The sequence below is a fragment of the Rhipicephalus microplus genome, chromosome 8 (assembly GCF_043290135.1).
Source record: "Rhipicephalus microplus isolate Deutch F79 chromosome 8, USDA_Rmic, whole genome shotgun sequence".
NCBI classification, from domain to species: Eukaryota; Metazoa; Arthropoda; class Arachnida; order Ixodida; family Ixodidae; genus Rhipicephalus; species Rhipicephalus microplus.
In genome coordinates this window covers 80104710-80339956 of record NC_134707.1, presented here as the reverse complement: position 1 = coordinate 80339956, position 235247 = coordinate 80104710, and the positions used below count along the sequence as shown (strand labels likewise).

The following is a 235247-nucleotide window of genomic DNA, read 5'->3' as shown; positions in this document are numbered from 1 at the left end:
AAGTTCATGCAACAGTGCACGTAATATTGCTGCAAGATTTAAACACGCACAAAAGGAAAACAAAATGCATTGGATTTTGTTGCATTCCCTCCAACTGCTACCACGTGGATTGCATGCAAATATGCGTACACGTGTTTTATATGTGCACCAAAATGCATTTCTAACTTGGTGAAATGAAGCGCTATAAACGGACCAACAAAAAGAGAGACACAGAGGAGAAATGACTGCATTTTCAACTGTTTGCAGTAGCAAGGAGCGCACAACCCTTAAATGCTGTTTGCTGCCAAGCGGCTGTCATTTCGAAACTCCGAATCCGTAATGCGTCATTTCAGCAATGGTGGCTTCAGCTTATGACAATCAGTTTTCGATTAGGGGATGTCCGAAGCACTCGATGGCCCCAACGGGCAATGCACAAACAACCAACACGGAGGGCCAGGTGCCCCAAGCACCGGTCTCAGCGGCTCACAAAGCTTCGATGCGGTCGCTAACCCCTGTCGTCACTTACACATGACAACATTAACGCAACTGATCATGCGGCGTGCTTCATACATGCGTAAATCTTTAATGAGTCCCTTTGCTGCAGCCCCAGAAAGTTATATTGTAAAATTATGCGTAACGCACAAAGCATGCGACTTTTCCCGCATTAGTGCATGCGAGTCCGTAAGAAATACACCGTGTTATTCGAACAAAGTGATTAGCTCTTGCAAGTGATTCCTTGTAACGTATTGATGACATAAATAACGTTAAAACTGAATTTTCTCTCTCTCCGTACATGTTGATTTTTTTCACAGTCTATCGATTTCTTGCGAATGCACAATGTTCTTTAATTCAAACGTGAAGACAAAACATTCCTGTGCCGGCGCTACCACTCACAAATAAAGTGGGGGTAGGGGGGGAGGGGTTTGGGATGGTATGCTGGCAATGCAAACTAGCAATCTTGCAGCATCGCGTGAAAGCGAGATCAGCTGTGATGCATTTTTACTCCACTGCGCCTTTCAGTGTAGTCATCCCGTGCTCACCGCAGGAACCAAATATCGGTCGCGCACAGCCCGACAATCTCTTTCAGTAGCTATGTTCAAGTTGCTATGTTTGTTTGTCTACCTAAAAACTAAACGTGTAATGCTCCTACAAGATATCGAGCAGTGCGATTATTTAGATAATGCAGCACGAGTAATACAAACAGCGCAATGACATACCTGAAAGCAGAGGTCTTTTCGTGCGCCTTCGCTGCCGGGAAGGCTTAAAAAGCGTTGGCACAGCGTCGCGTCTGAGCTTCTTTACGCCGCGTTCAAGAGCAAGTGGCTCAAACTGGTCTGGCGTGAAGTGCTCCTGAAAGTGCAGTCATTTCAGCTGTATTAAACCGTACATGCATACGCACAAATATTTGTAACGAAGGTCACGTACTAGACGCGCGTTGGGTAGCGTTTCAACAAAAGCCGATAAATCAACTCACCTCGCAAAGCCGCGTCGACGGCGTTGCACGGAAGTCCTCACGTGAAATGTTTTGTAGCCACACTTCACGGCGTGCACTATTCCGGATGCCACGAGGTATGTTGAAGAGCGAGAAACCATCTTCTGTTTTGTTGCTGCAGCCTACAGCACAACAACCCGGCATTGTTGAAAAATTGGCAAGTACCTAACGTATTCAAGATCCACTGCGAAGCATGCTTGGCCGAGCGACTTCGCGCCAATTGTAACGCTCCTCATAGAGAAAAGAAAAGACAAGAGAGGACACTCAGCGAAACCTGGCCTTGGGGAGTGCGTCACGAATACGTAACGAACTAGTGCTCTCACCACACGACAGAGGACGCAAGCGCAAAAAAAAAAAAACTGTTAAAATCAATGCAACAGAATTGTTTTCGCAAAATAATAATTATACGCCCAAATTTGGTATGTTCTTTATACATAAAAACAATTTATTCAATACACCTTACGCGATTATTTTTTTTCAGCCGTACTGTCATAAACACCATCCACCCATGGCGACAAGCCCATGCATGACTGACAGCGAGAAGCTTTCGTCGCTTTCGTCAACGTCGGCTGCGTCGGTGTTTTTGTGCGTGAGATATCAGGTGAGGCACGTTTTCAAGCGAAGCTTGTTGAATGACATGTTGTTGGGCTTGTTGGGTCATTTTTTCAGAAAACGGTTACACCTGCGCGAATAAGACACCATGCAACAAACATAGAAAGATGCACACACACGTTGCGCTTCGTGTGTGCGAGTTTGTTTCTTACGTGGCGTCTCATTCACGCAGTTGTAACCTTTTTCTGAAGCTTGTAAGAACGGGGAGGTTCGCTAAAAAGAAAGTTTGTGGCTCTATGCGGTGGCTAGACGGGAACATTGTGCAACGTATGCAGTATAGCAAAGGCGGCACGGCGTCAAGCCGAGGCGACGCGTGCCGCGTCTGCCACGGACGCGAGCGTCTGTGCGCTGAGCATAGCTGGGCAGCTAGGTCATAGGCTCTGTGGTTGGTTGCGAAACTTTATTGAGGTCCTGCAAGGCGCGCGTCAGCGTGCAGCGGGCGTCTCCCACGTCGGGACCGTTAGGCCAAGCCTATCGGCCGCTCCGCGGGCCTGCTGGACGGCCCAAAGTTGGTCGGCCAGGAGGGAGCTGCGAAGGGCCGCCTCCCACCTGACCGATGTAGTGTTGGGGTTAGTGTACATTGCCTTGCACTCCCAGAGCATGTGCGCCAGCGTGGATACATCCCCACATTCGGGGCAAGCGTCATTGGGGAACACGTCAGGATAAATAGCGTGAAGGGATCTCAGGTTAGGGTACGTGTCGGTCTGCAATAGTCTGAGCGTAAGGGCTTGTGGCCTATTAAGATTTGGATGAGGGAGTGGATATAGTCTCCGCGCGAGGTAAAAATATTTTGTTATTTCGTTGTACGTGGCAGGCGCGTCCCTGTTTTCCGCAACCCCGTTGGCCCCGAATCGTTGCCCGGAACCCGCGCGGTCGGTAAGTGCGCGCGCGGCCTCGTGGGCAGACTCGTTGAGGTTGGGGGGAGCGCCTTGGACCTGTCCAACATGTGCAGGAAACCAAATCAGTACGTGGTGCTTGATGCCGTCGCGGCCACCACTTTGGAGCACGCGCAGGGCTTTCTTGGAGATTACACCGCGCTCGAAAGCGCGAATAGCTGACCTAGAGTCACTATAGATGACCTCCCTCTCACCTTCCAGGATGGCCAGGGCGATGGCCACTTGCTCGGCAACCGCCGGATCGTCAGTGTGAACCGATGCGCAGTTGGTGATTTGTTGTTTGGAGTCGACGACGACTGCGGAGAAGGCGCGGCTCCCACGGTACGCGGCCGCATCGACAAAGCTGACGCCGTGCTCCTCACTGTGAATCTGCTTGAGAAGAGTGGCAGCTCTAGCCCGTCGCCTACCACGATTGTGTTCGGGATGGACATTCCTCGGTATCGGTGCCACGGTGATGAGGTCACGAATCTCACGGGGTACCTGTCTCATCTTCTCGTCCACTTCAGCCGGAGAGTGACCGAGCTCTCGGAGTATATGTCTGCCGGTCTGGGAGCTCGAAAGGCGCGCGAGCTGGGCCCGCTCCTGCGCTTCGGCAATCTCCTCCAACGTATTGTGTACTCCGAGCTGGAGCAGGCGCTCGGTGCGCGTCCTGATCGGGATACCGAGGGCCCGCTTGGTAATCTTTCTGAGCAAGACGTTGATCTTGTCACGCTCGGCACGCTGCCAATTGTGCATGGCCGCGACATATGAAAAGTGGCAGAGCACAAAGGCATTGACCAGGTGGATTAGGTTGTCTTCCTTGAGGCCTTGGTAGCGGTTGGCCACCCGCCGAACCAGCCGAACCGCGTTATCCGTCTTGGCGGCGAGCTTGAGTATAGTCTTGCCGTTGGAACCATTGGACTCGATGGTCATGCCGAGGACCCGAATGGAGTCAACTCTGGGTATCGCACTGCCATCTCCGGTGTAGAGCTTGATATCACTCTTCGAGATCGGCTGCCAGTTTTTGGGCTTGGGCCCTCGCCTAGTGTGTTGGTAAAGGAGAAGCTCGGACTTGCTTGGGGAACACCTCAGGCCTGTGGGACGGAGGTAATCTTCCGTGGTGTCTATGGCCTCCTGCAGGGAGCGCTCGACTTGCCCGTCGCTGCCACCTGTGCACCAAATGGTAATATCGTCCGCGTAAATTGTGTGGTTAATGCCTTCGATACATGAGAGCCTCTTGGACAACCCGACCATGACAAGATTGAACAGGGTGGGCGATAGCACTGACCCTTGTGGCGTGCCGCGCGATCCCAGCTCGATCTCCTCGGAGACAAGGTCTCCCACACTGAGGGTGGCTCTCCTACGGGTCAAGAACGAGTTGACATATTTGTAGAATCTGACTCCAAGGCCGAGCTCAGCAATCGACCGCAACACGAAAGAGTGAGCAACATTGTCGAAGGCTTTCTCTAAATCGAGGCCGAGAATGGCCCGCATGTCTCGAGTGTTGCAGTCAATGACTTGGTGCTTGAGCAGCTTCATAGCGTCTTGCGTCGAAAGCTTGGCCCGAAAGCCAATCATGGTGTACGGGTAGAGCCCATTGTCTTCCAGGTACCGAGTCAACCTATTGAGGAACACATGCTCGGCTACCTTTCCCACGCAGGATGTGAGCGAAATGGGGCGCATGTTGTCCAAGTTGGGTGACCTCCCCGACTTAGGAATGAGCACGGTGCGCGCGACCTTCCACGGGTCGGGGACCTCGCCGCTCTTCCATGCCTCGTTGATTATCTCGGTGAGGTAGTCGATTGATCGGTCATCCAGGTTGCGCAGGGTCTTATTAGTTATGCCATCGGGGCCCGCGGCAGACCTCCCATTGAGCGCGTAAAGCGCCTGCCGAACCTCTTCGTGGCATATCTCGGCGTCCAGTTCAGTGTTGGCCGGTCCTGAGTACTCGGGGTACGTTGTTGCGGGGTTCGAGTCGACAGGGAGGTACTTTTGCACCAGCTGCTTCAAAACCTCCTCTTCTGAAGAGGACTGCTTGGCTTCGTGCATGGCTCGCGCTAGTACGTTCCGCTGGTTAGTTTTGGTATTAGTCTCGCTGAGCAGGTGCTTGAGCAGGTTCCATGTCTTGCCATTACGCATCTGGCCATCTACCGAGTTGCACACCTCGTCCCACTGCTGCTTGGAGAGCACGCGACAGTGCTCCTCGATGGTCTTGTTTAGGTCGGAGATTTTCTTGCGCAACCTGCGATTGAGGCGCTGGCCTTTCCAGCGGGCGAGAAGTGACTGCTTGGCCTCTAGCAGGTGGGCAAGGCGGCTATCCATTTTTTCAACCGGAAGGTCAGTACTAATAATCTTGGTGGTACTTATGACGTCCTCTCTGAGCTGGCTAATCCACTCCTGTAGGCTTGGCCTGGTTGCAGGTAGGGGTCGGTCGTTGCGGACTTTGCGAAACTGGTCCCAGTTTGTCCAAGAAAACTCACGTGCCCTCTTTCGGACCATTAAAAACTGCGTCACCAGGACGTAATGGTCGCTACCTAAGTCAATGTTTGAGTTGGCCCACTGTACATCGGGGAGATTCTTGACGAAGGTCAGGTCGGGAGTGGAGTCTCTGCAGGATGAGGTACCCAACCGAGTTGGAAAGGCCTTGTCGGTGATTAGAGTCAGGTCCATGTCCGTCGCTATCTGCCACAGTTCCGCGCCCTTGCTGGTATTGTACGGGTAGCCCCAAGTGTGGTGCGGAGCATTAAAATCGCCCGCCACAACCAGGGGGTTGGGACCTGCCAAGTTGACGGCCTTCTTTATGAGGACCCTGAAGCGCTGCCGTCGGTCCTTAGGACTACTGTACACGTTGAGAAAAAAGATGCTGCTTCGGTCCGAGCTGCGCGGCAGAATCTCGGTCATGACATATTCGGCGCTTCTGGTGGCCATTTTGAGGTCGTGAGAGATGTGTGTGAGCTTGTTACTGACCAAGGTGCAGACGCCCCGGCCATTGGAATAACGCGAGGCGGGCTTGTAACCAGTCAGTGTGACGTTTGGAGTTAATGTTTCCTGAAGCAGAATGACGAGGGGTTTTTCGCTAGAGCATCGAATGTACTGCTGCAAGGACGCCTTTTTACTAGGGAAGCCCCTGCAGTTCCATTGCCAAATAAGAAACGTCTCACTTGGCTTGGCCATCTTGGTGCTTTTGTGGGCTGGTGCTGCCCTCAGATTGGCTAAGAATAGCGTGGACGATGGGGCCCGTAGCGCCGGGCTGGGGTTGTACGACGGCGGTTGAGGTCAGAGCTGGTTTCACTACGCTTTCGAGAAACAACTCTACTTTGGATACTCGGTCGTTTTGCGCGGCCAGGGTGATCTGCAGTTGGGCGAAATTCTCCCCGAGCTTATTGATGCTTTCACTGAGCGCGGATAGCGTGTCTCGAAGCTCAGACCTGACTCGAATCGCTACACCTTCCTGTTCGTGGGCGACGGCCCTCTTCTTGGGAGCACTTTGACCCTCACTGCTGCTGTCGCCGGCTTTAGTGCTGTGCACCTCCATGGGTAAGGGCATTGTATTGGCGACGCATGCGACGGCGGGTTGCGGTGGTGGGTTTCTCGCGTTCTTAATCTCAGCAATTTCGGACAAAAGCCTGTTTATGGTTTCCTTCATCTCTGCGTTCTCGCGTTTCAGCTGGGAAATCTCGCGCGCGCTCTCCGCATGCACTGGGAGTGACCCCGACAGTACCTCAGCTGGCCCTCCTCGGACCGTGTCGGCCCAGGTTACAGAGCCCGACTTCTTGCTTCTCGCTGACACCCCGCTAGGCTGCTGTTGACGCCCGGTAGACCTGGATCGAGACCTGGAGCGGCTCCCAGACTTGTAGCGCCGGGCTCTTCCTCGGGACCGGGAGCGGCTCCTGGACCGGGAACGGCCCCTGGAATGGGACCGAGAACGTCGCCTGGAACGGCCCCCGGAACCACGTGACTGCTGGAAGTCCTGCCCATTCGTGGGGGGTGATGGTGGTGCCGTGGCTTGGTCTTGATCGGTGGCGTGAGACTTTTCCCAGCGCCTTCGTCGCACGACATACGGGATCTGGAATCTTTGCCTACAGTCCTTGTCAGCCGTGAGGTGTTGCCCACCACACAGTCTGCACTTGGGGGTACACTTGTGTTGTGCGTCAGGATTTGAAGCCCCACAGCCCCGACATACGACGTCGCCTGGGCTGGGACACACATCAGCACGGTGACCGAGCCGACCACAAGCGTAGCAAATGTCTATTTTCTTGCGATAAAGCGAACATTGCACAAGGGTGGGGCCGTAGCGTACAAAGTTTGGGACTCTATGACCGTCGAAGGCGACGATTACCGTACCGGTGCTGCCTATGCGCTTGGCTGCCAGGGCGAGCGGATTTCTTTCATTTACGATCTTGTTGTCAATATCATTCGGGCCGTCTACGAGTGGAATACCTCGGATCACGCCCTTGCACGTGGAATGAGGGGCGGCCTCGTAGGCACTGACCTCGTATGTTCGGCCCATGACGACGATCTGCCGAACTTTGACGTAGTGGTTGGCATTTTCCCTTCTAGGTGTGCTGACAACCATAATATTCTGCTGCACGTTGGGGCATAACGTGTCGCCCCGCAAATCTTCGGCGCAGAGGCTTGTGGCTGCCAGGATTGCATCAGCCACCACGGTGCAGCCGGTCTTGACAATATTGAGGCCTCCGCGGGGCCGAATCACGATCTTCGTATCCTCCTTGGGGAGGTGGGGCATCCGGCCAGCGCGGATGATTCTAGCCTTGATGTTATTGCCACTGTTGCGGCCTCGCGGGGCCTCGGCCGTTGTCGACTTCGTCTCGTTGAGAGTAGCACCATTAGGATTAGCGCCTGCCGAGCGCGCGCCAGCTCTTCTGGCGCCTGCAGACTGCCAACCTCGGTCTTCTGTCACCTCTTCGGGGGTTATGTCCTCCCCCACCACCTGATATTCCATTATTTTCTGAAAATAAGCCCTGAGAAGAGCGAAAACGGCACCCGGGAACGGCGACGCGGCTGGCGTCGTGCCGGCGTGGGCTTACCTCGCTAGGCTTAGCCCAGGCGGTGGCCGGCTCCGGAGAAAAAACGTTCCAAAACGTGAAAATAGTCCACTCACGCAGCAGGTTTTGGCATCAAAATAGTCCTGGCACTTTCACTGATGCGACACAAACAAAGCTGAACGCGCACTCGAAAAATTAATTCACTTGAATATCATTGTAGGAAGCAGGAGCCACTCGAAGGTCGTATGAACAACACAGACGCCGCGCCGCGTCCATAGGCTCTGTGGCTCGGTGCAAAATATTGAGAAGCGTTCGCTGGGCCTCGCATGCTTCACGACGCGTTTACCGAAGGCTCGGAACACGAATAATTCCTGGTGTGCCGGAGGCAAATCTGGAATAGCCAAGTGGCCATCATCTTCGTTTCTTCGCTAGCCTTGTGCCACTAGTGCAAGCTGCTCACAAATTTTTTTGACGTTTCCAATATAATTTTACCGCACAAATTTCAACTACGATTTTTCTTTCCAATGTACTGCTGATACTGCGTACGTACGAAGGTGTTCTAAAGTTCCCAGGCCGCGATACTATTGCATTACAAGGAATAGCGGCCTGGAAACTTCTGAAGATCTTTGTATGTGGTCTTGACGTATATCTTTGCAAGTCAGAGTTTTATGGGTCAGAGATGTATCACTGGTTTTGTATTGTGCATCGATTAGCTAATCATTCAAAGGGGTTTGTTGGTACACTTATGACGTGCACATATCTTTTTCGTAATTTGACAGCGAAGCATCAACTTACTTACATTTTCAGACCGCGCTGACACCATGCCGTCCGGCGGTCTAAGCTACGACAGCTACTGCTGTGTATCGTGGTGCTTCAACAACGGCAGAACTCACAAGAAGCCTGGGACCAGTTTTTTCCGCATACCACGGGACGGCAGGCGTGTTAAAGATTTTGTATGATTTGCATGTCTTTAGGCTTACTGTTCGTACTTGCTCAGTGAGGGTAACAATAAAAAATCACTATTCAAGCACTTCCCCTTTCAGCTGATAGTTCATTGCCAATGCAGGTGAAAGCATGGATGCAGTATGCTGGACGCGATGATCTCCTAAGTAAGCCGGCCAGCCTATTGTACGCAACCTACAGGGTTTGTAGCGACCATTTTACTGCTCAAAGATTCATGGACCCTGGGCACACAAGGCTTACAAGAATGGCTGTTCCCAGTGTGCAACCAGCTGCACCGTGTAAGTGATTGACTGAAACTCAAATATGTGCAATAGCAGCCACTTGTATTGAATCAGTGGCGACAGTTAACCGCGAAGATCTTAGTAGGCGATGGAGAAACCTCACTATAGAAGTAACACTTGGAAAGTCTTAAATTTTGTGAATTGTGGGCTATTACCTTCCTAACAGCAGCTTTACATTTCTGTCGTTTTTTGATGCTCTTGACCTGCGCAACTTGTTTTGAAAGACTTTAAAGGGCTATTTCACGTTATCTTCAAGCATGAATGCACATTGTTGAGAAACGGCGGACCGATCCCGCCGAAGCCACCACTGTTGCGAAAGACGGCGACGCCAACACGGCCCCGGAGGCGCCACTGCTTTCAACTCCGCCGGGAAGGTCACCAGCCGTTTGGTAGCGTATGTTTATCCGCTCGCGACTGCTTCTGCGCAGAGCTGATAAGACGAGCGGACGAGACGACGGTGAGTTAAACAAGGTTTATGTACAGCATATATACAGAGGCGTTACAATTTCGGCACTGGGGCCGACAGAGACTCGAAGAGCCGAGCTCTTCTCTCTAACACATAGTTCAGCCTTTCGCCTAAGACCGCTGACTCGCATACATGTCGGCCCTCCGACATGGGGTCTCCTCGCTCATAGGAACGCCGATCACGACGCGCCGCAGGGCTTCTTTTATTTACACCGGGTCCAACCAAAATGTCCAATCAGAAGCGCCGCTGGTCGTCCGGGCAGATTCCGCCAATGGGGGTCGCCGCGCCATGCGTCAGACCACCCGACACGCGGCCGCCGGCTCGCTGTCACGTGCGCCGCTGACTCACTGCACCTGGGCCAGAGGGGCGCCGCGCGTGTTCACGCCGTCGAGGTGATCGCGCCAGGCAGACTGCGGGCTGGCCTTGACCCAGATTGCCTTTTTCCGAGGCACGGACGTTTGACGAGGACTCGCTGGCATAACAGCACCCCCGCCGCCAGACAATGCACCGGAAAGACGAGCTGCTTCCACGGGGCTCGGATGTCAGGTGCGCTCGTTCGCCAGGTCCCTCCAGGTTCGCCTCCAGGGCCATGGGGAGAATACAGCTCCAGACTGTTTCGGGAACACATCCCAATTTTGACGACGGATCCCAGCTCCACTGGCTTGTCGCCACAACTTGTCGACCAGCTTCACTCGTCTCTTCTGACCATCTTCGGTTTCAGCACTTGTCGATGGTTCTGCAACTTGCTAAGAACGGTTCGACAACAGACAACACACGACACACGCAAGTGCCTTCGGTCACCCGACAGAACACCAGACAAAGTATAATACAACATATACCTATCTACGTGTTTATCGGAATTTTGTTCCCTCTACATCAAGAGGCACATGTGGGACAAAAGACTCTTAAAATGACAACTCAATTTTTTTTCCCACGTACAACAACGTAACGAATTAGAATACCACATAAAGTTGGCCCCTTTAGATCACTCTGAACGAGAGCGCTCAGCCCAGGTCGTGATGAGGTCAAAATTTTGCCCCGAATCGCCAGCGAGAAACCGAAAGGTTGAGAAGTTACTAGCTGGAACGCACTGCTCAATGCACCTGCATTAGCGTTTACCTTTCCCTTTTTTTTTTCTTTAGCGAACGTCAAAGTTGCGCTGTGGAGCAACATGCTCCACCTCAGTAACCGGCCACTTTTAGGCGACGATACCTATGCGGCACCAAGAGCGGCTCACACTTTCGACGTTGCACAGGGGAACAACGATACGGCTTGCTACTGATTGACTCCTCACCGCTTAGCTCGATATCGTGTTCGATCACCGTCGTGTCTCCGGGACGGTCCGACAACACATACCCAAACTCGGAAACAATCTTTCTCAGGTCCTCTTTCTCAGGTCCTTCTTCACTTAAGCTAGGCTCTAGGTTTATCTGCTCCCGGATTACTTTCGATCCCCCTTCGAGTACCTCACTAGAACTCAAAATTTCTGCTTCCTCTTCCTCTGAAGCATTCAACAACAGATTTACGACCGCTTGATGTTGAACGCATGGTTTCATCAAGTTGTAAATTTTGTCCGGCCGCCTTCCTAATTTCACTTCATAATTTGTATCGCAAGGCTTCGATAATACTTTGGTGGGCCCTTCCCAATCAACCTCAAGCTTGTTCCTTTTGAACGGCTGCAGCAGCATTACCTGACTCCCTACTTCAAAAGCACGCTTCTTCACCGATTCCTCGTAGTGCTCCTTCGACAGCACTTTTGCCGCGTTTTTCTGGCTTTCCACTCGCGCTTCAATTTGGCTTTCCACTAGCGCTTCAATCGAGAGATCCTCACTCTGCCCTCGAATGAGCGTTTCTCGATCAACTCTCGGCAGCTCGCTCCAACTTTCCGCTACAGGCGAGAGCATTGCAGCCCTCTCTCTCTGATCCAATGGCGCCATGTCGTCTCCCCTTTCTCCGGAAACCGCGCCGGTCGTGTCGGCGACGGGCCGCTCGCGTGACTGCTCACATGACTCATGCGGAAACTTTCCTTTCTGGGGTTCCGTCGACCCGCCGACAAGGTCACTTGAGAGTTCACCGCATGGAACCAGGTCCAGCTTCCGCGAAAGCTTTCGCGCTTGCGATCGCGTGAGGGCCATGCACGCTAAGTTGGGGAAGAACGATTTGCCCTGCTCTTTGAGGAGCTGCTCCGAGTTGTTGGAGAAAAGATAAGGAAAACGATCGTTCAGCGCGGCAGACACAGCTGCTTCGGTGCGAAGCTTACCGAACGGGCCTTCAATGACAACCGTGGCGATTGGTAAGCGAACACTCTGCACCTCGGTGACTTGCCTAATCCACGCGCATTCTCCTGTGAAGTCATCCGGAGACACCAATGAAGGATGGACAACGTCCATGGTTGCCGCTGAGTCTCTAAGTGCTCGGCACGTTTTCTCATTGACCCTAATTTCTTGGAGATACGGCTCCAACAACCGAATGTTTTTTTCTGATTCTCGGATCGTTGCGAAGGCAAATTTTTCCTGACAGTTTCTCGCGATGTGCCCTTCCTTTTTACAGTTGTAGCAGATTAGCGGCTTCCGTTTGTTTTCCGATTCAAATGCCTGTGTGGTAGAAACCTCACTCGATCTCTCCGCTTCTGTTTGCCCTTCCCCTACACTGTCCTTCGTAAGAGACGGGTCCTTTTTGAAATTACGGTGCGGAACGGGTTTCCGTTGATCAGGTTTCCTTGAAAAGCCCTTTTTCTTTTCCTCCTTTTCAACGCGCGCTGCCCTGCTATGCAACTTTCGGCGAGTATAATACTCCTCAGCTAACTCAGCTGCCTTGTTTAACTGTACGTCTCCAAGTCTGTCCTGCAGCCAAAGTTTGACATCCTCCTCGATGCAGCGGTAGAATTGCTCCAATGCAACGCATTCCACCACTTTATCGCGGTCGTCATAAACACCTTCGCCCTTGAGCCATTCAATCAAATCGGCTTTAAGACGAAACGCGAAGTCAACGTGTGACTCATTCCCCTTTTCAGCATACCGGAACCTTTGCCTGAAAGCCTCGGGTGACAACTTATAACGTCTCAAGAGCACTTCCTTAACCTCGTCATAGCTCTCAAACGCTTCCCTAGACAAGCAAGTTAATGCGTCGGACACTTCGCCGGGAAGAAGAGCTAGCAGGTTCCGCGCCCAAAGAGACCGCTCCAAAGCGTTTCGCTCACAGACGTGTTCGAACTTGACGAGATACTTCGCCATGTCCTCGCCTACTACGAACGGTGGCAGTTGGTCCCGAATTCTAAAACCGTTGACCTGAATCGTCGGAGAAGCTACGCTAGGCGCCTGCGAACACTGTAGGATTGCCAATTCTAGTCGTTTCAACTCTAGGCGCTCTTGTCTCTCGGCCTCCTCGCGCTCGCGACGTTCGCGCCTTTCAGCTTCTTCACGTTCGCGAGCTTCTCGCCTTTCAGCCTCTTCACGTTCGCGAGCTTCTCGCCTTTCTTCACGTTCGCGAGCTTCGCGCCTTTCAGCCTCCTCACGTTCGCGAGCTTCTACTTCTCGCCTTTCAGCCTCCTCACGGCGTGCTTTGATATCCACCCAGGCCTCATCGACTTCCTCAGCCGACACTCCCTCATCCTTCATGATCTCAAGGATCGCTTGCTTTCGTTTCGCACGGCCCAAAGTAATGCCGAGTTCCTCACAAATTTCGATGAGTTCCTTCACTTTAAGGTTCTCCATCGTTCACACTAGCCTCTTGCTGTTTGCACCTGTTAAGAATCTACTTGCCGTACCCACTATAAGCCTACTAGCAAGACGCGCAAGCAATTTTTCACACTCCCGTGTTTACCCCCTCCGCATTAACTTTGGTTTCAAAGCGCTTCGACTTGGCTTGAAACTATCAAAGCTCACTTCAAAGCTTCACACAGCCCTTCTCTAAACTACTACAACCTGAGCTAGAGTAGTCTGGTGAACTGAGGGGAAAACATCAGGCACTCACCGCATCGATGTCGCTGACGCCGGCCGATCCCGCAGCTGCCAACCACTGTTGAGAAACGACGGACCGATCCCACCGCTGCCACCACTGTTGAGAAACGGCGGACCGATCCCGCCGAAGCCACCACTGTTGCGAAAGACGGCGACGCCAACACGGCCCCGGAGGCGCCACTGCTTTCAACTCCGCCGGGAAGGTCACCAGCCGTTTGGTAGCGTATGTTTATCCGCTCGCGACTGCTTCTGCGCAGAGCTGATAAGACGAGCGGACGAGACGACGGTGAGTTAAACAAGGTTTATGTACAGCATATATACAGAGGCGTTACAATTTCGGCACTGGGGCCGACAGAGACTCGAAGAGCCGAGCTCTTCTCTCTAACACATAGTTCAGCCTTTCGCCTAAGACCGCTGACTCGCATACATGTCGGCCCTCCGACATGGGGTCTCCTCGCTCATAGGAACGCCGATCGCGACGCGCCGCAGGGCTTCTTTTATTTACACCGGGTCCAACCAAAATGTCCAATCAGAAGCGCCGCTGGTCGTCCGGGCAGATTCCGCCAATGGGGGTCGCCGCGCCATGCGTCAGACCACCCGACACGCGGCCGCCGGCTCGCTGTCACGTGCGCCGCTGACTCACTGCACCTGGGCCAGAGGGGCGCCGCGCGTGTTCACGCCGTCGAGGTGATCGCGCCAGGCAGACTGCGGGCTGGCCTTGACCCAGATTGCCTTTTTCCGAGGCACGGACGTTTGACGAGGACTCGCTGGCATAACAACATGTACATATACCTTTCATCGGTGAAAGCTGGCACTGTTGATAATTCCAAAGATCACAAATTACTTGTTTTCTAGTTGGTGCCTTCTCTTTCCTTCCACCTTCGACCAATTTATGCGTTTGAAAGAGCTGTTTAAGTTTCCCCATGCTACAAGCTTTTTAACTTGTACCAACTGCACATAAATGCACGTTCTCTGAGCGTCGCTTCAAATAGTGACTGTGACATGACTGCAGAAGCTGCACTGCAAGGTGCGGATGAGCTTCAGTTTGTGTTATTTTAAGTCTCTTACTGACACATTGTCGTAATTTCATTTCTTCAGGACCTGCGGTAGAGGCTTCAAAAAGCGGCTCCCACACATTGAGGTGCCCCGATGAGCAGGGTGCGTTCAGTGTCGCGATTTCTTTTTTTTTTTACCGAAATTGACTGTTGACCAAACCTCTGCAGGTGGCAGCTTCCTTGTAGCTGGTGAAAGAATTTTTGCTGACTTCGTCTTGCCGGAGAAAACCTTAACCAGTCATTCAGCTGTCACAAAAGGAACTTGTGTGACCGGTAAGTTGTATGTTCACTTCACCACCAGAGTGGATTGATATAGAGACTTCCGCAGGCCGCTCGCAAGATTGTTCCGACAGCACTGTCCGAGGCACTGAACAAGCTTCACAAGACCCTCCAGAAGATGTCTCTGCCAACAGCTCCACGCATGAGTGCCCTAGAGAAAATGGTGACTATGCTTTTATTGCAGCTGTTTTTAATGTGCTATTTTATGTTTAGGACATTCTGAGGAAACTATCCTCAAAAGGACACTACGTGTGCACTTACAAAATGTAAGGGTGGGCTCTCAGTGATTTTCATTTTTTTGTGCATTGTCAACATTGTGAATGGTTTGTTTTTAGGTAGTGGAATCGAAAACTTTGCACCACAGAAAGTTGTGCACCTTGGGTCTGAAAGAGCGAGGAAAGTCCTCGTATGGGATTAGTTGTTCTTCGCTTTTACATCCATTTTTTGTTTATTGCAGTGCGTTGTTGTGTGCCAGCGACAATGTCTCCATCAATGAAGTACAAGCAAGCCATTAAACATCTGCAAGCCAAAGTAGCAGCACAGTGGACCCACCAGTATTTCACAATGCTCAAAGCATACCACGTCCCCAGCAAATTTTTTGGGAATCTCACTGTGCCATCAGAAGCAGCTTTCGCATACGTACAACAACTTGAATCTCACTTTCTTACCATGATTGAGGCCACTGCACATCACCTGAAAGTGTGCGATGTTTTGTGTCACCATCTGTCAAGTGTTGGCGATTTTCATTTCTGCTCTGCTGGGTGTCGCGCGAAGTTTCTGAAAATGTTTTGCCGGGTTCGTTTATGTTGGCATGTGCCTTTTGTGAACCGCAACTTAGATAGGGTTAGGTTCCAGTCTTCAATCTCAGGCATACAGCTTGACAAGTTCAAAGGTTAGCAATTAGCGGCGGGTTTACACTAAAGTATTCGAGTTGAGCCGAATCCTGCAATAGCTTTGTTATGTTATTACTTCGTTACAACAGACTTCATTATGGTCTTATATGCTTAGATTCAGTTCAACTGGACTAACCACTCCCTCGTTGCATACATTGTTTTGGTTACCCGCTATGAGGAGTAGGGACACTGTGTATTCGCTCGAAGTGATTTGCATAACCTTAAAAAGAATGTTGGGTATCCTGTCTGTATTTTTGTAGCAAATGCGGGTGAACTGTACACTTCACTGTGGGTTGCTTGGTCACTGTGTATGCTTTATCTCTCCAGCTCAAGTAATATATCGATAACAAAACCGCTTGTTGAAATGTCTTCGAGCGGGTAAGGAACACAGTATGAAGTGGGCACGGTTCACGTTATCACGCTTTTCGTATTTTAGCTTCTCATCAATCTTTTCATCTCGCCCATCAAAATTTTCAAAAGAATACCCAAACTTGTAGCGTTTGATGGGGCTGCGGACGCTGCCATTTTATCTTTATATAGCTTGTGAGTGATAACGTACGATGTAGAGCCTTTGTGAAAAATAATGAGCCAAAGTGGTTTCCTTCTGCTATTTATTAGCCCTGTAATACCGCTCTCGTAGCACCAATTAAGGTCCACAATTCTGGATAAGTCATGACTACAATCTATTTTAGCTCGCAAGCGTCACAGCAACACCCAGACGCAAATCACTTGGGATCATAAGTTTTTGATGAAGGCGATGCATAAGAGCCACAAGACCTGCCAGTGTTGTAGCATAAAGTTTGTCTTTCACGTAGTGAGCAAGCTGCAAAGCCCTACCTTTCTGAGGACAAGCAGGCATCAAGTCTGCTTTTTTTAATTTTGGGCTAGCTGTTCTTAAGCACAGCCAGCACACTGCGCCTTTGCCTTTCTGCTATATTGTGTCGTGTGGTTTCTGTGCGCTCTTTTTTTCTATGCATTATTTCGGTTAGCCCCAGGCGTGATTCGCGACTTCATTGCTGTGTATATGTCACTTATTCCTTCTTCATCAGCATTGTGCGCTGTGTTTTTGCCATAGATCCTTACTTACCCACTGGCCCGGTGTGTCATACTTCACCAGCTTCTCGGCTTCTGCCAACTCTAGCGATGTGTGCGTTGCCTGTGTTCTCTCTGTATTTGTCACAATATTTGTTACAATTTATTTGTAAGGCGAGATGCATTTGTTGTCTACCTCGGTCATATTGTGCTTTTTATATTCTCAGACTCTACCTTGACTTTGAATAAAACATTGCGGATACTCTGTCTCTTTGACTGATATATACATTGATCACTTGTTAAAAAAACACAAGCGCGATGAATAAAACCGTAGTTAATTATCATTACCTGCATCTCTTTTTAATATAACTTAATCGAAATAAAAATTACGTCACGACCGATTCGCACGAACCACTGAACAAAAGAAAACAGGGAATCGCTAAATCAAAACGACCTACAAAAACTATCCATTTGGGCGATGAAAAGTGGTCTAAAATCGTGAACTTTCGTCATAGCCAAACGTTGGTTACGCAAAGTAATTCAAAATTTGCGCCAGTGAAACCGAAACAGGAAGCGCACGCCACTTGCTCTCACCAACCACCAGGTGTGCTAGGGTCGATTGAGCCGCTGGGGTCTACGGGAGTGTCCACTCTTAACCTTTTTTTTATTTCTCTCTCTTAACCTTTTTTTATTTCTCTATGCGCTCCTCTTCTACAGCTTATGTCTTGGATACGATTTCGTCTTTCGTCGCGGCAAGAATCCAACTGGAACCATATGCACACGCGCACTCGTTTTGAACCTTTTGCTTTATAATAAATATCACCACCATCCACTAATGCCGTCACGTGCAACGAATTCACCTATCGCAGACGCAGATGATGGAGAAAAAGAGGAGTAGGCACGAGAGTGAGGAGAATGGCGCAAAGAACAATGAGTGTCGCTACCTTGAAAAATTTTTTTGTCTAGGGACCTTAGTAAAGCCTAGAGTCACTGGCTTTAGTAAAGCATAGAGTCACTGACTCTAGTAAAGCTCCTTGATCTTGAGAAAGTAGCGCCATCCACTGTACTCGCCGCCACGCGTTAGACCTCTCCCTCCTTGCCCCCCTTCGCATCCTCCCGGTCTCCTACACTTTTTCTGCACGATGATCGGTCTCCTTCGCGGTTGCCCTTAGAGACGCGTGGATCTTGTGCTTTGCTTGTTTTTTCTTTTTCGCTTGCGCCATTTTTCGCCGGCGCTCCACGTAACAACCGTAGCACGCTTTGCTATCTGTGCTTCGTGCGGGCGCTATGCCGTGCTGTTGCGCCTATGAATGCAACAACCCCAGCGGAAAAGGTTACGCACTTTTTATGATACACCAATGTAAACGCGATGACTTGCGCAAGCAGCAGTGGCTCCGCACCATCGCCCGAAAAAATTTCATTCAAACAAAGAACAGCTTTTTGCTATTTTCTGTGCAACCTTGCCTGGACACTGCTCGCGTTTAGTGACCTGGGATTCCTCACGTTGCAAGGCATCGTTTGACACCAGACTCATCGCAGTGAGTGTACTTTTTTACTAGATATTGAACTCTAAACATATTGTGCCTGATCGCAGGGACGCGCCAAGGAATTCAGAGGACGCGCTGCACGCAAACGCCGCTGTGGCGACGGGCCAGCGAAACGAGCTGGACGCCAGCGTTTCGTAGGTGCACGAGCACGCTGCTCGCGCAACACAGAGACGCAGCACCTGAGGTAAAGAGTTCTCATGGAAACGCTGACGTCTAACCCACGTCAAGAAAACCCGAGTACGGTGCAAGTGGACAACACGGAAGGTAACTCAAGAACGGCATCACAATGGACGTTTGATGAAAATAGTGGCAAAACGACAGGCAAAGCCCACATTGAGTGGCTTCAAGCTGGTCGTAAAGGCAGGTCAGCCAAAGAAGAAAAGTCAGCCGAAGAACGAGCTTTGCAACCTGTGAAGCCAGACGCCGAATCTCAACCGCAACGTCAACGCAGCACTAGGATGCGGCCATTCCCTACTGATGACTTCAAAATTGTATTCCGCCCGCAACCAGGACTAGATCTTTCAAAACGAACACTCATCGAGGTTACACATGCCATCGGAAGATCCAGTGGCTTGGCCCAGCAGGTCTTCTATAACCATGTGCGAGTTGCAGGTGCAAAAAGTAGAGAATGTGATCATCGCAAGCACAGCAAGTACTGAACGAGCTTCCAAACAGCAAAGTATAAATGCTATACAGCTCGGTGGAGTAATATATCAAGTGAATCCGCACATTCGACACCCCGATGATGTGTGCCGCGGAGTGATCTACGGCCTCGAACCAGGAACAAGCCCCACAGAGATTGTTGCAGGACTTCGCGTAGACCCAAGATACCACGTCCTCGGCGCGCGCATGCTGGGATCTTCCACAGCTGCAGTTATCACTTTCGACGGGCAGCACGTTCCTTTTTACGTGACGTACCTCAGTGGAGACTACCGATGCAAGCCATACCGGAAGTCCATCCAATATTGCCGAACCTGTGGCGCCCTAGGTCACCGACAAGACATCTGCCCTCAGCCGAAAGCGAACTTCTGCTACAAACGCGGCCACGACAAAAACACAGAACCACATGACTGCCAACCGATGTGCAAGATCTGCGGAGAAGACCATGAGACTGCTGGAAGGGAATGCAAGAAGAAACTTCGCAGCAACCCCCCTCCTTATCAAGTAAGACGCCACCAGCTCGATAACGCCCGCGCCCGTGAGAATCACTGGAGTGCTTGCACCAATGATTTACCCAGGTCAGTTATCACACCAGAAATTTCACGGGCCCCCTCTTTTCCCCAAAAATTTGACCGAAGTCGCTCTCGCTCTAAGAAAAAAGGTCGCTCTGGATCCCACACGCCATCACGGTCTCGCTTCGTTAGGGGAATCAATTACGCCGCCGCGGTAACCGGTAGTGACGGGCCCACTTCTCTAAATACTACAAGTGCCTCGACCATCTCGCCTGCTCAGACAGCGACCATCCGGGCTCTAGAAAATAAAGTCCAAGATCTACAACGGAGGATACAACAACGCCCACCAGCCGAGTGTAGCACACTAGAACTTGACGACAGCATACTAAAACAGACGGAAGCCAGAATAATGAAGCGGGTAGAAGAAAGGCTGCAAGCACATGAAGCGAAGATGCTCGACCTCGTCGAACGACGCCTTGAAGCTTTCGAGAAAGCCCTCACTGCGAAACTCCTCGCATCCATAGACACAACCATAGAGAAAGTGGTTACTAAAATTATGGAAAACGGAGACCCACTGACCCGTACTGTAAGCACGCTCGACGCCAAGCTTGATGGCTTCATGGCACAACAGCATAACTTCATAACATATGCATACAAAAATTTCGTTACCCATGAGCAGCTGGTAGAGCAATCAGGGACCAAGCGGAAAGAGCGAAAAACTTCAGGGGATGAAACTGCAGCGGAAATTCGATCTACAGCACCAAACGACCGGCACCAGGCGGGAATCAACTGCCAGAATGGCAGCTCCCACACATAGACAGTCTGAGCCACTCCCCACTCTTCGAATTTGGCACTGGAATTGCAGATCCTACAGACCTCGTTCTGCAAACTTGCAAGAATATGTTAAAACAAATAATCCAGATATGATCGCGTTGCAGGAAACCCACACAGAAAAAATCAAGCTCCCTGGCTACAGCACTCTCACATGCACACCCCGCACCGCAATTCTAGTCAAGAAGACTCTAACCGCACAGGCTCATGAAATTGAAGACATTGGCATCGAACACACCATCGGGGAGATAATCCCCACTCGGAAGACTCAACAAAGCTTATACCTGGCCAACATTTACAGTCCTCCGCGGGAGCAGTTACACCAATACGACCACTTCGTCCACGAGCTCCATCAAATGGTTAACGGCAACCAACTCGTCATGGTTGGGGACTTCAATGCTCCACACGCGGCCTGGGGCTATCACAGCACCACCAAGAAGGGGGCGCGTGTTCACGACGCTGCGCAGCAACACGGTCTGACGCCGTGGAATGACTTGCCCCATCCAACCCGAGTTGGCAACAGCGTCTCGAGGGATACTAATCTTGATCTCACGTTCACTAGAGACGTGCACAACGCAACATGGACAAGGCTACCAGACACTCTAGGGAGTGACCATCACATAATTCAAATAGAGGTCGAACAGGCTCACCGCTCGCTCAAGACAGGAAAAGCTCGGCTCACGGACTGGACCGCCTACAGGAATGAGCTTGATGATGATTCGACTATCGAGGACATTGAAGCCTGGTTAAACAGTATTGTAAGTGTGGCTGACGGACATACCAAAACGATACACTTGAACGAGGACAATCCGGCAGTCGATAATCATCTACTTCACCTATGGGAAGCTCGAAGATCGCTTATTAAACGATGGCAACGGCAAAAGCTCAACCGCAAGCTGAAGCGCCGCATCGCCGTACTCACTAGACAGGCACAGGAGTACGCCGAAAACCTTGCGAGCCAGAACTGGCGGTCCTTCTGCGACAAACTTCAAGGGACATTGAGCACAAAGAAGACTTGGCGCATTCTTCGAGCCCTGATTGACGACACTTACACCAAAACTAACCAAAGAAATACAATTAAGCGGCTCATACGCTACTATGAGGGCACAGAGCACCAGTTACTCCAAGAACTTCAAGCAAAACTTTGTGGCTCGGTTAACCAGCAAGCTATCTCCATCAACAATTCGACGCCCAGGGAGTACCGAGGAGCACCGAACGAAGCACTAGACCAGCCTTTCACGCTGGCAGAGCTAAACGCGGCCCTTGCTAAGCTTACGCGCAACACAAGCCCGGGAAAAGACGGAGTGACCAATAAGCACCTACGACAGCTACCGCCCCGGGCGTTGACGGCGCTCCTTCGGCACTATAACGACTGCTGGAGGAAGGACGAGCTACCGCAAGCCTGGAAGCACTCAGAGGTGACCATGGTACCCAAGCCAAACAAGCCAATCTCGATTGCGAATCTTCGTCCCATTTCCCTTACATCTTGCGCTGGGAAACTCTTTGAGCACATGGTAAACGAGCGGCTCACCACACATCTCGAAGACAATGGTCACTATCCGAACACCATGTTCGGCTTTCGCCAAATGCTCAGCACACAAGACGTCCTCTTGCAGATAAAGGAAGATATTCTTCTCTGCTTGAGCAAGCACAGTAAGTCATCTGTTCTAGCTTTGGACATAAAGGGCGCATTTGACAATGTGAGCCACGAAGCCATTCTGCGTAGCCTGGAAGATGTCGGCTGCGGTGCCAAGACATACGCCTATATGCTGGCTTTCCTCACCAACCGCACTGCCACTGTAGGGATTGCCAATATCAGGAGCGAGCTTTTTCAACTCCCTAACAAAGGCACGCCGCAGGGCTCAGTGATATCACCAGTGCTTTTCAACTTGGCCCTCCTTAAGCTCCCTCGTCTCTTGGACGCTGTCCCTGGGATACATCACACATTATACGCCGATGATATCACTATGTGGACAAGAGGTTCAAGCACGGGTGAACAGGAGGACCGACTTCAAGAGGCGATTAACATCACTGAAGGATATCTCAAGACCTGCGGCCTCCAATGTGCTCCGGAAAAGTCGGAACTGTTAGTACTTGCGGCACGCACCCGGGGTAGACCACCAAGCTACGACACTCCTGACCCACAAGTCTTTCTACAGGGAGTCCAAATACCACAAGTTGACACGCTTCGAGTCCTTGGACTACACATACATAAAGATGGGTCTGGCTCTGCTGCCCTACCCCGGCTGCAGAACACTGTGACACAGCTCACCCACCTAATCCGAAGGGTGGCTAATCGCCGCAGTGGCTTCAAAGAGCACGACACCCTAAAAATGGTACAAGCTCTCCTTTACAGCCGCATAACGTACGGAATTTCCTACCTCAACCTGAAGACAGCGGAGAAACAAAAACTTAATCTGCTGATACGAAAGGCTACAAAGCTTGCCCTAGGACTGCCGCCAGCCGCCTCAACTGACCGACTGCTTCGCATGGGAGTTCATAATACGTGGGAAGAACTCACCGAAGCACACCTCATCAACCAGGTCGAGAGACTCAAGCTGTCACTCACAGGGCAAGCCGTGCTTCGACGCACAGGATACCAGACCACTCTAGAACCCAACGAAGAACGCAAAGGCAAAATACCGTCACAGCTGCGAGAAAGCCTTGAAATTCAGCAGATCCCTCGGAACATGCATCCTCAACATCACTGAGAAAGGCGCCTCGCCAGGGTTAACATGATCCGGAAAAAACATGGCAATGACCCGCAGGTGCGATACGTGTACGCAGCCAAATATCCGAGACGTAATGCCTTCGCGATTACCGTCGCAGATTACAAGGGCGCGGTACTGGCATCGGCGACTATCCTCGCCAAACGTTCGGAAACAGCTGAAGAGGCTGCTATAGCACTCGCCACCCAGACGAGTGAGGATCCCATCGTGGTCTTTACCGACTCACAAACAGCGGCACGGAACTACCTGAAAGGCAGGGTCTCCACGGTGGCGATTAGGCTACTAAAGCGCATGGACAATCCTCCCCCCTACACATGCATCGTGTGGATTCCGGGTCATGAAGGTCTCGAGGGAAATGAAGCGGCACACACCGCAGCCCACGAATGCGTCAACCGAGCATTCCCATACAAGATCCGAGGCACCTCCCACTCAACAACAGAATCAGAGACAAGAGAAGCCATACCACTAACGTACCATGCATTACTGCAACATTATCGGCTCCAACGCAGGTTATACCCCCCGCCACATCCAAAACTCACAAGAGACGAAGGGACTGACTATAGGCGTCTTCAAAGCAACACGTTCACACACGGCGTACTATTGCACCATATGAGGCCAACGTTGCACAGCTACATCTGCCCTCACTGCAATGTGGCAGACACCCTGGCGCACCTCCTACTGCAGTGCAAAGTAAGCGTCCCAAGACTACGAGCAGCAGCACCAGATGTGGACCAAGACCTCCTCAGTGAAGCGTGGGAGGCTGCGATCTCCCAGCCGGACCTGGTCGAGCAGCGTCAACTCGTCGCTCGAGCTCGGCGGGCTGTCCAAGCCAGAGGGTTCCTGGAATAAGGGACCCTCCCACCTTCACTCACAAGCTTCTTTCAATAAATGTTTTCTCTCTCTCTCAAACAAAGAACAGCGTTCTTTGCGATGTAAGGCACCTTTCTTATTCCTCGTAATTAAAGCATCACCGAATGTTGCATTTGAAATATTGTTTAGGCCTGCTCATCAACATAAGTGTTGTTTAGGAGCGAACCTCCTTACGCTTTGGGTCGTATGTACCGTGTCGTAGTAGTTGTCGTAGTAGCCAGTTGTATTGCCTTGGATGTTACAAAAAAAAACGGTGTCACAGCATACCTACGAAGTGAATGATGGGCGGACGAAGCGTCCGTCAGGCTGTCCGTGCGTCCATCCATTCATTTGTGTGTGCATCCATCCGTCCGTCCACGCGTCCCTTCGTCCGCACGCTTTGCCCCACTCAACATCACTCACCTCGGGGATATGCTGTGATTTTTTTATTGGCTATTTGTGCGATGCTTCAAACAGAAGTTGTCACCAATATGCTGAATTATTTTGTTAGAAACAAGAAGAAAGTTTATTCGTTTAACATTTTTGTACAGAATTACTGCAGGGAAAGTTGGCTTAAATTTACCTTGTTGCGTTCAGCCTGCCACTATTAGAAATACCCGCCGAAAACATGATAAACCCTGTGCACCCATATTTACACGAAATAATGCTTACAAATACAGTTATTTTTTAGAAGAGTTGATGACTGCAATTCACTGCCTGGTGAGATTTTTTTCTGCTGACAATTTTGCTATATAGCTGGAACCTTAAGTTTGGTGATTGGAGTGTTCAAATGTTTTGTAAATTTTGTTCTTGTTTCCCAGACATGTGACCTCTGTTAGCGTATATATATATATATATATATATATATATATATATATATATATATATATATATATATATATATATATATATATATATATATATATTATTGAGATCTAACAGACAGTAATGCCAAGGAATGTACAGGGGAAGTTATTAGAACCAATGGAATGTAAATAAGAAGAAAGAAAAGTGGATGAAAAGATAACCAGCCATCACTTCATGTTCCTTATGTCCCTCCTGCCTGGACCAAAATGCTGATCAGCTGTATGTTTGAATAAATTATTGATGGCTATGGGGGTGGACTAAATAAATAAATAAATATATATAAAAAATTCTGCTCATACTTTATCACCTTGCTCGCACCTCAGCAATCGTCAAAAATACACAACTGTTGTCTGCTTTCAGCAGAGTGACTTGTTGGGCGAGTTGATTCATTCTTAACGGGCTGTTCCTTCTCTCGTGTTTTTTCGCGCGACAAGCTCGTTCAGTCTGCTTTCGCTGCAAACAATTACTTTGAATGAGACAGCTTCTTAATCACGCTTTGTGTGACTGTTGGGATTTGTTTACGAGAACGTTTGTGGGAGAAAACAAATGAATGTGTCAATAGAGATGACACTAATTCGCGCTCGTTTCCATAAAGGCAATTATTTTGTTGTTGTTTTTTGGTGGGGGGGGGAGGGGAGATTAACACACAAAAATTATGAAATAGATGCGGTCCATCAAAAAAAGAAAAAATACAGAGGAACAACGCAAAAAAAAAAGCTATAGCACAGTAATATCGAAAATGAGCCATTTTCTAGGAGACCGTGGCCGCAATCGCTTTGGTCACGCCTACATTAGCATGGCTTCCGTTCACCAAAAAGAAACTATTATTTTTCATACCAGTGTAGCATGGGTATACTTTTCACCGGGATCAGTCAGCCCGGATAGGATTGTTTGGTTGTTATCGACGCGCAGATTATGGTGACATTGATCCCAATCGGGCTTGATCGCAATTATAAGCGACCGCGTAGCAGCACCTCATCCAAATCGAGTCTGAACCGGAACGGGTCTTATCGCGATAATAATTGTGATGCCGATATTAATTATAGCCTTGTCTGCCACATGACGACTTACCTTAGTGATCACTTCTTTCCGCGAAGTGCTTGTGTTTTCCTATTTGGCTTTCACAGATTCACGTTTGGGTATGCGTGGTTTTGCGAATAAACTTAATTAGAATTTCAGCGTTAAATGACGTGTCGTACACGCCACAAGCAGACATGCCACAAGGGGAACTACATCATGTGCAAACGTACAGCATGTTTTCATGAGGCAGAAAAAACATCCGCGTCGTAGAACTCCCCATAAAAGCTTTTATTTAATTAGCATGGTTCACTTATACGACCTTTGGAAGAAGCTAATTCTTCAATAAACTGTTGCTTCCGTGTTCCTAATTTTATTATCACAATTAAAAAAATTCAGCACTGCTGTGGCACGGAAGCTGCCGGAAATAACCCTCTTCCATTGAATTCTGCAGTGTGCCCGCGGGAGCGTCGGCGAAAAATGGCGCCGCGCCTATGGCAAGCGGGCGAGGACAATCGAGGAGGAAACGCACGCGGGGAGGAGAGTGTCGTTACTTTCCCAGGATCAAGGGGTTCTAGGAGGAAGGAAAATACTTTCCTTCTCCATGATGCCATGATGTCTTTTCCTTCCTTCATAATGCCAAGTGACCTAGCGGCAGCCGGCCAAAGTTCCCATGTTGCGAAGCCACTCTAGGCGCTGATATGTTGAATGGTGCTTTGGCACGCATTCTTGAAGCACCGAAACTTCATGTGCTCGACTTGTCCCCACAAGAAAAACAGCGAAAACTTCTATTCACTTGTAATTGTCGTTATGTAGGCTAAAATAAACTGCAATATAAATTCAGTGTAGTCGTATCTGTTGAAGGTTATAGATAGGAAACTGAAATGTTGATACTTCGTGGGGTGACTTTGTGGCACGCGAACTGCTGCAAAGTTACCCCATGAAGGGCAGTTCTTCTAATGGTATCAGAGCTAGGCGGCCTTGGAAGAGGTCTCCTCTTGAGGACAACAGCGCAGAAGAATACTGTGACAATGAATTGTTTTAGATGGTCAGCACGGCGACAACAAAAAGTGGCCGGAACAGGTAGGAAGGGTGTTTCCTTCCTCCGTGGGTCGGAAGGGGTATGATTCCGAGGTATACTCTCTGGAAGTCTTGACAACCTATTTAATACAGCCACTACCACTTTTGTGATACCAACTACTAGCAACGTCTCGAGGGTAAATGATGTGGGTCCCGGAGAAAGAACCTTCAAGAAGGATCACATCGTCGTAGTAAACTTCGAACGACCACTTTACCAGGGAAGCACAGAACACCTATACGGGAAGTGTGACGGCAGTTAGAACTGACGGGCACATCGTCAGTACTATAGAGAGCATAGAGTTCATATACTGACTCTAGAGGAGAAGCTGCGCCGGGCAAGCTTTAACTATAGTGGCTAGAAAGGTTTTCCTAGTGTCGTGAACAAGGCGGAAAAGCTGAAAGGTTTCACAATACAGCCGCCAGAAAGCGCACCCGCTCGCTGGCGCACGGCATTTACGTCTCCGTGTCCGCGCTCTCAGGTGTTTCTCGTTGAAACCAAACTTTGTGGTAACGGTACAAACTCACTGGGCTCGTCACACAGGGTGCCTGTCGGTGAATTGTAAACGAAGAAAAAAAAAACAGATTTTCGGCATATGCTGCCAGGTTATCTGCTTCTGAACAGCACATACAAGCACGACATATAGCGCGCAAGTAACGAAGATGTAGGAGATTCAGGGCTTCAGTCACAGTTTGTTATCACTCTTTTCCACAAAGTTGCGTTTGAGTATAAAGACATCAATATCCGTATATATTTACAGCTCTTACATCAAAAATAAAATATAACAACCAGATAAAAAGACGCAAAGAGTTTTAATTCAGAAACTTATGCAAAGTGTTCTAATGCAAATGGCTGAACAGTGAAAAGAAAATAGACAGGTATAGCTCAATGAAATAAACACTAAATCAATAATAATTAATTCGAAATGAGCATCATCCTACAATAAATTGAAATTCATGCACACACGAGCAATAAATATTAAACATGTTAGGAAGCTGCGACAAAACAAGTGTACATTCATTAACATGAAAAGAGGAAAACAATCATTAAAAGTCAAGGAAAAGCTGGATGCAAACTTTGATTGCTTAGTGCCCCTGTTTTCAATGACACTTAGCAAAAAAAAAATCGAACTTCTTGAGTGAGGTTTAAACCGTGGTTACTGGTTACATCGCATTTTCAGGTGTTTTGTTTGTCCAATTTTGAGGCCACGTTCTTATTCAGTGATTTTGTGAAAAAATGCGGCCTAGTGAGTGAGTGAACAAACTTTATTTAACCAGCGGAATGAGGCGTGGGCCCAAGCCGCGCCAGGGGTGGTGGAGAAACCCTGCCTCTCAGCCGCATCCTGTGCTTGCTGGATGGCCCATATTGATCTGAGCTGATCAGCGCGGCTCTCCACCACGCCCCAAGCTGTTCTGGGGAAACTGCATTGACGTCCTGTATCTGTGTGCATTCCCATAAAATATGTTATAGGGTGGTGTGTCTCGCGCTTACATAGCTTACACGAGTCATCAGGGTATAGTTCGGGGAAGATGCAATTTAGGTGCTTCGGGTTGAGAAATATTCTAGTTTGAAGTCGCCTCCAGTCAAGCTCCTGAGATCTGTCCAACGTGGAGCTGGGCCAGTCAGTGCATAAAACTTTATCACGTCCCCAGGGAGCCGCCACTTATGTACTGCGCAACGGACTAGTTCGAGTTCACAGTTAACCTAGAAGAAAAATCAAAATGCTGGTCGTTCGCGATCAATTTCTACAGCCTCGTCGTTGATCACGTGCTTGAAAGTTGACATAGCAGTCATCAAAATGTTGCGAACGCACCACATACGTACAATCAAGCTCCTTGTTTCTTTTCTTGATGTTTGCCCACCCTTGCAGGCGTACTGGGTCCGTGGGAGCTCTGAATAAGGATACCTTTTCTTCGCAGGACTTGTATCCGCCTTTGCGCAATGGCCACGAAACAAGTTATTTTTTTTCTTTTTAGCCATATGATACGTTGTAGCGGCTAGACAGATACGCAGTTGCAAGCGGGCACGACATGAACCTCTCAAGACGCAGCTCATAATGAAATTGCAGCAACCACCGAAGTTCCAGTGCCGAATTCTAACACCGCCCCCCCCTCCAACTAGTGACGGCGGCTTTCCCACTCCCCTTCGACGTACCAGTGGCGTACCAACTCTTTCGCGAATGGGTGGCATACCTTACCTCACTCGTCAGCTATAATATATATATATATATATATATATATATATATATATATATATATATATATATATATATATATATATATATATATATATATATATATATATATATATATATATATATATATATATATATATATATATATAACATGGCCATAAGAGTGTTTTCACACTCGTTGTTTGGCTTATAGATGGCGCTGACTGTCGCTCCTACTTCTAAATTCACAGATAAACCAAAAAAAAAGTGAATGGAGGGAGGGCCGCTGTGATAGCTCAGTGGTTAGAGCATCGAACGCGTAATTCGAAGGTCGTAGGTTCGATTCCTGCTCACAGTTGGTAATTTTTTCATCCACTTTTCTTTCTTCTTTCTTCTTATTTACATTCCATTGGTTCTAATAACTTCCCCTGTACATTCCTTGGCATTACTGTCTGTTATATCTCATTAATATTGTGTTAAAAACACGGAAAAACGAGCCCTTAGGTGTATACACTTCTTTCCCTTATTTCATTGAACGAGGGTCTCGTACTGGCAGACTTGGTGTGTTTAGGTTGTATAAGAGGGACAATTAATCAGCTGCCCGCTCATAATAAGTTCACGTGCTACGTGACGCCAAACATGCGCATAAGAGTGTTTTCACACTCGTTGTTTGGCTTATAGATGGCGCTGACTGTCGCTCCTACTTCTAAATTCACAGATAAACCCCCCCAAAAAAAGTGGATGGAGGGAGGGCCGCTGTGATAGCTCAGTGGTTAGAGCATCGAACGCGTAATTCGAAGGTCGTAGGTTCGATTCCTGCTCACAGTTGGTAATTTTTTCATCCACTTTTCTTTCTTCTTTCTTCTTATTTACATTCCGTTGGTTCTAATAACTTCCCCTGTACATTCCTTGGCATTACTGTCTGTTATATCTCATTAATATTGTGTTAAAAACACGGAAAAACGAGCCTAGGTGTATACACTTCTTTCCCTTATTTCATTGAACGAGGGTCTCGTACTGGCAGACTTGGTGTGTTTAGGTTGTATAAGAGGGACAATTAATCAGCTGCCCGCTCATAATAAGTTCACGTGCTACGTGACGCCAAACATGCGCATAAGAGTGTTTTCACACTCGTTGTTTGGCTTATAGATGGCGCTGACTGTCGCTCCTACTTCTAAATTCACAGATAAACCCCAAAAAAACTGGATGGAGGGAGGGCCGCTGTGATAGCTCAGTGGTTAGAGCATCGAACGCGTAATTCGAAGGTCGTAGGTTCGATTCCTGCTCACAGTTGGTAATTTTTTCATCCACTTTTCTTTCTTCTTTCTTCTTATTTACATTCCATTGGTTCTAATAACTTCCCCTGTACATTCCTTGGCATTACTGTCTGTTATATCTCATTAATATTGTGTTAAAAACACGGAAAAACGAGCCCTTAGGTGTATACACTTCTTTCCCTTATATATATATATATATATATATATATATATATATATATATATATATATATATATATATATATAAACTTTGAGAATAGTGCAGTATAGGAAACAAAACAATAAAATATTTATTTAATCCTAACAGTTTTGGCTGGTAGACCAGCCTTCTTCGGAGGATGTAAGTGAAATGGTACAAATTCCTGTAGCAGAGGGTCACCCTCACAGTTTGAAGACCCTCCAAAAAAAAAGAGACAAACGGGCGAACGAGATAGCAACAGACAACAAGAAGCAGAAGAAGGAGAGGAACTAGAAAGAAGCGACGGAGAGCCGCCGGAAATGAGCGGGTAATTCTGGCATTGTTGCTGGGTATAGGTAAGACGCGCCGCCAGCGGAGGCGACCAAGAAAAACGGAAAAATGTGGAACATGTTGCCGCTTACTCGCATACCACACATGGATCGAGTTTAAGTTCACGTGGTTCGGCGGCTGGCCCGCGGCATCGGGCCACACACACACACACACACACACACACACACACACACACACACACACACACACACACACACACACACACACACACAAGAAGCGTACGACCCGCTCCAGCTTTCGGAAAGTAATGGCCACGTTGGAAAGCTAATGTGCCCTCTCCCCCTCCCTCCACCTGCCCTCTCTTGCAGAAAACTGTACAACCAGTCATACTGAAAATAAATGAATGGTATTCTTGTAAAGGATGAACAAACAAAAACGTAAACAAAAAATATAAAAATTAAATAATACTAAAAAGTACTCAGAAATGAAAATAAGGTCTAATAATACTAACACACGCCGTTTGGTTCACGTAGCATCGAATTCGTTTAGTTTCACGCGCTATATTGACCAAATTACGTGTGCGACTTCACGTATGTATAAATAAATTAATTGAGTAATTCAATTTCTGTGTTTCACGAAACGTCGCGGAGGCACGTCAGTCGTCCAGGGCTCTCGTTGATTCCGTGGGTAAGTGATCTGAATTTCTTTATGAAGTATGACTCCCGCTGTTCGCGCTCCCGTGTGTTCTGGAAGCCGGATTGTAGGAGTATGACACTTACGCGTTCGAAAGAGTGACCAGGAAGATTGATATGTTTGGAGAACGGCAAATTGGGGAGGCCCTTTACGTGTGCCCTGTGGTTGTTGAAACGCAAACGGAACGCGGTTTCCGTGTGTCCAATATATTCCTCTTTGCACACCTCACAGCGAATTTTGTATACCACATTGGCTGAGTTACAGTTAAGGTCGTCTTTAATTTTGTACACATAGTCTGAAGAGGAGGCTTCGGCCGTATCTGTGGTCACCATGTTTGTGCACACCCTGCAGCGAGGTTTCCCGCACGGTATACAGCCCTGATGGTGGTCGGATTTGTGTGTTTTCGCCCTGACCAGTAAGTCTCTCAGGTTTTTATTTCTTCGGTAAACAACCTTGGGCGGAGTCTGAAAAACGGCAGAGAGGTGACTACTCTGTTTAGGTATGTTGAAGTGGCGGTTTAGTATAGAATTCACCCGAGGGGCGGCGGCGCAGTATGTGAGGATTAAATTTGCCCCTGAAGTTATACCATTATTCCCGCCTTTTTCTCCCATTGTTGATTCTCGGTCCAAAGAGCGAGCGCGCTCAATTGCATTGTCAATTATTTTTTCGGGGTACTTTTGACGCAAGAAAGCTGCTCTCAATTCCTGTGCGTGGGTGTCAAATTGCGTGATTTCAGAGCAAATTCTTCTGTATTTGTGGGCTTGAGAGTAAGGAACACCTGTTTTGCAGTGATGGGGGTGACTGCTATGGAAATGCAGATACTTTGGGGGGTCAATTGGTTTTTTATACAGGGAAATAGATATGGTGGTGCCACTGAGTGATACAGTGACATCCAGAAAGTGATCACTCTTCTGCGAATACGTGTGCGTGAATGTTATCGAAGGATGCAGGGAGTTGAAACCGGAAATGAATTTGGAAAGATTATGTTCACTATCGGCCCACACGAAGAATATATCATTGAGGAAGCGTCGGTAAAATATAGGTTTGAATGGAGAATTTTCGAGGAAAGGAATCTCCAAAGAGGCCATGAAAATATTTGCGTAATTTGGGGCCATTTTGGTTCCCATGGTAGTTCCGTTTACTTGCAGATAATTTTTTTGGTCGAATTCAAAGTTATTATGTTTAAGTACAAGATTTAGGAGCACCTCTAAAGCGCTTTCGTCGAATTCACTCGTCGATTTACTTTTTCCTAGGCGGCGACTGTGGCGGCGATTCCTTCAGTGTGGGGAATGTTTGTGTACAGTGATGAGACATCCATGGTGACCAAATAGCACTGTGATGTGTGGTGCGCGTTCAAAGTGCGCGCCTTCGAAAAGTGCGCGTCACGGAAAAAAAAAAACAAAAGGAGAAATACCAGAGTGCACGTGCGGTGCTGCTTAAACAAGAATGACGACGTTAAAGAGCGTCAAGCACGAGGATGCGTGGCAGGACGTGAAGTAAACAAAAGGTAAAACATCCAATGGGCAGCGAACACGGAGATTTCAAGGCCCAATGGCTTGACACCACGAAACAGTAGTATCTCCAATGAGAACGAGACAAGTGGGCCAGAGCTGAAGCAGGAGCCTGGGGAGACCAGAGCAAGGGGAATTCGAGGCAGGCAGTGCAAGCGGAAGGTCGTCACCGGACCGGGCGCTGAAGATGGGCCGTTGGGTTCCGGACCCGAGCCTACAGGACTTCCACCGGCCGGGGCCTCCTGCTGTCGGGTTCCCGCTCCAAAGGACCGTGGCCATCCGGTCCTGAACTCCTTTCCAGGGCCTGCGGACTTTGGTTCCGGCAGGCAGGCTACAGCCGTCGGGCTCCGGGCCCGAGCTGTGCGCCCAGCTGCTTGACTAGGTCGACCCTAGTTCCCGGACGCGTCGCCACCAGCCTGCGTTCTCCCGTCTCCGACGTGTCCACGCTCCTCAAGCCGAAACCATCACGATTTGGTAGGGCTTTTCGACGTGTCGCCAGCAGCCAGCGTTCCCTCGTCCTCGTCCAGCCCACGCACTGACGCAGGAGTCACGGCGTTCCGGTTTCTCATCACCGCCGAAAACCAACTTGTGGGTGAGACTGCACCGTTACTCTTGCGCTACTCCCATCACTCAGCCTCTTTCGAACGTTAGGTTTAGTTACTGACTTTGAACGTTCTTGTTGGGTGTTTACAGATGTGTTTCGTCATGTCCAGTCAACTGTTTATTAAGTGTTTTGTTTTTGTGAGGAATCTTTGCCTTTTTACTTTTCAATTAAACTTTTTGTGTGTTTCTTGGAAACCGAACGGCTTTGTCCTTATTAACAAAACTCTCTGAGGCTCAGCCCGGGAGAAAAACAAATCAGCACCAAAGAACCATGCATCACAAATTGGCGTCCGCGACAGGACAAAGTCGTTTGTTTTTCCAGTAGATTTTTTGACGCGGTTAACACGATGACGAACACGTGGGAGTTAATTGAGTTGGCGGATAAATTGGGACTGACGGGAGTGGAGTTTAGAGTATGGTACGAGGAGCGGATGGAGAGGGAGCGTGAGCAACGGGCTGCAGAACGAAAGGCGGCGAAGGAAAAGCTTGAATTGGTGCTTAGAGCTAAGAAGGAGGAGCTAGAGCGCGTAACGCGTGAAAATAAAGTGTTGCTAGAGCGTCAGACACGCATACTGAAGCAGCAGCTCCAATTAGAGAGGGTGGACTTCGAGCGGCGACTCGAGCTTGCGATGGCGAAAAGGGGGCAGCTGGCGATGCAGAAGGTCGAGCAAGCGGTGAATGTTTGCTCCGATAGCAGCGTTTGCTGGAGGGAAGTCGATTCCTGCAAGGTTGGCCTCGAACCTCGCGACAGCCTTACTTCGGAGCGAGAAGCTCAGATAGAGGAAGGCAGAGAGGTGGACAGCCAAGAAGGCAGGAGTCATGAGGAGTTTGTTGAAGCGACGGAAAGCTTCTCTGGCTGGGAACATATTACTTCCGTTAGCTGCTTGGGGACCTCTGAGAGGCCAAGCACCTATGAAGAAGAGCGCCTGGATATGGGCGACCTAGAAGCTGTGGAAAATGTTGTGGAGCAAAGCTTCGATAGCAGGGAACGAAGAAGCTCCATTCAGAATGAGGTGTGTATCAGAACGTCTCAAAGGCCGAGCACATTTCGGGAAGGGGTAGGGCTACCTCTCAATAGCTCCATGGAAGGAGCGCTAGAACGTCATTGGGAAGATGGCAGCGAATGCCATGAAGGCTCTGATATAGTGGCCACTGATTGTTTTGTACCGACAGAGGTAGCAGCAGGCACCACGTCAATGGTCCTAGACCATACGTATATCTCACTCAGAGAGAGAGGGGATTCTAGTTCACAGGATAGCGTAACTGCTATTTGTCCGAGAAAACACGATGGGAGTGCTGAAGCACTCTTCAAAATAAACAGTATCGAATCGGAGGTGGGCTCGATAGTAGGTATGGAGAATGCCAGACAGGGTCTTGAACCTGAGAACGTGATTGGTTTTGAACCTATAATTAAGTCCACTCAAGATGAGCTGTATAATGACCGAGCACAACGGCATCCCTTCTCAAGAATCCAGGAACCTCACACGCTTGTCGGAGCGTTTGGGCTTGCTGAGGGCACCCCGAGCTTGTGTTCATTAGATGGTGAACTAAAAGAAAGCATTTGTGTGAGAGATTGTGGCATTTGGACATTCGTGTCTCAGTGCGTTTCGTGTCGACGCCGACGGCTCGAGACCGCGCCCGGTTCCTCTGTGACCGGTAAGCGTTCATGTGGCCGGCGGGGGCGCAGACACGCGTTTCAGCGAAAGTGCATAAAAGCATGTTTGCCACAGTTACTTTCGAAACGTGCGAGAAGGGCAGTGCGTCTGGTTTGGGACGCGATAACCTGAGTGTAGGGTTAGAAAACCGGTAGCTCTTTCTGGACTTCGACTTTTAGATGCGGACACAAGTAGCTTTGTCCATAGTCGATTTTGTAGTAAAAAGGTTTATTCCGGGTTTCAGAACTTTTAAATGCAATTGGGTGAATCTAAAGTTTAAGTGTGGACATTTGGACGATGTAGCGAACTGTAGCCCGGTGATGTGTTGAACTGCGTGGTGCAAATATGTGGTTTAATTGTGACGTAGTGCAGAACGCGCACTCATCGGCAGTTTTTTTTTTTCTAAAAAAAAAAAAACTTGAATAAAAGGGGGGCGTATGTGATGTGTGGTGCGCGTTCAAAGTGCGCGCCTTCGAAAAGTGCGCGTCACGGAAAAAAAAAAAACAAAAGGAGAAATACCAGAGTGCACGTGCGGTGCTGCTTAAACAAGAATGACGACGTTAAAGAGCGTCAAGCACGAGGATGCGTGGCAGGACGTGAAGTAAACAAAAGGTAAAACATCCAATGGGCAGCGAACACGGAGATTTCAAGGCCCAATGGCTTGACACCACGAAACAGTAGTATCTCCAATGAGAACGAGACAAGTGGGCCAGAGCTGAAGCAGGAGCCTGGGGAGACCAGAGCAAGGGGAATTCGAGGCAGGCAGTGCAAGCGGAAGGTCGTCACCGGACCGGGCGCTGAAGATGGGCCGTTGGGTTCCGGACCCGAGCCTACAGGACTTCCACCGGCCGGGGCCTCCTGCTGTCGGGTTCCCGCTCCAAAGGACCGTGGCCATCCGGTCCTGAACTCCTTTCCAGGGCCTGCGGACTTTGGTTCCGGCAGGCAAGCTACAGCCGTCGGGCTCCGGGCCCGAGCTGTGCGCCCAGCTGCTTGACTAGGTCGACCCTAGTTCCCGGACGCGTCGCCACCAGCCTGCGTTCTCCCGTCTCCGACGTGTCCACGCTCCTCAAGCCGAAACCATCACGATTTGGTAGGGCTTTTCGACGTGTCGCCAGCAGCCAGCGTTCCCTCGTCCTCGTCCAGCCCACGCACTGACGCAGGAGTCACGGCGTTCCGGTTTCTCATCACCGCCGAAAACCAACTTGTGGGTGAGACTGCACCGTTACTCTTGCGCTACTCCCATCACTCAGCCTCTTTCGAACGTTAGGTTTAGTTACTGACTTTGAACGTTCTTGTTGGGTGTTTACAGATGTGTTTCGTCATGTCCAGTCAACTGTTTATTAAGTGTTTTGTTTTTGTGAGGAATCTTTGCCTTTTTACTTTTCAATTAAACTTTTTGTGTGTTTCTTGGAAACCGAACGGCTTTGTCCTTATTAACAAAACTCTCTGAGGCTCAGCCCGGGAGAAAAACAAATCAGAAACAAGAACCCTGCATCACAAGCACTCTAGAGGTAGCACAAGTTTTGAGACTTCTCGAAGGAAGTGGCTGGTATCTTTGATGTATGATGGGAATCAATGTGGGATGTGCCTAATCAGAGAGTCAATGAAACTAGAGATGTTTTCAGTAGCAGTACCGTTGCTGGAAACTATGGGTCGGCCGGGATTGTTGATCTTGTAAATTTTGGGTAGTAAATAGAAACGCCTGGGAGACGATTTGCCAGGTGACATCATTTTAAGCATAGGGTAGGTTATCTTACCAATTTTACGTAATGATATTAGTGAGGCCTTAATAGTGCTTTCATACTCCTCTGTCGGATCACAAGGGAGTTGTTTATAGAAATTTTCATCTGCCAGTTGGCGAAGCCCTTCTTTGATGTAGTCAGTCCTGTCGAGTACAACCACAGCACCACCCTTATCAGCTGGCTTAATAACGATGCTCTGGCTGTCACTTAAACTGCGCAAAGCCTCCCGCTTCTCTTTGGACAGATTGTTGCGAATGGGTCGGTGCTTTTCATATTCCCTGATTATATCACCTTGGACGGCTGAAATGTACATGTCTAGATATTTGTCTCGTTGTTCACCTGGAGTCCAAGATTTATCTGAAAATTGATTTTGTTGCATGCTGCTTCGATCATGAAAATATTCTTTTAGACGCATGGTTCTGGCAAAGTTGTCCAAATCTTGGTAAAGTTTAAACTCATCAATTTTGCCAGAGGCGGGGCAGAAGGTTACACCTTTTGATAGCAGCTTTGTTTGCGCAGGTGTCAAAGATTTGCTGGAAAGGTCAACCACATTGGTGATATCGGTGCTCTTTTGTGGAGATTGACGAGAGGTAACAGGTTTATCTGTATACGTTGTGGGAGGATTGCTGGCGGAGTATTTTAAAGTCGGCCACGCACCGTCTCGCCTCAATTTCTTGTTCTTCTTGCCCTGAATTGTCAATCTCTTTTTTCCTTCGTATTTGGCCAGCTCTTCTGTTTCTGACTGCGTCAAACTTGACTGTTTTAGTCGCGCTTTTTCTTCCTCTTTAAGTTCCGCGGCCTTACGTGTACTGTGTTGTATTACGACCTGTGTAAGCCTAATAGATGCATCTTTTAAGATATTGCTCCACTGCCGCTGCTCATTTTTGTTGAAGTTATTCATTGCGGGTTGCAGTTGAACAGTCAGACCCTTTAGTGCGAATCCCGATGAAATATATGTTTTAAGGTTTGAAGCATGCATTTCAAACCTCACGCGCTTATCAACATTCTTTCTTAAGGCCATAAAATCACAATCATCTATTTCATCATATATATATATATATATATATATATATATATATATATATATATATATATATATATATATATATATATATATATATATATATATATATATATATATATATATATATGTGTGTGTGTGTGTGTGTGTGTGTGTGTGTGTACGTATATATATATATATATATATATATATATATATATATATATATATATATATATCGCTCATAATTAGGCCTTCATAGTGCAAACCACCTTCTTTTAGCCTCTCTCTGGTCCGGTGGTGTCAAGCTGAGAGGTAAGCTTGAAAGTTTAGCTTCCCACTGTGCTCAAGTCCACAGCTTTATTCGTCACCACTTTACAAACTGCTGCCATCACTCCTAGTTACCATAAGCAAGGCTGATCAGATTCGTCAGAGACTAAAGCGGAAACTTCTTTTTGTGCTTCCAGTACGGCAAAACTAAAGCATTTAAAAAGATCGTCACACTCATCTCACAGCAGCTTCGACAGAGCAGCGACGATGCTATTCATTTTCGATGAAAGAAAATGATTTCACTGAAGCAGAAAATGCCCTGACTGGTCCATAAAACGATTGCTCGTTCCCATCCACAACAAAACGACGTTTTCGCGCCTTCTACTGTAGCCTGCTTTGCAATGCTGCAGTGCAAAGCGCGAGAGGCCCGCACCGCAAAGAGCCTTCAAGGAAAAACGTGGCAGCAGAAATGCTGCAAATTTTTTTACTATATTAACATTCCCTCGTAACATTTTCATTTCCTCGTAACAATATAATTGATGATTACGGTGATTACGGTGGTGAAGGTATACTTTTCTTTAGTTGTTGGTTACCCCGTCGTGCAGCCGACAGTAACCACTGTCTAAAGTGGCGGGGGGGGGGGGCTTAGCCGCCTCCCAGCTTTTTTCGGTGGGAGGGGGGTGAGGGTTTGCGTTCCCCTTTCCCCCTCCCCCTGTTGATACGCCTATGCCACGTACGATCAAAACAATACATACTGGTCTTCAAAGCAATTGACACGCTGATTTTCAAGGAACTTTTTCGCAGCTGCTTTCGGCGTGCGTAAAAAAGCACAATAAAGCGAGTGCATTTCCCAAATTAACAATTGGTACAGACAGCTCTAAGTAGCGAAAAATTCGGTAGATCCCACGTACCTGGGAATATATGTTATGCGAAGCATGCAGAGGGTAGGTAACCATGTTGCAATTTTTTTATTGAGGGACACGTCATGAAATGACTCTAAATATATGTACAGATGTTGCACGCACAGACATATGTTCAAGAGTTGCAGATGTTTATATAACCAGTTTTTTGCACTTGCACAATGATGTCAACTGGACCATATGTATCAGCAACACCAGAAGCTGATATGAAGCGTTGATGCTCGCGAAGATGCTGGGCCTGGACACTGTTTCATAAATCAACTTCAGTGCATGACACCTAACCACAATTGACGTTAACCCGACGGGATGGCTGTAGCAAAAGAGTACATATGTAATGTTTATAAAATTGGATAGGTAGCAAGAATTATTGACGTTTCACGAAGATTAGCCTCTATTTCATAAGTAGTTCCGAGACCTGGCGCAGCTCGGTGGTAGAATGCTTAATTGCCACGCACAACGCTTGGGTTCAATTCCAGCTGGAACCGTTATATTTATTATCTGCATTCGTCAGGGGGTCAACGCTGCTTATGCCAGGCGTTTCTCAACACTGACATTTAAGTCGGGTATTGCTTGACGCTCACGTGTTAAAATTGCCCATGTGTGTTCTCCTCGTTCCGGGATAGATACCAAGTGTCAATCACCTGTGGCACATACCCATATATCAGCGACACATACCCGCCCGTGGGAATGTGCCACTGTCTGGCGGGAAGTGTTTGACGACGTACGCGACGGGATTGTGACATTATCCATGTCTTGACCAGCGCGTCATATCCGTCAAACCATATGTTACCCTCCTATGCTAATTTTGGTTCACGCCAAGTTAAGGGGGTGACCACAAGAGCACCCAAACGTAAGTAGACAGATAGATAGATAGATAGATAGATAGATAGATAGATAGATAGATAGATAGATAGATAGATAGATAGATAGATAGATAGATAGATAGATAGATAGATAGATAGATAGATAGATAGATAGATAGATAGATAGATAGATAGATAGATAGATAGATAGATAGATAGATAGATAGATACGCTCGAAGTCGCCGAAGTTCGCTAAGAAATGCTTCGCATTAAAAAAATCTTAAATAAATTATCACTAATGCAGCCGCCCAGCTAAGCATCCTTGCCCTCCCATGATTCACGCGAAGCGGGTGACCACAAGAGCACCCAAACGTAAGCGGTTAGATAGATAGATAGATAGATAGATAGATAGATAGATAGATAGATAGATAGATAGATAGATAGATAGATAGATAGATAGATAGATAGATAGATAGATCGATAGATAGATAGATAGATAGATAGATAGATAGATAGATAGATAGATAGATAGATAGATAGATAGATAGATAGATAGATAGATAGATAGATAGATAGATAGATAGATGCGCTCAAAGTCGCCGAAGTTCGCTAAGAAATGCTTCGCATTAAAAAAAACAAAAAAACAGGGGCGTCCCCTGTTGCACACTTTTTTTTTTTCATTGCATTGGTACTTCATCAGTCTGGCAGTTGCTTGTTGACCATTGCAGCCTTTGTCATCTAAAACGCCACCTTGATTGGGGGGGGGGGGGGAATACAGGTAAAATTGCATTTTGAGATTTTGAGGAAGATGTATTTCTAAGACAGTTAAATTGTGTGCGCGGGACAACAGTACGTCGAACTCCTAGTTTGTGCATCTGTGGAAGGCTATATGGTTAGTAAAAATGTATTTATTTCTTTCTATCCCTGCCGCGAATATATTAAGCGATAATATCTGCGGTTGCAATCAATGTTTCGAGAAGCAGTTTTGCGACAGGGACGCAGTTTCAATGCCTTGTCCACCACCGCCTGAAACCACAGTATCGTACGAAAAAAACACGCTAAATAAAAAAAAACATTAATGACACAATAGAATTCGAACCCAGGTCTGCTGCGTGCCAGCTCCGTATTCTACCACTCAGCCACGCCAGTGCTTTGAACTTGTTTCTGAACTGGCCTTAGGCAGGTTTAATTTCGTGGGAATCGCGTTAATATGAGCAATAACGCGTTTTAGACCATCAAAGGAACAGCCAGGAGCCACACAATGTGAATTCCGTAACGACTGTGTCGTCTAATCATTGTTGAAATCAAGAAGAAGAAATGGGCAGGGCATGTAGCACGTAGGCAGGATAACCGCTGGTCATTAAGGGTAACTGACTGGATTCTCAGAGAAGGCAATTGGATTAGGGGGAGACAGAAAGTTGGGGGGAAGATGAGATTAAGAAGATTGCGGGTAAAGTGGCAGCAGCAAGCACAGGACCGAGTTGATGGGCGGAACATGGGAGAGGCGTTTGTCCTGCAGTGGACGAGTCACGCTGATGATGATGATGATGATGATGAGTCCTATGCTCCAACCCATAAGAAAACTTGCAAGACCAACCTTGAAACTTGTTCTTGATCACCTTATAACTGTGGCGCATACCGACTTCACGCTTAGTTTTTCATCGTCGTCAGCCACTGCATAAATGAATTGCACAAAATTTTCACAAGTGTGTAGCGGCGGATAGCACGCTTTTTCAAAGAATGACCAAGAATAGCGTAGTGAAGGCTGACCTACCACACAAAATTTATGATTATTTATGACGTTGTTGGTACCCAGCAGTGTGCTTGTAGCATCCCAAAGAGTGTTTAGAAAAGGCTCTGGAAGGCCGCTCTTCTAGCTTTCGGTATGACTGTGGTGCCCGTTCCACGCAGGCCTGGCGTTTTTTTTTTTTAGCACGCTTTAAACGCGTGCTAAAACCATTGTCGTTATCGAGGGTCCCGTTACAGTTTTTAACTTTGGGACCCTCGTCTGTATATTAATATTACTGTACTACTTTTTTGAAATGAATAGTAATAAACTGAAACTGAAACGCGAAAAAAAAATTAAAGCAGATGTGCATTAAAGTCCCTCCCACGTTCCCTCGCCTCCTAAGAATGATAAGCACGTGCTTTAGTAGCTATAACGAAACGCATGGCAACAAGCGCCCAGAGCATTACGGCACTACAAGGCAGTCACCACCTCCTTCTGCTCTGACAAATATGGCCACCGTGGCTTCACTTCGATATGTGCGGGTATGCGGGACCACCACTCCAGAAGTTTTAGTATAACCTCGTTGGGCATTTATGTGAAGTGTACCAGTAAGCTGCATCTGTGAGTCCCCGGCATTCCCATATGCGTCCAATGCGCGGTGCGTTCTACAGCTCGCAGTGCCAGTTTTCTTTGTGTAGGAAAACTTAATGATCTAATTGGGGCACGTGCCTTTATGCCCGTGCGCTTCGGGGAAGTCTCGAGGACATGGCAAACAGACGCGAGAACTGTGAGGAATGACGAACTCTGCAGTAATTGCTGTCATTTCGCGAGTTTCCCCGGAGCGAATCAGGAGTGGTAGGCATCAGAGTTCATGAATCGTGCAATATGTGATTGAATAGCTATGGTTGGCAATGGTGTAGGGACGCGTATTTACGTACAGACCTTATCCTCATGTTGTTCATAAGTTTCGGCACGCGTTTTAAGGGCACAAAATGGGTATAACAAATTGATTATCAGACGCACAAAGGCCTATATAGAAACGCGAGACAAGGATAAGATTGATTCGTAAATACGAGCCTCTATGGCCGCAGAACCATCTGCGAAATGTAAGCCACAAGCACAAACATATACACTGCTCGCTTCATCAATGAGGCGTCATTTGCCAACTTGTGTAATGTGACGCACAAAATTACTTTTTACTCGGTTGTTTTTCTGCGTACAGATGACGCAACAGTTTTATTCCACTATTTTGACGTTTGCAGTATCCATTGGTCTACAGCTTGGCTTGGCGTAGATGTCCTCTGGACAACTGTATTCTTAGCATTTTTTTTCACGTCAATAAATTTCTAGTTCTACTCACATTCATGGTAGGGCGTGCGAGAAGTGCAAGAGCGTGCGAATTGAGCGGGATGTTTTTTTTTTTTCGTTTTCCTGCCGAAAGTGCGATTTTCACGCGGCACGCAGGATCTAGGTAGGCAACGCTGGTGCTACACACAAGCCAATAGGTGGATGGTACAGTGTACTAGAATTTCTAGTACACTGTAGTGGATAGCAAAACGGCACGTCGCCTGCTACGGTACTTCCGGTTTGAGGCCTATCCCTTCGCTGCTTCAGGGTACCTGCTGCGCAATGTAATAAGGGTGGAAACACGTGTAATTCTGCGACGCTTCTGCTGCCGCTTGTTCAATGATTGTGTTTTTTTTGTGAATGAATAGATGATATTTCGCGCATTTCAGAGAACGAAGCGATCGAGACGAGGACATGGGCAGAAACGAGGAACGCTGAGAGATGGGGATCAAGCACAGCTTGTGGTTATTCTTTGAAACACGCTGTTATATTTAGCAGGATCACCTCGATTTAGTATTTTCGAGCGCATACACTTACCGAGACCACTTTAAGATCACTCATACATATGTTCACATGCTGTCATATATCAATACACGTACGATGTCTACATATGTACCAGTACTTTGCGCGACCAAGTATGCCGATATAGCATATTTCTATTGTATAATCTGCATCGCTAACTGTCTGTTAAATTGATTGAAACAGGTGAGCGCGTAAAAAGCCTACAGAACAACACGGCCACTCAATAATGTCGTGCGACGTAAAGCGATCGAAGTCGCTTTTGAAACAATGAGTAGCATGGATGGCATCTTTGCTATGTCACACTTGCAAGGCGTGTAGTGGCGATAGGTCGTGTTATACTCCGACTCATAACCTTAACGACTATCTTGCACAGCTGTAGGTTGAGTGCGGATAATTTCACATGCATTGAAAAACATTGTTCTAGCGTGTGAGAAACGACACTTCATTCAAAGAGATATTTAGAGAAGTAAGAAAAAAAAAACCAGAAAACTACGAGAACGTTTCGTTTATAGCGTTCGAAATACATTACTACGGCCACTTGCTATATCGAGCCCGGAATAGCATCTTTGCAACCAAAAAGTAAATAAATAATTTTATAGGTACGTAAGCCACATGAAAACAAGTGAGTGGATATTTCATGATTCCATGATGTGCAGGAAATCCTTGTATGTGACAAAACATGCGCGATATAACCTTTTTCGCTCCAAAACAAGCATGTGTCCACAGGTGCGAGTCACTTCAATGAGAAAATAACCGCTCGCACAATATCTCGTAGTGATTGGATCCATTTGTTGTGCAATCATGCTGCATAGCACTCGAAAGTATTACGCAGCAGGTTGTAAGAAAATGGCACCACGAGTGCAAGGTGAAACACGCAAAAAACGCCGGCACTTGCAAGAATGCCCGCAAGGCATTACGGTGCCTTGAACCGGAAGTCGGTGCAAATGGCTGCCGTAGGCTAACATAGAGTTTCCCAAATTAACTAGAGGGCACTCTGGCGCTGTGGTCGTTCAGCGACCATGGGAATCACGGAGGAAGATGGGAATGATAGGTAGTACGCACATTTGCCTAGTCTTCGTACTTGTGGGCGGCGAATCATACTTGCGGCTTTGTTTATTGCTGGTTACGGTTTTGTTTTGAAAGAAAGAACAAACTCTTTTGAACTTAGTGACTTGATTCATAATGGTAAGCCTAAAAAAATAAGGTTGCGAAGCGCAAACGGTGAACATTTGCTAATTTATGTTTTCGTGAAAAAACAGCTCCAAGCCACACGAACACACACGGAGCCGGAAGCAGGCCATAAGCACGAAAATTAGACAAATGCACGGAGGAAGGAAAGGTGGACAAATGTGTGTACTTCCCATCGTTCCCATGCTCGCTGAAGCGCCGTGTGTTGCAACTTGCAACTTGCAGCTCCCATAGACACTAGCGACAGAGTTTCCTCTAGTGTATATTGAGAAACTCTATGGCCGTAGCCCACAATTCACTGCGTGAGCCACGATTTTCATATCCACCTATTCGCATCTCTGCCGACACGTCGTGAGGACGTCTTTCGTGAGACTACTCCGGTGCTCTAGCTTCGTCACTGCGACAGCGATCAGTCTGCGGAGTGAGATAATCTCTTTTGCACGCGGTGTTCTGCTGAGTGAACGCGCTGGTCGTTCAAAGTGTGCTTTTTGAGCGCGCGACGCTGTAACTAGCACAGAGACGCCGACACGCTGGTTTCGCTTTGGCGCTCGCTAGTGTATCGTGAAATGTTCACAAACATCGACTTCCGTGGCGTTGCGCGGGGGCCGTGCACCTACAGTAATTGCGAGTGCGACAGCTACGAGCGCTCGGATTCCTGTGACGCGAACACTTCGCAAAATGCGACGCTGCAGTGCGGATGGTGTTGCTATTGCGGACATCCGCCTGTCTCTCACAGACGTATTGGTGAGTATAATCTGTTAATTCTGAGAGATTACCGAGCCGCAGTTCAACATTCACCGAAATCGCCGCTGCGTACGCCAATGTCGACTACGGCTATCTCATGTCAATCTGTTTAAACGGTTGTACTTGCTGTAATCGTTCAGACATCTTACGCTGCTTCTGCATGCAAACGGTTGATTTTGCACACAGAGATGTATGTAAGTACAACGGCTAGAAATGGTATGCACCTAGAATGATTTATTGTTTCATAATTTGCAGGTGTGGGTTTTGCTTGTGCATTTTTGTGCAGTGTTTTGCATTTTGTGTTTGCAAGCTACGACATTCTTTCATACCTTGGGTTAATGCATGCCCCTAGCAACATGACTTGCAGTACAAATTTCTTCATGTATGCTGACCTTACACAGACCTTAGATGTGCACTATTTTAACGACTTGATTAGACAGCTGTGTATTTAAAATGTTGTTGAAGTGTCAGCAGTTCAACAGTGTTCAGTTTTAGACATTTTTTTGTATATCTTTTGTCACATTCCTGCTAATATTGCTATTATTAAAGCTCAAAATGATACAGCCTTCAGGACGTCAATGCAAGATGTTACAAGTTCTCTAAATAGGGCTTGTATAAGTATAAATAAGTGTCACAGAGTCTCATTTCCATGACTTTTCAATTTGTGGCTGAGGAGGGACCATAAAATGAATGTTATGTATTCTTTACGATGTCTTACCAAATTTTGGAAGCATATGCAGTGCTTTGTAAACTGTTCTGCTGTACAATGGCCTAACTCATTTTACACGAACCTTGTAGATGCCAGCTTCAAGAATGTATTGTTGCAGCCGTTCTTTCCTAGCCTATGGGCTTAATTCACTTGAGTCGTTCCTTGAGTGTAAGTTCGCTTTGAGGCACCATTAAAGATAAGACAAGGGAAAGTGTTTTTAATCCGGAAATATAGACCCCAGAAATCTTTGGTGGGATTCTTCTGGAAAGTGTAACAAATTGTTTTACAGCCTATAAGCAAGCTAACATGAGCGGTGACAGTAGAGTAACCAAAAATGTTTCTTCAGGAAGGCATGCCCTTGATCCTGAAGCAGGGGCTGGAAAGTATTTGTTTATTATTTTCAAAAGTTTGCCTTTAAGCACAGAGAAATCAGGGGTCAGAGATAGCTCAAACAGATCCGATTCATGCAGGAAATCTAGCTTATCAAGTGGGTTGTCGACCCTGATGACATGTGGCACGGAGGTGGTGAAGCCATCTTAAATGCAAGCTTGTACAATTCCACAAAAAGCTTGTCACTTTCACATTGTGTATTATGGTTTCACACAATGACCATGATTCACCAGTGGGGTCACAATACTCTTACTGCCAGGTAGTGGTCATACATGGAGGGAGCATAACTCCGACACTCCGTAACGCAACTCCCTCTCGGCTGTTTACACCACCATAAATTTATTTACACGGAGGTATAAAAGTGCAAGTAGTATTGCGTTTCTTTTTCACGTGGCAAAGGTTGTCGGCATCTTAAAAAAAGATGCAGAAGGGGGGTGGAGTATAATTTGTGGGTGGGTTGCTAAATCACTTATTTGCACAAGACGCCCATTGAACACGATTGTATAACATCGTTTTATGCCAGGCACTCTATCATAGGCGAAACTTGTTGCATTCAGACCAAGAAAGAAGAAAGCGGTCAGGTCTGCGTGGCGAGAAAATGCTTAGCTTGGAACTGCTGCAACTAAGCCCAGCTCAAGAACAAGATCGTGAAACTGTCTTGATGTAATTCAGGCACTACAACACGTCATTACTCTTTGTAATGTCCTGTTGTATTTTTTTCATGCAAACTTAATTGACCAAGACAATAGACTCAGAGTAGTCACCTCCAGGCTCGTGTCAGCAAGTGTCCTCGTCATGCTGCAGCGCCCACATATTCCTCATTGTGTTAGCATATTTCGCCATTTGAACCATGTAGAGATCCACTCCACACATATCGCATCACTTTCATGATTATATTAGTCATATTGTGAGCGCAGTCACCGACTCTTCTTTATCAATTGGACGTGTCATCATCATTTGTATAATTTCCTCATCTGTAGAGATTATCATCAGTGTGTGCCAGCTCGAGCTCATCTCAAATAAAGCTCTTCCTCATAAGTGGTGGACGCTGCTTCTCGATCTCCAAGTCCTCTCGCACATTACCACTGGAGCTCCGCTCGGGTCGTCGTCTACTACCACCTGCCATGGCAGTGCGAGACAATCCTGGTCCATCCAACACCACCAGCCCAGTGCAGCCTCCGCTGTCAACCCTGGCCATCCACAGCCACCAGTGTGATCTGCCAGTATTCTCGGGTCTAAAAAGGGGATGACATTGAAGATTGGCACACACTGATGATGATATCTACAGATGAGGAAATTATACAAATGATGACATGTCCAATTGATAAAGAAGAGTCTGTGAGCGCTGTCACCGACTCTTCTTTATCAATTGAACGTGTAATCATCATTTGTATAATTTCCTGATGATGATCTCTACAGATGAGTAAATTATACAAATGATGATAACACGTCCAATTCAATAAGAAGAGTCGGTGACTGCACCCACAATATATATTTTGCACACATTCAGTGCCAAGGATATCTTAGGCCTTTTTAGAGCCATTTTACATTTACCCTTTGCCACTGACCATAACATTTGTAACGCTTTTATAGTCTTGGCACTCATTGGCCATAACTGCTTCACATGCCAGTAAGCAAAATGTACCATGATCGTCATCAAAATTATGTGCTACTTTCTTTTTTGCATGTTCAGGGAAATAGAGGCAGTTTACTTTGTTAACTAGTTGATTCTCTGTCACTCAGAACTGTACATTTCCTGTTCTTGAAGCTGTGTCAAAACTTGTGCACTGTTTTGTATTTCAAACCTGGCAAGCTTTATTCTTGTTCTGTTTGACCCAGACAACGTGGACCACAGTCACTTCCAGCCTGCTTGCTTGGCTTTGGAAGCTGCTCCGTCACCGCCGCCTCTGCCCTTATTGATGGATGGTAAGCACTTTCAAATTAGCCATGCAGCAGTCCCCTTCTAACGGCATCCTCACAACGCTGTTTGAAAATTTTCAGGGACAGAGATTTCCGTGGAACCGCCGCTGCTGGAAGAAGACATGCAAGTCGTGGAAAATGTTAACATAAAAACAGAGCCGGAACCAGCATCCGAGGAGGGCCTGCAAGTGGGCCAAGCCTTCAGCTGGCATAGACAGCCCGTAAGCCTGCTCGTAGATGCTGCATCGAAGAAGCTGCAATTGATAGATCTTTACAGATGCTGTGCACAAGGCTATTATTAGTATTTGTACATTACGATCTGTAAAACTTGGGTACAGTCTCATTATTTTTTATGCCCGTGTTGGAATGTAGCATTGAATGAAAGCATGTTGGACACTCACCGACAATATCAAATGTGATTGGAATCTCGAAGAATGTACAATGATGAGCGGTCGTTTACTGGGAAGTGTCAGTGGAGACGGCCTTTTGAGAAGCGGGCATAATATTTGACGTGTAGCATACATATCATATGCATGATGAACGGTGACAAGTGAGCATACGCACAGGTCGATGAAAAATTGTAGCACTCACTCGGACTCTCATTGTAAATACATTTCGTGCTTAAAGCTCACTTCGACCAAGACTCGCCAAAATTTTCCGCAACCAGACTTGTGTGGACTCTGACACAAAAAAATTTTTGACAGGCAATCCCACTCGGACTCAAGCTCACCAAAATACTAATTACCTGGACTATCTGGACTCGGTCTCGTGGCTTGATTTGAGTCTGAGTGAATACGCCGACATATGGGCATATGTATAGTTTGCGCAAATGGGGATGTATACTGTTAGCAGCCTAGTAGTGTTACCTAGTCAGCTGAATAGTCGGCTGAAGCCCTCGGAAAGTACACAGAGGCAGAGCAAGAAAGTGCACATTTACTACGCGTAGTTGCAGGCTCGATAGCCAGCTGCCATGAGCGTGTGCCCCCGAGCTACGTATTGTCTTCGCTGAAGCCAGAGCGATTCCGACAAGGTTTTAATAGAAAAGTACGCCGACTGCTTGGCTAGTTACTTGTATTGAAGGGACACTGAAGTCAAATAACAATTCATGTCAGAGTGAAAGCTCAATGTATGACAACATCTAAAACGACTATATTATCAACAGTGGTGCCTTACTTACCGAGAAATTAGGGTAAATGCCCAAGAATACATGCGCTAAAGTAAGATATTCTCAAAATGATACCAATCACATCAGACAAACCGCCTACAATTAATCACTAGTAATTGATCTAGCTGCACTAATTGAAGAATATTCCGTGCATCATGAGATGCAATAAAATGCTGCTTGTTCGTTTTTATTTGATTCATGGAATAAACAACCGCCGAACGTTATTAAGGGAAATGGCATAAGTGGTTCGAAAATTGAATTTTCACGTGGTTATACGGGCAGGTCGATCACGCCATCTCGGAGCCAATGTACTCATTGTTGAAGGCAATGCCTTTTTTTTTGGCTATGAAGCATAGAGCAAACTTAGTCATTGAATATGCAGTGGAGTCCCTTTAAAAGTCTGTGAAAACTTATGAACTAGTTTCAAGAGCCTTGTTCGTACAGTCATGACAAATATGAGTGGAAACACTGAAGTCTTAATGTGGAAATATATGAGTGCACAAGGTAAAATAAAATGCACTTGAAGGAAAGACGCTCACTTACAACTGAACTTTTATGAGAAAACACTCATTGCACGAGAACACAAACGTGCAGGCGCAACCAACTATCGCTTCAAAGCTCCACCCTCTCCCCTCTTCCCCCCCAAAAAAAGAAGGTATACGTTAATCTACTTCAATACCTCAAAAAAAGACACCTCTTTTTCACTTATTGCTACCGAAGGAGCACTGATACACGTGCTCGCATTTGCCCTAATCTGTTCTGCTTCCATGATTTCTCTGGTCAGTTTATGTTTTGATTTGCCCAGAATTCTCGTGCTGCCAAACTGCGGATTGCACCCACAATCCCTGCAGTGCATTGACAAGTGCGCGCCACCTGCGAGAACCTTTAAGGGCGTCGCATGTTCTCGGAGTCGATCATTTAAACAACGACCCGTCTGGCTGATGTACACTTTTCCGCTGCTCAAGGGGATTATGTACACAACCCCTGAATTACACAGTACAAACAGTGTGGAATGTTTTTTAGTGCAACTGCTCTTGTTCATTCTTCCACGATTTCCTATTATGGGGCACAGTTTTGCCAGTTTGCAGGGAGCCGTGAGAACAACGCGTACTCCGTGCTTGCGCCCAATCTTCATCAAGGAGTGCGAAATCTTGTGCACATAGGGCATAGCTGCAACCGTTTTTGTTGGCCTCGTTCCCACCTTGTTGGTGGTACTTAACCTCTTTAACTTTTAACATGGGACTGCCTACAGCCACAAGCAAGCTATCCGGGTAACCCGAACTGAGTAGGCGTCTTACTTAATTCCGGAAACTGCAGTCCATTTTGTGTGGACATGATTTGCTGAGTGAACTAAGGCAGGAATTAGCTATCTCCCTTTTCACTAGCTTGCTGTGAGAAGAGGAGAGTCAAAGGTTAACAGGCCCTTCTTTGACCGCGGGGAAAACTCTCAGCAAACGTGACCAACTGCACTAAAATCAATGTTAAGGTCTAAAAAACTGCAAAGCATCTTTGTTCATGTGCGAATGACAATGAACTTGTGCATTGTTTGAAACAATCCAAAATGTTGGTTACTATTGAAGTAGGTGAACAGTTATCCTCTATCTTTAACATCACTAGGAAGTCGTCAACATATCTGTAGACATTAACTACAGATTGTCCCACTAGCTCATGTTGTAGCTTCCGGTCAAACTTTGCTAAGAATATTTCACAAAGCACAGGGGCCACACAGGACCCAATGCATATGCCCCTCCTTTGGACAACTGTCAAATCATCAAACTTCACAACAGTTGCACACAGGTAGCACTGAAGTAGCTCCATGAAAGAAAACTTTAAACCATTCAGTGGGACACCTTCCAAGGTCAAATCAAGAGCGGTTATTCTCCTATCAGAGATGGGACTGGGAAGTCTTTCAAAAACCGTGAAGTCTTGCAAAGGTGACGTTCTAGAAGTATTCTTTTTAGCCAAAACACATAGTCATGTGTCCCCTACGAGCCATTGTCACTGAAAAAGGATGTTGACAGCATCTCGTGAGCTCCTACCTGCAACGACACCTGAACCTATTGGCTCCTGATGACCCCTTTAAACTGAAGTGTTCGGACGTACTAGTGAAAGACCTGTTGTCAGACGTGTGGTGCTAGTTATGGCTTTTCGGTTGATGCCGAAGAATTGTTTCACTCTGTCCCGCACAATGAACTGTTTATTGCTACATGGGAGGCCATTGACTTTTTCGGGGTAGTAAACTTTCAAAACAACGCACTATTGAATGTAAATAACTTCATGGAGCTACTTCAGTGCTACCTAGGTGCAACCGTTGTGAAGTTTGATGATTTGACAGTTGTCTAAAGGAAGAGCATATGCATTGGGTTCTGTGTGGCCCCTGTGCTTCGTGATATATTCTTAGCAGAGTTTAACCGGAAGCTACAACATGAGCTCATGGGACAACCTGTAGTTAATGTCTGCAGATATGTTGACTACTTCCTAGTGATGTTAAACATTGAGGATAACTGTTCACCCACATCAGTAGTAAACAACATTTTGGATTGTTTTAAACAATGCACCAGTTCATTATCATTCACACATGAACAACCAGACAGAGAGACTTCGCAGTTTTATATCTTAATATTGATTTTAGTCAGTTGGTCATGTTTGCTGGGAGTTTTCCTCGCGGTCAAAGAAGGGCCTGTTATCCTTTGACTCTTCTCTTCTCACAGCAAGCTAGTGAAAAGGGAGATAGCTAATTCCTGCCTTAGTTCACTCAGCAAATCATGTCCACACAAAATGGAATGCAGTTTCCGGAATTAAGTAAGGCGCCTACTCAGTTCGGGTTACCCGGATAGCTTGCTTGTGGCTGTAGGCAGTACCATGTTAAAAGTGAAAGAGGTTAAGTACAACCAACACGGTGGAAACGAGGCCTACAAAAACGGTTGTAGCTATGCCCTATGTGCACAAGATTTCGCACTCCTTGATGAAGATTGGGCGCAAGCACGGAGTACGCGTTGTTCTCACGGCTCCCTGCAAACTGGCAAAACTGTGCGCCATAATAGGAAATCGTGGAAGAGTGAACAAGAGCAGTTGCACTAAAAACATGCCACGCTGTTTGTACTGTGTATTTCAGGGGTTGTGTACATAATCCCTTTGAGCAGCGGAAAAGTGTACATCGGCCAGACGGGTTGTTGTTTAAATGATCGACTCCGAGAACATGCGACGCCCTTAAAGGTTCTCGCAGGGGGCGCGCACTTGTCAATGCACTGCAGGGATTGTGGGTGCAATCCGCAGTTTGGCAGCACGAGAATTCTGGGCAAATCAAAACATAAACTGACCAGAGAAATCATGGAAGCAGAACAGATTAGGGCAAATGCAAGCATGCGTATCAGTGCTCTTTCGGTAGCAATAAGTGAAAAAGAGGTGTCTTTTTTTGAGCTGTTGAAGTCGATTAACGTATATATTCTTTTTTTGGGGGGGTGGGGAGAGAAAGATGGGAGGGGGAACCTTGAAGTGATAGTTGGTTGCACGTTTGTGTTTTCGTGCAATGAATATTTTCTAATGAAAGTTCAGTTGTAAGTGAGCGTCTTTCCTGTCAAGTGCATTCATTTCCTTGTACCTCGTGCGCTCATATATTTCCACATTATGTTTTACCAACTGGCTCAGCATTCCACTTCATTAAACACTGAAGTCGCCTCTGAAAAGCCATAGTGGCTGAGCGCAGTAGCTGCCAAATCGTTTTTAATAGAAATTTTTAAGGGGAACGGTGCCTCTTGCAATCACTATTTCACATGCTTGTCAGTCCACCTTGAGTGATCACAATGTAAATACGAGCTTGGTGTTCTCTTTCATGTTGCTCATGACTGCACTGTCTTTGTGCCTGCCACAACTCCTAGATATTTGCAGCAGTGCGCTTCTTGAACGACAAGTCGGTTGCGGTGGTGCCACTGGAATGGATTAAGGGTAGCCAGTGCATGTGGCCACACTTTCTGTCATCTTCAGACATCGCCGAGGCTGCCCAGCGTGCCGACAGTCCTGACTCATCTTTTATTCGCCGCAACGTCCAGGTCCTCAAACTTACATGTATGTACAGGCAAGCGTATGTACTATAATGAATATGGGCATAACAACGTAAATTAAGAATAGTGTAATGAACATTAGTACAGTTAGTGAATGTCTGCTTATAGTGAAACACTAGATGTGATGAAGTTATTTTTAAGAGGCCCTACAATCTTCTCTTTTCTACCTTCTGTAGCACTGAAGCGAAGAAGTGAAGGAAACGCCATGCTTAATTTTCATTGCTGGAGCCCTGAAATGTAATTATGCGAGTATAAACACAATTTAAAATGCTAGTAAAAGAGTTCATATTTCCCGAGTTCTAGGAATTTATGTACTGTATTTAATGTGGGCATAACATCGTAAATTAGCAATAGTGCAATGAACATTGATACAGCTTAGGAAAGTCCACTTATAGTGAACCACTAGGTATGATGAAGTTATTTTCAAGAGGCCTTTCCAATGTTCTCTCTTCTACCTTCTGTAGCACTGAAGCGAAGAAGCGAAGGAAACGCCTTGCTTAATTTTCATTTCAGAAGTCCTGAAATGTAATTATGCGAGTATAAACACAATTTAAAATGCTAGTAAAAGAGTTTATATTTCTTGAGTTCTAGGAATTTATGTACTGTAATTAATGTGGGCATAACGTCGTAAATTAGGAATAGTGCAATGAACATTGATACAGCTTAGCAAATGTCCGCTTATAGTGAAACACTAGATATGATGAAGCTATTTTCAAGAGGCCCTGCTATGTTCTCTTTTCTACCTTCTGTAGCACTGAAGCGAAGAAGCAAAGGAAATGCCATGCTTAATTTTCATCACATAAGCCCTTATTTGTCATATGCAAATTAAACACAATTTAATATGCAAGTAGAAGAGTTAATATTCCCCGAGTTTTAGGGATTTATGCTAAGTTGTGTATTGTTGTGTTGTTAAATGCTGTGTAATAAATGTCGTACGATCTCTTTCAAACAGACACTGCCGCATGTTTACATCTGTGTTGTTGCTTTTCCTTTTCCTGTTTTTTTCTCTTGAAGCCATAGTTTTCTTTGTTTTGTATTGTATCATACATGTTATTTGCAATTATGTAAATTGCGAATGACATATCGCACTGCTTCAGCTTTTACCCGGGTGATGTCTAGTCATGCACCTTTCGGGCCTTTCGATGAATCTCGTAAGACAGTTGTATGTTGCCTTGAATAAAGTCTGAATGAATAAATTTATTATGATGAGGTTTGGCTGGAGCCGTGTTTTCTTAATCTGTTCATTGTTTTGGTGCTAAAAGGCGCAGGTAACTTGAAATTGTTTAACACTACCTTGCAAGTGTCAAATTCACGAGGGTGTTTTCACCCTGTCAGTGCTCATGAACAGTACTTACAATGCTGTTTCTCCTGTGGGTTACATTCACTGTGCTTGCCTTTACACTCAAACCTCATTACAACAGTCACATCTGCCATGAAAGTACTTTACTATATACGAAAATTAGTTTTTAAAAAATTAGTTTTTAAACATATATTTTTAACTCTGCATCTAAGACAAAGCCATTCTTCACTTATGTACATCGCTATGACCGATGATTCGTTGTAGCTGGTTTATTATATTGAGGTTTGAACACATTTTGTAAATGTATTATTGGGCTACTGCTTCTGCCATTTATGTTGATTTGCTATGCATCCTGTAAGTTGTCAATACATGAAAGCAAATAAATTACCATGAGAGAGAGGCAAGTAAATATATTGATGAGATATTGTTTACAGTATTCTACCAGACCCGAGTTTTCATGTTCAAGTACTCTGAATACTTTTTTTGATGTTAGTTTTTCAGATTTGAGAGTTTATTTGAAATTTTTATTTGCGAAATTTATGTTCATTAAGCCTTTCGTGTTTTACATCAGTGGGCCCTGCTACCACAGAAAGACAACTGGTACTGCTTTTTCCAGTCCTTTCTCCAATTTATAATGGTGTTGATATCGTACTGCATTAGAAGAGTCAGACAAGTTGTATAATATGTAGATTTGACATAGTGAGTAGTTCCTTAAAAGAACCATTGTTGAGGCATGCTGGTACAGCTGAAACTGGTAGACGATTAGGTAGAGGCATTAGGTTAAAAATTTGTAGCAAATCACTTCATGTCATGCAGGAAAAGGGTGATCAAATTTCACCAATAGGGGGCGTAAAAGCACACACAACGTTGCAGGTCAGTGAGGGTAAAATGTCAAAGTTGTCACCCTAGTGTATACAAGAAAGATTAATAATGCGGGAAAATACATAGTAGGTTGTGTGCACCTGAAACCGTCTTCTTTAAGTGTCAGAGTTACTGTTGTGTGGGGCATCCGCGTACTGCTAGACCCTCACAGTGTTCTTGAATCAATGGTGCAGATTCATACGACAGGGCACATACCTGGTTGCAAAGGGAAACAGAAGGCAGCCTTGAGGCATTGACTGACGAAGGTGAGTGCGCATGCCTTTTGCACGCTTATGTTAGAGTTCGGAAATGAAAGGCAAAGTGCCCTTTATGATAGTTATAGCGCGAGAACAGAGTGACAACAAAGCGACAAGAACCTAGCCCAAACCTTTACACTTCTAAAGTGCCCTCCTTGCACAACACAAATACGATTATTTATGTTGTAGAGCTTTACGATCTGAGAATTTCCTAATTCAAATGTGGAAGCTGAAGAGAAAAACTAGAAACTTTTAATTTTGACTATGCAGGGGTAGAACAGCTGTCCTAATGGAGCCGATTTGATGCAATTCCCCATTTTTGTGCCGAGCTGAGCCAAAATGTCCAATCAACGTCAAAGTTTTCTCAATTTCACTTATTCTAGCGAGAAGGGATGCTGCGTTGGCCACCTGTAGTTTGCGTTATCAGTCAATTCAGGTGTGTACAATTTAACCCTAAACCACTGTGTAACATACATACTCATTAGGCCAGGACACTCGCAAAATGCGATTGACCAGATAAAATAACAATGCCGCGCACCCATCGGTCCGCTGCCCGCAGCTTATATCTATCGGTGGGACGACGCAACTTAGTTCGCAACACGTTGTGGGAAATATCAGTTTCATAATCGGCAAACGCGGCTATGGCATGTTTGGAATTAAATCTGGAAGCGTATACTGCTATGATTACGTTGCGGCAAACGAACTCGTCGTGTGGTGAATGCCCGCGTTGCCGACGGCCATGTGTATGGTTACCATAGCAACAACACATACGATTGGCCGTGAGATCGAGCAGAGTCGCCGCCTGGTGGCAACTGGCCGAAATGGTGAAGTGTGGATTGCTCCTTGCGTCGTCTGCTAGCCAGGTCGTGCACGTACGTCATGTTTATATGTGCACGTACGTCATGCACGTTCTCAAAGTGTGGCTTGTCCGGTCATGTCAGCACGAGTGTAACTGTTTTTATGCATGCCTGAAACAACATACGAAAGCATTTGGTCTTGCTCGGCTGCTAATTGATCGTAACAATTTCGGCGAGTTCAACTTTCCAGAATGCTGTTTATTGTCGTCGTACCCTCCATTCACCGGAACAATTTCAGAGTGGGTGCCGCTTTCTGTTTCAAGCACATCGCAAATGCTCCTGGCATCCTCCCAAACATGAGTACTACTATTAAATGCTGCGTGAATGTAGCATTATATATAGACTCGATTGTAAAAAAGAAAAAGAAAAAAAAACAGGCTGGAGGCAATGCACTTGCGCGCTGTTGGTAGGTCTACACCTACGACACTGTAGTTTATCAACCACGCGAGGGGTCTTAGTTGTGCTTATCTGGCCGTGGTACCACTATATAGAAATATTACTATCTCATAAACTGTGAGACTTTGGTACTTATACTGTACTTAAAACAGAGTTACTATGCGCAACCATTTGCTTATATTTAAGAACGCTCTAAAGAGCCCAGACTTTGAAACTTTGAAAATTAATTCAGAAGGCATGCCTTATATATAATATCGTACAATTTCACTGAAAATTTCACCTTTTTATGTTGTCTTCAGCGTTTGTGTGGCATTGTTAGTGGCTGACGAAAGGAAGTAGTAATTTCTTGTCTGGAAAAAAAAAAAACATGCTTGTCCCATTAATCAGGGCTTTGTTGTAGCATTGTCATGCACGTAATTTGTCGATAAAAGCTTTCTGCTGAACTCTTATATAATAATTCACTGCTGCAAGAATATGTGCAAATGGTAAACGCAATGTAGCACAAAGTGCCATCAGCCAGAGCTTTTGCCATTTTTAAAAGTCACACCTGACAATGACAATCCAAAATGTTGGTTACTATTGAAGTAGGTGAACAGTTATCCTCTATCTTTAACATCACTAGGAAGTCGTCAACATATCTGTAGACATTAACTACAGATTGTCCCACTAGCTCATGTTGTAGCTTCCGGTCAAACTTTGCTAAGAATATTTCACTAAGCACAGGGGCCACACAGGACCCAATGCATATGCCCCTCCTTTGCACAACTGTCAAATCATCAAACTTCCTAGTGATGTTAAACATTGAGGATAACTGTTCACCCACTTTAGTAGTAAACAACATTTTGGATTGTTTTAAACAATGCACCAGTTCATTATCATTCTTTAATCATATGGTGTAGTAGCGCAAATTCACGGGGACGAAGAGGACAAGAAAACACGACACTCGCTACGAGAAAAAGAAAAGAAGGATGCATTAGTCAGTCATCGGTTTCGTTAAGTAACCGAGAAGCCAGCTACCTCGAAGGATTTAATTGAGATCAGTGTTTGCATGTGTCATACTCTCCTTTTTGTCGTTTCAAAATTTTGTTTCAAACACGTGTGAATTGCCGCAAAATTTTTTGGTTTTTTTTTATTTGATGTTACCCAGGGCTGTTTTAGTTATGTCATCTAAAAGTGTCTAAGCTTAACTGCCGTGCACTATCACTTGAGTCTGCGCAAAAGCTTCTGTTGGCAATGATTCAGTGTTCGTAGTTCTTTTCTGTGTCGCTAGGGTTGTGGGTTATATATGAAGTGCTGCTTCTGCAAACCATATGGTTAAATGATGTCTCACCAACTAGCCCAGCTCTCAACCCTACTGAACTTCATTATCATTCACACATGAACAACCAGCCAGAGAGGCTTTGCAGTTTTATATCTTAATATTGATTTTAGTGCAGTTGGTCACGTTTGCTGGGAGTTTTCCCCGCTGTCAAAGAAGGGCCTGTTACCCTTTGACTCTTCTCTTCTCACAGCAAGCTAGTGAAAAGGGAGATAGCTAATTCCTGCCTTAGTTCACTCAGCAAATCATGTCCACACAAAATGGAATGCAGTTTCCAGAATTAAGTAAGGCGCTTACTCAGTTCGGGTTACCCGGATAGCTTGCTTGTGGCTGTAGGCAGTACCATGTTAGCCTACAGCCAGAGCTTTCCTGACTAGACTTATCGACTGTCCCACATTTCATAGTGAACAGAATAAGAGAAAAAAAATCATATACATATGAGGTGCGAATAGTGCTACTGAACGAATCACACAGATATGTGGGCATTTTACAATCTTTTCTTTCTCTCTTTTTGTGGTATGCACTATAGAATAAAGGAAGCCTCCTCGTTGGAAGAATGGAAAACAGGGCGACATTATTGCCCAGAGCACCTTTGCATGAACGCTTCTCTTCTCGGCCGATCCAGTTCAGTCCAGTCTCGCGCCGCGCACTCCATGCACTGCTCCTATCATCGTCCCTCTCTTCTTCCAATATTCAACACACTCCGGGGCCCGAGGTGGCTATAGTTAAAGTGTGCGGTTTTTGTGCAGGCCACAACCGTCGAGAGTCATTCGGTATTCTTAGTTTGCATGGTCGAACTATGCCATTTTTAAAAGTCACACCTAACAATGAAGAACTCTAATGCACCCATGTTCTAAGCACATGTTGGTCGTTCACGACTACTTATACCAGTTCTAGGTCAATCAGTCTGTGATAATTTAGGTTTTCTTCTGTGCCTGCTCCTCCATCCGTGCTTCTGACACTTGTGCCAAGCTCGTGTTTCTGAATGCGTCGCCTTCTCGATAAGCTTGTGAGAAGCATCGCAGCGTCTGAAAGCTCCGATCGTCCAAAAGCCTTGAGACCTGTCACGTTTATAGTCACAGTATCTAGGAGAATTCTCACAGCAGTGACGTCAGTGGAACATCGTACGAGGTTGAGTGTTCTCAGGTTCTCCAAGTACTTATGCTCGATGATTCTCGTGTTGCCAAAGCGGTTGGCCAGGATTTCGATGGCATCTTCTGCACATGAAGAGTCTGTCACTTGAATTCCCTCGATCGTTTTGGCTGCTGGTCCAACCAAAAGAAATTGCAGGTAGTGAAATCTTTCGACGTTCGTCAGGCCGGTTATTGTATAAACGGCATATTTGAGCACGTCCCAGAATGGCTGTCACTGTACACTGCTCTGTTCAAGTGAACCAAGTCAAGCTTTGCTAGCTTTGAAACATCACCAATGAAACGATTTCCCGAAGCCGCACCTGGAGTCGCATCATCGTTGGGTATCAGTAGGCTCCGATTCACCGCTGTTTCAGGCTGAGGCTGCTCGATGTGATACGAAAGAAGGGACAGCATTGCTGCTGCATTGTCTTCATACTTCAAGACTGATATGTAGTCCTCAGAGTGGGTGCCGCTTTCTGTTTCAAGTACATCGCAAATGCTCTTGGCTGCCTCTCAAACATGAGGACTATTAAATGCTGCTTGCTCAACCGAGAGTCCCTCCAGTTGTTCAATGAGCACGCACGCGTAGTTCATCGTTGCAGTTCTTCAGTCGGTCGCGCTGAACTCAAAGGGCCGGGGCACTAAACTAACTCGATTCAATGAGTCGGCTTGCCTTGTTACGTAGACGAGTATGCGAAGCTCGTTGGGTCGCTCGTTTACCCTTGATTTGATACATCTTCATTGGTGTGGAAGTCCTTTCGTTGTCGGGTCGCTCGCGTCACAAATCCCGGGTTTCTCGGCACCATAAAATGTAGAAAGAAGAAAACCTCCTCGTTAAAAAAATGGAAATCAGGGTGACTTTATTGCCCAGAGCACCTTTGCATAAACGCGTCTTTTCTCGGCCGATTCAGTTCAATCCAGTCTCACACCGCACGCTGCACGCGCTGGTCCCATCATCGTCCCTCTCTTTTTCCAATAATCAACATGCAGACGACAAAGATGTAAATAAGTAGTTCAGTCACGCTACAGCATTGCGTAGCAGGCAGAACACAAGCTAACCACGTACAAACACAGCAAAAGCGTGATTTAGTGCAAAAGTGTGAGGAGAGTCACCTAGGGCGAGCATCCCTACGAAAGGCAGAATGCGCTTTACTCCCTGGTAGTGTTACCGTGGCATAGGTGTCGTGCGCCGATTTAGCAGAGAAGAGTGTAGATATCAACAATAAACTGTAGTCAATGCATTGTATCCGCCGACAATTGGCTCAGACCGCATTCAATGAAGCGCCGCTGTGTGTATTTGTATATGCACCGCTGACCGCCTATCCACACTTGCGTGGGGGCGGTGCTGCCACCTATAGCCCGATCTCACTGCGAATAAATATTCGGTGCCATCAACAGGCTAACAGGCACGTGCCGCCATTACTTTATTTAAACGCGCCTTGCTTACAAGCTTAGCAGTTCTGCTCTAAACCTTACTTCATTGCGGAAAAAAAAAGCGGGGGAGGGGGGAGTGTAGAAATTTGAAAATTTCTTGGCCTTGTTCTTACTTGTACAGAACGCCGTTTAAGCCACCCTCACCGCATTACACTATTAACTTGCGAAAAAGCGTTTTAAGGTTTGGAAGGGGCTGTTAGGGCAGCACAGTTTGTACAATTACTCATGCATTTATACACTACATAATTGTGAGTACTAAAATGATTGCTTACATCTTTAAAAGTTACTGGCCATAATTTGGAGCATTGTTTGATATTTCTGTAGCCCTTTAATGTGAAATAAAACTGTGTGCCAGTTTTTCTCTGTTTTTCTTCACCTCTACTTGTCACTTCTATAAGGGAAAGTGAGGAGTACTCAAGAGCGAGGTATATAACAGCTGCATCCTGCCACTACTTACCGACAGAGCAGAAACCTGGAGGCTTACAAAGGGGGTTCAGCCTAAATCGAAGATGACACCGCAAGCAATGGAACAGAAAATGGTAGTTGTAACCTTAAGAGACAACAAGAGAGCACAGTGAGTCAGGGAACCAACCGGGGTTAAGGATATCATATATAGTTGAAATCAGGAAGATGAAATGGACATGAGCCAAGCACATAGCGTATAGGCAGTATAACCGTTAACGTTAATCATTAAGGGTAACTGACCGTATTTCCAGAGAAGGCAAACACACGAAGGGGAGACAGAAAGTTAGGTGGGCCAATGAGATTAAAAAACGCCAGGCCTGTGCGGAAGGCACAGCACAGTCACAGCGAAAGGTAGAAGAGCGGCCTTTCAGAGCCTTTTCTAAACACTCATTGGGTAACTACTGCAAGTACACTTGCTTGATACCAACTACAGAATTATTAACCAAACTTTTTGGGTAGTAGGCCAGCATTCGCTTTGCTATTTTTTGTCATTCTTCTGAGAAGCATGGTATCCTCTAAATACTTGCAAGGAATTTTGTGCCAATTATTCATGCATTGGCGATGAGGTGAGGAATTATGCCAAGATGGATATGCGCCACAGTTAATACCTGAACAAAAATAGGCTTTTGTAATGGTTTGGAGCATTGGACGTCCCACTCGTTACGCTATTCATATTGTGCGATGACTGGTTGTTCTTTCGTTGTTTTAAAATGCTTTATAAGTCATAATAACGCGGTCGCTTTCCCGACATCAAGCCTACCTAAGGCAAGTTTGCCAGCAAGTCCCAAACACCGGCGTGGCTCAGTGATAGAATACTGGGCTGGCCCCCAGCGGACCTCAGTTCGACGGACACTGGCGGCGGCGACTGACAACTACGACGCAGCGCGTGATCCTAGTTGTGATTTCATAACAGCTTTTGCTGTAAAAGTTTGCAGGCAAGTGTAATGTGGTTGCAGAAAGCACACGACTGGGTTGACTGGTGAATCATGGAAGATGCCTTTGCCCTGCAGTAAGCGTAGTCAGGCTGATGAAGATGATGACTCTTCACTTTTACGAATCTCCGATATCCCAAGGCGGCCAGCTTGGCAGGCCCACATTTCGATCCTCAGAGTTCGTCAAAAGATTCGACAGGCATGGCGATTGAATGCCGATGTGGACTTTATAATTGTTTGCCGAGGGGGGGTGGTTCAAAATATTGTTTTTATTCAAATAGCAGGGAATTTTCACTCTGCATGATTCACGGGATGCTTAACGGTTGCACATAATTTTTTATACATACGTCTTTTTCATACTGCTCCATATTTGGTTTCTTGTGATAAAAAGTGAATGCGTTTTTTTCCGTAACCTGCTCCACACTTGGATATCAGTGCTCCAAAAGTAGCATTCGCTCCTCCGAAAATTTCTCTAAATTCTATTTCGGCTGTCGCACACCTGGTCTTCACATTAGTCCTAGAAAATGACAGGTTTAACGATCGTCGCACATGGTAGGGACTCCAGAAAAGTAATCATTGGCAGCAATAAGGAGCACAATGAAGTTATGCTTGTTGTCCACTCGGGAGTCCTCTACGAGTGTGCACACTGCGTTTCAAGCCATTTAAAAAAATGCATGGTGCATGTTGTGCCTTCGTAGTTGGCGTGTACAATGGTACACACTGCTGCTGAAGGGGTTAAATTAAAAAAATCACAGTGTATCCACGAAGAAAATGATGAGGGGGCCAAGTAGTGGGACCATTTCGTGTTATTGTGAATCACCCATGACATTAACCACTTACGCGTGTGAATGAGTGACAATACATTCAATTTTTATTGGTCATAATTGATATGTTGTGTCGAGTGTTAAATTTCATTTTTCCTTCATTATTACTACTTTGTGGTTTATGATCTAGCCTGAATTTGGCAGAAATGAGGTCTAGGCACATATTCTGCTGGTTGTTTCCAGTCATACGAAATGCAATGTAGAGCATATCGAGATGTCATATATTGCACGAGTCAGTCATTGTCCGTTATCATCGTCGTCATAATTTTCATCAGCGTCATCGTCATGGCGTATAGTGGGTATCTTGCATGGGCTGTGTCATGACGGCTGTGTCATGATGCTTACCGAGGACAGCTTCCGAACCAAATAGAATTACGAACTGTGTGTTAAAATGTTTACTCCTAATCCTGTTTACTCCTACCTAATGTTTTGCTAAAACAAGTGAATTATTCGTTAGGGAACACATGGATAACTTCAGAATGGAAACTTGCCAAAATTATATTGTTCCTCAAATATGAAAATGAAGCATACATGTTGGATTACATAAGGCCAATCACACTGACATCAAACTTAGTGAAATTGGTAGAGAGAATCATCAGTATACGAATTAATGAACTTATTACCATGAGGTCAATTCTAAGCCCCTGTTAAATTGGGTTGAGGGCTGGTTGTTCAATTTGGCATGCCCACGTTTATTTAAAAAGTCTGCTTCAATTAGCTCAGCCACATAAAAAATATGCAGCTTTAGTTGCCTTAGACATCGCTAAAGCATACGATACCGTGGAGCACTGTATTTTTATAGATCGATTAGAATATCTTGATTTTCCATCATACATAGTAGCGTGATTCACAATTTTTTTGCAGACAGGAAATTTTATTGTCTTAAAGATGGGTTTTCATCATCTACTCATACCCAAACGAGGGGAGTACCGCAAGGCTCAGTGCTTTCCCCAGTGCTATTTAATTTACTAAGAAGCACCATTCCACGTAAACAAGATATAACAACTTATGCTTATGCAGATGATATCGCATTTTTTGCAATGGCAGATAACATTCAGACCTTATATGAATGGCTGCAGACTTACCTTAATATATTGGAGAGCTGGCTCGATGGCAACTGCTTTCTACTTAGTCCGAGTAAATGTGCCCTCCTTGTTTTCCCGCTGCAATACCCTGTGCACATCTCTCTGTCTTACCATCATGAGGATATACCACAGGTGGAATCTGTTGAATACCTTGGAGTAATTTATCACACATGGCTTAACTGGCGACCTCATATCGAACATGTCGCTGGAAAAGGTGTGCGGGCCATTGGCATATTACGTAGGCTAAGCAACTACCACATAGGTATGAGAAAAAACACATTGGTAATGATATATCGCATGTACGTTTGTCCCATTTTAGAATTTGGTTGTGTACTTTTCTCCGGAGTTCCAGCTTACAAGTTGCGGCCTCTAATTCTTCTGGAAAGAGAAGCTTTGTGCTTATGCCTTGGCCTGCCCAAAACAGTTGCTAACAATCTGTTGTATTTCGAATCGAGGGTCCCTCTGCTTTCTTGTAGAATTCGCCTTCTGACTGTTCAGACATTCTTAAGGATTTATGAATCACCATTTGGACATTCAGAAACAGCTTTTATTTCCACCCCGAAATCATTTTTTGGTGCTAGATGGCCGCGATTTTACACCCCACAAATCATATTTGTGCAAAATTTACTGGAGCCTCTAAATGTACGTACATGTGATATCATGCCGAGTTGGAATAATTCATACCCTGTTGAAATTCAATTCGACGAATTTTTTCCTAATAATGCCAAATTACTTCCCCATAATATTTTGGATGGTTTACCACAAGATCATCGGCATAGTATTACAACGAACATTATTACTGCTACAGACGCATCGCAATATGATGAAAAGTCAGGGGTTGGTATTTTCAGCCCGATTTCAGACTGGATTTATTCCCTTCAACTACCCGATTTCATACCTGTTTTTGTGGTTGAATTTCCGGCAGTAGTGCTTGCCTTACGCAAGTTAGATACAACAATTACATCAGCTGTCATAATAACAGATTCCCTATCTCTCAGTGCGGCACTTTCTGTTGGTGCTGATAATGAAGCAACAGAGGCATTATGTGCACTAGTGCCTGCACATTTGAGAAAAGTACGATTAGTTTGGGTGCCTGGACATAAAGGTTTATTTTTAAATGAAATAGCCGATTTCTTAGCTAAGTCGTGAATTAGCAAACCGATTCTATCGCACTGTCCATCATCCGCTTATGTGACTGCTTCTCGATTCCACAGATGTCCCCTTATGGAAGTCTTTAGAGGTACCGCACTAACAAACTCTACAGAATATCGCCATTTATTATATCCCTGGCGGAGAGACTTTTGCCGCACTCATAAACCAGAAGTAGCTATCACAAGGCTGTGTTGCTGAGTACCAAGTCTAAATTTCTATAAACACAGGTCTGCTCAGGCACCTACCTTCGCCACTGTGTGCATTCTGTGATGAACTGGAAACAATAGATCATTTCTTTTTGACCTGCAGGCAGTTTAACACATTACGAAAAACCCTTTTAGAAACACCTTTACGTGCTATTGGTATAGACTTATCTGTGCCTGTCATTTTGTTTTTTTGGAGCTTCCATTTCTGTGTTCTCCAGTGCGACAGTATGTGCGGCTGTCCGGGACTATATTGATGAAACTAATAGGCTGACTAATTAACCTGTTTCATTATCCTAACATGTCCACAAAGTTATATATGTATAAAAATCAGATTATTGCTCTATTCTAAGAATAAATTTGTTTATGTAAATAGCTGTATGCATTACATTAAGCCCCACACTTTCCTAGGCTATCGGTAATCTTTCTATTATACCACCATTATTCCAAATCTGAACAGTAATTTTCAAAACCACTCTATTCTTGGCCAATCACCCATAGTGGGTATGCGCCATGATCAATAGGTGAACAACAACAATCTGCTTGTTCATCATCGTCATCGGCAGCCATGGTGCGACAGAAAACAAGCCTTGTTCGTAAGCTGCTTTACTAAATGTTTATGATTCTTGCTAGTACTAACATTGCGTGCTGCAATAACTTCTCGTCCGAGGGCTTTAAAGAGGTTTTGAGTAATCATGGAATTAATTCCATGATTACGGGGCACAACACCGCATGCCACCTGATGCTCAACGCTCTGTTAACCTTTCAGGCGATGGTGTCCTGGCTCTCTGCCAACGCCCCAGTGTTTCCCAACCCACCACGGGTACCTGGACCGGTCCGTGAGCTTCAATCCTGGAGCTTCGAACTTCCCTGGAACACACCAAACCCGCCCGGAAATCCAGTTTTGGCTGCATCACGCTTAGCATGGCAACAACCACCGGCTTCAACGTCATTGGTCACATGGCCCGAAAGAACGCAATATATTCCTGCAAGTGACGCCGTCTGCTCGGGGCACAACACCGCATGCCACACGATGCTCAACGCTCTGTTAACCTTTCAGGCGATGGTGTCCTGGCTCTCTGCCAACGCCTCAGTGTTTCCCAACCCACCACGGGTACCTAGACCGGTCCGTGAGCTTCAATCCTGGAGCTTCGAACTTCCCTGGAACCCACCGAACCCGCCCGGAAATCCAGTTTTGGCTGCATCCCGCTTTGCATGGCAACAACCACCGGCTTCAACGTCATCGGTCACATGGCCCGAAGGAACGCAATATATTCCTGCAAGTGACGCCGTCTGCTCGGGGAACAACAACAGATACATGTAATGACCTACCATTACATGTATCTTCTAACATACGCATGTTTGCAGACGACTGCGTTATTTATCGTAAAATAAAGAACGTTTCGGATAACACAACTCTTCAAACTGACTTACTAAGCTTACAGGAATGGTGTAACCTTTGGCTAATAAAACTCAACCCTAACAAATCTAAAACTGTTTCCTTTCACCGCCGTCGAAATCCGATAGTATTCCCGTACCAAATTGCTGACACAAACCTCGAATTAGTTCCTTCCTATAAATATCTCGGAGTAACCCTTTGTAGCGATTTAACTTGGGCAACGCACATTACGAACATCATTGCATCTGCTAACAAAACACTCTGGTTCTTAAAACGCCATTTGCGTCACGCTCCTAATAATGTCAAATTACTAGCTTATCAATCTCTCGTAAGGATGAAGATAGAATACGCATCAGTCATTTGGAGCCCAAATTAAGCATATCTCATCAATCAACTCGAGTCACTTCAAAATTGAGCCACATGATTTATTCATTCTACGTACTCTTACGACGTCAGCATATCAGCACTGAAAACAGAATCTGGCCTATCATTGCTTGCATCTCGTCGCCGCATTTCTAGTCTTTCCCTTTTTTACAAGTTTTTTTACAGCTCGCTCGGCAGGCCACCATACATTCTTCCTCCGGCACGCATCTCCCATCGCACTGGTCACCCGCAACAAGTTGCGCGACCGCGTACGCGCACCGTCACTTTTTCGTCCGCATTCTTTTTTCATGCAGCTACGGACTGAAACGGCCTTTCTAACGAAATCACCGCCATAACCTGTCCTACCACCTTTTTGAACACCGTAACAAATTACCTTGCATTGTAAAAAAAAAAAAATATATGGCTTTCACGTTTTCATATATGTACCCACCCCTTATGTAATACCCCTTCAATGGGGTCTTTAAGGTAATAAAATGAAACGAAATGAAATGAAACACCGCATGCCACACGATGCCCAACGCTCTGTTAACCTTTCAGGTTAGTTACCTCGACTGTTCGAAACAGTATCGTTCTAGCGATCGTTTTCTCGTGTTGGTGTTGTGCCCCGGCAACACTCAACACGTTGTCGACTTTCATTTGTGCTGCGACATGCTCACCTGTCCTTTGCTTTCCGATTTGATATTACTGCTTTCCGGCGACATAGAACTTAACCCCGGACCCCCAAACGCTGTTGACCTCCCATATGTCTTGAGCACTTTTAGGCAACTAGAGAACGAACAGGCAGCATTGCGCACTGAACTAAACCAGCTTAAAGAAGCATGCAATCAACAATCCATTCTTCTGACATCTTTTGACCAACGCATTACAGCACTAGAAACAAAACAACCCTTTTCACCCACGCCTTTAATTAATGCTGAAACAGGCCAGCTAAAGCAAGAAATTGCCACGCTTAGAGCTGCTAACATCGACGTAAGCAATCGCATGCGTCGGAATAATCTTTTTTTTTTTGGTCTTGATGACGACCCCAGGGAAACATGGTGGCAATCGAAGATAAAGTTAAAGCGTTTTGTTCGACGCAGCTCTCCTTGCCGCTGCTTTCGAGCAACATCGAGAGAGCCCACCGTATCGGCGCCTTTACGGCCAGCAAAAAACGTCCTGTTATTGTTAAATTTTCTAGCTTCAAGGCTAAAGACGGGATTCTATCTTGTGGACCCAAGCTGAAAAACACAAATTATGCGATTAGAGAAGATTTCGCTGCCGCCACTCGCTTGGCCCGCTCCAAGCTTCTTAAGTACATACTGTTGTGTTTTGGGTTTTCAGTTTCGCTTTCGGATTGACATGTGAGGATGCCAGGGGGCGCCGCTCTGGCATCATTCCAAGGCGACTGTAAAATAAAGGCAGTGTGTGTTAGGTAACCGGAGAGTGCGGTTGTGCTTTCTTTCGGCGCTGTGCGCCAACCTGCGTGTTCGGGCTGGTGGGTGTCCCCGCCGGCCGCGTACGTCTCCGTCGGCCGTCTTCTTCTTCTTCTGCTTCGTCGGGACCAGCCAGCCCCCCATACAGCAATGGCGACAAGGGTGGGATAGGAGACGCCATTTCAAGCAAGAAGAATGGAGAGGTGCTGACGAGAAGAAAATGACGCCAGTACACTGTTTGAAGACGAAGGCAGAGGCGGCGTAGCTGAATGAAGAAATTAAGCAACGCAGCACGCAGTAGCCACCTTGCTGAGAACAAAGAGCGTCTAGGGTTAGCACGAACACGGAGAACGAAATGGGTTCTTACAAGTCCTCGTAGATCTATCAGATTATTACATGTGGCCTCCATGTACAGGCATTTATTCTTCAAGGGGGGAGGAGTTACCAGTCGGTGTCGCTGGTTCAAGTACACCAAGTCATACGGTTCACTTCGAACCTTCAAATACGGCTGATACCGTTGAACCGGACTCCGGTCCGCAAAATTCTTCCGAAGCTCATGCTGCGAGCTCCGATGAGACCGCAAATTTTAACGCTCATTCAGAGTCTTCACAATCTTCCACTGCTCTTGATGTGTCACATCAGAGCAGAAGTGACCAAGATGCAGAGACACCCGATTCTGCAACCAAAAGGGCCCGCCCTAAGCGGAAGCGGCAGAAGCCGCGTCGGTTCGAAGACTACGTGACGTAGAACTCTTGTTCCGAACAGTTGTGTACATTTTTTTTGTTTGTCAGTGCATTTTCAGGACTTGTAGTGTGTGAGTTCGGTGTGCCGTGTTCTGAATTTTCATGTTCTAATGTACATACCTTGTAAAATATGTTGGTATCGAGCATGTATAAATGTAAACAGTGTATAGGTGTGCTTTTTTTCGAGGAGAGGATGATTGTTGTGTTTTGGGTTTTCAGTTTCGGTTTCGGATTGACATGTGAGAATCCCAGGGGGCGCCGCTCTGGCACCATTCCAAGGCGACTATACAATAAAGGCAGTGTGTGTTGGGTAACCGGAGAGTGCGGTTGTGCTTTCTTTCGGCGCTGCGCGCTAACCTGCGTGTTCGGGCTGGTCGGTGACCCCGCTGACCGCGTACGTCTCCTTCGGCCGTCTTCTTCTTCTTCTGCTTCGTCGGGACCAGCCAGCCCCCAATACAGCACATACGTTCCGCCAAATGCGCTTTTAAACTGAAACTTGATAAACTTCTTGTAGGTAAACGTGTTTACTATTACGATTTTGTCAGTGATACCGTTGTGGAATGCACCCAAAATGGCCCTGCTGAGCCTTCACGTACTGAATCATCTACAAATGCAAGAATTATCACTGATTGACATCATGTGAAGGCGTCCACGACCTTGCCACGCTATCGGCCCTTAACATACCATCTTTTTAACATCGCTTTCACGAATTGTCGCAGCGTAATCCCCGAATGTGACCACCTCCATAGCCTAATCGAAGACGTTGATGCACACATCGTACTCTTAACAGAAACGTGACTACATCCTGACATTAGTGATAACGAAATACTCCGATCTAATCTGAACTTCAGCATATATCGTCGTGACCGGCTGGACCGGAGAGGGGGTGGTGTTCTCATTGCGGTCCGCAATACCTTGTGTTCCACTTTTTTATTCCACGACGACACCCTTGAACTAACATGGGTCTGTGTGCGAAATCGCACAGTTACGGCTGTATTTGGTATCTGCTACAGGCCTCCCGACAGTCCGAATTCTTTCTGTTCATTACTCGAGCGCGCCTTAACTAAAGTCAAAGAAAAACTTCCCGATGCCTCTATCTTTTTGTTCGGTGACTTTAACTACCCTTCAATCAGCTGGCCCCTCCTCTCCACTCCAAGCGCCTCCCCAACAAACGAAGCTAATCAGTTCATCCACCTTACTCTAGACTAACTTGCACGAAGTCATATCATGCCCCACTACAGGGAACAGCACACTAGATCTTTTACTAACCACGAACCCTGATGATGTAAATAGTGTAACGGTGTTACCTGGTATCAGTGATCATAGCGTTTTGCACATTCGCTTATCCTTGCCTCTCATAAAGAAGTCACCCGTAACTAAAACGATCACAGATTACAAAAGAGGAAACTACGACGCCATAAATATGGGACTAGCACAATTCCACGAAAACTTCCGGCATTCCTACAAAATCGTACCGTGAATGCTAACTGGGAACTGTTCAAAAACAAGCTCATAAGTCTCAAAAATAAATTTATCCCTACTATTATTATCAAAACCGACTCACTCAATCAGTGGTTCACTGAATGCCTAAAATCCTTACTCAACAGAAAAAAACGCCTATACCGATCAGCGAAACTACGCAACAATACCGACGCCTAGGAAAAATATCGCCTGTGCGCCGATCAGTACATGAAAGAGGTAGTTGAAGCAAAAGCTAAATACTTCTCAGTGGATCTGCTATCTATCCTACAATCGAATTCTAATAAGTTTTGGCGTTTGCTTTCACCAAAGTCAAGTAGCTACCAAATCGAACTTGTTGATTCAGGAGGTCAGCCGATAAACAGTGAGGATTGCGCATCCGTCCTTAATGACTAATTTGCATCAACATTTAACCCCGCCAATAGCACTGCCGTCTCACCCTCTCCCTTCAGTTCCCCTCGAGAACTCTCCCCATTCGACATAAATCCTGATGGAATTTCTAATTTACTTCGTAATCTTAAATCTTCTTCATCGGCTGGCTGTGATTGTATCACCACCAAGCTTTTGAAAAACACTGTCCAATATTCTAGCCTATTACTTTCTCTAATATTTTTGCAATCCTTAGAGCTGGGCACCGTTCCAGACGAGTGGAAAAAAGCCCAGATTATACTGATCTTTAAGTCAGGCAACCGTTCAATCCCAGCTAATTACCGTCCAATTTCTTTAACGTGCATTTGTTCTAAACTATTTGAGCACATTATAACATCTAGTCTGAGGAGCCACCTTGAATCAATTAATTTCTTCCATCCACTTCAACACGGCTTTCGCAAACATTTTTTCTGTGATACCCAGCTCGCCGAATTTACGCACGACTTACTTAATTCCATGGATAATAACCTTCAGACAGACGCCATTTTTCTGGATTTTGCAAAAGCCTTTGACCGCGTACCTCACAATCACCTGATTCGCAAGCTAACTTCTCTTGGTATTCCTCCGAATTTATTAAGCTGGATTAAACACTTTTTGACGGGACGCATACAGTTCACGTCAGCTAATAACTGTCAATCAGCATTTGCTAAGGTAACATCCGGCGTGCCGCAAGGTGCCGGTTTATCACCCTTCTGTTCCTCATCTACATTAATGACTTGCCGGCTAACATTAAACCTAATATCCGACTTTTCGCTGACGATTGCATCATCTACACTGTCATCAATAGCCCTACCGATGCTAATAAGCTACAACGCGACCTCGACTCAATTGCTTCATGGTGTAATAAATGGCTCATGTCCCTAAACATAGATAAGTGCAAATCATTATCATTTACCCGTAAGCGTGCCGTACTTGCCAACATATATTCTATTAACGCTGTGCCCATAGCTTCCATATCATGCTACAAATATCTTGGCGTCCACTTGACTTCATCGCTATCCTGGATAACCCACATCGATTCCATCTGCTCTACAGCATCCCGTACACTCGGCTACCTTCGACGCAACCTGAAGTGCGCATTCTCCGACGTAAAAAAACTAGCTTTCATCACCTTCGTACGACCTAAACTTGAATATGCTTCAGCAATCTGGCATCCTTCACAAGCCTACCTAACAACTAAATTAGAGTCCATCCAAAATCGCGCAGCTCGCTTCATATCTTCGCAATACTCGCACAAAACCAGCGTTACCGAGCTAAAACACTCTCTTTCCCTTCCAACTCTTGAATCCCGCCGCTTGATCACCCGTCTATGCCTTCTGCCCCGCTTCTACTATCATCCACGCTCAAGACATCAGTTGCTCCAATCTGCTCACAGAACTTCATCGCGCATAAATCACTGCAGGCTCATTGCACGCATAAATGGCCGGACGACAGCATTTATCACCTCATTTTTTCCTAATGCAATAGCCCTCTGGAATGCCTTACCGGATGACTCCGCCTCATGCGCCGACAGAGAAACTTTCCGCGCAAAACTGAACGAACAGTTTTGCTCTGCAATTGCTTAACATATGTAAAGCAGTGTGTATTCTTTTTTATCTTGTTCTAGTTCGTTCATGTGATTTCTGATTCCTGTCTCCTGCGTAAACTTATTTGCTTTTATTCATTTATTTATTTATTTGCTTATCCTGTTGAACATTGTACCCTATCTTGTTACTTGTCCCCCTTTATGTAATGTCTTCGGGCCTTTAAGGGCAAAATAAATGAAAAAAAAATTCACTTGAAAAGCGTATTGTCACGGGGTCGTGACGCGGCCGAAGACAGGAAATTTCGTGTTGGGATTTAACTGTTTATTTGGGCGAACCTGTGCCCGGTAAAGGGAAAGTCTAATTACAGCAGCAGTCTTGCGCAGATAGCAGTCTCGGACTGATAGCGGCGAGCGCAGCGTCGGCCTTCGATCAACAACTGACAAGCGGTGAAGCGCGTTGGCATTTATACCCTTGCCGTCGAATGTTCTAGCGTTATCGCTGGCGGTGGCGTAGGTTCCAGAACAATCTGTACCATTCGCACAGTGGGCGTGATCTTATCGAAATGATCTACTACAGTCCGGAACCTTCTCGAAACCTGCAGGCGCGGTTTGCGCCGAGAATCGTGTGGTGTTTCGGAACGATAACAAAAACTTCGGAAATGGAACATGGCATTGCCCCCCTCTGAAAAAAAGGCATCGTCCCGATGCTTTAACTAAAGATGAAGGTACAATAATAATGCAAGAAAGTACAATGAATGAATTACAATACAACAATAATACAAAAAACACTGTTTCAGTTTGTTAACGTGCATGAAACGGCTTGAAGCGCGCGACATGGACGACTTCAGGTCGCAATCGGCGTCGTTGAGAGTTCGTGATGCCGTCGGGGACAACCTCGTAATCAAGTGGGCCGAGACGTCGAACCACCTTGTACGGTCCGAAGTACCGTCGCAGAAGCTTTTCACTTAGTCCACGTCGGCGTATCGGCGTCCACACCCAAACACGTTCACCGGGCTGGTATTCCACGAAGTGTCGTCGAAGGTTGTAACGGTGGCTGTCGGTCGTCTGTTGATTCTTGATACGGAGACGCGCAAGTTGTCGGGCTTCTTCGGCGCGTTGAAGGTACTCGCTCACATCGAGGTTTTCTTCGTCGGTAACGTTGGGTAACATGGCATCCAGCGTCGTTGCGGGGCTCCTTCCGTAGACCAATTTGTATGGAGATATCTGCGTCGTCTCCTGCACCGCCGTGTTGTATGCGAAGGTCACATACGGAAGAATGGCGTCCCAGGTCTTGCGTTCAACATCGACGTACATTGACAGCATGTCGGCGATCGTCTTGTTAAGCCGCTCGGTGAGGCCGTTGGTCTGTGGGTGGTACGCTGTCGTCCGGCGGTGGTTTGTTTGGCTGTATGCCAAGATCGCTTGAGTTAAGTCGGCAGTGAATGCCGTTCCTCTGTCGGTGATAAGGACCTCCGGGGCGCCGTGACGTAGGACGATATTTTCGACGAAGAACTTAGCTACCTCGGATGCACTGCCTTTTGGCAGGGCTTTTGTCTCGGCGTAGCGGGTGAGGTAGTCGGTAGCTACCACGATCCACTTGTTTCCGAAAGCCGACGTCGGGAACGGCCCCAGTAGGTCCATACTAATCTGCTGGAAAGGTCGGCAAGGTGGATCAATTGGCTGCAGAAGTCCCGCTGGCCTTGTCGGCGGTGTCTTGCGTCGCTGACAGTCTCGGCATGTCCTCACATAACGAGTGACGTCGGTGGTAAGACGTGGCCAGTAGTACCTTTCTTGTATCCTCGCGAGCGTGCGGGAAACACCGAGGTGCCCTGCCGTCGGATCGTCGTGCAGGGCCTGAAGGAGTTCTGGTCGCTCAGCTGAAGGCACCACAAGGAGGTACTTAGCTCGAAGCGGTGAAAAGTTTTTCTTTTGTAGAAGACCGTTTCGTAGAAAGAACGACGTAAGTGCGCGCTTGAATACCTTCGGGACTTCGGCGGTCCTGCCTTCGAGGTATTCTATTAGGGCCTTAAGTTCCGGGTCGGCCCGCTGTCGTTCAGCGAAGTCGTCGGTAGTTATCGTTCCCAAGAAGTAGTCGTCATCCGGGTCGTCGGGTAGCGGTTGGTCGACAGGCGCACGAGAGAGACAGTCAGCGTCGGAGTGTTTTTTGCCGGACTTGTAAATGACAGTAATGTCATATTCTTGGAGTCTCAGGCTCCATCGTGCGAGGCGACCTGAAGGGTCCTTCAAGGTGGCTAGCCAACACAAGGCGTGGTGGTCGCTCACAACTTTGAAGGCCCTGCCGTAGAGGTAGGGACGAAATTTCGACGTAGCCCAGATGATGGCGAGGCACTCCTTTTCTGTTGTGGAATAATTTGCTTCTGCTTTGGATAGCGATCGGCTGGCATAACTAATAACCCTTTCAAGTCTGTCAGCCCTCTGCACAAGAACGGCGCCAAGACCTACGCTGCTTGCGTCAGTATGTATTTCTGTCTCGGCGAATTCGTCAAAATGGGCAAGTAACGGAGGCGTCTGGAGGCGATGTTTAAGCTCCTGGAAAGCGTGTTCCTGTGGCGTTTCCCACTTGAACTCCGCGTCGGCCTTGGTAAGGTTAGTGAGAGGATCGGCGATGCGGGCGAAGTTTTTCACGAACCGCCTATAATAGGTGCATAGGCCCAGAAATCGGCGCACGGCCTTCTTGTCAGTGGGCGGCGGGAAGTCGGCGATGGCGGCTGTTTTCCGTGGATCAGGACGAACTCCAGACTTGCTGATAACGTGCCCCAGAAACAAGAGCTCCTCATACGCAAATCTGCACTTTTCTGGCTTCAGTGTGAGTCCGGACGTCTTGATGGCTTGAAGTACAGCTTCAAGGCGCCGAAGATGCTCGTCGAAACTCGAGGAAAACACGACGACGTCGTCCAAGTACACAAGGCAAGTCGGCCACTTCAATCCTGCCAGTACTGTATCCATAACGCGTTGAAAAGTTGCAGGCGCTGAGCAAAGGCCGAAGGGCATCACCTTAAACTCGAAGAGGCCGTCCGGTGTTATAAACGCCGTCTTCTCTCGGTCTCTTTCGTCGACTTCGATTTGCCAATAGCCAGTCTTGAGGTCCATTGACGAGAAGTACTTGGCGTTATGGAGCCGATCAAGTGCGTCGTCTATTCGTGGGAGAAGATACACATTCTTTCGTGTGATTTTGTTCAGGCGGCGATAATCGACGCAGAAACGTAGGGTCCCATCCTTTTTCTTCACTAACACCACGGGGGATGCCCACGGACTCTTGGACGGCTGGATAATGTCATCTCGCAGCATTTAATCAACTTGTCTCTTCATGGCCTCACGATCTCGCGTTGAAACCCTGTACGGACTCTGACGGGGTGGTCTGGCATTTTCTTCGGTTATGATACGATGTTTCGTGATTGGGGTCTGCCGAATTTTCGATGACGACGAAAAGCAATCTTCGTATTGCAGGAGCAGGGCCTTGAGCTGTTCTTGCTTATCGTTCGGAAGTCTGGGAGTGACGTCGAAAGCTATGGGAGGGGCTTGGTTCCTCTGAGCAGGTTCCGCAGAATCGGCGAGGGCGAAAGCACTGGTGGCTTCGACAATTTCTTCGATGTATGCGACCGTTGTTCCTTTGTTCACATGTTTGTACTCATTGCTGAAATTCGTGAGGATAACCGTTGCTTTGCCTCCCCGCAGCTCTGCAATTCCTTTTGCGACGCAAATATTTCGGGTGACCAACAGATGCTGACTGCCTTCAACGACGCCTTCCAAGTCAGGTGATTTAGGAGCGGCGACTGAAATAATGACGCTTGAGCGAGGCGGAATGGTGACTTGTTCTTCCAGCACATTCAAGGCATGGTGTCCTGACGGCGTGCGCGGCGGTAGTGCTTCTTCTGTGGATAAAGTTATCGACTTTGTTTTTAGGTTGATGACAGCACCATGGAGGCATAAGAAGTCCATGCCAAGGATGACATCTCTCGAGCAACGCTGTAGGACTACGAAGTCTGTAGGATAAATACGGCCGTTAATGGTGACTCTCGTTGTGCAGATTCCTGCAGGCGTTACGAGATGACCTCCGGCTGTGCGGATTTCAGGGCCTTTCCAAGCTGTCCTAACTTTCTTTAACTTCGCGGCGAACGACCCACTGATGACAGAATAGTCGGCTCCAGTATCGACGAGAGCGGTCACACTGTGGCCGTCGATAAGAACGTCGAGGTCGCTAGTTCGCCGTCTCGCATTACAGTTAGGGCGTGGCGTCGGGTCACGGCTGCGTCGGCTTGTTCCGCTGCTTCCCTGTTGCGTCGTCAGGCCACCTTCGGTAAGTGAGCTTTCGCCGTCAGGGGTTTGCCTGTTTGGCGTTGTGTTCCGGAAGCTCCGTCGCGGCGGCGTCGTCGGAGGAGGATCTTCGGTAGTTCGTCGCACAGCAACCGCACCTCCATCGGTTGCTGCCCTTAGTTTCCCGGATACGGGCTAGGAGACCGGCCCCGCGTTGGGCCAGAGTACTGCCGGAGGTGTGGTGACATGCGGCGGCTGGGCGACGGCGAACGGGAAGGACTTCGTGGTGTCCATTTAGTTCCTGCCAGGTAGTCGGCAATGTCACGTGGCCGATCTCCTGGCTGCGGACGCGGTGCATTGACGGCGAAGCCACGCAGTCCCATCTGTCGGTACTGGCAACGGCGGTATGTGTGCCCGGCCTCGCCGCAGTGGTAGCAGAGCGGGCGGTTGTCAGGTGCACGCCAAATGTCCGTTTTCCTCGGTGCACTGCGCTGGCCCGCTGGGGAACGGTAGGACGTCGGTGGTGGTGGTGGCGGCGGTGGCGTCTGGCGACGAAAGTGCGACGGGGCGGCGTTTTGGTGTGGACGGGGAGGAGCGTTGTGGCGCACTGCAGCGGCGTAGCTCATAGTTGCTGGCTCGGGCGGCGGTGTTTCGGGAATTCGAAGCGATTGCCGGACTTCTTCTCGCACAATGTCGGCGATCGAATCCACTTGAGGCTGCGCCGAAGGCAACAGTTTGCGCAGCTCTTCCCGCACGATCGCTCGGATCGTTTCACGCAGGTCGTTAGAGTCACTGGCTTGAGCAGCAGCGCATTCTGGAGTCAGGCGACGATTATACTGTCTGGTGCACATGTCCAGTGATTTTTCGATGGTGGTCGCCTCGGATACAAATTCTTGGACGGTGTTCGGTGGATTTCTCATTAGTCCCGCGAAGAGCTCCTGTTTGACCCCTCGCATGAGGAAACCAACTTTCTTTTCCTCTGGCATGTCTGGGTCAGCGTGACGGAATAGGCGGGTCATCTCCTCTGTGAAAATTCCAACCTTTTCATTTGGTAGCTGAACCCAGGTCTCGAGTAGAGCAGCGGCCCTCTCTTTGCGAGCGACGCTCGCGAACGTTTGCAGAAATGCGCCGCAGAAGACATCCCACGTTCGGAGCGTGGACTCCCGATTCTCTAGCCAGGTCCTTGCGGTGTCTTCCAGGTAGAAGTACACACGACGGAGCTTTTCTTCGTTCTCCCAGTGGTTGAGGGCGGCCACACGGTCGTATGTTTCTAGCCAGGTTTCCGGGTCTTCAAACGGTGAGCCATGGAACGTTGGCGGTTCCCTGGGTTGATGAATGACGATCGCGGGCTGGGACGCTCCGGTTGTCATTGTCGCTGCCGTCGAGGTCATGGTCTTGGTCTTCCGCACCTTGTCTGGTAGAAGGCCGTACTCCGGTGGGAGACCTTGCTGTCGGCGGCTCGTTCGCTGCTCTTGGTTGGCGTCGGTATCCTCTTCCCGACGGGGGCTGGGTTCACGGCTTGACGGGGGCGTCCGGTACATGAACGAAGCAGCACCTCCACCAGATTTCACGGGGTCGTGACGCGGCCGAAGACAGGAAACTTCGTGTTGGGATTTAACTGTTTATTTGGGCGAACCTGTGCCCGGTAAAGGGAAAGTCTAATTACAGCAGCAGTCTTGCGCAGATAGCAGTCTCGGACTGATAGCGGCGAGCGCAGCGTCGGCCTTCGATCAACAACTGACAAGCGGCGAAGCGCGTCGGCATTTATACCCTTGCCGTCGAATGTTCTAGCGTTATCGCTGGCGGTGGCGTAGGTTCCAGGACAATCTGTACCGTTCGCACAGTGGGCGTGATCTTATCGAAATGATCTACTACAGTCCGGAACCTTCTCGAAACCTGCAGGCGCGGATTGCGCCGAGAATCGTGTGGTGTTTCGGAACGATAACAAAAACTTGGGAAATGGAACGTGGAAGTATTATCTCACAAATTCAACGCCGCAAAAATGTTAAGAATCCGTCCAGTACGAGCGGAGTTACAAACATTTGTCACACCCTGCAATCCGATTCTCTCTTCTCTCGTCCAGACGAAAGCATTGGAAGCTAAGCAGGAAGGGATGGGAAGGGCAAACAAAAAATGTCACTTGACCTTGAGCACTTTTTTTTTTCTTCGAGTACGTGGCTTTTCCCGTGTCAAGCGCAAGCATGGACAAGGGACGGCCTCTTTCCGCGACTTCTGTAACAACTGAGCGCGCCATGTTCAAATAAGCCAATGGCTTTTACATGGGCTTACTACGAGCGATTTTTGGGCTTATTCTGTGATTTGTTGAGAGAAGAGAAAGCTATTTTTAGCTGACTTTGAGAATTTATTGTGAATTCCAGGTCGCGTGCTACGCTATAATATTTGACTCTCATGCTTTCGGGATCCTCTAATACCGATCGGCAGCGTTTTCTGACTATGCTCAAAAAGTGTTGCAGGGCCCCTTTAAGTGTTTGTGCCATGACAAAAGTTTTATTAAAGCGATTCTCTGTATAACTATTTTGTGAGGGTATTATGCAAAGTATTGCTTTTTTGTGCCATCTAGTGCCAGGTATTACTCAGGGTTCGTAGTGGTCCTTGAAACTCTTGAAAATGCTTGAGTTTTAAAATGGCATTTTTAAGGCCCTGAAAACCCTAAATATATTTGAAGTCCTTCAAAAGTCCTTGAGTTTCATAAATCAAAGTTCTTTCAGCCATAATTTAGTGTATATTTTGTGAACCTGGCAATTATGTGCTCTCAAGCCAATAAACCATTCATTCCAATTCACTTCTCTAGCCATATTGCAGTGTTGTGATACAGTGTACTCTTCCAGTACACTGTGATTGTGGTAGCCCTTGCGTGGTTACAGCAGCAACGACTGAGCTAAGCCGGACTTTTTGTGCAGGCTGTGCAAGTGTGAACAGACATTTACAGTCGCGTCGCTTATGGTGGAACTATGTTGGACAAGTGCAAATTACAGCCGTCGTGGTTATGCTTTGTTGCTTATAGGGAGTGGATGGCACCAGATATGTCAAACCCGCACTATTCAAAGTCTTCCCATGTGGGAAGAGCTTGGACGTGTCATCAATAGAGGCGTCTGCCCTTAAAAGTCACATGGAAGAGTACGAAATGCATTGAGAACACAAAAGCGACTACAATCCATGGTAACTTGAGTGCATTCATGGTGCCAATCATACAAAAGAAAGTACAAATCTTTATGCTGTAAGAAGTGGCGTTGTCAATTCCTGTGGTTTCGAGTGTTATTTTAGGTCCTTGAAAAGTGCTTGTGAGGTCCTTGAAAGTCCTTGAATTTTGTTTCACTTAGGTGCTACGAACCCTGTTACTGATAACATAAACTCACTGGTGACTTTCAAAGCTTGCTTTTCTTGCAGTTGTTTGTCATATCAAGTTCCCGAGGGTGTCTTCTCCAGCTGCCAGGGACGACGAAAGCAGGTTTAAAGACTGGCCACATGAACAGTCAAGGTAATCATTTACAGTCGACTCTCATCAATTCGAACTCGAAGGGACCTCTAAAGTTTGTTTGAATTATCAGAAGTTCTTAGATATACGACTCTGGGCAAGGTGACACATTGATTTTGTCACATTTATATTTTTTAGGTGTTTTAAGCCCTAACAGCACCCAATTAACAAAAGCAAAGGTTTAAGGTCTACAAGTTTATTGGCCATTTATTACTGATCAGACCTTTTAAAGAAATTCTGAATTGCCTACTGCTTCTTTGCTATATGTGCCTTCAGCACAAAGCTCTCTATACCAGTTGAAAAGCACCATGGTTTACCATGTGTGTGCTTCATTTGTAACATTTGTTTACTAGCAAAGCCTTTTTCCTTGAAAGCCTGAGGCATTTATTTTTCATTTTTAGACTGTTAGGATTATGTGGGGACCCAAATATTTAAATACTAGTAGTAGGAAAGCCACAAATATTTTCTGGTATAGAACCCTTAAAACTATGAATTAACCAATTGACAGAGTTTGATTTTTACAGCTTATAAATACATTGAAAGAATAGAGGGCTTACCAAAAATTTAATTTTGTTTGAATTAACCAAAAGTATGAATTATCAGAGATGGAATTATTGAGAGGCTACTGTAATTAATTACGATAGTGAGGGCACCATACAAAAATTCAAAAAACTGTTTGACCACCACCATTGCAAGTTAAAGATAGCACAATCAGACTAACAGGACGAACGCGAACTGCGGTGCGTCATGCGTCGACTACAAAGTGACTAAAGCAAGCATATTTAGCATTTCACAGGCACAATAACTTGTATGCATGTACAGAGTTCGGTATCTCAGCGTGCACTAGCGTTTCTACTAACGTCTTTTCTATTGAGGCACCTATCCAAGCTTGTAGCACTTGGCGTTATTAACAATGGTCAGAACTAGCCCACTGATCAGTGTACAAGTTAACATTTTGGCTTGGCAAGATACTCTGAGAAACTGCAGATGTGTGGAATGCTGTTCTTTATTTGGAATTGTAAATATAATATAGCTTGTAGTTTGTTTACTTTAAATCGTTGTGACTTAGGTCATTATCATTACAGAAGAGTTAAAAGCAACAAATAATGTTCGCTGTGCTTTCTTCGACTTATTTAATTGTCTGGTGGATTTATAGGTTGCGTCTAAAGCAGAAACGAGTGGTTTCGAACAATACCTCTACTTTTGTTTATTAGATTATCTGTGTGTTATTGAATCTTCAAGCCCAGGGAATGGTGTTGGCAGTGCCTCGTTGTTAGAAGCAAAAAAGAATGCCTGCAGCCCGGAACACAGGGTTTGGATTCACCGCCTGAGTAGCAGCGACGAATGCACCCAACTGACGAGCTTCGTGGTTGACGGAAACGACACCACTGACGGTCCTTGCGCACTGGATCTTCACAACCGTCGCAATCTTTTGCCGGTGTGCTCGTCGAGGATTGCTGTGTGCAGTGAGGGCAAGAGTCACGCAACGCCGAAAGATGACGTCACCGACACCAGCGCCACTTTGAGCGACAACGCGAGTCCAATGTCAGTAGAGAACGGCTACCAGTGTTCTCAGAAGTCAGCGAGGCACTTCAGCGCCACAACACTGGCAGAGCTTGAGGAAGGGGGCGAAATGGTGAACGGTTCCAGTATTGAAGGAAAAGGTTTGCATTTGTTAATGCTTTTGTTATTTGGTGGGTATTCTGTGGGCTGTAATTACAATTTATGCTCTCATGAAAAAAATAAGAGCTGTGTCACATAGTGGAAGGGTGGAAGCGGTGGGGTGCAATCGCATTTTCCTGCTGATGCCCATGAAATGAACTAAGGTCACCGTTTTTGTCTGACACAACAATATAAAGCCAGCATATAATGAAATTAGGGAGAGGGCAAGGAGACTTACATGTGGTATCTACTATTAACGAAATAGCACTAAAAAGCTCATTTTGCAGAAATTGTGATGTCAGCGTTGCAGCCATTGGTGACAAGCAAAACATCTCCGCTGTTTGGGATAAAAAAATTGACATAGATGCAAACAGACAAATATATAATTTAAAAATCTATAGTTTAGGCGCGTTCTACCATGGAGCCACTCCCGTGCGTCGAATTATTTCAGGAAGGAACAATGTATGCGTGTTAAGTAGTGTGAGGAGGAGTGCCATTAACACATGTAATGTTGCGTAACAGAAACGGGGAATTTCACCAAGCATCAAAACATACGAGTTGCACAACAAGTAGGTGGTTTAAATGCCAACCAGTGACAAAGCGATCGGGTTTAATCATCATCGGCAACCACATCAACAAAGTGGGCAGATGCAAAGGTGTGCACGTCGCCTTGCAAGCTTGTAGTGGGTACTTCAAATCGTTAAGAAATAGAACCGTGGCGTAGTGGGAAGTTCGCAGCTGTACTCGCTATATGCATTCCTGGATAGATTGAAAAGGCCAATGTTTCGTGCAGACATTCTTTTCCATGCGGCAAAGCTGAGGTGTAAACTGGAAGTGAAGCCAGGTTAGCGATTTAGAAGGCGATGTCAACGGCGCGCAATTGTGCTATGGAGCCTTGTTTTTAAAGGTAAAGCCTACAAGTTCTTGATATTTTTATTGGTTAATTGCACAAGCAGCTCAAGACGTCCACATATCTGCCAAGTCTCCCTATTTGCTCGAGAGACTCCAGGCTTCCGACCTGTCTTCTTGATTTAATTGTCTTGGTCATAAATCTCCTAAAAAACTCACTCAGTGCAATTAAAACAAAAAGTGCAATACTCTAATGATCACGAGTATTAGTTACGAGACCACCACCTCAGCAACCTGTCACGCATGCAGCAACTACGCAGCACGCAAGCACTTTTGGCGCTCCTACACTACAGTTTTTCTCAACTTGGCCAAGCTCTGCTAGTGCCTGGATCTCACCAATGTTTTGCGGCGTCAGGTTGACCGACAGATTGTAGCAAAACCCAAACAGTAGTGCATCTTGAATAAGCTTCACTTAGCAAAGCATTAAGCAATATCTGCCAAGGCATTTGCTTGTGAGGCACGTAAAAGAGAAAGTGCATTTTGGGCAGCGTGCCAGTGGACTCTGAACTGACAATATAAATCAGTAGGCACTGTGGAAGTGTGTTAAATGCGAAGCGAGTGACCTCCTCAGGTCTGTTGAGTTCAAAATGGCATGGGCTTCACAAAGCAGCATGCCACCTTGCACGAACATGGGAAGAACCAAAATAACTCTTCTGCCTAACCGGTTTCTCTCTTGCCATGTCATTCTTTTTTCAGTCTCTTTTTTATTTTCATGTCCTGCTATTATATAAATATATATACATATATATTTTATAGTTTATATTTCCGGTTGCATATAGTTAATGAGAGCATCATCATTTAATTGTATCTATATTTTATTTTTTTAACCTTGATTCTCTTATTTTTGCACTGTTGTTGCCAGTCAAATACTTATGATTACATTTCATAGCAGGTCCCATTTCAGTGTATACTACGGGACCTTCTTCTGTATATTCTTTTTTTGTACATCTTATTATGAAATAATAAAGCTTGATCTAATTTGAATAGATTTAAAGCAGACGACAATTGAGACATGAACTACTGGGACGGTTTCCTTCAGTATTTTCAAAGTGAGGCAAAGTTATATCTATTGCTCATTTAACTTGAAACTGCCAATATAAACTACTGCTGACAGGACGAGTTGGTGCATGATAAAATGATATTGCTTTAGCGCAGCTCGGATTGAGCATGAAGAAAAAATGCTATATAGTCAAGAAGGGAAAAAACAGACCACAGTGTGAGTCATACATATTTCAGTGTCACTTATGGGAACATGCTATCAGTGAAGACACTTCTATTTTAGCTCCACACCGGTTTTATTACATGAAGTTGTTGATTAGCTATTAGTAATTGTGTATGTGGTAATGTTTGATTCACACGTAACGAATTTACAAACTACCTTTTGTCGTCTATCAATTCTTAGCGTGTTTGATGCATTCTTTACAGGTACATTGAGTGTAATACTGAAAGAGCTCCGAGCAATCCGGCAGCAGAACCAGCAAATTCTGGCCGCCCTCGGCAAAAGCAACCAGAGGGACAGCATGGAACTGGCCAAGGTGAAGCTGCCCGTCACTGACTTGTACAGCCTGTATGAGCTCGAATCAAAGCTGGCCCTCGATCCAGTGTTTCGAACTTGCCTGGTAAGCGCGCTACGAAGTGCTTCATTACCAAAGGGACATGGAAAAGAAACAGCGAATCGGTTTAGATCAATAAATTTTACTCTGAATCTGAGCACTATCTGAGTTCGCTTTGACACTGAATTTGAATTATTAAGAATGAACTACACTCAACCTTATCATAATGCTACACTCCTTTTTCAAGTTTTGTTATTGCCCCATTACACATGTAAGTGCTGCCTTGCGCAAACTGAGCTGGTTGACTAAGAACCATAATTATAGAACCGTCCGATGCGATAGCGCGCACAGCGACAAAGAAGTCAGCGAGGACGACTCGGATTGTGCTGCATTGGACAAGAAGCAGCGCGAAAAAAGCGACGTTAAATAAACACACACAACAGGACTAGAGGCTGTATGTTTCTCGAGTCATTTGCATCAGGAACCAACTACTTTGTTCTGTTTTCATGTTTAATAAATGTTTTCTCTTTGTGAACGCTGTCTTGGCTATTTCGTTTGGCCTACATTCGAGGTAAGTTTTTTTTTTTTTTTTTCGGGCTTCCCACTTTTGGGAGTCAGCTTAGAATCGGGGTCGGCCTAGATTTGAGTAAATACAGGAAAACAGTTTCATTTTGGACAAGCCGTCTCTGCCTTCGTGAGAATCATGAACCCGTGACGATAACAAAGTTGCATCTTACTCGAAAATAAGTTAGTTATACCTGAAAACTCATTTCAAATTTACTATTTACTTCGTTGTAACATATATTTTGTTATATCTGTGTTCGTCATATCGTGGTTTGAGTGTAGTTTATATATGTGTATTCAAACGCATATACATGGCCTATCTGCACAGGAAGCATGCTATTGCATGAAACCGGTGATTCAAGGCAAATCTGCATTGCCGCAAGGCCAGACTTAAAGGCTAAATGTAGATAATTACCTTCACCTCAATTACATTTTAAGTTTAAAATTGTGCTGTACAAGCTTAAATGCGCCTTCACTTTGAATCAAAAAGGTGAAATTCGCACATGCATACTTCCAGTTTTTGAAGCTGTTGTGCAAGTTAATCAAGTCGTGACAAAAATGCTCATTTTTCCTAATAATGTGGTATACTATTTTTGATTCGAAGATATTGTTACGGGCAGAAAAGGCGTCGTCGAGTATATTTACAAGGTGTGTCTGAACACGTACTGCCAGACATACAACGCAGAGCCAAGTCCCTACGGATATCAGCGAGCGTTGTCTTTCTCTTTGCGGTCTTCCTCTTCATCTCCGACAGCGCTTCGTAGCATCACCCCCGACGGCGAAGGCACCGACCCGGTGCTCGACTGGTCGGAGTGGAACGGCTTTAGTTGCGTGACCTGAACAATGTCAAATTATCGCGCTGTGGTGGTCTACAGAGGTTCGATTTCGTATGCGACGTTGGTGACTTGGTGCAAGACTTCGTATGGACCAGACTATGGAGAAGTCAACTTCTCGCAAAGAACAACTCGCCTTGACGGTGTCCAAAGAAGGACCGTGTCACCAGGATTGAAGTGGACATCTCAGTGGCAAACGTCATAGATTAGTCGTTGCTTTTCTTATAAAGTGTCAAGCCGAAAGCGGGCAACCTGGCGTGCCTCCTCAGCTCTAGCGATTGTGTCACGAGCGTATTCTGATGTCGTATCAAGAGCGGGCGGAAGGAGCTTTTCGAAAGGCAGCGTGGGTTCTCGTCCGTACAAGAGAAAAAAAATGAAGAGAAACCTGTAAAGTCATGCCGAGACGTATTGTACGCAAATGTTACGAAAGCCAAAGCTTCATCCCTGTCACGATGACCAGGCAAAACATACATGGCGAGCAGGTCCGTAAGCGTTCTGTTGAACCGCTCTGTTAGGCCGTTGGTCTGCAAGTGATACGCAGTGGTGAACTTGTGTTTTGTAGCGCAAGCATGCAGAATATCTTCCACCTTCGATAGAAAGTATCGATTCCGGTATGACGTCCTCGAGGAGAAAGTCGGCGACGTCAATTGCACAACTGGTGAGGATAGCCCGTGTGATCGCATACCGAGTCATGTTGTCGGTGGCAACAGCTATCTGCTTGTTCCTCTGACGGATAGAGTAAAAGGGCTGAGGAGGTCAAGACCAACTCCGTAAAATGGTTGAGACTGTATCTCTATGGGTTGAAGGCGTGCTGCTGGAAGGGTGGCCGGTGTTTTGCGTTGCTGACACGATTTGCATGAAACTACGTAACAACGAACAGAGCGGTAAATATTGGGCCAAAAGAAGGACTTACTGTCGTAAGTCCTTGAGACGCCCAGGTGACCAGCAGTAAGAATGTCATGCAACTGCGCAAGAACAGTCTGACGCATATGTGTAGGTATGGCCAGCAGAAAGTCGGGATGCATGTTGTAACCGTATAGAACACCATCATGAAGCACAAACATATGATGCGATGGAGGCGTTGTGGGGTCACTCAATCAGCTGATGATCTCTCTTAAGTGAGAATCATGTCGGTGCTCCTCTCTGATGTTTGCCAATGCGGAAAGCACCAGGACGCACATGGACTCGCCACTCTCAGGAAGATCTGGTGGATCTACTTGGTGACGAGACAAACAATCAGCGTCCTCGTGTTCGCCCGTTTTATAGACGATGGTAAATGAATACTCTTGTAGCTGCTACGCCCGCCATCCCAGCAGTCCGGTAGGGTCTTTCAAGGATGACAGCCAGCATAAGGTATGGTGGTCCATGACTATAGTGAATGACAGTCCATACAAATATGAAAGAAATTCGCCTATGGCCCAAACAAGCGCAAGAAATTCGCGTTTGGTGATGTAATAATATCGATTTGCGGGTGATAAAAGACGGCTAGCGTATGCAATGATGCAGTCACTACCATGCTGTTACTGTGCCAAAACAGCGCCATTGCCATGGCCGCTGGCGTTCGTTCGCACTTCTGTTGGAGCCGATATATCGAAGTGACCTACAATTGGTAGTGATGGGAAGCACATGGTCAGTTCAGCAAATGCAGTGGCTTGTTCATGACCCCAAACAAAAGCCACATACTTCTTCAGTAGGTCTGTTAGAGGGCATGCAATGTTGGCGAAATTGCGCACAAATCTTCGAAAGTAGGAGCAGAGGCCTACAAAGCTTCGAACCTCATTCGCACAGGTCAGCACAGAAAAATCCTCGACTGTGTGCACTTTGTCGGGATCGGGACTAACACCTCAATAATCGACAAGATGTCTGAGGACAGTAAGCTGCCGACGGCTGAAGTGACACTTCGACGAGTTCAGCTGAAGGCCTGCCTTTCGGAAAACAGAAAGAATTGTCCAGAGGCGTTTGAGGTGTGTCGCAAAAGTCGGCTGAAATACAGCGACGTCATCAAGGTAGAATAAGCATATTGACCACTTTAAACCGTCTAGTAGAGCATCCACCATTCGTTCGAACGTGGCTGGGGGGTTGTGTAACCCGAATGGCATCACTTTAAACTGATAAAGGCCGTCCGGTGAAATAAATGCGGTCTTTTCATAGTCCATGTCATCAACTGCAATCTGCCAGTACCCCGAATGAAGGTCTATCGAAGAGAATTATTTCACATCACTGAGACAGTCAAGGGCGTCATCTATGCGTGGTGGGGGTACACATCTTTTTTTGTTACCTTGTTGAGGTTTTGGTAATCGACACAAAAGTGCCAGCTGTTGTCTTTCTTTCTGACGAGCACGACAAGGGAAGCCCAAGGGCTTGAAGAAGGTTCTATAATGTCCCGGGCGAGCATTTTGTCGACTTCTTTTTGTATGATTTGACGCTCAGTCGAAGAAACACTATAGGGTTGCTTGTGTATCGGGTTGGCATCGCAGGTGTTGATCTGATGCTTCAAAATGGTTGTCTGGCCAAGTGGTCGATCATTAAGGTCAAATACGTCTTGGTATGAAGCAAGAAGTACATGAAGAGCGTGCACATGCGAAGAGTGTGCACATGTTCAGCCGAAAGATCTGATGTGATCATTTTTGTGATCTTTTCAAAAGCAGTTTGACCCAAATCAGGACTCGTGGGTGGTGGGTTACCCACTGTTAAAGCGGAAAGGTGGTTGTCGCAAGCCTGAACAAGGGAGGCAAAGGAGGTACCCTGTGGCAGAACTTGCGAGCATAGTCGAATATTGACAAGAGGGAGACACGCGGCATTGTCCTTTATACTGATGACCGTGTGCGGGAATGTGACGTTTTGCGAGCAGAAGATGGCAGGTTTGGGTGACATGACGTAGTCACCATCAGGCACGGGTGGATTGGGAGAGACTGCAATTATATAACGGATAGAGAGGGGATGCAAACGTAATCGGCAGAATGTAGTGTGCTCAATTCAGTATCACGAGACTCAACGGTATATGATAAGGTAAGTTGGACGACACCCGAGCACAGTCAATGAGAGCTGAATGGGAAGATAGGAAATCAAGTCCTAAGATCAGTTCATGCGGGCATTACTCCAATACATAAAACAAAACAGAGGTGTGGCATCCGCCAACAGTGACCCGAGCAGTACACATCCCACTGACAATATGAGTCGTACCATCGGCTACGCGGAGTGCAGTGATTGGAGCTGGAGTGATAACCTTCTGTAGTCTTGCACGGAGGTTCGAGTTTCTAACTGACACGTGAGTGCCGGTGTCGACTAGTGTTATTACAGGTGTGCCGTGGACATCTACTTCGATTTTGTTGTTGTGTCCAGGTAGTCTAAGCAGAGGAATTTCAGATCGGGTCGTCACGGCAGGCTCACCTCTAGGAGCTGCGCCCGTTAGTTTTCCCGAGGAGCAGCAGGAGGAGGAGGGGGAAGACGCTGAGAGCGAGACAGGAGACTTGACGGCGAAAGAGAGCGGTGCAGTCGGGGAGGTGTTGATGGGTAGCAGCATCGTCTTCGTAGGTGGGCAGTCGGGAACTAACAGGAGAACGCCGATTGTTGTTGGAATAGTTGTACCAGGGTGGCGAGTTCCAGGAACTACGGCAGTGGCGGGAAATGTGGCCGACGCGTCCACAACAGAAGCAAATGGTCCTGTCGTCAGGAGTTCGCCATTCTGCCGGGTTCCGATACCAAGGACGGGCGTACGAGTTTCGGGGCAGATCGGGAGGACAGGGTGGACGGTAGTCTGGTCTGTTCATAGGGCAGAGCGTTTGGTGTCCAACGTTAGCGAGCTCCTGGTGTACGACGGTCTGTATAAAACAAATCATGTGGGAATCGCCGTAGCCATGACTTTGCATGAAGGAGCAGGTGGCAGATGCATATTCTCGCAAGTAGACGTCGCTTCTGTGTTGGGAAGGCGTAAAAAATTAGGAGCAATGCGAAGACTTTTCCTTTCTTCATAGCGCCAACATTCGCTAATAACGTCGACTGTCAACGAGTTGCGGAACACGAGGAGAGTGAAGGCATCATCCGCGATTCTCTCAAAGATGTGTGCGACCTTTTAGGATTCCGGCATATTTTCGTCAACCATGCAGCAGAGGGCGAGCACATCCTGAATGTAAGTCACATATGACTCGGTGCAGGACTCCAGTCGGCACGCGAGTTCTTTCTGCACCGAACGACGACACCCAATGGTATTGCCGAAGAGGTCGATGAGTTTGCGTTTGCATATGTCCCAACTGGTGATCTCTTCCTCGTTGTTGGAAAACCAAACTTTGGCCGTGCCCTCAAGGTAAAATAGAACATTGGCCAGCATGAGGGTCGTGTCCTAGTTGTACAGTGTGCTCACCCATTCATATAGCTAAAGCCAATCCTTGACATCCTTGTTGTTTGTGCCGGAAAAGATGCCGGTGTGGCGTGGTTGGGTCAGAACAATGGTGCGGTTAGCGGCGGTTTGTTGCGGCGTGGCAGGCCCGGCTGGCTGAGGCACGGTTTGAGATGTTTCTGATGCATCCTCGTATTTCTCTTGAGCAGACATAGCAGAGGCAGCCAAGGAGTGTCCGCTATGGAGAATCGTCGTGATGGTGAAAGGGGGGACCCCCACTCTCCACCAAAATATTACGGGGATAAAAGGTGTCGTTGAGTATATTTACAAGGTGTGTCTAAACACGTATCGCCAGATATACAAGGCAGAGCCAAGTCCACGCGGATATCAGCAAGCGTTGTCTTTCTCTTTGGGGTCTTCATCTCCGACAGCGCTTCGTAGCAATATTTTACCATATCACTACCTGGTATCTGGCGAGCAAGAGAAAACAGTTATCGAGTCATGTTTTGGTTTATCAGAGAAGCAACAGCGAGTGCCCCTAAACTTTACGCACTGCATCAGATGCAGAAACAAAATACAAAAAAGAAAAAAAACCAAGCCTGCAAACCTGGGGCAGATGAAAGGAGAGCCCTTGTTTACCCGCAACAGTATAGCGCATGGAGTGGTCGTCCACTCCCACCACAAAAAGGTGGCCACGGTCACTCCATACTTTTCGCTACATGTATGAAACACAATGAGAACTGATAATATGTGCTTCTAGATAGAGTTGAGGGATAGCGCGACTAGTAGAATCACGCGAAATGTGCTAGTATTGCACTTCAGCGCAGACTTGGGAACACGTAATAGCGTACCGTCGCGGCGGAACGTGGGAGTGTGCCATTACGTCAGTGGCAGAGAAAGGATTTATGGGCTTGGCGACTTGGTTATTCAGAGTTAATCAGCAAGGAGTGTCTGATTACATGTTTTCCTTTTATTTTTATGTACGCTTTTCTCAGGTTCACCGACTCTCCCTCATCGGAGGCCCCGATTTGCGAATTTTCACTGCCGGTGTCCTTAGCTTCTTGCTCACCAACGCCATGGGAGAGAACTTCAGCATGCTCGGGCAATGCCACAAGAAAAGGCTCAAGGACATGGTCCTTTACGACGTTGTTGAACGTGAGCCTACATTCATCACTGCATCGAACGAAGCTTTGTCAAAGTGCAGAGCACTTTAAGTGCCTGAGCTGTCATATGCTGTTGAAGCTTAGTTTTAATGCGTTATTCATCAGTAGACAATCTGTAGTACAATGCAAACAGTGCACCAATCATTCAGTGGCATGGAAAAAAAAAGAACATTGAACCAAATTTCGCTAGTTTGCATTTTCAGTAGAATCCCGCTGAATTCGCTAAACAACAATTTCCTGGAGACCACCTAGGAGGATTTACTGGAAAGTCAAAATAAAAAAAGAATACATTAAAACCAGACGGCTCACAAAATTTCATGTTCCACCGTTCTATCGAGCTAAAAGGAGCAGACTGGCAAGCAGCACTTTCCTCCCTTCTGGAGCGTGCCGATGATACGCAGTGTACAGGTTGATGCTTGAATGAGGGGCATTTTCGAGCAATTTTAGCACGTTTTAGGACGAATTGCAGTTTTTCTTCTGTTTTCTCACAATGTCAGCCAGCAAAAAGTCAATGGGAAGCCACTGTGCCATTTTTGATTGTCCCAAGAACTACAGAAAAAAAGAAAGGAGGGAAACTGACGCCTGAAGAAGTATGCGGCACACATCACCAAATGGGCAGCCTTCGCGGTTGCTTCATGATACATCGTTTGCGTTACGTGACAAGTTCTATATCGGCCAGTGCCACAATATATGTACTATAAAAACCCAGTGTTCCACCCACCCATATGATAATCGGATATGGTTAGATTCACGACCAAACATAAACGATAGGGTACGGCCTTGATGTTTAGAAAAACATCTAAGCATCACTCCTGTAGCTGTGTTCTCTTCGCTTCATTTTATTATATTTTAGTATGATGGGTTTGGTCAAAACAATTAGCCTCGTAGCTCGACTGAACGCGCTGATCGATGTAGTTGATGTGACTGTATTAACACTGACGAGAAACCCCTCACTTTAGTGCGGGGTAACCGGCATGACACATTTAACTTGTGCTGCACACTCGCCTTCTGAAACCCTAACATTCACTCAATTTCATATGAAAATGATGAAAAACCGAATGGTGAAAAAAAAAGGAATTCTGTCACTTCATGTTTGGAATAACTACCTCAAGTAGACAATTTTTTTCGTGGTCAGGAATCATGTCTGACAACTAGTGCAATAATATAATATACGACATAGTTAATCCTCTCTTAAGAGCAAAACAAAATGGAACCTCGTTGTTACAGTTGCCTATTGTTTCTATAACAGTTCATTTCACTGTTTAGCTTTGTGAACGATTGCCACTATTTCACAAAACCGTACAACTGGTAGACAAAATTATTTTTAAGAAGAAACACAAAAATGGCTCTTTTGCCGATCATGGGCTGAAGCCCGAGCGCGCTTGGTGCCTCGTTGACAGAAAAAAACTAGCTGTCTTCATTATACTGCCGCCACAGTCCATTCAAATATCATGACTCTAAAAAGAAAAAGCGTGCTGGCATGTAAACATGAGCATCGCTTTTTGTATATCAGCACATTCCTGTAAACTGTTCTAATTTTGTCCACACCTGGGGGACCATAAACGATCGAGTAATGAAGCGTAATTAGATGTTAAGCAAAAGATGGGCAACAGATTGTAAGCAACAAACAAATGCTCTCATCGCCAAGAAATCGCAACTGCGCATGCACGATCGCATGTACGGGTGGCAGTCGCTGCGACAGCATAAGCAAACCGCAAGGGCAAAACAAGCTTAAATTTTACTATCCAAAAAAGAAAAATTGTAGTATCCTCAAATAGTGCCAGCACTCGCTTGCCCTGCTAGAATGGGTCAAAATATTCTTACGCTTTACCAACAGATAGAGTGCCGAAAATATGACACCAACTATTTGTGACATGTTAGTGCCGTCTCGTATCATATTTGACCCTGAACGAATCAAAACATTTCAGGATGTCTTACAGAATCATTTCCTACCTATACGGTATCATTTGAGGTGAAATTTAGTGCTCCAACAAAGCGAAAGAAACTTGCACCAACTATGCTCAGTTTCAGTGTGTTCTATCAATATATGCATGTCCGCAAAGTACACTCAGATCTGACGTGTGAATTTGCTGTCACTCATTGTTTTTTCACTATGCAGAACAAAGGTATGCATACCTACAGACAGTCAGGATAAAGAGGTTACATAATTAGCCAATTTGCATGTGCTGACGATTGTTACAGCAAGGCAATGCTAATGGCTTCTTTGGGTGATTGCGCTCATTTGCATTGATTGCGATCATTTGGCTGCAGTATTTGTCAAACTCGTTAACACTTCGACAAACCAAATGTGCACCGACTCTGTAGGCAAGTTTTCAGAACAATGAAACTAATGCAGATATAATAATAGAGCTACACAAAATCCAGAAATGAAAGGTGAACCTAAACTTTTTACCGGAAAAATTGACCTATGAAAATTTGTCCTATGGTTTTGTCTATGAGCTGAGCAGCATTTGTTAACCGAGCATGAAGCCTGCATGGCTCAGTTTACAGCAGAGCTTCAAGCGCAGGGTTGGCTCTGGTAGAATACTGGGCTGCCACTTCGAGAACGCAAGTTCGAATCCCATTCTATTCTGGGTATTTTGTGTCCATTTATTCTTATTTTGCGCAACAGCGGTCACGGACACCGATGGTGGCAGACAACTGCAGCATCGAAATCAGCCCTTGTTGTGATCTTGTAACAGCTTTCACTGTGAAACGTGTGACCCATCTGCTGGTCCACTTAAGTATCCAAAATAACCCGATTTATGAAAAAATATTTTGTAACTTGAACACATAAAAGAGGCACTATTCTTTGTGCTATGCAAATAAGAAAACAAATCGCCAAAGGCCTGCACTGCCAACTCTGGACAGCAGTAAAGAAGTTCTGGCTAAGCTGGCTGTGAAATCTGTCAGAAACACCACAGGTGGAATTTCAGTTTTTTATGCAATTGCATTGCAAAGGTAGCTTTTGAGCCTTACTTTATTACTAACTGGTAGCATCCATAACAATTTTAGTTCGTAAAACCTAGTTATAGTAAAATAGAAATGCACAAATGTGTGTCATTTTTAGGATGAATAACTACTGCTTCAAAGGCAGTTTTAAAGAATAGAAAAAAAACAAGGAAGATAGAAATTACTATTCAATAAGGCAGATTACTATTGATATTATTAGGATGTTGTTTGAAAAGACATGAGCGTTTGCAAGACATTACCTTCCAGAAAAACTTGGATGCTTTTTTTTTACAATGTTATCAATTGTTTCGGGCTATCTTAAACAAATATGGTATATTAGAACCTTCGCTGTTCCTGGTGTACATCAACCATATTGCTCAGAATGTGTCATGCAAAGTATGTCTGTATGTAGATGATTGTGTAATTTGCCACTGTATTAGACCTACCTCTGACCATCAACACTTGCAATGCGATTTATATAGTATTATGCGCTGGTGTGATAAGTGGCGTATGCCTTTGAACCCTAAAAAGTGCCGGTGCGTATTATTCACTCATAAATGCGACCCATACCTGTTTCATTTTACATTAGAAACAATCCGGCTGATGCAAGTAACTGAGTATAAATACCTAGTTGTTTACTTTTCATCAAATCTAAGCATGCTGAATATGTCACAGCGAGATCCTGCAGAATGTTAAACTTTGTTAAAGGAAACTTTCGGTTAGCTCCTCCCAAAATCAGAGAACTACTGTACTTTTCGAATCTTCGGCCTCTCTTAGAGTACGCCTCTGTTGCGTCGGACCCACAAACGAGAACTTTGTCTATTATGCTTGAGATTGTTCAAAACCGCACAGCTGGTTTTGTGACTAGCAACTACAACTTTAGTGTCAGTGTCACTGTTTTTATTTATAGGTTAGGGTGGGATTTGTTGGTGTTACGTAGGAAACACTTGAGATTAGAAATGCTATTCAAAGTATTTCATGGTTTGATCAAAATAGATGAAGAATCTTACCTTCCACCTCCCCATTTTTTCTCTAAGAGAACCGACCACCCCCTTAAATTAGAAGTTTTTTGCTCAACAAACATTTATCAAAACTCTTTTTTTCCACTCCCACAGGAGGTTGCAGACTGCTGCACTGAAACATCTTTCAGGGACATATTCCTACTCTCATAGCTGCATTTTTTATGATCGTTTTTTGTGACCATCTTGTTTTAAATAGTTCTTTTTGTGTAAGGGTATTTTGCATTGTGTATCTCCCCCCTGCAATAATGCCGGGCACTGCAGGTATTTTTTAATAAATAAATAATAAATAAAAAGGTGTCAGTTTCACTTCAGGCAAATAAGTAGATGTAATAGCAACAAATTGTAATTTTATCAAAGCCTAGAAGCTAACTTTTTGGGTCCGATCTTGCATAACTTGAGAAAACGCTGCTGTAAGAAAACACAGCTGCTTGAGGGATCAAAGGGCTTTTGACGCTACCAGTTCTCTACAAGCAAAGTAGAGAGCAGAGCAACTTCATGAGCCATCAATCGGTGTCCATCAAAATAGCGCACACCTTTAAGCGATGCAGCCCCCCACCCTTCCACTGGTGTCCCTTCATGCTCCCTATGAAAGACAAGGGGGGCGTCTCCTCTCTGCTTGATGAGCAGTCGGTAACAGGTCTTTGACGAGGAATGATGCTATCGTATGTGTCATTTGTGCGATGTAGACGTATGGCTTGTTTCATTTTCTCTTCAGCCGTGCTACACCCAAACCTTGTTATAACGTAACGGGATATAAGGAAGTAAATGAAATTCTCCTTGAAAGCCCCATTGAGTTCCATGCATTTTAAACCTTGTTGTAACGAAGCAAAATTGAATGGTGAATAGATATAATGAACTAAATTACTCTATCAAATAGTCTATCGAAAAAAAAAACAACAACCATAGTGCGTTAAGTATATCATTTTCTGCGGAGTTTGATGCTCATTCGGTGCGACTCTTTCAAAACTACCGTGCCGACCTTACAGCCACGCCACGCGTAGCCGAGAGAGCCGTCCTCCTCACACAGCCAGTGGAGAGGATTTAGAAAATACTCAGCGGGTCGCATGACTGAGAAGGAACACCGCGGTGCAAAGCGATTTCCCTCTCCGCGCCTTGAAGACGACGGGAACGACTGTGTCTCCGCTGCTACCCTCTGCACCGAGAAAGGGGGACTCTCTGCGACAGCTTTCTTTTTTTTTCCTCTCTCCACGTATGGCCATGAAAGGAGAAGAGTCTCTACGTGCAGAGACGGAAAAGGAAGAAGTGTGGTACGAGCGCGTCGCAGATAGGCATTTGTGGGAGAGCAAACAATCTGCCACAGTTTTTTCTTTCCTTTTTTTCTTTTCCTTCTTCGCGCTTAGCGTTGAGAGGTGCCGCCACAGGATTGAGCATGGTGCTGAGAGCATTTTCGAAGTGCGGTATGTTAAGTGTGTTCGAATTAGTGAGGTTCGACTGTGTTTATTTTCCGTCGCACACGTGGTCGCGTAGCCATACATCGCGCCGCGAGGCGGTTTCCTTCTTTTCATGCTTATAGGTGTGCGCCCATCTGAGCATATTGCCACGTTCCATTTCCCAAGTTTTGTTATCGTCCGAAAACACTACACAATTCTCAGCGCAAACCGCGCCTGCATTTTTCGAGAAGCTTCCGGACGGTAGTAGATCATTTCGATAAGATCAAGCCTACCCTGCGAACTGTACCGACTATTCTGGAACCTACGCCACCACCAGCGATAACGCTACAACATTCGACGGCAAGAGTATAAATGGCGATGCGCTTCGCCGCTTGTGAGTTGTTGATCGAAGGCCGACGCTCCGTTCGCCGCTATCAGTCCGAGACTGCTATATGTGCAAGACTGCTGCTATAATTGGACTTTCCGTTTACCGGGCACAGGTTCGACCAAATAAACAGTTAAATCCCAACACGAAGTCTCCTGTCTTCGGCCACGTCACGACCCCGTGACAATATATTGCCACAAACTGTTATAATTGATACAACAAAATAATGGATATAACGAAAAAATGATGGCTCCCTTTCAACTTCGTTATAACAAGGTTTGAATGTAGTTGTCAGCACCCGCGAGCTTTTACTTGTGTGTAGAACATGTGATGCTTGGGGTCCACGATTGTTATCACAATGGTGTATTTAATAGAACTGCTTTTATTTGTTGGAGTCGATGGTTTATTGGTCTCATCTCTAAGCCACTTGGGGGTTCCAGTTTTGTAGGCAATGCAGAACTGCGTAGCAGTTTTTTAGCACTAGTGTTTAGACCTAATGTGTGGTTTTGACTAGATTGTTTTGTATGTACTACTGCCTTGTTATTCATGTGGTGTTTTCAAATGCTGTTTAATGACATAGCATTCTCTCATAAGAAAGTGGTGTAATTATTTGAATAAATTCTACATTTCTGAGCAGATGATTTATGATTCCAGAGGCCATTAGGAGCAACGATTTATACAAGAACGCGACATCCTGTTCAATTCAAAAGGCTGCTGCTGCCTGGCTCAAGAATTGTCCTTCAAGGATAATGGCAGACAAAAGGTGATTTTGGTTGACTATTCATGGAGGGAGGAAAAAAAAGAAGACACAGGAGTGACGGAGTACACTGAAAACTCAATGTAACGAACACGAATATAATGAAATATTGGTTATAACGAAGTAAATGAAAAGAAGTCTTGCAATGGATACAGTGTTAAGAATAATCTTTATAATGAATTTGCAGGTATAATGCACTTATTTTCTTGTAACATGCAACTTTGTTATACAGTGGAACCCCTTCATAAGTGGCATGCTCCAGGCAGCGATTCTCATCTGTTATACAAGATGTCTTGTATAACAGAGGTAACAGAGGTTTAACAGAGGTGATAGGGAGGGCACTATGTACGATTTTCTTATTAACTCATATTTTACTTTAGGCACTCTGGTGTCTCTTATATCAGTGGCTTCTATAAATGGGTTTGACTGTAATACCTTAAAATACGAGAAGAGAGCAGAGTGGGTCAGGGAAATAACGAGTCTTGAGGACATCATTGTAGAAACCTAGAAGCAATGGTGATGAGCAGGCCACATAGAACATAAGCAAGGTAACTGCTCGTAATTAAGCAACAGTCTTTATTTAGAGAGAAGGCAAACATGCGAGGGTAGACAGAAAGTGAGGTGGACAGACGAGATTAGGAAGTCTGCGGGTATAATGTAGCTGTTAGCTAACACAAGGCTGGTTCGATTGGCGGAACATGACGAAGGCTTTGACCCTTCAGGGGGCACAGTCAGGCTGATAATCTAATGAAAGTGATTCATAAAATGCTGTACTAAGCTTGTAAATCAGCAGTGTAGAGGAAGATTTGCATGACTGATCTGATTTATTTGCAGATTATTTCAAGAGATCCAGTGACTGCAAATCTCAAAGCATACATGCAAAGTGCAAATATGTGCAAAATGTGTATGTATAAGTTTGTCAAATAACATATTTGCAAGCGTTCACTAGCACTTGGGAATAACACATGATCACAAATATTGTCTTATGACTGGCTTGCTGTTGTGTGCAAGTCAGTCACGGATGATCGAAGCATTATCGAATAAGCTATGGGAAGCCATGGTAGGTATTCCTGTCACATGTGCATGGCAGTTTAACGTTTGGCGCACTTTTTGGCTCACTTTGTCCTTTTTTTACTTTTGGTAATGTAAGCTTGAGAACTCAATGGAAAGTACAGTGAAATCATCGAGTGCCCCGTCCAATTTTCCTGCTAATTTCAAACTTCTGCAGTGTTCTGTACTTCCCACTCACCACTCCTCATTCGCACAGGTCATGTACCACGTCCAGTGACACTAGCATGACTGAATCCCATTCAATGCCGTACACTAGGCTGATCTCTAAACACCTACGCCTGAAACTTGTTGAAAAAATTTGATTTCTTTCTCTCCATAATGATTGCACCCCAAACTTAGCACGAGACAGCCGTGATGATTTTCAGGGTCTCACAATAGGAAAGTATGGCCTTCGAGATTTGTCTTCTAAGATGGTGCCCATGACAATACCTGTGTTTGCTAGCTAGAGTAGTTGTATTCGCTTATCGTTGGATGTCGTTGGATTATCATACCGTGCTTCTATTCTGCGTTGCCATGTGTATTTCCTTCCATTATGCATTGCCATTGTTATTGTTTGCTTGTTTGTGAGCCATCATCGTTGTGCACCATGCCATGAACAGGAACAAGAAGACTTCTGAGGAAGTCCATATGCACTTTGCTCACGCCAGTGTGATTTTTCGTGCTGTTCCAAGAAAGACCTCTCCACTTCCACCCCTTCAGTCACTTTACTATTAATTTCTACTTGTTAAGAGAGCATACTTGCTAGGTATTTTACTGTACTTTTTATTTTCAGAGTGCTAGCAGTGATTATTTTCGATGACTCCCCACATAAGAATAGGATAGGAATTTACTGCTGAAAGTTTGCCTTCCAGCCTGATTCCTAAATTCGACTGCTGGGAATTACACAGAGCCAGCTGGAAATCACATCCAACTTGTGACACAATGGGCCTCAACAAATAAGTTCAAAGTTGAATTTATAGCTTCCAAACTTTTCTTTATTCCTGTATTAAACAACTAAAGCTTGCAGTGTTAAAGGGGTACTGACACAAAATTTCAATGCCGAGATAGCCTGCGGGGTTAATTCTCGTGAACATTCGTATATCATCTGCAAGATATCAACAGCGAATATAGCTTGGATGGTATTTTAAATTAATTTTGAAGTTTGCATGAGCGACCGACTCTATAGCGCTATAGACACCCTCGGAGGTGACGCCAAGGTGACACCCTACTTCCCCTATGTCACCATGCTGCGGTAAACAAAACAAGTTATGACGACGTCATAGGCACCATTTTTTTTTTCGCCGCGTTAGTTCCCAAAGTCTATATTTCTCGGCGGCTGGTTGCGAGTGCGTGGCCGTGGCGCACGCTTAGAAAGTTTTGTGTTTGGCGACATTCCAGTTCCGTTTCCTATCCGAAAATAATTCTTGACGCGGATCGTGCAAAAGTACGTCACAGTTCTGTGTGCTGACGTGGTCAAGAGTTTCACACGCTAGGTAGCGAAAGTTGCACCCATATTTTGGAACTCTCTCAAGCCGAAACTGAAACTGACCGATAATGAGGGGCCTGTAATTAATTATCTATCACGTGCTGTAGAAAACAATGCGTCTTGTCATGACTAATAGTCCTACAGCAAGGCATTGCAGCTGAAAAACGCGAGGCCAAGCTTTTTGTGTCAGTACCGCTTTTGTAAACTTATTTGACAGTCCCTGATCATGGCTAGTATATTGTTCATGTGTACCGTACAGAAAAATATATTTATGTAAGAAAAAATGTGACTTTTCAGGAGAAATGTTTTTTTTTATTTGTTGCAACAAAGTATTGCCCTTGGGGCATAATTCTTGATTGGTATACTATGTGTAGTATGCTTGTGTTGTATGTAAGTGCCGTCTTGTGAATAGCAGCAGTGTTTTGTGGAACTTGTTATCATGTATCCAGTAGTCATACCTGATTGAGACACTGTAGCAGAAGCCATCTTGTGTAGGACCTATCATTCATTAGCTTAAAGGGGTACTGGCACAAAGTTTTGCGGCTAAGATAGCCTGCAAGATCGATTCGCATGACCGTGCGTACATTATCGGCAAAATGTCAATAGCAAGTACAGTTTGGAAGATAATCAATGTGGATATTGAAGCTCGCATGTGGAATCCAGCATTAAATGCGACATTTCGCAGCATTGGCATCATCCCGCGTGACCTACAACTTCCGAGACGTCCCCACTGTGGCTGAACTCAGAGGTGTTGCGGCTAGGATAATGACACCATAGTAGCCTTAGAGTTTCCTAAAATTAACTAGAAGAGACTCTGGCGCTGCAATAGTTCAGAAACCGTGGGAATGCTGGGTAGTATGCGAATTTGCCTTGTCTTCGTACTTGCAAGCGGTGAATCGCACTTGTGGCTTAATTTATTGCTGTGTTTCGGTTTCGTTTCGAAGGGAAAAATTGAACCTTTTTGAACTTCGTGACCCGATTTAGAAAGGCAAGCCCAAAAAAAAATAAAAGGAGGGGACGCATAACCGCTGAACAGTTGTTGATTTCTGTTTCGTGAGAAAACAGCTCTAAGCCATACGAACACAAACGGAGCCAGAAGTACAAAGATCGGGTACTACCCATCATTCTCATGCTCACTGAAGCGCCACGCATTGCAGCTTCCTATGACACTAGCGCCAAAGTTCTCTCTAGTGTATATTTAGGAAACTCTACGATAGTCCCCATTGTGTTCTTGTGGTGCTTACACGAGCAGGGTGCTATCTGGTGGCCGTTCCCGAGTCTGTGCTCTTGCACAGACTATGCGTCACAGTTCTGCGTGCCGTTTGACGAGCTAGATGGCGTTGCTTGCACTTGTCGTTGTTGGAGCTCCTCCCAAGTCAAAAGTTAGATTGGTAAATAATAAACAGACTGTAAATATTGTCTGTTGTGTGCTGCAGCACACGATTTGCTATGCTGTGACTAATAGACTCCCAGCAACATACTTCAGCAAAAAATGCCAAACCAAAATTTTTGTATTAGTACCCTTTCAACAGCATGATGGCGTGGTCTCGTCTTTTACTTGTGAGGCAGATGACGTGCACAAAATGCTGGAAATCTTCTAAAAAGCTTACTAATTTTTTTGCATTTTTTTTTTCAACTTCTAGGAAACTTGAGGAGGATGCTAATGACTCAAGCTCCTGTGATTAGGCTCGTTCGAAATGCTGGAACGAGATTGTTAAATCTTTTGCCTATGGTCACAACTTTTTTATCATTTTTCAGAGCCTGACAGTGCTCTTCTGTCTAGGTTTTTATTTGCGTCGAATTTGTCTCTACATTTATAATTTATTTTTCATAAGGGCCCCTGAAGATGTATAGAGGGAAGCATAAAGCAATGCATTTGTACAAAAGATTTAGACATATTCACTAATTGTTTTTCAAATAAAGAGTTTCTGATGGTAGTCGTTTGACTCGAGTTATTCCACTCACTTGGCTGCCCTTTCAAAGCAGTGCGAAAGAGCCCTTGCCCACAAGTAGATGTGCATAATCCGTGAAGAACATATCTTGTGGTATGAGAATGAATTTATTTATTTACTTTATTTATTTATTGAATACTGCAGACCAAGAACTGGTCCAAGCAGGACAGCTACAAGAGGCATGATATAAATACAAAAACACATGTGATAACATAAGAATATATCACAAGAAATAGAATCAAAACACGTACTAACAGAATGCATAAAAGTTAACAAGACAAAATATTACATGAAATAGCAACAGCACACAAATTCACAGTGCCTATTTCAGCTCTAAACAACCGAAAGTTTGCTGGGATCAGTCAGGCAGTTCCACTCTGACACAGTAAAAAAAAGGGAAAATTTATATGCATTTGTTTTGGCGAAATACGGGGTTAAAAAACAGGGGTGATGATGACGTGTATGCCGAGTGGACAGTGGAGATACATATGCCCTCGGGTCAAGAGCTGACTAGCAGATATAGAAAGTTAAGACAGTTTCTTTTTCGTCGTAATGAAAGTTTTTCAATGTTCTTAGCATTCATGAGTTCAGTCTTCGAGTCCGTAAGTTTGAACTTAGAATAAGCGAACCTAACAGCCTTTCTTTGTACTGCTTCGAGTTTTTTAATCTTGGATTTAGTAAAAGGGTCCCATACAACACAAGAGTATTCTAGTTTTGGTCTTAGGTACATAAAAGAACTAAGTAGTTCTACGTTAGAAGGAGAATTATAAGATTATGTTTTCGAAAACTCAGCTTACGAAATGCAGAAGAACATATGTTGTCTATGTGAGTGCTCCATGACAAGTCGTTATTGTCACGCCTATATATTTGTAGTGTTTTGCCTGTTGTAGTGAGAATGAGCCAAGGTTATAAGTAAAATGAAAGGGTATTTTGGAACGAGTCATTCAGAGATAAACAGTTTTTTGTGCGTTCAGTGCCATACCATTGTCATTACACCAGACTAGTATCTTATTAAGACATATGTTCAAGTTCTCTTGATCATTAGAACAAGTAATTTCATTTAAAAGCTCACAATCATCTGCGAATAATCTAATTTGAGTTCCTGGTAGTACTGTGTTTACAATGTTCACATAAATTAAAAACAACAGCGGCCCCAGAACACTACCCTGCGGCACGCCTGATGTAACAGGAAGAAAGCTCGAATTGCTAGAATCTATCGAAACAAACTGTGAATTTTCTGATAAGTAGTATTGTATCCAGGTAATAAATATGTAGGGTAGATTGATTTCCTTAAGTTTTGTAATTAGTTTGTGATAAACAACTTTGTCGAATGCTTTGCTTAAGTCAAGAAATATGACGTCCATTTGACCATTTTTATCCAGAGTTTCTGCAAATGAATGAACCATTAAGACTAACTGAGTTACCGCAAATAACATGCTGAAATTTAATGATTGATATGTGGGGTTTAACGTCCCAAAACCACCATATGATTATGAAAGACGCCACAGGTGGAGGGCTCCGGAAATTTCGACCACCTGGGGTTCACTAACGTGCATGCTGAAATTTAGTCAGCACAGAGTTTTGCTCGAGAAATTTCACGATGCGCTTAGATATTACATGTTCGAGCATTCTACAAACTAGTGAAGTTAACGAGATGGGATGGTAATTTTCTACAAGTGAATGATTGCCTTTCTTATAGACGGGAGCAACACGAGCCCTCTTCCAATCACAGGATAATTTTGCACTCAACAGTGAACAACAAAAGAGCACAACGATGAAGGTAGTAATACTTTCGGCATAATGGCGAAGAAAAACATTTGGGATATTATCTGAACCACACACAAGATGATTTAGTATTCAACTTCAAAATCATTTCGATTTAAACACCAGATACAGCTTGACTTCATTGTTTCTCATGGAGTGAATATTTCGACAAGACTTTATAGGTTCTCTCGGTTTGAACAACTACATCCTCAAATTATTCTTAAATATGAACCAGTCAGTACATTAGTGGGTGCGTGTAGATTTAAGTTTTCTTTAGCGAATCGTTCAGGTGAGGTATTTGCCACTCACATTGTCATTGCAATCACCCCAGTGTGATACCCTGACAACCGATTCCATAACAAAGTGATGATTACTGTCAAAATATTTTGTTGATTTGGGAAGTTCTTGAAATCAGGAAAGAGGGCCCTTAGGCCCCTCAAGATCTAAAATTGTACCACAGTGACGCCCGAAAGCTTCCTAGGCATTGCAATCGCTGCTCGCCCACAAGTGCGCGTGTTAAAACTCTGCAAGAACGGCCAGGACGTGGAACCTCCAGTGTGTGAGCAATTTATAGACTGGGGATCTCAAACGCGCAGCTCGCTGTCAAACAACAGCACGCACATGAGCCTATGTCTCATATATATATTTAAAATTTTTGAATGTATATGTTGCCGAGCTACGTAGGCATGACTGGTACAAAATGCTTTTTCGTGAGGCGCCCTTTGAGCTCATCATGTGTCGATACAGAACCGTGAAACAAAAATCAGAATCGGTATCAATATTGTAGTCGTTTGAGAGATCGGTATAGGTATGTTATTGAACACCTGGTGCAAAATCTCCTTCAGAAATTACCCATATAGTACGAGATATTGGACAGGCCTTCTCCTAGTTCGAAACTTTAGATGACGTTTTGTGCTAACAATTCCTTCCTCCCCTCTTCTACCTTCCTCACTGTCCTAGCACTTGCCGGAGTAAACTTTCTTCACTGTGACTCGCTGGCTGAGGTGAGATAGAGACCTTCTGATCTAGAAGGTCACGTCATGATACGACAAACTACTGTCGTATCAAGACAAGGAGAAGAGCAGTGATTCGGTGTGCATGCTGACAATCGTGCAAGTTGTGAAGAGACGATCCATGCGGTTTTTCACATAAAGCATCAAATAACGAAAACAACCGCCGTAGTGTTTCTTTAATACACTCAAACCTCGATAAAACAAATTCAGATATAAGAAAATATCAGTTTTATTTATTTATTTATTTATTACATACTGCAGACCTTTAGGTCCAAGCAGGTGGGCAGTTACAAGGGGACATAGTCGAAACAATTAGTGGCATAAAGATTGTTTGGGGTGAGTGTTTCATACACTCAGTTATAACGCAGTAAATGAAGAGTACTTTTGCAATAGACACAGTGCTAAAAATGTACATTTATAAGGAATTTTCGGATATACCGAACCTATTTTCCCGTTAGATGCAACTTCATTATAATGAGGTTTGAGTGTAATAGTAATAACCGTTGGGGTTTAATGTCTCAAAACCACCACATGATTATGAGAGATGCTGCAGTGGAGGCCTTCGTAAATTTCAACCGCCTGGGGTTCTTTCACGCGCACCTAAATCTAAGCATGCGGACCTCAAGCATTTTCGCCTCCATAGAAAATGTAGCCACCGCGGCCGGGATTCGATCCCACGACCTGCAGGTCAGCAGCCAAGTACCTTAGGAATCAGGTCACCGTGGCGGGTCGTAGTGTTTCTTTAGGTGTACTTTTAGGGGCAATAAAGCACTAATACCACCAGGACCATCTGGTAAGTAAGGGCGCACCCTTCTGCTTAGTCCTTTATTTTGTACAGGGGCACGGTGTGCAGCCTCGTCAAAATAAAAGTAGGTTGTAGCTCTATTCTGAACTAGCTCATCCCAGCAAGATGTTCCAAGTGCCTGTTATTGCAGACGAGCCTGACTCGTAGTTGATTCATTACCAGCTTCCATGCTTGGGCCAGTTCTGTATTTGTGTTTGGAGCATAAATGTTCACTTTCTTATTGTAGGTTATGTGTACAATATGAAACAAACATAGCGAAGTAAGTCAAAGTAGACGAAAAGTGCGTCAACTGGTTTAGTCATTCTTGAAGCAGTTCATATTAGCTTCTTCAAACGTCACAGGCAAAAAGAGTTAAGGAGAAAATGCAAAGAATGTATGCTCCCCTCATACTGTTGGGGCAAGCAGCATGAGAAAGCTCGCTCAAACGAGATGACGACGTCTCATGTCGCTGCTTGGACAGCAGCTGTATTGGCCGTAAATAGAATCGCTCTGCGCTCGTGTGTCTACTGTCTTCATATCAACACAGTCTCTGGCAAATTAGTTGATGTATGAGGAAACACATGAGGGTAAGTCATTTATGCAAATAAAGATTGAAGCACACAGTAACCATGCTTTGTGGAATGCCAGATTTCACAGCCGGGTGCTTCAAGTTAAAGTTACTAAGAGACATGGGCACAGCCAGGGGGGTTCGAACTACACGAAAATTTTCAATTTTGCTTGCACGCACACCTACAAACGTGCATGCACAAACCTACATAAAGTACGGTTGAACCCTCCCTGAAAAAAATTTCTGGCTACACTACTGCTAGTAAAAACACAATTGGGAGCGGTTAGTAAGAAAGAATTTTAGCCAAGAAAACAGGGTAACAGTCACTGTTAAGCTGGTATAGTTTGTAACAAAATAGTTTATAGCATACCTTGTCAAACGCTTGTCATACCTTGTAAAAATTAAGTAAAACAAATGCAGTGAGTTAAAGAATAGTGATCAAGAATCATGCAAAGTTTGTGTGTGAATTGCATAATTTGAGTTTCGTAGAAGTACGATTTGCAAAAACTGCGTTGTGGTGGCAAAAAAAAAATTGGCAGATCCCACGTACAGTGGGAATCGATGATATGTAAATGATGAGCTAAATGATGCTGTACATGACTTATGTGTCGTGGTTATCATGTTTAGATGTGTGGTTTGCCTTCGTCATAGATCTATTCACGTCACGTTATACCAGATTTTGTATATGTGGAGCTACTGAAATGACCGGAGTATGCTATGAGTGTGGTATGTTGTCATGTTTTTGCATGACACGCTTGTCAGGATTATCATGTTTGCACCAGTCATATACTTTCATCTATTGACGTCACGTAACTCCAAATTTGGTATATGTGGAGCTAGCAAAACGGCTGCGAGCGCATCGTGAAGGGTCCAATATACTTCAATGTAGCGTTGACGCGCACGCACGCTAGGCGCAGCGATGCTACGTTAGCAAAATACGAGCACTCTACGTGAGCACACGCTACGTTAGCAAACACGGCAGCGTTCGTTGGCGTGATCCGATGGCAACCGGCGTGAAATGCGACGTGCTGCACTTTGCGCCAATGCGTTACTCAGACAACACTGCGTCCCCCTCTTTTCGTGATGGAGGGACGCTGTACGCGCTGAAACGCACATGCGTTAAAGAAACGCAGCACGCCGCGCGTCTGCGAGTATATGGCACGATTGGCGCCTGACGTGGCAATGCCGGCGTGACGCAACGAAATGAACGCCGGTGAGCACGTGCACTGCATGACGTTGAAATGTATTGGCGCCTTGACTGTGGTGTGTAGTTATGTTCTCACATGACATACATCTCATGATTATCATGTTTGCACCAGTCACATACTTTCGTCATCTATTGACGTCACGTAATACCGAATTCGACATATGTGAAGCTAGCGAAATGGCCGCAAGCGCATCATGAGTGTGGCATGTAGTCATGTTGTTACATGGCACGCATGTCGTGATTATCTTGTTTGAATGTGCATTTACCTATGTCGTCTGTTCGCGTAATACCAAGTTTGCTACATGTGAAGCTAGCGAAACGGCCGCGAGTGCATCACGAGCGTAACATGTAGTCAAGTTGTTACATGACACGCATCCCATGATTATCATGTTTGCACCAGCCACATACTTTGGTCATCCATTCACGTACCGTAATACCAAATTGGTATATGTGACGCTAGCGAAACGGCCGCCAGCGCATCATGAGCAAGGTATATGTTACATGACACGTATTTCATGATTATCATGTTAAGGTTTGTCGCTTGTGTTCGCCATGCAGTCATGTCATACCATACCAGTTCATAACATGCCATGTGAATGAAGCCACCGCAAAAGCTACAGGACCATGAAATGTAAGTCATGACATTCGTGTTATGATTTTCATGTTATTGCAAGTCAAGTATGTTCTTCATGCAGTCATGTTATGCCATATCAAGTTTGGTATCGATATATTTATCAAAACAAGCAGGAGAGCTAAGTCTCCTGTCCAGACAGATAGATATATAGATAGATATATAGATAGATAGATACATACATACATACATACATACATACATACATACATACATACATACATACATACATACATACATACATACATACATACATACATACACTCAAGGTCGCCAAAGTTCGCTAAGAAATGCTTCGCATTTAAACAGAATTTGATTCTAAAAAGTCAGCAAGGCATAAAGACAAAATATTTTCAAATATTTACAAGGAATGCTCGAGTGAAATAGGCATCTAATTCAATAGAGACTGCTGGTCACCCATTTGGCTGGGAGCAATATGCCATGTCAAATAATTGCTGAATAAGCTTGAATAAAATAATTGATGAATAAGCTTTTGTGGCTTTTAAAAAACTATGGTAATTTTATCACAGCCTAGTGAAAAGTTTCAGTTTCTTAATTATGTTATCAATACCTGCAAGATTCATTATTACAGGAAATATAATGATGAAGTTGGAATGGAAAGTCTGGCACTGAAATGGCTCCGCCAAAACTGTTAACTGCCTTGGAATTTGAGCGCTAGAAGTTTCGTGGATTAATTATTAGCATGCTTGGTAGGGCACGTTGTAGATAACTATCCTTTGGGTGTTTAAGGAAAGCTATTTATCTGAAGCCTCCTTATATGATTCCCAGTGCATATGTCACTACGACGCCACAGAGCTTATATGTCGAGCGGTATTTTTTTAACCTAAACGCTTTACAGTAACGTTTCAATGTAGCATTGGAATATATAGACATATATGTGTGTGTGTGTGTGTGTATGATGCAGGAGACTTGATGGCTGTACGATGAACCATTTATTTTTCTTCGTCTTTCTCCTTCTCTACCATTCCACCACACCGTTCTCATGTGGTTCGTCACACGCTTTCCCTCTCCCTCGAGACAGACCTAGATGCAGGGGCGGATAATATCGTTTAAGTCTCCTGACATGAACGATGTTAGTCTGGCGACCGAGTGGAACCACGCTGCGGTCGATCTCGTAATTAACTGCCGAAATCTTGCATATGATCGTATAGGGTCCTTCCATGATTTCGCTGAGTTTGTCGCGTTTCGGGTGCCAGGATGTTTCATATAGAACAAAGTCTTCCACTTGAAGCTCTAATGGAAGGAACTTCTTGTCATATAGGATCTTGTTTTTCTCGTGATATGCCACTGAAGTGCGGACTGCGTTTTTCCGAGCTTCCTGCAGATTTTCAGTAATGCCTGAAAGAAGATAGGGATACGATGGTGTGCCATACATAAGAAAGCAGAGTGCGTAGCCTGTGACTTCGTGAGGTGTTCTATTGTACTCGTCGACAACGTCAGAGAGGAGACGCGGCCACGGTTTTCGGGGTTCGTCGTTGATCTTGCATCGGAGGCGAGTAACGATCATCTGCTTAGTGTGCTCATTTAGGCCATTACACTGCGGGCGTTGTAATCTCGTTAAAAGCTGATGAATATTGTTGTGCTTGAGGAACTGCTTAAATCTGCCGGCAGTGAATCCTGTGCTGCGGTCGGAAAGGAACTTCCGAGGCTTTCCAACAGCGAAGATACTCTTCAGGCAACAGATGTATGCGTCGCAAGTCTCATTACTGTGTGCGAAAGCCCAGCCATAATGGGTGGCATGATCAATGGCTAAGTGAATGAATCTTTTAGATGAGCTGTAGTTGTCAAAACCTCCGATAGTGCCTATGGCCAGATCAAATGGTTGTTCCGCTGGTGGCAAAGATTCCAAGGAACCAAAGCGTTAGGTCTTCGGTTTCTTGCAGCGCTGGCAAGTATCACAGTGGCGTATGTACTCGCTCACGTCGGTGATGATGTCGGGCCAATAGTACTCTGGAGAGAGAAGCCGCAACGTCTTCTTTACCCGGACATGACCGAAAGCGTCATGAGCTTTTTGGAGAGGACAAAAGGCACATAGACTTTTCGTATTCCTCTGCGTATCACTATACTCAGTCCGTTCTCAATGGTTTGCTTTCCGGGTGGTTTGTCGTTGTGATGCTCTCGCAGTTGCTCAGCAGATAGGAGTTGAACTACCGGGCTTCGAGATAGTGCATCAGCTTCAATGTTGTCAATGCCCTTTTGGTGTTTGATGTTCACGTCATACATGGATAATTTCAAGGACCACCGGAAAAGTCGGCCTCGGGGATTCTTGATGCTTTTAAGCCATTGCAACGCTGTGTGATCTGTGATCACACTTAAAGGTTTACCGTGTAAATAGCAGTGCCATTTATCAATGGCGTCAATAATTGCCAAACATTCGAGTTCTGTGATGGCGTAATTAATTTCATGTTTTCGTAACTTCCGTGAATTGTACGCAATTGGATGTTCTCTACCTTCATCAGCATCCTGCTTCAAGACGGCGCCGATACCTCTGTTGGATGCATCGCAGTATAGCACACAAGGCTTAGTGGAATCGTAGATGTTAAGGATTGGCTCTTCTGTCGCGCATTTCTTGAGCTGAGTGAAAGCCAGTTCACACTCCAAATCCCAGTTACAGGTGGCGTCTTTGCTGAGCAGGCGCGTCAGTGGGTGAGCAATTTGACTGAAGTGGTCGATGTATCGACGGTAAACATTAACAGTGCCGAGAAAACGCTTCAACTCTTAAGGGCGTGATGGTGTCGGAAACCGTAGGATTGCATCCACGTTGCTTTGCTTTGGAGTAACGGTGCCATGCGAAATCTTGTGTCCCAGGTACTCAATGGAGCTTCGAGCGAATTGACATTTCTTTAATGTCAGCTTCATGCCTTCGCTTTTGAAAGCTTTCAAAACGCATTCCACATGCCTCAGATGGTCTGGAAATGTGTCAGAGTAGACAACAATGTCATCGAAGTAATTCGTGACGTTCTGCAAACGGTGTTTTGCCAATATAAGTTTGACAGCTCGTTCGAAGGTGGCCGGAGCATTCCGAAGACCAAAAGGCATGACAAGCCACTCGTAGGGACCGATACGTGTGACATACGCCTTTTTCGGAGTGTCATCAGGGTGAATCTTCATGTGCCAGTAACCTGACGTTATGTCTAACGTCGAGAAGTACGTAGATTTCCCCAGAGAATCGAGAATGTCATCGATGCGAGAGATGGACTGATCATCAGGCACCGTCAATTCGTTTAGCTTGTGGTAGTCAATGCAGAAGTGCTCTGCCAGAAGTGCTGGCGCACCGTATGGGGAGGTAGATAGTCGTATGACACCTTGCTTGAGAAGCTCATAAATCTGTCTGTCCATTTCAACGCTGTCAGTTTCTGAGCATCGATAGGGAGCTCTACGAATGGAAACATTATTGATGAGATGAATGCGATGCATTTCGCCATTGATGCACCCAATGTCTGTCTGTGACTTGGAAAAAATGCCGTCGTACTTGTGGATAAGCTGCTTCAATGCCAACTGTTGAGTTTTATTTAGATGTAGTACATCGCAAACTTCAACACCTTGAAAAGACGTTCCCATGTTAGCCGTGGTGTGGTTTTGTGTACGAGAACGGAGGATGTCTTTCTCTTGGCGCAGAGTCATGGTGTCAAGGTCCAGCGACAAGTTAAAGGGGCAAGCACTATCCAAGCCAAGAAGTAAGTTGCTCTTCATGCCTTGTAGAACATGAGCCTGAAGTTTTCTTGTCACTTTTCCTATCTGTACCTTTAGATCAATACCACCCAAAGTTTTGGTAGATGATGTGACTTGTTGAACTGAGATGCATGAATTCCTCATTATTTGCAGGTGAAGTGCCTTCAGCACTGCTTCGCTGATACAGGTAATCGCAGCTACAGTATCAAGAGTAGCGCTGACAGGGTACCCGTTAATGAGAATATCAAAGTGAATTACATGAACTTTGGGTTGCCCTCCTCATTTCCCTGGTTGGTGGAGAGGGCGGAAATGCTTGCTCGTCATGGGCATTCATTATGCCAGTGCATCTGTCGCGATAAGCCATCCAGCGCGCAGTGTTTGCACTCACGCACGGGTGTTCGTACCGGGGTATTACGTGGACGCTGACTGGTTCTGTCATCTGTTACGTTAATCTGTGTATTCCGAGCTGGTGGAAAGCGATGTAACTTCACTCTCTGCACGGTTGACTCTACACGAAGTGCAGCTGTAAGCCTGGTATAGACGAGGTAAGTCCAGCAAGCGCCATCTCCATATGCGCAGGAAGGCTGTCGATGAGCCCTGATATAAGGTGCGTGTCCTTTAGGTCGGCGAGGCGTCCGAGAGACATTTTTTCATTATAGTATTCCTTCAAGCTCTGGCCTGTTCGCAACCGGCAATGAATGAATTGGCAAAAAGGATCCGTGACGCCGCTCATAAAGCGTTTCTTCATGCGTTCACATAAGCTCTCCCAAGACGCGTCTGTGTCGAAAACCTCGGTAAGAAACCATCGGAAAGCCTTATCTTCAAGGTATTCGGAGAAGTAGCACAGGTTGTCTTGCTCCGTTCATGCTGCAACCGCAGTCCTCACCTCAAAGAGCCGGAGCCACTTGTCAAAGGGGACGCCCGTAGATGTGCTTGAGTACTTCAGGATTTTGATGACTTTCTTGGATGTCGCCATGATGAAGGCGACACACACACACACACACACACACACACACACACACACACACACACACACACACACACACACACACACACACACACACACACACACACACACACACACACACACACACACACACACACACACACACACACACACACACACACACACACACACACACACACACACACACACACACACACACACACACACACACACACACACACACACACACACACACACACACACACACACACACACACACACACACACACACACACACACACACACACACACACACACACACACACACACACACACACACACACACACACACACACACACACACACACACACACACACACACACACACACACACACACACACACACACACACACACACACACACACACACACACACACACACACACACACACACACACACATATGAAGTAGGCTAGAGCAACTTAAATAAACAGTCTCATTTGGAGTCATCGGGTGGGACTGATCACCCTCGTTTATTAGTTTTTTTCTGTCGAATACTCCTGAGCTTCAGTGTCGATATTATTCACTCGACCTCTTGGAACACGCCAGGGCAAGTTATCTGTGCGAGTTGCGAGGTGGCTCGGTTCTCGCTGAGCGCGGCTTGACCAGTCCGATTTACTCCGACTGAAACAGCTGCTTGACTCGGCGGTTATGCTTGTTTCCGAAGCTGATGGTATGTTCTGAAGACACGCGAGGAGGTCATCTAGAGTCTTTGGTGACAGTATTTGCACTTGCTTCAACACGTTAGTGTGCAATCCATGCATTATTAAGGCAACTACGGCCGTAGATGGAAGCAAAGGCTCCGCCAGCTTTAAAAGACGGCGTTTCTCAAAGAAGTACTCGACAAGGCAGCTTTGCTCAGACTTGAAATTAAGCGCCGTGTTCCATCTTTCTACTGGATTGCTTCGGAATGCAGTCAAAAACTTTTTCCTCCACTGGCTCCAAGAGTCGTCACTGTCTTCCAGAATGCATGTTTCATACCACTTTCGCGCAACACCTCTCAAGTAAACGCGCATGTTGGTGATTTTAGCCTCATCAGAGAGCCACTTGTTTTTTCCAGCGGCATATTCGTAGAAATCAAGCCAACTTTCTGGATTTGAAGACACACCGTCGAAAGCATCAGGTTCTACGAAATTAGGTGTCGGTCTCTCAGCATTCAGAGAGCTTATAAGAGATGTCATTATTTGGTTTTGTTGAAGCATCTGTTCCTGTTGCAGCTGAAAAGCTTTCAAAACGAGGCTCACCTCTTCCGTCGGAGATCGTGATCCTGAGTGTTTTCGACGCGCTGGTTCAAGAACTAGGTCGTTGAAGGTCGCCACACGCAAGTTCACTTTCACAGCACCTTTCCGTCGTAGTTCAGTAGTGTCTACGGCTGCCTTTTCCACAACCAGGTTTACGAGTTCTTCCGAGCTGAGCTCACGAGGTAGGTCTACCGCTGCTTCGTCTTGAACTTGGTACTTCGAAAAGATGATCTCCTCGGAGGTCTCGTCTATGAAGAACGTCACCCACATGATGGCTTCGATGGCCGGCTGCTTTTATCACGCCATTCGATCTCTACGAATACAACCGGCTCCCTTTCGGTTGGAAAAACTCGCCAGCGTGGTTCCAGAAGATCATGAACGACGTCCTAAAGCCATTCCTTGGTGTTTTTTGTAATGTGTACATAGACGACATTATAGTCTTCTCCAAAACAGAGGCTGAGCATCAGGACCATCTGTCTCAGGTGTTAAACGCCTTGAGCTTGGCACATCTCAAGGTTAATTTTAAGAAGAGTGTATTCTTTCAACGAAAAGTGGTGTTTCTTGGAAGAGTCTTCGATGGGAACACCAAAAGCACAAAACAAGAGTCCGTCGAGAAGATCTCCCAGTAAACCATATGACGTCCATTCACTGCGTGTGTTTTTGGGATTGGCAGGACATTTCCGATCTTTCATAAAGGACTTTGCTGTCAAAACTAGATGCCTCACGCGCTTAACGCAGAAAGAAGTTCCCTTTGAATGGAGTGACGAATGTGAGAGAGTCTACCGTGACTTGGTGCACAGAATTTCTTCTGACCCCGTTCTGCGTATACCAGATTTCACTTTACCCTTTGAATTGAACACTGACGCCTCACATTATGGGACTGGTGCAGTGTTGTATCAAAAATGTATTGAAGCATCTGGCCGAGAAAAGCGACACGTAGTCGGTTACTACAGTTACACTTTCAAGCCGTCTGAAACAAACTACACTACTACGGAAAAAGAAGCACTGGCGGTTCTGAAGGCCGTTGACTACTTCCGCACGTACCTGGAAGGTACGAAGTTCACTTTGTTCACCGATCACCAGGCACTCACTCATCTCTTGAATATGACCCAAACTAAAGGGCGTATCGCCAGATGGGTGAATTACTTGCAGCAATTTGACTTTACCATCTCGCACCGACCAGGACCGCTTTTAACCGATGCAGATGCTCTATCAAGATTGATGGTACAAAACAACACAGAAAAATCTGAAGAATTGAAGCTGTGGGAAGGCTCAGAACAACTGGTTTTTACGGAAGGTCGGTATCAAGTCCCATCAACTCTTGTTTCCAAAGTGCTTTACTTGTACCACGATAGCCCAGAATCTGGAGGACACGACGGCTTTTGGCGTACCTACAACAAGTTGGTCAAGAGGTTTACGTGGCCTCACATGAAGAAAGACGTTAGTCAGTACGTTCGTTCATGCCATGTGTGTCAAGTACACAAAGTCAAGTATAAACAGCCTACGGACACCATGATACTACCTTGCCACTCGAACGTGCCTTTTGAAGTAGTTCACCTGGATTTCGCCGAACTTAACAAGAAACGGGAAGGAGTCAGAAAAACGCAAGCTTTTCTGCTGGCCATAGATGAATGCACCAGGATGGTCGCGGCACGAGCAGGAAAAGAAGATGCAAATAGCGTCATAACCCTTCTCGAAAGGGACATGTTTAGAACTACGCGGACAATCGTATGCGATAACGGCCCCGCGTTCAAGAGTGAAAAGCTAGTAAGATGGGCTCGAGATCACAATGTATCGATCAAGTTCTGTGCGCCATACCATCCTGCGGCGAATGGGCTTGCAGAACGTGCCATACGGGACGTGAAACAACCCAGGTGAAAATTTCCTGCTGGTTTTCTGTTGGGAGTTGTTGGTTTTTGATGGAACCAGCAGTTAATCTGCTGGTTTCTTGCTGGTTGTACTGGTTCCAGCAGGGTGCCTACTGGTTTTCTGCTGGTTCCAGCAAAGTGCCTACTGGTTCTTACTGGTTTGCTGATGGTCCCAGCAAGCTACCTGCTGGTTGTACTGGTTCAAGCAGTGTGCCTACTGGTTTTCTGCTGGTTCCAGTGGGGTGCCTACTGGTTCTTTACTGGGACCAGTACCCTGTCTGCTGGCTCTACTGGTACCAGCAGGATGCTTGCTGGTTTTCTGTACTGGTTCAAGCAGGCTACTGGTTTCACCCTGGGATGCTGCTGGGACCATTAGGCAATACCGGACGGTTCTCAGCTGCTTGAACTGATTATAGTGGTGGTCCACTTCGTGGTTTCCTGAGAACTCTAACTAGCCGAAACATTCAATCATGAGGCTTGTATCTTCTGATTATAACTAAGACTTTACTGTACTTGAAAGTGGTGTGCCAATACATTGAGCAATTAAGATGTAGTATAGAGAAATATGACGTAGAGACTGTTTATACAGGTTTCAAAAAACAAAAGTCAAGGGAATTCAAGGCAGTGTCTTGGGTTTTCGAAGGACTAAAGAAGATATCCAAAGAATATTTTTGTGGGTGCTCTGCATTTCAACATTCTGACTAGTTCTAATAAGTTTATATTATAATGAACATAGTGCTTGTGATAGTGAAGCCTTTATTCCACAAGAAGTAGTTCACTACACACAAAAAATGTTCAGATTAGCTGCGGAGACTTTTTAAGCATAAACTAGGCTTTGCTTCGTTGGAGTATACTAACTTAACATGCTGCTCACATGATGGGGAAACCAATTTTGTGGCATAAATGCACGAGACATAGTGAAGCAGAGAGATAAGTCGAGAAAGAGACAATGTACGACAAGGTTGACGTACAGGTGGGGAAATGAACAATAAAAAATGTCGTGAAGAAAACAGTGCAACACCAGAAGGGAGCCAGCACCTAAGCCACAGTAGGTGTCTATCGCTTCATTAACAGTGTTTCATATTTTTAATGCCCTGAAGAACAAAGCATATTGGTGCTGAAATGAAGTTTGGTGAATCTACACTGCTGCCTAAGCACAAAGAAGCAGCTCATAGACAAATTCCTAGACTTTTAGGCTTCGAATATGTTCTTTTTTATTTCAATGGTTTTATTGTTATTTAATTTGGAAACATACATGTACAAAGGATACAGAGAAAAAAGGGAGGAATTTTGAAGAGTTGCATGCACCCTGAACACACAAGGTGTGTTCAAATATAAAGGGGTGCTCAAACGTTCCCAGGCTGCTACGCTTGTAATCTTATGACAGCACTGCCTGGGAACATTTGACCAACCCAGTGCACATTAAACCTTGTACTGTACAACAGCGCACACTTTCTCTTCTTTTTTTTATAATACAAAATGTTTACACCCAGAGACAGGGCTAAAGCTGGGCTTAAACAATGAGAATTGTCAATACTCACAATCATGAAGTTTATTAGTAATTCAAGAGGCACTCGACAGTATACAGCATGAATTTGCACAAATTGGCAATAGCTAAATCAATTGAAAATGGCATTTCTCACTTCCTCTAAAAACAACTGTTTCACTGCACAATCCACAAACATCTACACCTGCAGTTCACTGACATGTGGAGGTTCTTTTTAACAGCCCATTCATTTAACAGCTTGACATGCAATGACAATGCGGTGTACACATCTGAGGTTTCTACTCATATCATTGTAATTTAGAAGGTGGCTTGAGCAGTGAATTATTAATAAAGCCACAACACACAAGGAACAAAAAAAACTAATTTTACAGATGTGAAGTGTTTCTGACAAAAAGTACAAAAAGTAGGTATAAGAAGGTATTGGTGCGATTTTTATATGATGAGACCTTTTTATAGAATGATGAAACTAATTCAATGTTGCTCTTAAGCGTCCCTTTAACAACCACCAGAGAGCATTTTCAAAGAAATTCTCTGAAAAAAACACTTTCTATTGACCTCTACATAGTTGCAAGGGACAACACTGGCAGACAGCTCCACTAGCTGTTGGGAATTCGCATCCTCTGATTTCATTATGTGCTCAGTGCCAAATGCACGACGTGACAAGAATTTGTTTGACAGTGCAAAAATCCTTACATTTCCTGACGAATCCCTAATAGAAACAATGTGCTTCAACTTCAAGCACGTTCCCAAATATATTTGCAATACAGTGCTGTCACTTTTGTTCGGCCTTGAGTACTGCTCACTGTGAAACCGAACACCCGGTGATACAATCACTCGGTCATGTTCCATGACACGGCCCCTAACGATGTTGCCAACATGGTCCTGCACAAGGTGAAGCAGCTGGTCAGACACAGCTCGGGGTTTGCTGAGCAGTAAACCACCTTTACTATTTGATGGGCCAGCTTTTGTCAAAAACTTCAGAGTGCAAGGGCTAGCTGAAGCCTTTAGATACCTGAAGTTGCTGGCCATCATTAAGCGCTCTACAATCTGCAGTGGGGCACCTTTTGCTGATGTGACCAGCTGCTTAATTTGGCCAATGTTAGACTCAAAAGCAAAACATGAATGTGCCCAAAGAGGTCCTTGGTTCAGAACACTCTGAGCCATGTGCAACAATTGATGTACATTGAAAGTCATGTTTTTTTCTCCATAGAGAAACTGCATGTCGACAACAAACTTTACCAAGCAGTCTGTGCTTACAGAAATGTCACTGAGGGACACTGTGTCCTGCAGAAGAAGGGCAATACCTTTCACAAGCAATGCAAAATGTTTAAGATACTGCCGTGGAAGTAGGCCTTCCAGACAAGGCAATGAAAAATACAGTAGCCATTGCTGCCACTCCGAGGCTTTCCAATACTTTCTCAGAGAAACTGAGCGGGGAAGTCGTGGCATACAGCTATGCGGCTTTATAGAGCACAAACGTTGATCTAATACTGCCACAGTTTGTGGTGCCCCAATGTAATATTCCTCGCCTACATTAGAGAGCCAGTCCTCCGTCATCTGCCGTGCCACACCTAGAAGCACACAATGCATATAATCTGGAGTAAAGCCCCAGATTATATTAAAGTGCTGAAGATTAATCAAAGGCGTGATGCCTTTTGCTCCCTGTACTGGTCTTCCAGCTTCAGCAGCCTTGGCCATGATTTCCTTTGTGCCTTCTGCTGTCCTGTCAGGTGAAACAGTGTCCACAGGATACTTGACAGTTCCTGTTTGGCAATAGTAAGAAAAAAAAACAGAGAACCTCACAAATTTAGAAGTTTGTAAAATCTCGCACAGCTAAGCTTGATTGTAAATGGCACACTTGTTTTCAGTGATATTTCTGAGAATTTACTTCTAGAACACATTTAGAAAAACATACTATGTGCCAGAATTTGGAAACATAGAATCGCTACGACATAAAGCACATTTTTGCCTCTGAGATGAGAAATGGCAACCCCAGATACATTAAACAAGGTGAATGTTTACATAAAAATTGCTAAAAAAGAGAGAAACTCTGATCAACATATCTAGTCAGAAATCTGACTCCATGTTATGCAGTAATGCGACATCTTTACTAACCATTCACAGCTGCCCCTGGATGCAAGCACCATCCACAGCCATAATACCCATTAAACTGGGTTAGGTGCTGCATGGCTGCCCGTGCTGGTGCATCAGCGCTGCAGCTGAAGCAGTACACCTGCATGAGCAAGGACAAAAAAGGAAGCTGTTAGCCCTAACTACCCTCTGCAATGAAGTACAACAAAAAGGAAATGGATAGAGGGCTTGTTTTCTTTGCCAGACACAAGTCAATTATTGCAGTAGACATTGAGGACAAGGAAAAGATCGGGTGATGTTATTAACAGTTTTCAATTGATAACAATCCATTCAGAAGAAGCACTTTTCATGCTTTTGCATAAAGGGACATGATCTCCGTAAGTTGTAACAGTTACAGTAAACACAATGCAGTAAATACCACTTTGACACTTAGATAATTGACAGTATTTAGAGATAAAGTCGCACTAGAAAAGAATACACACAAAGATGAACTAGTGTGCCATCCTCCATGGTGTCATTATGCCCAAGTGGCCTGGATTTCATCATGACTGGAAGAAATTAGCTGGCACAACAATGTAGCCTCGTCTATGCATTGTAGCTCAGTGCAGCATTTACAACTAGAATGTCTTGAAGTCGTGTTGTTCAAGCAGCTTTAATAATTAAAAAAAAATTACCTTGGAATGCACAGTTTCGTTGCCTGCCTTCCATGTGATCCCACTGGTCGACAAACCGTCCATTTGTTCAACAAATGCGTTCAGTAGGAGAGTCATGTCGGGATGTTTCTGGCCATACCACAGAGCAGACACAAGCACATTTTTCTGCCTCATGTACACTGGGAGTTCATTCACCATCACTTGAACGGGCCACACAGAAAACTTCGATGACTTGAACACGGCGCTTCCATCACTGTTAACAGTGAGAGTGATATCATTTTTTGATGTCAATTCGCGCCTAAGTGCCCTGTATAAGGTGCCATCTATTATGTCTGTCATTTCATCTTTGTCGACAGACATACTCTCGTTTATTGAATTCAGTCTTTCGTGGAGTGCAGTGCTCGCATCATTCTCGGCAAGTAACGAAGACAGCAACTTTGCGATGGGCAGGGTTATGAAAAAGTGGCCATCGCGTAGCATCTGCGGCCCACTGTTACGTTGCCCGCATACGGTGCACGTTACCCGCACTGCATTCCGCGCTGCAAGGTCGCCACTTGTTACGGCAAGGAGCGTCATACAGTTTTCACAGTAGAAGTGTAACCGGGCGGCTTTTATTTCTGCCCCGACACTCTTCTTGAAAAGATATTTAGTAACTGGTATATCATGTCGTTCAAGTATGTGCATTATCAACTTTTGGAGTGCTTCGACTCCCTTCCAAGGGATGCCAAATTCGAGGACAAAATTGACAGTCAGTGCCAGCAAATCGTCACTAGAGAAGCTCCCTAAATCTCCCTGTGGCTCGTCTGTCATTTCTGCGCCAACGGAAGGCTGCGGCTCGTCACTTGGGGCCGCTTCATGTGCCGATTCAGAGTCACAGTCGCCTTCAACATCAGTCTGCGGAGGTTGCGTCAGTACGCGAAGTGCTGTCGGAGCAGTCGACCCGCCAGCGACATTTGTGTCCTGCTGCAGTCCACGACGTGATTGTTGCACGCTCGAGGCTGATCTTTCGAGATATGTTTTCGTTGAATACGGGATGGCGGAGGCGCTGCCTGGGTTTAGGTATTCCTTTCTACGAGGCATACTCCCTCAGTGCGGATCCACGCAAATATCGCACTGCAAACTCACCGAAAACCTTCTAAGTAATGAAGCCACACGTTGTGTTCACGCGCACAATCACGACAGTTCGCTCATAGTTCGCTCGGACTCGCACATTCTCCATGATTAGGGTGGCTAGAATGGGGAGGTGTGATGAGCGGGGCGCCTTTCGCTTGGCGGAGAGGGTCCTTCGGCGCGCCGATGCCGCTAGGGGCGCTGATGGCAGCGGCGCGGGTAGTGAGCGGCGCACTTCGCTGGGTTTGCTTCAGTCGCGCCATAATTTTTTTCGTTAGCAGTCGCACTGTCTTACAAGTATGTCGTCGATCGGTGATTGCGTTGAGTCTCTCTGAAATGTCCGAAGATGTCAACGACAAAAAAGAAGACGCAACGTTGGTGCTTTGTGCCTGGCTGCAACACTGGATATTATAATTCTTCAGGAGAGAAAGTTTCCCTTTTCCGAGCTCCCACGTGTAGTGTGCTGTTCGACAAATGGATTCGTGCTATTCCAAGAGCGGACAAACAGCTTGACGAGAACTCCGCAGTGTGCGAGAAGCACTTCGACCCAAGGTATGTACAAAAAATAGAAGGCACGGTGTTCGCACACCCGAGCAAGAGACCAATTTTGCTTACTTGCGTTCCACGTGTCACATGCTGCATTGCAACATAACCAATTGGCTGTCCTTTTCTCTTTTCTTTTTCACAGATTTGTCGTGCGTACGTTCAAACATAGGATTAATGGTGAAGATGTATACATGCCGCGCGCTGTGCCGACCTTAACAAATGACGCCGTGCCGACGATTTTTCCTAATTTGCCTAAATACTTGACGAAAGCTCTGCCCAAGGAGAGAAAGAGACGGAAAAGCGTGGCTGAAAGTGCTGTTTCGAGTAAAAGAATTAGTGTGAACCACGACAATGTCGAAGAAGGCTCAGCGATTGACCATGACGTGATCGTTTCAGAACAGAACGTCATGTTGACCGAACAGCTGCATTCCTTAAGTGCTATGCTTCACCGTCCTAGCGAGTTGTGGTCGATGCAGAAGTTCGAGCAAACGAATGCATTATGCTACCAGACCGCTAAATTGGACAGAGATTTAACACCTCCTGTTATTCACAACAAGATAGTGTTGTTTGAAGCTGAGGAAGGAGCAGCTGCTCAGTGCAGCATCTTTCTGAACGGGTTCCTATTCAAAAAAAGTGGCTGTCAGACAGTGAGCCAAGCACAGGATCTTCTCAAGTATGCAGACACATTGACACCCTGCGTAGGAATTGGGACAATGGAAGAGTTCCAACCACTGAATTTGGAAAGCAAGGCGAAGCTATCTCAAAATCGTGTCTTCTCCCTTTCTTGCGATGGTTCCTCATCGATTTCGCTACAAGGTATTATGAGATATCGCAGTTGCGCAAACCCTGCCTAAAATATTTTATTTGAGCCTGTAGATACCTGTCCCTGCTTTGGTTAGACTTATCCACCGATTATGGTACACTTTACAGATGGCTCATCTGGACGTTGTACTGCCTGCAGAAAATGCAGAAACCTTCTGAAGGCTCGTCTGCTCCGTCTAAAAAAAAAAAGACTAAGCGGCCACTTGCAAGAACAGCTGCACAACGACTGAAATGGGCTGTTCGTACGTTGAAGAAAAAGAAAATGAAGCTGCTTACCTTGCAGGATGCCCTGAAGAAGATGCGAGAAAAGACTTCACAAATCATTGCATCTGTGTTAGAGGAAAAGGTACACTGTCCCATTAAGTTGTTATAGATTCATTACTAATAGCTTCTTAATTATTTCAGCTGAAACTTCTTCCTGCGCTGTTTCGGAATCGTGCGGCAGGCAGGTGGTGGCAATGATCACCCAACCCCTGCACAGTTTGTTGTTATCACGAGGTATTTTATTATCAAATTTTACGCCTTATGTTGCATGTCGTATAAACTTGTTACGCATCTGATTATGTTTGACTGCTGTTGTGAGTAAAATATGCATTGTTTATTTATAGATGCCTCAGCTTCTATAGCCTGGCAAAGAGTCCGAAGGGTGGCAATGTAGCTGACGGAGTGGTGGAATCTCTTCTCTCTCTGGAAGAAATGCTGCACGAGGTGGAAGATCACAACGAAGACAACGAAAGACTTTCATCTGACGTGCTAGAAGTGTCTGTAGATCATGCGTCATACACTGTTGAGCGAAGTGACGCCCGCCTTGTGTATTATGTCGCAGGTTATGTCGCAAGAAAGCGTGTACTTCGTAGTAATTGTGATGATTGCAAGAACGCCTGCCTTGCTTCTAAAGAAAATGTGCCAGGAAATCTCCCAGCCCAGGCAAGCAAGCTGTGGGATCTCGGAGGACTTTTGTATCCGTCGAATTCCTTCTATAACCTGATATTATCCCTTGAGAACAAAATCACTCGCTTCTTGAGCACATCACGTCTTCATGCCAAATCGGCCGTTGAGATGATGAAGGGGATAGGCGAGACGCAACAAATTGGTTGCGCAAAGCATGCTGCTTTTTTGACGAAAAGTGTGGTGCGATTTTATTGCCTCACTCGTGTCCACTTTTTTTTGAAAGGGATGAACCAAAAGGAAGACGAAAAGAAAGGGCGGAGAGTAAAGCCATGCGTACTCTAGTGGCAGTGCATGAATGGCATGCGTGGAAATAAAGTTGTGTTTTTGTGAAAAAGTGTCTGCTAAATTTATGCTGCTGGGAACAATTCTCAAGTCACACGCTTAGCGGTATAGGTAAATTTTGGCGCTCTTAATGCGTGACTCATCTGAGTTAATGTATACATTAACTCAGATGAGTTTTAGCTGCCTATAGGCAGCTAAAACTGCTTCGTTTTTCTGCGGCGAGCAGCGCGCGCTCATTCGTACATCGCCTGCGAAAGGCTACCCGCGCCGGTGCGTGCAGCGCCCCAAGCGGCATCGGCGCGCCTTGGGGACCGGTTTCTGCGGCCGCTTTTCACACCTCATATTCTAGCCACCCTACCATGATCTCACACAATCAAACGACTTGGATTGGCTTGTACGGCGTTGAATTAGTTGGATTGCAACCCGGATTTCAAAAACACATATCTATTTAATTATATCTTAGTAAGTTTATACATTGTTTATAACATGAACAGTTTTTACACCTGTTTATAAGCTTATTTAAAGCATTTTTTATTTGTTTATAGGTGTATTTATTTATTTATTTTGTTCCGCACGCAGTTATTGGTATTGCCCAGTCTTGCCGCTAGGAGTTGTTATGGTGTTATTTTTAATGGACACGACACGTGCGCGACACGCGACTGCTACATTTTTTTCAGAGATTGGTGTGTGTGTGATGCCATTTAAGGCTTTGTTAAATCATCAGTACTACCATGTACGCTGTTGTTCGTTTCCTGGACGATCACGACAAACGGTTACACGTCATTCACGTGCATGACATCGAGAAGTTTGATCCCAAAGACACCAGCGACTACGACAACCGCTTTGTTTACAGCGCGTACTGGCGAGACCCCGTGGATGACACAAACACTGGTTTGTACAACACGCAAGTCTTGATGCTGGCAGGTATGTGTGGTATGTGAAATGTTACGGTTCCAATTTTATAGTCGTAATTTCTTACAGAAAGCGAAGATGACGCCCGCGCGAAAATGCGGGCCAAGAGGTTGGTGATACCAAAAATACCTATGCAAGAAACGACGTCAGATGATGATCCTGATGAGCTCGTGGAGTCCCAAACAAAAAGAAAAAAGGCTGAAAGAAAGGTTGCTATTTATGCTGCCTACATTTTGAAACGGCTGAAAACTTGCTGGTCTTGCATTGATCATCATCTGTAATTGTGCTTTCGACTTCTTTCAGAAACAAAAGAACGACAGAGCAAATGCTAAAAAAAACATGTATGACGAAATTCTTAAAAAGAATCTGGAAAAAGCGCACTCTGGGCGTAAACCTAGAGCACAGGTAAGTGTGCCATGGTCTTCATTAGTGCACTGTACTATAAAAGAAGCATTTTTTTTTACTGAAAGCAAAACCCTCATGAGACCCTTGAAGGCTACAGCTAGGGCACAATAAATAGACAGGGACAACAGAAGAAAGCACAAAGTGAAGCGCCGATACTTGTGTTGCTTCTGTTGTTCCTGTCTATTGTGCACAGTAGCCTTCAAGATGCAATACCAACTAGCCCACCAAGCCATCCTAGTGAATTCATGAAGTCATTTTTTGCATGATGAAATTTCAGCCAAGGAAAGGGACAGACACTCCGTCGGACAGCGGGTCCTCCGATAGTGATGAATTGTGCCCAAAAAGTGAAATTCTTCAAATGAAGAAGAAGAAAGACGTGTGGAAGGTGAGAACGAAGGCGCTGGTGGTTAAAGAGCTTGAGAAGGACAGAGACATGTGGAAATTGCGTGCTGAGGAGCTGCAGCACGACAACCAGTTTCTAAAGCAGCAGGTTGCAAGCCTGCAGAGATCCCTTGAAAGCAAGCTTTTCAAGCGTAAGAATGCTTTTTGCTCTGCATTATTTACTTGACAAAAGCTCCATGTATAATGATTACATGACAACTCATGTGCTACATAAAAACTTGTGCACCCTTTTTTTGTGTACATGCAGTTGCAGTAGAACAAGACCGGGTGCCTTGCAGTCGGGGCATGTTGTCAGGTTTGTTTCCCCATAAGAACTGCATACACCTATGCTCTTGAGTAAATGCATCAGTTCCATATTTCACTGGGACAGTAATATAGCATACTTTGACCTGTTTAATGAAGTCAGCTTTTTTATTATTTATTTATTCATATTTTGTCTAAGCAACTCGCTCAGTAGTATGTGCAAAGTAAAGGTTATAGAGATTTGGCTTTACTTGATGAACTTGCCGAACGAGTTCAAAGAGTGCTGCACTTTTTATTTGTTTTGAAAAAGTGCCCGCCAAACACAGCATGAATTAACTTTGGAGTGTAAGTTCAGCTGTTCTGCAGTAAGATGGCAGCTTCAGTCAGTATGTAATATAGAAGATGCTAGTGCCATGATAATGAAATGATGTTGGTTCTTTGAAAGTGGAGGTGGATAGATGAAAGTAAAGTTTGAACTGTAAAACAGAGTAGCCAATCGAGAAAACCTCGAACGAACAAAATTTTTCCTTGGTATGGTTTATCGCTATGTTACATTGTGATTTTTGGTTTGAAAGTCCGAAGTGAATTGACTTGGAGATGTGCACCTCATCGTAGCTTTTAGAAGCAGCCAATGCTCTAAGGCACGCTCTGACTAGCATGAAGCTTTAAACAAAAGCATCCAGATTTAACAGGCTTGAGGGGTTGAAATCTAAACTTTTACACCTGAATCATTTTTATTACAGCACATTCTGAGACAGATGAAGGAGAAAGCTTCGTCGGAAGTGAGTACTTTGCTTCTTTTATAATACTTCCCTGCATTTCAAAACTGGAGTGACAGTTACTGTCACTATATCTTTGTAACTTTAGATCTGTTGATTATGGACAACATGGCCTGCAGTGAACGTGTTCTCCGTAAGTAACAGCTCTGGTTTCATAGACAGTAAACTTTGTTTCAATTAGAGCAAGTTGTGCACCAAGATAAGCCATTTTTGAATAATTCTAAATGTTGCGTAGCACCGTGCTCATCTACTGCTGTAGAACCAGAGGAAAGGACAAGCACTGTTGGTGGAGAAAAGAACACTACACATCCAGGTCAGCTCAGATGTCACCTCAGATATTCTGACAATAATTTTTTTTTTTTTGTGCCATGACAAGGACCTGATATCTTTCTTGCAGGCCCAAATGGAGATTTCATTTATATGGAAGATGGCTCTGTAAGTAATTTGCTCGAAATTTAATGTCACTGTCTGCAGCTGCTTTTCATGCTTAACCGTTTTTTTTTCTATTGGTAGTCACAGCTACTCTATAGATCTAGGTGGTATAGTTAATTACGAAAGCTTTCTTAAAGCTTCTTGCTTGCAGCATGTTTACCATTTTTATTTTTTTAGCATGCTCAAGTCTTCAGTTTTACTCAGTGTACTTTTTGAGAGAAGTATGAATACCGTTGGGACCAGCACACAGTTTTTCTTTTTTATTATCAGCAATAGCAAGGTGTACAGTGCTGATCACACCTGTCTTGAGCACCTGAGCAGTGCTGTGTGGATGAAATATGGCAAAATTCTAAAGCAGATACTCAATTTCACTGATACTTCTTGCATTCATGTGCAGTTGAATATACTAGATGAACCGCACAGGCTCAAAAGCATTGTCTCTAACAGAGTAACCAATAACATTTTACTGCATTTGATTTGCAGCACACCACTTGTGCACCATAGACAAGTGTGATAGACTGTACATACTATTCATGTGCTACATCGTTGTGTTGTGCCAGGTGCATTGGTTAAACAATTTGTTAGTTTTGTTGTATGTTTAGCAGAAGTAACATGCAGCATTTTTTGTTTCATTGCTCCTTACAGTAGGGATTTTCCTCCATTATTTTGCTTTTTCACAGTTCCATTTGACGAAAGGCGTAACAATAAGTGGTGTGTGTGCAAAAAAAATATTTGGGAACAAGAAGGCTACCTTGGTGGTGAAGGATGCTGCCCACGCTATATGGGGAAGCAACGTTCTTGCATCTAGGAGCGTCACAGGGACCGTTGGCTCCAGGAAGAGAGCATTGGGGGAGCAGCCCAAGCAGCCGCTGACACCGGAGAAACTTCTTGTTGTGTCAGGTACAACTAGCATGAATAGTTTTCCACAGCGCATGCAGGAAGTCATCTTTACACAGCCTGGCAGCATGAACGAAAATGAAAGAGTGAAATTCATGCTGTTTGCTTTGCGAGTTGTCAAAACAAAATTTTGGTATATAGGGTGAACAGAAGTTGCACTTTGTACTGGAAATATGGAAAGATATCTCTGAGTTTGGGTTAAATTTGATGGGGTGCATGGTAGGCTCCTATGCTCAACTGACAATCTGTTGCACATGAAACTGTGCACCAAATTTAACTGCCATCAGCTGCCGAACAGGACAACTTGGGTTTTGTGGAGCTTGTGAAACTAAGTCATGCACATTCCTAATCCAGTGATGTCGGAGCTTTAGTGCTCAAACCCAAGCTCTGCCTCTATGGTGTGGCAGTTGTCGTTGCCGCAATCACTACTTTTTGTTGTCTAATGCTCAAAATCGACTCGTCTGTTTGTAGAAACACTCAAGCACTGGGGACAGCAGAAAGACGTCAACACTGCTGACACGGAAAAAAATCTGCCCAGGATCCTGGCTGAGAAGATCCAAGATCTCCTGAAATCGAAAGTGCGCAAGCAGATGTTTGACGATCAAGCACAATAAATTCTTAAACACTAAGGCTGTTTGTTTAACGCCCAATGCATGCTGTTAACTTGGCACAGGAATGTAGAACGTGCAAGTTACAATAAGCACTGACTTACTAATCGAATGGCACAACCATCTGGATAGCCATAAAAGTTATGTGCTTGTAACCCTAAAGTTGCTAAATTGGGCAGAAACATGCATTTGAGTTCGTTTGGGCACCACCTTGTTGATTGGGGGCGTCCTCCATCTCGGTGAGTAACAATTTTGTTGCATGTATGCAACCCTGAGCTGAAACCAGTAGCTGCTGGTTTCGGATACTGGTTTCAGTGACTGGTTCCATCAGCTACTGGTTCCATTACCTACTGGTTCCAATACCTACTGGTCCCATCACCTACTGGTCCCATCACCTACTGGTCCCATCAACTACGGGGAATGTGCTAATAAACCATCAATACTGGAACCAACAGAAAACCAACAGGAAATTTTCACCTGGGAATACATCAAGATGTACGATAGTTTTCCTGGGGGATGGAAATGTTCTTTAGAAGCAGCCGTAAAACATCATAACCGATCCTACACAAGTGGCTTGGGGTGCAGTCCACAGTACGCTTCTACAGGAGAGACCCCTATTCTGCAGGCAGACCGTGAGTTGGGACTCTTGGAAAACCTCAAGATTGTCGAGGAGAGGCAACAAAAATCACAGGAGGAGAGGTACCGAAAACGAATGAAAAAGAATTTCGACAAGAGGCATCGAGCAGACATGCCAGACATTCAAGTCACCGACCTCGTACTAGTGAGAAAAGGAATAAGAGATTCCAGTGCCAAATTTTATGGGCCTTACTCTGTGACCAAGACAGCCACCCAGAACGGAATTTTGAAGACTGTCTGGTACACTGGTGAACGTGGATCTGTTGAATGTGCTTCAATTGGGAATGTCTTCAAGTATTACCCCAGGAGGGGTAATTAAAAGAAAGCGGGAAGGGTGAAGCGGTATGAGCCTTTGGACAGAAGATGAAGAAGCGCGAGGGCCGGGGCAGGAAAGAAGAGGGGGATGAAGTGAAAAATAAAGCAGATTAAGATGGACGCCAGTTCCATACTGAAGCTTTAATGCTGTTCCGTTATTTTAAGTAGGAACACTACAACACACACACACACACACACACACACACACACACACACACACACACACACACACACACACACACACACACACACACACACACACACACACACACACACACACACACACACACACACATTATATATATACATGAGATCTAACAGACAATAATGCCAAGGAATGTATAGGGGAACATTAGTAGAACGAATGTAATGTAAATAAGAAAGAAAAGTGGGTGAAAAAATAACCAGCCGAGAGCAGGAATCGAACCTACGACCTTCGAATAAGGCGTTCGATTCCTGCTCACGGCTGGTTATTTTTCACCCACTTTTCTTTCCTCTCAATTATATACATTACATTTGTTCTAATAACTTCCCCTATACATTCCTTGGCATTATTGTCTGTTAGATCTCATTATTATTGTGTCAAAACACGGAAAAACGAGCCCTTAGGCATGTATACACCTCTTTCCCTTATATATATATATAAGGGACCCTGCCCACGGCAAGTTATCTTTTCACCCCCACTTTTCTTTCTTCACATTTACATTACAACAGGCCTAACTTTTATTGTCTGTTACATCTGTGTGTTTGAGTGTGTTACAGGCAACATTCAGTCCAGATGTTAGCAGCGGGTGAAGAATGCTCGACGACATGGATGAAGTTATTCTCCTAGGTTGCCCGATTGTTGGGAGACTGGAAATAAGGATCATGTACATGTCTAAACGTTCTTGTGGTAATGTACGTGTTGAGAGGGTAAGTTGGGTTCAGAGCACCATGAAACATGTCAGGAATGCTGAAATTACCCAATAGGAACAGTGGCGCACTACAGCGGTGGGCACCGACTCGCTCGCTGGATTTCGTGCCGACCGTGGTTGTGCCCCCGCGATTTCCGACGACAGCGCAGCTCTGGCCGACTGGCTCGCCCTACGCCATCACCAGATGCCGACAAGAGCTCTCGCCGAGTGGTGCCCCGTCCTCGGAGTGTTGCGACCGTGTCCATCTTTCCTATCTTCTCCTTATTTTCGTATGTGGGTCTCTCTGTCCCTGCCCTAGATCTATCTCTAGTCCTTTAATCCTCCCTATCCCTTTTAGCCCCCACTTACCCCCATCTCTCCTAAGCTACTGTTTAGGTGTCGCACTATGATGCAGACAGTTACGGGGCTCACTTTCATCTTTTCTCTCTTTTAAGAATCACTTATATGCACTACAGCGGTGTCAATAGCATCGTGCAATTCGCTCACAAAAGCACTAACAGCGGGCCGTAACCTAGTCGCGGTCATAACAACAAATTTCTGACTTATAATTTGCTACTATAGATTGCATGAAAAATGCACGATAGGTTGGTTGTTTACATAAAAAAAACAACAACAAAGGCACGTTTTTTTTTCGTGCTGTGGCGCGGCGTTTTGTTGGTGCTTGGTAGGTGGCGGGCGTGTGTTCCAACTAATATATCCCAGAAGTTATCTCGCCCTCAAAATTTTGCACCAGTTTTTGCATTTCGCACCCATCTAAATGCAGGTGCCATGGCCTAACCAAAATCGCAACCAGCTCTCACCACACACCGACGTGGTCATTATAGAGTCGCCGTCTAATTAAAATTTTTGCTAATAAAATACATCCAAGTTTTTTTGTGTCAGTTCAGTAATTTTGTACCTAAAAGCTCAATCCTAAAATATGAGACCTTTTTGTTGTGTTCTTTCAAATGCACTTTTTGTTGTTAATCTCGGAGGCTTGACAAAAAAAATAGTTTATGACTGCATCACAAGTGACGCCACGTTCGCAATAGTCGCGCTTTCATAATTTTAGTCGCGAAAAGTTCGGCGGGCGTTTTGCGCACGTTTTCCACGTAATCGGCAATCTTTGGCGCCGTTCCAGAGTGCGTGACTGACAACTTTCTCAACTGTCGACTCGAGTTCCGTCTGTCGTAACGTTTTCCGTCGTCAGCTTCATTAACGAATATGTTCACTAACGTAGACGTGTGTGGAGTCCCGAGAGGTCGATGTGGTCGGGAACAGTGCGAGTGCGATGGCTTCTCGCGCATGTACGTTGAAACACACGTCAGTGCGAGTGGCATGATACACAGTGGCTGGTGCTCCTACTGCGGGCATCCGCCGGTCAATCACTCTCGCTTCGGTAAGCTTCTCCGATTGCCTGCTTTTGCGGCGAAATCTGTTATGAGATCGCGTGCGTATGCTCGACTGCGGAGCAATAGAAAGGGCGGGACTGAACCTACAGCCTACCGCGATGTACTCTTGACTGCGGAGCTCCGGCATGCGCCTATTTTGTCTGTTGTTTTCATTAGGTTGTACAGTGGCGTCCACTCTTGTGAGGAACACGACCCAGCGCGGCAGCGCTCTGCGGAGCGCCAGTGCAGCCGGCACGGCCGCGCATCGAATCGAAGAAGCGCAGGCTCGCACGAGCTCGTCGCTCATGCTGTATAACGGCCGAGCGACACCGGCGCTTGGCGACTACGGAGCGGCGTGCTCGAATGAAGTAGCAGACGGCGCAATGTATTTGCCGTGTGTTTGTGAGCGCATGCACGGCCACGCTGAGCCGCATTCACCCTAACAAAGAACGGCACAGTAAATTATCCAATTAGACACTCCGATTGGCCGCCTGTTCGTGTGCGCATGCGCCGTCGACTATGCGTCCCATGTGGCTCGTGCTTCACGATTGAGCCAGTAGACTATTGGCTATAAAGCGGTATAGCTTTTCCTTGTCTGGATTCTGAATTCATTTTCGATTCATGGAAACCTGAACCAGAACTCCAACCCAAGTCCTGCTCGACTGGTATTATTAGTTTGCGCTACACGTTAGACAGACCTGATTTCGGGAAGCAAGCATGTACCACAAAAATTGGTCGTCAGTCCCTTTAAAAAGTTCACTCTGATGATTTCCTTAGAGTCTAATCCGTGTGTGGTCGTCGCTTTCTTTCGTTAATAAACCAGAGAGAAACATTTGTGGCCGCCAAGAAATCCTCTCGCTCAGCTGGCAAGGTGCCCGGCCACCACCGCTTAGTCTACCCGCACGCCGTAAGTATCAACCTTATCCTAATTTCAGTGAAGCAAGTGAGACTCATACCTGTTTCACAAGGGCACATTTGAAAGGCTATCCAGTCTATGACCATCGGATAGCCAAAATTCTATACACCTCATGGAGTTATTGTGTTGTAAAAGCGCAACAACGGTAGGAAAATACAATATGGACAGGAAAGAGCACTGACTGTCAAATGAATTTATTGAAGGTGCTACGACCGCTTTTATACAGGGTGCAAGAACAGTGCTCATGCGCGACAACACGTGTTTGACTATGAATAACATTCTTAACTCTGAAAAGAATGCTCTCGCTCTCGGAAAGGAGAAGTGATGGTGTAGTGATGCATCGATCCGTGGCCTTCCTGATAAAAAGTGCTTCTATGATCTCTTCTTCATTCTTAATTACTGCTTTGTTCAAAAACCACGTTATATGAAATGGAGGACTACTCTTACGTTCCTTGCAGTGTACAGCCATGTGGCTACCATAGCCATAAGAGACCCTGAAATGGTCTTCGTGATTTTGTACCAACAGATTGGCCCAGTAGACCAAATCCCAAGGGTTATTTAAAGACTAATTTGAGCTGTCGGCGTAAACTGTGTAATTTTTTACAATGCTTTAAAGCTGCGAATGGCTGCAGATTGGTGCAGCTCGTTGCAACTAGGCTGAACGCGTTTTCAATCGCCCTTTCACAGAGCGACATGCTCTGGTCACTTGACAAGGCTAGAGCATGTCAGCAGCCATGTCACTGTGGCTACTAATCTGATTGGCTGTCATTAGCTGTAGAATGGGCGGAAGATCAGCTGGTAGGGTGTCGGCACCTGTCAGAGCAGATATGAACCACTCCACAATCTTCTTTTATGTTGCCAGACAGCATGCATGTTGCTGGGCGCACTATGTGATGGTCTCCGAGAATGTGCGCGACCTGTCGTCGTGCCATCTCGGAGGTCTAGACTGGTAAAAGCTTAAATCGTCGAGCGCACTCATGGGAGCTCTGCCATTGCCACCATGCCTCACGAGTTGAGGAGGCCAAGCAGAGGTGAGAAGGAGGGTATGATATAATTGTCTGTTGCGGCCTTGGTACACAGTGTGTCAGTAAGTTTGTGGTGCGAACTGTTTGATGATGCTCTAGCCTAAATGCTGTCAAACCTTCAAAAAGCCCTTTGATGTCCTAACTCTTTCGTTGCCGCGTCTATTCAAATCGATCACCGGTGATCGACGCATTGGTTTGTGGATTTTGGCATGTTAAATTTGTTTCTCGTGGACCCAGCACTTTCTAGTAGTTAGTCCAGCCACTCAACTTTCAGAATGAATTTGAATTTGCCCATTTCGGCAACATAGTGATTTTTGAAAGACATTTGTGCGAACCAGTGTGCATGTGTTGTTGGAAAATTCACTATACTGGTAAACTTGACAAAAATTTGTGCCCCTCATGATTATGCTACAGTAGCATCGTAGGTCTGTAATCAAAAGAATCTTTGCAAGTCAAATGTCAAATAAAGAGTCAGCTTTGAAATTTGACAGTGTTGAGCAATAATAATATCCAGAAATTTATGCCAGCTATTCAATAAAGACCTCTTGCTAGGAGTCGGGCAAAATTTACTCTATAAACAAACATTTTCGAAGGTCTGTCGCATCTTTAAAGTATCGAGTTGGCCTTCTCAGCCAGTTTCCAGCAACTTTGGTTTTCCTTTCATCGTTATATCAGACACAGGGTGGCATCTAGCGTCACTAGTCGCTTTTATGGCATCATCGTCACACGCGCATGGGCACACATCTCTGCTGCAAAACACACGCACCGCTCGAAACTGTCTTGCAACCCCACCTGAACTGAGTGAGGATGAGCTTAAAGTCCGTGGACGACAGAACCTCACCTTCAAGTCTTGGGGTGACTGTGCTTTGTGTCAGCCTGAGACATCTGCTGCCGTTCATGGGGTTGTTTTCTTTACGGCCTCAAGTTGTCTTCTACGCCGCAAGTGCATAGCCACTGACCTTTGTGCACAATTTTATAGCTACTATGGTTACGTGCGAGGTACACACTTCGCTGGGGCGCGGTGTGGACCTTTTCTCCTAACGGCAAGGAGGCCATCGGGGCACATCTTGGCATGGCTACAGAGCAGCGCGAAACACTAGAACTTCACGCTATATCGTTCTTTTTTTTAATACGATGTACAAAATGCTAAGAAATATGCTTGCATGCATACATAGGAACGCCAACCTATACTGAGTGAAATGGCTCATGGAAAGAAGTTACGCTAGACGAAATAGCGAAGTTCATTGGAAATCTGGTTATTATACACATCACTGGTATCCATCTATATTTGAACACCTGGAGACTTTTGTTGCAAAAAATAAAAATTTACTGGGAAAAGTAGACTAGTTTGCTTGTGTCTGAAGAAAAACGAAGCAATGCTTCACAGCATGGCAGGAGCAACGAAGCAGCACCTCTGTTCTGATTTTCTTTGTCTGTATGAATAGAAACATTTCCCTACAACATTTATTATGGTTTATGCTGTACCTGGATAATTTATTTTCAAAATGTATATTCCGAATTTTCTTTCTTATCAATATTTTTGCATTTATACTGTTTCCTATTGCACTGTTTACCAGCTGGCAACGAAAAATTATACACTTTTTACATTTTTATTCATTTTAAAATATTGTCACGGGGCCGTGGCGTGGCCGAAGACAGGAGACTTTGTGTTAGAATTTAACTGTTTATATGGGGAAACCTGTGCCCGGTGAACGGAAAGTCCGATTACAGTAGCAGTCTTGGACTGATAGCGGCGAACGAAGCGTCGGCTGTCGATCAACTACTCACAAGCGGCGAAGTGCGTCGGCATTTATACTCTTGCCATCCAATGTTCTTGCGTTATCGCTGGCGGTGGTGTAGGTTCCAGAAAAATCTGTGGAGTTCGCAGAGTGGGCGTGATCTTATCGAAATGATCTACTAAAGTCCGGAAGCTTCTCGAAAACTGCACGCGCGTATTGCGCTGAGAATTGTGTAGTGTTTTGGGGCGATAACAAAACTTGAGAAATGGAACGTGGCATTGCCCCCCTCTGAAAAAGGCATCATCCCGATGCTTTAACTGAAGATGAAGGTACAACAATAGTGCAAGAAAGTACAATGAATAAATTTCGATACAGTTATAATACAAAAAACACTGTTTCAGTTTGTTAACGCGCATGAAACGGCTTGAAGCGCGCGACATGAACGACTTCAGGTCGCGATTGGCGTCGTTGAGAGTTTGTGATGCGGTCGGGGACAACCTCGTAATCAAGTGGTCCGAGACGTCAAAACACCCTGTACGGTCCGAAGTACCGTCGCAGAAGCTTTTCACTTAGTCCACGTCGGCGTATCGGCGTTTACACCCAAACACGTTCACCGGACTGGTATTCCACGAAGCGTCGCCGAAGATTGTAACGGCGGCTGTCGGTCGTCTGTTGATTCTTGATACGCAGACGCACGAGTTGTCGGGCTTCTTCAGCGCGTTGGAGGTAGTCACTCACATCGAGGTTTTCTTCGTCGGTGACGTTGGGTAACGTGGCATCGAGCGTCGTTGCCGGGCACCTTCCAAAGACCAATTTGTATGGAGATATCTGCGTCGTCTCCTGCACCGTTGTGTTGTATGCGAAGGTCTTGTACGGAAGAATGGCGTCCCACGTCTTGTGTTCGACATCGACGTACATTGCCAGCATGTCGGTGATCGTCTTGTTTAGCCGCTCGGTGAGGCCGTTGGTTTGTGGGTGATACGCTGTCGTCCGGCGGTGGTTTGTCTGGCTGTATGCCAAGATTGCTTGAGTTATACTTGTGTCACACGGGCGCGCAAGAAGTCTTTTAAGTAAGCGGTCTTTTACGAAGTTGAAGGACTTTTAACAAAGAGATGTTGTGGCGCAGGCACATGGCAGCAACGATCTCCTTTTAGTGTTTTCGTTCGAAGACGCTAGCGAAAGCGTGGCGCTAGCAGTTAAAAGAGAAGCAATGAAAATTAAACGATGTATCACGATGTACAAATTAGACTTGTTGCACTGCTCGTTTCTTCAAATAAATTTAAGAATAAGAGATGAAGAAACACCAATGTGAAAAATTGTTGCACTAGTTAAGGAAGTATTGCCATAACTTGCGACGTGCACAAGTCCGTCTGGCACCATTGGGCTTTTATTTACCATATTTGTTTTTCGCTGCTCTCGACACGTTATGGGCGACCGTACAGAAGAAAAAGCGAGGATCGCGAGCCTCACGGCCTGCCTTCTCGCTCTGGAAAGCGAGGTACACGCTGAAAAAGCCGCCAAGGAGAGGATCAAGCAGTAATTCCTTGCTGTGCGCACTGGAGCTGTCGGAGAAGGCCTGCGATCGATCGATCTGGGCCTTCAAACGAAGCGAGAGGTGGTTCGAGGGAACTGTACCTCACCTCGGTGAGCAGAACTTCAAGCAATCTTTTCGAGTGTACCCGTCCACCTTTCGTTTCATTGTGGAGAGCTTGCGCAGTGAGCTCGAAATACAGTGCACCAGCATGCGTGAAACCATCACTCCTGAGAAGCGAGTCGGCATTGCCCTATACAAGCTTGACCACTTGAATGATAGGCAAACACACGACTGCCGCGCTTTCCTCGCTTGTGCAAAACAGCGCGGCACGAGACCGAGCGTCACCACGTGATATTGCCGACGCGTTGTAGCTGCTTACGAGAGTAGAAAAGGAAATAACCATTGAAAGAGTTGATTACACCTTCTGCAGGATATGAAATTTGTTTTTACAGAGGGTTTTGGTGACAGAAAAATAAGCATTCACTCTTTTTTTTTCCACCCCTCGAAAATTGCTGGCGCCCACTGGTTTCGAGGCTACTCATTCAGAGCCGTAAAAGAGATCGACGAACTCCGTTTACGAAAAAGACCGCTTCTGAAAAGGAGTTCGCTCTGTGCCGTGTGTCTACTGTCAGGAACTCCTTTTCGGAAAAAGACCACTTACTTAAAAGACTTTCAAGTGCCTGTGTGACAGGGGTATTAGGTCAGCAGTAAATGCCGTTCCTCTGTCGGTGATAAGGACCTCCGGGGCGCCGTGACGTAAGACGATATTTTCGACGAAGAACTTAGCTACCTTGGATGCACTGCCTTTTGGCAGGGCTTTTGTCTCGGCGTAGCGGGTGAGGTAGTTGGTAGCTACCATGATCCATTTGTTTCTGAAAGCCGACGTTGGGAACGGCCCCAGTAGGTCCATACCAATCTGTTGGAAAGGTCGGCGAGGTGGTTCAATTGGCTGCAGAAGTCCCGCCGGCCTTGTCGGTGGTGTCTTGCGTCGTTGACAGTCCCAGCATGTCCTCACATAACGAGTGACGTCGGTGGTAAGACGTGGCCAATAGTACCTTTCTTGTATCCTCGCGAGTGTGCGAGAAACACCGAGGTGCCCTGCTGTCGGATCGTCGTGCAGGGCCTGCAGGAGTTCTGGTCGCAGAGCTGAAGGCACCACAAGGAGGTACTTGGCTCGAAGCGGTGAAAAGTTTTTATTTTGGAGAAGACCATTTCGCAGGAAGAACGACGCAAATGCGCACTTGAATACCTTCTGGACTTCGGCGGTCCTGCCTTCGAGGTATTCTATGAGGGCCTTAAGTTCTGGGTCGGCCCGCTGTCGTTCAGCGAAGTCGTCGGTAGTTATCGTTCCCAAGAAGTAGTCGTCATCCGGGTCGTCGGGTGGTGGTTGGTCGACAGGCGCACGAGAGAGACAGTCGGCGTCGGAGTGTTTCTTGCCGGACTTGTAAACGACGGTAATGTCATATTCTTGAAGTTTCAGGCTTCATCGTGCGAGGCGACCTGAAGGGTCCTTCAAGGTGGCTAGCCAACACAAGGCGTGGTGGTGGCTCACAACTTTGAAGGGCCTGCCGTAGAGGTAGGGGCGAAATTTCGACGTGGCCCAGATGATGGCGAGGCACTCCTTTTCTGTTGTGGAATAATTGGCTTCTGCTTTGGATAGCGATCGGCTGGCGTAACTAATAACTCTTTCAAGTCCGTCAGCCCTCTGCGCAAGAACAGCGCCAAGACCTACGCTGCTTGCGTCAGTGTGTATTTCTGTCTCGGCGAATTCGTCGAAATGAGCAAGTAACGGAGGCGGTGTTTAAGCTCCTGGAAAGCGTGTTCCTGCGATGTTTCCCACTTGAACTCCACGTCGGCCTTGGTAAGGTTAGTGAGAGGATCGGCGATGCGGGCAAAGTTTTTCACGAACCGCCTATAATAGGCGCACAGGCCCAGAAATCGGCGCACCGCCTTCTTGTCAGTGGGCGGCGGGAAGTCGGCGATGGCGGCTGTTTTTCGTGGATCTGGACGAACTCCAGAATTGGTAATCACATGCCCCAGAAACAAGAGCTCTTAGTACGCAAATCTGCACTTTTCTGGCTTCAGTGTGAGTTCGGACGTCTTGATGGCTTGAAGTACAGCTTCAAGGCGCCGAAGATGCTCATCGAAACTCGAGGAAAACACGACCACGTCGTCCAAGTACACAAGGCAAGTCTGCCACTTCAATCCTGCCAGTACTGTATCCATAACGCGTTGACAAGTTGCAGGTGCTGAGCAAAGGCCGAAGGGTATCACCTTAAACTCGAAGAGGCCGTCCGGTGTTATAAACGCTGTCTTCTCTCGGTCTCTTTCGTCGACTTCGATTTGCTGATAGCCAGTCTTGAGGTCCATTGACGAAAAGTACTTGGCGTTATGGAGCCGATCAAGTGCGTCATCTATTCGTGGGAGAGGATACACGTCCTTTCTTGTGATTTTGTTCAGGCGGCGATAATCGACGCAGAAATGTAGGGTCCCATCCTTTTTCTTCACTAACACCATGGGGGACGCCCACGGACTCTTGGACGGCTGGATGATGTCATCCCGCAGCATTTCATCAACTTGTCTCTTCATGGCCTCACGTTCTCGCGTCGAAACCCTGTACGGACTCTGACGGAGTGGTGTCGCATTTTCTTCGGTTATGATGCGATGTTTCGCGATTGGGGTCTGCCGAATTTTTAATGGCGATGAAAAGCAATCTTCGTATTGCAGAAGCAGGGCCTTCAGCTATTCTTGCTTATGTTTCAGAAGTCTGGGATTGACGTCAAAAGCTGTGGGAGGGGCTTTGTTCCTATGAGCAGGTTCCGCAGAATCGGCGAGGGAGAAAGCACTGGTGCCGTCCACAATTTCTTCGATGTATGCGACCGTTGTTCCTTTGTTCACATTTTTGTATTCATTGCTGAAATTCGTGAGCATAACCGTTGCCTTGCCTCCCCGCAGCTCTGCAATTCCTCTTGTGACGCAAATATTTCGGGTGACCAACAGATGCTGACTGCCTTCGACGACGCCTTCCAAGTCCGGTGATTTAGGAGCGCCGACTGAAATAATGACGCTGGAGCGAGGCAGAATGGTGGCTTGTTCCTCCAGCACATTCAAGGCATGGTTTCCTGACGGCGTGCACGGCGGTAGTGCTTCTTCTGTGGATAACGTTATCGACTTTGTTCTTAGGTTGATGACAGCACCATGGAGGCATAAGAAGTCCATACCAAGGATGACATCTCTCGAGCAACGCTGTAGGACTACGAAGTCTGTAGGATAAATACGGCCGTTAATGGTGACTCTCGCTGTGCAGATTCCTGAGGGCGTTACGAGATGACCTCCGGCTGTGCAGATTTCAGGGCCTTCCCAAGCTGTCCTAACTTTCTTTAACTTCGCGGCGAATAACCCCCTGATGACAAAATAGTCGGCTCCAGTATCGACGAGAGCGGTCACACTGTGGCCGTCGATAAGAACGTCGAGGTCACTAGTTCGCCATCTCGCATTACAGTTAGGGCGTGGCATCGGGTTATGGCTGCGTCGGTTTGTTCCGCTGCTTCCATGTTGCATCGTCAGGCCACCTTCGGTAAGTGAGCTTTCGCCGTCAGGGCTTTGCCTGGTTGGCGTTGTGTTTGGAAAGCTCCGTCGCGGCGCCGTTGCGTCGAAGTATCTTCGGTAGTTCGTCGCACAGCAACCGCACCTCTATTGGTTGCTGCCCTTAGTTTCCCGGATACGGGCTAGGAGACCGGCCCCGCGTTGGGCCAGAGTACTGCCGGGAGTGCGGTGACATGCGGCCGCTGGGCGATGGCGAACGAGAAGGACTTCGTGGTGTCTATTGAGTTCCTGTCAGGTAGTCGACGATGTCACGTGGCCGTTCTCCTGGCTGCGGACGCGGTGCATTGACGGCGAAGCCACGCAGTCCCATCTGTCGGTATTGGCAACGGTGGTATGTGTGCCCGGTTTTGCCGCAGTGGTAGCAGAGCGGGCGGTTGTCAGGTCCACGCCAAACGTCCGTTCTCCTCGGCGCTGTGCGCTGGCTCCCTGGCGAATGGTAGGACGTCGGTGGAGGTGGTGGCGGCGGTGGCGTCTGGCGACGGAATAGCGACGAGGCGGCGTTTTGGAATGTACGGGGAGGAGCGTTGTGGCGCACTGCAGCGGCGTAGCTCATAGTTTCTGGCTCGGGCAGCGGTGTTTGCCGAATTCGAAGCGATTGCCAAACTTCTCGCACAATGTCGGCGATCGAATCCACTTGAGACTGCGCCGAAGGTAACAGCTTGCGCAGCTCTTCTCGCACGATCGCTCGGATCGTTTCACGCAGGTCTTCGGAGTCACTGGCTTGAGCAGCAGCACATTCTGGAATCAGGCGACGATTATGCTGTCTGGTGCGCATGTCCAGGGTTTTTTCGATAGTGGTCGCCTCGGATACAAATTCTTACACAGTGTTCGGTGGATTCCTCATTAGTCCCGCGAAGAGCTCCTGTTTGACCCCTCGCATGAGAAAACGAACTTTCTTCTCCTCCGGCATGTCTGGGTCAGCGTGACGGAATAGGCGGGTCATCTCCTCTGTGAAAATTGCAACCTTTTCATTTGGTAGCTAAACCCGGGTCTCTAGTAGAGCAGCGGCCCTCTTTTTGCGAGCGACGCTCGCGAACGTTTGCAGGAATGCGCCGCAGAAGACATCCCACGTTCGGAGCGGGGACTCCCGATCCTCAAGCCAGGTCCTTGCGGTGTCTTCCAGGTACAAGTACACACGACGGAGCTTTTCTTCGTTGTCCCAGTGGTTGAGGGCGGCCACTTGATCGTATGTTTGTAGCCAGGTTTCCAGGTCTTCAAACGATGACCCATGGTTTTTTGGGTTGATGAATGACGATCGCGGGCTGGGACGCTCCGGTTGTCATTGTCGTTGCAGTCGAGGTCATGGCTTTGGTCTTCCGCGCCTTGTCTTCTAGAAGCCTGTACTCCGGTGGGAGACCTTGCTGTCGGCGGCTTGTTCGCCGCTCAGGTTCAACGTCCGTGTCTTCTTTGCCGCTTGGGCTGGGGTTGCGGCTTGAAGGGGGCGTCGGGAACATCAAAGATGCAACACCTCCACCAAATGTCACGGGGTCGTGACGTGGCCGAAGGCAGGAGACTTTGTGTTAGAATTTAACTGTTTATTTGGGCGAACCTGTGCCCGGTAAACGGAAAGTCCGATTACAGTAGCAGTCTTAGACTGATAGCGGCGAACGGAGCGTCGGCCGTCTATCAACTACTGACAAGCAGCGAAGTGCGTCGGCATTTATACTCTTGCCATCGAATGTTCTAGCGTTATCGCTGGCGGTGGCGTAGATTCCAGAATAATCTGTACAGTTCGCATAGTAGGCGTGATCTTATCGAAATGATCTGCTAAAGTCCGGAAGCTTCTCGAAAACTGCACGCGCGTTTTGCGCTGAGAATTGTGTAGTGTTTTAGGGCGATAACAAAACTTGAGAAATGGAACGTGGCAATATGTCGGTGCTCTACAAGTTATATTTTTCTTAAAATAGCATAACATTTAGCCAAATTTGGTATGCTGCATTGCGTCTTGGAGTAATATTCAAACTGGCGAGAACAATATTTCCGAGACATAAAAAATAGGTATTTTCGCACGGTAACGAAAGAGTTCAGGTCGTATGCTTGCTGTCTTGCTCAGTCATTGAAGCATTGTCCTGTTGGTCTTATGTGTCGTTGACACCTTTCCACGTGTGGATATCTCATACACAACATCAGAATGGTATTCAGTGAACCTATTCTCGTGACGAATGTTGCATGATCAGCTATTCCTGTTGCTGTTTAGCACACACACTTTCAAAAGCTTGCAAGGGGTGGAAAACAACAAACTGATATCATATGTGGTCGCTATTTTCTTTAAATTGTGAGGTACCCTATGTATGTATATAATAACATGCAAAGGTGTTGGATCAGTCTGTTTTTCTTAAGGTCCTGTTTTCTTGAACTTTACTTTCTGCATGACGGTTTTGCAAACAGGTATGATGACGCTGTTAGGATATCCAGCATCTTTTAATCTTTTTTGTCAAACTGACCTCACTCTTGTACTCACACGACTTATTCATTTATTTATTTGAAATTCGTTACAGGCCTCTTGGGCATTGTGTAAGGGGCCCTGAATACACATGGTGGCAATTCCTCTTTTCAGAAGAACTGGCTAACCTCTGTGTCCTTCCTCATTTATTCCTCCTCCTCCTCTTTTCAGATGTGAAGAAGCGCTCTGACTCATGCATATAGTGTCCTACATACGTACATCCATACGAACGTGCTGCAGGTGTTGGAGTGGTGCCAAGTAGGCCACGCCGCTGCTATGTGTTGATGCCATGCTCCCCCAGCACGCTTCTCTCGCAAGTGCGCGCTGACGCCACTCTTTTTCTCACCCCCTGGCAGCGCCTGCAGCTGCGAGCTCCTCTACACGCTTGCAACAAACTTCTCTCTCGCTTCACCCTCTCCACTGCCCGCATTGCTCGACCGCACGCCGAGTGGAAACACTTTTTTGCTCGTTTATCTACGGACACTACCCAGAGTTTTGCTTCAAACCATTCTTCAAGCACCTACGTCAACGCCCGTTTCAGCTGGGTCATCGGCGTGTGCATCACTGCTGCTTCAGGGAGATGTTCCAATTTTTTATTAACTTTGAATGCCCACTGTTGTAAGGAAGGGCATTCTTAGCGCTCCTGGGCTGATAGCACCATAAAGTTTGTGCGTTATCAGAAAACGAAAGGCAAACATCTAAGTACTGTATGCAGTTGTCTCTAAACTATTCAAATGTGAATTTGATACCCCTGTCACACGGTCACTTAAAAGTCTTTTAAGTAAGCGGTCTTTTTCCGAAAAGGAGTTCCTGACAGTAGACACACGGCACAGAGCGAACTCCTTTTCAGAAGCGGTCTTTTTCGTAAACGGAGTTCGTCGATCTCTTTTACGGCTCTGAATGAGTAGCCTCGAAACCAGTGGGCGCCAGCAATTTTCGAGGGGTGGAAAAAAAAAAAGAGTGAATGCTTATTTTTCTGTCACCAAAACCCTCTGTAAAAACAAATTTCATATCCTGCAGAAGGTGTAATCAACTCTTTCAATGGTTATTTCCTTTTCTACTCTCGTAAGCAGCTACAACGCGTCGGCAATATCACGTGGTGACGCTCGGTCTCGTGCCGCGCTGTTTTGCACAAGCGAGGAAAGCGTGGCAGTCGTGTGTTTGCCTGTCATTCAAGTGGTCAAGCTTGTATAGGGCAATGCCGACTCGCTTCTCAGGAGTGATGGTTTCACGCATGCTGGTGCACTGTATTTCGAGCTCACTGCGCAAGCTCTCCACAATGAAACGAAAGGTGGACGGGTACACTCGAAAAGATTGCTTGAAGTTCTGCTCACTGAGGTGAAGTACAATTCCCTCGAATCACCTCTCGTTTCGTCTGAAGGCCCAGATCGATCGCAGGCTTTCTCCGACAGCTTCAGTGCGCGCAGCAAGGAATTGCTGAACAGCAGTTGCTGCTTGATCCTCCCCTTGGTGGCTTTTGCAGCGTCTGCCTTGCTTTCCAGAGCGAAAAGGCAGGCCGTGAGACTTGCGATCTTCGCTTTTTCTTCCGTACGGTCGCCCATGACGTGTCGAGAGCAGTCGAGAGCAGCGAAAAACAAATACGGTAAATAAAAGCCCAGTGGTGCCAGATGGACTTGTGCACGTCGCTAGTTATGGGAATGCTTCCTTAACTAGTGCAACAAACTTTCACATTGGTGTTTCTTCATCTCTTATTCTTAAATTTATTTGAAGAAACGAGCAGTGCAACAAGTCTTTAATTTGCACATCGTGATACATCGTTTAGTTTTCATTGCTTCTCTTTTAACTGCTAGCGCCACGCTTTCGCTAGCGTCTTCGAACGAAAACACTGAAAGGAGATCGTTGCTGCCGTGTGTCTGCGTCGCAACACCTCTTGGTTAAAAGTCTTTCAACTTCGTAAAAAGACCGCTTACTATAAAGACTTTTTGCGCGCCCGTGTTACACAGGTATGAGCCCCCAGGAGTGCTCTTCAAAGTGTTAAGCCCATCCTCAATCTTGTCAATTAAAACACATTTGCCCAGCTTTTGCAACAAGCACAAATTGTCAGAGTTCATGCCTAACTTGTCTTGAAAATATAATTCCTATTATCAAAACATTTTCTCACAGCAGAAATAAGGCCATCACATGGAATAGAGTAATAATGTTCCTCACCGTTTATTAGAAATTCCACCACAGCGCAATGAAACCATTCCTTTAGTTTTTGGACCAGCTCGGAGAAGCTTCTTACGAAAGAACAGATCTTCAAATGTCAACTTTTTCAAATTGCCGTGAAGAAATCTTCCTACATGTTTCTGCCACGACGTTCTCTCCGAAATGATGACTTAATACACTATCGCTTCTCTTTTCTGAGAGAGTATTCTTTTCTGAGTTAAGAATGTGATTTATAGTCGCACATGTGCTGTCGCCCATCAGCCCTGTTCTTGCGCTCTGTATAAATGTGGTCGTAACACCTTCAATAAATTCAATTGACAGTCAGCACTCTTTTCTGTCCATATTGTTTTCTCCTACCATTGTCACACTGTTACTACAATACGACTACAATGAATGAACTCGCCTGAATTGAGCTCTTGTTGCATGGAGTTGTTCTGCTACACGGCAGTTCTGATTGACTGCTGAGCGGTCCAGGCGCTTCTTAGTAAAACTGTACGGTTGCAGATCTAAATTGTTATTGTCGTGTCACCGAAAAATTTATACATTCACTTGAAAGTACAGACGTGTAATTAATTCTTGTTTAAAAGTTTCAATGAATTGTTTGCATGCGGTTAGAAGTACTATTTTGTGTCTTGTAAGTTGCTGTGCAGTAAAACAGTGGCGAGCTTGACATGGCAAGACAGCATGATGACCATGAGCACATTGCTGTTGTCTAGAGCTTGTGAAGTTTGCACCTTTCAAGTGGCCAAAATACTTGATTGAATAATATGTAGCACTAAAACGTGCTGCTATGAAAGCATACTCTTTTGATATGCATTTCTAATCACGAGTAGAGCCCACTTTGAACGAGAAGGGCATGTTCATGCTGCGTCCGATTCTGTTGCTCAAAGGCTATCGAATTTTGGATTGACCATTGACTTAATGGGCCCTGTAACGCCCCATGCGGCCTGTGCCACGCCATCAAATCAAGACACTACCGGTTATAAGGCACTTGGCCATTGCTTTCTTTTCGTGTTTTTCAGCTTGGAACAGTTTGACGGAAGGAGCACACTCCACGGCGGACGATGTCATTGTGGTCGAACCTGAGGAGGTTATGTTCGAGACTGGTGCGCCTGATAATGAAAAGACCGAGGTGGCGACGCAGCTCGCAGAAAAGGAACCATCAGATCAGCACTCGGGTCTGAAGAGAAAGCGCAGTGACGAGGTAGGCAGTGTGAATAACTTCATAGATGGCTTATGGGGCTCAATTTCCCGGGGCAACTGAGGCTATGGGAGATGCCTTAATTGGGGACCTTGGGTAATTTCGACCATCTGGTGTTCTTCGAATGACTACTGAACTAAAATATGAAGAAAAAATGACGAAATCTTTAAAATTCCGCTAGGGATTCTTCCACAAACTGTGGTGCGAATTGCCTGATGCATGATTGTTCGGCTAGATTTGAAGATGCGCTAAATATAGACATACTCTTGTACACTGTGTTAAAATTCTGATATGAATATTTTCTTGTTCATTTGCACTGTATAACGAAGTCACTGCTTCTTGTATTTAGTTGTTGTCTACCAATAGTCTGAGTGAATTGACATGGGATTTTGAATGTTATTACTTTTCTTGAATATCATGTTCATTATGCCCCCTGTAATGACTCGTATAGTGGGGTTGACAGTATTGAAAATAAATAAATAAGCAGAACTTTATATTATAATATGTGGGGATTTACATTCTAAAACCTCGATATGATTATGAGAAATGCTGTGGTGTGGGGACTCTGGAAATTCGGACCATCTAGTGTTCTTTAGCATGCACTGACATTGCACAGGACACAGGCCTCAACCATTTTGCCTCCACTGAAATGCGACCACTGCTGCTGGGATCGCACCCACTATCTTCAGCTCGGCAGCAGAGCACTGTAGCCACTGATCCACTGTGCTGGACCAACAAGAAAAATTTAGTTAACATGGTTTTTTAACAGGCCACTGTACTTTTGGAGTGTTGTCAGTGCGTGGGGTTGGGCGTTGATGGCTGTGACGTTGATTGTCCCCATGGCGTATACAGGGTGCATGCTTGCCTGTCCTGCTCTTTCCCTTTCTCATATCTGCTTTACATCCCGCTCTTCCTTTTTCTCAGAGGCGCTGAGGCGTGCCGCACTCTTCAGAGGCTTTATGCCACCCAGGAGCATTGGTTGCTGCTCAAGTGGTTCGTTCTGGTTCTGTGAACTGTGATGGGTGCGGAGCAAGTTGAGAGATGCGTGCGACACCTGGAAAGGCTAGCCCGTTTCCAGGGGCATTAACCTATTAATCATTTTACATTTTTATGGTGTTTTTATCTCTAAAGTTTTTCATGTTTCATTTTTCAGTTTTTCATTTTTTTCATGTTTATATCAAATATTCGGCATTGAAAAAGCATGTTCTGATTGTCAAAAAAAAGCAGAAGTATACGTTAAGTCAAATTTAACGAAGTTTATTGTCTCATTGTATACTAATATCTGTCACAGTTTGCAAAATATTCTCATTTTCAATGAACAGGCTGATCTGATGAGTCAAGTAATCAAAGTGAACTTCGGTCTCTCAATAATTATCGCCTGAAGAGTCGTGCAATGAAGAAAGACGTCTTTTGCGTGACGATGAACCTGCGATGTGTTGCCTTCACTGGACAACATTTTCTACGCATTAGCCGCAAAAAAATGTGAAATTGCTGTTCAAATAGAAGATCTTGCTCAGCAAATGCTGTCATTTGGGAAGCAATGCAAGGCTTAGAAACAAGTGAGTCTCGTTGAGAACACTCACGATGAGATGTTATCTCAAGTTGATAAGCCACCCTTGTACTAAGCTGTTTGGACACATTTTCGCAAGGACAAGCTCGGCTTCTCCAAAACGATTCAGGAGTGAAGCGTATCAAAATCGTCACGTCCTCTAGTTCACAGAGTGGTTGCTAAATGCGACAGTATGTGAAAAATGCATTAAATTTATTACTTTCCCCAAGTTCCTGCTTAAATTGAAGGTTGTCTCTATGAATTTCACTACCTAATCTTTCAGTTTGAAAGAAAATCTCAACAGTAAAGAGCTTGTTCGTGATGACATATGGGGCTTTATGGCGCAAGGGCCAGTGATGATGACTCAAGAGTGCCAGGCTTGTTTAGTAGTCTCTGAATTCTTTCAATTGTGTGTAAAAAAAAAATAAGTGTTTTTCATAGGTTCCTCTGAGTCCCTTTTCTCTGAAGTAACAACTGCACGTAATATTTTATGTAATACATGAATGTATAGCTATATAGATGAACATTTAATGCGTACAAATTGCAATGACAAGATATATGTTGTGCAAACAATCTAAATTGTCAGTGTCAAGATTGCAGTACAAACTGAACATAGTAGGTAAGGATGTGCGTCTGTCTACCAAGGAAAATTCGGCAGATCTCACGTAGCTTGATCCCACATTATGCAAAGCATGTAGGAGGAAGGTGACCTTGTCATAATTTTGCAATTGAGCGACTTGTCATGAAATGGTGCTAAATACATGTGCAGATGTTGCACACATAGACATACGTTGAACAGTTGTAGATGCTTACGTTACCAATTGTTTGCGCATTGGTGCCAACAGGAACATGAGTATTAGCAACACCAGAAAGAATGAGCTGATGTCTAGCGCAGATGCTCGTGAAGATGGTAGCCCCTAGACACTGCTACATAAATCAACTTTAGCGAATGTCACCTAACTACTATTCTACAATTGACGTTAGCTCGACGAGACAGCTGTATGATAGGAGTATATATGTAATATTTATGAAATTGAAAAGCGAGCACTGTAACCACAGTTGACGTTTCACAAACATTTCGCTCTCTTTGAAAAGTAGTTCCGAGATCTGGCGTGGCTCTCTGGCAGAATAATTTATTGCCACGCAAAATGCTTGGGTGCGATTCCTGCGGGACCATGATATTTATTGTCTGCGTTCCTTGGGTCAACACTGCTGATGTCAGCTTTTTCTTAATGCTGATATGTTAAAATTAACCATGTATGTTCTCGCCGTTCCTGGGTAGACACTAAGTTTCAATCACCTGTGGCACGTACTCGCATACCAGTGGCACATACCTGCCGGCGGGTACATGCCACAGTTCAACGGGAAGTGTTTGACGACATACGTGACAGGATTTTGAGAAAATTCAAGTCTTGAGTAGCATGTCATATTCATCAAATCATCATACCCGCCAATTCTAATTTTCGTTGACGTCAAGGTCAAGCGGCTAGATAGATAGACTGGCAGACAGACAGACAGACAGACAGATAAACAGATAGATAGACAGATAGATAGACAGACAGACAGATAGATGACAAAAGTGCCTCCTATATGAAAAGAAAGGATTCGCATTTAAAAATATAGCAGAAATTAGAAGATGTACTGGTGCCCTGCCCTGCGTCTGGGGGCTCACGTGACTGCCTGTTTAAGTTAGGGTCAACAAAATTAATATGGGAGTGTAAAAGGCTTTGTCCATTATAACTGTCTGGCCGAAACATGAATAATGTGAAAATACCACTGCATACGACATCAAACCCTTTCCTTCAGGCACGTGTGACACATACTCGTATATCACAAGCTGCGGTGTGTGTGGGTATGTGCCACAGGTGTTCGACAGTATATATATGTACCAAGGAACGGCGAGAGCAGACACTGGTAGTTTAAATGCGAGAGCCTTAAGAAAAACTGACATCGGCAGCATTGACCTGATGAATGCAAGGAATGAATGTCATGGCCCCAGCAGGAATCGAAACCAGGCATTCCGTGTAACAATTAAGTTTTCTACCACAGAGCTAGGCCAGGTCTTAGAACTGCTTCGGGAAAGACCCAGTGCAGGCATAATGTTGCTAAAATGCGAATTGCAGTTGCAGTGCTGCCAATCCAACTCTATAAACATTACATTACGAAAATGGTAGAGGCAGTATTGAGTTAACGTCGATTGTAGTTAAGAGCCATTCACTAAAGTTGTTCTATGCAGCACTATCCACGGCTACCACTCTCGCAAGCATGAGCACTGCATTTCAGCTTACTGTTTCTGGCATTTCGTAATGCCCATGTTGCTCCTGCCATCGTTACGCAAGTGGTAACTGGTCATATAAAACATATGTGCCTTTTCAACATATGTCTGTACGTATAACTTTGGTACATATGATTAGCCTCTGACGAAGGCCGTGCCACGGCCGAAACGTACGCCCATGAAGGAATTGCTTGCTTTCTCGTAAGTGTACCAACCTCTTTTTCTCGTAAGTGTACCAGTTTCTCTCTATATATATATAGAGAGAGAGAGAGGGAGAGAGGAAGAGAAGAGACACAACTAAGCGGTTGTCTTAATTTTATTTCCAATGGTTTCGACCGGGGGGCCGGTCTTTGTCGGGGTAAACCTCAGGGTAAACTCTGACGAAGACTGGACCACCGCTCGAAAACGCCGGAAATAAAATTAAGACAACCGCTAAATTGTGTCTCTTCTCTTCCCAAGTACGTTTGGTTCATCGCAAAAACTTCACACACTCACACACACACAAACACACACACACACACACATTCTTATAAGATGAGTAAGAAGTTACATCCTTGATCCAAGTGTTTCTTTGGTTTTGTGCAGGATGCTTCCACTTCAAATGCATCCAGTTCGCAAAGCAAGGATTTCTTGCAGAAAGTCGAGACTCTAGAGCACGAGAACAGCGAGCTGAAAAAGCTACTGCTTGAGCAAAACAAGCTTACCAGTGAGTGTTTCGCCGCTTGTAACCCGCTTATAAAGTGCGATACCTCAGAGGTTTTTACTGGAGCGAATATTCCGAGACTCGTATGCTGTAGTTCCGATTTTGCTTTTAATGATCCTAAGGCTCTGCACGTAGACTACCACCCGAATGGGCATGCAAAAAGTCATCAAAACTGTTTCAGGACCCCTTTGAAATGTGGGGCTGCCTCAAAAGGTAGGTGATCATTTCGCTGTACTCTGAACAGTTTTATTGCACTGCTGGCCTAATAAGCTGTGAAGAGGTTTATTAGCCGTTAAAGACAGCGATGAGACAGCGTGAAGGACCGTCCGTCGATCGGCACAGCAACGAACGAAGCACGAGCCGGGCTTTGGCGATGCTGCTTGCTGCAGGCACATCTTCTCAATCGCCCCCGCTGAAAAAGGAGCCATCCTGGCGACCTAAGAAGTTTCAGGGAGAGGCTCATGATACAGTTTTAGGCGGGAAACATGGACGATGTCACGTGCACGCTGGCGCATGTCATCCGATCGGGAAACTGGCCCAATTAGGTAATTAACCGGAGAAGTTTTCTCTAAAACTATGTAAGGCCTCTTGTACCTGGGGACAAGTTTTGATGAGAGTCCCGGAGTTTGGTATGGGATGGCAAGCCACACGAGAGACCCTAGGGCATAGCTGGGATCCGGAAGAGAAGTGCAACGGTTTTCTTTCTGGCGTTGCTGCTCGTCCGAGGTGAACGCACGGGCGAGCTGGCGGCACTCTTCGGCTTGTCGAGCAGCATCGGAGATAGGTGGACATTCAGAAGCATCAGGACGGTAGGGAAGTAGAGTATCGATTGTATGGGAAGGGTCACGTCCATAAAGAAGAAAGAAAGGTGAAAATCCCGTGGTTTTTTGTACTGCAGTATTATAGGCGAATGTGACGTATGGGAGAACACGGTCCCAGTTGCTATGATTAGATGCCACGTACATTGAGAGCATATCACCCAGCGTGCGGTTAAACCGTTCCGTTAGCCCATTAGTCTGCGGGTGGTATGCTGTCGTTTTCCGATGAATGACGTGGCATTCCAAAAGCAGAGCTTCGACGACCTCGGAGAGGAAAGCGCGGCCTCTGTCACTAAAGAGCTCTTGAGGTGCGCCATGTCGAAGGATAAAGCGACGTAAAATGAAAGAGGCGACATCCTGAGCGGTAGCGCTCGGTAAAGCGGCTGTTTTGGTGTAGCGTGTTAGATGGTCGACGGCCACTATAATCCACGGATTGCCATCTGGTGTCAATGGAAGGGGGCCGTAGAGGTCAACGCCGACGTGATCAAATGGCTTGGCAAGGCACGGAAATGGCTGCAATTCGCCAGTTGCACATAGCGGTGTTGATTTGCGTCGCTAGCAGTCAGGACAGCACTGCACAAATTTGCGTACAAAATTGTACATGCCGCGCCAGTAATAGCGATGGTGAAGGCGTTCATATGTTTTGAACACCTTTGCGTGGCCACATTGTGGATCGTCGTGAAGAGAGGCGCATACCTGTGATCGTAAAGTGCGTGGAATGACCAGTAGCCACCGGCGGCCATCAGGAGCGTAGTTGCGTTGATGAAGAAGTTGATCGCGGATGGCAAAATGGAAAGCTTGACGTCGGAGGGATCGAGATACCGGAAGGTTGGGCGTACCGGATAGATATTCGAGAAGAGATGCGATCCACGGGTCACGACGTTGTTCCGTGGCAATTGAGTTAAGATTTAACGATGACAAGGTCTGGAGGCACGTGTTTCCGCACGTCGGATCTGGTGGCAAAGGTGAGCGGGACAGGGCATCAGCGTCAGAGTGTTTGCGTCTGCAGCGGTATACGACGCGAATGTCGGACTCCTGGATGCGGAGTGCCCATCGCACAAGGCGGCCAGAAGGGTCTTTCAGCGTGGAGAGCCAGCAAAGCGCGTGGTGATCAGTTACTAGATCGAACGGGCGGCCGTATAAGTACGGCCGGAAATTTCCAAGCTCCCACACCAGAGCCAAACACTCTTTTTCTGTCACGCCGTAATTAGTTTCGACTTTCGTCCGAGTGCGACTAGCATAGGCTACAAAGTATTCTGAATAGCCGGGTTTTCGTTGAGCAAGGACAGCGCCTAGCCCGACGCCGCTGGCGTTGGTGTGCACTTCTGTAGGAGCCGTCGCGTCGAAGTGGCGAACAATAGGTGGGGAAGTGAGCAGACGGCGCAGAGTAGTGAAGGCAACGTCACATGCAGGAGACCAGGAGGAAAGGTTCACGTCACCGCAAAGAAGCTGGGTTAATGGTGACATGATGGATGCAACATTGCGAACAAAGCGCCGGAAATTAGAGCATAGGCCTACAGAACTCTGAAGTTCTTTTATGGTCGTCGGCTTGGGAAATTCTGCGACTGCTCGAAGTTTTGCTGGGTCAGGTAATACGCCGTGCTTCGACACGATGTGGCCTAGGATGACGAGCTCGCGTGCAGCGAAGCGGCATTTTTTCAGGTTAAGCTGCAGGCCAGCGTTGGTCAGACAAGTCAAAACGTGCCTGAGGCGAAGGAGGTGCGTAGGAAAGTGGTGCGAGAATACCACGACATTGTCGAGGTAGCAGAGGCACAGATTCGACTTGAGGCCATGTAGCGTATTATCCTTAAGTCGTTCAAACGTGGCGGGTGCGTTACAAAGCCCAAAGGGCATGACGTTAAACTCCTATAGTCCGTCAGGTGTAATAAATGCAGTTTTTTGGCGATCGGCTTCAGCCATTGGAACTTGCCAGTAGCCAGACCGCAAATCTAGCGACGAGAACAAGTCCGCTCCGTGAAGGGTGTCAATGGCGTCATCAATGCGCGGCAAAGGATATACGTCCTTGCGGGTTATCTTATTCAAACGAGGATAGTCCACCCAAAATCGGATAGATTCGTCTTTCTTACGCACCAGGACGACAGGAGACGCCCAGGGACTCTGAGATGGTCGAATGACGTCTCTACGAAGCATATCTTCGACTTGATCGTTGATGACGCGGCGCTCTTCAGTGGAGACATGGTATGGTCTTTGACGCAGTGGCTGGTGTAGGCCGGTGTCAACATGATGCTTGACTTGCGACGTGTGGCCTAGTTGAGGGGTCGACACATCGAAAGACTTCCGGAACTCATGCAGAAGATCAAGCAGGTCGGCATGTTCGGTGGGAGTGAGGGTGTCGGCGATGGCGCTGGAAAACGTATCCTCGGACGACTCCTCGAGGGCCGACAGTGATTTTGGGTGGTCGCGGTAGTCATCCGGGACATCAACCAAAGACGAAGGGTCGAGATCCTGCACGCGGCCGAGACATTCCCCCGCAAGCAAAGTGACAGGTGTGGAAAGCGGGTTGAGTATGAACATATTGCTTCTTCGGGCGGCAAAGTCAATCGTTGCGAAAGGCAGCGGCAGAGCTCGACGACTCGTGAAGATATTGGAAGGCATAAAAAAGACTGTAGCATCAGTTTAGGCGTGGCATGAAACTGGAACAAGTGCGAAATTTTCAGGTGGAATATAGATATTGTGACAGGGCGAGATCTAGGCTTACAGGATAGCGTCCACAGAGAATCGGCAGCCGAACAAGACGGCTGAGTTGCCTCTCATGCAAGCGCCTAACGCACAGGCGTCTTCTTCATCTTCACAAAGTGTCACGCTTGCTCCTGTTGATGATGATCCGTAACATCACTCTTCTGCGGCGGAAGCGCCATCACGGCGCTCAGTACGGCGGCGACGAACGAGCAGGGTGATACAGTTTGAGTCTGGAAACGTGTACAACGTCCGTCTGGAGTGAGGGGGTCGAAGAGGCATTGTTTAGGGGTGCGATCTCGTAGCTCACGTCACTAAGTTGTCGTAACACTTTGTAGGGGCCATGGTAGTGTGATAGTACCTTCTCTGATAAGCCGACTTGGCGGTTTGTTATCCAGAGAAGTACCAGAGACCCTTGCGAGAAGTGCACGCTTTGGTGGCGGCTGTCATAGCGGTCTTTTTGGTGCGCTTGCAACAAGTGCAGCCGATCACGGGCAAGCAGACGGGCTGCATGGGCTGGAGAAACGACATCGCTGGCGTACTCAGTAGACAAGGGGGCAGCCGAAGGAAGGACCGTGTCAAATGGTAATGCTGGATGTCGGCCAAATAGCAAATAAAACGGCGAATAACTAGCTGTGTCGTGCCGTGAAGAACTGTACGCAAACGTGACAAAGGGGAGTGCTTTTTCCCAGTCACGGTGATCTGGCGAAACGTACATTGACAGCATTTGCGTCAGTGTTCGGTTCAGACGCTCGGTCAATCCATTTGTCTGTGGATGATAAGTGGTGGTAAGCTTACGCTCAGTGGAGCAGGCGCGGAGAATGTCATCCACAACACGTGAAAGGAAGTACCTTCCTCGATCAGTAAGCAGCTGCCGCGGAGCGCCGTGATGAAGAATGACTTTATACAAGAGAAAGTCACCGACGTCAGTGGAACAGCTTGTCGGCAGTGCTTTAGTGATAGCAAAGCATGTGGCGTAGTCTGTGGCGACTGCAACCCATTTATTTCCAGAGGTGGACGTAGGCAACGGGCCCAACAGGTCAAGGCCAACACGGAAGAATGGTTCCGTCGGTATGTCAATGGGCTGTAGGAGGCCAGTTGGCAGCGGTCGCAAGCAGTGACGTAGCGAACCACAGAACGATACAATCCGGGCCAGAAAAAGCGATGTTGCACACGATTGTAGGAACGAAAGACGCCTAGGTGACCGGCTGTAGGTACGTCATGTAGTTAGTCGAGAACGCTGGTACGCAGGTGATGGGGAAGCACGAGTAGTAATTCCGGGCCATCAGCGTTGAAGCTGCGACGGTACAGAATGTTGTCGTGCAGTTTGAACAGGCGAATGGAATGGTCTGTTGGAGCAGAGGTCAGACGCTCGATGATGGAGAGTAACGACGGGTAACGTCGTTGTTCGGTGGAGATATCACCCAAAGCGTGGATGGAGAGAATGCAGGGGTCTGAATCAAGGTCTGTCAAGTCGGGCGTTTCAACCGGATAACGTGACAAACAGTCTGCGTCTGTGTGCAGGCGTCCCGACTTGTAGTGGACCACGAATGAGTATTCTTGCAGACGTAGCGCTCAGCGACCGAGACGTCTAGATGGGTCCCTTAGCGATGACAGCCAGCAAAGAGCGTGATGGTCCGTAACAACGGAAAAAGTTCGGCCATACATGTAAGGCCTGAATTTCGCCACGACCCACACTAAAGCTAGGCATTCACGCTCAGTGATGGAGAACTTTTATTCGGCAGGTTAAAGAAGACGACTGGCATAAGCAATCACGCAATCCTTCCCCTGCTGTCGTTGGCCAAGGACCGCTCCAATTCCATGGCCACTGGCATCGGACCGAAGCTCTGTAGGTGATGCAGGGTCGAAATGGGCCAGTATTGGTGGCGTAGTAAGCAGATGGATAAGAGCCGAAAAGGCGTCCGCTTGCTCTGTGCCCCATGCGAAGGGAACATTCTTCTTTAAGAGATCAGTAAGCGGTCGAGCGATGTTGGCGAAGTTGTGGACAAATCGACGAAAATAACAACATAGCCCTACAAAACTTTGGACGTCCTTTGTTGAGCGTGGTTCAGGAAATTGTTGTACTGCTCGCACCTTGTCGGGATCTGGTTGAACACCAGCGGCACTGACAAGGTGGCCGAGTATGGCAATTTGGCGACGTTCGAAATGGCATTTTGCAGAATTGAGCTGGAGAGCAGCTCTTCGAAAAACATCCAGAACGGCTGACAGACGTGTTATATGGCTGTCAAAGGTAGGTAAAAAGATGATGACATCGTTCAAGTAACATAAGCAGATGGACCACTTATATCCTCAGAAAAAGGAGTCCGTCATGCGCTCGAAAGTCGCCGGCGCATTACACAGTCCAAACGGCATGACTTTGAACTGGTAGAGGCCGTCGGGCGTAACGAAAGCGGTTTTTTCACGATCCATGGGGTCAACAGAAATTTGCCAATAGCCGGACCGAAGGTCGATAGACGAAAAGTATTGGGCCCCATGGAGGCAATCGAAGGCGTCATCAATCCGAGGCAAAGGGTAGACATCTTTTTTGGGTCGCTTTGTTTAAATGGCGATAGTCCACGCAAAAGCGTCAGCTGCCATCCCTCTTCTCAACGAGCACGACTGGGGAGGCCCAGGGGCTGGATGATGGTTCTATTACGTCTTTAGTAATCATTTTGTCCACTTCATTCTGAACTAGTTGGCGTTCCTTGTGAGATACGCGATATGGACGCCGCCGTATAGGACTGGCATCACCAGTGTTGATTCGGTGAGTCACTGCAGTTGTTTGGCTGAGAGGGCGGTGGTCAAAGTCGAAAATGTCTCTATATGATAGTAGCAGACTATGGAGGCTGGCAGCTTGCGCTGCAGTGAAGTCGGGAGCAATCATCTTGTTAATGTCATCGGCAGGCAGAGTGTAATTGCGGCCAAGACAGGGGGATGTAGTATCGGTGTCCAAACCAGTAACGTTGCAGCTGTCAAGTGAAGATAGGGTGGCCAAAGACATGTCTTGCGGAATAACTTGAGTCAAGAGACTCACGTTGAGTAGTGGTATAACCACTGTACTATTAGCGACGGCGACAACAGTGTGAGCAAGGGCGACGTCTCGCGCCATCAGTACGTCGACTATAGGAGTGACAAGGTAGTCACCTTCGTGCACATGACGTGAGCACGACAAACTGACATTTGTAGGAGCTTGTGGAAGCAAGTGAACGTGGTGACGAGAGCATAAACGGGGAGAATAGTCAGCTGGAAAATCGGCAAGCTGCGGCAGCTCAAGATGAAGAGCACCAGTGGCACAATCAATGAGCGCAGAATGACGTGACAGGAAGTCCAAACCAAGTATTAGGTCATGAAGACACATTTCAATGACGGCAAACTGAACTAATGTAGGATGACCGGCAATGGACACACGGGCCGTGCACATCCCTTGAACGTCAGGGGTCCTCCCATCAGCGACACGAAGTGTGCGGGAAGCGGCAGGCGTGAGCACTTTATGTAGGCGTCGGCGAAGGTTCGCGCTCATTACAGAAATGTGCGCTCCAGTATCTATAAGGGCAGAAATAGCCACACGGTCAACGTCTAACAAACTTTGTCTCGTCTGAAACGTGAAGAGAGGATTTGTGGAGGGAGTCGAAAATGCAGCGTCATCTCCGGGTGCTGCACCGTTTAGTTTTCCGGGTAGGCAGGAGCGGCGTTGAGTGGGGACAACGGCCTGCGAGTCTGTGGTGAGCGAAACGACTGGCGACGTCCTGGAGGCGAACGCGACTGACGACCATGTGGTGACGGAGATCGGCTGTTGAACCTTCTGTAGTTGTTTGGCGGAGAAGGCTGCGTGGCAGATGCGAAGCGGGTGCTGTCCTGTCCGTAGTGAAGTTGAGATGAAGTCCGAGGTGGCGGGGACCAGCGGTAATTGCAGTAACGGATGACATGACCGATACGGTGGCAATGAAAACAAATTGGTCAATTGTCGACGGTGCTCCACGCAGCAGGGTCGCGAGATCGGGCCGTAAACTGCTGCTCGTGATAGGATGAAGGTGGACGCTATGGAGCTCGCTGCGGGCTGGGCAAAGCGCACACCGAGGGAATACCTATGCTGGCGAGGTCTTGGCGGACGATTGCTTGAACCACGTTAGCAGTGAGTGGGGTCGTGTCACTTGCAGCGGTGTGAGCCGGAGCAGAGGCAATGGCTTCAAGTTCGCGCCGTACAATTTGGGTCACCTGATCCGATGAATCTAGAGGTGGCGGCTGTGTTCTTGCACGGTCTTCGCAAGACGACATTGCAGCCGTATTCGGAAGGCGGGTAAACATGCTTTCAATCCGCCGGCTCTTCGCTTGTTCAAAGCGTTGACATTATTTTATGATGGCGTCCACTGTAGAAAAATTTTTGCAGATGAGGAGGTTGAATGCGTCATCCGCAATCCCTTTAAGAATATGTCCGACCTTGTCAGCCTCCAGCATCTCGGCATTGGCTTTGCGACATAACGATAACACATTTATATAAGAGACGTAAGACTCGGTTGAGGTCTGCGCCCGAGACGCGAACATTTTGTTCGCGGCCATTTTTCTTCCAATCGGCTTTCCGAGCAGGTCCAACATTTTCTCCCTGCACACTGCCCAACTCCCAAGTTCTGTTTCATGGTTCTCATACCACGATTTGGCGGTTCTCCTAACATAGAATAACATGTTCACCAGCATAAGAGTCGGGCCTCTTCGGTATCGAGTACTCACACGTTCGTACTCTGCCAGCCAATCTTCAACGTCAACTTCATCTGGATCGCCAGAACCGCTGAACGTGCCAGGATCTCGTGGGGGTTCGAGCACGAAGGTTGTGGTCGCAGAAGGAGATGTGGTTACCGCATCATCTCCGGCTGCAGGAACACCAGGAGCAGATGCAGACGCCGTACTTTTCGTCGTCGTTGTGGAATGACCCTTCAAACGACAGCCGCTGCGAAGTTCCGTTGCCAGGCGGTTACCCAGCAGCTCCACCAAATGTGACGGGGCGAGATCTAGGCTTATAGGATAGCGTCCACAGAGAATCGGCAGCCGAACAAGATGGCTGAGTTGTCTCTCGCGCAAGCGCCTAACGCACAGGCGTCTTCTTCATCTTCGCAAAGTGTCAAGCTTGCTCCTGTCGATGATGCACCGTAACAATATCTTCATGCACGAACAACTTCGGCGGCTGATGAAGAGCGTCAAGTAATGGGACATCAGAAAAGGGTAAAAACTCAACTTCAGCGCGTGCTCAGTCGATGACGGCATTATGGCAGGATAGGAAGTCCCATACGAGGATGACGTCATGCGAACAGACAGCGAGGACAATAAACTTCACAATGTAAACAGTGCCTTCGATGGACACTCTTGCTGTGCAGGCTGTGAGAGGCGTTACTTGCTGTGCATTTGCGGTGTGGAGTGACAGTCCCGTAAGCGACGTCGTGACTTCACGTAATACACGGCAGACATTAGCGGCAATAACAGAAACAGTGGCGCCAGTGTCCACAAGGGCGAAAGTACAATAACTTTCTCAACAGTTACTGCGACCACGTTAGCAGGAGAGGGGCGAGGGCTTAGACAGTTCGAAAATCGCGCAGTTCTTGCCTCTTGAACTGCGATGCTTAGTTTTCCTGGTCAGAAGGTCTCTGCCGGCGACGCATGGGAGAGGGCGATCGCCAACGAGGAGAGGGTGCGCGCGGTGTCACGAAGTCGAGGTCGTTGGGAGGGGCGTAGCGAGGTGACGCGACCGGCCCGTATTGTGCAAAGGGTTGGCTGCCGGGTTGCGACGATTGGACATAGTCGCCGAACGTCTGAGGTCGGCGGCGGCAGTAGTGGGCAACGTGTCTGGGAGTGAAGCAGGCGTAGCATATCGGTTGGTTATCCGGCGTTCTCCAAAGATTGGCGACTGGTGGTGCCGCCCAAGGTGCAGTATAAGCAGCCGTGTGTGCGGGCTGTGAGCGCGAGGTGTAGGGAGGTTGCGGAAGCCTACGCACAGCGTCTGCATATCTGAACGGCGCTGCTATAGGCTACATCTCTTGCGAACAGGCGACAGGAGAAGCCACAGGCTGCGCTGCATACGTTAGGGGTGCGGCCACAGGCTGCACGACTGGCGGATAGGCGACAAGAGGGCCTACCGGCTGCGCGACACGCTGGCAGTGAACACGACTGGATAGAGGCGGCTTGTGGTGCGCAAGAGGAACAGCTTGGGCACATATTCCGAAATAGCAGTGCGAAGCGGGGCAGGTAGACGGGTGGTGGTCTCGTGAGTGAAGGGCACTAGGGAAAGTTGGCGGGCGACTTCCTCAAGTACGAAGGCTTGAACTTGCTGAAGCAATGGTGAATTGTCAGGCAGGGTGTCGAAACTGGACAGTGACTCACCACCATGCTGAGAATGCCAAATCAGAGTGCGTTGCTTCTTCAACTCGTCGTAGCTCTGACACAAGCTCACGACTTCGGAAACTGTGCTCGGATTTCTTGCCAAGAGCATTTGAAATGCGCCGTCATCGATGCCCTTCAAAATGTGTTTGACCTTGTCAGATTCGGGCATGGTGCCATACGCACGTCGACAAAGATCGATGACGTCCTCAATATAGCTGGTAAAGGTCTCGCCAGTCTGCTAAGCAGACGAGCAAGCGCTGTTCTGCCCGCTGCTTGCGTACAGCCGGCCGACCCAACACTTCAGCACATGACGTCTTGAAGACGCTTCATGTGGGGATGTTGTGTTTGTGGTTGTTGAACCACAATTCGGCGACGCCAGTGAGATAAAATATGACGTGGCCCAGCTTGTCGGCTTCATCCCACTTATTGTTGGTGCTCACCAGTTCGTAGTGCTCAAGCCAGTCTTCGACGTCGGTCCCATCCGCACCGCTGAAGACCTTCGAGTCCTGTAGCCTAGGATGGCCAGGGCAGTTGAACTGGGGCGAAGGCGCCGATGTAGTGGCGTTGTCAGTCATGACAGGTGGTAGCGTGCGGCTTCGCAGCTCCAGGGTGTAGTAACGGGGATCAACAGCACCTTCCACCAAATGTGAAGAGGTTTATTAGCCGTTAAAGACAGCGATGAGACAGCGTGAAGAACCGTCCAGCGATCGACACAGCAACGAATGAAGCACGAGCCGAGAGAGCCGGTCGTTGGCGATGCTGCTTGCTGCAGGCACATCTTCTTCTTCACAAAGCTATTACTTTAGATTTTTTTGTAAAGCAACTGGCAGGAACAGCGTACGCAGACATCAAGAAAGCAGTGTTATCGGTATGTGACGAGATCATTGGTGCTTATTATAATGAGAGTTCTGTGCAATTATGGTGTTTGGGATTCGGAAGGGGCGTGATATGACGCAGACTTTCTTTCTGTAAATTGCAAATGGGTAGCATCTGCGCTCTATTGATCTACTCAGTGTTTGTAAATAGTGGAAGGTGCCACCATCATTAATTAGGCACTTGTAATGACATCCCAATGCATAGGCTACGCCCAGCCCAAGGCTCACCACTTTCCTTTGTGATCACCTGACAACTGGTGCAGCAGCTGTAGAGCTGCCTCCGAGCACCGGGCGGCGGGCCACTTCCTGCGCGTTTGGAAGGGACAGCTGGGCGGCCATGATAGAAGAAGTTTTAGTGGCACCGAGAAGGACTCTGAAATGAACGTGTAAAAATTTTGTTGATTTGCAACTCTGAGAACCTCGTCAAAACATCAGGCATCCTAACTCCACGAACGCTACTTATTTTCGAAATGTGGTCAACATTGCTGCGGTGCCAGTCATATGTGTACATCTTGAAGTGCCAACTACTGCAATAAATGACCCCCTAGCACAGCAAGGCACACCTAGTTACGATATAAAAATGCCTGGAGTAAAACTACAAGCAAAACCATAAACAAATGTGCCAGATTAGTTATTCATGCAGATGTGAAGGGTGGCCTCAATGACACTTTCATCGGCGATGGGGCAGAGATGACCAGTTGTATAAAAAATTCCACAAGTACATGCGCCTTAAAGGGCCACTCACCAGGCCCCGTGCCAAATTTTAGTTAGACACTGAAAGTGGCAGGGTGTCCGTTGAGTAACATTTTGCCACAAAAATTGTTTAAATCTGTTCATCACAAGCAGAGAAAATGTTTTTTTTTGACGCGGCGCGAAACGAAGATGAGAGGAGGCGAGCTAGAAACCCTTGCCCCTCCTCCACGTAGCCTTCGCAAGCCAAATCTCTTCTCCACCCTCTCAGGCATCCAACCAAGATGTCACGTGCGCATGACGTGCCCAAACAAGTCCAACCCCTGAGCACGCGAGCGGCGTTGCTTTGTTGACCAGTGTTATTTTGTGGTCTTCTGCCTGTTTCTGCGGGATGGTTTGGAAATTCTGGCTTAAACGTGATAGAATAGATGAGCACAACGAGTGCTCGAACGCGTAGGAGCGTTCCATGGCGGTCGTCTGCTCGATGCACTGACAGCGGGTACACGAATGCATGGGAAACGCCGACACATTAGCCTTGCATCCATTGCGATTCACGGGAGAAAAATAGAAAAAAGACGCTCACATTCCCTTATTGCATCTCATTATTTATCTAGACCTTTATTAATCTCCCCAAGCAATAAATCACATAAACTACGCATGCCGTGTTAAATAATTTTCACCATGTCACGTGCCACTGTTTACAATATCAGAGCAGAGTTAGCTACATAGAGGACCAACGTCACTGCATTGCCGTGCACGTAGGGCCATTCATATTAGCACGTCATCATTCTCTGGGCATGCGCCAGCAGACGGGAGGGGGAGCAGCGTTCATCTTGAAATTTGACCCATTTGCACGGCACGTAGCGTTGCAAATTTCGGCAGACGTGATCATGAACGCCTCCTATACGCATCGCGTTTGTCAGCTCAAAATTGTCAAACCTGGTGAGTGGCCCTTTAAAGAAAGACGCCGACAGCCGTCGACACGACAAGCCGCTTTCCTGTCTGCCGCATTTCAAATGTTTTTGGTCGATTATGTCTTTATGATCAATCTAAAAAGAGTGCGAGGGAGTGTCTGAAGTTGCCAGGATTACCCGGACACCAGATTCACCCCGGTGGGTCCACATTTACGCATTTGATTTGGGCTTTTGTGTTTGCGTCACATTGGCGGCAAGCTAGGCCTCGCCCCTTGTGGGTCTAGCTCGGCGAAGTATATACCCACCGTTTGCGCCAGGCGTGAAATGCAAATGGCTTCTACATCCGATGGAATGGACAGCTCGACGGAAGATCCACAAGCAACGTTGGGTGTTTCATCCACATCTGGCGAACAAGAGATCGCAACATACGAAGACATGGTTTCGCCGCGGACAGCACGAGTTCGAAAGTGGTGAGCAGCCGGAAAACAAAGAAGAAGGAAGGCGCCGAAACAACTGCACGACTTATGCCGCAAGAAAACCATCCAAGCAGTGGACAGGTGAGCTCCTCTCGAACGCCTCCTAACATTATGAATCGTGTGCTCAGAGCCTTACCCATGCCACATTTACCGGAAGACAACATCAAGATAGTGTTTCGCCCGAAGAGTGGCTTGAACATACAAAAGGTCGGACTTATCTTGGTGAGCAAAGCTCTTCTAACAGCAGCAAATCTTTCAGTTCAGACAACGGAGGAAATTATTTTTCCCAACATTGTACAGAATATCATGATGGTGAGCACGCCGTTTAGAGAAAATGCAGATAAGTATACGAGCATAGGGGCTATTCAGATAGCCGGAAAAAAGTACGAAGTAAGCACTTACGAAGCTGCCCTAAGCGACACCTGCAAAGGGGTAATTCAACACATCGACACTGCTGACGAACATAATACGATTGAAAGAAACATCGTGAATGCCCGCAAAACCTTGGCACTGGCGGCGAAAAGAATCAAGAATTCAGGATCAGTGATCGTTGTGTTTGATGGACTTCGCATCCTGAACTTCGTCAGATATGGACCCACTTTGGTACCCTGCTACTTATATCGCAGACACGTGCACATATGCTACATATGGGGGAAACTTGGCCATCGTGTGGACGTTTGCCCTGACCTGGGCTCCACCAAATGCAGAGGCTGCGGAATTTCCAACCCAACATCATCTCATGTGTGCAATCTGCAATACAAGCTGTGCGGTGGCTTGCACATGATGCCGGACAAGGTGTGCTCGAAATCCTATCTCGTCTTGTATGTAGTGCGTGCACGACGACAATGAGCACGGTTGGAGCAACAAGGTCCGGTAGAGCTGGAGGAAGACAATCAACAGACAGAGCGAGGTCGATCTACGTCGAAGACGTTGACACGCAGCCATTCCCGCTCTCGATCGCGAAGCCGCACACCTGTGAGGACATCGACCACAAGCAGGAGTCGCTCAGGATCACAGGTGCGTTTCGCGGGAAAGAACAATGAAGACAGCATATAGGCGGATAAAGTCAGAGGCACCACGAGGACTAAGCCAAAGGAAAGCCATGAGTTCTATAACACTGATAAAGAACGGATAGCTATGTTAGAACAGTAGTTGAAGAGAGCTTAAAGTGGCCTATACCAAGATAATCCACGAGTTATCCGAAGCCTGTAAAGCAAACAGCTGTATACCAATGAGCACTCCTGAACCAGCAACCGATATAAAAACTCTCCAAGCACTTGAGATTGTGAGACAGGGAGAACGCCGTGAAGAATCCCCTGCTCCAAAGAAGTGAGCTGTAACGCAACCACGAATGGTTGTGCGGTCACACGTCAAGGACGCCATCGACGCCATGAGCAAAAATATGGGACTAATGAAAGAGAGCATAATGTGAATGAATGAGAAAATGGACAAGTTTAACACGAGACTTCGAAAAATAGAAATGTATATGAACAACACGGTAGTACCAGCCATGCAGACGAAGTCACAGCACATCCGTGTTGTTGTCAGTGAAGTGCGCGAGTCAAGTGATTTCTTAATTTTGGGCGGCAAGATGGGCTACTGAATGTGTGTTACCTGTACCAGTACGGAAAACAATGGCGATTGAAAAGAAGAAAAGCCTCAAGAAAATCGCAGAAAAACATCCAAAACCATGGCATCGAAGAAGAAGGAAGAGGAAGAATCGTGCTGGTGCTTGGAAGAACGCGGCTAGGGTGCGGCATGCGAGCTCATCGGGTGCAGGTACCGAGGTGTCAAGGCATCCACCTAGCCAGCAACGACAATCACGGGGTCCTGGTGACCATTCAACCACCACCGAGTCTATTGACGAGTTCCTGGCGAGGCCTGGTTCCGGTGTTCGAACAGAAGACAGCGCTGCAGATGACGTCGTCTGCTGAGAGCGGCAGCGCGCCGTCGGTCTACGGGCCCAAGCTTGTGCACTCCCACAACGGCGGCTTCCTCCCTGGACTGTTGATAGGCGTGAACCGCTGCTGAGCCGTACCTGTCTTTTTGCACGTCCGGACTCCAATACAAGAACTTTAACGGCTGTACTGAAAAGACCGTTCAGACTCGTTAACGAGAGCTGCATTGGTATTGATATTCTGTTTGACCGTGCTTGTCAGTTTACCTTTAGTTGATTCCATCATTCCCTTTTCATTTTTTTTGTTGTGTTTTTGCAAATATTCTTCTTTATGCAAATCAATCGTTCACCTCCTTCTCTTGTCATAGAACAATGTTTCGCTGCTAGCCCTACTGGCTTTATTTACCGAACCTGTCACGGGCGTGCATGGCCCTCTACAAGTTGCTTTTACTGCAAGCGAAGGGGGCTATGAAGGTCAACATGGCAGTAACAAATAAGACACGAAACTTCCGCATCTGTCATTGGAACTGCAGGGGTATCGCCTCAAAAAAGGCAGTCCTCCTGCAATTGGTAAAATCAGAAACAGAGAAACCACACGTAATTTTACTGCAAAAAATGCTCACAATGGAACTTACCCTTACGGGTTATAAGGCCGAAACCCACAGAAACGAGCAAAGCAGAGGTGTCGCTATTCTGATTTGCAAGAAGATCCAATACATTCACCATGAGATCCACCACACAGCTTGCTATCTAGAATACCTCGTGATCAAGATTATACCTAACGACCACGTAGGGAACAAGCAAAGCATCTTTCTCACTAATTTGTACAGCAGCCCTAAGGACACAAGGCAAGAGTTCAGAAGCATGCTTGGCAAGATCGCGAGCATCGAAAAAGATAGTCTCTCAATTGTAGGTGGCGATTTTAATGCCCCACACCAGGCAAGAAGCTACGCCTATTCCTCTAGCAAAGGTGAGCGTCTTCATATGACCGTGTCCGATTTTGATCTCACTCTCATCACACAGCCGGATACTCCAACTAGGTGTGGTACTTCCACATGCCGCGACACTACACCGGACCCGACTTTCGTCTGGGGCATTGAGAAATGCAGCTGGTGTAACTCTGGCATAGACCTAGGCAGCGATCACTGCCTTTTCCGAATTGACACAGAACTCCCAGGAAAGAGGCAAAGGGAGTACAAACTAATTGATCGGGACAAATTTTGCAAAATACGGACGCAGTCATCAAACGCATCCGGAGAAACCACAGAGCACACGATAGCAAGCTGGACTGAACAGCTCAAAGCCGACATTGCAGCCTCGGAACGAACAATTACCACGGACGTTAGGGTATAGAATGGACAGCCGGCTAGCGAACCTTCTCGAAGCAGAGCACTTCATACTAGCCAGGTGGAAGGGTCAACGACTCAATTGAAGACTGCAAAAGAAGCTTGCCGAACTCAACAAAACTATTGAAGAATACTGCATGGTTCCTTCCCAACAGTAGCGGGACGAAGTTTGCTACTCCCTCAACGGTCAAACTTGATAAGGGAGTGGATGGAGGCTCACAAAACACCTCCTAGACGAAAAAGGCACCAAGTCCAAATCTGTACAATGCATCAGGCTCAGCAAGTTAGTACACTGCGCAATGCAACATAGTCTTGCCGAAGAACTTGTTGACGGCCTAGTTAAACGTTACCTACCGCTTCAATTGTGACAACCCAGTATCTCACCGTGGAAGATTTATCACGGTGCCCCAAAATCTGAGCTCGACGTGGACTGCACTTAGAGTGAAGTTTGCTATGCAATTCACGAACTCGACAGCAACTCTGCAGCCAGCCCCGATGGTGTCACGAATCGGGCTCTCCGAAATTTAGATAGCAATTCGGTCACCTTCTTAACTGAACAAATCAACGAAGCCTGTTAAACCGCCCGTTTGCCTGTGAAATGGAAGCATGCTAATACGGTCTTCATCCCAAAACCTGGAAAACGTCTGGGGTTATCAAACCAGAGGCCGATCTCACTAACGTCCTGCATAGGAAAGCTAGCCGAACATGTAATTCTGAACTGACTGACAGAGTACGTCAAAAAAAAGGAATACTTCCCCTACACAACAATTGGATATAGGCTGGGCTTATCAACGCAAGACGCCATGCTGAGAATGAAGAAAAGTCTACTGGATCGCCCTACACAAGATACCAAGGTGTTGCTGGGTCTCGACGTAGAGCAAGCTTTTGATAACATCCGACATCAACCATTGTGACCATTATATCTGAACACAATTTTGGCACACGTTTCTATCAATACGTCAGTGCTTTTCTGAAGGATCGAACGGCCTCTCTAAGGATAGCGAGCAAGTCTCTGAAAGCTTCGAGCTGGGCGATAAGGGAACACCGCAAGGCTCGTTACTTTTGCCATTCTTATTCAATCTGGCTACGGCAAAGATCTCTTGTGCACTGGGAGAAATAGCAGATGTGGAGCATACCATCTACACAGACGATATCATCATTTGGAGCACCGGTGGCAGCGATACTTGAGTACGCCCGCATGCAAGACGCAATCTCAATCACCGAAGCACATCTCACCTCAATGGGACTTCGCTGCTCTTCCAGAAAATCTGAGCTGCTTATCTACCATCCTCCCAGGCGAGGGCGCCCATCAAAAGACTGGCGCAGACCCGTCTATCTAAGCATAGAGTTACGTAATTCGGACGGCACCCGCAAACCTACAGTCGACAAAATTAGCATCCTTGGACTCACCATCCAAAGTAATGGTACTAACTTGGTCATGCTGGACAACATCGCATTCAAGATTGGGAACGCGCTTCGAATGTTTCGGGGCATTATGAATCGGCTCAGAGAACTGGGCGAGGATAACACCATCAGAATGGTACACGCTTTTGTTCTCTGTCACATTACATACGTGGCTGCGACGCTGAACCGGAAAAAAAGTAGAATGACAGAAGCTCGAAGTACACATACGATGGGCTTTTAAGACAGCGTTGGGGTACCCGGGTAATACCTCCACTGCTCTTTTTTTACTGCTGGGAGTTCATAATCCCTTTGCCGAAGGCCCAGCACACGACACAGATCGCACGCCTATCCAGCATCAAAGTGGGCAGAGATATCCTTGTCATGCTCGGTTTGCACACCTTAGCGGAAAGGGACAATGTTCAGAAGTTTATGCTAAAATCAATTACAGTGCTCCCCTTCCCAAGAAACGTACACCCGGTCCACAATCATGGAAGAAGACTCGCCCACGCCAGAACCTTCGCGGCAAGATTTCCCGACCAGGCAGTTTTGTGGATGCATACTGGGAAAGCACGCCTACTTGGTCGTAGTAATTAACAGATATGGACAAACACGCAGCTCACTCACTCTTTACACCAAGAGGCCGGATGTAGCCGAACATGCAGCGATAGCTCTAGTAGCAGACTCGAGCTTCACAACAATATAAAGTGATTCTAGAGCAGCAACTAGAGCAGCAACTAGAGCAGCAACTAGAGCAGCAACTGATTCTAGAGCAGCAACTTTTGCTTTCGCAAAAGGCAGATAGACAAGACGGCACTGCGATTATTAGATGGACATAACATCACCGAACACTTCATCGTATGGATCCCGGCACACATAGGCAGCTTAGGGGGCAACCTGCGGAATCTCAACGAGACGGCACACGAGGTGGCGCGAGGGCTCATCGACCGCGTCACTCCGGTTTCCCCATATACACTGCACATAGAGTACGGGGGATTAGTTATACACTTTCAATAAAATTACGAAGCATTTTTATCAAGACCGGCGAGAGTTCCCCCTCCCGTATAAGAAATTAACGCGCAGCCAGTCGGTCATGTTACGCTTGCTCTAGACTAACTCGTACACCAGCCCCTGGCGCAGGAAGCGTATTGACCCAAACTACGATGGACAACATGTGTTTGAACAATGTTGTGAACGTGTAGATTTGAACAATATGCTCTGTGGCTGTGCATCAAGTGACACTTTTGCCAAGAACAAGGAACAGTGGGCCAAGGTGCTAAAAATTGTTTCACTGGCAGACCAACTTCAGGCTGTCCAGGAGGCCCGTGAGGCGGCAGAGAGCTTCGGGCTTTCTGTCCCGATGTGGGAGATGCCCTGTACCCCTGGCGTCTAGCCGAGTGTCCTTCAGGACACCTTTTTGGGTGATAAAGTTTCACCACCACCTCCATGCGCCTTAAATAAAATTAGAATAAGCTTCGCACTTTGAAGTTCACCTTCAAGCAATTACTTCATGCCGTGGTCAAAGCAGCTACGTACCTGTCAATTCATCGTCAACTGTGGGTCGTGGCTCTGCTGTTACACTCAAGTCGAGATCGTTAAGGTGTACTGCCTGTAAACAAACTGAGAATTTCACGCATCCAGTGTGTCTGGGGTGTCGCACGAACCTTTTTCTGTGTATATTTTCAGTGATTGAAAACCAAAATTTGTGAACTAAGCGACTTTCAATACATTGAAAACATAGCAGACCAATCAGATATTTAACATCTGTTCTAAGTACTCAAACATTTGAATTTTCACAGTTTGAATTATTGAGAGCACGCTGCAGTTTCTTGAAGGTGGAATATTCTTAGTCTATGTACCATATTCACTCGCATAATCCTCACACTTTTTTTCGTGGAAAATCGATGAAATTTGGGGGATGCAAGAATCACGCAAGGAAAATTTTTTGCGAAGACGTGTGGAGCAGGAGGGTGGAAAGAAACAAAACGAAGTGGTCGAAATCTGGATTCTCGTGCTAACGACTAACTACAAGACTTGAGAAGTACTTACCTTAACAACAAACCCACAGGTTCAACACAAGGCAAGATTTATTTGAGACACAAAAGCTGCAAGCAGATAGTTCTTTTAGAATACCGTATGCAGAGCTTGCGGGTGTAGTGCTCATGTTCGTCACTCAACAGGAGCCCGCATGAGGTTAGTGTATGACGTCAACCTTGGGCTAATGGTCATCTAACACAGAATCATTCGCAGTTACCTTCTGATGAAAAAAATTTTTACCATCTATCCCAGTTTAAGGCTCATGGAAGTCCCTGCGCTCTTCAGTAGCTTTGAGCTGCCCCGTGCTGCCGTCGTCACTAGCAAACACAAAACTCGTCATTTCTCAAGTGCCTACTGGCGGCCCTGTTGCTGTTGTTTAGTGCATGATCAATTGCTTTCAACTTGAAACCAGCCGTATAGCTTTCTTATCACCCCGTAGACTAACCACTGAATGGACACAACGTACAGCGTCATACACTAACATGCCAGTGAGTGAGTATGAACTTTATTAAGGTCCTGAGAGGAAAGAAAGCGGTGCCGAAAGCCCCGCCATCAATCCGGCGGCTCCACCCAGGTCGGGACCGGTAGACAGAGTCTCTCGGCGACGGCCCGGGCCCTCTGGACAGCCTTGAGCTGGGCGATGAGCTCTGTGCTTCGAAGGGCGGAGTCCCAGGAGGACTGGTCAGAAAATTCTGTACCCACGTTGGCAGGGCACAACCAGAGCATGTGGTCGAAATTGTTATACTCGTTTCCACAGTGTGGACATGCAGTGGAAAAGTCCGGATTAATCCTGCTTAGTGTCGTTGGTGTGATGTATGTACGTGTCTGCAATTGTCTGTAAGTGATTGCTTGTGCTCTGTTCAGATCTCTGTGAGGAGGAGGAAAAGTTCGACGTTCTAATCTATGATGTGAGGTGAGTTCGTGATATGATACAAGTGGGTCTTTGTAATCGAGGTTCCTGCAGGCTGCATTTAAGCGAGGGGGCGAACCACTGACGCGGAAAGTGAGCTCTCGCGCCAGTGTGTGTGCCCGCTCGTTTGGGTTGCCAGCAAAGCCGGAAATGTTTCCCATGTGGGCTGGGAACCATGCGATGTGTGTAGACCGAAAGTTTTCCTCCTTCGTCTCGTGGTTGAAAAGCCTGTTAACGACCGCAGCTGCCTTCGAAGAGACTAGGGCCGCCGAAAAAGTTCTTATAGCTGTTCTAGAGTCCGAGTAAATGACAGAGGCTTCAGTGCAGCTTCGAAGGGCTAGCGCAATGGCCATTTCCTCTGCTTCGTGGGTGAAGTTGGTAACTACCGTGGCTGCGTTGACGAGCGAGCCGTGGGCGTCCACCACAGAGACTGCATAGGCACCTCGATTCCAATATTTTGCGGCATCAACGAAGAGGACCTGCGTATCGTTGCACATGATCTTGGCGAGTATTGCCTTGGCTCTCGCTTTTCTTCGTCCTTCATTGTGGGTTGGGTGTATGTTTCTGGGAATCGGGTCAACTGTTATCGCTTTCATGGCTTGTGTGCAAAGTTGGGACTTTTCTGGCGGCATGAAGAAAGGCTGAAGACCGGCTTCAAACAATATCTCGTTGCCCGCCTTTGAGAGTGAGAGCCGACTAATCTGTGCATGCCGCTGTGCCTCAAAGAGTTCGGTAGCTGTATTATGCAGGCCCAATTGTAAGAGTCGTTCCGTACTAGTGTTGCGAGGGTGGCTCAGGACCCTTTTCAATCCTGTTCGAATTAATGTATCAATTTTGTTGAGCTCTGTCTTCTTCCAGTTGAGGAAGGGGGCGGCGTAAGTCACGTGGCTGATGAGAAAGGCGTGAAATGCTTTCATGAGGTTGTCCTCTTTCAGACCAGCCCTTCTACTGTTGACCCTTGATAATACCCTGGTGAAGTTGAAGACACTTTTCTCTATACGTTTGAGGGCCTCCGCGTTGTCACCGCTGTAAGCACCAACTACCATGCCCAGGACCTTGATTGTGTTACATATTGGGATACTACCTCCGTCCTTGGTGTGTAGGTGAACGGGGAGGGAGCTAAGGAGCTGTCCCTTTCTGGGGCCGTGTTTACACAGAAGGAGCTCTGATTTGCTCGTAGATAGCTTCAGCCCCGTATTTTGTAGGAAAGCTTGTGTGGTGTCTAGGGCATGTTGTAGGTTCTGCTCCAGGGAGCCTAGTGGGCCACTTGTGGACCAGATGGTAATGTCATCTGCGTAAATCACGTGTCCTACCCCATGAACTTTCGAGAGTCGGTTCGCCAGATCGTGCATTGCGATGTTGAAAAGAAGTGGCGAAAGCACTGACCCTTGGGGGGTGCCGACGTTTCCCAGCTTGTGCTTACGGCTTCTGATTTGTCCGATGTTTATGGTAGCCGTACGGTCCGCCAAAAACGATCTGACATAGTTGTGAAATTTTTCTCCGAGATGTAAACTGGAGATTTCGTTGAGGATATGTTCGTGCCTGACCGTATCGAAGGCCTTCGTTATGTCGAGCGCCAGGATGCCCTTTACGTCCCGTGATTTATTGTCTATCACAGCACTCCTGATAAGGAGCATGGCATCTTGTGTTGATAGTGATTTTCGGAATCCTATGAGATTGTGGCGAAAAAGGCTGTTTGCTTCGATGTGCTCTGCAATTCTATTGTGAATGACATGTTCGGCGACCTTTCCGAGGCACGAAGTAAGGGATATTGGTCTCAAGTTCTCGGCATGGAGCGGTTTTCCGGGTTTGGGGATGAGAATTATATTGGCAGTTCGCCATTCATCCGGTACGCGGCCCGCCGTCCATACCTCGTTTATTTTCTTTGTAATGATTTGTATGGCTTGGTTATCTAAGTTTCTGAGAAGTTTGTTAGTTAATCCGTCTGGACCAGGGGCCGAGCGGCCGTTAAGGCCATGAAGGGCGTGCACAATCTCTGAGTCCTCGAATGGACGATCCAGTGAGCGTTGAGGTGTCCCCTTGTACTCGCATGCCGGGTCGTCCCAGGGGACTGATTTGCTTTCTGTCGGCAGGTATATGTCTGCCAGGGTGTTAGCAAAGTCCTGAGGACTAGTGCCTTCAATCGTGTGCAGGTGGACGAGTCTGTCGAGCATTATTCGAGCATTGCTCTTGGTCGGTTTGTTGCTGTCGGCGAATAGGTTTTTGAGGAGGCTCCACTTGCTTCCCCGTCTCATTTTACCATCCGCCTCATTACAAACCTCATCCCATTGTTGCGCACTCAGCTCTCTGGAATGTTCTTCGATTTTTTTGTTTATTTCCCTTAGTTTAGATCGCAGCCTCCTGTTTAGCTTCTGCTTTTCCCATCGTCGTCTTAGCGCATTCTTCGCCTCCAGGAGGTGTGCGAGTCTGGAGTCCATGACTGGAACCTCCAGGTCCAAGGTTATTTCTTTAGTGGCTTTTGCCACCGTACTTTTCAGATTTTCCAGAAGCTCTTCAAAGGTTTCCCCTTGGCTGTCCTCGCTACCCCTTATTCTTCGGAAAAGGTCCCAGTCGACGTATCTGTACGTCTTAGGTGGAGCGGGTGTGATACGGACGTTGATTTCTAAGATGAAATGGTCGCTGCCAAGGTCCTCTTGCAGATTGTCCCATGACCCTTCCGCGTTTCCGAGGAACGTCAGGTCGGGGGTGGTGTCTCGCTGAACAGAATTGCCTCTGCGTGTCGGAAACCTTGAGTCCGTGATTAACTTCAAGTTGAGGTTGTTTGCACACTCCGCAAGGTTAAGACCTTTCCTGTCATTGGTACTGTAGCCCCAAACGTTGTTGTGCGCATTGAAGTCGCCGGCAACGATCAACGGCCGGTCCTTGGCTTGCGACACCGCCGATGACAGGAGTTTGGTAAAGTTCCTGAGTCGGTCGGTCGGAGAACTGTATACGTTCAGTATGTAAAGGTGAGCTTTAAGAGTTCGACTCGGAATGATTTCTGTTATCATGGATTCCAGGCCTTTCTTGTATGTCGGGGTGTCCCTTTCCATAAAGCTGATGTCCTTACGGATGAGGGTGGCAATGCCCCTGGCTTGTTTGAAGTCGGGGTCCAGGGTTGGCCTGGAAACCCTGTACCCCGAAAAGGACATGTTTTGAATGTACTTTTCCGCCCCGCACTCCTGTAAAATGATGACATGTGGTTTTTCTTTACATGATCGTACTAATTGCGTTAGGTTAGCTTTCTTTTTGTTGAATGAATTACAGTTCCATTGCCAGATCTTGAAAAATTGTGGTGTGCTATCCATGGTGCTGACTTGGCATGACCCCCTGTGTGTTCGCTTCACCTATTGGACCTGGTGGCTGAGGGGATGTCGGCAGCGCAGGTTGGGGTCCCTGGGAAGACATGGACCCCGGGTCCGGCGTGGGAATTCTTCTCGTGGCTCTGGGTTGAGCAATTGGTCTTTCCAGACGATCGAGTCTACCGCAAATTTGTATGAGTGCCTCTTTAATGTCGGCAATTGCTGATTGGAATTTACTGAACTTATATACTCTTCGTCTTGCGGTGCTTTTTGGCTTTGTTGTCACTAGCTAAGGCGTTAGAAGGAGCTTCGCTGACGTCGGACATAAAGTCGTCTACGTCTGATGTGTCGTCATCTGTCTCGGTGTTTACGGCTCTGCGTTTATTTGGGCTACATGATGCGACCACAGATCCTGATGGTTGAGGGATGGGTGGCGGTGTGTCTTTTAGGATACGTCCTTCTAGCCTGGCGAGAGTTGCCTTCAGTTCAGCTAGTTCCTGTTTGAGTGCTTTGTTTTCCCGTTCTAATGTGTGTATTCGTGGATCTGCCACATGCTCTGGCTGTACCTTACCTTGCTTTGAAGTTGTCGGTGTTGTCGGTGCAGAGCCGCTGTCGCGAACCATGTCGGCCCAGGTCATTTTCTTGCCAGGACATCTCGACCAGGATCGGCCCCTGGAGCAAGAGCGCCCGCTGGATTGAGAGTGCGCTGTGGAACGGGAGCGCCGTCTGGAACGGGTGCGCCGTCTGGAACGGGAGCGTCCTCTGGAACGGGAGCGTCCTCTGGAACGGGAACGCCCTCTGGAGCTGGAGCGCCGCTTGGGAGTGGAACCATCTGCCATCTCCGGTTGCATGTCCGCGAGGTCGTTAACCTCGTCAGCGTTGGCTTCTTTCTCGGAGCGGTGGCGTCTTTGTCTTCGGCGTCGTCGCACGACATATGGGATGTGGTATCTTTTGCTGCAGCAACGGTCACCTGTTGGGTGATCACCTTCACAGAGCTTGCATTTCGGAGTGCAACGGTGGGCTTCTGCAGCATCGTTTGAGAGTGCGTCTCCGCAGTTGTGGCATTTACTTTTCTCTGCCTTGCTCTGGTGACATACGTCGGCCCGGTGCCCGACTCGGCCGCAGGCGTGACAAACATCGACTTGGCGTTTGTAAAGGGAACACGGCACTAAGGCCGTTCCGCACATGACGTTTTTGGGAACTCGAAGCCCATCAAAGAGTATCACAACAACGTGCGTGTTTTTGATTCTCTTGACTTCAATGGCGGTCGGGTTTCGTTGGTTGACAATCATGCCTCTGAGGGTGTGCTCTTCTATCGAGGGGTCAACATTCCTGATGACGCCTTTACAAGTGTTTTCCGGGGCGGCTAAGTAGGCAGAAACATCAAATGCGCCGACTTTCGTGTGAAGTTTCTGAATTCCAGCGTATGCGACTGCGTTGGATCTGACCGGAGTCGAAATAACAAGAATATTCTGTACCTTGTTGGGGCAGACTGTATCTTCCGATGCTTCTTGGTCAGTGAGCCCAGCTGCCATAGTCAGAGCTCTCGACAGCAGTACCATGTCCGTCTTCGAAACGTCAAGCCCTCCGCGGGGCCGTACAATGACCTTTATCTGGTCTCTCGGCAGCCGAGGGAGTCGCGAAGCGGCTACAACCTTCTGCACTGTTGAGAGGGAGCGAGCGTTGAAACCATGCTTCTTTGCTGTGTTTGCCGTAGACTTTGCAGCGGTAGCAGACGCTGCGTTCCTTGCCGGATCTCGTTTCCGCCGGGCGCCAAGGGCGGTGGTCCACCCCGCTCCGTCGAAATCTTCCGGAGTGATATCCATGCCTTCAACTGTCACCATCTCGGGCATCCTCGCTGCCTAGTCAGGTGCGGCAGGGGCCTGACGAGGCCCGGCGCTGCCTCGAAGTGAACCCTAGCTCCGTGCTCGTAGCCGAGTGGTTAGTCCTAGAGACGCGTCCCTCGCTTCGCACACTTGAAGTTCAAAAACTCGCCGAAAAGTTCACTCACCCCAACGAGAACGGTGTCGTGAGATAGCTTGCACAAAACTGGTTTAGGAAAGTCCAATGGATCGGTGGAGAACACAAGAAAGATGTCCGAAAACATTTAAAGAAGCGGGAGCAGACGCGGCCACGTCTGCACTCCCGGACGCCACCTAACGGACCCCCACTAACATGCCACAATGTACACTTGCCACTTTGGCTTTGCTTGCACTGGATCGGAGCTTTGTGCATTGATAGTATGCATAATATTTAAGAGATAGTGCCAGGCTGTTGTTCACTATCATCATCAGTGGTTGGAAGGAGCAGGCGGCATTCCGTCTGCAATTTGTATGGGTGCGAAAACGCTCTTGGAAAAAAATTCACTTTTTTGTTGAGCAGTGTGCGAGAATTATGCGAGTGCTAGGATTATATGGGTGAATACGGTAGTTCTCTGTACATTTTTTCTTATGATGCATTGTTGATCTTGTGGGATGTGGCCTAGAAGGAACGTAGCATCCGACATGAAAAATAACGTTCGTTTATTAATGTGGAAGTAGCAGCAGCAGGGCAAGCATACCTATGCTGAGTTTGAATGGTTAGATAAAGAAGACTGAGTCTTCCTGCGAGCCCAGTTTTGTAGGCGCCATCGGTGATTGATGCCTCGGATTATTACCGGCACGGTGGCTTATCGGGATGTGGTGCGTACTGTGCCACCGTGTCACGCCGAGCGAAAAGATAGCGAGGTGGAGGCTGTGTTGAGAGCTGTGCAGATTGTGTTGCCACATCACTCCCCTGCGGAGTGGAAAGCCCTCGGGGCTTGAAGAAGTCTGGGAGGGGTACCAGACGCCCAGAGCGTGTCGTGAAAAGAGCGGGCTGCGTTGTAGCAGCCGTGGAAGAACATCAGTTGAAAGAGTGGCCAGGGGGTGCCGATCTTTTTTCGGGGGGGGGGTTGAGGCTGCGAGTGGCACCGAAGGTGGAGAGCCATCCTGCGTGAAAAGCGTGAACTGGTGCGCATGAGACATGGAGATGCAACCATCAGAAGGTTGCGTTTTGGGATCACGTTCGGGCCACCAGATGTGGGATGTGGCCTAGAAGAAACGTAGCATCCCGACATGAAATATGACGATCGTTTATTAACATGAAAGTAGCAGCAGCAGGGCAAGCATGCCGATACTGAGCTCGAACGATTAGATAAATAAGAATGTATCTTCCTGCGAGCTTGGAGTCCAGTTCTGTAGGCGCGGTCGGTGACGTATGCCTCGGATGATTATCGGCGCTGTGGCTTATCGGAATGTGGTGTGCATTGTGCAGCCGTGTCACGCCAAGCGAAAAGATAGCGAGGTGGAGGCTGCGGTCAGAGCTGTGCAGATTGTGTTGCCACAATCTTATTTCTTTTCGCTTTTGCATGTTCGCAGGACCTCAGCATTGTAATGTCGTGGCAATGGCGTGGTTGTTTTGAAACAGTGTTCTTTCTATGTTTTCATTCTGTAAAGATCTCGGTTGTAAGCACTAAAGTTATTTTTTTTGTACTGGTTGCTTGTGCTCGATCTTGCAGTATAATTTGTGAAGTAGATTAATTTGCAACTTAACGTTACTGCATCTTGACACTGGTTTCTTTCATGGCCTTTATTTGCGATTCAGCACTCTTTTAGACGACGACTGTGACGTTTAAGTCGACTGCAGCAGTGCTCTCTTTTTTCTGTTTCAGCAACAGTTGCCACGTTGGTTGAAGTGGTGAAGAAGCTTGAGCGGCGGCTGTCTGAGCCAAAGAGGGGACACGAGGATAACTCGTCTTCTGAGAAAAGTCCGCAGGAAAGCGTAAGGAGAAGTGGCAGGAATGGCAGAAAGAACCAACAATGCGACCAACAATGCGATGCCACTACAGACGGCTCGGTAAGCAAGCGTATGACCAAGTACTCGTCTTTTGTGTCATTTGCTTTATCTGTTGTGCCATTTACGATTCTTTCGCGACGAAACTCTCATTTAGTTGATCTTGTTCATCACACATTATGGGAGTCAGATCTGGTAATGTTGATGTAACGTACGTAAACAGAGCTCGCTGCTCGCGCTCTTTATGATGTCTGTGGTGAAGGCGGCACACTGCTTCAAACCTTCTTTGCACTCCATGACAAATACTGATGAAACTCGCTGAGCTTTGTATAGTCGATCCCCGATATATCTAACTCGAAGGGGATCAAGAAATAGTTCGATGTAATAATTATTCCAAATACAAAATATGTGTTTTTAAGGCCTAAATTACAGCACTTCGGACCTCAAAAGTCGCTACAAGCGCTAACATAATGATTCGCTCACAGTATAATGAAGAACAAGGTGTGAACGGCCAGTTACCGCACTTCATTTTGCACGAAAATAGTCTGTAAACTTGTCTTGCTTTTTGCACACTGTCAAGTTCTAGTCATCTTCAATATCACTTGAAGCTTTTCAAATAAGTGAATCCAGCTCCCTTGACTGCGACAACATTGATTGATGCAGAACGCCGATGCATGCTTTGTAGCGCGGCAAAAGGTTGGTTAGCGGTGGCAGCCAAGGCGTTGGCATATTCATAGGCGCACTACTATACTTTCATGGCACCAGCGACGGCAGCGATGATCTCAGCGTCGATGCATTCAGAAGTAGCTACGTCGTCACCTGTACCAATAAAGTTGCGCACTGTCCGAAATGATGCCCGGACACGCTGATAAGTCACAGAATTCACTGAGGCACCGTACGCCATTGTCAGCGGTCATGACGTATCGGAGGTCGCCACCTGGCTTGCAAGAAGGTTAGCGATGCTTTACATGACGTCGCTCCAAGTGCCAGTCATAATTTTTATCGCTACAAGCAGGTCATCGTTCAGTTCAACTGTGGAATGAGGATTCATCAGGAATGAGGCGAGAAGTACACAAGTCTAGAAGGCGCAAAAGACAATGCCGAGTTCCCACCACTGACATGTTGGCTATATTGTTGTCACTTGTGGCTTTGTAGCTGGCTGCCACTGCTTCAATGCAAAAAAGGTAGAAAAAGCGCAGCCACCGATATGTGCGTTTTGAAACCAAAAACACCAAAAATACGTCATGAGGTTGTGCATCTCGAAGGTCATGCCTTTGAGGCTCGCCATGTCATTGTGCATTGACAAACAGGGAAGGGAATGCGAACATAACAACAAGGTCGCCGAGTCACTTTGCATTCTTCTTTTGGTGTCCTCGGCTATCAGTATTTTTGAAAAACACTATGCCCGCACGTTAAGACCTGCAGATTGCGCATCAACCATACTGGTGCACTCGTAACCGCCACGCAACGAACCAGATCAGTGCGGTAGAATAACACTGCCTTTTCGTAACCTGCGCGTGCAAAGGAATCGGGACGTGGTTTTGCACGGCCGAAAATTGATCAATATTTGCTTGGGAAAATGCATTTTCTGGGCTCCGGCGGGGCGCAGTGTTCGATACAGCGATGTTTCGCTGTGCGGGAGCTCGATATACAGGAGTGCCAGTCCCATAATTTTGCATAGGAAATACATGGGTATTTTTCAACTATTCCATATAGCCAATAATTCCGTATACAGTTAAACCTCGTTATAAAAAGATGAGTTATGACAAAATAACAGATATAACGAGAAAACCGTGATTCCCCTTGAGAGTCCCCGTAGAAACCAATGCATTCAAAACCTCGTTTTAACGAGGTAAAATTTGCCTGTCATGGGATATAATGAATGAATTTTGCTAGGAAATAAAATTCTGAGCTGATGTCACGACAGTGCACAACGCGAATTTCAGATGGTGTTACGCGGCAACTGCAACAGTTCAAAGCTCCCGCCACCCATCTTCCAGCAACACGTGAAAGCTGAGGTGCGCCAAGCGCATGTCATTTCTGAAAGTGAGGGTGTTGCACGGGCATTGCACATGCGCCGCTTGGCTACCGCCGACAGCCAAGGACTCCACAACTCTGTGAACGTCTCGCCCTTTTCTTTCTTTTGTGTCTTCTTCATATTCTTTCTGTCCCCTTCTTCACGGTGCTGAGTCGTGCTTCCTAACAAGCTGCAGAGAAAAGCACCCTTTCCCCTCTAATCTTTCTCTCTCTCTGCATCCGTGAGCCCACTCGCAACTTCCCCACTTCTCCTCAGTAACCATGGCCGCGGCATGCCTGTCTGCAACCACTGCAAGTGTTGTCACTCGTCGACATTAGCCGTGTTGTCTTTGCGTGCGTGGTTTTTTAAAGACGACAGTCTTTCTTGAAGACCTTCGATGCAAAAATTTTGGTCTGTCTACCCGTTTGTCTGTTTGTCTACCTTTAACGATACCAGGTACTTCAAACGGCACCAGCTGATATTCCAAACGGCCGACCCCATTCGCAGTGCCCACCAATGTTGCTCAAGATTCAGCGTTCATACTTTTGCGATTGTCAATTAAAAAGCAATTATTGCACATATCTGCGGCACCGTAACAACATGTATATATTCTGTATGTGCGCCTTTTACTAGAAAAGGCATACATAAGTAATTCTAAGGACCGTAGCGTTTATCACGCTGCGCTGGCTTGCATGAAAAGGCAAGTGTTTCCAACGTTTTGCTAAGACAGCATGGTGGTGGCACTTACCCGTCGCCTTACTTTCTACTCCTTATCACCTTTGGAACGGGCACGCACAACTGTCTCAGAGCCGCACACTTACGTTTTCCAAGATAACTGCCAGATAGCGCTCATTCTCATGTGTGACGTGACTTGATGCGCTCGTTAACCTCCGCTGTACGCTCGAGGTACTCTAATGCAGCGCCTCCAGATTACCATTCACCGATTTTCTTGCATAGAACATCAAATAAACGATTTGTTCACTTTTTCCAGAGGCAAGACTATACTCTTTCGACGACATTTGCAGATTAACATGCAGTTACGGTGCCAACTTTTTTAGTGCTTCTGCCCTATCTTTATCGCGCTGTGCTTGTGATACCAGCAACATGAATGTGCCAGGCGGGAAGCGAAAGCTTATAACGCTGGATCAGAAGGTGGCGATGACAAAAGCCTTTGAAGCGGGAACAAAGGAAAGCAAAGTGGCAAGAGGCTTTGACGTGTCGACCAGTACACTGTCCACGCTTTTGAGCAAGCTGGGGCTCATCATCGACGCTGCTGCACGTGGCGTGAAAGGAAAGGTTAAAAGGATGAGGACTGCTGCCTTTGAAGTGGTTGAAAGGGCTGTTTTTAAGTGGTTTTCGGACACATGGGCCGTGAATCTGCTGATGAGTGATGCCATGCTACAAACAAAAGCAAGTTACTTTGCCTGGATCATGGGCTATGACAACTTTGTTGGAAGTTCGGGTTGGCTCCAACGTTTCAAGGAGTGCCATGACATCGTCGAGAAAGTGGTCTACGGCGACTCGAAATCTGTCGACAAAGCAGAGGCTACGAAGTGGGCAAAAGATAACATTGCGCGACTGCTGGAAAAATACAACGCAGAGGACATCTTTAACGCGGACGAAACCGCTCTCTTTTTCAAGATGTTGCCGCACAAGACTTTAGCCCTCAGAGGTCAGCTGTGCCATGGCAGCAAGCAAAGTAAGCTGCGGATCACTGCACTACATTGTGCCAACATGACTGGTTCTGAGAAGCTGTCAATTTTCGTAATTGGCAAAAGTACATCCCCTACATCTTTAAGAGGAAGCAGCAGCTCCCGGTCAAGTACACGGCCAATCGCAAAGCCTGGATGTCCAGGGAGATTTTTGCAAAATGGCTTTTGAAATGGCACAAGAAGGCGAACCGCAAGGTGTGCCTTGTTTAAGATAACTGCACCGTCCACCACACCGCTGCCGCGCTCCATAACATCGAGCTGTTGTTCCTCCCTGTCAACTGCACAGCAAAATCGCAGCCGCTTGACCAAGACGTGATTATGTCGCTGAAGATAGGTTATTGCAAGCACGTGATTGACAGGCATCTGCTCAACATGAGGTTGAAGCAGGACACCAATGTTGACTTGTACGTACAGCTGCTCTCGAAATGCTTCGAGCGGCGTGGATGAGTGTGATGGGGACCACGATTGCAAATTGCTTTCGACACGCTTCATTTTCCGTCGCACCAGACGCCAGTGATGAGCCATCATTAGACAAGCCCGCTGCGCCGAACGGTTTCGCCACATTGGACAGCATCATGGACCACAGGTCGTGAGCCCGGTGTCATGCCCAACAGCGAGTCGTTCCGCGACTATGTGAGTGCGGACTTGGAAGTGATGGTTACGGAACAGCTCTCCGATGATGACATTGTGGGCACTGTCAATGGTCTGTATGAGACCAGCAACGATGACTCTGTTGACCACCATGCGGGAGACCAACGTTCTGGCAATGTCGGAGGCATTAGACGCGGTGGACGCACTGCGCCGCTACTTCAGCGCTTCCGAGGGCGGAGAAGATGGCTTGAACATTGCGGCCGCAGCTGAGCTAGCCATCATTTGCATTAAAAAGATGCACCAGCATCCGATTATAGACTTATTTAGAGCCAAGTCTGTTTGAAGTGCAATAAAATAAGTGCGTGTCATTTCGTTTTTCTTTGCGGAATGTGGTTATCTTGTTACGTACCACCGTGAGGTGAGATGCTATTTTGCCCGTTATTTATTTCGGGTAAGTACTGTGCATAATATTTGCAGTAAATACTCCCTGCGGCTATAAAGAAATATTGGTTATAATGAGCGAATCGCGGCCAACCTCCAATTTCGTTATAACAAGGTTTAACTGTATTCGAATTCGATATATCCGAGATCGACTGTATATTTGTGCTGTCATTCAAATATGCAGGTATTTTAGTGATATGGTCTGTAGTTAAAGATATTTTTAAGCCTCTTTAATGCGAGTTTTAAAGGAATAGAAAATCAGTTCGAACTAGCAGGCTTTCTGTTTATTAGCAGTTTACATCGAACAATACAGTGGAACTCCGCTGCATAGCACACAATGTGTTTCTGAGTGCAACATTTTTCTTTTTTTCTTTTTGCCTCTTGTTTTTGACTTGCTCTGCCATAGCTCTGGTTGGATTCAATGCACTGAAACCTCCGCTGTTTATCGCAATTGTTATGGTTACGGCATTGTTGCGTGGGAGGCAAGCGCAGTTGGAAATCACCACAGAGGAGCGAGTAGTGCATCCCCGAAGGACAATGAACACCTCACTTTATTTCTGTGATTGTGCAGCCCATACGGCTTGGTGGCATCTCGCACATGACTTCCCTTTCTTGCTGGCAACGCAATAAAGTGCCAACCAATGGCACGCGTATGCACGCGCCTAAACGTTAAAAGCGTCTGTTTGCGCCTGTGGAGGAAAAGGGCCCGCAACCACTGGCAAGGTTACTAGAATAGCTTCAGTTGTAAAACTCTGCGGAGCTGCGTGGAACCGCCGCTTGTCCGTGCGCCTCGTGGCGCTGCAGTCGCATCGAGCTTCACCTCTCCCCTGCCGCCGGCCGCGTCGACGGGCGGCACCAGCGCAGCGTTCGTTCGCTCGCACGTGGTTTTCCGTTACTGCAGCCTTCGTCGCACACCAGCTGACGTGCTGTGTTCCCGACATCCATGCCGACGTGCTACGTTCCTGGCTGCACGAGCGGCTACCGGAACGATGCGAATGAGTCAGAACGCCACTTCTTTTCTGCTCCCAGCGACGCGACGCTTCTCTCGGTGTGGAACAAAGCGATTCCGCGTGCCGACCAGGCACTTGCGGAAAAATCAAAGGTGTGTGATCTGCATTTTTATGACCAAGACATACAAAAGTGTTATGTGCACACTATCAATGGAGAAACAGTCAAGGTGCCACGGGGCAAGTGGACGCTAGTAGAGGGTGCGGTGCGGAAAGTTTTCCCTAATCTTCCCTCGTACCTGTCGAAGCCGGCGGACAAAAGATGGAAAAGAAGGGAACGTAGTACAGGCCAAACAGTTAGCCCTTCGGTTTCGCCTTCTGATGGAGTTCAGGGTGAAGATGCGCAAGAAACTCAGACCGCTTGGAGTGCAGATTTTGAGGAAGTTACTTTGAGTGACCTGGAAAGCGTTCAGCTGCCGTCTTTGTGGCGAATGCTTACTCTCGAGGACAGGGATGGAAAGTATATGGTGTGTTTCACGCTTACAGCCCAACGAAGGGTCCCCCAAATTGAAAAATGTGTTGTAGTGGGGACTGACAACATAGCCACCGCAAGTGCTCTTGGCCGCATGGTGACGGCGTTGAAGAACGTTAGCATCTGCACATTAGGTGACCTAGCCAATCTCGTAGACCGAGTTGACAAGCTCAATGTCTGTCACGGGGTGGAAAGAGTGAAAGCTGTGAGCTATACACGCAAGTGCAAGGTGCTTTCTTCTGAAGCGAGGTGCAAGCCGTGCCACAAGAGAATGAAAGAGCAGCAAGTTCAAATGCTCTAGAAGCAAAAAAGAGCGTCGCAAATACAGAAAAAGGTAAAAAACCTTCACAAGAAAGCAATAAGAGCAGCATTTGCAAGAGTTTCATTCATGGCTGAAGTGGCTGACCTAAGGAAGCAGCTGCAAAACCAAAAATCTGTGGCCATCGAGGAGGCACTGAGCTCACTGCCACCCATTTAAAGGCTTGCATTTCAGACGTCACTACAACAGGTGAAGGCAAAGAGCCCACGAGGTGTCCGCTACACTAGAGTGTGGGTAATGAACTGCCTTTTACTTCGCATTGCAAGCCCGAGAGCGTACAACCAACCTTCTGTGAAATACAAAGCTGCTTCCCCTTCCAACGACCAGCCGCCTAAATCAAATTCTGTCTGGGGTGCCTTGCGCGTATGGTTTTAATGAAGTTGCTCTGGAGTAGATTCAGGCTTTTTTCAAAGACGTAAAGTACATGGAACCGTAGCCATATAATCTCCGCTTTAAAAATCGGGACGGAGATATTTTCCCATTACTTCTCAGGAGTGAATTAGCCACCATTTGATAGTGGCGGAAACAGGCGAACGGCCGCACATCTTTCACAGGCACGCGATACCAGCCTGTAAAGAATGAAGTGTGAATTGGCCAGAGTGTAAACACTTTTCGGGCGCCTCTGGCACTTTCACAAACTTTATGCGGGCATCATCGAATCGCCTTTAAAAGTACCCGTGTATCTAACTGCTACATTCCTGAAACAGCGGCGGAGACCCAGTTTTGAAGTGAAATACGCGAGGAAATATACCAAGCCGCTGTAGGTAAATACCGGTTTCGCCTGGTATCACAAATTCTTTAATGCAGAACGCCAGAAGACGTGAAAAATACGCGTGAAACAGCCACAAACACTCCGTCCGCGAGAGATTTAGGCCGCAGCCGGCTGCGACGAAGCGTCTGCTGCGGAGCAAGATGGAGCGGTGCCGCCATCTGGTGGCGGGCAGGAGTGGAGACACCGGCAGCAGGGGTGCCGGCGGAGAGTTTTACAACTGGAGCTATTCTAGTAACGTTGACCACTGGCACGCGTCAACCGCGTTGACGCCCACGCGTCCAAGGCCGATGCACAGTGTTGCTTGATCTTTTGGCTTAGAACTGTCCAAGTTAAGCACAGAATGGCACGTTCTTAACTGGAGCGGGTTTGTATGTTTTAGAGAATATAAGAACACGTTAAAAAATTGATAGTGCTTCACCTACCACAGTTTAGAATATTTTAGAAGTAATTGTCATACCAGTGCCCGAAGTAACTACAGCGGTATGCACCAGAAATCAATGTCGGTGCGTGCGCCGCTCCCGCGAATGAACATTTGCGTCTAGGATACTGTAAGTCTATCATAGGCTCCTTAAGGGGGGGGGGGGAGTAGTGTACGTCTATCAAGGTTCTCCTTGGGGGGAGGGAACAAAAGTTTGTCGCAGTGCCCCCTTCCTATTATGTCCATGTAGGGGCTGACTTAGCGCCCCCTCCCTATTATGTTAATATATGGAGTTGGTATTGAGCCCCTCTCCTCTCTTCGGTGAATGAGGTGGTGGCTGCCCTCCTGATCAGGTTTACAAACCACCGGGTTTTATACCTCCACTGCCAAATTTATTAACAATATCGTAAATATGCTGGTACCTTCAGTACATTTACACTTCATACTTTATAGCACTCAACTTAATAATCACAACTAAAACTTCATGATCTGTCAGATTTAAGTCATAAGACTACAATTGAGGCCAGAGTAGCAGGCTTTCGGCTGATGTGTGCCTTAGAAATATTCTCTAATGCAACAAAGCACACCTGGTTCTTTTTGATACAACAGATATTGGTCATAAGATAAGAACCAAATACTGCGTAGAATGCCTTTGGGCATTTTCCATAGTCGAAATGTGCTGTAATGCAACTAGCTGTGCCTGACACTTCATGATGTAACAAATATCGGTCATAATATTGCAACTGAACCCCGTATAAAACACTTCTGGACATTGTCTTTATTCAAAGTATTCTCTAAAGTGCCAAAAACGCACCCAACTGCATATGAAGTCACAGATATCGGTCATAATACTGGAACTGAACCCTGTACGGAAGACTTCTGGACGCTGTCTTTAGTCAAAGTATTCTCTAAAGGTTTGCTTTCAGCGATGATGAATACCGATGTTGAAAACAAACACAGTGCAGATAAAAACTCCTTCGTATGCACTACGCAATGTTTCGGGCGTCGTATGTGGTGTCTATGTTGCGACGGAAAGTACCGTAGATTTTTTTCAGCCGATGTTCCTCGCATGTGCTGGTTCATACGAACTAGAGGGTAGAGGCCTACGTTGGATGCAGATGACACCGCTCTGAATTGCCTCCGCGGTAGGCGAGGGCTCATGCTCAAAGCTTCGAACCTCCGAAGTATGTTTACACTCGTTTTTAAGCACAGAAAGTCACAGATCAAAGCACAAGAACACCGACATGCTCCAGTAGTCTATGCGATGTTTTCGCTCAGCCGATGATCGCACTCGGGACCGGCGCAAGCATAGCCGGCCGGCATCCGCTGGATTTGTCGGCGTTGCTTGAGCTTGGCACGAAACCGCGTCTCGCTGGTAGCACTCGCAGTCGTTTGTCATGTCGTTGTCGTTCTAGATTACGAAGCAGTCATTCAGGAACGTTTGGAGTAGTTTCCGTGCTTGCTTCCAGCACTCGGCTGTGCCTTCGAAGTGGGGGCCATTAGGCATAACGTTCCGAGGCATCGCGGCCTCTGGTTGGTTGGCGGGCGGCCCCTGGTTGGTTGGCGCCGCTGTATGCATGGTGACGTAGTGTACGCGTGGCAAAAATATTGTTACGTAAAGGTACACGCGAAACTAAGTGTTTGAAGATGTATTTACACAGCGCCAACGCGCAAGCCAAGATGGAGGACGAGTGCTGTGCCCTACACCAAAATCACGTTGTCTTTCTCCGCGCCTATCTAACCGCTTTTGTGGGACATTGTCTCATAACATAACCCCCGGGTGCTGAAGCACCGTCTCGGTGCTTTCCTTGATGTTGCCGAGTGGCAAAGCTTAAGGCGAGATACATGAACAGTGTCTGTAGACAGTGAAGGAGAGGAGGAGGAAGACTCGAGCGGGGCTATCTCGTAGGTCACATCTGTCACTTGGCGCAATACGCGGTAGGGTCACGACTAGCGGGAAAGCAGTTTTTCAGAAAGTCCAACGCGCCTGGTCGGAGTCCACAATAGCAGAAGAGAACCCGTAGTAAAGGAAACTTGGTGATGATGGTAGTTGTAACGTTGCCGCTGCTGATCTTGCGGTGCTAAGAGGCACTGACAGGCAACTTCTCGTGCTTTTCAAGCTCTGGTGATAGCATCCCGGGCGTATTCGGTCGTCGAGTCGATGGCTGTCGGAAAGATGGTGTCAAACAGTAAAGTTGGATCACGACCAAACAACGAGATAGAAAGGTGAAAAACCAGCTGCATCATGGCGTGAGGAATTATAGGCAAACGTAACGAAAGGCAATGCAACGTCCCAGTCCTGGTGGTCGGATGACACGTACATGGCAAGCATATTGATTAAAGTCCGGTTGAATCGCTCAGTCAGTCTGTTAGTTTGCGGGTGGTAGGCTGTCGTAAATTTGTTTTGTCTCGCAGGAGCGAAGCAGGTCGTCGATAACTCGGGGAAGGAAATAGCGCCCACGATCTGTAAGGAGTTGGCGTGATGCGCCATGATGAAGTATGACGTCGTGCAGGAGAAAATCGGCAACGTCCGTGGCACAGCTGGTTGGTAGAGCTCGTGCGATGGCGTACCGGGTTGTGTGATCCGTCGCAACAGCTATCCACTTATTCCCAGAAGTGAATGCAGGGAAAGGGCCTAGGAGGTCAAGACCAAGTCGAAAGAACGGATCAAAGGGAACGTCAAGTGGTTGGAGGAACCCAGCAGGGCTCACGGAAGGTTTTCTTCGGCGTTGACACTGGTCGCATGAGGGGACGTAGCTGCGGACCGAGCGATAAAGACTGGGCCAGTAAAATCGATGTTGTACACGTTCATACATCCGAGACAGTCCGAGGTGAGCGGCAGTTGGAGCTGGCCGATCACGCTCGCACGTAAATGGGAAGGTACCACAAGGAGCAGTTCGTTTCCATCAGGGCGGACGTTGTAACAGTATAATGTGCCATCCTTGAGCACAAACAGTTGAGTAGACGCATCGGGTGCCGCAGAATGAAGCTTCTCGATGACATTACGTAAGACAGGGTCTCGGCGCTGTTCCTCACGGATGTTGCTTGAAGTGGAGAGAGACAGGACACATGGCGCTTCATCGAACTCCTGAGGTGAGTCCACTAGATTCCGAGATAAGCAGTCAGCGTCATGGTGTAAGCGGCCAGATTTGTAGGACACCAAGTAGATATACTCTTGGAGTCGTAATGCCCATCGACCAAGGTGCCCAGTTGGGTCCTTCAAGGATGCGAGCCAGCAAAGTGCTGTATGGTGGCCGGTTGTGATGGTGAAATGTTGACCGTGTAAATAGGGCCGAAATTTTGCTACTGCCCAAATGAGAGCAAGGCATTCCCTTTCGGTGATTGAGTAATTCCTTTTCGCCTGCGAGAGGAGACGGCTGGCATAGGTCATAACGCGGGCGCAGCCGCTTTGATGCTGGACCAAAACAGCACCAATTCCGTGGCCACTAGCATCGGTGCGAACTTCTGTAAAGCGGCATTGTCAAAATGGGCCAGAACAGGTGGTTCTGTTAGCAATGCAATAAGTGTTGAGAACGCCGTAGCCTGCGCAGCGGCCCATGTGAATGAGGCATCTTTTCTCAGTAAGTTTGTGAGAGGACGGGCTACTTGTGCATAGTTATTCACAAAACGTCGAAAGTACAAGCACAGACCGAGAAAGCTGCGGACTTCCTTGGTGCAGGTCGGAATGGGGAAGTTCCGCACGGCTCTCACTTTACCAGAATCCGGGCGTGCACCAGAGGAGTCGACAAGGTGGCCCAACAGGGTTAGTTGCTGGCGTCCGAAGTGGCTTTTTGACCAGTTCAGTAGGAGACCGGCATTACGAAAAACAGCCAGTATTGAGGATAGGCGTTCGAGGTGGTTTTCAAAGGTCGGAAAAAAGACGATAACGTTGTCAAGGTAACATAGACAAATTGACCATTTGAACCACGCAAAAGAGAGTCTATCATCCGCTTAAAGGTGGCCGGAGCATTGCATAACCCGAAGGGCATGATCTTAAACTGGTAAAGACCATAGGGCGTGACAAAAGCGGTCTTTTCGCGGTCCATGTCGTCGACAGCAATTTGCCAGTACCCTGATCTTAGATCAATGAACGAAAAATACTTAGCGCCGTAAAGACAATCCAGGGCGTCATCTATGCGCGGTAGCGGGTAGACGTCTTTTTTAGTAATCTTGTTCAGATGTCCGTAGTCAACACAGAATCGTTAAGTGATATCCTTCTTTTTGACAAGAACTATAGGTGAAGCCCATGGACTACATGATGGCTTAATCATGTCTCTGGCGAGCATTTTGTCGACTTCTGCTTGAACTATGTGACGCTCGGTCGGAGATATGCGGTACGGCCGTCGATGGACAGGGGAAGCATCGCCGGTGTCAATGCGGTGCTTTACAGCAGTGGTTTCACCTAGCAGACGATCACAAAAGTCAAATACGTCCCAATATGACTCAAGGACGTGAAGAAGTCTGTCAGCTTGATGCGGAAAAAGGTCTGACGCGATCATTTTTTTAACGTCAGCAGACGGGCTTGCTTGCAAAGATCGAGCATGCGTGTAGCTACAGTGTCCGGCATCGTTCGAAGACAGAGCTGAGACGACGCATTCGTCAGAAGGAGTCAGCATGGCGAGGGCAATTCCACGCGGGAGCACTTGTGGACACAGAGCAAAGTTGAGCACAGGAATCAAGGCGCGGTTTGCCCGTAACTGATAACTGAATAACAGTGTATGGTAAGGTAACACTGTGAGTCAAAAGAATGGATTTAATGGGCGCGAGCACATAGTTGCCATCAGATACAGGTGGTGAGGGCATTACGGTGATGCGGGTCACAGTTTGCGGTGACAAACGGACATGCTCAGCAGAGCACATACGAGCTTGGGGTGGACTGGGCGGATCAATCGGATACGGTAGGTCAAGTTGCACAGTACCAGCTGAGCAGTCGATGAGGGCGGAATGAGTGGACGAAAAGTCAAGACCGAGGATCACATCATTGGTGCAGTGAGAGAGAGCAGTGAAGAGAACTGAAGTTTGATGGCCAGTGATAGTGACGCGTGCAGTGCAGACGCCAATAACAGAAGCCGTACCACCATCAGCAACATGAACACTGCGTGAAGGAGCTGGAGTAAGGACTTTCTTTAAGTGGTCACAAATGTGCAAGCTCATCACAGAAATATGGGCGCCAGTGTCCACCAAGGCTTTAACAGATAAACCGTCCACTTCAACGTCGGTCAGGTTCTGATTGGTCGGCAGCCTCAACAGAGGAATTGGAGAGCAAGTCGTATTAGCAGCATCATCTCCAGGAGTTGCAGCCGTTAGTTTTCAGAAGAAAACCGCCAGGCAGAGGACGGGGACGGAGAATAGGGCGGCGGCGGAGACCGGGAAAATCTGCGTCGAGGTGAAGGTGAGCGACTGTACTGGGCAGTGGTCGTAGAGGCCGGGTCGTAATTAGCTGAGCCATCACGCCGTGGTAGTTCCTGGCCATAGAGATGGGCTGGTGAGTGGAGGTTGGAGAAGCTTGAGTTTGCCCGATACGGTGAGGTCCACGTGCTTCGGCAATGGCGAGAAATGTGTCCCACTTGTTCACATCGAAAGCAAATCGGCCTGTCGTCAGGCGTTCTTCACGCATTTGGGTCACGATTACGCGGAGCAGGGCGGCAATAATGCTGTGGGTGGCTGGAGGTAGATGAACTGACAGCGTCGGGACGGTGCACAGAGCAGATCGTGTGAATACCTGCGTTTGCTAGTTCTTGGCGAACAACGGTATGTATTAGCGAAATGGTCGGATGAGGATCACTCGGTGCTAGTGCTCTCAAGGGTGCAGGTGATATGGCCTCCATTTCGTGGCGTACGATTCTCGTGATGTCACCGGAGTGTGAATTGGGCTGGCTTGCTACACCGAGATGCTTGCAAGTTGATGTCGCAGCAGTGTTGGGAAAGCGCGTAAAGTGGTGGGCAATGCGACGGCTTTTAGCCTCTTGAAAGTGTTGGCACTCAGAGATGCACTCCGAGATAACATCTTGCACGGTAGAACAGCCTCTGCACACAAGGAGGTTAAATGCATCGTCTGCGATGCCCTTGAGCACGTGTGCTACCTTGTCTGCTTCAGCCATGGTTCGATCAATTTTACGGCAAAGGGTTAGCACATTTTGTATATACGCCAGGTAGGACTCCGTGGACGTCTGAACACGTGTGCCAAGTTCTGTTCTAGCGGCCTGCTTGCAGCCGGCCGATTGACCAAACAACTCGCGTAACTTGGTCTTGCATACGTCCCAGCTCGTGATCGCGTCCACATTGTTATTAAACCATGCCTTGGCCGTTCCTTGCAAATAAAAGATGTCTGCCAGCATCAAGGTTGGGTCCCACGTGTGGTTTTCGCTGACGAGCTCATAGAGTTTAAGCCACTCATCCACGGCCTCGCCTTCCGTTTCCGAAAAGTTGCCGGGATCGCGGGGTGGAGCGGTCACGAGGAAAACAGGTGAGGTCGGTGCCGTTGATGCATTGGGCGCGGCAGTTAACGAAGCGTTGCTGCCGGTAGACATATCGGAAGCAGCGACTAGGCATCCACTGCGTAACTCTGTCATGCGTTGTAACCCAGCACCTTCCCCCAAAATGTTACGTGAAGTTACACGCGAAACTAAGCGTTTGAAGATGTATTTACACAGCGCCAATGCGCAAGCCAAGATGGAGGACGAGTGCTGTGCCCTACACCAAAATCACATCGTCTTTCTCTGCGCCTATCTAACCGCTTTTGTGTGACATTGTCTCATAACAATATCAAGCCTGGCTTGACCCCTTGCACCTCCTCGCGTATGCCCCTCCGACGCCGAGAGGCGCATTTGACGCTTCTGAAACGTAGACGCGTGCCAGTAGTTGGCACTTAGAATTTCGCCGAAAAGATGGGGAAGGGTGTCATCCTGCTGCTTGGGACCGTGAGGTCGCCGCTGCAATTAGCACCCAGAGCTGGCTGGGGTGGCCATGAAGAGCAGCCACATTGACTTTCCAAGCTGCTTGGCCTAGGTTTGCTATAGTACTGATGCACAACACCTGTTATGTGTTTTTAAATCCTGCGAGCCAGAGCACAGACCTCCGAGATCTGTGTTAGCTGCATTTAACGGCTGGGATGCCATGCTGTCAGCAATAATAGAGTCCCTGAAATCTTCTTTGCCTTGATGCTGTTACGGTGGTGTGGATCCGTATTTCCTGCTTGTCACAGTCTTCTTGCGCCGTCTTTCGATTTTCCTTGTGGCGGTTGTGCAAGCGCGCTGCGCGTGTTGTAATGATCAGGGTGTCGGCCATTAGGGGAGCGGCATCGTCTGATCATGGAACAAATCGCCGAAGGGCTGCTGGCCTGCGAACAGCTATTGTCCTTACGAGCGAGGAAGTCGGACATCATGCAGTCCGATGCCCCAGGGTGTCCAACGAGACGACCACAGTAGTTTTCTGTTGCGACATCCTCTGTCGAAGAGACAGCGGCATCACTGCGGATGACGAACCATCCCACTAATTGTGCAACAAGTAGTAGACCTTTTGATGCGCCGAGGTGTCCGAGTGTGGGACTCCTCATCCTGCGGCCTTGACACGCCACACTATTGGAGCCACAGTCGAGAACGCTGACCTGGGCAGGTGTGGGTACCCCCTCGGAATGGATGTTTGCACTGTGATTGGACAGTGTTATCTAGAGCCATTCCCCCGCCTAGGAATCAGGGGAGAAGATACTCTTTATGATGAGCCACCAATCTCATTCTCCCAACATTTTCTCGCCATGTAATAAATCATTTAAATTTGCCGTCTTCTAGCCTCTACATCTTCCTCCGGAGTCGCTGGAACCTGCAGGGGCCGGTCAAAACAGTGCTCAGTTGTTTCGTGCCTAAAACACTTGATGCCAACGGAATTGCAAACAAAGATTATATATCTGTGGATAAAGCCACTCTCCCCTCCGCGCTTTTTTTGTGAAGAGATCAAAGCTGAAGGCCATGCAGGCATCACAGGTATTTCTCGGCGATTAGAGTGAAACGTTGTGATTTGACAGGAATACAGCATGTGCACTGAACGTAGGGATGGGCAGCTGGCAAACTTGAATTTTAAAGTGAATACTGGTTCGGCAGAATCATTTCAAGTCGAATAGTTCAAATAGTATTTGTGACATAATAAAGTGTTCCCCACACTTGACCCCGCCGTGACGAAATGATGACAAATATGAAGAGGACTGTAAGAACAGAAAAGGAGGAAGATGGGAAGATGGTGACCTCAATAAACACTCAAAGGTGCCCTGCTTTTGTGGACATTTACACCATATCAAAAGAAATGAAAATTTTTGTCTTGACCCAACCAATTTGCATGATGTTTTTAAGAATTACAAGTGGGCTGGTGTAAATACCACTTTTTTGGGGTTCGAAATGAAAGTGGAAGCAACATTGAATAGTGTGGCAGGATTTCAATACCCACCGAGAGGAAGTTAGATATGACAAAATAGTTTACATTATAAATTTGCTATTTGCAACTTTCACGACCTATAGGTGGCGCAACTGTACATCCAACATGGCTGTCGTTGAGATGATCGCCCCAAACGTGTAGGTCTTCTATGGCCCCGAAATAGACGGTACTGGAAAGTACACTTTTGGTGAAGAGTGCAATTTTTTGTGCTTTGGTGGCCCTTTCATTTATGTTTTTGAGAAAGTAGGGGAGTGCTAGCATAACATATTAAGTAAATAAATGCTGGGTAGCACACTGGGTATAGATGATTATGTGCGAAATTGTAAATAAGGCATACACGTACGCTCTTCACCATTCGTTGTGCGTAATCGCGCGCAATGCCTAATGTCATATTGTAATGTATTATAATGGGAGTCCAGCCCTGCCGCGGTGGTCTAGTGGCTAAGGTACTCGGCTGCTGACCCGCAGGTCGCGGGTTCAATTCCCGGCTGCGGCGGCTGCATTTCCGATGGAGGCGAAAATGTTGTAGGCCCGTGTACTCAGATTTGGGTCGAAGATTTAGATCGAATCACGTCGAAATTTCCGGAGCCCTCCGCTACGCCGTCTCTCATAATCAAATAGTGGTTTTGGGTCGTTAAACCCCACAAATCAATTATAATGGGAGTCTCAGTACAAGTTTCTCGGCAATGTCAGAAACATTTTCGGAGACGCGCTTTGTCTTACAGTTTCGCTTGCATTGCATTCTGCACAATGCTTGTTCAGCTCACATAAAAGCACGAAGCAGAGTAAGCTGACAAAAAAAAAGTTTTTTAATGCCAAAGCACAAGCACCCTGACTAAAATAACAACAACAGAATATCAAGAGAATTAATTCGGCAAGCTTCACGAAGGGGACCAGTGGTAATACACAATTTTCACGTTTAAGAGGGGACGTTCCCATTACTATTCTATGTTTTGGTGTTTGAGAAGTACAAAATATAGCATGGTACGGGGCAGAAACGACAAAAGAAAAAGCGCCATCAGCAAGTAAGAGCGAACACAAATTGCTGGAGATCTAAAGGTCATGGAGGCATTTTGCAGACGCCTCAGATGTGTAATGATGCAATGAACATTTTGACACCGGTTCTTTCATTCTATTCTAGAGGCGAAACGCATTCCCAATTTATTTCCAGTACTGTTTACACGGTGATCGTGTGTCGAACAGACAATCTAAGCGCGAAAACTGAAAGCCTGGAAGTTGCTGTCATCATCATCATCATCATCAGCCTGACTACGTCCACTGCAAGACAAAGGCCTCTCCCATGTTCCGCCAGTTAACCCGGTCCTGTGCTTGCTGCTGCCAATTTATACCCGCAAACTTCTTAATCTCATCTGCCCACCTAACCTTCTTTCTCCCCCTAACCCGCTTGCCTTCTCTGGGAATCCAGTTTTACCCTTAACGACCAGTGGTTATCCTGTCTATGCGCTACATGCCCGGCCCATGTCCATTTCTTCTTCTTGATTTCAGCTATGATATCCTTAACCCCCGTTTGTTCCCTAATCCACTCTGCTCTCTTCTTGTCTCTTAAGGTTACACCTACCATTTTTCTTTCCATTGCTCTCTGCATCGTCCTCAATTTAAGCTGAACCCTCTTTGTGAGTCTCCAGGTTTCTGCTCCGTAGCTAAGTACCGGCAAGATACAGCTGTTATATACCTTTCTCTTGAGGGGTAGTGGCAATCTACCTGTCATAATTTGAGAGTGCTTGCCAAATGTGCTCCACCCCATTCTTATTCTTCTAGTTACTTCAATCTCGTGGTTCGGCTCCGCGGTTATTATTTGCCCTAAGTAGACATAGTCTTTTACAACTTGAAGTGCACTATTACCTATCTCGAAGCGCTGCTCTTTTCCGAGGTTGTTGTACATTACTTTCGTTTTCTGCAGACTCATTTGAAGACCCACCTTTCTGCTCTCCTTGTCTAACTCCGTAATCATGAGTTGCAATTCGTCCCCTGAGTTACTCAGCAATACAATGTCATCGGCGAAGCGCAGGTTACTAAGGTACTCTCCATTAACTCTTATCCCTGTTCCCATTCTAGGCTTTTGAAAACCTCCTGTAAGCACGCGGTAAATAGCATTGGGGAGATTGTGTCCCCCTGCCTTACACCCTTATTGATTGGATTGTGTTGCTTTCTTTATGAAGCACTATGGTAGCAGTTGATCCCCTGTAGATTTCTTCCAGGGTGTTTATATATAGTTCATCGACGCCCTGATTCCGCAGTGTCTGCATGATGGCTGATATTTCTACTGAATCAAACGCCTTCTCGTAATCTATGAAGGCTATGTATAGTGGTTGGTTATATTCTGAGCATTTCTCTATTAGCTGATTGATAGTATGAATGTGGTCGATTGTTGAGTAGCCTGTTCGAAATCCTGCTTGTTCCTTTGGTTGATTGAATTCTAATGTTTTCTTTACTCTGTTAGCAATTACCTTTGTAGATAGCTTGTATACTACAAAGAGCAAGCTAATTGGCCTGTAGTTCTTCAAGTCCTTGTCATCTCCTTTTTTATGTATTAAGATGATGTTAGCGTTCTTCCAAGACTCTGGTACTCTTCCCATCAGGAGACACCTCGTAAACAGGGTGGCTAGTTTTTCTAATACAATCTGTCCTCCATCTTTCAGCAGATCGAATGTTACCTGATCCTCACCAGCGGCTTTGCCTCTTTGCATGCTCTCCAAAGCTTTTCTGACTTCTTCTATTATTACTGGTGGGGTGTTATCTGGGTTACTGCTAATTCTTATAGTATTAAAGTCCTGGTTGTCCCAGCTGCTGTACAGATCTCTGTAAAACTCCTCCTCTATTTTAACTATCCTATCCATATTGGTAGTTATTTTGCCTTCTTTGTACCTTAGTGCATACATTGGATTTTTGCCTATCCCAAGTTTCCTCTTCACTGCTTTGACGCTTCCTCCGTTTTTCAGAGCGTGTTCAATTCTCTCCATGTTATACCTTCTTACATCGGATACCTTACGCCTATTAATCAACTTCGAAAGCTCTGCTAGTTCTATTATGTTTGTTGTACTTGAGACTTTCATGATTTGACGCTTCTTAATGAGATTCTTCATTTCCTGGGTAAGCTTGCCAATGTCCTGTCTAACTACCCTGCCTCCAACTTCCACTGCACACTCCGTAATGGTACTCGTCAGATTATCATTCATTGTATCTATGCTAAGGTTGGTTTCCTCACTAAGAGCCGAGTACCTGTTCTGAAGCGAGACTCTGAATTCCTGTACTTTCCCTCTCAGTGCTAGCTCACTGATTGGCTTCTTGTGTATCAGTTTCTGTCGTTCCTTTCTCAAGTCTAGGCGAATTGGAGACCGTACCATTCTATAGTCACTGCATCGTACCTTGCCAACCACTTCCATATCCTGCACGATGCCTGGGTGTGCACTCATTATAAAGTCTATTTCGTTCTTATTTTCGCCATTAGGGTTCCTTCATGTCCACTTGCAGTTTCCTCTTTTTCCGTAGAAGGTATTCGAAATCCGTAAATTATTGCGTTCTGCGAATTCTACTAATAGCTCTTCTCTGGCGTTTCTAGTACCGATGCCATAATCTCCTACCGCCTGGTCTCCAGCCTGCTTCTTCTCTACTTTTGCATTAAAGTCTCCCATCAATATTGTATACTGTGTCTTTACCTTACTCATTGCCGATTCCACGTCTTCATAGAAGCTTTCATCTGAAGCGTCATCTTGGCTGGATGTAGGCACGTAAGCCTGTGCCACCTTCATTGCTGTACTCGTACACAAAATGGGTGCTGTACACATTTACGGGCTTTGGTTATTTGCCTGTGAATCTTAAGCCCTCTTAACCACTCATGGCTTTTTGGGGCGCTAATTTGAACTGAAGGCTTGCTTTTCTTCATGGTGTGTACAGGCTGTGAGCATCAAGGCTCGCAATCAGTCAACTTTTGTCGACAGAAATTACTCGGACTTTTTCTTTTGCTTTCTACATTCCCTTTAACTTGAGCAACTCAAATGTTTCCGGCATTATCGAGGTCGTTCACAACGTTGCAAAATGATCACAAACACTGGAAAAACAAGCAGCAACAACTGCTGTTTGAAGCAGGTCCAAAACTTCAATCATCTCAACAGAGTCTGCGAGTTGCGAATAGGACACAAAGGCCCAAATAACATGCATTCGAACTAAAAGGGACACAAAAGAGCAAAACAATTTTTTGCATATTAATAAAGCACAATTTTACAATCCCGAAAACACCACTCTTATTGCGACCCAGCGCATTGTAAGAGAGAAAACAGTCGAAAAAAATATATATACAGTTGGAGACACCACGCTGAAATTCCCACAGCAAACACAGCGATGGCATACATTTTGAAAGCGCTTACTAGGTCTTCCGTGGCTTCTGGTTAGTATTAAGCAAAATACATTGTCATCTGGGGGTGCCACAGGCTTACCATATGAAGCTGCAGAAAATTTCGAGCGAATGTTACGAAAATACAGGTAATACATTTTGAAATTTTCAATGCCACTTATGAAGATTTCGGCTGAAATATAAAAATTGAAACTTCAACCTTGAATTCCTCCACTAATAATGAACTTACGATTGTGGAGCATATGGCGTTAGAGTTCTCCGAGCGAAGTTTCTTTGGCATGTGGATGCACTTTACGGTCAAGGAGAGTGTTAGCGGGAAACGGGGATTGCTGTCTGTAAGCACTGCAACAGCAGCTATGCTTTTCCCAATCTAACATCTTTAACATGATGAAAAAAAGCTAGAGATGATGCTAGTAATACTGATTCTGAACATGAGTTCGAACTTCAGTTTGTTATGATCTTGATTAATATTTTCATTGTCGAAGCCACATCAAAATATACATTTTTGTATTGCTTGCTCTAACTGCCATAACAATTTTAGGAAGCCGCAACCATTCACAGAGAGCTGAATGAGGTTGCGGTGAACATTCTGGCCTGCCTTTGATCTGTTAAATGCTGTATTTGTTCGTTAAAAGAGAAAAAGCATTTAATTTCTGTTGTTTACATGATGAAAGTTATTGCTTTTGGCACTTGGCAATGAAATATTCCTCATGCTGAAGAAAATTTGTTCTTTTATATTTTGCCTAAATTTCGAAAAACAATGTCCAAAAAATTTTCAGAAATTTTGCATCTCTGGTTACGAGACTAAATATTGCATAAAACGTCATGTAATAAGTAGTAGTTATGGCAATAAATTGATAAAGAAAAGTCACAAATGAATAAAAAGTCACATGAACAGGTATTGCACTAAAAACCACATAACTAGCGGTATCATTCTAAGATAATTTATTATGCAACTACCATGAAAAATGGTATATAGGTCAACCCCCCAACTTCAAACCACGAAAAAATCTGGGCAAAAGTATATGGAACAGCCAAAGTATCAAAAGGCGCCTTCACCGTGAAACAAATGTGATTTCAAATGCTGCATGTAATGACAATGGTACTTTTCTACACATGTGTTTGCCCTCAAGTTTTGAAACGAACACGCCGGGATCGTGGCTGGGCCAAGACCAACGTTTATTGACATGGCGCGGGTTAATGTAGCGTTGTGCGACGGGGGTTACGGGGAAGGGAAGAAGAAGGAGTGGTGATAACGGCGGCTTCGGCTGGCGTGACGTCACGGATACATAATTCCGCCCCCCCTACGGTGGGTAACGGTCTGGGGGTTTGCGTTGCCGGCCCGAGCGACGCAACGCGGGAGTGGAGGGGTTCCCGGCAATCTCGCTCCTTGTTGGCGCTCGCCTCGGTGTTCCTTCTGCTAGGGCCCCGTCTGCAGTTTCGAGGCACCGAGAGTCACCGGCTTCCCCCTGGTCATGCTCCAACTCCCGTGGCTTCACCTGGTCGCTGTGGCGCCGAATGATTTCCCCCTCCGGACCATCGGCATTTATCACGCGGGCTCCTTCTGTCCATGTAATGCTGGCTGGAGTCCACGGCTCGCCTCGCCCAAAGTTCCTCACCCAGACTCGCTCCCCGGGCTGCCAATCATCGAGGGGGGGATGGTCAACTGGTGAGGGCGGAATGGACACTGCGTTGTCCAGCCTGGAGCTAAGATTGTAGCCCATTAGGAGTTGCTCTGGTGTCCGGCCCCCGGCCTGCGGCGTCCTGCGGTACCTGTGAAAAATCCTAGCCAGGCGGGTTTTCAGTGACCCTTGTACATTCTTTTTCAATGAATACTTGACTGTACGAACAGCCCGCTCCGCGAGCCCATTGCACTGGGTGCGATACAGTGCTGTTCGGAGGTGTACTATGTTATTCAGCTTCATGAAGGTTTTGAATTCCCAACTCGTAAACTGTGGGCCATTATCGGATACCAGCATCCGGGGCAACCTGAATGTTCAGAACAAGGTGCGCAGAGCCTCTATGGTGGCGTGTGTGGTGGAACTCTTTATGGGTATCGCTTCTATCTACTTACTATGTGAATCCACCACAATCAGTAGCATGTGACGATCGATCGGCCCCGCAAAATCGATATGCAGCCTTGACCAACGCTTATCCATTTCCGGCCATGCAACAGGGGGTTTCTTTGGGTGGCATAGGGGCAGCTTGGATGCAGCTGGTACAGGACTTAACCATGTGCTCAATGTCATTATCGATCCGGGGTAGCACATCAAGAAGCGCTCTAGCCGCTTCACTGAGCAAATTCCTTGATGAGTATCATGCAGCAGATGTAACATTACTGCTCGGGCACTCTTAGGGACAATCACTCGACGGCCCCAGTAGAGAAGCCCATAACTCCCCGTTATCTCAGCTTTTTGGTTGAAGTATGACATCAAGTGCTGGTCCTTAGGCCCCAATTTTTTTGGCCATCCCTCCTGCACCCATTTTTGCACCTTTGCTAAATCGTCGTCAAGCTCTGTGAAAGTGCCCAGTTGCTTTGCAGACATGACACCATCATTGAGGTTCTCCGTGAGCAGGACATACTCACCGTCCACAGTTTCTTCCTGCGTCTCTGGCTGGGAAGTTGCTGACGTGGGGAGTCGTCTGAGGGCATCGGCTGGAATGTTGTCTTTCTTGGGCTGGTGTATGATGACGTAATCGTATGCGCTGAGCAGGAGGGTCCATCGGGTAAAAAAGTCTAACAAGCGGCGTATCGTCCGTCATCAATGTGAAAGTATTGCCGAGCAAGTATTGTCCAAATTTCGACGCACCAAACACAAGTGCCAAGAGTTCACGCTCCAGCTGCGAGTAATTTTTCTCAGCTTCAGTCAATAACCGTGAGCGGAACCCTATGGCCCGAAGTACCCCGCCCCCGACATCGTTTGCAAGCACTGCACCGATTCCGTCCGGGGAGGCATCGCATTCCAGGACTCGCAGCTTGTGTGGGTCAATATGCGCCAGAAAGTTCGTGGATTTCAGAAGTCTTTGGCACTGCTGAGTGACTGTTGTTGAGCGGTACCCCACTCCCACTTAGTTTTCTTCCGGAGTAGTTGATATAGGGTTGCCATGGCGGTCGATGCATTGGGAAGAAACTTGTGGTAGTATGTTACCATGCCGAGGTAGGACCTTGATTCTGCAGGGTTCTGTGGTGCCTGAACCTTAAGGATGGCGTCTATGTTTTCTGTCTTTGGTTGAACACCTCGAGCGTTGATTCGATGCCCCAAAAAATCCACCTTTGGTTAGCGGAACTTGTACTTGTTTGCGTTCAGGCGCACGCCGTATTCCCGGAAACGCTTGAATACTTCGTGCAGGGTGGTACAGGCGTTAGGTTTCTCTGCCACGATGACGTCGTCTAGGTAGACCTGAACACCCGGATATAAAATATCATCATCAAACGCCGGAAGAAGAAAGAAGACTGCTGCCTGGAGCGAGCGCGTGCTACTTCGCTTCTTCTAATAAACCGTATTCGTTCGAAGTAGTCCCTGGTCTTGATCGTCTTAGTAATGGTGCCGTGAACCAGGATACCACCTCCTCGCCGGCAAGAAAGGTCAACCTGCCACAGAGCAGCAGAAAAGAAAACGGCGGAGGAGCAGAGGATCGACCTGGATCGAGCGACGAGACCACGGTGGACAGTACGAGCATCAGAACGAACGATTGATAAGTAAGGAGTCATTGTTAACCGCCTCAATACGAGCAAGGAAGTGATAACGAAGAAAAGGAAAGCGCTTCGCTCCCAGATCACGCGACTGATTAACGCAGCCGAGCAGGAAATTAATGATGGAGCTAACCGGGAGCAGCTGCTTACAACGCAGGCGCAGATTGAAGGAATAAGCGACAGTCTCAAGAGCGCGAACGAGCAAATGAGAAAGTTTCTGACAGAAGACAATGCCGAAGCTGAATTCGAAAGGGTCATTGAGCACGACATGAAATTAACGACGACCTTGTCTGCAATATTCAGACTTCGAAAGCCTGCACAATCGGATTCAAACGATAGGACAAGGCAGGTGACACCGTCAAGTACAGGACAAGAAGCAACGGAACTAGTTAAGATACCAAAGCTTGAAATGACAAAGTTTGGGGGAAAAGCTTTGGAGTGTAACCGCTTTTGGTCTCAGTACAAGTCAGCAGTTCACCTGAGACCGAACATGAGCAAGGGACGAAAGTTCAATTACTTGTTAGTATCACTAACCGGAAAAGGGGCGGTTGCAATTGAAGGACTTCAGTACTCGGCAGAAGAAAATTATGATGACGCAATCAAAATACTGCAAAAAACGTTCGGCAATCGAGAACATTCCATTGGAATGCACATGAATGAGCTATTGAGTTTGGAGAAAGTGAGGTCTGTTCAAGATACCGATGACTTAAATAGGCTAGTACAGAGAGTGCAAGTTAACATATTGGCACTCAAGTCACTAAAAGTGGAAACTGAAAACTATGCACCGATGTTGTTACCGGTATTGAAAAGAGCGATTCCACCAGAATTATCAGTGCAGTTCAAGTCAAAAGAGGCTATGAGAAACAGCTCAGCTTCAGAAAACAGCGAGCAAAACAACGCAACGGGAAAAGCGTGCGAGGAAAAGCTTGACAGGCTTATGTTATTCTTAAAAGAGCAAGCGGCTTTTCCTGAAGAAACACAACGTGAACAAGAGAGGATAACTGCAATACCAAGGCAGAACCGCGGACAGATAAGCACAACTTGAAGCGTCTATAGCTCAGCGGACAGAATATGCTTAATCTGCAAGCAAAAAACCCACGCAACCGAAAACTGTCGTAGGAGCATTCCAATGGATGAAAAGAAAGCTATGCTTACCGAAAATAGAGCATGCTTCAGATGCACGCGATCAAACCACACTGCAGGCATTTGCAAGGCACAAGTAAAATTCAAGCAATGTAAGGGATGACATGCCACATCAGTGGGTAGAACGGTGATGCAGAAAACAAGAGCAGAACTGGTCTCAACAGCGCAAGCCAAAGCGAAGACGTCTACTCTACACCACGCAACCGAAAATATCAAGCATAAGTTTGTGCTTTTGCAGATGGCTGTAGCATGCGTAGAAGGAGAAATATGTGGCCGACATTGCCGTTTGTTGTTAGACAGCTGAAGTCAACATTCATTTATTGAAGCGGGATTAGCGAAAGAAATAGGTGCGAAGGTGTTACGACAGGAAAGGCTGACGATTGGTTCATTTGGAGAAGACGAAAAGGTCAAACTAATGAACGTGGTGCAAGTGACTATAGGATCACGAGAAACAAGCACGACAACAGTGATTGAAGCGTTACAAGTCGACGTTATCTCGCACAGTTGTATACCAAAACCAACTAAGAAACTCGGCGAGAAAATGAAACAGCTAAAGATGCAAGTGGCTGATCACAGGACCGAGACGACTGCAACAGATTCTGTAGAACTACTGATCAGCTCAGACTATTATTGGGAATTCTTTACTGGTAGAACTCAAAGAATCGAGGACAGACTGATGGCAGTAGAAACTATACTGGGATGAGTACTGCAAGGGCCGCCGGAGCAAAGCAAGACAAAACTAACACATAATCAAGCAGTCATGGTTCTGAAGGTCGAAGCTGCGGAGACAGAACTCCAGCAAGAGCTACAGAAGTTCTGGAGCCTCGAGTCAATGGGGATCACAAGAAATGGTTTGGATAACACCGGAAATGAAGTGGTCGAAGAATTCGAGCGCAAGATTGCACAACAAAACGGTCGCTATCAAGTCAGCTTGCCATGGAAACAGGACGTACACTTGGAAAGCAACAAGGAAAATGCAATAAAAAGACTACAGCAACTGGCTAAAAGGTTGCAGAAAAATCAGACATACTGTATCGCTACAACAAAGCTATATCAGAGTATATAGCATTAGGAGTCCCAGAGGAGGTCCAAGAGCCATCAGAACAGCCAAATGCACTTTGCCACTACATGCCACATGATGCGATCATTAGAAAGGACCGAGCCACAACAAAGGTTTGAGTAGTGTTTGACGCCTCATCACATTCTCAAAAAGGCATGTCCTTAAACGAGAACCTAGAGGCAGGACCCAATTTGAATGAGGAAATGCTATCGCTGCTCATTAATTTCCGAAAAGAAAAGGTGGCATTAGTAGGAGATGTTGAAAAGGCATTTCTACAAATCTCTATACACGAAGAGGATAGAGATGCAATGAGATTTCTGTGGTGGAAGCATGATGCTGAAGGAAGATAATGAATGAAGTGCAAACATGGCGCATGACAAGAGTAACTTCGGAACAACACCGAGCACGTTTATACTGGCAGCTACAATTAAACACCATTTGAAACAAGTGGAAGACCGGTTTCCTGATCTGACAAGGAAACTGCAGAAAGCGGTCTACGTGGATGATGTCATTCTGGGAGGAGCAACGCTTGATGAAGCAGTCAAGTTGTACAAAGAGGCAAAGCAAGTGTTCAGAGAAGCAGTGATGAATTTGAGAAAATGGACATCCAATGAAGAGCGATATAACAAAATAATAGATGAAAACGAAAGGGACGATTCTCACATAGATATTCTATCTAGAGGATTTACAATGCTTCTGGGCTTGATATGGAAACACTCAAAGGACATGATTTGCTTCCCTATGGAAAAGTGGAATTTGTTAACAGATACAACGTACTTGACAAAAAGGGCCATGTTACAAACCACAGCGAAGATATTTGACCCGCTCGGTTTGTTGTCGCCATTCACAGTATGCGCGAAAATAGGACTGCAGAAATTGGGGAAAACGAACGTCACGTGGGACGACCAGCTCCCTAAAGATGAATGTGACAAATGGAAGAACCTTATGTCTGAACCAGAGGACTTTCGAGTTCTAGAAATCCCCCGATGCTACGCAAGCAAGAATCAACCAGTACAAGCATACAAGCTGCGTGTATTTGCCGACGCGAGCCCATTAGCATACGGAGTGGCAGCATACTTGATAGCAGTATATCGCGATGGAAGCAAAGAATCGAGCTGGTAACAGCAAAAAGCCGCGTAGCTCCAATTAAAGAGCTGACATTGGCATGACTTGAACTGATGGCAGCAGTGGTAGCATCAATATTATGCGACTACATCAAAGGTCACTTCAACGATAGGTTTCAGGTAATACACTGCTGGATGGACTCGATCATTGTGCTTCACTGGATCAAGGGAACAAGGAAACAAGGAAAAGGGATTCGTTTGTTGCCAACAGGATCGCAGAAATCAGAGAAAAAACACTTAACTGGTCGTTCGTTCAAAGTGACGAGAACGCTGCTGACCTACTTACATGAGAAATAAGCGCAAAGGCATTGATAACGCCAAAGTTATGGTGGAACGGTCCCGAATGGATAGCATCACTGGAAAAGAACTCGGCAAGCATAATTGGCACGAATACAGACGTGGAAGACCAGCATAAAACACAACGTCACCAATGCATGGGAAGAGCTGAAATTGAGCCAATCTTAAAAAACAAAAGGTATTAATCATACAGATGGCTTACAAGAGTGACAGCATGGGTGTTGAGATTCGACAACACAAGAAAGGAAAATCACAAAGCGCCGTTGACAGGAAAAGAGGTAACAAATGCTGAGAAATACTGGATAAGACAGACCCAAATATCACTGAGACAAAAAAAGGGTGAGGCCTTTTCAAACACTCAATCATTTGAAATTAATGTACACGAAGTCTACCTTGATGATGATGGAATCATTAGACAGAAGGGATGATTGCAGTGCAGCCAAGAATTCAACAAGCACGATATAGTAATTCCAGAAGATGAGCATTTCACGGAACTGCTAATTCGTCACGTGCATAAAATGGTATTACACGGAGGAGTTCAAGTTACGCTAGCGCAACTTTTGCAGGGTAGACAAGCAGTGAAAAGAGTTCTGAACAGATGTGTCGTCTGGAAGAGGCATAGCTCCAGACCGGCGACTCAAGACATACCTCCACTTCCGGCAGACAGAGCCACTGAAGCAGAGCCATTCAAAGTTACGGGAGTTGACTTCACAGGACCTCTTTACGCAAAGGACAAGTACCAGATTGTGAAGCAATATGTACTGATATTCACCTGCACAGTAACGAGAGGAGTACACTTGGAAGTTACCAACGATTTGTCATCGTCAAGTTTTCTGCAAGCATTCCGACGATTTACAGCTCGACGGGGAATGCCAGCAGTAATCTACTCGGACAATGCCAAAATATTTATAAAAGCTGGAAAGGAAATCAACAAAATTCTCGAAACAATTAAAAACGAGGTCTTAAAGAATTACTGCAGTGGCCAACAAATTCAGTGGAAAACGATAGCAGAGTGCGCGCCATGGTGGGGAGGATTTTACGAGCGCCTCCTAAGAAGCTTGAAGACATCAATGCGAAAAATAATATCGAAAAGCACAGCTTCGGTAAAGGAGCTACGAACTATTGTAGCAGAAGTTGAAGGAACACTCAACAATCGACCATTCACTTACGTATATGGAGAACCTGACGAGCCAATGCCACTCACGCCGGCAGATATCATACATAGATGGACGGCGACAGCTTCAAGACGGACAAACAAGACTGTACAACGGTGACATTGAAGATGCATGGCGAAGCAGATGCAAACTCATGCGCGCTTGGTGGAAAAGATGGCAGCAAGAATACATCAAGGAAATGGGAGCTACGGTCAAAGCCAAAATGCGGCAAGCAAAACCACTCTCACTGGGTGACATCGTGTTGGTTGAGGACAAGGCTCCAAGAACATTTTGGAAAATGTGCCAGATTGAAAAACTCTACCCTGGGCGAGACGGAATAACAAGAGCTTGTCTCTTTCCCACAGGCAAAAAAGAGCTTCTAAGAAGATCAGTGAACTACATATACCCTGTGGAAGGTTGTTTCAAATAGCCCGCGAGAGCTTATCACATTTCAACTTGGCCGGGCGGGAGCCTATAAAATATCATCATCAAACGCCGAAAGAAGAAGAAAGAAGACTGCTGCCTGGAGCGAGCGCGTGCTACTTCGCTTCTTCTAATAAACCGTATTCGTTCGAAGCAGTCCCTGGTCTCGAGTGTCTTGCTTTGCTCCAATGGCCCTTGCAGTACCCATCCCAGTATAGTTTCTATTGCCATCAGTCTGTCCTCGATTCTTTGAGTTCTACCAGTAGACCCGGAAGTCCCTGCAAAGTGGTCTCCATTCGCCGTTGGAACTTGGCCGGCACGGACGCCACTCCAAGAGGCAGGCGAGTAAAGCTGAACAGTCCCTTATGCGTGTTTATGGTCGTGAGTTGCATGGCTTCCTCATCCAACGGAAGCTGGTTGTGTGGCTCCCGCAAGTCTATCGTGGTAAAAACTTCACCGCCATTTAATGTAGCCAGGATATCCTCCACCCGTGGCAACGGATATTGCTCAGTGCTAGAGGCTTTGTTGACCGTTAGCTTAAAATTGCCGCAAAGGCGAATGCAGCTATTTCGTTTCACTACTGGTACCACTGGCACTGCCCGCTCCGCATGAGGCACTGGTACAATAATACTGAAATAATGTACAATAATGTCTGAAAGACAGTCCAGTTCCACGTCGAGGTTTCGCCGAAAAGCATACGGAACTTCGCGTGCCTTCCAAAATTTCGGCATCAAGTTTTCTCGCATCTCGAAATGTATCGGTGGCCCTTTTATGAGCCCTAAACCTGACGCGAACACATCAGCGAATTCCGCTTGCAACCGGTCCACGTTAATGTCGTCAGCACCGAGTAACCGCAGTTGCTCACCTGACGTGTTCACGTGCATTACCGGGGCCTCAAGCATGTGGAACGCTTGAATCAGGTTGCGTCCGCAGAGGTTTGGGCCGGAGCAACCAAGGACTTCCAAAGATTCAGCCGTCGACCTGTTTCCGCACGAAACCTTGAGCTGAAGTTGTCCCCGCACTGCAAGCCGTCCCAGGAAGCAGGTTAGTTTCAATGGCGAACCACGCAGCTTCGGCCACACTGTTTTGCTCCGCTCATATGTGGGCCACGTGACGACCGAAACCGGTGAGCCTGTGTCGACCTACATGTTCACTGGGGTTCCAGTGAACATGTAGGTCGACACAGGCTCACCATGTAGGCCGCAGTGCGAGGTGCGCACGACATTTGCATAATGCCGACGTGGCCGATGTGACTGTCCACTGCCTGATACCGTCCGTGCCAGTGTCTTCCTCCCGCGACAAGGCGTGTACTTGTGTACTTGGCCGTTCTGGTGGTACCACCCCGAACCCACTCTCACGGCGGCAACAGGCTCGAGCAATATGACTTTGTTGTTTACACTTGAAGCATGACGCCGAGCAGAAGCAGCAATCCTCGGGTCTGTGCCCTTTTTATCCGCAGCCGTAACACACAACAATCTGTGGCTGGCTTCGTGGGCGATAGGACTGGCCTCCCAGCGCATGCACACTTGCCTCAGCGGTGGGGCTTACTATCTCTTCCACGTTAGCCTCGGCCATTTCAGTAGGTATCGCAATTTCTTCCGCTTTGCTCCTCGTCAGCTGTGATTTCGCGAGTAGCTGCGGACGCACCCCGACGTTGTGAAGAACACACACGATGCGATCTCGTAGCATTCTGTCTAACGAAGCCCCAAAATTGAAGCTGTCCACTATCTGTCGAATCGCCACGATAAAATCTGTGACCGGTTTGCCGGGCAGCTGATTGCGGGTGAAGAACTTGTGGGACTGTGCTATCTCGTTCCGTTGCGGCAAGAAGTGCTGCTTAAGCAAGACTATCACTAGTGGGTACGAAAACTCATTCACCTTATCTAGAGCACAACGTCTGCTCAGTACCTCGACGGTGTGGGTAAACAGTGCCGTAATCAGCAGGGCCCGCTTCTTGTTGTCTTCCGTGATGCCATTTGTCTTGTGGCTAAGGTACTCGGCTGCTGACCCGCAGGTCGCGGGTTCAATTCCCGGCTGCGGCGGCTGCATTTCCGATGGAGGCGGAAATGTTGTAGGCCCGTGTACTCAGATTTGGGTGCACGTTAAAGAGCCCCAGGTGGTCAAAATTTCCGGAGCCCTCCACTACGGCGTCTCTCATAATCAAATGGTGGTTGTGGGACGTTAATCCCCGCAAATCAATCAATCATCTATGATGCCATTTCCCTCAAAGAAGGCTTCTAGCCGAACCTGGTACGCAGGCTACTTGTCGCTCGTCTCGTCGAACTGCGGCAGGCTGGCATATTCTCCCGTGGGTGTGGCGGTCATGACGGACAAAGTTGATGCACCTCTTTCATTCCATCTTCGTGGCCTCTGAAACAAACACGCCGGGACCGTGGCTGGGCCAAGATAAACGTTTATTGCTATGGCGCGGGTTGATGTAGCATTGTGCGAGAGGGGTTATGGGAAGGGAAGGAGAAGAAGCAGTGGTGATAACGGTGACTTCGGCTGGTGTGACGTCACGGATACATCAAGTTTAATGTTGCAGAAAGCCAAAATATGGGCTTCACCATCATCTTTGCAAAATGCCACAATCATTTGGACAGTTCTAATTTAGAATCACTCAAGGTAACTAGTAGCAATCATTTCATGAACGCAGTCTTTGCAAGCTTCATCTTCAGCCCTAGATACTCTGTGGACTGGCACAAAAACATTTCCTTCTGGTTTCTGCAAGCCATGATGTTATCCTTTAGTGCCCGCCACTAGTGACTGCTTCTGTGGTGCACTTCACCTGCCCAGCGAGGTGATTATAGCCGTGCATGTCACTGAAACCAGAGCTGCCAGCATTGTTGGAACCAACAGAAGAAAGAGTACAGCGAGATAGAGCAGCAAGAACGACCTTCGCAGGGACAAAATTTCGGTCATAGTTTGCTACTCGCAGCTCTGGCATTTGCCTGCGTAAGCATCATAACGTATCCTCACACACTTCAGTATTGCAGTGTGCTAACTACCAGATTTTCACGTGCCTTCATAGACTCGATTGCTCTTTTCTTGAACGCTACAGTGAACTGTTGTCAGTGACTGGTCGAGAGTGAGACAAAATGTAGTTCAGAGCCCAGATAGATTCTCTAGACAAGTACAAAATGCAAAATGAGGCCGTCCATAGCACAAAGCCGTGGGTAAACAAAGTGACACAGATAACTACGTTGGAAATGGAGGTGGGTTACTTCAGTTGTCCATAGCGGCCAGACTTCTGAAGTTTTTCAGCTGATGACTGGTGTATAAGACGGGGGTGGCCGTCTTACTGCGAATTCCTTGTTTTTAATTCAGCCAATATTTCAGTTATTCTGCCAGTCGTGTCATCTATCATCACGGTACAATACTCACATGACTACGAATCATCGAACAGATAGCCAGGTGACTCAAGTCATGTAATATCACATAAACCTAGTCATTCGATTGAAACGACATAACATCCCATAATCAGTGACGTGTCTAGTGCATAATGTGGGGAACTGACTGAAACAGAAGAGTAGCCAAGTCTAGCTATATATGGTGCTATTAGCAAAAACTTAGCATCTTTAGCAAAAGCTTGGCATTACTAACTAAACTTGGCTTCGGCGAACTTTAGCTCAGCTAATGGTTCTAGCCTTGCACCACTAGCGATCTTTCAAGTTCTCGTCAAGGCATATACAAATACTGCAGTATTCATTGGAATATTTGAAGTGCTCGAATACTCGCCCAAACTTGTCATACATTACTTGCTCAAATATTTGAATTTGTCTGATTAAATATTTGCCTTTTTAATCACATTTGGCTATGACCGATTGGAAATTCAAATATGCATTTTTCTAATCGAATACCCTTTGAATAAGGAAAATATCCAATTTATATTCAATATTCTGGATATTCTCTCATCTCTAGCAGGCAAATGCATTTCAGTTGGGATATATTACAAAGTTGTATTGCATTTACATTTGTACCAGCCACGATTGTATTGTGTGGGTGTCATTTGTGAAGTCGCCAAGTTTCACCAAAATCGGCCACGAATTTTTTGTCGCCTTTTGGAGCTTTCAATGGCGTAAAGCATAGGTATTCGGTAAACATTCATAAAAAAAATAGTGCATGTGTTCATACTCAGAGGCAGTTGAAAAGAGTCAGATGATGCCAACAGTTATGGCTGGGATTTGTAATGCAGGGGGCATTCGTTCAATTGTCTGTGGCAGGTCGTCGTTTCCATTTCTATTTACACTATTTGTACGTGTCACTTGAATTTGCACTTTATTGCATCCACGTGTCTTACCTTTCCGCCCACCTCCTCATACACTAGCTGCTAGAAAAAAGTCAAAACACTCTGGTTGATTCACTAGCAGGTAGAAAAAAGTCAAGACGCTTTGATTCATTCTCAGCCACAGTGACTGCATTTTGATGACACTGGAATCTAAACAGGCCTATGCACTTAAATTCAGGTTTTTGTTACAAAACACCGCATGATCAAAATTAATCTAAAGACCCCACAATAGTGCCTAAATATATAGTGGTTCCTAACATATAGAATCGCACAGCACAGAATACAGGACGAAAAACTTGAAGAAGCAGACAGGGACAGCGCTGACTCTCAACTGAGGTTTAGTGCATACAGCATATGCACAAAAAAACTAATCGTGAGCAAACGAAGCAAAGACAAGAAGTACCTCAATCTGTTTACCGTGTATGCATGACTTACAGGAATTCAACTTCTTTATCACCTAATCTTAAAGACGTCTCTCAAAATTTGTTAATATGCCACTTCTTCGGGATAAGTTTCTAGTTCGCGTTACTGGGCGTATCTAACACTTTCATCTTGTTAAACAGTGGCTTGCGTTGATGCTGTATGCAATGAGTTACCACGTTCGATAATCGATCATCGTTTTCACATCTCATTTTGTGCTCTGGTAATCTTTGTGCACTTACCAGTTTGACTGATGTAGTACACTAAAACCCGGATATAATTAGTTCAGTTTTATTGAATTACTGGTTACAACGAATTGATTTTTAGCTTTATCAGCAATAGTGTTACAAATGATCGTTTATCACAAATTTCAGGATATAACGCAATAATGATCGTTTATTACGAATTTCAGGATAGAACGCAATATTTTCACGCAGGTACGACTTTTATAGGGACGTTTGAGTGTATAACTTTTGTTGCATTAGAGGAGTGTTGCCCAACACATATGCCGCACCACTTTCGTGGCATAAGTATTGGGCAACACTCCTCTAATGCAACAAAAGTTATACACTCAAACGTGGCAAAACTCCGCATTTGATTAGCCAATCTGAACTTCTCGTTCTTACCGAGTGTTTGTCGGTGTTCACGTTGTGGATTGATTTTTTTTCATTTCTTTGTCCCCTTCAGGTGTCAATTGGTGAAGGTGTGACATTGACGAAGGAGGAGCTGGAAAAACTCTGGCAGACGCCTAACCTCAATGCAACCAAGTTTGTTCGCAGCCTGTGCCTGACTGTGTTCACACCTGCGGGCCTTGAGGGCAAATGCCTAAAAAGAAAGGGTGGGAACAGAAACAAAGAAATCTTGGATCCGGTTCGGCTGAAAACCATTATTGGTGAGTTTACGTCGACTAGAGTTCATTGAGTTTTTTGGGGACCACACATGGAAACACGAAAAACACACCTCATCGGAGAAAATGTAGCATTTTATGGAGCCTGTGTGAATCTTCAAACAGTTTGAATAGTCAAATGAATGTTATCGTAGTCAAATTCGCTCTGGCACAAACTTGAGAAAATTTTGAAATTTTAGGGCACTGTAGGCTATCACTATTTCATGAGGGGTTGCCAGAATTATGAATTACAAGTACCAAAGATTGTTGAATCATTTCGTGTCAAAACATGCAATTAACAAAGAATGCGACATCTCGCACATTGCATCAATTTCTAGCACAATGTATCCATGTAAACAAGGTAACCCGTTTGGAAGGTGCATTATACTAATGCACTGGAGGGGGTGGCGTTGAGGTGTAACTCAACGCGCGAGCCATAGTATAGTTCTTTTAGAAGATGTTGGGTAAAGATTGTTGTTTTTTCCCACTGAGGAGGTTTATCTTATGAAGCAACTGCAAAGGGACGCGACGTACTTCGGTGCTGTCACGCACAAGGATGCTGCGGCCGGGTTCATCGACTCTCCGGCACGGTGCAGAGATGGCACTCGAGGCAGGTCGTCAAGAAACACGGGTTTATTTATTCAAGATAAGAACTCTGGTTATTTATTCAAGACAAGAACTCTGCAAGACCGACCGAGTGTGGGTAAAATAATCGTCACATAACGACATCACGTCATGACGTCACAGATTGCTAGAATGTGTGCCGTCAGAATGTTGCCTCTATGACAGCGCTTAACGTTGCGTTAAACGATGGCGTCGCTAGGGGCCGATATAGCAGGCACATGAGGTGGAGATTGTTTGAAATGCCTCGGATCGAGGAGCCAGTGCAAAATGACACTAGGAGCAAAAAAAAAAAAAATCCTTGAATGGCGGATGATCGATACATTCAACTTAGGAGGAAAAAGAAGTTGGCTTTTATAACATGGTAATTTTAGCACTACAAGAGACGTACATATGGGAGAGACTCATGTGAGGGCCTGTCCTTTGTCTCTGACATGTGTACTTCTCGTGTAGTGCTTAGATCACAATGTTATGTAATCACCAACTTGCCCTAGGACAAGTAATTATTAGGATGGCTTTTGCATTAAAGTCACCTGAGGTGAATAGTTAAAAGAGCAGTGGCTCAAAGATTCGGCGCCTTGTCTCTTTTTCGTTGCAATGTTGCTTATGACCCACTTATCACGGCTGGAAACCTCGTCTGCGCGAGTGCGCGATGGGTATTTATTCAGAGATGTTTTTAGAGCGCTCAGTCTCAGTTTCGGTTTCAAAGAGCACGGAGCTAGGCAGTTAAACGCAGCTGGCCAAGTGACCGTGCGAAACCGCGACTTCCAACCAGCACACACGAAGCTGCAGGCACAGAGGAGGAAATCGCTCGGTTTGTGTATGGTGGCGCTGTGTCGACGTCAATGTCACGAGGGGCTCCGCATCTCGCTCAGTCACGTGGTGCGCTCTTCAAGATTGTTTTTATTTATGTTCTAGACTATATTTATCTTTGATATCTTGTAAGTTTTGTGTATGTCTCCACATAAATCTATCTTGCTTTCGAAATTTCGTGTCAGTGCTCGTTTAAATGCTAGTTTTTTTTATAATAGTGGATTAATGGATGGTAAGTGTGACCCCTTTACAGCGAGATTGGGACCTGTCTTGCACCAAGCTAAAATTTTTATTATTGTTATTATTGTTATTATTACTGTCATTATTATTATTATTGTCATTGTTAATAATATTATTATTACCATCATTACATTGTCAAGCTCGGTTAAGCTTTTCTTCCTGTATAAAAATACTTGTTAATTCGCAGCCCAACTTTCCACAACTAATCTTTCTGCTTACTTTTCTGAGACTAATCCTCCGGTTGTCTTTTACTTATTTCTCTCGTTGACCTTCTACTGTTCCAATGTTGTGCCTAAAACCCAAGGCTTCCACTTAGGCTAGGGTCGCAAGATATACCTGAGTAGATATTTTCCCATTCAGTTAAAACGTACTCTGCCAGAACACTTTCTCTTGCAGTCTGCTATGTCCACTACTGTAAAAAGGTATTCACACGAGGGAGAAATATACCAGGGATGAAGGCGGAGCCTAGTGACGTCAACAGGCGAGGAGAAGTACCTCCTAATGTCCCTCACTCACATAGACGAAACGAATGGTGGGGGAGATCAGTGTGGCCAGAGCGTCCGCCATGCAATGGAGCGGGAACACTGAAGAATCGGTTTACCCCCAGCCATAGATGTCCGAAAGCTTTCGTCTTGGAGGGGGGGGGGGGGGGGTCAAAGTCGCGTTGTGTTTCGACTGGAGGAGGAGAAAAGCGCTGGTGTACCTTAAGTAAGGAAAGTGCTGGTGTGGTTTGTGCCCCCTTTTCACCCCCCCCCCCTGCCATTTCCTTCTTTTGAACTTTCTTGTTTACACGTTTTTTTTCATGCAATGCAGACGCGGCATTGGCCTTGGCTTGACTCGCCACCACAAGTTTCATTTTTTGTAAAGACCGCCCAAAGTGACTTTCCTGGCAGCGTCGTTGACAACGGTCTTTTTTTTTTTCAGCTGTGAAATTGCTCGCAGCCTCTCTGACTTGTCAAAGACAAAGAAAGAAAGATAGAAATTTCAATAAAGTATCTTTCAATGTAGGTTGGCTTTCTGTGAATTAAGCAATTATTCTATCATAAAGTTTCTCTCATGAGAACAACCGAGGGTTGAAGTGATCTAGCCTATTGATATTTGACACATATCTGTTCATGCATTTCATTATAATTTCGAAACACAAGGTAATAGAAGGCCACTTTTGTCTTCACTTCGCGAATTCAGCCTATGCAGCCGATAAAGTAAAATGTGAGGTACGTCATGTTTCTAAATATAAAAAACAACCCCTTGGATTCCATGACTGTCTATATTTTAAGCGTCTAATCTTAAATAAAGAGGCCCATTAAAACAAACTCTTTAAAAAGTAAGACATCTCCATCAGGCTGATTAAGCAGAATTGTAGCAGCAGTAGCAAAAACAATAACAACAAGAGCAGGTGATGTCACAATTCATATCAGAATAACCACTTTAAAACAAAACTAAATATCACTCCATAAAGAGGGTAGTGCTCCATAATCTGCTTGGTTATCTCCCACACACCATTCTTTCAGTTAGTTTTACTCTAGTCAATCGAAGGGATGTCCCACAAGCAAGGATATTCTTCCACGAGTGAAAAGAAAAAAAATGTTGCTTCATTGTTCATTTTCGCCATCACTGTGCCCGCAAGTCCGGAACGCAATTTGAAAAGGCTGCCGCCGCTGCGTTCTGCTGGAGAGAGGGCTACAACGTGGCAAGACACCCACCCGAAATTCCAATCTATTCCCCACAGCACGGGGATTGTTTCACTGGTCGGAGAAATAATTCCCGCCTCCCGCGAAGAGGTCGCGTCGGCACACTAACCTGTAACGCTGTCATCACGTGATGCACCATCCTCGCCTTTCCGCCGGGAATTTCTCCCTCATGTGAAAACCACTTAAAGCGCCGTGCAAGCACCCCCAGATCTGAAATGAGCGCCAAATAAGCGCCAATGACTGGTCCGCGATTGAGAAAGTGACCTCTCCCAAACCTGTTTGGATTATCCTTCACTGTAGGGGGGCGCTTGCTTGACGTTCTATGGTAGTATCCTCTAGAAAGTAATTTTCCAATTGATGAAGTCAATACTGACTTCAGGGCTACCACACATTTGCACAAGTATAGTCTGTACCTTATTATTAGACTGCTCTGTTTTTAGACTTGAAGTTAAATGTAGGGCAATATAAAAAATTGTCTGATCTTTGCATGGGTAATCTTTACTGTGTCGTAGGAAATTTTCCAAAAATGGGTTGGCGAAACTGCGTTGCACATGTAAACAGCACCATCAAAGGGAAGGTTCTCTCCACTAGCCTCCTTCACTGCCTGACGTCCGCTGCTTCAGCTCATCTTTTTGAAATGCTCATCTGAGGCACAAAAAAAAGAAAGCAGCTGTGCATGCATAGTGATAGGTGGTAGAGAGCCTACATAAAAAGGGTTGGCACAGGAGGCTAGATCCCGTCCAGAGGGTACAGAATGCATGAGTTACCCACCTTCCTGCCAGTGTTGCCAACCAATTTTTGGAAAGTACCCTACGCCAAGATAAAAGTTACCCTACCTTACCCTACACAACTCTATAGGAGGGGCAAAGCTCCTTTTGGTAGAGGCTTGTCTGTTGGTATCGGCATCAACGTTGTGCACCGTAGCCGCCGCTAACGGTGACTCTGATGACCAAGAACAAGCACATTCCAGACCACAGATTCTCTTTCTGCCTTCACGACACAGCACATGCAAGGTACCCACTATAAGCCATGACGATGACGCTGATGATGATTGCGCACAACCACTGGCTTGTGCAGTGTATGATGTCTCGAAATGTTCTATGATTCATTTCGCACGACTCGAAACGACCAACCACCAACAAGGGAACGTGCACAGACCTCGTCTTTGCCGACTTCGGGTTGGATCCGATACCAAAAAGCAGTAATAATGAATGCAAAACAAAATTCACGAATCAACGCAAGACACCTTTTACGACCTATAAACACTTAGTATAACTGCACATTGCTTGGCACTCACTTACATGGGTAAGTAAGTGCTTGTGCCACACGTGTGTGCGATTGATTTGATTTGATTTGTGGGGTTTAACGTCCCAAAACCACCATATGATTATGAGAGACGCCGTAGTGGAGGGCTCCGGAAATTTCGACCACCTGGGGTTCTTTAACGTGCACCCAAATCTGAGCACACGGGCCTACAACATTTCCGCCTCCATCGGAAATGCAGCCGCCGCAGCCGGGAATCGAACCCGCGACCTGCGGGTCAGCAGCCGAGTACCTTAGCCACTAGACCACCGCGGCGGGGCCACGTGTGTGCGAGAGCAGACGGTAATCAGTGAGACGTGCATCGCAGCCTTGTGTTTTCGCGTGACCAAGCCACTTACACTATCACGTCAGTGACCAACCCAGTGCCCGGAAACCCAAACCGAAATTTGCTCTCATAAACGAGGCGACATCAAATTATTTAGCTGTGAGAATAAATGAATCTTGGTGCGTGCATCATGCTGGTTGCAGCTACTATAAGAAATGCTTGCAGCAAAGTACGTGCAAGCCATAAATATTATGGCACTGCCCCTTTAGTCACTGAAGCTGACCAGGGTAGCAAAATTTAAAAGCCTCACCACACAACAAACAGGTGGAAAATGACAAAAAGGAAAAAAAAATTCCTAGAAAAGAAACAATAAACCTAGCACAGCAATGTCTGATGTATTATCCTTTGTGCTGGGGACATTGGAATTAAGACAGTTCCGATTCAAATTTCTCCAGGAATGTTACCTTTTGATATGTCGTGTAGACCTGCAATATTCCCTGATCAATGATGAGCGAAATGCCAAAATAACCCAATGTTACTGCCCTAATATTACCCTATACTGGCCAAAAAATTCAAAAAATACCCTACGAGTAGGGCAATTACCCCACAGTTAGCAATGCTGCTTGCTGCACCCCTGGAAGAACTCGCTTGTCATGGGTGCTGACCCAGTAAACAAATTCTGGTGCCGTCTCTGTCCTTAAGGAACTTGTATTACAGTGGGGTAGTTGTGTGTGCATTTTCTACAAGAAGGTGATGCCTCCTACACTTGAAATAAGGCTCTTCTGCAACAGTGGGACAAGTTCCTTGCTAGTCTGTGACAAACAGGCAAGTTTGGTAGTCCTGAGGGGCTCCCGTGCCCCCGTTTCAGGAAGGTGATGAAACTGTGGGCCGCCTTGACATTAGCACCGAAAGGCCAAGCCTCAATGCCATTTTATGCACTCTTTGGACACCCCACACTTAACGTGAGAGCTTGGAGTTCTGCAGTGCAGAACTGCGGAGCTCCACTCTCCTTTGGTGCTGCTATGCTGGACTTTTTGTGTACTTGTAGACTTGTTTCATTTTCTGTGGAGTATGACAAAACCAACCACAATGTAAGCTAGTCACAATGATAATCTTCAAAGTATGCTTCTCAGCAGTGTTGTTTTGTTAATCTTGTCAGGATGCTGCATGCCATGGCCCCGCCGCGGTGGTCTAGTGGCTAAGGTACTCGGCTGCTGACCCGCAGGGCGCGGGTTCGAATCCCGGCTGCGGCGGCTGCATTTCCGATGGAGGCGGAAATGTTGTAGGCCCATGTGCTCAGATTTGGGTGCACGTTAAAGAACCCCAGGTGGTCTAAATTTCCGGAGCCCTCCACTACGGCGTCTCTCATAATCATATAGTGGTTTTGGGACGTTAAACCCCACATATCAATCAATCAATGCTGCATGCCATGTAAAGGAAATGGGAGAATTAAAAAATAGTTTCAATTATTCAAATAAAGAGACTATAAGTACGAATGGCTACATATTACTATCAATACTGTTTTTCGTGGACTTTCCCTGTGCCTTGAAGCCAAATGAGTCGTTAGGAAACTGCTGCATGATTCCATGGAAAGGATGATCATTGGTGCTCTTTGGAGCATACAAGTGAGGGCTGGGCACACAGATTTTCATGGTATACATGGGTTCCTAATGACACACTTTGGTGGCACGTCACAATTGCTGCATAAACATGCTCATCATAAGCTGCCTGCACATGTAAACTCGTACCTCATTGTAGCAAAGTTGCACCTTACGCGAAAATAAGTTTGTTATATCCAAAAACTTGTTATAAAGGTTTATTAAATGCAAAGCATTTTTAGCAAACTTCAGCAAATTTGACCATATCTATCTATCTATCCGCTTACGACTTCTAGTTATCCTGGCCATTTGCATTATAGGATCTATACCAAAATTTGTATGGCACAACATGACTGTATGACGAGCATAAGTGACTAATCATAACATAAAATTTATTGCATGCATGTCATGAATTTCACGATTTAAATGTCATGGTCTTGGTGCTCCTGCGGTGGTTTCGTTTACATGACATGTAGCAAAACTGGTGTCGTATGACATGGACTGCATGGCAAACATAAGTGACAGGCCCTCAAGTTGAAATCATGACATGCATGTCATGTAAGAACATGACTACCTGCCATGCTCATGATGTGCTCGTGGTCATTTTGCTAGCTTCATCTATACCAAATTTGGTCTTATGTGACTCGAACGAACGACCAAGGTAAATGACACGTCCAAACATGATAATCATGACATACGTGTCATGTAAATCATGAGTACATGCAACGCCAATAGTGCTCTCGCACCCATTTCGTAGCGTCACATATACCAAATTTGGCGTAGCATGACGTGAGTGGATGACGAAGGTATATGACTGGTACAAACGTGATAATCATGATATGCATGTCATGTAAGAACATGACTACATACCACATTCATGATGTGCTCGCGGCCGTTTCGCTAGCTTTACATATAACAAATTTGGTATTACGTGACGTGAATGGACGACGAGCACAAATTACTGGCGTAAACATGATAATCATGACATGGAAGTCATGTACGGCATAATTTACGTCTGCCTCGTAACGTTGAGCAGATTTGAATTTGACAATTGAGCCTTCCTCATTCGTGCTTCGCATATCATCGTTCCCATTGTACGTGAGATTTACCCATTTTTTTCTAATGCTATATCTGTTGCAGGACTACATTTAATTTACTTAATTATATCTGGTTTCGTTATACATAGCGAGGTTTGAGTATACACACGCACACGCGCCTGCTATACTCCCGCACAGGCTTCCGGATGGCATGCAGCATCACGAGACAGCACAGCACTTTCAGAGTTTCAAGCACTTCATTTTAAGTAATCCATCAGTGCAAAACTTTATGTTACAATGCAAGCTGCAGTGGCCAGAAAGGTACACCAAAACTAGCATAATAGAAAGTATTATTGTATGTGTTTCCGGTGGAGAGACAGTGCTCCCAGGTAATGGAAGGTGCTGGCCTAGTACCTGCTAAAGACGGCTTTAGTGTGCGACTACATCACGAGTCGTTCAAAAGCAGCCTGGTTCAATTGTGCTAACAGTATATGGACTACTAGAACAAGATTTTAAAAAAATTTGCATGTCACAAAACAGGCACTGTAACATTTCTTGAATGGCATTTCAAAGGTCGACATTTTTATTGTCGTACCCTTAACGGAGACGTTAATTGGCTCCTGCAACCTTTCCCATTGAACAATGTTCTATAGTTTCATGATAATATTGCAGTTTTGGTGTGTAAGCCCCCTGAATTATTTATTATAATGATTTCAAAAGCATTTCCATTTTTGGGCATGTTAGTAAACGAAACTCGCAAGCATATTCAGCGCTACCAAACAAAGTCGTAAGGGAGACGACACCACAATGAACTAACTTCGGCAATTTCATTTTTGGGAAACAACAAACTATTTATTCATTCATAGTGTTGCCGTCGGTCTACTCACTAGCTGACCAGAAAGGCCGTCTCCCTGTCTGAGAGGTCCATTGATGATGCACTCGCACACGTTTCTCTATTACTGTTTTCGCACACATGTTAGCGCATTGTGGTATCTCCGTTACATCCTTGTTTGCTAGCGCTGAATATGTTGTTCTATTCGTGGAGATATGCACGTTGCGAGTCTAGAACAACTTTATATTGTTTCAACTCAAAATGTGTAGAGTGGTTGAGCAATCACTTTGTTGTGCAGCTGTATGATATTACAGCTTGTGAAGAGTTAAAGGTGACGTTCTGGTATAACGCCATTGTGGCTTACTAATTTTCTTGGTGATTTGATGGGTTTTTATTCTTTGCAGACTACACATTATCGCAATTTGACGCCAACAAATGCGATTTGCGAAAAGCCATCTCCTCCCTGCTATTCCATCAGCGCTCGGGAACCACTCCGTGATCGAGTTACTGGATATGAACATCGTCGAAGTGACAATGCAGCCTCATTTTGTATTTGTTTTCTATAGCTTCATTGTCATGGCTATATCTATTATAAATGAGTTCATTTCATATTCATTTCTTGTTCAAGTTCACTTATTGCATGCTGCTGTAATTCACATGTCACTTTTGTTGTGCCAAAAGAGTACACACAATAAATACAGTCAAACCTCCTTTTAACAAACTTGCATCTTCTGTAAAAATAAGTTCACTATAACGTAAATTTTTAAAAGTTTTATTCTTAGCACTAGTCTATTGCAAGACTGCTTTTCATTTACTTTGTTATAACCCATATTTTGTTATATCTGGGTTCAATATCTCATGGCTTGGGTGTATCAAGCTGTGATATATGAACTGGTTCATAAGGTAGTAGAACATGCTAACAGTATTTTTGCACAAGTGAGTGATTTTATTTTTATAATGCTTTTTATTCATTGTCATGTTTTACAAAATGAATTTTAATACTGCATTTTCAAAACTGATGTGCAAGTCTGTGTGGCCACAATGTAACTTCATTTTTGTGGGGCATTTAACTAGATTCTCATAACTGTGTTAGTTGTGTGTGTATTCATTTTGTTTTCATTTTTTTAATGCATATTCCTACATGTGTCTGTAATGTTCCATGTCGTATTTGTTGGGCCAAGGATAGCAGGCAATCTGATGCCCACTTGTTTACAACCGAGCAGTGTTCTAGTTCGATTTTCATGCCAATAAATGTGTGCTTTTTTTTGGAATGCTGCTTTATTCGTTGTGTAGCTTTTGGAATCGGATTGTAAAGGGGATTCTTCCTACAGTGACCTATTTCTTACAAGTTAGTCAGTTTTGTTGTGGTTGCAGAATAATATTAGCCAAGGATAAAAATTTGATTGTCTATTCTGTTTTTTTATTTGCAACATCTGAAAATTGAATAAGTAGGAAATAACGAAGACTGTGACATTCCACGAGATTTCGTACTAAAAACTGTACCAACTTCAACTACTCCTCGACATTTTGGGTAATCATTTCAGCACATGCTGTTGGGCGGAAGGGGAAGTGATTTGTAATCTTCAAAAACCTTTACTAGTCGAAGTTCAAGAGAACAAAAATTTGAGCTAAGTTGGTTGGAATTTGTCTTGAAAACAGCGGAGCAACACAAGGATGAGGAAGGATACACTGTGACAGGGACTGGCCCGCAACTAAGAAGTTTATTGAAAACAACACACACTTTTATATGGCGTTGGGGTACACGTGGGATCTTCATGTCTAAAAGTGTGAGTTGTTCCTGAAAAACTTCGTAGCTGCGAAGCAGCATTCATCCAGTTACTTTCTTCGATGCACTGTTTCGAGATGAATTTTGACTACTAGTCAAGTTTGGTGGGCCATATGGCAATCGGAGCTTTTAATGACGTTTTATAAGTGCCAGTCATCCCTCTTTACATGAAAATCTTTGGTCTTGTTATTTCTTATTTAGGTTCTTTTTTTCAGCATTGCACATCAAAAAAATAAAGTGGGCCTGTGATTTAATATCCTGTCCCAAACCTGCATTAAAATTGGATACTTTGAAGGCCCCATGACACCAAACTTGGAAACTAGAGAGGCTTGTGTTGGTTGATAGTCGTGCAAGCGGGACCACGGACCACCTCTGACCAATTATTAGTGGCAAGGGTTGCCTAGAAGATATTTTAATTTGGTTTTAAAGGAAGGGTGGGTGCTCCTCCGAGTATTCAAATACAATCATGATTTTATGTGGTGTCACGTAGACCGGGAATTCCCTTGTGACGTCGCAGAGGTCAAGAACAATCGCGGGGCACGCAAAATACCCCGATGGGTGAGGACTATTGTTCGTCACCCCTCTGGCTATGTTGTCAGGCTGCTCTCGAGCTGCTTTAGGCTTCTCACACCAGGAATGCTTTTCTTTTTTCTGAGGGGGCACTAAAAACACACACATGGTTTCATACTTCAATGCCCACGGGTCCCCCTATTTGAAAACAGCATGTTTCAGTGTCACTGAATCTTGAGCGCACATAGTCTCTGGCGCTGCTCCGTTGTGGGGCGCTAGTTTCTGATGGTATTTAGGCGGCAGTTTCGAACTGATGCAAAATCGTTCAGAATTAAGGCCGCTACGCTAGCATTAATTATACGATGCATTAAAGCATTTGCAATATGATCTTGGCAGTACTAATTGTACGATGCATTAAAGCATTTCCAATATGATCTTGGCATTACCAGACTCAAAGCTACAAATTGCTGTAAAAAAAAAGCCAAGCCTGTGCTGAAGGCGCAGTACTGTCACTGCGAAAGCTGAAAAAGCGGCCTTTCAGAGCCTTTTCTAAACACTTATATAGTAACTGCTGCAAGCACACTTGCTGGGTACCCATTACGGCATTAATAATGATCATTTCTGGCTAGTAGACTACAGTTTGCTATGTTATTTTATTTTTCGTCATTCTTTTGAGAAGCGATGCAGCAGTCCAGGGCCTATTGAGAGGCTCGAGTAGCGAGGCGCAAACAGCATCTTCACACCGAATGATCGCGCAGCCATATAGCCGGAATCCTATTTCGAGACATGAACATTCCCTATTTGGGTATTTTCCTCTGCATATGCTGACAAGTTCCCCTTCACAAATAATATGCAAACGCGTCTCCATACACACTATAATTGAATGTGCGCGACGTGCTTCCGACAATTGATACACGCGTAATGCCTGCGCTCCTGTACAACGAAAGCATGACGTCTATAGCAGATAGCGGGCTTCAAGACCATGGCGCTCTGTGAGAGCTACGTATCGGCGCTTATAGGTGAATTTAACCATTAATACAGTTCCCTGTAGTATCACAATCATTTCCTTTTTCTTTTTTGCCCATAATTTTGCCAGAACTGCTGCTTGGGCAAGGCATGTTAAAGATATATTTACCAGCGCAAAAAGATAACACACTTATGAATTGTTTGTTATCTGTACGTGTGTGTTGCTGCTTCAGCGTTTCGTCTTTCTGCGCTGGGAGATTTGTCTTCATCGTCCAGAATGACGGATGCTAATTCCCCGATGAAGCAGAAAAAATTCCTGCACGGAACATCATGGAGTCGAGGGAACGAAATTATACACGGAGCACAATGCAATGAAGAAAACGCGCTTGCTGGGGCTGAAAGGACCACTTGCGGCGTGAGTTTCTCAGGCAGTTTCGGCTGCGGCGTCTGCAACCGCCTCTGGTTGCAAATTTCGACTTCGCTCGTTAATCACCTGTACGAAGGGCTTATTTGGTGATTGGGTGGGTGCAAAACTTTATTGTTGTACGGCAAGATGCACGTTAGCGCACACTTTGACTCGCACATCAAGAACGCCAGGCCAAGCTTGTCGGCCGCTCCGCTTTGTTTGGGTGGTGATTATTTTCCTTTTGAAATTTACATAACGTTTAAATTAGCAAAACAATGTTACTTAATTTATAAGCCAGCATGACACGAAATAGAATAGGTAGGGGGTGCCTCAGTTGTGCTAACAGACTAATATAAAATGTTATAGAAAAAATATTAAAAATAGCAGGTTTAGTAAAGAATATATAAAATATACTAATGGCAAAAATAAGTAACGAGTATGTATTTGTGAGATTTCAGCCTAAAAAGAAATGCCTGCACAATCGGCACAGGCTACATTCTATCCAAGGCGTGCTGGTTGCCGAGGTTCCTGCCCGTTCTACAATTGACCTGCAAGCGGCGTTCGATCTGGTTAGGCGGTTCTCGGGGTTGGTTGAGTGGCTAAGTACCGGATAGTTTTTATTTTTCGCTTAGTATTCGGTGTGTTTTTCATTAATTCATGCAGGATCATTTTTGTTTTCTTCATCTAGTCTTGAGGCTGTACTAATGTCGAGGAATTCTCCGGGTCAGGATTGTTCCCTGTGGATGGCCTCTCTACATGATTTACCTATTGACTTGTTTCTCCACAGTAGCGAAAGCAATATTGCCGTCATTCTGGTACCTTTGGGTGGACATTTCAATAAGCTGAATAACCCTAAGGCCACAGAAGAACATCTCCATGCCATGACCCCAAACTACCAGAGCATAACCGACGTGCGGCAGCTTGGTCGCTGTGTCATTGTATGTCGAACACCAAATCAGCATTGTGTAAAAAATCTCCTTAAGTGTTCCTCCTTTGCTTCGATCCTGGTGAGTGCGTATATACCGCAAAATCTCGCATGCACTGAAGGCATTGTGTGTGGGGTTGACGCACAACTAAGCCCTGCGGAGACGCTCGAGAAGCTGTCTGTGGTAGGCGTGGTGGCAGTTTATCGGTGCAATCAACTGGTTGACAACAGACGACATCCCACAAAGTCAGTTATTGCGACTTTTGCAGGTACGTCGTGCCCTTCAGAAATTAAAACATGGCCATTAGTATTTAGAGTAGATCAGTTAGCGTCCCGCTCATTGCAATGTCAGAATTGCTGAAGGTTTGAACATATAGCTCTTGTGGCTCCAAATTGGAGAATCAATGTCGTAGATGTGGTGAACGCCACTTAGATCAAGATTGTAAAGCCCAAGATGACTTGTGTTGCTTGTGCGGTGGACATCACGGAGCTTATTTCGCTGAGTGCCCAATACGCCATGAAGAAGTACAAATTCTAGAAATCCTAGACAAAAGGAGATGCTCTGGAAAGGAAGCCATTGCAGCTGTTAAGGAGAGAGCCTATGGCTATGCTGGCGTTACAGCACGTCATTCATGTCAGGATACTAACATCGCGCAGGCAGTTGAGGTAGTGGTAGGAAGAGCTATGGTTACAGTTATGGACCAATCGGTAGCTAGCATCTCGTAATGCATAGCACAAGTTTTCAGTAATCAAATTACTAAGCTGTTGATTCCAACTGCTATGGGTAATTTTGAGCCCAATAAAATACCTAGTGCCAGTGATGCTACTGCAGTATGTAATGATGTGGTGAATAACGCGGATAACATCCAGGGCTCCTCACAGTGCATGACGATCGTTGACCAACAAGTGTAGACCTAAATGTGTCTACTGATATCGAGCTTGATGCTCGGGCACAGAAATGCAGTTGGTCTCCGTTGAACCATGACGTTTCAAGTTCCATTCCGTCTAATCCCAAAAAGACTCCGTCCAGTGAAATATTCAAAGAAAGTATTTGGGAGAAAGTTATCTCCACAAAAATTCTTACACCAAAATTGCGTCCCTGAGAGTTCTGCAGTGAAACTGTCGTTCTCGATTTGCTGCTCTTACTGTCTTACGTTTCCTGTGTGATAAACTAAATCTCCATTTAATTTTACTTCAAGAATTTCGAATTGCTCCCAATACTAATCTTCACTTTTAAGAATTACTGTTTGTTCAGACTAGACCACCCTACGAGAGGTGGCGGAATAGTGACAATGATTTCGAACAAACTTTGCCATGCACAAAGCCAAACTAACGCTAAAGCTCCTCTCTTCAGCATACATAATGTTAGTTGTAGGCTTAACTCTCATGACTGGACAGGTTTTGTCAGTAGTAAATGCTTACTTTCCTTCAGGCGTACATGACACTCGGCCATTAGATATTTTAATAAGCACGAGTGGAGGAAATGTTTTACTAGCAGGTGATTTCAACTCCCATCATATCACGTGGGGAGCCCAACATGCCTATGCAGTCATACTTCTTCAGCACTGGATTTAACTTTTACAAGCTTCTACCTTAATGTTTCATCTTGGTCAGTCGTTGATTGCACAACAAACAGCAACCACTTACCGATAATTTTCGAAATAGAAATTCAGATAGCCTCATCGATCTCTAATACTTGTACGCATATAAAATACTCGAAATTTAAGGATTCCTTTCTTCGCTGTCTTCTCTGTCAGATTATAGCATGATGCCGAAGGCTCAGAGCTTATATTCTTTATTAAAGGATTCTTGAGAGAAATCTGAATTCGCGGTGTCGTCAGCTAATCATAGCTCGAATTCTCCTTGGTGGAACGACGATTGCTCGAAAGAATATAGACAAAGGAAGGCAGCATAAAAAAGCTTTTGTACAATCAGTGCCCTCAAAATTGGAAAGACTACCAGTTTGTTGCAGGTGTTTTTAGACATACAAATGCCAAGTAAAACAAAAATTTCGACAGGCAGAAGGATCCAACAATAAAAGGGCGTTATATAGATTCCTACGTAAGAAGAAAATGAATTGCAATCAATAGATACAGACTCTATCATTTTGTTGACCAAAGAAACAAGAGCTTCGTTAGAAATAATTGGTAAGGGATTGGAGCAATGTTTTTTTTTGCCAACTATCACCACCTTCTTCACATGCAATGAGGAATGATGACTTCACGGACGTTTTCAGGTATGCATTGTTGCAGGTGTTAGCTAACTTGCCACCAGCGGCTCCGGGCCCTGACGGAGTTTGAAAATGATGTATAAGGAGTGCCAAGAGTACCTATATATTATATATAATCAACTACAGTTTAAGAATGACATGGCTTCCATTGGAGTGGCAAATAGCGAAGGTAATACCAATTCTGAAAGTTCCGGGGAAAGGATACGTTTAGGATAACATTAGGCCCACTGCGTTAACCTCAAACTTCGTAAAATTAATTGAGAGAATCCTAAACATTCAAATAACAAATTTCATCAATGAGAGAGAAATTCCAAATCCATACCGAATTGGCTTCAGATCCAGATGCTTCATATGGCAGGCTCATAAAGACCTTGAAAGTCGCATAAAATTAGTTAAGCATGAAGGAAAATATGCTGCGCTCGTCACTCTCGATATAGCAAAAGCGTACGACAACGTTGAGCATATAGTGTTAATCAAACCAGCTGCACAACCTTAATTTCCCAAACTATATACAGTCATGAATAGCAGAATTTTTATGCAATAGAATGTTTTACTGTTACAAAAGCATCATCTCGTCTTCTAAATATGTGCAAACAAGAGGTGTCTCGCAAGGGGCTGTCCTTTTCCCAGTGTTGTTCAATATCTTGATGAGCTCTGTACCACGGCACCAGGACGTCCAGACTTATGTGTATGCAAATGACATTGCATTTTTTTCAGCAGCAAAGGACATTCATAAGCTATTTCAAATATTACACTCATACCTACCTGCCGTAGAAATGTGGCTTGATAGTTTACATCTGTATTTAAATGTCAAAAAATGATCTGTTTTAACATTTACACTGAAAGACCCTTTTGAACTCGTTCTCCTATCATCTGGATCTTATCCCTTAAGTAGTGAATGTGAAATACCTGGGGGTGATTTATGACCGATCAATGACTTGGAAGACACATATTGAGTACATTGCAGCAAAGGGAGGTCATGCAGTGGGAATATTAAGCAAAATCACTAATAGTCGGTTAGGCATGCGGTGAAATACTCTTATCTCAGTGTATGGTATGTATGTTCGCCCGGTTCCTGAGTTTGGGTACGTGTTATACGTGGGGGCGCCTGCTTACACGATGCATCCTCTGGTAGTCATAGAGAGACAAACCTTGAGACTATGTTTAGGTCTCCCTAAGTTTGTTGCAATTAAGATCTTGTATCTGGAAGCGAAGCTTCCCTCACTTGCTACCCGTTTTAAATTATTAGCTACATAGTCACTTCTGAGGCTGTATGAATCGCCGGTAAGGTGCTTAGAAACAGTTTTTGTTGACCGCCCTGACTTTTTTTTTTCGACAATACTGGTCGAGATTTCGTATACCTTAAATTCTGGTTATACCGCGCTTTCTAGATGATTCAGACATTCAAATTAATGCTGTTTCTTTCATCAGTACCATTAACAATGCTATTAAATTACAGTTTGATGATATATTTTCAAGAAATTCAAAATTGATGCCGCTCAGTTTTTTAGAAACTATATTGAGAGATTACCTGGCACATACGTCAATACAAGCAGTCGTAGCGACTGATGCGTCACAAAGTGAAGAAAAATGCGGAATTGTTATTTTTCTCCTGCCCTTGACTGGTCCTTTTCACTTCGCCTTCCAAATTTTGTGCCCATCTTTGAAGCGGAATTTGTTGCAGTAATTCTAGCTCTTCATAAAATAACTGCTTCAGTAAGTTCCGCAGTAATTTTAACGGGTTCACTATCAGTATGTGCCTCCCTTAATGCAAATGAGAACTCGCATGCTCAGAGTGCTTCCAAACATTAGTTACCTTGCATCTCAATACGATCAAATTGATCTGGATTCCAGGACATAAGGGCACTTATATGAATGTTATGGCAGATGCGCTGGCAAAGTCTTCTTTAAATGGGCCTGTTATTGAGGTATTACCGGCATCAAAATTGTCAATGGGCACTAGATTAACAAGAAAACTGCTGTTAGAGGAATTTTCGACACGTTCACTAACAGTCACACCAGAATTGAAGCACTTGTTACACTATTGGAATAGTAGATATGTCAAACGCGAGGAACGCAAGTCCCCCTCACTAGACTGCGCTGTCAAATTCCGCAGCTAAATTTATATATACCCAGAGCTGGTCTGGCAGCCTCCACTCATTGTCCTGCTTGTGGAGTAAATGAGTCAACTGAACATTATCTCATTTACTGTAATAGATTCCCTGTCTTACGAAAAAAACACTTTAACGGCTGTTTGCCACCTTCTCAGAATAGATTTAAATGCTCAAAAGGTGCTTTCTTTCGGGGCTTTGTTTCTTGGCCACAGCAATGGGAAGATTGTTGACGCATTGCAGGAGTTCGTCAAAAGCTTTAAGAGGTTTAAGTGTTGAAATAATTCTTCGGTAAATTTTGACTTTTCCAAATTCACAGTAAATCAGTTCAGCGCTCTGTCTCGCCTCTTCTCCTGTCCCCTCCTGCCCAGTTGTTTGCGCTGGTAAGCACTCTTTATCAAATACGCCACTTTATAGCATTACAGATTATTTACAATTAAATCATCAAATTCGTCCTGCTGCATCTTTTTTTTATTTCTCGCAAATAGAATGATCTTAACATGTTATTAAGGAAGAAATTCATGAAAACTATCCGGTTTTTGGGCAATCTCCCAGCGTGAGTGTGCGCCACATCGTGAAGGATTTTGACTTGACGAGCATCAAGAGCAACGTTTGCCATCACAGCTACGTGAGAAAGGTTGTTGGAAGGACGAAGATGTAACACGGCGACGATTATGACCTCTCACTGGTCATTCAGTGGAAGGGACTACTCGACCTGGATAGATCAGGACGTCTTGAGGGGCTAGTTGGTTCATTCTATTCAGGTAAAAATTGCGCTGAAATAGAAAGGACACCACAAAGAAGGAACACTTAAACAGATCGAGCGCAAACTACCAACTGTTTTTTATTGACTGTAGAACGTCGATAAATAGGGAACCCGTACATAGCTGCGCCGACGCGTCGAGGATCAACACGTGCTACTTAACGCACTTTATCAATCAAAAAGGACACTTCTGCACCGTAGAGCGATACCGAGGCCTCACTTACACAGCTATCACCTTTCATGTTGATGAAGAAAGCTTCCAACACCTCACGAGCAATAGTGAAATGGGAAATTTGCCTGCTCACTGCGCAGCATGTGGATGTGAACCACTATTTCAGGAGACTAAGATACTGGGACATAGCAGAGATACGTGTGCTCGTGAGGTGTTGGAAGCTTTCTTCATCAACATGAAAGGTGATAGCTGTGTAAGTGAGGCCTCGGTATCGCTCTACGGTGCAGAAGTGTCCTTTTTGATTGATAAAGTGCGTTAAGTAGCACGTGTTGATCCTCGACGCGTCGGCGCAGCTATGTACGGGTTCCCTATTTATCGACGTTCTACAGTCAATAAAAAACAGTTGGTAGTTTGCGCTCGATCTGTTTAAGTGTTCCTTCTTTGTGGTGTCCTTTCTATTTCAGCGCAATTTTTACCTGAATAGACCTGGATAGACCATGCAGGGCAGTGAGCTTGGAGGAAACATCCTGGCTGTGTGAGGACTTTCCGGCATGGAACTTGGTGATCCACGCAATTGACTTGGAGCTGGCTCAGACAGCACCAGGAACGCTGTGTCTGCGCTTCCACCCAAAAGAAGTTTTCTTCCAGACAAAGTCGCGGAAGGAAGACTTGGTGACCGCCACTCGTGAGGCGTCGATTGTACTCTCGTCGCTCTTGGGCGTACACCTTTGCATCCAAGAGGTGCACTTGGAATGCGTCATTAGTACTAACACTCCCGTGCCGCAGCCTCTCTTCCCTATCTCTATGCGGCGTTGTTCATCGAGGCGGGCTTCTCGTAACCTTCACACATTGCGCATCAGCAAGAACAGCAATATGTTATTCCGGTACTGTCCAGCAAAAGCCAGCGTTCACCTAGATCTGCGGGACATGGAACGCTGTCACCGGCCTTCAGACGCTGCACGTCGATTTGGACCGATGCAGCCAGTGTTTCCCTGCCGAACTCGATGCGCTCCTGGAGCTCAACTGGAACACCCTGAAAAATGTTGAAATCGTCCAGTTTCGACAGGATCAGAACAAACTTCAAACGGTCGAACATCTGGCAGCCTGCAAGTTCCTGGAACTCAGGTCATTAGAGCACGGCAATATCTCAATGCCGGACGTCGATTGAATGGTAAGCCTCTTGTGTGGTTCGACTACCTTGAAAGAAGCAAGTGTCAATTCAGTCCTTCCGCAACAACTTCTAATCGCCAAAGCTCTTGAAGTGAATTGCTGTCTGAGCAAGCTCACGTTCTACGTTAAGATGCGTGATTCACTCGAAGAGCTGTTCGGAGCACTTGAAGGCAATAAACACTTGAAAGAACTTTTTTTGAGCAGCTACGTATAACAAGATCTGAGCGGCAGCAGCATGCAAGCCGTGGCGTCAGTTTTGAAGAACAACAAGTGTCAACAGACACTCTGCATGATAGCTGTAGAGGGCACGTGATGTTAATCACTCCAGCTGAATGGATGGATGGATATGGCTGTACCCTTTAGATCGGGTGGTGGCTAGCGCCTGCAAGCCGTAATACTTAATGAACCAAAAGCTAGATTTTTTCCCCCATAAATAGTGAGGTTGAGGATTCCTACTTTGCAGTGAAGGGTTTAGTTTTCACTCGTGCCTTGACTTTAGCCACCAATCAGATAACCTCCTTCTAGTTAATTCTACCCGCTTAAAGTCTATTTTGCCCTCCCTGTCCCTAAACCCCAGTGCTTCGAAAAACTCTTCGTCATCATCCTGAACTATTCAGAGAAGCCCTTTACAGAACATTATCAAGTGTTCGGCAGTTTCCTTCTCCTCTCCGCATGCACTGCATGCCGTGTCTACCCCTTTTTTGGCCCGATATGTCTTGGTTCGCAATACTCCCGTCTTGACCTCAAACAGTAGAAAACTACCCCGAGTACTATCATAGATCCTTTTCTTGGCAATTTCCTGCTTAAAAGTTTGATAGATCTCTAGTGCGGACTTCTTAATCATGCCAATTCTCTACATATTGGTCTCAGCTTCCTTCACCTTCTTCTTAACCGATAATTATTTTTGGTTTGGCCCCCTGCCGTTTCCCAAGTATTTATCAGTCAATTTTCTGGTTCGCTTCCTCCATTTTGTATCAACATTCTTCATGTACAAGTAGCTGAATACCTTCCTAGCCCAACGCCCCTCCCCCATTTTTTTCAATGGCTTCTCAAATTTAATCTTGCTGCTAGCTTCCCTGCCCTCAAATGATGTCCATCCCATATCATCTTGTACTTCCTGATTTGGTGTATTTTCGTGAGCTTCTAAGGCAAGCC

The 235247-nt window shown here is 46.2% G+C and overlaps 5 protein-coding genes, 2 long non-coding RNA genes and 3 other non-coding genes across 14 annotated transcripts; 9 read left to right on the top strand and 1 right to left on the bottom strand.

Moving 5' to 3' along the window:
* Positions 1-14548: 14548 nt before the first annotated feature.
* Positions 14549-15092, top strand: LOC142768629 (uncharacterized). The gene is made up of 3 exons (XR_012885369.1): positions 14549-14791; positions 14857-14961; positions 15017-15092. It is a non-coding gene; the product is annotated as an uncharacterized LOC142768629 (long non-coding RNA).
* A 14348-nt stretch (positions 15093-29440) lies between these two features.
* TRNAT-CGU (transfer RNA threonine (anticodon CGU)) lies at positions 29441-29513 on the top strand. Its single transcript has one exon. It is a non-coding gene; the product is annotated as a tRNA-Thr (tRNA).
* A 397-nt stretch (positions 29514-29910) lies between these two features.
* Positions 29911-29983, top strand: TRNAT-CGU (transfer RNA threonine (anticodon CGU)). Its single transcript has one exon. It is a non-coding gene; the product is annotated as a tRNA-Thr (tRNA).
* Positions 29984-30375: 392 nt separating this feature from the next.
* Positions 30376-30448, top strand: TRNAT-CGU (transfer RNA threonine (anticodon CGU)). The gene has a single exon. It is a non-coding gene; the product is annotated as a tRNA-Thr (tRNA).
* Positions 30449-45014: 14566 nt separating this feature from the next.
* Positions 45015-103232, top strand: LOC119163861 (uncharacterized). Of its 3 annotated transcripts, XM_037415935.2 has the most exons (12): positions 45019-45628; positions 48567-48653; positions 48729-48868; positions 53691-53877; positions 56229-56300; positions 81145-81235; positions 82475-82896; positions 85229-85422; positions 92085-92244; positions 98657-98765; positions 99594-99663; positions 102939-103232. In XM_037415935.2, exons 1-11 carry the CDS (start codon positions 45451-45453, stop codon positions 99613-99615), a joined length of 1662 nt encoding a protein of 553 aa, XP_037271832.2. In that variant the 5' UTR covers positions 45019-45450; the 3' UTR covers positions 99616-99663; positions 102939-103232. The 3 variants fall into 3 exon arrangements, with proteins under 3 accessions (XP_075728316.1, XP_037271832.2, XP_037271831.2); XM_075872201.1 differs by lacking the exon at positions 99594-99663 and having other exon boundaries at positions 45015-45628; positions 85229-85338; XM_037415934.2 differs by lacking the exon at positions 99594-99663.
* Positions 103233-117761: 14529 nt separating this feature from the next.
* On the bottom strand, positions 117762-122489 carry LOC119181014 (uncharacterized). 2 transcript variants are annotated; one of them, XM_037432165.2, is made up of 3 exons: positions 121295-122489; positions 120645-120762; positions 117762-120292 (listed from the first exon to the last, which is right to left on the bottom strand). In XM_037432165.2, exons 1-3 carry the CDS (start codon positions 122351-122353, stop codon positions 119025-119027), a joined length of 2445 nt encoding a protein of 814 aa, XP_037288062.1. In that variant the 5' UTR covers positions 122354-122489; the 3' UTR covers positions 117762-119024. The 2 variants fall into 2 exon arrangements, with proteins under 2 accessions (XP_037288062.1, XP_075728314.1); XM_075872199.1 differs by having other exon boundaries at positions 120153-120762.
* Positions 122490-122494: 5 nt separating this feature from the next.
* LOC142769193 (uncharacterized) lies at positions 122495-124162 on the top strand. Its single transcript, XM_075872200.1, has 3 exons — positions 122495-122935; positions 123072-123745; positions 123860-124162. The coding sequence occupies exons 1-3, from the start codon at positions 122730-122732 to the stop codon at positions 123979-123981; spliced, it is 1002 nt and encodes a 333-aa protein (XP_075728315.1). The 5' UTR covers positions 122495-122729; the 3' UTR covers positions 123982-124162.
* A 9-nt stretch (positions 124163-124171) lies between these two features.
* On the top strand, positions 124172-125036 carry LOC142769192 (uncharacterized). Its single transcript, XR_012885704.1, has 2 exons — positions 124172-124249; positions 124360-125036. It is a non-coding gene; the product is annotated as an uncharacterized LOC142769192 (long non-coding RNA).
* A 333-nt stretch (positions 125037-125369) lies between these two features.
* Positions 125370-129683, top strand: LOC119185916 (BEN domain-containing protein 5-like). Its single transcript, XM_075872197.1, has 11 exons — positions 125370-125908; positions 125966-126105; positions 126200-126301; positions 126579-126834; positions 126951-126998; positions 127690-127728; positions 127814-127858; positions 127961-128038; positions 128123-128160; positions 128838-129057; positions 129526-129683. Exons 1-11 carry the CDS (start codon positions 125716-125718, stop codon positions 129666-129668), a joined length of 1302 nt encoding a protein of 433 aa, XP_075728312.1. The 5' UTR covers positions 125370-125715; the 3' UTR covers positions 129669-129683.
* A 2870-nt stretch (positions 129684-132553) lies between these two features.
* Positions 132554-224324, top strand: LOC142769191 (uncharacterized). Of its 2 annotated transcripts, none has more exons than XM_075872195.1 (7): positions 132554-132905; positions 133721-133804; positions 147352-147533; positions 151940-152060; positions 179478-179662; positions 214435-214639; positions 223458-224324. In XM_075872195.1, exons 1-7 carry the CDS (start codon positions 132731-132733, stop codon positions 223550-223552), a joined length of 1047 nt encoding a protein of 348 aa, XP_075728310.1. In that variant the 5' UTR covers positions 132554-132730; the 3' UTR covers positions 223553-224324. The 2 variants fall into 2 exon arrangements, with proteins under 2 accessions (XP_075728310.1, XP_075728311.1); XM_075872196.1 differs by lacking the exon at positions 223458-224324 and adding an exon at positions 217121-217314.
* The last annotated feature ends 10923 nt before the right edge of the window (positions 224325-235247 follow it).

Bases quoted from the DNA above. Each gene is read 5' to 3' on its own strand.
- LOC119163861 (XM_037415934.2), top strand. From the start codon at position 45,451: ATGTTCACAAACATCGACTTCCGTGGCGTTGCGCGGGGGCCGTGCACC. The intron at 56,301-81,144 runs GTGAGTGCGCAT...CTTTTCTTGCAG, and splicing joins TGAGGCATTGACTGACGAAG to TTGTTTGTCATATCAAGTTC. The intron at 81,236-82,474 runs GTAATCATTTAC...TGAATCTTCAAG, and splicing joins TGGCCACATGAACAGTCAAG to CCCAGGGAATGGTGTTGGCA.
- LOC119181014 (XM_037432165.2), bottom strand. From the start codon at position 122,353: ATGCCTCGTAGAAAGGAATACCTAAACCCAGGCAGCGCCTCCGCCATC. The intron at 120,763-121,294 runs GTAATTTTTTTT...TTGCTCATGCAG, and splicing joins ACGAAACTGTGCATTCCAAG to GTGTACTGCTTCAGCTGCAG. The intron at 120,293-120,644 runs GTTAGTAAAGAT...ATTGCCAAACAG, and splicing joins TCCAGGGGCAGCTGTGAATG to GAACTGTCAAGTATCCTGTG.
- LOC142769193 (XM_075872200.1), top strand. From the start codon at position 122,730: ATGTCAACGACAAAAAAGAAGACGCAACGTTGGTGCTTTGTGCCTGGC. The intron at 122,936-123,071 runs GTATGTACAAAA...TCTTTTTCACAG, and splicing joins GAGAAGCACTTCGACCCAAG to ATTTGTCGTGCGTACGTTCA. The intron at 123,746-123,859 runs GTATTATGAGAT...TACACTTTACAG, and splicing joins CTCATCGATTTCGCTACAAG to ATGGCTCATCTGGACGTTGT.
- LOC119185916 (XM_075872197.1), top strand. From the start codon at position 125,716: ATGTACGCTGTTGTTCGTTTCCTGGACGATCACGACAAACGGTTACAC. The intron at 126,999-127,689 runs GTTTGTTTCCCC...TTTTTATTACAG, and splicing joins CAGTCGGGGCATGTTGTCAG to CACATTCTGAGACAGATGAA. The intron at 127,859-127,960 runs GTAAGTAACAGC...AATGTTGCGTAG, and splicing joins CTGCAGTGAACGTGTTCTCC to CACCGTGCTCATCTACTGCT.
- LOC142769191 (XM_075872195.1), top strand. From the start codon at position 132,731: ATGTTCACTAACGTAGACGTGTGTGGAGTCCCGAGAGGTCGATGTGGT. The intron at 132,906-133,720 runs GTAAGCTTCTCC...TTAATAAACCAG, and splicing joins GGTCAATCACTCTCGCTTCG to AGAGAAACATTTGTGGCCGC. The intron at 179,663-214,434 runs GTAAGCAAGCGT...TGTCCCCTTCAG, and splicing joins ATGCCACTACAGACGGCTCG to GTGTCAATTGGTGAAGGTGT.